The sequence below is a fragment of the Triturus cristatus genome, chromosome 3_2 (genome assembly GCF_964204655.1).
Source record: "Triturus cristatus chromosome 3_2, aTriCri1.1, whole genome shotgun sequence".
NCBI lineage: Eukaryota > Metazoa > Chordata > Amphibia > Caudata > Salamandridae > Triturus > Triturus cristatus.
The window spans coordinates 576,444,730-576,727,333 of NC_140584.1; the positions used below are offsets into that span (position 1 = coordinate 576,444,730).

Here is a 282,604-nt window from a genome sequence, read left to right on the forward strand (position 1 = left end):
CCCTTTGTACCATGTCACTCGTAAAAAGAATGCATTTGAATGGGATAAACCACAGCAAGATGCGTTCAGTCTGGCAAAAGAAGCAATTCAGCATGCTCTGGATTTATGGCCTGTATGTGATGGTGATGTGGATTTGAATGTGTCTGTACAAGGCCTTTATGCGAATTGGAGTTTGTGGCAGAAACAAGGCAAGAGTAGAGTACCGTTAGGTTTCTGGACCAAAAAGTTACCTGATGCTGGTGAGCGTTATACACCTTTTGAGAAACAGTTACTTGCATGTTATTGGGCTCTGGTGGATACCGAGCAATTGACTTTGGGACATGGTATAGTTTTGCGACCTGAAATTCCTATCATGCAGTGGGTTATGAGTTCGCCGAAAACTCACCGAATTGGACACGCTCAAGAGGCGAGTGTGATTAAATGGAAATGGTATATACAAGACAGGGCACGTGTGGGACAAAAAGGAGTTGCATCTTTGCATGAGCAGGTGGCACGGGCGCCATCGACTGAGACTGAGAGTGAATGTTCCGTACCTTTAGTACAGGAGTCTCCTGTTAAGTGGGGTAGACCTTTTGATGATTTGTCGGCGGAGGACAGAAACCATGTCTGGTTTACGGATGGTTCAGCAAGGTTCATAGGGACGAAACGGTATTGGAAGGCGGTGTCCTATAATCCGATCACACAAAAATTGCTGAGTACAACTGGTGAGGGTAAGAGCAGCCAATTTGCTGAACTCTATGCTGTTTATCAAGTTCTGAAACAAGAGTTACCTGGCACATGTCATATTTTCACCGATTCTTGGTCTACTGCCAATGGACTGGCAGTTTGGTTACCGACTTGGCATTCCCATTGTTGGAAAATCCATTCAAAAGAACTGTGGGGAAAAGAATTATGACAGGAGATTTGGGAAATGCTCCCACAGAGTACTGTTACAATCTTCCATGTGGATGCTCATACCCCGATAGACTCTCTTGACAAATTCTTTCATAATATTGCAGATGAGAAATCTAAAATTGCTGAGGCAGTGGTGGACAGGCAAGATTCTGATATTGCGGGATTGGCGAAATGGGCCCACCAGAAAGCAGGACACTTTGGAGAGAAAGCCACTAGCAGGTGGGCTGCTGATCGAGGAATTTATATTCCCCTAGATTTAATCAAAAATGTTATTCTACATTGTCCCATTTGTCAGCATATCAGGCAGCGCAAAGTGCCCCAAATTGTTAAAGGTCATTTACATCGCGGGAAATTGCCCGCTCAAATTTGGCAGATTGATTACATCGGTCCACTTCCTATGAGTAGGAATTGTCAATATGTTTGCACTATTGTTGATACATACAGTGGCCTGTTGGTGGCCCTTCCCTGTAAGCAAGCTACCCAATTGAATACTATTAAAACATTGGAATTGATTATGATGTATTATGGTGTGCCATTCCAAATTCAATCTGATAATGCATCCCATTTTCGTGGAAGATTGGTACAGGAATTCTGTGTGGAAAACAATATTGAATGGGTGTTTCATATACCATATTATCCACAGGCCTCGGGTCTTGTGGAGAGGTTGAATGGACTGCTGAAAGATCAGTTACGTAAATTAACAGATGACAAGTATAAGAATTGGCGAGACTTTTTGCCTCAAGCGTTATTGATTTTGAATAACCGTCCTTTTCTAAAAGGCTGAATCCCCACTTATGCGTTTGTTTCCTCCGAATGTTGATGCTAAGCCCAATGAATCAGAGAGACTGTGATGTACTGGGAAATTACTCCCGGAGCTTTGGCTCCATGTAGGGCGACCCCAGGGTCGGCAGGTTTAGACTTGCATGCCATGGATGACACCGTTATAAAAAGTAAGGATCGAGTCATCATTGAAACTGGTGTTGGTGTTCATATACCAACTGGGAATTTTGGATTAATCGCCCCTAGATCGGGGCTGGCTGTAAAAGGCGTTCAGGTGCTTGGAGGAATCATTGACAGTGATTATCAGGGAGAGATTAAGGTGCTCCTGCTGAATAGCAGTGAGGTTGACTTACTGATACATCAAACTGACCGAGTGGCTCAATTGCTGATAATGCCTGTTTTCAGTGGTGAGATCACAAAAGGCACTGCCCCAACGTTGCTAACTGTACGAGGCCAGAAAGGTTTTGGCTCCACAGATAATCCTGGGGCCAGAGTTTGGGTGCAGTCGCCTAAGAATCCCCCTGAACAAGCAGAAGTCATTGCAACCGGTCAAGACAACACCATTTTAGTTATGAGACCAGGGAAAGATAGCTGGGAAGCAGTCCCGGCTGACAAATGTTACTTACGAGAATGAATAATGCCTGTATTTGATTCTCTTTCAGATCATTCTTTGGACTGTTGCTGCAGGATGTGTCGGCGTTGGACTCCTTTTGGGCTGGTACGACGAGAGAGGAGGGATCCCATCAACCCGGGCTGAGTTGAGAACCCGAGTGTCGCGTTCCTTCGCTGCGTGGGATTCGTCGTCGAACTTTTGGATTACGTTAGCCAAACGAGTGACTAAAGCCCCTCATTTCTGCTTGACACCGATGAGATCGGTGACTGACATTCTAGCGACTTGTTTAGTTGCTGTCCCTGCTTCATTGGAGACTTTGACTCATATTTTTAATATATCGAATGCTCGCCCCAATGTTCTTCTGGGCGATTTTGCTACCCATGAGTATTGCCCCTTGTGTACTGTACTGTCAGACCCGATACCCCCCATCCAGTCCCAAATAGTTACCTATAATATCGCACAGGGTGATTTGTGTTTTTTCCTTACTTGTGATCCTAGTGCGATTTCTGAATGTATGCGTTTAAGATTGAAAGGTGCCACTTCATTCACCGCTCATGAACGAACTTTGTGCATTCAAAGGACACCGAAAACATGTACTTCTGTTCAGAATAACATGACTTGCAAGAGTTTGGTAGTTACCCCCAGTCATTATCGCACGATGTTACTACCTGCCGGATGGCTTTTCTCATGTGGTAATACTTCCTGGCCATATATCCCCGCAAATATTTCTGGAGGCCCTTGTGCCATTACTAGACTGAGCTTGTTGATGTTTTCATCACATCCGAATGCCAACTCTCGTGTGATTCGAGATACAGTGAGGTTACAGGAGGATTGTGACTCATCTTTACATTTATATTCCAAGTCTGAATACCTTAGCCTGGCTATTTCAATTGTTGGTGTTCCTGCTTTGGCAGTTTATAATGCCAAATCTATTGGGAAAATGGCCTGCTGGATGGTAAAATCCATTAATCATACTTCTACAGTCCTGTCTGACATGCTATTAGACGCCCAGGGTGAACGTAGAGCTATCTTGCAAAATCGAGCGGCCATTGATTATCTTTTGCTTCAACATGGACACGATTGTTCTGATTTTGAGGGTCTTTGTTGTTTTAACTTGTCGGATCATACAAAATCCATTCAAGCTCACATTGATAAACTACATGACTTGACAGAAGAAGTTAGAAAACACATTGACCAGGGCTGGTTTGACTGGCTCTTTAATTGGTTACCTGATTTGCATATGTTACGTCAGATATTAGGAGGTATTCTGATTACTATCGGCATTTTGATTTCTATCTGTTGCTTTATTCAGTGTATTCCTTCACTATTTCAATTCTGCACACCTGGTACTAGACATAGATCAGTTAGTCTTGTTTCATATTATTCTTCCGCAGATATTAGTTCTGTTTAATGAATGTATAATAGACTGAAGTCAAGGGTGAAATGTTCTGCTCGATTTTCCCGGCCTTCTTGTGAGGAAAAGTAATTGAATGTGACTTCAGTCTCTTACCATTCAAGTCTAAGGGTTAGAGTAGTGAATGGAGCCTATTTACTAGGCACTTCGACATGATCCTGTGCTCTTCCCCATAGATCAGGGCTTGCACACATAGCCTAGGGGATAGATTCGTTAGTATTAGGGATAACCTGTCCTGTAGTGAGGGTATTTCATGGAGCCGTGCTGAATTCAGGCCTGGTAGGCCTCAAACGGGAGAGACTCCATCTTTCTTTCTGCTCCGGCAGCTTGGGATGCTTCTAGGTCAAATGTATTATGAGGTGTTATTCGCTTGGAGAGAACCGGTTCAGGCCGGCCCTTATCGAAGGATTGTATTTTTCTTCATGCCGAAGACACTACATCAGGCCGGCCGGCTGGGAACGTGTCCTTGGTACGGGGAGGTACAAGAATTTGGTGGGCGGCAGGTTACGGGCCGGAATTTTCCATGAGGAAACGCACCTCTATATTAGTGAAAGTCTGAGACAGTTACATGTTCAGTCCGTAGGCGGCATCTAGCCGTTAGCAGTAAAGCTACTACTTATTCCAGGGAAGACAGACGCCATCTTGAAGGCGGAGAAGAACCGAGAGACAGATACTCTCCTAGCAGAATAGCCAGAGAGGAGAGAGTAGCCGATAAGGAAGAGGTCCCAGTGACTCGGAGAAGGGTGAAGAGAACAGCGCACAGTGGTGCAGACATGTATCCGTGACTGCGGAGGTGTGACTTCCAGGCGAGCCGAGGCACAGACGAGAAGGGAACCTAGATGACCACTGAGTGCAGGCTACACACTACTAAGGTGATGTCGACCCTTTCTTATTAGAGTGTACAACTTAATCTTTCACTTTTCTTTGCAGGTTATGTGTTATATTGCAATGTTATGTGATTGCGTATGTAATGAGTAATAAAGTACCCAGTTTGTAGTGAACCAACATGTGCTGCGTGTTCTTGTATGAGAGGGTAGCCTATTCTTCTAGTCAGCTGCGGCTACATGAACAGATGTTAACCCTGATCAGGTAAGTGGTAACTGGATAAGGGAAAGAGGAGCCCCTCGAACCAGAGAACAGGCTATGCTTGAACTGGCAGTCCTTGTGTGATCTGATGAATAGTGAGACTGATTCCCTTTTTGTATGTTATGGTGATCATAGGATGAACTTCGTATGAGACTGCCGTCTGGGTAGAGAGGTCTGGATTCGTATGGGATCGCGAGGCCGCCACTTGTGCTGAGACTGCCGTCTGGGTAGAGAGGTCTGGATTCGTATGGGATCGCGAGGCCGCCACTTGTGATACTGTCGTATGGGCAGAGAGGTCTGGATTCGTATGGGATCGCGAGGCCGCCGATTGTGCTGAGACTGCCGTCTGGGTAGAGAGGTCTGGATTCGTATGGGATCGCGAGGCCGCCACTGGTGATACTGTCGTATGGGCAGAGAGGTCTGGATTCGTATGGGATCGCGAGGCCGCCACTGGTGATACTGTCGTATGGGCAGAGAGGTCTGGATTCGTATGGGATCGCGAGGCCGCCACTTGTGATACTGTCGTATGGGCAGAGAGGTCTGGATTCGTATGGGATCGCGAGGCCGCCGATTGTGCTGAGACTGCCGTCTGGGTAGAGAGGTCTGGATTCGTATGGGATCGCGAGGCCGCCACTTGTGATACTGTCGTATGGGCAGAGAGGTCTGGATTCGTATGGGATCGCGAGGCCGCTACTTGTGATACTGTCGTATGGGCAGAGAGGTCTGGATTCGTATGGGATCGCGAGACCGCCACTTGTGATACTGTCGTATGGGCAGAGAGGTCTGGATCCGTATGGGATCGCGAGGCCGCCGATTATAAGAGGTCTTGGTATGTATAGTAGGAATTCCCTGTCCTTAGGTGGTAGATATATGTGGTTGCACTATTGTAAACAGGCCCTAGGGAGGGGGTAACGTTCTGGCTGGGTTAGTGAGGCTCTGATGAGCGGGTTCTATCTGATCCGAAAACCCAAGCAGAACACCGAGTCAGCCCGTTTTCGAAGAATTCTGGACGATTATTGCCCATAAAAATTATTTTAAACCACTGGCAACAATGTCTGAGACCATCTACTAACAGCGGAGGTGTTTTTCCAGGTGTACTGAATGCTAGGAGCTGTTTTCTTCGATCCTGCTTCTGCTTCGGTCTCTTCACTTCAGGTACAGCCCAGCATTCCAGTCAGGGGGGGCAGAGCAATTCCATGGAATTGGGGGGCTTCGGCCCAGTCACCCCCACAGTCAGTTTTAGCTGCTGCACCAGCCTTTATTGAGAGATTTCTTTTAATATTAACTCTTTTCTGCATATTGTTTCCTGCATATTAGTTCTATTTGACTGCTGTAATTCATTTCAAGCAATATGGAGACCAAAAATGTGAAACCTCAACATAATAAAAGGAAACAAAATATTTCCCCTCCTCCTATTAAATCTAAATTAATGGAATCTAGTGAACCTTCATTGGCTTTGCTTCTTGATGAAATTCAGACAATTTGCTGTAGCACTGATGTTATTGCGTCAGAGATTAAAAGCTTGCGAAAAGATATGGCAGATATGTCGATGAAAATATCTGACAAAGCCATTAAAATTGAAGACAAAGTTAAAATTGATAATTTTTCACCACTCGTAGCAAAAATATCTCCTATGTCTACTCTTCTTCTTGATTTAGAAAATGGTAACAGGCATATAACCTGCGTATTTTTAATTTACTTGAAGATGTAGATGGTACTGATCGCAGGTTATACTTGGAGAATTTGATACCTGGTCTTCTACGCATAAAATTTCCTCAGAAATTTGAAATAGATAAAGCTCAAAGGATTCCTTCTCATCGGAATCCACATCATACCAAGCCGAGACAAATGATATTCAAAGTTTTGCGTCATCCTCATTTAGTCTTGATAAGGAAAGCAGCACGAGAAATTTCTTCCCTAATGGTAAATGGTAACAACATTTTTATACACCAAGACTTTGCTAAGGAAACTGTTAAGATTCGCAAGGAATTCACAGACATTCGTCCACAGTTACGAAGTCTTTGTTTTATATATGGTCTTTTTGATCCTTCGACAATGCGAATCTGGAAAGATTGTTTCTCAAAATCCTTTCAGCATCCTGAAGACCTACGCATATTTCTGGATCAGCATTCACAGCTCTCTATGGACACGCATGAGTCTGCTACTTGAAGATTAATTCATTATTTCTTCTGGTTAATCTAACTGTTTATTTCCTAATAGGACTCCAATGGTTCGGTCATGCTTGCAAAGCATGTCTGAGTTTCAAAATTGTAATTATTGTTTAAATGTTGTCCTTTTTTATGCTTGTATGTCTCTTTATTTTCCTTTTTCCCTATTGTCTTTTTCTAGAGCCAGTGTTTTTCTTACTTTGTTTAAATCTTTATCTCTTCTTCTCCTGTGTATTTTTCCTACTTCACTATGGCTCATGTTCATAATATCAAAATTGTTTCCTTGAATGTTAAGGGTTTACGACATCCTGTAAAACGTACACAAATCTTAGATTATTTAGGTAGTTATAAAGCAGACATTTGTTTCATACAAGAGATGCATATTGATGATAAGGTTTTACCATTTATGAAAAAAAGTGGGTTGAGTCTATTATATCTTCTCCTGCTACGCGTAAAAGAAATGGTGTTGCTATTCTTTTTGCAAAAAGGTTGCCTTGTCAATTATTAAGTTAATCTACAAAGGCAGAAGGTAGACATGTCATAGCGAAAGTTAAAATTCATGATACAGTTATGTTTTTAATTAATGTGTATGGCCCAACAGTTGATGATCCTAATTTCTGGTCCATATTAACTACTAAAGTTCTCAATTTGGGTAATGTCCCACTTATAGTTGGAGGTGATTTTAACCTTGTACATGATCCTTTACTAGATAGATCTTCTCACACCAAATTTCAACCACCTAGAGCATTTTTTACTTTAAACTCTTTTTTTAAAACTACTAAATTGGTGGATATTTGGCGATTATATTATCCTACTGAAAATTTTTTCACTTTTTTCTCAAACCCTCACAACTCTTACTCAAGACTAGATTATTTATTAGTTTCTCGACAATTAATTAATTCAGCTGTTACTCCTAATATCAATAATAGACAACTCTGAACATGCTTTGATTTCTATGGTTGTACAACTCAAATTAAACTTTAAAGCTCAATCCAGATGGCGCATGAACACTAACATTGTTTTGAATGAGCAAAATAAACCAAAAATGTTAACTGCACTTCAAGAATTCTTCCAACTTAATCCGGAGGGCTATACGTCTATGGTGAATCGATGGAATGCTTTCAAAGCATATATTAGAAGGACTTCCAATTCTCTTATGGCACATGAAAATAAAACTTTTAATGTTAAAATTAAAGAATTTGGCAAAAAAATTGCAAAATTTGAGAGGCTTTTTATTACTTCTATTGACCCCCAATTACAAATTAAATTACAAAAACTACGATATGAGTTTAACTCGATTTTAAGTAAAAGAGCTGGTATACAACTTTCTAATTCTAAAGCCAAATTTTGTTTTAATGCTAACAGATCTGGTCAACTTCTAGCAAGCTATTTATGTATAAAAAAAGATAACACACAAATAAATTAAATTCATGCTCCTAATGGAAAAATTGCTTTGTCTCCGACAGACATTGTTGATGAATTTCTAAATTATTACTCTACCCTATATAATAAACCGCGACTTGATAATCCTTCCTTGATTGATTCTTTTTTATTTAAATGTGGTTTGCCTAAAATTCCTCAGTTTACCAAAGATAAATTAGATTTACCTATTACTGAGGAAGAAATTCAATTAGCTATTACATCCCTTAAATAAATCCCCAGGTCCTGATGCAATTCCAGCAGAATTTTATAAAGAATTTAATTTGCAACTTTTTCCCCATTTGTTTAAACTTTTTACCTTTTTTAGTACTACAGGATCAACTTCAGGTTCTTTTACTGAAGCTTTGATTGTAGTTATGCCTAAACCTAACAAAGACCTGACAATGGTTTGTTCTGCTCGATTTTCCCGGCCTTCGTGTGAGGAAAAGTGATTGAATGTGACTTCAGTCTCTTACCATTCAAGTCTAAGGGTTAGAGTAGTGAATGGAGCCTATTTACTAGGCACTTCGACATGATCCTGTGCTCTTCCCCATAGATCAGGGCTTGCACACATAGCCTAGGGGATAGATTCGTTAGTATTAGGGATAGCCTGTCCTGTAGTGAGGGTATTTCATGGAGCCGTGCTGAATTCAGGCCTGGTAGGCCTCAAACGGGAGAGACTCCATCTTTCTTTCTGCTCCGGCAGCTTGGGATGCTTCTAGGTCAAATGTAATGTTTTAGTTATGAGGTGTTATTCGCTTGGAGAGAACCGGTTCAGGCCGGCCCTTATCGAAGGATTGTATTTTTCTTCATGCCGAAGACACTACATCAGGCCGGCCGGCTGGGAACGTGTCCTTGGTACGGGGAGGTACAAGAATTTGGTGGGCGGCAGGTTACGGGCCGGAATTTTCCATGAGGAAACGCACCTCTATATTAGTGAAAGTCTGAGACAGTTACATGTTCAGTCCGTAGGCGGCATCTAGCCGTTAGCAGTAAAGCTACTACTTATTCCAGGGAAGACAGACGCCATCTTGAAGGCGGAGAAGAACCGAGAGACAGATACTCTCCTAGCAGAATAGCCAGAGAGGAGAGAGTAGCCGATAAGGAAGAGGTCCCAGTGACTTGGAGAAGGGTGAAGAGAACAGCGCATAGTGGTGCAGACATGTATCCGTGACTGCGGAGGTGTGACTTCCAGGCGAGCCGAGGCACAGACGAGAAGGGAACCTAGATGACCACTGAGTGCAGGCTACACACTACTAAGGTGATGTCGACCCTTTCTTATTAGAGTGTACAACTTAATCTTTCACTTTTCTTTGCAGGTTATGTGTTATATTGTAATGTTATGTGATTGCGTATGTAATGAGTAATAAAGTACCCAGTTTGTAGTGAACCAACATGTGCTGCGTGTTCTTGTATGAGAGGGTAGCCTATTCTTCTAGTCAGCTGCGGCTACATGAACAGATGTTAACCCTGATCAGGTAAGTGGTAACTGAATAAGGGAAAGAGGAGCCCCTCGAACCGGAGAACAGGCTATGCTCGAACTGGCAGTCCTTGTGTGATCTGATGAATAGTGAGACTGATTCCCTTTTTGTATGTTATGGTGATCATAGGATGAACTGTCGTATGAGACTGCCGTCTGGGTAGAGAGGTCTGGATTCGTATGGGATCGCGAGGCCGCCACTTGTGCTGAGACTGCCATCTGGGTAGAGAGGTCTGGATTCGTATGGGATCGCGAGGCCGCCACTTGTGCTGAGACTGCCGTCTGGGTAGAGAGGTCTGGATTCGTATGGGATCGCGAGGCCGCCACTTGTGATACTGTCGTATGGGCAGAGAGGTCTGGATTCGTATGGGATCGCGAGGCCGCCACTTGTGATACTGTCGTATGGGCAGAGAGGTCTGGATTCGTATGGGATCGCGAGGCCGCCACTTGTGCTGAGACTGCCGTCTGGGTAGAGAGGTCTGGATTCGTATGGGATCGCAAGGCCGCCACTTGTGATACTGTCGGATGGGCAGAGAGGTCTGGATTCGTATGGGATCGCGAGGCCGCCACTTGTGAGACTGCCGTCTGGGTAGAGAGGTCTGGATTCGTATGGGATCGCGAGGCCGCCACTTGTGCTGAGACTGCCGTCTGGGTAGAGAGGTCTGGATTCGTATGGGATCGCGAGGCCGCCACTTGTGATACTGTCGTATGGGCAGAGAGGTCTGGATTCGTATGGGATCGCGAGGCCGCCTCTTGTGATACTGTCGTATGGGCAGAGAGGTCTGGATTCGTATGGGATCGCGAGGCCGCCGATTGTGCTGAGACTGCCGTCTGGGTAGAGAGGTCTGGATTCGTATGGGATCGCGAGGCCGCCACTTGTGATACTGTCGTATGGACAGAGAGGTCTGGATTCGTATGGGATCGCGAGACCGCCGATTGTGCTGAGACTGCCGTCTGGGTAGAGAGGTCTGGATCCGTATGGGATCGCGAGGCCGCCGATTATAAGAGGTCTTGGTATGTATAGTAGGAATTCCCTGTCCTTAGGTGGTAGATATATGTGGTTGCACTATTGTAAATAGGCCCTAGGGAGGGGGTAACGTTCTGGCTGGGTTAGTGAGGCTCTGATGAGCGGGTTCTATCTGATCCGAAAACCCAAGCAGAACATTTGGCGTCACGAACCGTTTACGAAACCTGTGTGCGTTGTGGTTGTATCGTGTTTGCTTTCGGCGCGTGCGTGGTTTCGTTTGTATATTATTTGTATATAATTGTGTGTATAGTTTTTTTTTTTTCTCTTCTCTTCTTCTCTTTCTTTTTTCTTCTTCTTTCTTTTCCGAGATGTTTTCTAGAAAGTCGAAATCTACTTTTAAGTTGCCCGTTGATATTCCCGGCTGGGATTCAACGCCTTATGAAGCCTTAGCCCGTGAGTGGGCTGATTCTACTGGTTTGAGTGAGAATTGGAATTCTTTTTTGGAGTTGGCGGAGCCGGCTAATGTGATTACTTGTTTACAGAAGGCGCCGGTATCTAAGGGTGATGAGCTTCCCGTTTTGGGGCGCAGAGGTTGGATTGTTCTGTCTGCGTACAGGATCCTGCATGAGAGGTTGTTGAACTTACAGAATTTGCATAAGGATGTGGAAGCGAACTTTGTTGAGATTCAGAATGCTCATACTTTGTTGCGGTGTCAAAATAAGTTGCTTGCTGACAAACTTGATACGTACCAAACTATTGCCGAGAGGGCGGCTGTGCGAATTGCTCGTTATAAATACAAGAATCGGCGTGGTCGGGTTTCGACGCGAAAGGTGCGTCTGGTCGTGGCGAAAGCCGGACTGGATTGGAATCCTGATGAATGGGATGGTGATATCTGGAACTCGAGTGATTCTCGTTCCTCGGGTGAGGAGTCTGCCAAGCGCGAGTCCTCTCGCTCCGGCCGTGATTGTAAGTCTGCTTCTTGCGCCTCTGATGGTGCACCCCGTGATGGCGCTCGTCCTTCGAGTGGGGTCGATGCTTCTTACACTGATTGTTCCTCTATGTGTACTGGTCGAGCTCCTTGTGATGCTCGTCCCGCGGTCTCGGTGCATCCAGTTTTTCGGCGGAAGTTGCAGCAGGCTCCCGGTGCTCCGAATGGTATTGCTTTAGACTCTTTGGAGGATTTTACTCAACAAGAAATTAGTGATATTTTGCAGCGATTTCGGCAGCGAGCTGGTGAGACCTTACTCACATGGATGGTGTGCCTTTATGAACTGGGCGCTGCTGGCATTATGTTGGATGCTGGCGATTGTTTGAAGTTTTGTTCCTTGAGTTCGGATTCTACTGTACAGGATCATTTTCGTAACTTTAATGGTGGTGGTCAAATTACTTTGCTTCAATTGGCGACTGAGGGTTGTAATCAAAAATATCCTACTGAGTCTGACTGGCCTGTGAATGACAAACCGTGGTATACTTTGCGCGATGCTGCACAACGTCTCAAAGAGGAGGTGATGAAAACGGCAATTTTTCTGAATACTGCTGACAGGTTGCTTGATGGTTTGTTGACATCTTCTGTGCGGAATCGTATTATTCGTTCTTCCCCTGTTGCTTATAAGCAGGTCATGATGACTTTATTGATTAATCAGACTGGTAACATATTATCTATGGTGCTGGAATCGGTGCGCCAACTCGGTGAGTTGGGTGAGTGGTTTAAACCTGAACGGCAGTCCCGGCCTGACACTCGTACTCCTGGTGACAATAAACTTACTAGACGTGATAGGTTTTTTGGTCTTATGGCCGATGGTGTGCGGAAGGAGGACATTGACGGTGAGACTACTTCTCGTTTGTGGGAAATGTTTCGCAAACGTGGCTTGGATCGAAAGGAGGGTGCCCGGCGTGTTCGGACGACTGAGTGTGATCGTGGTTTTTCTGACGGTAGCGGTGATGACGACCGCCGTGGGCGCTCTGATCGTCGTGATGATCGACGTTATGTACGTGATTTGTCCCCCCGTCGTGAGAGAGACAGAGAGAGAGAGGGGGGAAGAGAAAGGGGGAGCGATGATTATGTTAACAGCAGACGTAGAGATGATAGGGATCAATCCCCTGAGTTGAGAAGGAGAGAGGATCGACACAGATTGGCCGATCAAAACCCGCAGTACAATGCAGAGGACAGGAATCCATTTCGTAATAGAGATGGATATGAACAGGAGGTATCGATACCTGAGAAACGTGAGAGTCTTTATCCCGATTTATCCTGGTACACAGAACGCAGTAAAAATGACTAGGGAATAGGTCAAGCTCCAGTACACAGATGGGCTCACAGAGATAATAGACCCTATGTAGATATTGATATTTATTGGAGACATCGTAATGTCCAAAGGGCCCGAGCATTGGTAGATACAGGAGCGGAGGCCACTCTTATTCATGGAAAATCAAAGAAGTTTAAAGGTCAGCCTTTTACAATTACCGGATTAGGTAGAAAGGAAACTCCCGCAGTTCAAACTTTACTTGAAATGAGAATAGGTAGAATTCCTAGAAAAGAATACTCTGTATTAGTGGTACCACTCTTAGAATTCATAATTGGAATTGATATTTTGAAAGGAATGACTTTGCACTTAGATGATGGATGTTACCAATTTGGAACTAAACATTATATATCGTCCAGGCCTGTACGGGTTGGTCGTTTAAGAATGCCCCCCATAAAAGTTCCCCAGGCGACAAAAGTGGTTCGTCAGAAGCAGTATCGTATTCCAGGTGGTCATGAAGAGATTAGTACCACTATTCAGGAGTTGGTGGATGCAGGAGTTATAACCCCAGTTACTTCTGCTTGGAATAATCCTGTTTGGCCTGTACGTAAGAGTGATAATTCTTGGCGCATGACTGTTGATTATCGAGAATTGAATAGACACACACCCTCTTTGACTGTTGCAGTACCGGATGTTATTACCCTAATTGAAAGAATCCAAAAACATCCAGGTACATGGTATGCGTCCATTGATATTGCTAATGCTTTCTTTTCGATTCCGATTGCCCCTGAGTGTCAGGAACAATTCAGTTTTACGTGGAACGGGCGTCAGATGACGTTTAGAAGTCTTCCCCAGGGCTATGTGCATAGTCCTACGATATGTCACCGGCTGGTGGCAGAGCATCTGGCTGAGGTACCGGTTCATCCGCAAATTCAGATATGTCACTATATTGATGATATTTTGATCCAAGGCGAAACACAAGAGGAAGTTCAGACCCAATTGGACAAAGTCATTGAGTGCCTGCGTGAGAAAGGTTGGGAAATCAACCCGGATAAATTACAAGGTCCGTCCCAGGCTGTGAAATTTTTGGGTATTAATTGGCATGAGGGGCACCGAGAAGTGATCCCTCAGGTTAAACAGAAAATTCTTGATTTTGCAGTTCCGAGGAATAGGAAAGAAGCCCAAAGCTTCATTGGTTTGTTTGGTTTTTGGCGCCAGCATATTCCTCATTTGAGTCAAATATTGGCCCCTTTGTACCATGTCACTCGTAAAAAGAATGCATTTGAATGGGATAAACCACAGCAAGATGCGTTCAGTCTGGCAAAAGAAGCAATTCAGCATGCTCTGGATTTATGGCCTGTATGTGATGGTGATGTGGATTTGAATGTGTCTGTACAAGGCCTTTATGCGAATTGGAGTTTGTGGCAGAAACAAGGCAAGAGTAGAGTACCGTTAGGTTTCTGGACCAAAAAGTTACCTGATGCTGGTGAGCGTTATACACCTTTTGAGAAACAGTTACTTGCATGTTATTGGGCTCTGGTGGATACCGAGCAATTGACTTTGGGACATGATATAGTTTTGCGACCTGAAATTCCTATCATGCAGTGGGTTATGAGTTCGCCAAAAACTCACCGAATTGGACACGCTCAAGAGGCGAGTGTGATTAAATGGAAATGGTATATACAAGACAGGGCACGTGTGGGACAAAAAGGAGTTGCATCTTTGCATGAGCAGGTGGCGCGGGCGCCATCGACTGAGACTGAGAGTGAATGTTCCGTACCTTTAGTACAGGAGTCTCCTGTTAAGTGGGGTAGACCTTTTGATGATTTGTCCGCGGAGGACAGAAACCATGTCAGGTTTACGGATGGTTCAGCAAGGTTCATAGGGACGAAACGGCATTGGAAGGCGGTGTCCTATAATCCGATCACACAAAAATTGCTGAGTACAACTGGTGAGGGTAAGAGTAGTCAATTTGCTGAACTCTATGCTGTTTATCAAGTTCTGAAACAAGAGTTACCTGGCACATGTCATATTTTCACCGATTCTTGGTCTACTGCCAATGGACTGGCAGTTTGGTTACCGACTTGGCATTCCCATAGTTGGAAAATCCATTCAAAAGAACTGTGGGGAAAAGAATTATGGCAGGAGATTTGGGAAATGCTCCCACAGAGTACTGTTACAATCTTCCATGTGGATGCTCATACCCCGATAGACTCTCTTGACAAATTCTTTCATAACATTGCAGATGAGAAATCTAAAATTGCTGAGGCAGTGGTGGACAGGCAAGATTCTGATATTGCGGGATTGGCGAAATGGGCCCACCAGAAAGCAGGACACTTTGGAGAGAAAGCCACTAGCAGGTGGGCTGCTGATCGAGGAATTTATATTCCCCTAGATTTAATCAAAAATTTTATTCTACATTGTCCCATTTGTCAGCATATCAGGCAGCGCAAAGTGCCCCAAACTGTTAAAGGTCATTTACATCGCGGGAAATTGCCCGCTCAAATTTGGCAGATTGATTACATTGGTCCACTTCCTATGAGTAGGAATTGTCAATATGTTTGCACTATTGTTGATACATACAGTGGCCTGTTGGTGGCCCTTCCTTGTAAGCAAGCTACCCAATTGAATACTATTAAAACATTGGAATTGATTATGATGTATTATGGTGTGCCATTCCAAATTCAATCTGATAATGCATCCCATTTTCGTGGAAGATTGGTACAGGAATTCTGTGTGGAAAACAATATTGAATGGTTGTTTCATATACCATATTATCCACAGGCCTCGGGTCTTGTGGAGAGGTTGAATGGACTGCTGAAAGATCAGTTACGTAAATTAACAGATGACAAGTATAAGAATTGGCGAGACTTTTTGCCTCAAGCGCTATTGATTTTGAATAACCGTCCTTTTCTAAATGCTGAATCCCCACTTATGCGTTTGTTTCCTCCGAATGTTGATGCTAAGCCCAATGAAATCAGAGAGACTGTGATGTACTGGGAAATTACTCCCGGAGCTTTGGCTCCATGTAGAGCGACCCCAGGGTCGGCAGGTTTAGACTTGCATGCCATGGATGACACCGTTATAAAAAGTAAGAATCAAGTCATCATTGAAACTGGTGTTGGTGTTCATATACCAACTGGGAATTTCGGATTAATCGCCCCTAGATCGGGGCTGGCTGTAAAAGGCATTCAGGTGCTTGGAGGAATCATTGACAGTGATTATCAGGGAGAGATTAAGGTGCTCCTGCTGAATAGCAGTGAGGTTGACTTACTGATACATCAAACTGACCGAGTGACTCAATTGCTAATAATGCCTGTTTTCAGTGGTGAGATCACAAAAGGCACTGCCCCAACGTTGCTAACTGTACGAGGCCAGAAAGGTTTTGGCTCCACAGATAATCCTGGGGCCAGAGTTTGGGTGCAGTCGCCTAAGAATCCCCCTGAACAAGCAGAAGTCATTGCAACCGGTCAAGACAACACCATTTTAGTTATGAGACCAGGGAAAGATAGCTGGGAAGCAGTCCCGGCTGACAAATGTTACTTACGAGAATGAATAATGCCTGTATTTGATTCTCTTTCAGCTCATTCTTTGGACTGTTGCTGCAGGATGTGTCGGCGTTGGACTCCTTTTGGGCTGGTACGACGAGAGAGGAGGGATCCCATCAACCCGGGCTGAGTTGAGAACCCGAGTGTCGCGTTCCTTCGCTGCGTGGGATTCGTCGTCGAACTTTTGGACTACGTTAGCCAAACGAGTGACTAAAGCCCCTCATTTCTGCTTGACACCGATGAGATCGGTGACTGACATTCTAGCGACTTGTTTAGTTGCTGTCCCTGCTTCATTGGAGACTTTGACTCATATTTTTAATATATCGAATGCTCACCCCAATGTTCTTCTGGGCGATTTTGCTACCCATGAGTATTGCCCCTTGTGTACTGTACTGTCAGACCCGATACCCCCCATCCAGTCCCAAATAGTTACCTATAATATCACACAGGGTGATTTGTGTTTTTTCCTTACTTGTGATCCTAGTGCGATTTCTGAATGTATGCGTTTAAGATTGAAAGGTACCACTTCATTCACCGCTCATGAACGAACTTTGTGCCTTCAAAGGACACCGAAAACATGTACTTCTGTTCAGAATAACATGACTTGCAAGAGTTTGGTAGTTACCCCCAGTCATTATCGCACGATGTTACTACCTGCCGGATGGCTTTTCTCATGTGGTAATACTTCCTGGCCATATATCCCCGCAAATATTTCTGGAGGCCCTTGTGCCATTACTAGACTGAGCTTGTTAATGTTTTCATCACATCCGAATGCCAACTCTCGTGTGATTCGAGATACAGTGAGGTTACAGGAGGATTGTGACTCATCTTTGCATTTATATTCCAAGTCTGAATACCTTAGCCTGGCTATTTCAATTGTTGGTGTTCCTGCTTTGGCAGTTTATAATGCCAAATCTATTGGGAAAATGGCCTGCTGGATGGTGAAATCCATTAATCATACTTCTACAGTCCTGTCTGACATGCTATTAGACGCCCAGGGTGAACGTAGAGCTATCTTGCAAAATCGAGCGGCCATTGATTATCTTTTGCTTAAACATGGACACGATTGTTCTGATTTTGAGGGTCTTTGTTGTTTTAACTTGTCTGATCATACAAAATCCATTCAAGCTCACATTGATAAACTACATGACTTGACAGAAGAAGTTAGAAAACACATTGACCAGGGCTGGTTTGACTGGCTCTTTAATTGGTTACCTGATTTGCATATGTTACGTCAGATATTAGGAGGTATTCTGGTTACTATCGGCATTTTGATTTCTATCTGTTGCTTTATTCAGTGTATTCCTTCACTACTTCAATTCTGCACACCTGGTACTAGACATAGATCAGTTAGTCTTGTTTCATATTATTCTGTTTAATGAATGTATAATAGACTGAAGTCAAGGGTGAAATGTTCTGCTCGATTTTCCCGGCCTTCGTGTGAGGAAAAGTGATTGAATGTGACTTCAGTCTCTTACCATTCAAGTCTAAGGGTTAGAGTAGTGAATGGAGCCTATTTACTAGGCACTTCGACATGATCCTGTGCTCTTCCCCATAGATCAGGGCTTGCACACATAGCCTAGGGGATAGATTCGTTAGTATTAGGGATAGCCTGTCCTGTAGTGAGGGTATTTCATGGAGCCGTGCTGAATTCAGGCCTGGTAGGCCTCAAACGGGAGAGACTCCATCTTTCTTTCTGCTCCGGCAGCTTGGGATGCTTCTAGGTCAAATGTAATGTTTTAGTTATGAGGTGTTATTCGCTTGGAGAGAATCGGTTCAGGCCGGCCCTTATCGAAGGATTGTATTTTTCTTCATGCCGAAGACACTACATCAGGCCGGCCGGCTGGGAACGTGTCCTTGGTACGGGGAGGTACAAGAATTTGGTGGGCGGCAGGTTACGGGCCGGAATTTTCCATGAGGAAACGCACCTCTATATTAGTGAAAGTCTGAGACAGTTACATGTTCAGTCCGTAGGCGGCATCTAGCCGTTAGCAGTAAAGCTACTACTTATTCCAGGGAAGACAGACGCCATCTTGAAGGCGGAGAAGAACCGAGAGACAGATACTCTCCTAGCAGAATAGCCAGAGAGGAGAGAGTAGCCGATAAGGAAGAGGTCCCAGTGACTCGGAGAAGGGTGAAGAGAACAGCGCATAGTGGTGCAGACATGTATCCGTGACTGCGGAGGTGTGACTTCCAGGCGAGCCGAGGCACAGACGAGAAGGGAACCTAGATGACCACTGAGTGCAGGCTACACACTACTAAGGTGATGTCGACCCTTTCTTATTAGAGTGTACAACTTAATCTTTCACTTTTCTTTGCAGGTTATGTGTTATATTGTAATGTTATGTGATTGCGTATGTAATGAGTAATAAAGTACCCAGTTTGTAGTGAACCAACATGTGCTGCGTGTTCTTGTATGAGAGGGTAGCCTATTCTTCTAGTCAGCTGCGGCTACATGAACAGATGTTAACCCTGATCAGGTAAGTGGTAACTGAATAAGGGAAAGAGGAGCCCCTCGAACCGGAGAACAGGCTATGCTCGAACTGGCAGTCCTTGTGTGATCTGATGAATAGTGAGACTGATTCCCTTTTTGTATGTTATGGTGATCATAGGATGAACTGTCGTATGAGACTGCCGTCTGGGTAGAGAGGTCTGGATTCGTATGGGATCGCGAGGCCGCCACTTGTGCTGAGACTGCCGTCTGGGTAGAGAGGTCTGGATTCGTATGGGATCGCGAGGCCGCCACTTGTGCTGAGACTGCCGTCTGGGTAGAGAGGTCTGGATTCGTATGGGATCGCGAGGCCGCCACTTGTGCTGAGACTGCCGTCTGGGTAGAGAGGTCTGGATTCGTATGGGATCGCGAGGCCGCCACTTGTGATACTGTCGTATGGGCAGAGAGGTCTGGATTCGTATGGGATCGCGAGGCCGCCACTTGTGATACTGTCGTATGGGCAGAGAGGTCTGGATTCGTATGGGATCGCGAGGCCGCCACTTGTGCTGAGACTGCCGTCTGGGTAGAGAGGTCTGGATTCGTATGGGATCGCGAGGCCGCCACTTGTGATACTGTCGTATGGGCAGAGAGGTCTGGATTCGTATGGGATCGCGAGGCCGCCACTTGTGAGACTGCCGTCTGGGTAGAGAGGTCTGGATTCGTATGGGATCGCGAGGCCGCCACTTGTGCTGAGACTGCCGTCTGGGTAGAGAGGTCTGGATTCGTATGGGATCGCGAGGCCGCCACTTGTGATACTGTCGTATGGGCAGAGAGGTCTGGATTCGTATGGGATCGCGAGGCCGCCGCTTGTGATACTGTCGTATGGGCAGAGAGGTCTGGATTCGTATGGGATCGCGAGGCCGCCGATTGTGCTGAGACTGCCGTCTGGGTAGAGAGGTCTGGATTCGTATGGGATCGCGAGGCCGCCACTTGTGATACTGTCGTATGGACAGAGAGGTCTGGATTCGTATGGGATCGCGAGACCGCCGATTGTGCTGAGACTGCCGTCTGGGTAGAGAGGTCTGGATCCGTATGGGATCGCGAGGCCGCCGATTATAAGAGGTCTTGGTATGTATAGTAGGAATTCCCTGTCCTTAGGTGGTAGATATATGTGGTTGCACTATTGTAAATAGGCCCTAGGGAGGGGGTAACGTTCTGGCTGGGTTAGTGAGGCTCTGATGAGCGGGTTCTATCTCATCCGAAAACCCAAGCAGAACATGGTTTCAAACTATCGCCCTATTTCCTTAATAAATCAGAATTGTAAACTTTATGCTAAAATACTTGCTTCCAGACTGACTTCCATATTAGAACCCCTTATCCATCCTGACCAATCTGGTTTCATGAAAAATAGATATTCTGTCAACACCACAAGAGTTTTACTACATGCTATAGAACAGGGGTCGACTCTTTCCTTACCATCTGGAGTACTTGCTTTGGATGCTGAGAAAGCTTTTGACAAAGTCCATTGGCAATTTTTATTTCATACTTTAACTGCATTTAATTTTGGTGATTTGTGTATTCGTATGATATCTGCTCTATACTCTACCCCTACCGCTCGTTCATTTATTAATGGGCACATTTCTAATAAATTATTCTTTTTAGAGGTACTAGACAAGGTTGTCCACTATCCCCGCTGCTATTTCTTCTTGTTATTGAAGCTTTGCATGTCTCCATTAGAAAATGCAATGATATCACTGGTATTAATATTAATAAGATCACCAGTAAAACATTAGCATATGCAGATGATGTGCTTCTGTTTATTAGTAATCCTGAATCCTCACTTCCTCCGTTATTCGAAATTATCTCTTCATATTCCCTAATTTCTGGTTATACGTTAAACACCAATAAAACTGATTCTTTTCCTTTAAATACTTTTTGTACCCCAGATATGTTGCCCATAAAAGAAATAATTTGGCAAAGAGATAAATTCAAGTACCTTGGCATTTTATTCTCTTCATTTATGAAAAAAACAATTACATTAAATGGTGAATCTATTTTTAACTATATCCAAGATAAATTATCTAAATGATCTTCCTTCACCTTTCATGGTGGGGGAGAATGGACTCAATAAAAATGACTATAGCGCCAACATTTTTTTATTTCCTAGCTATGATTCCTAGTCAATTTCCGTTGAAGTTTTATAAAATTGTTGATCAGCATCTCTCTATGTTTCTTTGGAATAATAAGTCACCTCGCATTGGCTATAAAAAACTAAAAATGGAAAAATGTAATGGAGGATTTGGTTTGCCAAACTTTTAAAACTATTATAAAGAGTTTATCTTAAAACAAAGTTATCTTTGGTTTAATCATTCTCACCTTAATAATCCTCCTACTTGGCTACTTATAGAAATAAGTTTGGTAACTCTGTATCAATTGTTTACCTTGTTAACCATGTCTAACAAGACAAATTTATTAAATAAATCTAATATTTTGAAATCCACAAAGTTAATATTAAATGATTTAGACTCACTTTTTCATTCTACTATTTCAAATACTGTAGATATGTTATTATGGTACAATCCACATCCAAAACTTTCTCGAACTGTTACATTTTGGAATTCATTTATTAACGCTGGTACATTTTTCCTAAAAGATATTTATCATAGTAACACTTTTGTATCGTTTGCTGTATAACAGGCAAAATTTCACTAACCTTCTTCAGATTTTTTCAAATATGAACTTTTATGTAATTCTATTCTTGATTCCATTCCTAATAATATTCCTTCAAATACAAATTCACATTTAACAATGTTTATTCAAGCAGCTTCCTCTTCGTCTCATGCTGTTTTATTAATGTATAGGAACTGAATGCATTTCAAGGTAAGAATATTGAACTGATCTCAACATGCTGGAATAATGAACTTTCAATTCCTCTTTCATATGATACATGGAAAAAAATATGGCTGAATAATATTTCAGGATGGTTACCTATTTCACTTCATCAAACAAATTCTTATATTTTGTTTAATTGCTTATGGTCCCCTTTAAAGTTATTTCAGGCTAATCTTCTTTCAACTTCAAACTGTTGGCATTGTAACTCACATACCGGTTCGTTAAAACATATGCTTTTTGAATGTACATCTGTTTTTACAATTTGGAAAGAAGTTTGGGATGTTGTACTAAAAATATTTAATATCTCTGAAGACCTTTCATTTTATATGTTGATATGCAAATCTGTTGCTCTCTCTACAGAATTGTGTGACTTACATGGTTATCTTTTTAATTTTTTGTTATCTGCCGCTCTAAAGTCTATTACAACTTGTTGGAAAGATGCATCATTATTATCTGTACATGCTTGGTGGTCATGAATTATTTTCACTAGAAAAGGTGCCAATCTATCTTTGTCTGGTATTACTCATAGTTGTGACGCTTATCATTTATTTTGGAAACCAATTGATCGTTATTGATCTTCTTAGTTATATTCCCTTATATTTATTGCTTATATTATAAATTTCACATGTTCAATCTATAGTAGCTCTACTCAAATTGTTTATTTAATGATATTAACTGCTTTTCTATTCCCTTCCTTGTTATTTTATGATTACTATTTTCAATTTTATATTGTACCCGTTTTAAATTTATGTACCTTCTTCATGGATAAGTCTCTTATATGGGTACTATATACGGTGCTCTTTTTTGTGCTGTCTATCCTTCTTATTATAAACTTCAATAAAATATTTCGAACACCTCTTGGTTCAGCCTAGCAACTTTCTGTACATGCCAACACCTACTGGTAAACCCCACCGTCTTGCAGTGCGCAACAGCACCATGAACGGCAACCCATGTTATCTTCGATATGTGCATGAGGGAGGTGTATATAGGTGAGGAACTGTGCCATCCACCGGTACACAACCCATACGCATGTGCTCTACAGTTCAACCAAGTGTAGCCCAATTTATGTTATGTAGTGGAGCCCAATTTATGTTATGTTGGGTATGTACATGAGAGCTTAAGCCACGACTTCTGTGTGCACTGCATTACCTTGAATGCATGTACCATCCACCAGTCTGCCCACAACGCTTTAATGTGCAAACTTCTTCATTGTCTAGTGCAATAAGGGCATCGTTGCCTAGTGCAAACAGTACAGTCGAGAGCACTCAGCAGTATCTAACACCACTTACCAGTGCATTGCGTCACCTCCTCAAGCAACTCCTCAAAACCTCACATTGCAGCCCATACCACCTATCAGTGCAAACCAGCAGTCAGAGTGTAACCCCTATTCCAAGGCACCCCAGTGCAGCCCTCCACCCCGTTACTGCTTACCGCACCGTAAGGTGCAGCCCAACACCTCACTGAATAAACCTAGCAGTACAACTCAACAACTTCCACTACAACACCACCCAGTGAAGGCCAGGTTAAATGGCGATGGACATTTGAATGAGGGATACAGTACTGTGGCTTCTCCCTGTACACCCCACACACCCAGTGTAAATCACAAAACGTCCATGCACACCACAGAACCTATAGAGTACTCATCATGACCAAGTGCAGCCAAGAGCACTTGTATGTCTATGATGGCACCTTGTGCACGCAGCACCTCCCAATGCAGCCCACAGCATTTCCAGGTGAAGCCTCACCGCCTAGTTGAATCAATGTGCTCCACTGCTCCCAACACCTTGCTGTGTATTTCAGATCTTAACACATCCGGAGACCTGCAGCCATGGGAGGCAAGTAGACCCATATCTCACCCAGTCACCTCTGTCCGGAGCTGCCTCATCGAAACCCCTGCCTGTTACTTCCCTAACCACTCACCTGGCCCATGGGGCTTCTTTACCCACATCTCATTATGAGCCCCCATCTCCCACCCTCACACCAAGAGTACACTCTCCCAGCTCCCCACTTGGGACTCCATCTTCCAGCTCGCCACCTGTAGCCATCTCACCCAGCCTGGAATATCAAGAGTCGCCTTACCACCTGCATCTCCCAGTTCCAACCGGAGTGGCAGCGAGGGTCTGGAGGTGCTGGTGGGCTGGAGTGGTGCCTTGGACAATTCATTCTCCGCTTTAAGTGCTTGGCTGTAAAACAGGCAGAAGACTCAAGTTGTTACCCAGTATGAGAGCGGTCCCTGTCCACAGCTGGCCATCACTGTGCTGTTTTTGGCCTAGAATGTAAGAGACATTGCTTGGTGAAAATACGCATATCCTGCAGCCGCCTCTGATGGGAGCGTGGGCCTGTCTAACTCTCCAAACCAGCTTGACACAGCCCTGGAGTCAGTCAAGGTCCCTCAAAATTTTAGGGAGACTCCTTGACTGGACACCTCCTTGACTGGACACCAGTCCCTCTGCTTCTTATACTGGCAATAACTACATCTCAGTATGACACACAATCACGTCGGTCTTCCTGAAAAACACTGGAAATCCCTAAATTTGTATTAATTCCACATATCACCCCTAACTACGTGGACTAGATACAAACGCAGCACATGGTAAATTAGGGTTCAAAAATGTTTTTGGGTGCAAACAGAAGGAAGGGTAAGGGTTATGCATTTTGTAGATTTGTTATTTGGTGCTGGATTGCATCCTCAGAGCCTCCTAGAGTCTTGAAATGCTGCAATAAAAAAATGACCCGACTTGAAAATTCTGATTGTTGTTTCTCCTTTTATTTCTAATTACTTTTCACCCCCTGCATGCCTCCTCTCTCTGAGCACAGTGTACTCTAAATCAGATGTTCTTATCCTTTTGACTTCAATGCACCTCCACTTAATCATTACTAGAACCCTGGGGCCCCTATTGAATCATTTTTGGAATCAGGGGGACACCTAGCGGAGTCATTATTGGAAGAAAGGGACCCGGATTAAGCATTGGCAATGATTTGAACTGCAAAACCATACAAACAAAATACAGAAACATGCATTCATCAAACAAATGCACACATAATGAAATATTTAATTTAATTGACAAACAAATATAAAAAAAGTAAAAATTTTAATGAGAAGGTTCGAGCTTTCCTAAGTTCAATTGAGGACATACTTTATTTTGTTTGATGCATTTGCACTGCTCCCACAAATCAATCTGAGTATACTAACTTGATTTTTAGCCTCCAATTTCAAATTCCTTCACATTTACAGAACGTTTTATATATTTTATATTTTACATTGTTTCACATACTTTCATAATCTGATAATATTATTTAATTTTCTAAGCAGTCGCAGACAGTGGCGGCTCCTCCGCTAAAGCGGAGGAGCATCGCCCCACTGCTGAATAGGAAAAATAAACTATTGTTATTATAATTTTATTTTCCCTATTGCAGTCAGTGGTGGGGTGTGCGGGGCTGGCCAGAGCAGGGGAGGAGTACTGTGTGGCTGGGTGGGGCTGGTCTGACCAAGCAGTTCATGGGCACTTTGCATGTTCCTTCCAGGCTGCATTACACAGCCTGGTAAGGAACATGCACAGGCTCCCTGTTGCAGTCTGAGCCCCGATCCACGGCGCTCTGACCAATCACAAAGCTGCATTGCAGCATTGTGATTAGCCATGGGGAGCCTGTCTGCCCGGGTGCTTCCTGCTGCCAGGCGGGACAGGAAGAGGAAGAGAACAAGGACGGGGGAGAGGCGGCAGCCGGCCGTTAAAGGTAAGTCTGTTTTATTATTATAATTCCTCTCCACTCTCCCTCCTACCCCACAACCCCCGTCCGGTAGCAGCCGCTGCTGGTCACAGACCCTCTGAGAAGTCTTCATGGACACCCCAAGGGTCCCCATTCCACAGGTCAAGAACCACAACTCTATAACAAATGCATGAATCCTTGAATGCTGTTATTATTTGATACAACCTATATAACTGTATTTCTGAGAACTGCCAACATCTTACCTCAAATATCACCACCTCTCCTTCATTGAAAGACAACTTCATCCCCTCTAGCTCATCTGTTAATCCCACCAATCTTCCTCATGAACTCACCAACCCCACACTAAAGAGGATGCCTAACTCCTAATAATTCAGTTCACCAAAAAGAAACTGGATTAAGTACATGCAATGAATTCCTTTACAAACACAAGACTAATCCCACTAACCAACAGTAACCATTGGATTAACCACTATCCCTGAGGTCTGGAGCAGTGTGCAGCCTGGTGTAAAGTGCTTCAATGCTTCATCAGTAGTAGTAAGTGCTATATAAATGCAATTACAATAGAATACATTGTGTAATACCTGTAAGGACTCAGGAATTCCCACTGCGCCCCTCATCTCCAAGTCCATTCTATAACTCTTCTAGTGTGCTCAAAAGCTCTAAATGCAGTACGTAGTGCAAACAGCATCTCGCATTTCAGTCCAGCACAGGCCACATTTCCACCTACCCAGGCCACATAGCAACATCATGCAGAGTAGAGCTCTTAAGTTTTCCAGTTCCATGCGTGAGTATCTCAGCCAGTCCAGGTTATTGCATTGAATTTTGGGAGTTGTAGTCCTTCATTTATGATGTAGTTAACATGACTAAAAGACCTACAAAGCAAAATAAAAACTTGGCTGGTAGAGCTACTCACGCATAGACCTGGAAAACTTTAGAGCTCAAGTACAGAACAGCACAAGCTACAGCAGTCTGGTGCAACCAACACCTCCCTTTGTAGTCCATATACACTTCCAACACCCACAGTGCCTCCCAGTAAAGTCCATTTTTTGCCAACTTTCAGCACACTCAGTTCAAACCAGCGTCTCCATAAGCAGCCTCCAGCTCCACTCAATTCATACCCATAACCACTTATTGCAAACCCAACTCCTGCAAGTGTCTCCCAGAGCCGTCCCATCACATCCCAGGGATCCATGAATTCTCATCTCTAGAGATACCACATCCATGTGAAGCCAGAGAGAGACCTGACCACACCCTCTTTAATGATCTCTTTACCTACCTTTCCCACCGGAACAGGGACTATCTCTAGAGAGCACTGGCATTCCCAAGGGAGCCCAGACCCTATTCTTCTAGACACTACCCACCCACAGGATGCCCTCCTGCCTCTATCTAGGGTGCCAGACTCTAGCATTTCTAGGGGACATGACCCTGCCTATCTCTATGGAGATTTGACCCCTGCCCAGATCTCTAGTCATACTGTCCGGGACAGCCCTATGCTTACTGTGAGCGCTATGTCTTAGATAAGCTGCAGGATAGTCATAGCACCCGTCGCGGGGTCGGGACAGTGTTGTCCTCAAGAATGGATGAGGCAATGTGTCCCTCTTGATTAGGTTCAACATAGCATTTCAAAATACAGTTAATAATATAAACTGGCCTAAAACGTGAGATCAAGATCAGTATATTTAGAAAAACCATGTAGGTTCCTTAATATAGAGTACAATACAGAATGGTAAAAATATAAAAGTCTCAATAAATCAGTCAGGGACCTAAGGGATGGGCCATATGTACATTTGGTATTGGCCCGATTTGCAGAATTGGGCCTTTCTAACTGCAAAAATTCTTTTACATATGTACAGAGCACAAATTGCAATTCAGTAACATCCTTACTAATACCAAATCACAGTGTGATGTATGAATGTTTTGCGACCAAATTACGGTTGCAAAACATTCATTTTTTACCAACACCTCAAGGGGGGTGGTAACAATTCGCAAATGGGAAGGGGTTTCCCACTGGACCCTTTCCCCTTTGTGAATGTTGAACCAAATATTTTTTTTAATAGCAGGCAGTGGCCCAAGAGACCACTGCCTGCTATTGAAAAATAAAACCTCAAAACTTTTTTCTTTTTTAAACTCATCCCATTTTGCTTTGAGGCAAACGGGCTGCATAAAAAAAAGGTCTGCTTTATTAAAAAGAAATCACAGACATGGTGGTCTGCTGACCCCAGCAGGCCACCATCCCTGTGATGGCTGCAATTGCTAATTGGTTGCAAATTGATGTCTATCTCATTAATATTCATGAGGTAGGTTGATGTGACCCCAATAAGAATCACTACATTAACTCAATGGGTTTCATACATTAGGAATTGTGATTTCCTAATTGTGATTTGAAAAGAATCAGAATAAGAGAAATCAGAATCCCTAAAAATGTGTACATATGGCCCATAGCAATCATTTGCCATGAAGGCTCCTAAGCCTTTAGGATAGCTGCAGCAATGACCAAAATCTGGAAAATAAACTAAGTACCAAATGTGCAGCAATTCGATATAGACCCGAACAAATCCCTAATAGAGACCCCAAAAAATCTGCCTCACCCCCAAATTCATGGAATTTTATGGCAAATTTCATCACAGAAAGCAATAGCGCTGCACAGTCAGCATGAGGTGAGCAAATGTATCGAAATTACAGTAAATAATAATTCAACATTATAAAAGTCACATAATAGCACCATCATAGCACTATCCCACAAAATGAATAATAATGAATCAATTCTGGCTTAATGTTATCATAGTTGTTAGAACAAATATGGTTACATAAACAAGTGAAAGACTTATAAATGTATGCAATAGTGTGCGAGCAGGAAGAGCCGTGAAAAGTATCTAAAACTGTTTTCCAGAGTTCTTCGAGAAAATATGACTTTACAAAATAGTGCACAGTTTGCACAGTTTGCTGCATGCAATGTTGATGAAAAAGATAAACACACAATGAATACTTTGAAACAGCAGCCATGTTATTTCAAAATGGAGTCAAAACCTAGGGGCCCATTATGATAACGGGCGGATCGCCGCCGGTGGTGGAGATCCACCCGCCAAATGCCCCTGTTTCACCCCCGCCATAGCCATATTAGTATAGCGAGGGGTACAGTGGCGGATGGAAAGACCGTCCGCCGCTTTTCCGCCGGTCGGATTGCCGGCCGGGCGGAAAAGGCATGCAATATGGTGGCGGTGCCTTGCAGGCACCGCCATCCATATTACAATGCCTGCGGTGGGATGCCTTTCCATGGCGGAGACTCCGCCATGGAAAGGCATGCGATGAAACCTTTGGGGGCCCGTTGTGGGCCCCCGGGGGCATGAGGGGCTGCACTTGGGGGGTACCCCCTACATTGGCATATACAAGGTGGCAGGCACTGCGCGATGCCTGTCACGATGTGCATGCCAATGCACAACATGCATTTTTTACATTGCGGCGGGTGCTGCTTGCAGCACCGCCCACCGCAATGTAAAATATGCGGGATGTGACCGCCAGGGTGGCAGGTATATCCTAATGGGCATAGTGGGACCGCCGCACCTCTGGTGGTCGGTCTTGTTTGCCGTTACGGTTTGTCCGCCCGCTATCGTAATGGGGCCCTTAGTTGAGATCTAGGTAAAAAAAAAAACATAAATCAATGCATCCCAGCATTTATATCTTAATTGCAAACTTAAACAGTAAATAACTCCCACACTACCATCCCCTAAGGAGCCCTCTCCTCACAAGCCTCAAGGAACCTTGATTCCCATTCATCACAGTAGAGTTCTTACCCATCGGTTTTGAAGAACCTTACACTCTGGGTTTTGATCCAACACAAAGGGGTCGATTCCGATTACGCTCGATATGCCCCCAAAGAGCCACTCGTAGGCACACCTTCCGAACGACACGTTCCGGCAGCCGGTACATCCGGGTGAGTAAGAACAATGCGCAAATATGTCCAAAACCCCTATGAACCGTACGCTCCCATTCCAGCCACAGTTCCCGTACGAGCCAGATCCAGAAAGGCTGAAACAAGTCGCACGGAGTCAAAACAACAGTAGTTTCTGGGAGGGCAAGTACGATGCGTACTTCCTACACGTCGAACGCGTCATCACCTCCAGCACGTCTCGTCCTCCGGAAGAACAGTATTTCAGGTTCGATTCGTGCCACAACACGATCCACGGCTACGAGAAGGACCAACTCACAACGCCAACGAGACGAACCAACGATCCACCCCTACGAGACGAACCAACCATGAATCCGGTTGCGCAGGTCATTCCTGTACTGTACATCTATGACCGGATCAACAACAGGAATCGACGCATGCGTCGCAGAAGGTAAGTCAGACACCCACCACGGAAACAATTGTCACGAACCACCAAAATGCAACACAAACATAGGGGGTGGATATCCCTCCCCACCAGCATTGCCCAAGCCATAGGGGTTGGATATCAATCACTACCAGTACTCCCTACTCATAGGGGGGGATACCTACCACTACCAGCAGTCCCTACTCATATGGGGGATGGCTACCACTACCAGCAGTCACCACACATAGGGGGGATACCTACCACTACCAGCACTCCCTACTCATAGGGGGGATACCTACAACTACCAGCAGTAACCACTCATGGGGGGGATGCCTACCACTACCAGTACTCCCTACTTATAGGGGGTACCTACCACTACCAGCAGTCCCTACTCATAGGGGGGAGATACCTACCACTACCAGCACTCCCAACTCATAGGGGGGGATACCTACCACTGCCAGCAGTAACCACTCGTAGGGGGTGGATGCCTACCACTACCAGTACTCCCTACTCATAGTGGGGGGAATACCTGCCACAACCAGTACACCTCACCCATAGGGGGGGATACCTACCACTGCCAGTACTCCTCACTCATAGGTGTTGCAGGACAAACACGCCACCCCTACCATCACGTCAAGATTGTATATTGTGTGTCAACTGCCTGCAACTGTGACACTGAAAGGGAACACATAACGTCCTCCCATCAACGTTGTGACCAAACGGTGAATGTGACGGTAAAACACACAGTTATCACCGTAACAGTGTGTAATGGGGTCTAAACACCCCCTCACTACAGTGACCAAAAGGTGATTATGGTGTTCAATAATCAAGCACATCACGAACATCATGGTAATGGGGGTCTAAACACACCATCACTACAGTGTCCAAAAGGTGAGTGTGGTCACAAATTCTGCTGCCACTTCAACACACCAGGTATCATACCTGGCACATACACAACAAGCAGTGTAGTGGCAAAGTAGTGGTTGTGTTCCAAACACACATAGATAGTTGACGGATAGTTTGTTGGGTCTCACAAATGTACACTCAGTCACGTGCAGACAATCATTGCCCATGGGGTCTGACAATGCTCCTGTGGGCAATCAGAATGCACACACATATATCTGCAGGAACAGTCACACAAACTAAGGTATCCTGTGGAGACTGTAGATGTGAGGTGACACAGTCACATACCATGGCAGCAATGGCACATACCAACCAGGATGAATGTGCTGACTAATGATGTAGGACACACAAGGATAGCAGTGGAGAACCACAACACAAGATCCAGCCTATGGTACACAAAAGCCATACCAATGCATTGGTGCAGATGCACAAAAACAAACAGGCTGACTCACATTGCATCTCAAACACAACATGTATGTGTGTGTGTGTCAGTGTACACAGGCAGGTATGGAACACATGATGGTGTGCTGCGCTCATGTTACACATATGTCTACACTGTGCCATACAAAAGTAAATCATGAATTGGCTATCCCTCTGTGGGCAAGAAGGCATCGTCAGATGAGTGGGATCCCAACAGACTCAGGTAACACAAGCTGAGTTGAACAGCAACCAAGACATGCAAGGGACAGACCCACTCCATCTGTACCCTCAAGGACCCTACATTTAGGTGATAGTAGCCTGCATGATAACCCCTCTGTGAAGACAATTTGGGATGTTGCCCCTACTGTGGATCCCAGTCACCTGTGCACACTGGGTCATGTGTCTTGACACACCAACTACATTCACACTTACACAAACACAAATCACTGCCCATGGCCTGTAATCCAAGGTCAAAATGTAGGTACGGGCATAGCCATGCCACAACTCACATAAGGACACTCCCAACAACACACACCGTGAACGGCACCAATGTGCATCTGCAAATCCCACATGGCCTGTGGACATTGCACATGCAACATGACAATACCAGGGGTGGCAGGGGGGATCCAAGGTGCACCAACTCGTCACACATGGCCAGTTAAAAACCCCTGTGAATGTCTGACACCCTGCACAGTATGCGGTACATGTGCCTTATTTGAAATGTATCTGAATAATTGGGATCCCTGCCACAGTCCCAGAAAATATGAGGAACACATGGACACCCACAAAGAATATATGTTGAGAAATGAAAACCGTGCAGCTTTGCATCTGAGCAGTGGGAGCAGTCACACACACATACAAGTGACCCAGTCACAGAAAGATACCACAAAGGGAAATCAACTTGATGTTAGAAACACTAAACAGCCTTGGCCAATCCTACATATGTCACACTTGTGTTTGCCAACCTTCCAGGCCCTAACAACAAACACACTGCGGAATGACACGCTAATGGCCAGTAGTTTCCCATGAACCTACAAGCCAGAAAACACAGGGCAAAATGATTTGATGAATACAGGGCAACTCATCAAGCATCACAGACAGGGACATCTGTAGGGAATACAGGTTTTGTAGAAAAATGGAAAGTAACACACAGAGACATGCACACAGAACATACCCCATGGCCCCTGGCAATTACATGGAATGACACACTGCCATGAGGTGACTCCACTCCTTTGGAATGTCGGGTATGCAAAAAGTAGTCTGTGCAGGGCCCTGTCATGTCTGCCTAAATTGTGGTTAGTGATCCAACAACTTCAGCACACTGAAAGCTCAGGTCACATCAGACTGTGTACAGGAGGGTTTTTAAGTCATCTGCACATACTCAATTAACATGTATGGCAATTTGCACTGACGCCACAGATGACTTGGTCACCATGTTTTGCAAAAACCTGCATGTCCAGTGTAAAAGTACCCACTGTTCCAAGAAATGACTTTGTGCACAAGTGTAAGCACGACATAGGTGCAACAGTGCAATCCACAGATATGACACAGCAAAGGAATTGTGAGGCTCCCTGTGCCAAATTGTATGGATCATGACACACTCTAAATGCAGCAAAGGATTAAAATGGATACATACTGTAATAGGACTCAGATACCAGGGACCACATGGAGTCCATCACTTCTTGAGAAACAATCAATAGCTACATTACAAGTATTACAACTGCAACTCAGGATACACATGAACAACATCATGTACAGCAGATGCAAAACAACATTGAAATGAAAATGTGCTTTATTTAGCTTCAAATAATTGATGTGGTGAAACCAAAGAGAACATAAAGGCCCATGGCCAGTTCATTAATATTAGGTGGGCCACAGAAATGAGTGCCCCACATTGCTTCCCTGTCCCTGCACTGCTACAGCCAGGGGACATCTCCCCTTGGAGGGGCATTAATAGGGTCAGGCCAGGCACCGCAGGGACCGGATCAGTGGATAGCAGAATGGGGCAGGTGAGGGATGTTGGGTGCAGGAGTGTCAGTGGCAATTGCAGTGGGGGTGTCTGACATAGTAGGCACTGTCACCACTGCAGTGCCCAAGTCAGACAGGGTGGAGGGGGTCTCCACAGCAGTGCCAATGTCAAAGGTAGGGTCTTGGGGCAAAGGTGAAGTGAGCAGGACAGATGAGGGGGACACTGACTACACAGCAGTCGGCGGAACAGGCTGAGGGTGTTAAGTGGGGGGTGAAGTGCATGTGGAAGGGGGGAGGGCCTAATCAATTTGGGAATGGTGTATCTGTGTGTGGGGGAACCTGGGGCAGGGTGTGGCGAGGGAACTGTAGGAGTGGTTGGCTTGGGGCTGGAGGACGGAGACTGTGTGGTGGTGGTGCGTGAATGGGGAGGGGTCTTGCTCCTCCTGTTCCTGGGGGATTTGCGGATGGGGCCTCAGTGTCATTACGCCTGGGGGAGGGTGTCCGTGTGGCAGGGGAACTCCCCTCTGTGCGTGGTGACCGGCTCTTCCCCTTGTGAGTGGGATCAGATGGAGCTGTGGCGAAGAGGCCAAGGTCACAGAGGAAGAGTTGCTGAGAAGTGGGTGTTGCAGGTGAGGCAAGGGAAGGGGTTTTGGAGGGAGAGGTATCTGAGGACTGCGGAGTGGTTGTGGATGCTTGTCTGCGTGTCTGTGCCCTATCCCTGTGTGTGTGCTGTCAGTCCCCGGAGTGTGGGTGCTTGTGCGTCATGATTTTGTCTTACGTTGCTGAGTGCTGCTTGGGTCTGATGATGTGCTTGCCTGTGCCAGTGTGAGTGTGCTCTGGGTAGGTAGGGTAGTGGGCATTGTGGATGTGGCCGATGTGGGAGGTGTGAGGGACTGTTGGAGGAGGGACACTGCTGCCATCAGCGAGGAGGCCATGGACTGAATGGTCCGCTGTTGGGCAGACATGTGTGATGAGATGCCCTCCATGAACGACACCAATTATGTCAACAGACCGGTGTGAGCATGGATGTCTTCCCCACATGGAATGCTGAAGCAGGTCCACAGACTCCACACTCAGGGCAGCAGGGGAGACGGCGGCAGGAGGTGCGGTGCCTGGACTGAAGGAGACATGCTCCCTAACACGGGAGCCTCCACGGACTCCCGGACATCAGGAATGGGAGCAGCTGGGCAGGTGGAGACAGTGGTGATGGCGGGGACAGACGTGCTAGCTGTTGTTTTGGGACTGCTGACACCCGCCTTCGCAAGGGAGTCATCACTGGTACTGGATGCGTCCTCAGCTGAGGTGGTTGTAGTGGAGTGTTCATCAGTTTGGCTCCCCTCACCCTCCGTGCCAGTGGGTCCCTCCAGCTCCTCCGTGGAAGACACAGTCTGACTCTGCCACTCCTCTTGGTCCGTGCAGCTGTCTCCTCCTGTAGTCGTTGATGCTGCTGCAAACAATGAAGAAAAACATATTCACATTCGTAACCTGTACTGAGCTGACACACGACTGTGGTGGAGCAGGTAAATAAAAAATGTGTATACCGTCTCTAGTTTGCATGAAAATATTAATTACGTAATCATTATAAATACTAACCTGTACTAATTGATTGGAATGTCGGTACTAATCAACCTTATACCTTAATTAACACAAATTACACGTGGGACTAAATGGCTAATAACTCTATCAATTAACTGTGGTATGCATATTAATCGTAGGATGTGTTGCTATAGAAAATGGCATAATTTATGTTGCTTTTGTAATGATTTATGCTCCTGATATTGCGGAATGGTGAGTATTATCGCTTTAAATGTTGCTATAAGCTAGGAAAATACTAATATACATTGGGATTAGTGTGGGTTTAAACATTAGAATCTTCATTTCCGTGTATTAATTAATTTTTATGTTTGTTTTGCTTAAGTTGGCATTCGGGCCTACTATGCCGCAGTATTCAAAATGGAGTTCGGAAGTGGCCTCCGTCGTGTGAGCGCGATGTCTACTGCGCAGACTCGGATGGCTCTGAAGATCTCCAGGCGACCTTCAATGTGGGTACTGTGTTCCTTGTCAAGGATATGAACGTGGAAGATTGCCAGAACTCAACTAGTATGAATGACAGAAAAGACAATGGGGACCTGTATCGAGAGGTCTACATGTTGTTACTTCTGAACTTTTCGCATGAGAACTGTACAAATTAAAGGATGACATATTCAATTCCCTGAGAACCAAGAAAACCTGGGAACGGAGTCTAGTATTTCAATTTCAAGAGCTTAGCCAATCAGGAGTCTTCTACTCCTAGAGATGTTGCGGATTATCTTAGAATTTATTATATAAGGGGAACTTTAGAAGAGGGTGGGTAGAAGTGCGTTCCGAATTTCCGTTGGTGACTGCTAGTGAGGAGGATCGATTTGCTAACACGATTACCTGGTCCTTGGGATATCGTTGGGACTGTATCGTGCCGAGCGAAAGAACCTTTCCTGAACTTTGGGTCTTAACCTGCATTTGACTGAACGATTTTACCAGAAGGGATTATTGATTCATGTAGGGCTGATGGGTTTTCGGGAAATGGTCACCGGTGTCAAGATTTAGGTAAATATAATTGTCATGCAAATTTGTGCCAAATTATTCATTGAAACTGATCTGATTAAATGCTGACTGCCAACGAGTGAGAATGAATTAGATAAACTAAACATTGATTAACAAGAATGAGTTTGTGATTCTTTTAGTAAGGTATTAATTAATCAAAGGTTCCGAAGCTTTAATGTGTTTTAGCTGGTTCTAAATCACCATCAACCAGTCCAACTAATTGGTCCATCGACCAAGTGGCGGAGTGCCTTGAGGTTAAGGTTAGGATTCTATAGGTGCAGATGTATCGAATTTTATATAATGTAAATATTTCCTTCCTATAGGTAATAAGGTACCCCCCACATTGTCCAGCGCCTTCTCTCCTCCTGTGTGCAGATTGAGTGAGAAGTGTTGGTGTTATGGGCCCCACCAATGAATGCGTGCGCAAATGAGTAAGGGCAATGATGGGTCTGTGACGCAGGGAGGATATGTAAATTTGCCTTTTTCCGCTGGAGCAACTGTAACCGCAGCACATCAAAGAGCAGGTCTTGGCAACAATGACTGACACATATGTGAACCAGCCACTTGTCATCCTGCCAGGCAAACATGCCCCCAAGTACCCATCCTGGGGATGGACACATCCGTCTGGTGCATGTATGATGTCACTAAGTACATGTGAAAACATGCCCCACAAAGGGCCACGTCTCAGATCTGCAAGGATTGTGAGTGTAATGTCTCACTATGCACATATCACATCTCTCTCCAGTGACTCTGTAAATGTGTCCGGAAATGAGATGGCCAAAGTCACTATTAACATGATGGATATTACTCCAATCCCAGACACCATGATGGCCTCATGTCATGTTAGTCAATGCTACAACAGAGTGCATGCAGGACAACAGACATTACTGCAGTATCCTGATTTGCATGTGGCACAACATGCCACAGGCCTGTCTGGCTAATTAGTCTGTACTGTCTTCTGTCACCGGGGCAGTACATACAGAGAATAACTGTGTGCAGTGTGTCACACCAATGCATTAGCGGTCAATGCTAACTCTGTAGCTCTCAAGTACACATGTACAGCCCCTGCTACCCACATCACCAACAATCAGATGATCACACGGTTTCCACATTAGACATTTGAGTTTGTGCTAACACAAATCAGTAAACATGGACACATCTCAACCTGTCGGGAATAAAGTGAAGCAGCTTGCACTATAATTTTACATTCACCATTAGGCACACTCAAGTAATTACACCCCTACGTTTTGCCCCATGCGCTGATACACCAGCCACATATCATAAGGCTAGCCGTTACGAAGATTGTAACACTCTTGAAGTAAAAGAAGCCATGCAAGTCCACAATGACACAGAGGAAGAAACCCCATTGCACATGTCAGGATGCTCACATTGTTGGCTGACAGCCAGGATTGGGAGGTACAGGGCCTGGTTCTCCTCCTCGGTGAAGGCTGGGGCTCTCTCCACAGTACCTGCCATTCTTGAAGCCAGAGGATGCAGAGAAAGCAGCAGTGGTATTGGAGATGTAATGCTGTAGCAGTTGGTGCAGACAAGTGTAGTCTCTGGGGAACAGAAAGTCTTATATCTGTGCTGCAGAGCTGAATCTGTCCCAGGCGACCTCCGTCTCGTCCTCCTGCTTCCACACCCTCCACCTCCTACGTAAGACCTTCAAATGGATCCCCTTCGAACACAGAAAGACCGTCACTCACGCCCTGGTCACCAGCAGACTCGACTTCGGCAACGCACTCTACGCCGGAATAAACAAAAACCTCACCCGCAAGCTACAGAACATCCAGAACACCGCAGCAAGACCAAGGCCCTCCACAACACCGGACCAGCATACCTGAATAGCCGACTCAAATTCTACGCACCTAAGAGGACCCTGCGATATGCCCAGCTCTCCTATGCTGTGGTCCCACGCACCAGAAAGACCAGATGAGGAGGCCGCTCCTTCTCATTCCTCGCAGCTCAAACCTGGAACGCCCTGTCGCTCCACCTCAGACAGACAACATCGCTCCCCATCTTCGCAAGAAACCTCAAAACCTGGCTCTTCGACAGACCCCCCCTTGGTGGACTGGAGCCTGCTAACCCCAATTCCCCCCCCACCCAGCGCCTTGAGACCCTTACGGGTGAGTAGTTGCACTTAAAAAACGCCTGATTGATTGATTGATTGATTGATTGATTGATTGATTGATTGATTGATGGGTCCGACACGTTTGCATGTTATGAAAATAGCCAATCAATTGCATTGTACACTTCGTACACGCCTCCTGCATGGTTAAAAAATTCAACTATATCACCCCATTGCTGTTGATACATTGTTGTAGGGAGCCAACTGAATTTTATTTGGACACTATTCGTACAATGCTCAAATCCGCATCCGTCTCCATTACATCCAATAGCTAATGCGTGCGCCGTGAGTGTGCGATGTGTCTTTTAAAAAAATCACCTGCTTCTGTCTCCATGATAGTCAATAGCCTAGGTGTGCGCACGTCTCGCTCAGTCAGGGTACGATGCATCTTCAGAGAACTCACACGCATCGATCACTATTGCAGGCAATAGCATAGGCGTGCTCACGTCTCGCTCAGTCAGTGTACGATGCGTCTTCGGAGAACTCACACGCATCGATCACCACTGCAGGCAATAGCATAGGCGTGCGCACATCTCGCTCAGTCAGTGTACGACGACCATCTGCCCCCTGTGGCAATCACCTTGCATCGTGCTCTGCAACCCGACCGGCTGGCATCGGATTCTATTACCACCTCCGGGCGAGAACCAAAGATTGCCCGGCCGTTCCATGCATCCACGTAGGCTAGCCACCATTTGAGTTCTTCTCGGACTTCGTCTGTGAGGGGAACTTGGTCTAAGTATGAAAGACCGTTCGGCATATGTTGGATTTTCAGACGTTGAAGGGCCCGGTAATGTAACGGCCCCAGAAAGATTGCTTGTATTGAGGAGTCTAGAAGGCCCACTAAATGCGCAATCGCTCTTAGGGATGTGACTTTTTTGGCTAGAGTTGCCTTCAATTCCTTCTTCAGATCTCTCAATTTGGTTTTGGGCAATTGGAGTAGAGTTGTCTGAGAATTGATTTCAAAACCTAAGAACTCCGCTGATTGCGCTGGGACCAGAATTGATTTCGCCTTGTTTCTCACAAAACCCAGATTCTCTAACAGGTGCATTTTCATCTAAAGATGTTGGACTACTAGGGAAATGGAGGGAGCCATTATTAGTATATCGTCCAGGTAAATTATTAGATGAATGCCCTGCTCCTAGAGATGAGCGGTCACTGGCTTCATTAACTTGGTAAAACACCAAGGAGCTAAGGAAAGACTGAAAGGCAGGACCAAATATTCCAGCCGTTGGCCTCGCCATTGAAACTCCAAGAAGCATCGGTGAGGGGGAAAAATCGGGACCGTTAGGTAGGCATCCTTGAGGTCTAGACGGACCATCCAATCCCCTTACCTCAAAATGTCTGTCAGTAAATGTATCCCCTCCATTTTGAAATGCCTGTATAGGGTGAATTTGTTGAAATCTTTCAGGTTTAGAACCAGTCTGTAGCCCCGCCTCTCTTCTGAACTATTAAGATGTTGCTGCAGAAACCCTCGGGTTTGTTGTCGCAATAAGCTCCCGCGCATTTCCCCAGCAAGTCTCCTACTTCTTGATCTATAACATTTTTGTCTTGTTGGGAAAAAGAGAAAGGAGGAGGGATAACATTCTGCATAGGGGCTTGAAAGAAATATATGCAAAACTCCTGTACAGTTTGTAAAACCCAAGCATCCTGAGTAATGATTGCGCAATTGTCCCAGAAATGGCGAATGCGACTCCCCAGAGGACATAGAGATAAATTAATTGTTCTTACCTGATGTAATCTGGGGTTGGAAGTTTCCCAACTGTCCCCCTCGGTGGTAACGGCGATGACTAATTCTTCTCGTCGGGTAGAACGTGCCGCCTCTGGTGCTTTCTTGAAAGTCTCCTTTACCCCGACCGTATCCTCCTCTGGGAGGGCCTTAATAGTATTGGTGGCCTGACGAACGGCCCCTGCCTCGCCCGGCGCAACCAAAAAGGCCTGCTTGGAAAACTTTTTAATTATTTGATTAGGCCTTGTCCAATGAGGTGAAGGTCCCGACGTACTTGGAGACGTCCTTGGCGAACCTATCGCCAAAAAGTAGCCCCTCCGCAGAAGCCAGTTCAGTGGGGTTGTTGTCCATCCTCATGAGAAGGAATTTCCTATGTTCTGTAGAGATGGCACAGTTCGCATTTCCCAGGAAACAAATGGCATGCTGTGTCCATCCTGTGAGAATGTCTGGGTCTATCGGGGCACCTGTGTCCTTGGCTACTAAGGCCATCTCCAAGATTTTTGCTAAGAGGCCAGTGACATCCATGAGTTTATCCTGGAAGCCAATCCACGCACGGTCAATGCCCTTTTTGGGGTCCTTGGCGAATTTTTAAAAAAAGGTTAGCATGTTGGGGTCGATGTCCGGAGTAGTAGCTATTTTATCCGGCACGTCCGGGCAAGGACATTCGGACCTCAGTCTACTACGGACCTCCTTATCAAAATTCTTCCTCAGATTTTAGTGTTAGTAATCTGCTGTCTCCAGGGGCTGAGCCCAGTCAGAGGATCTCGGGTGGACAATGTCCTGGGGATTATAATCTAACTGAGTTGCGGCTTGGAAAAAGGAGTCCGCGTATTTAAATGTGCTCACCTAGTCTCTTTTTCTTAGGACCTGCCCTGTAGAATTTGTGTCAGTGCCTGTGTCAGTGTCTTGGGTCTTCTTGGGTGTTAGGTCCAGGTCTGGGGGTACAGAGTATTGATGATCACCAGAAGAGGCTAGGGGTAACTTAGCCAAGGCCTGCGCATGCGTCCAGTTCGAGGATTTGGCTTTACCTGAAGCTTTTATCCCTGAGGTGGCCGCGGCTGCTCCTACCAACTCCTGGGCTTGCATCCCATGCCTCTTCGCAAAACTTTCAATCTGCGCTGTGATGGGTTTGAGAGCAGCTGCCAGAGCTTTGCTGACCGTCTGGGGAACAGGCGCTTCTACCGCCTTATTGACGGATTGTTGAACCGATGCATCCAGGGCATCCACCAGTTTGTCTTTGAAGAGAGGGCCCTGCTCTTCCTTGTAGTACCCGTATTCGTCCTCCTCAAAATAGGTCCAGTCTTAGTAAAACACAGGAGGCTTGGCAGGAAGATTTGGACCCCCTGGATGAAGATGACTGGACGGAGTCATTGGAGTCCCCACACGGCGCTGCTATCGCGGCATGATTAAGATTCATACAATTTAAATACCTGCATCGTGCTTATTACAACAGGTATAGGCTCTGGCGTGCCGGGCTTACTGAGTCCCCTCTCTGCCTGCGTGGCCAATTTATGGACGCCACCCTCATACACACCATGTGGCAGTGCAGTGCACTCTCTAGGTTCTGGCGGGGCGTAATCGCATGTCTGTCAGAAGACTTGGGCTGGGGTATCCCTTACTCGCTTGGGCTAGTCATGCTTCACATTACTGATGGTATCGGGGGCAACATATATAAACGCCACCTATTGCTCCAGGGCTCCATGCTGGCGAAATGGGATATAGCCAGGGCATGGAAAGACGCCTCCCCACCACAGGTCGGGGCATGGAAAAAGGGCCTTGATATTTGCATAGGTTTGGAATTACCAAAATATAAATTGAGAGGATGCCCCCAGAAACATCCCAAGATCTGGAAGAGATGAGCAGACTATCAGGGATTATATTTGGAACCTATTCCAACTGAATTGTTCGATTAGCAATGGGTGAAAAGGCTGTACTGTGGATGGGAAAATATGGCTGTCACTGTATAGGTATGCGACTTGGGTGGCGAAGAAGGGCATGCTTTGTATTGTTTATTAGATATATGACACTCTTGTTTATGGTTGGCAGAATTTGTTTGATTGTATTATTTTCAACTGTTATATTGCAATTCAAAAGTCGACATCATTATTGCTACTCTGTACAATGTGCTACTGGTTATACCTGGCCCGGCCAGGCTTGGTATGCCTTTTGACAATAAAATGTTGTTGTGAAAAAAAAAATAGGCCCAGTCTTCCATCGCTAGGCGTGGAAATTATTTCACAGCGATCGATAAAATTTAAGCCAAGTCCAAAAGTTCTCCAGGAATTGGTCACGGGGGGAGCAACCCTTAGTGCACAGTTAATTCCACTGCTCCCCAGCCCCGATGTAATCACTATTGTTCCAGCCCTCCAGAAGGCGTCCACGAGCCAACCTTATATGAAGCCTGCACCCGGCTTGGGTCTTCCTTATTTTTCAGCCCAGGACAGGCGCCAGTGCACACAGAGGCAAAATTATCGACCTGTGCGCTGTTCGCTTCAAAAATGGCACGGAACGCGTAGGAATCGTTATTGGGCGTCGCGTAGCCCAAAGGCAGCCCAAAACAAGCCCATTTGGGCTACGCGACATCAGGCTCTCAACAGATGCAGACCCGATCAGGGAAGGCACCGTGGACCGCTGAAGGACAGCAGTAAGCTGGGCCGCAATGCTGGGAAAACTGCACTCTGGTGGGGGCGAGCAGTGAGCGAGAACCGCCTTTGTCGCGCTCGCCACCACCTGATCACCACTACAGCACCTCCCAGAACTCACGTTGCTGCTGAGACGCGGCGCAGACACTCAAGAGATTTACGTCATAAGAATAATGATCACAATACACGTATTAGCAATAATTAATGATCACAACGATCGTATAATTACAATAGAGTCACACTAAGCCTATGATATGCAACAAAGAATAGTAATACTGAAGTCCTTTACTTGGCTGCGAGCAGCAAAGGAAGAGGAAGTGTTCGTATGAAGAGTGTCATTTATAGGGCTATAGTCTCTAGGGTTATTGGTGAAGTACCGTGGCATTTTGGGAAATGTTGTTTATGTTAACATGTTTCAAACGTTTTTACTGGCTGCTGTGTTTTTCAGTAAAAGAAAGAGAATGCATAATCTGAAGCCTCCGGTCCTGTAATAGAATTTGCTCCCCCGTTTTGGGCAACCCTTCTGAGGCTGTGCACTATTAAACTGACCTGGTTGAGGTTTGTCTCACTGGTCCCCTAAGCAAACCCTTGGCACGCAAGCCGCTCTTACATGATTTCACAGGCGCAGAATCGGCCAAAAAATGCATGCAACTAGGTTACTACATTTGTGCACCTTTGTGATAAACATAGCTATGCCAAGGTAAACAACGGCATGCAGTGAAATCAATGGCGGAGAAAATATAGAGCTGGGCTCTGGGGCACAAAATGCTGTCTAACAAAAAGAGTGAAGAGCAAAGAAAATAATAGAACTGTGCCTTCGCCATGCGCCTCCTATAAGCAACGCTGTCAACAGAGGACATCAGTTGGCGGGAAGATGCACATCATTTCATACCCACTCATCTGATTATGTCAAGCAAAGCAACCTCAATTGAATTCAACACCCGCAACCACTCAGTCAACCAATGATTACACTTGCAGGAATCAGCGATTTGCAACATCTCTCTAGAGCCCACACCACCACGCAACCCAGTCCATCAGCAGCTTAAAAGCTGGAATCCCACCGGGAGGGTCACTGAAAATCTTGGCTTGCACCCACCCAAAGTGCCTGAAACAGGCACATTTCGTTGGTTACTTAAGTTGGAATCAAGCAGCAAATCAGTCAGCCTGTATAACACAGACATAAGTGTGCAGATATAAGTTACCTTCCATAAATCAGACATAAGTGAACAGAAATAAAGCAGCCAGCAAAGGGCAGTTTCTAGACATCAGTCACCTTGCATAACACAAACATAAGTGTGAAGATATAAAGCAGGCAGCAAAGGCCGGTCTCTAGGTTTACAGGATTGAAGGCCGATATTACCGCTGTAACCTCGGAGCAGACAACTACTTCATTATTCTCCATCCAGACAAAACAGGGTCAAAGTAACAGTCCCTCCAGTGGTGGCTTGTGTATTTGAAAGTGGTGGGGTGTAAAATTATTGTTGTTCTGCACAGCGGTGAGTGAGCAAGCCCGAACAACCTACAGGAGGTTCCGGGGGGTTCTCCCCCCCGAGAACATTTTGAAAAAAGAGTGGACAAATGGTGCATTTTCAAGCAAATTTGAGGAAGCAGGAAGGTTAATAAAGCAATTAGTGCTGAGCCTAATAAACATAGATTGGTCACTGCATCTCCCCTCCCCTCACTTCACACAGCATTGCTCTGGTACCTTCACCCAACTCCACAGAGACCCATGCTCACACAGTGCTGTGTCCAAAGTGCTTCCATCTTGCCCAGCATCAAACTCAACTGTCCCACCTTAACTCAAAGGAAATCAGAGACTCAACCCTGGCAGCTTCCTATGACACGCGCACACACTCTACAAAGGAGATAAACACTAGAGTACAAAGTTATCGTATATGTAATCTGCCCTTTTACCACAAACACCTGTTCCCTAAATTCCGTCTAAAGCCCCGTCATACCCTGCAATGACGCAACTAGATGGTGGAGCAGGCGGGATTTAAAAATAAACTACATAGGAAATGCCCAGCAGAGCTGTTCAGAAGTCTGGGATACACATTCTAGCAAAAAAAAACTCCCGGCACAAGTATAACCTTTATACCGTAATCTCCACCATTAAAATGCATTAAGCAGCTAGAAGCGGAGACAGACCCCCGTAAATTCTTCTGTAAAAGCAGAATTTTTTTTTGCGAATGGCTCCCCTAACCCCAGTAACGGGCCATCCTTTCATGTGTACATGACTCCCTGTTACCTTTCTCTGATGCTTTTTAAGTTATCCGTGCCATCTACTAATATGGAAGTAATGCGCAGTTTATATCTCCCTGTAGGAAAGGCGCGGAGAGCCCTGCGCATTATCATAATCACGCAAGCGCTTTGCAGCCATTATACCTAGTTGTTTAGCTCGTGCATCAGCTATGATGCTAAAATACTAACTTACTGCTCACAGACAGGAATTTAAGTTTCAAGAAGGAGAAAAGAAAAGCTACTGGAGGCCACTCAGTTGGCAAACAATTGTTGCAGGTGGCTAAAATGACAGCGTGTAACTGCATATTAAGAAAAATGTAGAATTTACAAAAAGTGTTCCATCTCATTTCGAATGTGTACTTTCAAACCTTTCTGTAGATGTCACGCCTTTTAACTGGGTGAAAGAGGTGCACAAATAAGCTCCCAATTGTCTCTCCAATATATAAACCACATCTCGGGCTGCTGTCTCCAGCGCGCCTTAGAAGTTTCCCTGAACACCACTGCAGCCATCTCACTCGCAGGCCTGGCGACGCATTGCAGGGGCCGGCTAGTTTTACTGCCGACTACCGCAGCTTTCGGCCGAGCTGCGGGTTACTTTGGGGTCCACAAACTATGGAAACCCCTTCAATTCCGTTCAGCGTGCCAAAGGCTTTTCATTGCATCTGGCACTCAACATGTAGCGCAGTGAAGCCGATTTTGGGCGCTACATATTTTCTCTGGTTCAGCATCGATCTTGATTCCAATTAATAACAATTGATGCACAAAAATGCGATCCGACCAATTGCATGACTGTTAACCACTAACATATCATTTTACTGTAGCAACCAAAAATGTACCACTTAAAAAAAGGATTTGTGTGAAGAAATGAGCCAGTCGTGGGTTTGGGGGGTGAAACGTACCTTCCACCGGGTCACGCACCGCCGCCTCAGCTCCTGTTGCTGCTGGCTGGGTCTGCGTTTTCCACAGGTAGCCTCCCTCCCCTAAGCGAATCACAACGCTGCAATGGCAGCGTTGATTTGGTGTGGATGGCACCCAGTCGGGCGCATGTTGGGAGGCCATTTTCTATATGTAGGCTGCGTAGCCTACATGGAGAAAAAGGAAGAGTGCGCATGACTGGTTGTAAACAGTCAGGGTCCACAACAGTGGGCAAGCCACCCCCCTGCCGTCGAGCAGGACCGCCCACCCACCCCCAACCAGGCATTTCTGCTTTCTCGCAGTGCGAGAAGCAGAAACATAAAATGGTAGTTTTACCATTTTATATTTCTGCTTCTTGCAGTGCGAGAAAACAGTGGGGTTGACGACCCACCGCCCCAATGGAGGAGCCGCCCCTGAGTCCCTCGTCATAGTGTTACCATGGAAAACACAGCTAACCCCCCAGCTGTCACCTGGAGAGGAATAAAAAACACAGAAATTAAGGGTGTAACCATAGACGGACAACTAGTGCAGCCATCGCATGCTTGTGGCCCTGCACAGAATAATGGAGGTGCTTCCAAGCAGACACCCACTACTTAGATGCAGTTAATCCTCCTTACCTAGCCAATGATAAACATATTTTTTAGGTCAAGCCTGGGCAGCGCATGTGCTTCTCTGTGAGGCATGCTGTATTGAGGTAGGGACTTGAAGCTCTGCCCACTCTCCACCCACATTTTTTATTGGCTTGTGTCATTGTCCACTGTAAGCTGTGGCTGTTCATTGGTCAAAAGGCTTAGTAGTCCCTCCTTAGTACCGCCATGTCTCATTTTGTAACCTTCCATGGTGTGGTAAGTAAACAGGCACTGAAGCATTGTATGAATTCAAGTAGATTTATTGTGGCGGGAAGCCCACAACACTCCAAGGCATCCGGTCGGGAACTCACAGCAGCAGGAACTGCAGTGGAACCGAACTGTAGCCTGGGAACCCCGAGGGACTTTGTGAGAACACATTTGAGGGCGCGTGGGAAAGATCGCGTGTCCTCAACAAATAACATATAAAAGGATAGCACTTACGACATCACCTTCGCGTCTACAATGACAAACGAAAGATAAGAATAGAAGTACACATCATGAAAAATGTCAAATTACATACTAGTATGTAATTGGGGTCAAAGAAGCGGATCTTCAGCGGGTTTGCCAATTCCTACTAACTTCCTTCACTCGGCAGCCATTTTCACCAAGCACCTGGGGAGAAGGACATTTCTGTGCTCTTGAGGTGAGCCCCTAATCAGACATTTTCCTGTTCATGTCCGTTTTGTCTCGCTATCTTCAACAGCATATTAGGGGTGTTTTAAAGCCATCCCTCACTATCTTGCTACTGCTTCAAATCGAGAATTTTCAACCATTCCCTTGTTATCCTTCGCCTAATGGCATTGCTGCGATTAACTTTCAAATTCTTTTTAGATAGCACTTACTACACATGGCGACACCCCCTGTTACATGTGTTGTTGCTCAGTAGGCTTTAATTACAGCCTCCAAGCACTATTTTCTCAAATAGCCTTGTCCTGTTTGCTGTTGCAGGCAGGACATGACCTCTCCGAACGCTTTTTTTTTTATGGCACGCATTTGCAATGCAATAGGTCTCATATTTAAGAGAGTTTAAGCTATTGGCACTGTAAATGACAATGCCTTTAATGAATCTGTTTTAAAAACAGCACATAAATAAAAGGCATTGTCATTTACAATGCCAATAGATCAAACTCTCATAGATGCGAGACCTATTGCATTGCAAATGCTTGTTTATCATGTTGATCATGTTTTCATATTCATAGATTTCTGTTCCTTTTTGTGGATCATGTACCCCCTTCCTAAAAGTACCTATCCACAGTTATATGGCGGTGAGTGGAACTACTGTAGAGGAGGCAACTACTCAAGCCTTCACATGCAGTAAGATGTATGCAGTGGTCAATAGTGTTACAGAACACTGGACAAGTACTAAAACTCTCACCTGCATAGAACTATACATTTATGTGATCGTTATTAGTTATCTCATGGCGCCATGTAAACCACGGCTACAAACCTTCACCCTTATGAACTAACGCAAGGCTCGGCAGTGACAAACATAAAACACTGGGTTCACCTCTAGGTTTCGCCCAAACTCCACCTCCCCTTTTTCATAGCAGATGACAACTCTGGCGATTGCACACAGCAATCATCAAACCAGTGCCATCATCAGCTCCAGGTGTTGGGGAGGGACATTAACAGGATGTCCAGAGGGCGGGGTCTTTCACATTCTGCATCACAATGTGCGGCCGCTAACCTTCTATTTCAGAGATAAAGGCAGGGCCGTTGGGATGTGATTGGCAGGCTGGGGCTGGCTTCAGGGACTATCCAGTGTGCACTGAAAGTATGAATGTGACATGTGATGGAGGGGCTGAGTCTGGCTTCCTACTGGCACAGTGCCACTGAAGACATATGTGGCATGTGAAGATTAGGCAGGGGCTGGCCCCACAGACCGTCCTATGGGCACACAAGACATGTCAGTGGTATGTGATGGAGGGGATGGGTCAAGGGACAGTCATGTGGGCACTGTAAGCATGACTGTGGCAAGTGATGGAGGGACTGGGTCAAGGGACCGTCGCCATCATATGGGCACTGAAGACAGGACTATGGCATGTGATGGCTGGTCTAGGGCTGTGCCTAGAGACTGTCCAATGGGCATTGAAGCCAGGTACATAAAATTATTGGCTGCGCACCAAGGGTTAACGGAGCCAGGGCTCGTCATATTATCACTAACGAAGCTGTCATTATGGACGCTGAGCATGAATGAACGAAAATCGATGGGCATGATGAAAACCCATTGAGTAGATACAGCATGCCTCGAAGAGACAGTGCTTGCGCTGCCTAGGTGAGACCTAAAACACACACTCTTCATAGCGCTTTTTTTCCACAGGCCCACCATTGTACTTGTTGCCCCCTCACACCCTCGCTGTTGCCTCCTTCACACCCACCCCAACAGCGATTTTAAACAAGCATTGGCATAGCCAATAGGTCTCGCCTTTCGGACCTTATAAGTGCTTAGCCATGCAACAGTTGATGTTGTTGCACCAAGGATATTGTGCTGCATAACTAAATACTTATAAGGTCCAAAAAGCGAGACCTTTTGGCTATGCCAGTGCTTGTTACATTCAAGTGTTGAGCCAGGTCGAGAAATAGTATACGTTGCATATAGGCACTTTGCATTACATAAATAATGTGGTAATCCTATCACAACCAAAATGTCAACTAGGAACAGATGTTTTATCACCACTCATTCTCTTGTTGATAAAATTTGTCCTGTGTTTCCGTGCAATGGTTTAAACAGTTAAAGCTTGCCTCTAATTGCCTATTATTATCATGAACTGCTCTTAATTCGTACATCCTAATCGGAGCCGTAAGATTAAACCTAACAGTGCCAAAGTGAACAGAAGTGTAAACGATACAATTTAGGTTAAGTAAAAAAAGCAAACTATAAAATATAAAATCCGAGTCCAAACGCCTGTTAAATATGTAAGGATCCACTGTTGCTCGCACATCTTAGTAAGTCACAGGACTTGTTGTCTAACATGTCAGAGCGGGAAGGTGGGGGGTACCCCCTACAGGACACCCCATCTCTCAGGGCAACCCAGCAATCATTCAGAGAAACCTACAGGACATACTCACTCCTAGAGGGAGTGGGGGAAAACAAGCATCATCATTCAGTCAGGGTTTCTACAACCCACATCTGAGAGGGACTCCATGTGCAGCCTCCTAGGTGCCAATCTCCTTCATTTGACAGGGTCTACTGTTTTCCCAAGCAAACACTAGGTGAGCCCTCATTACTTGCATGTGGCATTGGGTCACTTCCAGCCCCCTTCACCGGTCGTCTTTTCCGTTATCCCACATGGCTTCTCATAATGAGACAGAAAAATAAGAGCCAATGTGATGAGTAATAGTAATGCCTATGAATTTGGTTACACACTGCAACAAGCATTTGCAAAGTCAGTAGGGTTCTCCTTTTGACTTTGCCAATGGTTTTTGACAGTGCTCTTCAGCAACAGAAAATCATACCTAATACATCCATTGCATCATGTTCTGGAGCCATGCAAAGAATAACAGAATTAAGAAGGTTTAAGGTGTCTTCGATTTAAACACATTATGTATAGCAGCTGCTTTAGAAAATAATGTTTGAGTCTTAGAAACAGAACTTCAGAGTAAACACAGTAGGAAGTGATACGAACTGCACACATGGAGTGAGACACCACGGAAATAGCTCAGCAGACTATAAGGGTCTGGGAATTTCCACTAATCCCAATATAACATGGAGCTGTCAAAAGCATAGGCCAAGTTAAAAGGAAAGGTACTGAAGACTAGGGAGGTCAGAGCTTGTCACTAATGTGTACAGTGAGGGAAGACCTACTGCATGAATGAAATTACAGCACCTCTTGCAGCATACTGGCGATGTGCATAGGAAAAAGCAAAAACCCACAGGTCAGTTCTTAATTACGAAGGAAGAATCAAATTTGAAGTACAGATAAATGCATTAGTGACACTCGCGCAAGGTTGAAATCCCTTCAGAAAACAAACACTAGTGTTGACCAAGGGAGTACTGAACAACAGAAAAGTAAGTCAAATGTACTGGTAAAGCAGTAGGAAGAGTGCAGACAGGGAGAAAGCAAAACAAGCATTGGCCACGAAAGTCATCGCGATCATGATCGCTGTGAAAGTGAAAGTGATCGCGATGATGCGCTCAAACACGCAAGGGATGCGCGCAAGCGCGCGTGCTTGTTGCGCGTTCTAGCAAGCTGGCTAAAAAGCTGGGGGGAAAAAGGCTACCGCCGGCCACAGCTTGCGCGCGCCCGCGCACATGCACTGCAAGCTGTAGCATTTTTTGAAGCCCTCACTTACTAAAATCTCTCCAAGCAGCGCATGCGCACTGACTCAGCGAGATCTAAAAAGTGCCATGAAGCACATTAGGAAATGGACATCCTGGGGAACACTAAGATATTTTCTCCAGTGTATTTTGACACTTCCACTCCACAACAATGTCCTCTGTATCAAAGGCCACTCTGTTACTGTAATCTGATTTGGGTCACTTATCACATGAGGTAATTTCCTTTTATGTCGTGGACAGTTTAAATGTCACTACCATGCAAATTAGCATGTTTGACTATGAACCCACTCCCTCCCCTCCATATGAAACAAGTTGTCTTTCAGCCAAACAAAGCTCAATAAAACCCCTTCATCGTGTCTTTAAAACCCCTACAAATATCCTGTTCACCCAACCTCTCCAAGAGCATTACAAATCGCACCTTGTCTGGAGTCCTACATTCTGAGAGCGACCGGTTCCTCTGGGACTCAAAGCATACATGTGCATCTTCAAGATTTAGAGTGCTTGAGTTACTAGGATCTCTACGAAGAAACACCTGCCATTCCAGCTTAGGGCCACACTCTTCTCCTTGTTCTACAAATGCGTTCTCAAAACATGTGGGAGGGACCAGGAAATCAAAACCTATTCACACAAAGGCCCGCTATGCAAAAACACTCTCGTGGACACCCAATTCTTCCATGGCACCACTTTACAGTGTATATATTAAAAATATTCAAAATTATATGTTGCCTCTTACTTCACATCGCACTCATAATGTACTATATTTGCTCGAATGGCATTTCAACTCATGTCTCTACTATTAATAAGTGTTTTGCTATTAGTATGCATTTTTGGAAGAAGCACTGAATAATGAGAGGTAAATACAATAAACAGAGCTACAAGATACAGGACATGTCTCACCGAAACTACACACAGAGGCCCACTCCTGCTGAGAGTGGTCTTACTCCAGCTGAGCTAACAGATCTATCAAACATGGGTGTTCATGAGCCAGACTTCCACTATCCTCTTCTGGCCATTGACAGAGCCCAGTCACTGACCCCCAGACACTGTCTAGTTCACAGCATTATCTTGACATGCCTTGATTTAGGAAACAGTTTTATTCCCTTCCTTTCGTAGATGCCAAAATGAAACTCAACATGGAGACATAAATGCTTTGAGAAAGAAAGTAGAGGCACAGTATGCATTACTCAATACCTCTCAGAAGCTACCATTCAGCACCGTGGCAGGTAGCAGCATTGTTCTGCTATTGAGCTTGGACTACCCCATTCCTAATTGGTGACAATGTGGAATTGGGGCATTGGCCGCTGCGCCAAACGAGAATAAGGTCAGTGCGCCAGCTGTGTCAAGGAATGTAAGTAACAATGTTGGGCCTCACATCAGATGGGAGTTGCACTGTTGGAACCCAGAGAGCCTCCTTTCCTGTGATTGGTGGCCAGAAATCCCTTATCTAGAAGTCAAAAGCTATAAATAGCAAAGATCGGGGGGTTCAGAGGATCACTGCACCCCCATCACTTGTGCCATCCCTCTCACAAGGGGTGCACAAAGTAAAACGAAATTACACTGTAAGCATCTGTTCACACGCTTAGCATACTCCTCCTAATGTTGGACTGGGGAATTTGCAAGTTGTTTTTCTTCGAAGAAGTCTTTTGAGTGACAAGATATAATGTGACTCGTCCTCTCAGTATATCTTGCATACGGCCACTGACTCCATCTTCGATTGTTTATCGCACCCCGGGTGACAGTTGATATGGAGTGTGAGTGAAAGGTATTGTGCAAGGGAAATAATGATAAGTGGAAGATGATTTGCATAACGCATAGGCCCCACAAGAGGTGAACGGGCGCATGTGAATCTACAGCACTACACACTGCGAACAAATGCTTAGAGGGTAAGTAGCGTTTTCTTTTGGTAGCATGTGTGGCTGTAAATGTACTTGCTTAGCAAAGTCTTTATAACAATTCAGTCAAATCCCACTTGGAAGAATAGAGTTGAACTAACACAGTGAAGTAGTCGAAGCAGGTTACCAATCACCACCAGGATTGATGGCTAGATTCGAGATGAGTAGTAGCCAAGAATGGTTGCAGTAAAGATACATATCTGGGAGAGTGCAAGTATTCTTTCTGCAGGTAGGAGTGTGTGAAAGTGGATTATTAGTTGGGTGGGTCAAAAACACAAAACAGTAAGCCCCCCCCACTCTGATTTAATAAAAATAGTATACATTTTACTTAACAAATAGAAACCAAAATAACAAAAATCTGATGTGGGGAACCGGATTTTTAGCAGTTAATTTTCTAGTGTATCTTGTCGTGCTGGGTAAATTCAAAAGTTAAAACCAACAGCGATGGAGCAAGGTCAGATATAGGGATCAAGTTCGTCCTGGTTAAAAGTTTAACTTCTGACTCAGTCTTTTTTCTAGAGGATTTGTTTCATTGGCGGGCAGGCTACCGGCTGAATCCTTTGGAGGAGTGCTGATCACCCTTGGTCCCAGTGACATCCTCATTGTTGGGACTTAGAAACTTTTCTGGAAGTCAAGCTGCTTTCAGTGTGGCAAAGCAACACGTTGAGTCCAACCGTCAACACGATATTAGTGGCAGTCCATGGTAGCCCCTGGGTCTTTTAAGAAAAGGCTTGTAAGTGGACACTTTTGCAATCTTGTCAGGGAGAGAGCACACTCTACCACCAGCCAAGGGTCCAGGACCTTTTAGGCAGTACTTGGTGAATTAGGACTCAATCTCCTAGAAGCCACTGGCAGAGTCCAGGGCAAAACCAGTTGGAACTGGTCAGTTGGGCTCTTTGTTGCATGCGTCGTGCAGCTTTTGTGTTCTTGGAGAATAACAGGAGGCTAGCCAACTAGCCCTTGGAGTCCACCCTTTTGTCCTGGGTTCATGTGGGAGCAGGTACAGGCCTTGAAGGTTCTCTCCACAGTTAAAACATCAGGCTCAGTCCTTCTTCTGAGCTCCAGTCCTTTGGTTCAGCCGGTGTAGTCCTTCAGTCTTCCTGAGGCCCAGCAGTGTTTCTGAGGCTGGTATCCGGGGTACCACGTATGCCAGTCTTAAGTTTGTGGGTGGAGAGGATTCCCTAACCAATGAGGATACAATTCCCACAGGTAACCCCACCCAGCCATGAATCACTGCCTGGGGGATTGGCACTAAACATTCCCACTGGGCATTCTGCCCAATCCAAGAAGTCAAAATATTCCCTCCTTGGGTGAGAGCTCACACCCCTCAGGTATGGCTAGGGAAATGAGGAACTCCTCTACAAAACCAGTTCTGGGATGGAGCTTCTCCCCCACTGGCATTGGTGCCACTCTGGCTACTTTGACAATGCAGGGTTGAAGTTACATTTGCCTGTGACGCAGAAGGGGCGTGAACGGGTGCAGAAGGACTTGCCTTCGGTGCATCCACAGCGCGGCCCTTCTTTTAAGGGTAGTGCTCATTACACTCCTAGGTTGTCAAGAGGGCAGTCGATCCCAAGATGGTGCCTCTTGTCAGCCTAGGAAGTAAAATGCCAAACCCGATCAGCGCTCTCTCTGCAAACTGAAGAAGTGGACTGGAAAGCATCTTATGAGTAAAGAATGTCTCCTGGGCTCGAGTAAAATCCACCCAATTCCCAAAATTGCAATACAACGCAGATAAAATCAATCAATTTTTGACAGATTTAAAATTGTATTCAACTGAATTAATTCAAGTCAATTTGTACATACGGCTAAAATGCATATGCAGAGCTCAGTATTACTAATAAGTTAAAATACAGCCTTCACTGAATACAAAATAAAACAGTAAGTAATAAAACTGAAAACCTGACTGTCAGCAAAAGAATAGGGCTTGTCAATTACTATTTCTCTAGCATTTGTACACTTAACAGACCTTAAACAAATGAAACAACCCAACAGGCAAGTGGAATCAAAGTAGGGAAAACATAAATAGCATAAGATAAGGAGGCTCACTCTCTTTCGGTTAAAAAAGTACAGAGCAGCCACCATTCAAGAAGAAAAGAATTTTAGGCAATTTACAATAGGAAAATCTGGAGACTTCCAGAAATCTCTTTAAATTAGTTTCCTCCACACTGAATCCCACCCATTAGGACACTAATTTTCTTCTTACTTTCACGGTAGGTGAAGAACTAATTATTATATTCATCAAGAAAATTGAGATTGTAAGAGAGAGGATGGTGACGATTGGTAAAGAGACCCTCTTCTCAGATTCTCTATAGAAAGTAGCAATAACCGGAGCTGGCAGATATTCTCACTAGAAAGACGTTTTGTATATGAAGCCTTATAGACTCTCAAACCTACAGACTGTTGCACCACCAGCATATCTTCTAAAATTATCCAATCAGTTTACCCTCCTTGACTGCAAATCTGGTCCTCCTACCCTTTTGCGAGAGGTTTACCCCAGAGTCTTTCTGCTGAAAAAAATAATGTTGATCCTACCCTTCTATAAAATGTTAGGAACATTTCTATTCACAGAGCATTAGCTAAAATTGCCTGATTGAGGAACATCTAGAAGTTCATCAGTGGTTATCACCATTTCCAGTCAGAATTCAGGACTAGGTATTGAGCCCAGATGGCCCTTTCATGTTTCTGACCCGATGTGTGTAAGATAGTGGACAATGAAAGGCATGCTTGTTGCTCATGTTTAATCTCACTGCAGCCTTTGTTACAGTGGAAGATCCTATACTTTTGGATAGGTTGTTGACAGTGACAGAGCTCTAGCATGGTAAAATTCCTTATAGTCCAATAGGGTATAGAGCAGGCGTCTCCGAATAGCTCTTGAGCCACTATTAGCTCTTCAGCTACCTGTAAGTAGGTCTCATGTGTACATCCCAGCTCACTACATGTGAAGCTTTTACTTGTCTGAAATAATATATGTACACCAAAAATGAACTGAATTCGAGACAAAAATGTGTGTATAGTTAAAATGTATAAGCTGAACTTTTTCACACAAAAAAGTTTGAGATTCCAAAATATATTTAAAGCTGATATTTAGATATTTGAGTGATAGAAAATGGGGTGTTGGGGAGACTTGTTACTAATATCATTACCTTTGTGCTAAGGACATTGCAGCTATGGCTGATATGGATAATCAATGTAGGGGTATTCCACATTGACAAAGCCTTTTTTAAATTACTGCTGGCAACCTTGCCTGATGCGCTGAGGGGATTACTGCTGGTAATCCTACATCGTGTACATACTGTGGCCGATAATGTAATTGTGTTCGATGTGGTCACTGTTACAACACTAAAAATATGAGTAGCTCTGTATGATTTTCATTGAACATAAGTAGTTCTTATTACAGAAAAGGTTGATGACCCCTGGTAGTAGAGGGTAAATTGAGGAACCTTTACAACATATGAATTTGCTCCTTCTTGTTATTCATAAGGCTTTTTCTTTTTCCCCTACCCTTATTAATAGATACTCATTAATATCTTCTAGGATGAGCTGGTAAGGTGACAGTCCTATGTTGATGAGTCACAAGTGCATGCTAGATTCTCCAACAACAAGGTATCTATCACCGTTGTACAGATAATTCTGGGTGAAATAAACAAAGATTAATGTGTCAAAATAGATTACAACATAATAGCACCAAAAAGCTTATCGTTCTCGTGGCAGACAAGAAACCTAATGTGAGGGAATCTGCCCCCTAACCCATGAGATTTTGGCGAACAATGTTCAACGATAAAAAACGTAAATTTGCTGTGTGTGATCTTGGTGGAAGGTATGTCTATGCACAATCAAATTTGAGCAGTAGTTAGCAGTTTCATTTTTCAGCTGAGGAAAGTGAAACATATCCTTGCATTTCTCTCCATAGCCAACAGGGACTGCCTGGAATGCTGCAATGCCATGTATGTTTTTCTGCCAACTGCCCAGATTCATCGCCTGCAGAGGGCAGAAAGCTTAGGAGCACGGCTTGTTTTAGGGTTGAGGAAGAGGGATCATGTAACAGGCTCTATTACATCCCTACATTGGTAGTCAGAAAGACAGGTTCAGGTTTAAGATAAGCTGTCTGTTTTCCAAGTCTATGCATGGATTAGTCACAACAATCCTCAAGAGATGTATAGAGACTCATGGGCCCAGTAGTAATTTGAGATGCGCTCATCTCCAGCTGATTGCTAGACCGCGAATAATATTACACTCAAAAGAAAGAAAGGAAAATGCTAATTACCCAGTATGCATCTGTTCTTGGCATATAGAGCTGTAGAATCATATGATTTAGCATTGATTGCCATTTAGTGTTGGGTCTGGATGTTTGCACTTTGTTTTTCTTCGAAGAAGTCTTTCCAGTCACGAGGTAGGTAACACCTCCTTTCGGTGATCGTGTCTCATGGGCATCGACTCCATCCATAGATTGTTTTGCCCTAAAGGGTGATGATGGAGTTAGTAAGAGTAGTAAAAGAGATGTCCATTTATAATGTATCTAAGTAAGATGGCACTGCAACAGGTAAAGGTACCCGGGGAGGCGGGTGGGCCCATATGATTCTACAGCTCTATATGCCAAGAACAGATGCATACTGGGTAAGTAGGATTTTCCGTTTGAGGCATATGAGCTGTAGATCATATGCTTTAGCATAGACTATACAGCTGTTATCTCCCAAAGCAGTGGCTAACCTGTAGCTGTTGCAGAGGTTTGAAATAGTGTTCGTAAAACTGACTGGCCCACACTAGCTTATTGTCTTGCTAACACATCTACACAATAGTGTTTTGTGAATATATGTGGTGTAGGCCATGTTGCAGCCCTGCAGATGTCATCTAAGGGTATATTCCCTAAGAATGCCATAAAAACCCCTAGTTTGTGTGTAGAGTGTGCTCTAGGGGGAACTGTTAATGTGCCCTTAGCTGTAATGTAACATATTTTAATACACTTAACTATCCACCATGCAATAACCACTTTTGATATGGGATTGCCTTTATGTGGTGGTGAAAAAGCAACAAAAAGTTGTTTGGTTTTCCTAAAGGGTTTTGTCCTTTCTATGTAGTATAGCAATGCTCTTTTGACATCTAATGAGTGAAGAGCACTCTCTGCCACCGAGTCTGGTTGAGGGAAGAATACAGGCAACTCAACAGACTTGTTGCTGTGAAAGGCAGAGACAACTTTGAGTAACAATTTGGGATTAGTTCTAAAAACCACTTTGTTTTGGTGTGTTTGCAAAAATGGTTCTTGTATTGTTAGTGACTGGACCTCACTCACTCTTAGAGATGTGATGGCGATATGGAAGGCTACCTTCCATGTGAGAAATTGTAGTTCACATTTGTGCAATGGCTCAAAGGGTAGACTCACGAGTCTTATGAGAACTATGTTTAGGTTCCTCACCGGAGAGGGTGGAAGTCTAGGAGGAATGATTCTTTTAATTCCTTCCATAAAGGGAACTCTAAACAGAGACAAGTGCTGTCTGTTTTGCAGGCATGCAGCTATTGCAGCAAGATGTAAGTGTATAGGTGTATACGCTAAATTAGAACGCTGTAGGTGTAACAAATAACAAATGATGTTTTGTATAGAAGCATCTAGTGGATTGATTTGATTGTTGTTACAATAAACTACAAATCTCTTCCACTTTGCTGGACAGCATGCTCTTGTGGTAGGGTTTCTAGCCTCTTTGATGACATTCATGCAGACTGGCGAAAGATTGAGGTAGCCAAACTCTATGACTTTAGGTGCCAGATCGCAAGGTTGAGATGACTGGGATCTGGATGTCTTATCTCTCCATGTTTCTGAGTGAGAAACCTGGGGGAAAGGTATAGTTTTTGGCGAGGAACTACTGATAGTTCCAACAGGGTTGTGAACCAGGGTTGTCGGGCCCATGTGGGAGCAACTAGGATCAGTGTCAGGGAGTGCTGTTTGAGTTTCTGAACCACTAACGGAATTAGTAGGAGAGGTGGAAAAGCGTAAGCAAATCTTCCTGACCAATTCATCCAAAGCGCATTGCCTTTGGACAATGGGTGTGGGTACCTGGACGCGAAGCATGGGCATTTTGCGTTGAGGTGTGTGGCAAATAGATCTATTTCTGGGTAGCCCCACATTTGGAAGAATGGGAGAAAGACTTGAGGATGTAGTTCCCATTCGTGGATCTGCTGTCGTTGACGACTGAGCAAGGCTGCAATCTGGTTGTTTACTCCTGAGAGGTGTTCTGCAAGGAGATATATCTTTTGAGGTATGGCCCATCCCCAGATGCTTTGAGCTAGTTGTGAAAGCTGTAAAGAGTGTGTCCCTCCCTGTTTTTGTATGTAGTACATTACTGTCATGTTGTCTGTAAGAACTAAGACAGCTTTGCCTACTAGATGCAGTTGAAAGGCTGTCAACGCTAGAAAAATTGCTAGTAGTTCTAGATGGTTTATGTAGAATTGTTTTTGTTGTGCAGTGCACATGCCCTGAATGGTATGTTTTTGAAAATGCGCTTCCCAGCCAGTGAGTGATGCGTCTGCTGTTAGCACTATCTGTAGAATGAGGTCGACGAATGGCTGCCACTTGGAAAGGTTTTGTATGTTCCACCACTGCAGAGAGCGGTAGGTGCGGCCGTCCACCAATACTAGCTCTGTCAGCTGACCTTGAGCATGGTTCCACTGACGTGCCAAGCATTCCTGTAGGGGACGCATTTGGAGTCTTGCATAAGGGATGATTAGAATGCAAGAAGCCATCATTCCGATCAATTGCATAAACACTTGGGCTGGTAACGAGTGTTGAGGCTGAAATTGCGATATTAGATTTTGCATGTTGCATATTCTAACTGGGTTGGGGTATGCCAGAGCTTTGCAAGTATCTATTGTAACTCCTAGATATGCTTGTGTGTGGGATGGCTGGAGGTGAGACTTGGTGAGGTTTATAGTGAACCCCAAGTCGTGAAGTAGTTGAACTGTGTGGTGTAGGCAGCTGTGTCGCGACCTGGCTTTTATTAGCCAGTCGTCTAAGTAAGGGAAGACGTGAATGTGTTGTCTTCTTAAATGAGCTGTGACTACTGCCAGACACTTGGTGAAGACTCTGGGTGTTGTAGTTACTCCGAATGGGAGAACTTTAAATTGGTAATGTTGTCCGTCCACCACGAACCTGAGATTTTTTTTGTGAGCTGGGTGAATAGGGATATGGAAATAGGTGTCCTTTAAGTCCAGAATGGACAGAAAGTCACCTTGCTGAAGCAGTGGGAGCACCTGTTGAAGTGTGACCATGTGGAAGTGGTCTGAATGAATGTAGAGGTTTAGCTGTCTGAGGTCTAATATAGGCCTGACAGAGCCGTCCTTTTTGGGGATTAAGAAATACAGGAAATATACCCTGGTCCCTTGATGATGTAATGGAACTGGTTCTATTGCCTGTTTTCCCAAGAGAGAGAGAAACTCTTGTTTTAATAGGGTGAGATGTTCTGGTGACATTGTATGTGTTCTTTGAAGAATAGTTGGGGGAGTGCTGGTAAGATCCAGGCAGTAACTATACTGGATAATTTGTAGTACCCACTTGTCTGAGGTGATTGAATTCCAGACAGGTAGGGATTGCGAAAGATGTCCAGCGACAGGACTGGAATGATCGGAAGGTAGTGTAAGGAAGTCACTGTTGGCTGGGGAAGTGCATGTGGAATTACCTCTGCCTCTTCCCTTATTATTGTTTCCTCTATAACTTCCTCGAAAATACCCTCTGGAAGAGGGTGATTGGTTATTACCCTTGTAAGAGGAGGGATTTTCAGTGGACACCGTTGTTGAACCACCCCGTAAAAGGAGCGGCGAAAGGAATCCCTATTAGTAGGTAATTGTAAAGCCCCCATAGACTTTTCTGCCTCAGTGTCCTTCATTTTCTCCAGTGAGGTATTGACAGCTGGTCTGAAAAGATGTTCTTTATCAAAAGGCTGGTTAAGTATGGAGGATTGTACCTCCTGTTTAAATCCAGATATCCTCAGCCAAGCATGTCTACGCAATAGCACACTAGTATTTATTGCACGAGCTGCTGTGTCTGCTGCATCTAGTGCACATTTAATGGAGAAATTAGCGGTGAGTTTACCTTCCTGGATAAGGCCATTAGCCTTTGCCTTGTACTGATCAGGTAAGTGTTGCATGAGTTTTTCTAACTCATCATAATGAGCCCTATCATAGCATGCTAGTAAGCCTGAGAGTTTGCAATACACCAATGATTTTCAGCCTGTGGGGCCACTCTCTTACCTGAGGCATCAATGAGCTTGGACTCCTTGTCAGAAGGGGGGGGCTCACCTGTGGTGTGAGAGACTACAAGAGAGTCTAAGGGCAATTGACCTTTGATGTAAGGAGGATCTGTAGGAGCGGGTTTATTTTTCTTGTTTACTTTGGGTGTGAGTATTCTTGCCCTAACCGGGTCTTTAAATACCTCATCTGAGTGCTTTAACATGCCTTTATGCATTGGTAAAGTGTGAGTAGATCTTTGGGAATACGTGAGTGTCTCAAAGATGAAATCCTCTACTAAAGGCTCTTTATGGAGCTCCACCCCGTGATATTGAGAAGCTCTGTTAATGAGCTGGATGTATCCAATGTTATCAGGTGGGGAGGGTCTAAAGGGATAGAGGTCAGGGTTGTTGTCTGTATCCGGTTCCTTATCATAATTTTCCCAAGGGTCAGTGATTTGTGGTATATCCTGATCTTTTGGTATATCCTGGTCATCATCCACATCTCCATCCCCATAATCTTCATCCTGTGTGTCAAGTGAAGGTGGAGGTAGTGGTGAATTTGATGGTGTGATAATCAAATTAGGAGGAGGAGAGGGAGGTGGTATGTAAGGGGAGATGGGCTAGTACCCATGTCCTTTTTAGGTCTCGCCTGACCCAGCGCATGCACTGGTCTAGCGAGACTTTTAGTGTGTGGCTTTTATAAGTGCTGCTACAGGCTTTTGGTGGCCTAGCGCTTGCGTTCACGCGCGCAGCCGCCATCTGTCTTTGATCGCGATCACTTTCACGGGCCGCGCGTCCGTGTCACTTTCCCGGCCACGTCGCCAATGCTTGTTCTATTTCAAAGGAGGATATTACACTGATTTCCACAGAGTTGGAGTTCCATACCGAGGAGCATTTTTAAGAGAAAGATTGTTCTCTGGTTTTAGATTTCTCCATAGTTGAAACCTTGAGAAGGAGTGATTCAAAGCTCCTTGGTTGTCACTGACCTGCTAAGATCCATAGCTTCTTCAGAGGTAGCTCAGCATGCTTTCATCAGTAGCCTTTGGGTGAATTATTAGAATAAACTAGTTAGTTTGAATTCCCCGTTTCTCGCATTCTTTTATTTCAAGGGCCAACGCACATTCTTATTTTTGTTACAACGCAGGTGGGGAAACATATGCCTCCCACTTTTGACCCCAAACATGTGGAAAGAGTTTGGAATGTGACCTTCTCTGTACGCCCGCCCCTCCATGGCCCGCGCTTATGCCATGGTTGGCAAGAATGTCAGAGTCACTCTTCAGGTCTTTCAGGGGAGCCATCTCATTTTGGGGGTACACTGAGCACTGTACAGTGACGTGAAAATACTTTGAGTGGTAAACTATAATTAAAAATCAAACACGGAGAACAGTTGCTGCCTAATCGTCAGGTGGTTACAGCCGGAAGCCAGAGTTCCACCCTGTGGTACCACCCTGCTCTGCCACTATGCGGCCCCGCCCTCCTGGCTCGTGCCCCTGACAGCCTCGTTATTATCCCCTCACGCGCTCACTGCACGCGGGCTTTCTGTCAGTGCCTTGGTGCACGGCTCTCATCCCCAAACAAGCCACGCTGCAGAGGTTACGTTTTTAAATAACATCCGCAGTTTTTTCTTCTGCACCTCTCCCCACTGGCAGCTTTGCATTGGACAGAGTTACAGTATATAGATAAGTTAATTGATATCCCAGGTCTGTCCCACAGAATACGAGTAACTACCCAGGGCGCGCCTGACAAGCGCTTCTATTGACTTCAGACAAAGCCCGAGTGTGCAGTCTCCGGCGCGGGGGTGGTCCTCCGCTCCGCTGCACCCCATATGGTTTTTGATTGGGAAGAAAGCAGCCACTGAAGTGGGACTGCTACACAAGGTATTCTTTTTCAGTGATGGTACCCCCTCGGGGGAGATATCCCGCCGACGCGCCTAATTCTAATAAGAACTGTGGGGCTTCTATTGTTTAACAGTCCTGAAGGGGAAGGAAGAGCAAAAACAGAAAGTGTAATTCAAGAAACAACATGAAACACCACATGTTGTTACCACGGTTGTTTTGCTAGACAGACAGTAGTAAATGGGTTGCTGCCACATTAAGCACAGGGGCGTAGCCACCTTTGGTACAGCAGGTGCAGTGGCACCGGGGCCCAAGGCCCCGAAAGGTCCAATGGACCCTAGCAATGCTGTAGCTCACAAATCCAACTGCAGTCAAAGTGGCCATTTTAATTACCGGCACCAGCGACGATGGCTCCTTTGTACAGCTTTGCACTCCCAAAAGCTGAGTAATTCGTTTTCTGCATAAGAGGTATTAAGCCCAGTCATGACGTAACACTGAATGCAGCACCGCCGGTGCTTATGATTGCTGCCAGCTCCGCGCGGGAAACGCACAGCGCAAGTGATTTCTCCCCTTCTTTCTTGGGAAGAAATAAACCTTCCCCATACAGGCCCAGGTTGAGTAAGACAACTGGAAGATTGTGAACAGTGGACACCCACACCAAGAAATTCGTGAAATTGGATTATCTGTGCTCACTTCAAAGATTCAGCCTTTGGAATGTACCCATCCCAACTGAGTCAGTTCTCCAGCCCTGGGATGGAATCTGAAAATGCCCCACTAGCCCGCCAACCGCTTTCCCTGCAGACAGTCAGTGCTCGGAGGTTTTTCGGGTTGTAGTTCACAAAAACTAACTCATTTGTTTGCTCTGTTTTTCATTAGTCGACGCTCTTTTATTCCTTCACTCATTGATTCGGCATATATTACCTCACTCAATCATTACCTCCCCCACATGCAATCATTGAATCCGCACTCTTCACTCACATATTCTTTTGCTCACATAGTACATTGTTTATTCAATGATCCTCTCAGTTATCTAATGTTCTAGCTCACTCAGGGCCATATGTAGGTAACATACTATTTACCGATTCATAAATAGTGAATTTTACCGAATCGGTATTTATGAATCGGTAAATAGTATGTAGGTAAACATTCGGTAAAATTTACCGATTCGGTAAAAATCGGTAAATGAATACCGAATCCACAATACCGGCCGGAATCATGAATCGGTATTTACCGAATCGGTAAATACCGAGGTGGTATTTACCGAATCGGTAAATACCGAATCGGAGTTTACCGAATCGGTAATTCAAATATACATCACTTGATGAATCAGCCAATCCTGTGCAAGGCCAACCCCACCCAACCAGGAACTGGCCACACCCAGGCAGGTGCACACAATCAACAGCCTCTGGAGAGGCTGGTAGTGCAGAGCAGAGCAAGGGAGCCAGTGCCTGATTGTGAAGCTGTAACTGACAATGTCCAGCCAGGAGACAGAGAGAGATGGAGGGAAAGGAGGAGAAAACAAAAATTCAGCCCAAAGGAACTGCAGGTACTAGTGGAGGAGGTGGTCAAGCAGCACCAGAAGCTGTTTGGGAAGCAGTCCCTGCAAGTGCCTGAATCGGAGAAAAGGAAGATCTGGCTGGGAATCCAGGCGCAGGTCAATGTAATTGGAGCGACCCCCCGGGACATAGACGTGCTGAAGAAGCGGTGGTACGACCTACGTATCGTCACAAAGAGGAAGATGGGGGAACTGCAGAAAGAGGCCAGCCGGACAGGAGGGGGAAGGAACAGGGCACCTGCCCTGACAGAACTTGAGGAGCTGGTGGAGACAACAATTGAGCCCGAGAGTGTCGTGGGCATTGGGGATGCAGACAGCTCTGCCAGAGCCGCCACCAAACAAGGTAAGACGCATGCAAAGCAATGTGGCCCCCCTACCCCTATCCCAACACCCCAAATGGGCAATGAGAATCCCACTCCAGTACAGGTGTTAGTGCATACTAGCAATGCATGATGGGAGATGTAGTCCCTGAAACCCCAAACATGAGACGTATAGTACAGAACAACAAGGCATGTTACACACATTAGCGAGAAGCAGGCAGAGGACAATGAGAGAGTGTTTCAGAAATGTATTGTGATGCTAGCAATGCTGTGCTTCAGGTACACTTAGCTGATGTTGCATTTCTGTCCACAGGCGATACTTTGCGCAGAACTGCACATGAGAAGGGAGAGAGGGCACACCGGAAGGACAGCTCTGAGAAGGGCACCACAAGTTCTGGCCAGGGATCAGCACCACAGCTAGCCTCACCACCACAGCCAGCCTCACCACCACAGCCAGCCTCACCACCCCAGCCAGCATCGCCACTCCTGCTGGAGTCACCGCCATCATCACCACCTGCATTGCCCAGGTCGAGGAGGCGTGCTGCTGCCAGGTTGAATGTATCGGAGTCCTCATCTGAAGACTCGAGGGGGGCGGAAACGTCCACTGTGCCCCTGGATGTTAGCCATGCCAGTGTGCCCTCCGCCTCTGAGGGAGCACACACAGGTGCCAGACGTCGCCGCAGGGCTCGGGTGCAAAGTCCACCTCCACAAGGTGAGAGCCATGGCGTCTTCTCAGGGCTTGAGGCCACCATGGTCAAAATACAGCGCCTACAAGCAAAGGCAATGATGTCGGTGCAGCGCCAAATGCGGGGCCTCAATGATACTTTTGTAAATATTGACAGGGGCATCAGCGCTATGGCTGAGGGAATGGGTGAGATGGCTGCGGGCATGCGGGACATGTCCCAATCCGTCATGCTGCTGTGCTTGAAGCTTGATGAGGACAGGGCAGCACGGCGCCGGGAACGTCAGAGGAGAGACCCTCACACACGGGCAGTGAACCGGCTGGCAACTGCCACTTCGCTGCTCTACAGGCGCTCGGTGGCAATGCAGGAGGGCCTTGCAGACTGCAGCACTGACGTGTCAAGGGGGATGGTGAGGGTCACCAGTGCACTAGAAGTCCTGCTCACCAGCCAGTCTGCCACAACTGGTGCTGTGGATGCTGTGGATGCTGGGGACAGTGAAGAAACCACCAGCAGGAGCAGCATTACCCCACCTGTCCCAGACACACGGAGGAGCAGCAGGCGGCATGGGGCTGGCACTGGTCCCACAGCCAGTGAGGACGCACACTCAATGGCATCCCGCACTGGAGTGCGTGGGCGCAGACACTAATGCTGCACACAATAGCATGAGACAATTGGGTGAAGTAACCCTTGACTCACAAATAGTGATTGCACATTATTGATGGGACAGGTTTTCCTTTGTGTTGTGGCGTAGTGCCACATGATTAAACTACGTCATGGCATCCAACTACTGGCTGTGTCCCCTTACTTAATCAGAAATAGTTGCATGTGATCTCTGCCCGTCTCTCTCTCCCATCTGTTGCTGTTGCCACTCCTGCTGCGTTGGCCTCTGGCTGTGCAGACTCATCATCATTGTCCTCACAATCAGTTATTTCCACTTCTGTACCTCTCTTCGTGGCAAGGTTGTGCAGCATTGCACAAGTGGCAATGATCTTGCAGCAGATGATGGGTGTGTACTGGCGTGCGCCTCCGCTTTTGTGGAGGCAGCGGAACCTGCTTTTCAATAGTCCAAACGTGCGCTCCACAACGTTGCGTGTTGATTTGTGTGCCACATTATATCGTCTTTCACTCAGGGTTGATGGGTGTAGGTAGGGAGTGAGGATGAATGACCGCACGGCATATGCACTATCGCCTAGGTGAGTAAGAGAGTAGCATTAGTCACATGCCTCAATACACAATCATTTGCAATCAGTATTAGGGAGCGTCACAGTGTATTACCTAGCAGGTATCCTTCTCCAAATTCTCCGGCAACCAGGCGTGTGTAGATCCCACTGTTCTGGAAGATGTAGGAGTCGTGGGTGCTCCCAGGAAACGTAGCCACGATATCAGTGATTATGTTGCCTGCATCGCAGATTACCTGCACATTTATGGAGTGGGTGGACTTTCTGTTCCTGTAGATGTGCTCAATGGCGGCTGGTGGGCAGATTGCAATGTGTGTGCCATCAATACAGCCTATGACATGCGGGAACTGTGCCATCTGGTAAAAGTCTGTCTTGGTTTTCTGCAGTTCAGCCTGTGTGTTTGGGAAGCTGATGTAGTGTTGCATTCTCTGCATCATGGCATCCAGGAACTTCCTGAAGAAACGGGACAGGCAACTCTGGGATACCCCGCCTACCGCAGTTATCACCCCCTGGTAACTGCCAGATGCAAGTAGATGTAGGCTACAGAGAACCTGCACATGTGGTGGTATGGCATGCGCCCTTGTTGTTGGCTGGTCCAGGAGTGGGTGCAGGTCCCTTATCAGGTCCGTGATGGTTTGTGGGTGTAGCCTGTACCTTTCATGTATCTCAGCCTCAGTCTGTTGAAAGAGTGTGATGCGCTGTCTGTAAATGCGTTCCTCCCGTCTCCAAATCCTCAGACCTGCTGCCTGTAGACGTAGCCGCCTTGCAATCACATACAGAGCAGCCATGGTGTCCACGCTGTTGCATTTTGGGATTGCTTATATGCACTGTTGCTGATTACCACCTGCTTTCAATCTGTGTTAATTACCGACTCTTAAATACCGAATTTCATGGATTTCTTAGATACCGAATTTACCTACATCTCTTTTCTCGTTTTACCACTTCATATTTACTGAATCGGAAAATATGTATTCGGTAAATATGAATCGGTAATTTAGAATTCGGTAAATATGAATCGGTATTTACCGATTCATATTTACCGAAACCTTCTTTTTGGCCTCCTACATCTCAATTGACTAAATACCGGTCGGTAACGGGATATTTACCGAATTTCGGCCGTTACCGACCGGTATTTAGCTACCTACATATGGGCCCTAGTGCTTTGTTCACTTAGTCCCTCACACATTAATTCCCCACTCACTCTTTTCTCGCCTGCTAAATCCCTTGCTTACTCATTATTTCATTCACTCATTGACACACGGCCTCATTTCCTTCCTCACTCATTTCTTGTTCACTCATTTCTTTGTTTTTTAATTTCCTTTATCACCCATTTCCTTGCTCTCCCATTGCCTCTTTCTCTTATTTTCTCTCTCTATTACTGCAGATAATTGTCCATAATAGACACGCTCTACATTTCTCAAGCATCATTTATGAATCCAAGGGGCAGATTTACAAACATTGTGCACTATTTTCGCAATTTTGCAAAAGTGACACAAAGCAGTACAAAATGTTTATTTTGAATTTACTTGAAAGCGTTAAGCAAGTTTTGCACTGGTAAGTTGCCTGAAAGTACCACAAAGTAGCACATTACTTTTCATTGGGGGCATTCCAATGGGTGGTACAGGGGCGTTCCCATGCAACCACCCACGGGCTTTGACACAAAGACTTATTTACTAACAAGAGTAGACAGGGTTTTATGCCAAAATAGCCCCTTTTTGAGAATGGTGTTGAAATGTAGGAATAATTTTATTTCTCCAAACATTTCCTACTTTGCATGTATGCTGTACTGTACAGTACACTCCAAATGTGGGAAATGTTTTAATGTTTGTCTAGGCATAGTATTTTTTTTTATAACTGTTTTTATTGGGTTTTAGTCAGGAAGAACAAGAGACAACAGACATTCAATGCTGCACATCTGCAAGTGATACAGAACGGAGCAATATACATATATACATAGTGACCTTAAAGGCCTCCCACAAGATTTCTATGGAATCAACCGAGTTTCTATTTCTTTGGAAAAAGTCACGTATCTCCCCCCCCCAACTCCATGTGAAAGATTGCATCTAACAGGGCCGTGGGTTGTAGCCTCCAATGCCGTCTGGGTGTACTCTAACCGGGCACTGTGATCTCAAGCTTAACCGGTGAATGATCGGAGAATGTCTTAGCCAAATGAGTAATTGCTGTTATGGTGTTATGGTGAGGCCTAGTTCCCTCGACAATAGGTAATAGTCTAACCGTGCCCAGGTACCTGCGTGTGTGTTACCATGCGTTCCCTCCCGAGTCTCCGGGTGTTGGAGATGCCACGCATCTCCCAGGTTGCCTTCCTGAAGGATCTCCCGTAGTACAACCTGTGCTTTGGTATAATGATGTGGAGCCGTATTTGATCTATCCAATATCGGGTTAAGAGCTACATTAAAATCCCCGCCCCAGATCAGCTGCGTGGAACCTATCTCCATATTCTTCCCCCATAAAACTGTGAAGAATTCAGGTGTGTCTATATTGGGGCCATATCAGCATACCATGGTAATTGTGGCCTTTCCCAAGCGCCCCCACACCAATACATATCTCCCCTGGGGGTCCGTGTGTGCGCCACCGAGCGTGAATGGAGTGTGTTTTTTTATTAGGATAGCTGCACCTCTCGCATATGTGGAATATGAAGCGAAAAATCTGTGGTTGGCCCATTTGCTGGCAAATAATGGGGACTTCTGAGGGTCCATGTGTGTTTCCTGCAGCATAGCCACCTGAATGTGGTAGTGATCAAGGTAAGAGATGATTTGTCTGCGCTTTTGCGGATCACCCAACCCCCGAATGTTCCAGGAGAGAAACCTTAGGCGCGAACCGTGTGGACTATCACTGGTTGTGCATGTGAAGTGTTGGGCCATCATTCCCTCAGCATATGTCGGTCAGATAAGATACATGTATGTGCTGTTGTGTCTGCCATGGCTATTGATATACACATTGAACATTGAATATACCATCCAACTCCCCCCACCCACTGTGGCATCCCAATCATGCCAGAGAATTCTATCCCCCCCCCTCCCCTACTCTCATCACAAGCATTACTACTATAAATGGAAACCAATCAAACAAACTATGCATTACTTTGTGTTGTACCAGGGGTTCTCCCTTGTGGGGGACACGTCTAGGTGGCCCACCCTGTACCCTCCAACCCTGAGGCAACGAGATTTGGATATCTGCCTCTGTCAGAGTCAGTGGGGTGTCAGGCGCTTACTAGCTCGTGGGCATTTGTCATAGGGCGAACAATACATATTGTCATACCATAAGTCCCGTATACCCTAATTATCCAATACACACATCCTGACCCCCTCACCCCTCTCTGGGGGGCATCATGGCTACAGCAGACACAGCATGTTTTCAAATCGTACTTTCGCATCGTGATTAGTCTATCTCGTCAAGGCTGTCTGGGGCAGGCACGATTTCCTTAGGCTTCTTGAGGCGTTTCATGAACTCTTCAGCTTGCTGAGGCTTAGTTAACATCATCTGTTTTCCTTGATACGTAATCCGTAGTCTTGCAGGATATAACAGCGCGTATTCTATTTTGGCTTGGCGCAACTTCTGCTTCACAGGGAGAAAGCGACGTCTTTCCTCCTGAACAGTAGCTGTGAAGTCCGGATATATTGTGAATAATGTGCCTTCATAGTGTAGCTTTTTCTTCTCACGGGCGACTCGGAGAACAGTATCACGGTCCCTGTAATTTAAAATACGGGCTATAATGGGACGTGGTACACCTCCTGGAGGGGGTCGGGGGCCCAGCGCCCTGTGCGCCCATTCCACTATGAACTGTGGAGATAGTGCCTCAGTCCCAACGGTCTCCAGCAGAAGTTTCCGTATATAAGTCCTCCATCTTTCCTGTGTTGGTGCTTTCTGGTATTCCCAGCACGCAAACGTTATTCCTGCGACTCCTCGCTTCTATCTCCTCGTTTTTGGCTGCTATTATTTTTAGGAGTTTGTCCATTTGGGTGACATTGCTTTGGAGTTGCATCCTGACATCCTCGGTATCAGAAATTCTGCGCTCTGTTTCAGTAATACGCTCGCCATGTTGATCAAGCTTGTGTACTATGTTGTCTATACGAGAGTTCATGGAGTCCATTTTGTCCGCAAGAGCGGTCAAGCCCTGCCGGACCTCCAGCATAAGCGCTTTCATTTTCCCGCTGGCACCAGTGTCGTCCCCACCGGACCCAGACTCAGCACCCACATCCAGATCGGGCTGCTGAGAGCGTGAAATTTTTTTAGTCTCGAAGTTGATACACGGTTGTTTTGCGTCATGCTTCCCCATCGTGTGCGTGCACTTCAGTGCTACCGGCCACCAGAATATCAGGGCGTATTAGTTAGATTATCCTTGAACCTAGTATGGGAGCAATGCGCTCAGCAGGCCATCCGAACTTTTAGGAGAAAAAGTGCGACACAGCTCCCCTGCCAGTCCTTCCCCGCAAGCACCAAAGCGCTAGTGTATAGCGATAGGTTGTAAGTTCCCCCAGACACCAGATCCACAGGAGCCTCCGCAGATCACAACAACAGCTGAATCAGCAGCTATCCTACCAGGCCACGGGGCCTGAAGGAAGCACAGGCAAATCCCGTAGCATCACACCTGACGCAGCAGGACCAGGAAGACCAAAAGTTGCGCCCCGTCAGATCAGCAGGATATGGGATTTACCGCATTCAACATGACTCTCATTCAGCAGCAGAGCCAGGGCCGCGCTACTGATGGCAGAGGGATCCACCCGAGCAGCACTCCCAGTATTGGGGACTATTGGACCCAATAAGGCAGGCGATCAACAAGCGTCCCCAATGGCGCCCGCCCAATATCCGCCCCAGGGGGCACCAACACCTGTAGCACCCTCCGTAGAATTCAACGCCCCCAGATTCATCACAGGGGGGCACGAGGAAAGTCCATCCCAGGTATTGGGTCAGTATGTAAGGGAAATTACAGGCACTGATTGTTGAGGATATAGGCAGTGCATGCCTGAAGACGTCGAGTAAGGGCGGCTCTGCCTACGACCGATCTGTCATCCGGGCGGCACTCCCCGCGATCACTCTGAAGCGCCTGCCGTTGATTTATACCGCCTGAAGCAATATATATATAAATTGGCCAATATTATGCCTGCCTCATCGCTGGCTGAGGGCACTCGTCCAGTGGGCTGGCAGCGCATTCCCGGGCGAGGCCCGCACACCTCACGGCCTCCGTCTCAGTTCACACCCAGTATACAAGCTGAGCACCCGGGAGTTGAAGGTGGAAGTATTGGGCCCGGTGAGTCCGGAGGGCGCCAGTGCCACACGCGGTTCCCCCACCCTGCCGCTTGGCCTCGCGTCCCAGGAAAGAGTCAGGATAGGCACGTCATGAGGCAGGAGGCATTATTTATAAAAGTATCAGTGATCGAATTGTCCTGGGGAATGTGAGCAATGGCGCGGCCGCCTATAGCCGATCCGCCACCCGTGCGGCACACCCCACTCAGTCGCGCTCAGATTCAAATACGTTCACCAGTCATAACAATTCCGCCTCAGGAGTTATGTGCCATCAAATCGCCCAATACAGTACACTCCGAGTTTCTGGCCGCATTAACCCGGATACTGTCAGCTCAGAAAGTCCTTTGTGGCCCAGACACCACGAGGGAAGCCACGCTCTCCCGTAGCCGTAGACGCCACAGGCCCCAGGGACTGCCCTCCGGTCCCCGCACGGGAGCCGCTCCAAGCCTGCCAGAGACCAAGAACGGCTTTAGCTCGCCTCTTGGAGTTCAGCCAAAGAAGCCCAATGATAACAGCGGGTGAATCAGCTGGGTCAAGCGGCGATTTGGCCCTATTTGGAAGGATTAATAAAGGATATTGTGGCCGGACAGCGGGAGCCTCACTCAGGGACGGCCATTCCGCTCGTGCGCCACCTAGCATCCCTTGTCTAGGCATAGTATTTTGTGCTGGAAGAGTACCCTTCCAGTACTATGCCTGCGCTAGGCATCAAGCCCACAGTCTTGCACTATGGGACAAAGGTGTAGGTGTGGTACTAGGTAGCCTGATTGTGCCCCAGCACCACTGAGAGCAGGGTAGCACCATATCTTGACATATATGGCTCAGTCCTGCTCTCTCCTGCAACGCAGAACCGCAATTTTGGTTGCTTCACTGCGCTGTGTGAATGCCCCCAAATTCAAATACAGCAGCTCTTGTACTTTTTTAAAACAGAAAAGAAAATTCAGTGTTATTCTTTTGAGGTAGAACCACCCCGTTTTATCATTAAGTGCAAAAACACACTGCTTGAATTATGATATATATTCCAGAAGATTTATCTTTACTGACAATTTGAGTTGCAGAGCAGAATTATGGTACATGCTAATTCAGCTGCCTCTCAAGCAAGGGGTGCCAAGAACAACTATATGGTATATATGATGTCAAAGGGCCTCTCAATAAATACATTATGAGGCTCATTTTTCTAGATGTGTCTTTTTTATGCTCAGGAAGGAACGTGTCAGCAGCTAAAACCATAGGAAGGTGGGTGAGGAAAATGTTGCGGTAGGCTCAGAACTAGGCCGGGGCTTTTGGGGCTGGAATGATGGAGTGATATTCCGCTATCCAGCTTTGCAAACAGCCTTGATGGAACACGCAGTTTTCTTGTACACACTTATATACTCGCCCTTCCGCCCCAGGCTCATGACATCGCTACACGCATCTTGCATGAACACATCTCCCAGGGTTGTTTTTAGCACCCAGTCAACCACTACAAAAGGCTGGTTGTTGCCGGTCCCTTTCACAGATTGGCAGAATCAGAAAAAGGCAGACACATATAAATCTTAGTCCATGCACTCTTATAGAAAGGTGAGTACCGGTCTAGCTATATAATATCTAAGAACAGGAAATGAAGAAGCCTGGGTACTCTCATGGGTGACAAGTAGTGCTCTACAAATCTACTGATTGATCAAATACGAAATTCATATCTCTTCAGTCCTTCCCTTGTCTAGGTCCTTATAACACAAGGTTGCTCTCCAGCCTGTCAGACATCATGTGATCTAACTTAAAACCAGGTATCACCTTCCTCAATCTCCAGCCCCCCCCCCCCCCCCACTCGCCTATGTTGCCACGACCCTGCTTCACCTCTTACAGGAGTGATGGGCCTTCCTCACCTCCTGTTTGTTCCTTGCAGAGCGGTGTCATGGTGGGTCTGGCTAGTCCAGGCCTGCTGACACAGCTTTTAGATTTGTTGATTCAATGAATGGAGCTGTTCAGTTTTGAATCCACTGTTCTTCCTTTTCCATTTTTTCTCTTTATTATTAAGGACTGAGTGGCACATAATGAAAGTGCAGGGCTGTTTCTGAAAGAGACAATTTTCAATATTGTTGCTGTTTAAAACGTGTTAGCTCATGGTGAGTATCTAGAATGAGGGTTTTCTAATTAGAGGACAAACCAATGTCCATCAGCATTGCCCGTGTTTATGGGCCTGTCCCTCAGTTGTGGGACACTACACTTGTGCAAATTTGGGTCCGTCTTTAAAAGAAGACAGGAATGCATGGCTTCCCATGGTATTCACCTTCTCTCCTCTGTGTGGCACCCAGGTATGGGCTATCAGGAGAACAGTGGGAACAGTTGCGAAACACTCTACTGGATCCTGACCATCCTTTGAGGAGTACCAGAAAGTAGTGATCATACCTGCCAAGATTGGGATTGGAATGTGAGGCCTTTCATATCTTTGAAACTGGTTGTGGCTTGACACGGGAGGATAGTGGCTACCTGGGCTTTCTATTGGACTGTCCTGGGGTGGAGCTGGCTTTCACTTCTTCTTAGTATGCCTTCATGAGTGCTATTTCTCTGTTGACGATCCTCTCTTTTCCATATTCTATATTCTCCATATCAGGACAGTAATTTCTCCAGTCCATTTTTAGGTCTCGCCTGACCCAGCGCATGCGCTGGTCTGGCGAGACTTTTAGTGTGTGGGTTTTCTAAGTGTTGCCACAGGCTTTTGGTGGCCTAGCGCTTGCGTTCACGCGCGCAGCCGCCATCTGTCTTTGATCGCGATCACGTTCACTTTCGCGGGCCGTGTCACTTTCACGGCCGCGCAGCCAATGCTTGTTAAAGTTTATTATCCCACAATTAGTTTTAATTGTCTCTTTTCAGGGCTCCTGTTTTGTTATGTGGCATGCACATTAGCAGCAGCGCTGCACTCATTATCTTTCATAATCTTTTCTTCGCCCTTTTCTTATCTTGACCCGTCACGTCTTTCCTGTCTACTTCGTCTCCTCTCTTCTCCCTTCCCATGCCCTTCTGCCTCTCCGTTTGCCTCGCCATGTTTGTTCTTCAGCTCCTTTCGCTCCTGCCACCCTTCTTCCCCTCTCTGCCTTTTCTGCCCTCTGTCACACTTTAACTCTCCTTTGCTTCCTCCCTGCCCTTTTTGCCTTCTTTTTGCTCGGTTCTTTTATCTTCCGCCTATCGGTTTTCGCTTCTGCTCTTCCCTTCACTCTCCTTCCTCTCTCCTCCTCCTCACCTAGCCCCTCGCACTCCCTCTCTGCTTGCGTTTCTTCTTTCCTTGTACTCCTGCGTTGATTGTCTGGGAAGAATGCAGCTAGGCAGGCAGCTAGGCAGGCACCCGCCTCAATTTATTTGGAACATAACATTATCACACAAGTGAAAAAACAAACTCCTATAACCGTGACAGTATGTGATTCCACCCGCCCTTCTACGCTTCTAAGCTTTTTCAGTCACAGCTCTTGACATACTTTGAAAATTGTTCTTTTCTTTACTTGGCCTTCGTACTGTGAAAAACAGGGCCAGGCTCGCTGTCATTTTGTGAAACAGGCTTCCAGCTTGCGCATCCCTATCACTATCACTCTTTTGGGGCACATGAAGTGTACTGTGGATACGGGCGGTACACATGTGATCATAATTCTTATATTGCGCACGCTCCAACTTTATCATCCCAAGGCACTTGCCTGGTCGCCAACTCAACATGGACACATTCTGTGCAACTCAGCAAGAACGAAGCTGAGGTGACGAGGTGGGGAAATATTTATGACGGGAAAATCATCAATGGTAACTTTAACTTTAATAGGATCTAATTAATAAAAGTAGACTTAAATTACATTTGAGCGTTTCTGCTTGTGCCAAATATGAACCCTAACATTATGTTCAGAATCCATTCAAACTTTGCCCACTGACAGGTTGGCAGCCGGCCACCCCTGTGCTGCAGAAGAAGAGCTCTCACTTAACGGAATCAGTACGCTTTTCTTCATAGATACAGGTGAGATGTTCAGGACGGCGTTAAACAAATGAGGTTTGATCTGAAATGCTTCATTTGGAAAGTGACATTTTAGGGATATCGGGAACGCTTTTTCTTATCCAGAAGTATCTGTTTTACTTTTAACACATTGCTTTTAAAGCATAGCCAATAGGTCTCGCCTTTGGGACCTAATAAGTGTTTAGCCACGCAACAGTTGATGTTGTTGCACCAAGGATATTGTGCTGCATAACTAAATACTTATAAGGTCCCAAAAGCGAGACCTATTGGCTATGCCAATGCTTGTTTTAAATGCTGCACAGCAGATGAGCTACTGTACAACACTGCTTAAGGTAAAAACGCTATGACGCGGTCGTGTGGGAGCCAGCCAATGGTAAGTAATGGGCGGGATCCAAGGGATGTATGTCGTTACAATGCACACTTTTACAACGCATGCACTTACAACGCATTTTTTACAACGCAACATCCACTACAACGCATTCCATTACAACGCAGGACACTACAACGCATTTTTAAAAACTACCTTTACAACGCATTCCATTACAACGCATACTACCTTTACAACGCATACCATTACAACGCATAATATTACATTGGATTTAAGGTAAGTATTGGATAGTATAGGGGTAAAAATTACTATTCTTACTCCAGGGGGTGCAACAGTAGGGTAAGTGTTGGATAGTATAGGGGTAAAAATTACTATTCTAACTCCAGGGGGTGCAACAGTAGGGCAAGTGTTGGATAGTATAGGGGTAAAAATTACTATTCTAACTCCAGGGGGTGCAACAGTAGGGCAAGTGTTGGATAGTATAGGGGTAAAAATTACTATTCTAACTCCAGGGGGTGCAACAGTAGGGTAAGTGTTGGATAGTATAGGGGTAAAAATTACTATTCTAACTCCAGGGGGTGCAACAGTAGGGTAAGTGTTGGATAGTATAGGGGTAAAAATTACTATTCTAACTCCAGGGGGTGCAACAGTAGGGCAAGTGTTGGATAGTATAGGGGTAAAAATTACTATTCTAACTCCAGGGGGTGCAACAGTAGGGCAAGTGTTGGATAGTATAGGGGTAAAAATTACTATTCTAATTCCAGGGGGTGCAACAGTAGGGCAAGTGTTGGAAAGTATAGGGGTAAAAATTACTATTCTAACTCCAGGGGGTGCAACAGTAGGGCAAGTGTTGGATAGTATAGGGGTAAAAATTACTATTCTAACTCCAGGGGGTGCAACAGTAGGGCAAGTGTTGGATAGTATAGGGGTAAAAATTACTATTCTAACTCCAGGGGGTGCAACAGTAGGGCAAGTGTTGGATAGTATAGGGGTAAAAATGACTATTCTAACTCCAGGGGGTGCAACAGTAGGGTAAGTGTTGGATAGTGTAGGGGTTTTAATGTAATATTATGCGTTGTAAAGGTATGCGTTGTAAAGGTAGTTTTTAAAAATGCGTTGTAGTGTCCTACGTTGTAATGGAATGCGTTGTAGTGGATGTTGCGTTGTAAAAATGCGTTGTAAGTGTAGTGCGTTGTAAAAGTTGCGTTGTAAAGGTTGTATACCGGATCCAAGCCCCTTTTAAGATTAAAAAAAAATATTTTAATTCAAAAGATTTCGCAAGCACAGCACAGGGTTTTATGTGGGAGTGGGGGTGTTATTTTGGATATTAGCCCAGGCCACACAACTGTAAAATGCACTGTTCAACCAGCTATGGCTCACTCCTGCTCAGGAAAGCCCTGGAAATGTTATTGTTTTAGAAAGAGATTGTCTGTACTATGCTTGGTTACCGCTGGTCACCAATGGAAATCTACATATACCATGATGATGATGGCGGTGGTGTTGGTTTTCTGCAGACAAAGAATGATGGTTTACTTGAGAGATCGCTGTGTGCACACTACTTACTTATACTTTACTGCATAGATGGAGCAAGTAATGAACTCTGAGGTGCTGAGGGTGACCTTTAATGCTGTGTGGTGCTTACGGGCTACATTCTACGTTTGGCAAACCCAGACACGCAGAATATTAGGCACCTATGGACAATGTTTAGATGAAGTGGGTAGAGTGTCCTGTAGGAGAGGCGCAGAATGATCACTCACTACTGCCACTGAGCACCTTCACTGGCCCGAGGTGCTACAGGCCTAGACTCTGCTCTCGCTATTTGCCGCTCCACAGACGTCACATGATGTTTGGTTATTTGACCCCATTCATAAAGTCTACACAACCCACTAGGACCTGAAGAGTAGACACAGGGGGATCGGCTGAAGGAGCCCAGCCACAGCAATATAGCAATAAGAGTGATACACAGAGGAACTACAGCAAAGTGTAACTCATTTTCACCTACGATGACATAAACGAGCTATATTCCAAACAAGTACCTGTAGGAGCTTGCAATGGCGGATGTTGGCCCCTGGAAGCAGTGCTTAATCCAGGCTCCATTGCGCAATGAAGACTTGAAGTCCAAGAGGAACACCGAGACTAAGAGGAGGTGCTGACATGAGTCATGCGGGAGCCAATCAATAGTAAGGAAACATGACATGGGAACCAGTCAGTGGTACGTGGCCCTTTTACAATTTTCTTTTTAGGTCTCGCGCCTAGCGATGCAGTGCGCAGCACTGTTCGCGCAGGGAGAGTCCTTTTGTCCGGGGTTCAGAAACAGACCATGGAATTGTACACGCTCGTGCGTGTGTTTTTATTTTTGTCTTCCGTTTTTGGGCTTGGAGTGCGTGTTTTTGTTAAACAGAGCACGCAATAGGCCAAAGGCAAGCACATTGCTCCGCCCATGGCCTATTGGTGTCTGTTACACGGACCAAAGCCCATGTGGTTTAAATTATCGTGCCCAGACAGGGACACGATAATTGAAAATATATGGCTCACTGTGACGCGGGCGTGTGTTATTTTTTTTTACAATAGCGAACGCTTTCAGTGCCGCTGGTTTATCCTGATATTATGCTATGGTTTTTAATCCTGATGTCTGTTAGCCAATACATTGGAAAGGTGCTGCACCCGCGGGCCACACGGGGGAGAGTTTGAGGTGGTCAGACTTGATAGACTAACGGTTTCTAATGGTGCTCACAATGACAGCTAGTTTAAAAACTAGGCGCTATCTCCACAAGCCGTATGGTGCACGCGCTGTCGCAGGCTCAGCGAGGCACAGTGGAACAGTGGCTGTCCAATGTCAGTCAGCCAGCCAGCACCATCTCTTCCTGATGCCAGTCGTGTCCCACAGTTTCACCCTGCTGCCAGCGGCGGGTTGTTCAGCAGCACTGAAGGTCGGTCTCCTCTGAAGGCTCTACCACATGGGTACTCACAAGCTTTCTCTCGGGGGCCAAATTTACAGTGTGGTTTCTGGCTGAGGGCCGCACCGGTGGGGGCGGGGCCAGTGGGGGAGGGGGCGGGGCTAGAGCAAAAAAAAACTATGACCATGAGGTTGAACACAGGCCACTGCAGCGGACGCCTTCATCCACTGAGCCACCAGACCCGGTATGCACACATATCCATCCATCTATCTATCCATCTATCCATCTATCCATCTATCCATCTATCCATCTATCTATCTATCTATCTCTCTCTCACTCACTCTGTCTCCCGCCCTCTCTATCTATCTATCTATCTATCTATCTATCTATCTATCTCTCACTCTGTCTCCCGCCCTCTCTATCTATCTATCTATCTATCTATCTATCTATCTATCTATCTCTCACTCTGTCTCCCGCCCTATCTATCTATCTATCTATCTCTCACTCTGTCTCCCGCCCTCTCTATCTATCTATCTCTCACTCTGTCTCCCGCCCTCTCTATCTATCTCTCTCTCCGTCCATCACTCTGTTTGTCTCCCTTTCTCTCTGTCTCTCTCTCCGTCCATCACTCTGTTTGTCTGCCTTTCTCTCTGTCTCTCTCTCCGTCCATCACTGTTTGTCTCCCTTTCTCTCTGTCTCCCTCCCTGTTTGTCTCCCTCTCGCTCCCTTTGTCTCCCTCCCTGTTTGTCTCCCTCTCGCTCCCTTTGTCTCACTCACTGTTTGTCTCCCTCTCGCTCCCTCTGTCTCACTCACTGTTTGTCTCCCTTTCACTCTGTCCCCTCCCTCTCTCTCTCTCCCTCTGTCTCCCTCCCTCTCCCTCTCTCCCTCTGTCTCCCTCCCTCCCTATCCCTCCCTCTGTCTCCGTCTCCCTCCCTCTGTCTCCGTCTGCCTCCCTCTGTCTCCCTCCCTCCCTCTGTCTGCCTCCCTCCCTCTGCCTCCCTCCCTCTGTCTCCCTCCCTCCCTCCCTTTGTCCTCCCTTCCTCCCTCTGTCTCCCTGCCTCTCTCTCCCTCCCTCTCTCCCTCCCTTCCTCTCCGTCTCCCTCCCTCTGTCTCACTCACTGTTTGTCTCCCTTTCTTTCTGTCCCCCTCCCTCCCTCTCTCTCTCCCTCTCTCCGTCTCCCTCCCTCTCTCTATTGCTCTCTCTTTCCCTCTGTCTCCCTCACTCTGTCTCCCTCCCTCCCTCCTCCGTTCTCCCTCTGTCTCCCTCTCCCTCTCCCTCTCCCTCCCTCCCTCCCTCCCCCTCCCTCTGTCTCCCTCTCTCTCTCCCTCCCTCCCTCCCTCCCTCTGTCTCCCTCTCTCTCTCCCTGTCTTCCCCCTCTCCCTGTCTTCCTCCTCTCCCTGTCTTCCTCCTCTCCCTCTCCCTCCGTCTGTCGCACTCTGTCTTCCTCCCGCTGTCACCTCACCCCCTGCTCTCTCTCCCTGCTGCCCTCCATCACCTCACCCTGCTGTCCTCTGTCACCTTACCCCGCGCTGAGACGGCTTCCAGGGAACGCACACGGCCGCCGCACCCAAGTACTTCACAGGTCGTTTAAAGACCATTCACTTGTTAATGAGACTTTGTTGTATTTCACCTCTTCTTAGCGCCCCTGCATCTCCACTCAATCAGAGGGGAGATGCAGGGGCGCTAAGAAGAGGTGAAATACAACAAAGCCTCATTAACAAGTAAATGGCCTTTAAAAGAATCGCCCGGCCTCACAGCTCCGCGCTGCTGTAACCGGCGGTGTTCGCTGACAAGCACAGGGCACAGGCACTATGTCTGCAAGGTCCGCGGGCCGCCAAGGAAGGCTTGCCGGGCCGCTGACGGCCCGCGGGCCGTACTATGAGTACCCGTGCTCTACCAGGACTCGACCGGGACTGACTCCCTTGGCCTTAGGCGTTCTCAATGAGCGGCTGAACTACAAGTCCCATGGCTTGCCTGTGTCGCAGGCACTCCCGCTTGCCCCACCATCCCGTGCCGCCCCGGCACTGACACACCCACCCTCCTTGGCGGGCACTTAGTGCAGCACCCCTCACAACCTTCATGCCCAGGATCATTGGGGAAGGTGGTGGTTGTGGGCCCATGAAAAAGTGCGAGTACAGCCAGATCAGCATGCGAACCTCCTCACCCATGGAAACCTCCCAGACCAGGAGGCCATCGGCACCCCGCCAGAAGTGGCAGCTCTTTCCGGGGAGGAACCGCTTCTACTGCAACGGGAGGATCATGATGGCCCGCCAGACCCGCATCTTCTACCTCACACTGCTCCTTGTCCTACTCACCAGTGGACTCTTCTTTGCCTTTGAGTAAGTCATGTGCTCTCTTGTTTGGTTTGTTAAGGTCTCATGACCAATTGTTGTTCTAGTTCCTATAGTCACAACCAATTGTCTGATGAACTACAACTAATAAGCATGGTAACTGATTTGCTGTGCCTTGAAGTGCCCTAACTACAGTAGAATGTACCTTCCAAAACACCCATGGAAATAAAGACATGAACCCCTTCCCTGACCTTATGGTACAGAATCACGTCATAAATTTCTTAGGATTGAGAATGCATAGAAACCCTGGTGGCCAAAGGGGGTGAGTGGAGAGCTGCCATGGTTGTGTCGGATAAATTTTATATTACACCTTCTCCTGTCAAGAAAATGCTGCAACGGGTAATTGTTCTTGTGTGACCTGAAAAAGATTTGTCCATCCACGGAAATAGCTTAGGTTCCTATGGGTCAGGCGTTTGCCCAGTCCTAAACAGATCAACTGAAACAGTTGAGTTCCAAATGTGGGCAGAAGTGGCTATTTTGTAACCCTAAGCATAGACCAGGTGAGTCTCACAATCAGCACAACTTGGATCACCCATGTTCCAATTTGGATGCCCCCTTCAGAGAAAGCATATGTGGGTGCATGGGACAGAACATTAATCCATACACAAGGGCTTGGAAGCGCAGTATGTACAACTGATTCTCAAATTGTGTGTACTGCTAGCCCCAGATGTGTGCACCTCGAGTCTGGGATGACATTTATTAAAGGGCAGTAGGTGAGCTGGGTGATGTGTAGATTTTCTGGGAGAACTGCTCCCGAAACTTCTGTACTGCTTCTTTTTTGGTTGCTGAAATTGATGCGTGACCCTTATTGGGCTAGACCAGGGTTACTCATAGTACGGCCCGCGGACCTTGCAGACATCCTAAATGTGTTTGTTAAAAAAATTAACTAGTGTTAGCAAACACTGACGGTTGCATCAGCCCGGACTCCGAGACGCTGCTCTGTGGGGGCCGAGGGATTCCAGTGATTGTCAAAGTGGAGATGCAGGGGCCTAAGAGGTGAAATACAACAAAGCTTTATCACCATGTAAATGGTCTTTTAAAGACCTGTGAAGTACTCGGGTGCGGCTATGTGTGAGTGCTGGGAAGCTGTCTCAGGGCGGCTGTGTGCGCACGCTGGGAAGCTGTCTCAACCCAGGCTGAGGGCTGACACACACACGGGTGAGATGACAGAGGATGACGGAGGGAGACAGAGGGAGGGAGACAGGGAGAGATAGATGGAGGGAGATGGAGGGAGACGGAGGGAGGGGAAGGGAGAGAGGGAGATGGAGCGGGACGGAAGGAGGGAGAGAGAGACAGAGGGGGAGGGAGGGAGACAGAGGGGGGGAGACGGAGGGAGGGAGACGGAGGGAGACAGAGGGAGGGAGGGAGAGACAGAGGGAGGGAGACGGAGAGAGGGAGACGCACGAAGGGAGAGAGAGGGAGACAGAGGAAGAGGGAGGGAGACAGAGGGAGGAGGGCGACGGAGGGAGGGAGACGGAGGGAGACAGAGGGAGGGAGGGAAACAGGGAGACAGAGGGAGAGGGAGGGAGGGAAACAGGAGAGAGGGAGGGCGACAAGACGGAGGAGGGTGACAGAGGGAGGAGGGTGACAGAGGGAGGAGGGTGACAGAGGGAGGAGGGTGACAGAGGGAGGAGGGTGACAGAGGGAGGAGGGCGACGAAGGGAGGAGGGCGACGAAGGGAAGAGGGCGACGAAGGGAGGAGGGCGACAAAGGGAGGAGGGCGAAGGGAGGGCGACGAAGGGAGGGCGACGAAGGGAGGAGGGCGACGAAGGGAGGAGGGCGACGAAGGGGGAGAGACAGGGGGGGAGAGACAGGGGGAGAGGGAGGGAGGGGGAGAGTCACAGGGGGGGAGGGAGAGGGGGGGAAGAGAGAGAGATCTGTGTATGCTGGGTCTGGTGGCTCAGTGGACGAAGCCGTCTGCTGCAGGGACCTGTGTTCAACCTCATGGTCACAATTTTTTTTGCTTTAGCCCCGCCCCTCCCCTGACCCCACCCCCACCGGTGCGGCCCTCGGCCACAAATCACACTGTAAATTTGGCCCCCGAGAGAAAGTTTGTGAGTACCCATGGGCTAGACTGTTTAACCAAACGTTTTTGTGTGTAGTTGCTTTAGTCTCATGATCGACTGCCAGAAGCGTGGTTGTGGGTAACCTAATGCGGTAATAGAAACAGGAAGAAAGCTGTGTTGCTGATATTCTGGACATTTTGCAGAAGCTGTAATGTTTTGATGTTCACTGAAGAAGCGCCATGGGAAAAAGTCAATTTCTGAAAATTCCACATAAGGAATTGCAAGTTAACACATGGTCATCAAATAACCATAGCAACACAAAAAGATGATGGACGTAATGCTGAACATTGTCAAAAATTCACCCCCAGTCACATATCTGGGTTGCATCCATCGTATTTTTGCTCACCATGCTACCCCAGATTAGACCCAGCCATATGCAAATAAGTCTTGAGCTTGCTCCACATGGGAACAGTCCATCCCGAACTGCCAGGACGGGTCCTCCCTGAACTATAAAACAAGCATCTTGGGACCGGGTTCAGGGTATCACCCCTCATCAGCCAGCCTAGCATGAATCTAGCGAGCTCTGGCCTTCGTCTCGGCTTACCCTTCCCACTAAGAGAGACTTGTAGCAACACAAAAAGATGTTGGACGAAATGATGAACATTGTCAAACATTCACCCCCAGTCACAGATCTGGGGTAAATCCATCGTTTTTAAGTTAACCATGCCACAATAACCATCACATTTTTTATATTTGAACTTAATATCTGTTAACACTGTGAATGCTACTGTGTGTAGGGCCAGGCACAAGAATGGAGTTAGAACAGTAAATTATCTAATCACACTATATCAGAACCCTGCAGTACAGATGTAAAAACTATTTCTTTTTTGCTCATAATTCATCGCTCCCTATCAAGACAGGACACTTTTGCCATCATCAACCTCTGCTAGAAGGATCTTGCAAGAGTACTAAATTCCACTTATTCCTTCACCTGTTTATTTCCCCCTTTTCGTTCATACAATTTTTTCTTTCCCCCTCTCACTCCTGTCTCCTTCCTATTTCTTAATTGTTTTTACCTCCTATCTTCTATTTTCCCTTGTCTCTACTCATCTCTATCCATCGTTCTTTTCCCTAGCTGCCCTTCTCTCGTACTCTTAGAACCCTCCCGGTTTTTGCCTTACACCTTAAGCTCCCTCCTGTTTCGCTTCTTCCTATCAGTACCTTTCTACAAACATTTGCAATGCAATACTTCACGCATTTCTTAAAGTTAGAGCTGTTGGCGCTAAAAATAAAAAAAATTACTTTTGCTTTTTTTATACCAATAGCAATGCCACTATGCAAATATATTTACAACACTGCAAATAAAAAAACAAAAGTAAAAAACATTGTAATTTTCAAAGTCAACAGCTCTAACAAATGCAAGACCTATTGCATTGCAAATGCTTGTTTTTAAATGCAAGCGATTTGGTGAGTACAAGCAGTGAAGATGAAACGTAAAAAGCAAGCAAATGAGTGAAAAAGCCAACCACTAGGAAGAGGTCTTTTCACCAACATACTTGTGCTGCTGCCTGGTAGTAGAGACCTAATAAAACAAGCATTGAAAATGCAAGTCTCGCCTTTTATTAAGTTAAAGCCATTTGCTTTGCTATACAATACCATTAGCAAAGCAAATGGCTTTAACTTAAAAGGCGAGACCTATTGCATTTTCAATGCTTATTCTTAAGGGGTATAGGAGAGTCCTCAGAGATCAATCTTCAGTTTTGGGGAAGAGCGTCATGAATGTGACCAGTTTGAGGGTTAATGACAAGTCTTTTCTGTTTTGGATCCAAAGGTGGTTCATCAGACCGAGGCTCTTTGGATGGAGTGTCCTTTTTAGGTCTCGGCTAGCGATGGCTGCGCTTGCGCAGTCTCGCTCGCGAGATTTAATGACTTGGAGAAGAGGGGCTTGAACCCGCCCCTCTTCTCTCCTCTTCTCCATTGGCTGGCCTCTTAAATGCTGGCCAGACATTGGAGAAGAGGTTTGTCTCGCAAAACAAGCCCCGTCCTTTTCGGATTCGGGGGCGTTTTTTTTCGATACTTTTCGCTGGGCGTGTTTTTCTCTCCTCCAGCCAATGGCAAGAGGAGAGAAAAGAAAAACACGCCCCCGAATCCGAAAACGCCACTGCGTTTCTCCGAGGCATTTCTGCTTCACCTCGGAGAAAGGCAGTGGTGTGCTTGTCCTCTCCCCTGCTCTCGGCTCCTGCCCTCTCCTCCGCCCTGCACTCATCTACCGTTCCGCGGCGCCATGCGTTTCTCTGAGGCATTAACCAAACCCACGGCGTAATGAGGCCGAATGAGCGTTTTCCCTCTTTAAATCTGAGGCCACTCCCTTCATTGATCATACAGTGCGGCTTGCTCCCGTACAGGGCTCAGTCGCTGCTGCCCCCACGCAGAAAACCGCCAGAGTGCGTCTCCTCGCCAACAAGCCTGGAAGTTTATTCAAGACTTTCAGCTGCGCCACGCCGCCTTACTCCGAAGGATGGAAATTCGAAAGTGCGCCTTGAAGCGCCCTCGCATCTTGGTGGCCCACCTTTCCCTCTCGCCCACTACTCATTCCAAGAGCGCGCAGCGAGGGCTCCTCATTGGACGGCGCAAAGCATGTGGAAGAATTTTAATAAGCCTCTAACTTTTTGCCCCCTCAGTGAAATAAACCGGACTGCGCGGAGAAATGCCAGAGGGTGGGGGTCAGCAGGGGGAGGGGCGTTGGGGGCGGGCAGGAGTTATTAATCGTTGGCGGGTCTGCAGCTTCGTGCACCGATATGTTAGCACATGCGATGTCAAAACCCAGTGCAGGCTTAGGACAGGGGGTATAGCAAAGAAAAAGGCAAACGGGGTCCTACTAGCCTGAATTACGTTTCACATGTGAGTAAAGCCAATTGCAAGCAGATCTAGACCTATGTATTTATTTCACAAATGTCTTCATTTAAAAAAAATTATATATATATACACATTTTTTATCAACAGATTTCTGGTTAACTTCTTACAATTCTTGACATTGTTTTCATACATTATTTTAGTATAACTTTACATCTGTCATTAAATCTATACATTCAATTGTGTGGAGACGTGCAGTGCTGGCAGCTTGGAATGTGGCGAGGTCATGGCTAGGAAAAGAATGCTAAGCGGATTATAACTGAGCGTTGAGATGGAGATGTCGTGGTCATAATAAACTTTTAGGAACAAACAAGTGTTCCTGGATCTTTACATACTGCCTAATGTAAAACCACATTTTACACCCACGTTCATCAAACACCCCCATTGGGCCTCCTATTGCTTTTTCAAGGCATGCGATGCCACCTCTAGGTGCCTACCTTCACACCATCTACGGGCACAGAGGCCTTCGCTGGTAACCTCACCCCCTGACCATTTAAAAGCTCCGCTCTGCAGTGCTGACCTCTGAACTCGCTGTCCGCTTGGCACAGAATCCCTTGAGGCAGGCGGCCTGGTGCCTCCGCAGTGATGTCCAGTTTTCTCAGAAGTGATGAGTTTAGCAGTTATCTTATGCTGCGGGCATTTTTCATCTGGAGGGAGCCCGGGAAGGCTCCGGTCCCAGGCGTTTACTGCTGATAAACTACCTCTTTAATAAAAAGACGACGGAATAACCTTTCTCCTCCGCTGAAACTCCCCGCTGCAGAAAATGTGGGCTAACAAACGATGCGGGGTGCATTCATCACCAGGTTCTGACCACAGCTCTGTTCCGATTTAATTACTACTAGATTCCGCACTAGATACTCTGGGCTGGCATCTCTGACGTCAAGAGTTCATGTGAGGTGCACTTACTGCATAGCGGCCCAAGTGCACGCCCCCCCCCAGAGGAAAGACTTGGTTTGCTCCATATCCTTCTACAGTGTGAGTGGGAACCCGGAAGTGAGTTGTGCTTTACCATGTGGTGGCGTCATGTGAGTACAAAACACAGGAAAGTGTGACCTCATGTTTATTTTTGCCACGATGAGCAGGCAGACTTAAGAATGTGCTATAGGCGTTGCAGCACTATTAGTCCTCGCGTAACTTTATTGCAGATACTAGCGTTTCTGACAGGGTTGGCAGTTTCATGACTGCTCATTAGCTAGCAGTGTTATTCTAAACTAAACTATACTCCACGCTACAAGTGTAGCGCTTTGAGCAGCTGTCGTGGATTAACGAGGCGCCTTGATGAGGATGGTAAGAGACTCCGCCCTTCAGGCCCGCACGCGAGTAGGCCACCCAGCCTGGGTATTTTATTTACCACCACTGTTTATCCAATTACAATATCCAGAAATTATGGTTAGTAGTTGTGTTATAATCTTTAGCAGCATGTCAGGGACAATGTGTGGTGCAAGTTGCAATGGCCTTCTGTCAAGAGCCCTGACACTTTTTTTTTAATACAATTTAAGCACTGCCCTAGAGTGCACTGGCTGGCTGTGTGGGTGGCTGGCTCTGTGTGTGGGGGTGGGTGGCTGCGTGTGTGGCTCTCTGTGGGTGCAAATGCAATAGGTCTCGCATTTGAGTGATTAAGCTATTGACATTGTAAATAATGCCGTTTCTTTAACCACTTCAGTGCCCCGCCCTTTCCCCCTCCTGTGCCGGGCCTTTCATTAGCAGGCGGGGTCCATGACGAGATAGTCTCGTCATGGGCACAGCGCAACCGTGCTCCATGACGAGACTCTCGTCATGGGCATTGAAGAGGTTAAATGTTTTAAAGACAAAAACAAACAAAAATAATGTCATGAGCAATGCCAATAGCTCTAACTTTTACGATGCCGAGACCATTGCATTGTAAATGCTTGTCTTCATGTGCTGAAGGTTTCGGCTCCAGCCTCCGAGCTTTTCACCACCACCAGCATGTCCACCACCACAATGTCCACCACCAACAACGTCCACCACCACGTGCAACCACACATCCACCATCACCTGTGACAGGTAGTGTCACTGGAGGAAAGTCAGGATAGGAGTGTCAACCCCAGCTGTACATGACATTTAAGGATGCATTGGGTGCGAGAAAACGGGAATAGGGGCTAGAAGTATTAACACCAGACCCACGATACATTTTGAGGAGGCGCAATGTCACAGGTGCTCCTGTAAAAGCACTCGCAGCATCTCTACCTCAGTGGCATACCTGCACGAGCCACTCAAAACAAGCATTGGCATACCCAATAGGTCTCACCTTTAGGACTTTATAAGTCACGCAACCCTTGATGTTACACCAAGAAAATTGTGCTGGATAACTAAACACAAGGTCCCAAAGGTGAGACCTACTGGCTATGCCAATGCTTTTTCTCTTTTGTTCTGGGGAAAAGTATGAGCAGCAAAAACAAGTGCTGGTGCCCAGAATTAAGAGTCGGTGGCCCCACATGCCAACACAGGCTCAAATTAACCACTGCCTCCCCTGAAGCATGGCCAAAGCACTTGTGGCCTTCCAGTGGCCGCGTTTTGAGTTTTTTTTCTTTCCGTTGAAGCACTCCATGACAGAGCATGCGGGAACTGCTTTAGGTAACTGTGGACCTTGCTGGTCTCCCAGACTGGCCCCCTGCCAGAATTGGTCACCTTAAGTAGCTAAGTAACCACCAGCCTCATGCATCAACCCAAAATCCAGTCGGTAAAATACCGAATCGCTAATAGCTCCCGGTATTAAGTTAAAAATACCCAATCCCAATGCATCAACTCAAAAGCAAAAATCGCTATTTAAGGAATCCTTAAATAGCGATTCTTTAAATAGGGATTCCTTAAATACCGATTCCTTAAATAGCGATTGCATTTAAGGAATCCCAAAGTGAGATTCCTTAAATGCAATGCATCAAAGTTAAAAAATTAGCGATTTCGCTAATAGGGGGAGCAAATTACCATGAAGATGAACTGCATGGTAATTTGCAAAAACTTTTAAAAATGCACTTTTGTGCATTTTTCAAAGTTTCATGTTGCGCACACACATGCCCTTAGAGCATGTGTGTGTGCAACATATGTGCACATATCATTTTCAGGGGTGCTATAGGGTGTCATTTTGACACCCTTGCAATTGCATGAGCAATTTGCGAGAACCTACTGGTACTCGCTATTTGCTCATGCAATCTCCGATTCATTCCTATGGGCCTGGAGGCCCATAGGAATGATTGGGACGGCATTCCTTAATTGCTACTCGCTATTTGCTAGTAGCAATTAAGGAAAGTTAAGGAATCGCTATTTGAATAGCGATTCCTACATGCATAGCCTTTTGCTATTCCTTATTAGCGAATCCTTATTTTTCGCTAATAAGGAATCGCAAATGCTAATGTTGATGCATATGCCCCCACATTAATAACTTTTCAGGGAAACATTTGGTAAGTATCAGTGACAAATTAGCCAATGCTGCAATTGCATTTATATAGCACTTCCTACCCCATACAAGGCGTCAAAGTGCTTTTTCTGTAAGTAGCGCGCTATTTGAGACCCCAAAAAGGATTAGTGGCGAATTAGTATAGAGCAGGTCTTCAAACTTTGATGGAGACACCCCCGTCAAACCTTCTTAGGCATGAGGACCCCCTCCTGACAAATTTCTAGAACTTTGTAATCTCCATCATTGACAACCATAAACACCCCCAATTCCCACGAAAATAATTTTTACAGTGGGGAAATTATATTAAACAGTTTAGCAAACCAAAGGTCAGGGAGCGTAGGGGCTTGGCCATAGGGCAGTGCCGCAAGTCGTCTTGCTGCGCTGCCCTACGCCAATGTAAAAGGGCAGGAAAGTACCTTTTTTTTAAAAATGGCGCATTCCCATCTCCCCCCCCGATATGCACAAAAATTGCTGCCTACGCCAACATAGGCAGGATTACTTTTGTGCAGGAAGGGGTACCTCCCTGCACCAAAAAAATGAGGGGTTTCACTTTCCATGTGTGCTTGAATGCAGTACACATGGAAAGAGGAAAAATGAGAAATGTTGGGTGTAAGGTTTTGGCGTTACCCCGGGTTTACCTGATTTAGTAAATCTGAGGCAGTGTCAAAATCCATGGATGTTGCATGGGAACACCCACTGCAATGCCCATGGAACGCCTACTCGACCGAGTAAGGCATCGCAGCGACTTGCGCTGCTTTGTCTATGATGCCATGCAGGGTGATTGTGTCACCTGATAGATCTGATTGATATTCTTGTGCTGCCAGAGCTTCAAAAAAAGTGATGCTCTGGCAGCACAAGCCTCTCAGAAATCAGTCTCAACATATTTTGTTAGTTTTTCAGGTCTTTCACCATCAGGTAGCTACATATAAATAATGGGTAGCTTAATTGGTTTAAAAGGTTTCTCATTGGGAAATGCACTGTAGTACATTATGAAACCTTTATTAGTTAATACACTGCAGAGGTCTGTGTGTAACCAGAGAGCCACAAAATAAAATTTGGTTGGTGAAGCGGAGAAGTGACTTGTGTATTTTTAGTGCTACACGGTCACAGCTTGTGACAGAAAGCACAGTGAATTATCAAGTCATTATTGTAATCTTGCATTACACACATAAGATGGACTACTACAAACTGCAAATAGTTTTAGGATAAAATGGAGCTTCCAAAGTGTAGACTTTAGTAACAGACCATAAGTATACATTTTTTTTTTTTGAATAACTGTCCCTTCAACGCCTCCTCAGAGGTACGACGCCCTGTGTATATTATGATTAAAAAAGCATGCACTTCCCAGCTTAGTTATTAACTCTATCACTCAAAAAACTCTCAATCTTTGCCATCACAATGCTTGGAGTGATTCGCAATAATTAAAGCCAGAACCACTCCCAAGCACCTTTTACATTTGCAGATTGACACCTAGTGCACATTTGCATTCATTCAAGCAAGCAGGCACCCTGGAACGCAGGATTGTTACACCTGTCTGCCCCGCCTCGTTTCACAGCATAGGAGACTCAACTTCAGCTGAAGTACTATCAGAATGAAGCATCTGAGACGTTTATTTTTTCAAAAGGAAGAGCACGTTTTGGAATTCAGGCCTGGAAATGCGCGACCCCTTTTTAAGTCTCCGCCCCCCCCCCCCCCTAGGGGTCGCACCCCACAGATTGAAGACCCCTGGTATAGAGAAATATGAAACTTAATTTGAGCGGTGGACATGTTCGTCTGTTATCTAGATTGAAAAGGACAGTGGAGGGAAAGAAGATGGAAGATTTTGCATTTAAATAGCGCTTGCTACCCCTGATGAGGCGCTGAAGCGCTTTTTGGCAAGCAGTGCACTACTCCAGAACCCAAAACGAGAGGGTATGTGGGGCTGAATAATTTTTAGATTTGATTAAGAGGTAATGTGTAGTGAATCTGAGTGTCTAAGTGTTACTGGTGGGTGAAAAGATGGAAGGCTAGTATAGGTTTGTTAGTGACAAAAAAGGGGTGTTGGGAGTGTGTCTGGATGGGATATAGCTAGGCATGGTGTGGAGCTGGGTTGTGTTTGTGATGAGTAGATTTGTTAGTGGCATAAGAGTGGTGTTTTGTGTTTAAGTGGAGGCAAATGTGTTGTAGCTAGGGGACAAGGGTGTAAAGGTGTGGTTTATAGTGGGTGTGGAGACATTAAAATGTGTATAGGGTTAGTTTGTAGTAAATGAGAAAAGTACAACCACCAAAGGCCCTACCACCCCCTACACCTAAACAGTCACCTCAGAGCTGCAGTCTCAATTGCAGATCTGCAAAATACACAAGATGGAATCTCAGATATCACCAACTACAACCTTGACCTACGTATCCTCACTGAGACTCTTCACACCATTGTAAATCTTGTGCTCCCCCAACTAGTCCATTATCAGGAATGATAGGCTAAGTAGAGTCCTGGAGGTGTTGTGCCATCTCCGGAAACTCCCTAGTATCTTTCTAAACATTTGAATGCCTTACTGTGGAACTCCATGTGCAGCACAACTCTTATCAAGATTAACACCATTTACCACTGACTAGGAGAAAACTCGACATATACGGAGTTATTCATTGATTTTGCAAGTGGCCTATCTTCACAAAGCAATAAGCAGATCTTTCTAGAAGACCTAAACTTTCACTGGTTCACCTCAGAAGACTGCTGCCAACCAGCTTGCCACATCTCTCCAGAAATGATTGTACAACTCTAAACCAACCCACTCCAGGGTCTTGACCATAGTATTTCCAAAGACGATTAGCTCACAGGAGACGATCCAACAACTGTAGACTGGGCTGACAACTTCATCCCTTTCTCACATGTAATAATGTGCCAACCTAAAACGGCAACTACCTGTATTCAGAACAGACCTCACTCAGCAACACCACTAGGGTACTACCAGACAGCCGAAACTAATATCAATAACTTCTGATTTACTAGATTATCTATCGTGATCGACAATGTAGCTTCACTAAAGCAGGAAGAAAAGGCCCACACCACCACCTGCCCCATGGTTCATCAAGTCACCATGTGATGGAAGGAAAGCGTTAGAATTCTGCAGATGAAAATGACAGTCATTCTCTGGCAACAACCTTGCAAACCCAATACACAAGATCACGTTATCATTGGTGGGAAACCAAATTACTTTAGAACCCTTCGACAGCTAAGGACAGACCCAAAAACATTGACCTAATGAAAACCACAAGCCATCCCATACCCTCACCATCAAATTTGACGACCCATCCAGGAAACAATATCCAATTCTTCGATGCAAAAAAGAAATCACTTCTTGATCATGAGGGTATGCAAATCTAAATGCTCCTGGCAGTTTGTCACAGAGAACATTTGAGAATCCCCAAGAACTTTATAACAAAAACTTCGAACCACTCTAGAACCTATCCCAAGAGACAGAAGTCTACACACCCCTATTGGACAAATTCAGTCAGCCTTTCCGAATGCCCTCAAAACTTGTCAGGTGACTAGTAATACTAAAGGAACCCTCTGCTGATGTGAAGGACCTTAACTCCCGCCCTATCACCATCCTCCCTTTCCTCACCAAATTCACTGAAAGATGTATAGTGGTGCAACTCGCCGAACACATTAAGGACAATAATTGTAATCAGGTTATGCACAAACACATTACTGCTACAGGCTGACTATGCCCTTCAAGCCCTCAACTCTTGTAGCTCGATGCTTCAAAACATTTCTGCAGCCTGATACTGTAAACCATTACACAACACTAATTGGACTTGAAGACTAGTTCTTAAATGGTAATCTTACCTTGCAGGGAGGCCTCCTGATTAAAATTCAAGTGCCTCTAATCCAAACGTTGTGGATCGAGGTGTCCCTCAATTATTTTGCTGAGACCTTATTTATTATTTACACTGAACCACTAGGAGTCCTATTAAAAAACCAGGATCCTTGACCACCTATATGCTGACACCCAACCCTATCGCACAGTATTCTCTGCACATCTCACCTCTAAAGATCGGATGACAGTTCACCTAGAACTAAATTTCTAAAACGGAATTCTATTCTACCTCAATCACTGCACCTCCTGTTGGATGGATAACCTACACAAATGACTGCCAAATGCCTAGGTGACACTGAACTCACCATGAGCCATCAGCAGCTACACATTTTTTAACTTACCTTGACTACATTTCTCGTATAACTTTCGCTTTACTGTAAAGCACTCGCTTTAAATGCCGGAGCTATAATAACAAATGCATAAATAAATCAATAGGTATTTTAAGCCAGTCAGGGAAGCGGATGAGAGTAGGCTGGTGTACTTAAATGTGATGCAGGATTTTCCTTTTAATAACCTGAACTACCATTAACGTGCATATTTTTCTGGTGAGAAAATAGTGTGGTGCTGCAAAAAGCTGGTCTAACGCTTGAGTGGGCTGCATCGAACAGCTCAAATCCCACTTTGAAGGATCGTGCTGAACACAGTAGTGGAAGCAGGTTCCCAATAAGCAACAGAATCGACAATTATGAATTAATGTTCAACGAAAGATACATCTGGGTTTCAAGCTTTAGAGTAAGGTTTAGCAAGTTATGACTTCGTGGCCACTACCAGGGTCAAGAGCAAAATCTGTTCCAACTGGTCAGCTAAATTTTGTTAAGGCACCTTACATATTTTGCTATAACAAACCGCAGGCCCACTAGTCCTTGGAGGTCTGTTCTATCCTGGGATCAAGTGGGAGCAGGTCCATCCCTTTTAGTTTTATCTCCATGGGTGCAGTGCAGAGTCCTATCCTTTTGGGTGTGCTCATCTTCCTCGGGATGCAGCAGCACTCGGGCTGATAGCCACTCACCAGATTAGTTTATGGGTGAAGAGCTTGAAACAATGAAGATAATCTTCCCACGGGCAACCCTACCCACATCCACGCATCACTTCCTGGGGGAGATTAGCACTTATACTGTGCATCTGTCCAAATTTAAGATATGCCAATATCTTCTCCCCTGCTTCAACTGGTCACTCAGCCTACTTCAAAATGGCATAAGAGTTAAATCTGCCTCGACATGTGCTGGTCATGGTACAGATGACTAGGGTCCTATGGGCTTGGTCAGTTAATGGGTTTTTTATTTTGCTTCAACCAAAAGAATACAAAGCTTGAGACAACTTCTAAACTTGCAGGAGAGCTGAGCCAATCCCAATAAATGCGGTAAAATCTAACAGCGCCGAGGTGGTTCAACACTAGAGTATCAAGAGTTTAAGCTATGCGCATTTCTAGCTTCACAAACTGTCAAATGATTACTCCCAGGAAGTAGGGAAATCAGAAAAATCAGAAATTACATGCTACTGTACAGCAAGTGAGGGCAGTCTCCAAGATAAAGTTTTAAAGAAAACCGGTTAGTCTCGGACCATTTTTAAGAGCGATAGTAAAGATTAGCTTGGGCAGGTCCGATATTAACTCGCCTCTCGAGTGTTGGCATAAGTCACAATACCCCTCCCCTAGGCAATATTACTACCATAGTAAGTTCGGACATAAGGTACCTTTGACCGTAGTTACTAATTCACACTAAGCAAATGTACCTTATTTTAAAATGGAATTGTTTAAGACCAGATGGAGTTGTGCCAATATTTTATTCAGAAATCACAGACGGGGAATAACCAGAATGTAAGTCACAAAATATTAGAACATCAGAACAAGCGCCAAGTCCAGCCTCCCTTTCCTGCGGAGGCTCTTGTGATGGACCCTAATGCTCAGTAACCAGTCCCTGATCATAGAGTGCAGGTGGCGATCCGAGACCAGAGGATTCTGGATACCCAGTGCCATTAGGGCAGCTGGGTGTGGCTGGCGCTACTTCTTGCCAGAGGCCTTGATTGCGGACTTGGTGACTTTGCCAGCACTGGCAGCCTTCTTCTCAACCGCCTTGATAACTCCGACAGCTACCGTCTGCCTCATGTCGCGGACAGCAAAACGACCTGAAAGGAAAGGGACCATAATTAAGTCAGAGGAAAATCTACAGCAATTAGTAGTGACTGGGCCGGTGTACATCGAAACCCCCACAGACCCCAGTGACGGCTCAAGGATGCCTGTGCGTTATTAAGTACTAGTGTTGCCAAATCCACTGAATGTCGGCAAGAGTTCTAAATAGGGTGCAGGAAGATCACTGTAATTGACGTACCAACCCTGCGTATCTTTAAAAGAAGCGTGACTCACCAAGAGGAGGGTAGTTGGAGAAGCTCTCCACACACATGGGTTTGCCTGGAATCATGTCCACAATGGCTGCATCTCCAGACTTGAGTGCTTTGGGGCTATCTTCAAGCTTCTTGCCAGATCGTCTGTCGATTTTTTCCTTCAGCTCAGCGAATTTGCAGGCAATGTGAGCGGTGTGGCAATCCAACACAGGGGCGTATCCCTGGCTGATCTGGCCAGGGTGATTCAGAATAATGACCTAGAAGATAAACACGTTTTTACTAGTCATACATACGCAATTTTACCATGGCAGGCAACCCAATTCGCCCTCTTAAAAACCGGGCACACCCAATTAAATACAGCTGGGTACTGCTTGATCTCGTTTGGCATATGGACATTGCTCCAACAGATTGGGCAGACACAGAGAAGGCTACATAGTCTTATTTAGGGTAACAAAATACTGGATAGAACTAGCAATGCACATGGCACGGAGCAGACCTAGCTGGCTTAACTTATGAGCACATCTGTAGTAGGCACTATACTCTAGCGTAAGATTAAACGCAACACTCAACTCACCTGAGCTGTGAAGCTACCAGCCTCCATCGGAGGATCGTTTTTGCTGTCACCGGCTACATTCCCTCTTCGGATATCTTTCACAGACACGTTCTTCACGTTGAAGCCAACATTATCACCTGGGAGAGCCTCCACCAGCGCCTCGTGGTGCATCTCCACAGACTTGACTTCAGTGGTTACGTTACTGGGGGCAAAGGTCACCACCATGCCAGCCTTAATGATACCAGTTTCCACACGGCCCACTGGGACTGTGCCAATACCTGCAAACAAAATTGTAAGGAGATTTTTAAGTTATATTCAAGGCCTGGGGTGCAGTTTAACTATCTGCTGTATTTACCACTTATTCAGCACCCGCCACTCACCTCCTATCTTGTAGACGTCCTGCAGGGGCAGACGCAGGGGCTTGTCGGTGGGACGGGTAGGCGGGATGATTGAGTCTAGGGCTTCGAGCAGGGTGACCCCAGCGGCGGATCCCTCCTTACGATCAACCTTCCAGCCCTTAAACCAGGCCATCTAAACAAGACAATGTGTTGAAATGGGCCCAGATAAATTAGTCATGCAGTACTCCGGTTAAGTGCCACCTGGCTTTGCCCTAGAGTAACAAATATCCTAACCGGCCCTCAGTCTGTACTATTGGTGCCCCAGCAACTAGCACCTACGCCAAGTCAATACAGAGGTAAAACATTACAGAAAAACCAACCCATTACTACACCTGCGAAGCTAGCTAATCGCTGTCCTGGAGCTCCAGACTACATTATGGCCGTCCAAAGTCCAACAGCCCCCCACTCCCCCTGCGACCAGGAAACTCACGTTAGTGCTGGGCTCGAGCATGTTGTCCCCATGCCAGCCGGAGATTGGCACAAATGCCACTGTGGCTGGGTTGTAACCGATTTTCTTGATGTAGGTGCTGACTTCCTTGGTGATTTCTTCGAAACGCTTCTGGCTGTAGGGGGGTTCGGTGGAGTCCATCTTGTTCACACCAATGATCAGCTGCTTCACCCCCAGGGTGTAGGCCAGAAGGGCGTGCTCGCGGGTCTGTCCGTTCTTGGAAATACCAGCTTCAAACTCACCCACGCCGCCAGCAACAATCAGCACCGCACAGTCAGCCTGAGAAGAAGGCGGAGCAGTTACAAAACCGTAACGAGACATTTCAACTCCAGCCAAGAAACCATGCGTTAATCTATAACCCACAGAGGATAAAAGTCATTTAATGCAAAAAAGTTCCCTCCCAGACAAGGAAAGAACTCATTGGCCTCCGGTATGAAACCAGAGAATAATATGAAGGAATAGTTTAAGAGCATACGTTTGTCTTTAAGGCAACACTAAATTAGTAAAAACTGTTCAAGCCTTCCAAAATCGAATGGAAGAGGTTACCAACCGAAGGTTGGTCACAGGGTGCAAGATGGAAAATAAAAGCTGTCTCCCATTATAAGTCTCGTACCTGCGAGGTGCCGGTGATCATGTTCTTGATGAAATCCCTGTGCCCGGGGGCATCGATGATGGTGATGTAATACTTGGCAGTCTCGAACTTCCAGAGGGAGATGTCGATTGTGATACCACGTTCCCTCTCCGCCTTGAGCTTATCCAACACCCAGGCGTACTTGAAAGATCCTTTGCCCATCTAAAATTATATACAAAGGCATTACATAGAGGTAGACTTACCGCAAGCTTAACATACCATGGTCATAACTTTCTGCAACATTTCCCATACTCTCACGAACACCTAATGTTGCTCTCAACGTTACAAAAGATAAATGATAACTTATCTTCCCAATTCCATGTGTGGTATCTAAACATGGCTGCTAGTAAAACTACCGTAGAACACACAGCCTCACAGAAACCTTTGACATCAAATTAAGAGAAATGCAGTCAACCGCGAAAAAGACCATTTCGACTCAAAGCACGTAATAGCCGACAACGGAGCGCACATTTGGGCTGTTAAGCCATGCACACGTCAGTGAGTTGACAAGCGTGCCAAAGCCAACACCCTTAGGTTCTCGCGTGGGTGTCTCTGCAAAGAAAAAAGTTACTTAAATGGGGACAGGGCTTCTTTAACATCGCTTACCTCGGCTGCCTCCTTCTCGAACTTTTCGATGGTTCTCTTATCGATGCCCCCACACTTGTAGATGAGGTGGCCGGTGGTGGTGGACTTGCCGGAGTCCACATGGCCGATAACCACGATGTTAATGTGGATCTTTTCCTTTCCCATTGCGGCAGAGTACTGTGCTGGTGTCTAGAGAAAAAGACAGAAGGCGAGCTTTATTAGAATGCGTAACACCGTATCAAACGTGGACAAAAAGCATTTATTTAGTAGTATTGAAGGTTCGGTCGTTCGCATTTAGTGTGCTTAGCGGAAAGACATCCATAAGGCGTTGCACAAAGACGAAACGCGAGAAAATAGCTAATTTACATAACTAGTCAAGATAGGTTAAGGCAACCGATAATTACGTTGTGCGCCGATCACACGTCATTCATTCTACATCTGCTTGGGAGCCGGAACGTTGTAGACCACGTGTCAGGGAACGAGGCTCCCCCGGGCGGCGAGACGCGGCATGGCCCAGTACACGCGACTGCGCCTCCACCCTATTTAAAGCGAGGTCTCGTTGCTTTTCTAGAAGGTCCCCCGTCGAACCACTGCCTGACGCACACCACCCTTTCGACGTGCAACTATCCAACCAATTCTCCCCACGCACGACGTAAAGGCATGCGCCGTTCCGGCTCGGGAATCGTATCCCAGTAGCACAGACTAGATCTCGGTTGCGCATTCGTTCTGCCAAACTAAATTGAGGCCAGTATTCGGAGCTCCTCCGCCATTACGCCTTTGTGAGAATAGGAACCTACATGGGAGTCGCCGCTTTCGGCCAAAAATCTGTTAAATGGCAAATACACATTTACTCCCGTTTATCCAGATCAGAAAGTTCAATAGATAGGAAGCAAAGTCTAATATTTAACAGCTGCTGAACCAGCATCTGCCCTCGCTTAAAATCCAGCAGCACTTAACTATGGTATATACACATTCCCTTTCCGATTGAACAAGTGCGAAAATATTCCCACCATTCGAAGATCGCATCTTCACGACAGTGATCAACAAACCCTATAAGAAAGGCCTATTCTACCGGTTACCAGCTGTCCACAATCGGTTACACTTTACACAAATAAATACCACAGACCCCGAGTAAGAAGATATTTTTTTCGCTGGCACACGTCAACCATAACGATCGGCAAAAATAAAAAATACGCGCACGACTAGGCCTCACCTCCCGGATCGGGCTGCGCTGCTCTCAGGTCTGGAGGCGCCGCGGGCGGATGTGCAGAGAACGGGCGGCCGGCTACACGTGCCATATAAAGGCTCTTGGAGGGTGGGGCCAACCGACAGAGCTGCTCTATTGGACAGGTCGAAAACGTCCTGAAACGTAATCACGATTCTACATGCCAATTGGATAGCATTGGCTTAGGAGGGGAGGGGCCTGGAGGGGGGAGGTCTTTGGAGGTTAGCAGTTGGGAGGGAGCACCGGAAGTACAAGCGGAGGAAAGAAGAAAGCAGTGACGCCTAGGAGGCGGGGTGAGGTGGACTCAGTAGATCAGATCAAACCCCGGTTCATGAACAGGGACATTATTAGTCCGAAGACCTGCCCGCTGAACACCTCATCCAACGTAAGCCTACAAAACCGACCTATCCCTATAAACCAGTAATCACCTTGATGCAAGAATCCAACTCTACTCTTGAACTCGTTGGTGCTAACGCATTTGGAAGGGGCAATAGTTTTTACAACTAAAACAACTATTTTCATCTCCTGCTTAAAATGTCCTTCTTTTAATGCAAAGTTTATGGACAAATTAGGGTTCCCTCGTTTTTTTTCGAAATCTTCCATATTTGCAGGAATGCATGCATACCCTAGAAAACGTACCCAAACATAGTTCCCACAAACAGGGCTGGCTTTAGCGCTGATGGTTCCAAGTGCGACAGTGTTTGTTGGCGCCCTCCACGGGCTCCGTTACTACCACCCTTTTACAGTGCCCCCTAAAGTCTCCATAACCACTCTCAGATGTATTTACTTATATAGCGCCACCTATAACAGTGTAGGATGTCAGATTATTTTACATCACACACACATTACACAGAGATAATCAATCGGAGGACGCGCTGCCATTGTGGCTCTCCCCCGGCCTTAATTCTATGTCAGGACCGGAGGCTCCGATTATGCTTCTCATTTACTGAAAATCTCAGCAGCCAATCAGAAAAAGTAAAAAACACAAATATGAACTACAATACCCATAAACCTAGAGGGTATCACATGACAACCATAGAGTAGACCCCTATATATGGAGCACAAGAGAATACTACATCCTCTTTCTTTGCTGCTCTGCAGCCAGTTAAGTGTATTACTTATTACTTCTATTTTGTTTCTGTTATTTGAATTGCTTGCCTGTATCTTTTCAGCGCGTCACGCGCTTTGCTGTTTTTCATACTGTGACGCGCACCCACTGTTCGCGCGTCTATTTGCTGCCTGTTTCTGCTCTTCCTCGTGGTTGGGGGACGCTTTGGTTCTGGCCCGGCTTCTAATCTGCCGGTATTTCCTCATTTCTGTTGTGGTGTTTTCCGCTTCGTTTCTTCCTTGGGAGTGCTCGTTGCCTCCTTCGCTGGGCGCTCTGCGCCCATGTGTATTACTTTGTGGAGAGGGAGACAAGGGTGAGGACGCGCGTCGGTCCGACGCGTAGTCCTCTTTTTGGCTTTCACTTCCTGGTCGTTCCACGCATGCGAGGCGGCCATTTTAAATGTTATTTTTCCTGATTTTGCCGTTTTTCGGGTTGAGGGAGCGCGGGAGCAGCGCTATTCAGCTCAAAATACCCACCAGTGACTGCCACCCTCTCCTGATGCTCAAGGGCACATAATATTACCTTGGGCTGTAAACTCTTGCATAGGCTTTGCCTAGAGTGGTGTATTTAGGCAAGCCCTCCCTCCACATTTGAAAATATATTTTCCACACAAGTGAGGTTGTGTTGCTGTGGCTTGCCAGGGGTTTTTGCCACTCCCCCTTTCTAATATCACTGTCTATACACACAGTTTTTTCTTGTGTTTTCCACAAACAGTGCATATTTGCTCCTCTTTTGTTCCTCTGGTGGGTTTTATCAGTCACTTTATTGTGCCATTATGTCTGACTATTACGAAGAGGAGGATTACTTTGAGGAGGACCCTTCTGGGTCGTTTGAGCATGAGCTATGGTCAGGGCTATTGAATCCTTAAAACGGCATTATGTAATTATGCCAGGCAACAAGGCTGGTTTTCTGGGTCTTCTTCTTCTCGTTCCTCCTCTGGAGGTAAAAGTTAAAAAAAAAACCCTCATTTTTCAGATTTTGCAAAATTGGCCAAAACCTTCCATACGGACCACTCTTATGGCACCTCTTCCAGGGATACTCCTTCCAGCTCGCCTATCAGGGATGATGGCAATTCCTCCCCTGATACGACGTCGGAGCCGGAGGTTTCACCTCCAACAGCTAAGAAGCTCCGCAAGGAACGTTTTGTCGATGCACCCTCCCATCCTACCTTACTTAATTTTGAACCCACCGCCATTGTCCACCCTAATTCCTCTTCTTGGCTTCCCTCTACCGAGGTTGCAGAGTATGTACAATCACATCTGCGTCAAGCCTTTGATAAGGAGGTTAGAGCGCGATTGCGTTCGGAATGTCCCAGACCGGATTTAGCAGATAAAGTCGCGGACACTCCTGAAGTGGATCCATCCATGCTAACCTACTTAAAAAAATATACAAAGGACCCTAAAAAGGGTATTGATCGTGCATGGCGGTCCTGTCAGGACAAACTTTTGGATTTGACAGGTCCTTTAACAAAAATTCTGGATTTAGGATACAAATCTAAGGCCTCGGGCCAAATCATTAATCCGGATGATCTCATTGGATGGGCCCAATGCGCCATATGTCAATTTGGCTACGCCAATTGCGCCATGTCCTCTGAGCGTCGTCGTTCCATCCTTTTAAAACTTGATCCCAAATTGGCGGAGTTGTCTAATTCAGAGTCAGGCCCTTTGGCGCAGGGCCTTCTTTTTGGACAGCCTTTTCTGAAGGAGCTTACTAAATTTGTGGCTAATTTCAGTGGCCTTGACAAGGAGCAAGGCTCCTTGAAACGGGCCTTTCGCCCGGTTTTTGGCCGGACGACATCGGGGGCGGTCTTTCAGCCGCGGTTATCAACAAGGCGCCCAGGGTGGATATTCTTCCCATCGTGGAAAATTTCAAGACTCCAGTTCCTCAGCTTCTTTTTACCCCACCCGTGGGTCCCGCAACACCAACAGAAAAGGACGCTATGGAGACAACCAAGGAGGTCACCGTGATGCCGCACCTTCAGGTGAGCCTGATTCCTTTGTCAGAGGTTCAGTTGGGGGGCCGCATCCAGTTTTTTCTCGCCAATTGGCGAGGAATCTCGCAGGATGCTTGGATCCTGGATACAGTACTAGGTTACAAGATAGAATTCTTTCGGACCCCCTCTCAAACTCTTCCCCCTCGCCCCATGCTTTTTTCCCATCAAGACCGACTTCATTTCCAGCAAGATCGAGTCTCTTCTTCAAAAAGGAGCCATAGTGCAGACTTCTTGTCACCCTCGCGGTTTTGTCAGCAACGTCTTTCTAGTTCAGAAGAAGGGGGGTGGATCACGGCTTGTTTTAAATCTCAAGGAGTTCAATGGATGGGTTGTATATCGTCACCTCAAGATGGAGGGGATCCATCTTCTTCGCGATCTTCTGCAGGAAGGGGACTGGATGGTCCGCCTCGATCTGAAAGATGCCTATCTGTCAGTGCCCATTTACAAACCGCATCGCCGTTTTCTGCAGTTCCAATGGCAGGGAGTCTGGTACGAATACCAAGCCCTTCCTTTCGGCCTCTCGTCAGCACCTTGGTGCTTCACAAAACTTCTGAGGCCTGTAGTCGAAGTTCTGCGAGCCCGGGGGCATTTGGCTCATAATTTATCTAGACGATATCCTCATAATGGGTCAGTGTCCTCGCCTTGTCTCACAGCACCTTGCTTGGACCATAGATCTGATACAGAATCTGGGTTTCTTGATCAACCCTCAGAAGTCTGCGTTGATTCCTTCTCAGTCTCTCGAGTTTCTAGGTTTTCTTGTCAACTCCCTCACTTGTCAACTCCTCTTGCCGCATCAGAAGATCAGATCCATCAAGAGAGAGTTGAGGTTGATTTTGAGCAAGCAGACTGTGTCCTTGAGGTCTGTAGCCCGGGTCGTCGGGTTGTTAGCTGCTTCTGTTCAAGCGATTTTCCCGGGTCCCCTTCATTACCGAGCACTTCAAAGGCTCAAGATACGGCATCTCCAGAACGGCTCAAATATTCCGATCAGATTCCTCTCTCCGAGGAAGGGAGGCTGGAGATGTTGTGGTGGCTGGAACATATGGAATCGTGGAATGGTCGAGCCCTATTCGGCACAACTCCGGAGGTGGTGATCGTGTCCGATGCCAGTCGATGGGGTTGGGGAGCCCGGTGCGGTCCAGTGTCCATGGGCGGCCGCTGGTCTCCGGAGGAGTTGAGTCTCCACATCAATTGCTTAGAACTTCTGGCGGGTTCGTTTGCGATTCTGTGCCTATCGCCCAGTCAGACGAATTGTTGCATCCTTCTCCGCATGGACAACGTGTCAGCGGTTCGTTATGTCAACAAGTTGGGCGGGACACACAAGCATGCAGAGATTAATTATCCACATTACTTGAGACTGTTATTAACGGCCTTGTATTGTGTTCTTGTTCCCTTCTCTCCCACCCCCTATGTGTTTTTTGTCTCCTCTATAGGCCGCAACAAGGGACACGCAAAGACGACGTGTCTCTTATCTATCTTTTCAACAATATCTCCTATATTTAGGACTCATGGGTTTATAGGGTGTCTCTTTCCCGACTCCCATTTGACATACTTTACTCTTTTGGTCCTGATGAAACGCCCCCAGATCCATTAGGGACTATTTATGGCGCGAAACATGTCGACCCCTTGACACACTCACACTATCCACCACATGGGTGAGAGAAGAGGGATTCTATTTGTTTCATTTTCCCCTCTCACACAGGCAACTGAGATTGCTTCTCCATCCCCGTGATATATTTTAACCTAGACCCCTAGGACATCCTTAATAAATTGTAAGTGTCCTTGGGCTCTTTTTAGACCTCACTCTCTACACTACTTTCACTTAGCCCCACACACCCCCATGCACAAATGCGGCAAACTCCTTGAAGATCTCCGACAAAGAGCCCCGTCAAACGGGCCCGTGAGGGACTGCAGCGCCACCCCCACGAGGAGCACCAGCCCAATGATGATGCTATACACCTGTTAGGGTGTGTGAGGGCACTTCTAGATCCACACAGGAGTACCTTCACTCTTTCTCGGCACACTCTAACCCACTTGGAGACACTGCACATTCTTCTAAAGCCTAATTGGCTGTCTGAGTCTCTCTTTCTCTATTCATAAGGAACTGTTACCATCTTACTGCTATTGCGGGACTCGGTCTCGTCTGCTAGCGGAGATTGCCAAAGACTTTTGGCACTTCTGCCTACAGAACAGACAGTGAGGGTAGTCCATTCTTTGTAAATTCATAGATGGTATTTATTTAAGTAGTAATAAAGAAAAGCCCCACCAGAAGCAGTCTGTGCTCTGCTCAGCACATACAGCAACTGACTAAATCATCCCAACATTCACGCAACCTGGCTGAGCAGCATACTACATCTTCTCCCTTCTTTGCAATGAGAAAAGAGACTTCAAAGAGGCACAACAAAAGGTTACGATCAAAGAATAAGATGAATAAATCTTGAATAGATGTGATAAAGAATACATTTTAAAACATGTAAAGAGATAATGATAAGTTTTTTAAACATGTAATGAATGGGTAATACATTTTGAACCTTTTAAAAGAAAAGCACTGAGAAAAGTACTGAAGTATGAAAAATGAAAGCAAAGCATGGATAGAAAAGGAACACAACCCTTCTTCCCCCTTTAACGGAGATAACAGATGTGATTAAGACGAAATTGTAAAGGGAAGAGTGATGTAAGGAAAAAACACGCAAGGAGATGAAGGAAGAAGTTTGCGCGGCAATAGAAGCGCAAAAACATGAAAAAGAAGTTGACATACTAATCACCACCAGGACACACTGGTTGGCCAGACCATTGTGGAGGTGGCAAGCAGAAAGGAAATGGAAAAGAACAGTAAGTGCAGAAGAAAGAAAGGAAAAGCACTTTAAAGGCGTAAGGGAGGTGTGTGAGGTACACCTAGGTGGATTTTTGAAAAGAAATCCACTAGACAGTTGAAAAATTTAAAATCACATACAGGTACCATGTAGGGTGAAAATACAAATTGTCTTAGATCCCATGAAAAGGGATCAAATAAATAGCGTGTAGGCTATCGTGACACATGCCTTAGGGAAATTCTACCACAGGGGGTTTAGAAAGAAGGCACTGTAAAGTAAGTAAAATTAACATAATGTAAATAAGCACCGTAATGTAAAGTTACCTTGAACAATGAAAATCCCCACAGAAAGTTGGGGTGAAAGGTGTGCGGAAGTGGCGCACGGCACGATGTGCTACATGAAAAAGTGATACAGATGTGGAGGAGGACCACATAAAGCAGTAAAATTTCACTCAAATTGAGTGGAAGGTGTGGGAGGTACCCACACAGTACAAAGAAAAAAAAATGTAAAATGCGGCATGGGCATTAGGGAGGCAGTGAAATTTCCCTCAGGTTGAGTGGAAGGTACCCACACAGTACGAATTAGAATTGTAAAATGCAACATGGGCATTAGAAGTGGGTGTATCAGAAATGATGTGATGAACAGACATGCAAATAAAATAAACTTATAAAGCAATATGTAGAGAAATAAAATATAATAATAAATATAACTGTTAAAAAAAACACTATAAAGTACACATTTTGAGCATGGATGAAATGTAGAACAGCAAGATGTACAGGGCATGGTACATTAGAAGTTAGTGACACTCTGCTAAAATGAGGTGTGTAAATGCCCTAAGAAAATAATAACATAAAATAAATGAAGTGGTCACCGTGGTCTGTGGAAACTGCTGAAGGACTGTGACAAGTTCCGCTGAAAAACGATGAAAAGCTAAGTAAAAGTACCTTGGTAGGAAAATTTGCGAGATGAAACACGAGTGAACTTGAAATTCCTATGCAGTTGTCAGAAATACTTTAACTTTTTGCTTCTGGTGAAAACAGATTGAGAAATAGCTGGACTCTTACGAATTCCCCTCAGCTGTCGGGAGAGCCCGTGTGACTGCAACTCACACCACAACTGCCGCAGCCCCTGCTTCTACCATCATTTCTGCTGGGAGGTAGGGAACTACACCTCCCAGCGTGCTTTGCGGCAGGCACGCCGCGATAGACCGGAGGACACGCCAGGAGGCCGTTTAGAAAACGCTCATGGCCAAACACAGCCAGCACCTGGGAGAGCACACAGAGCCCGTGTGACTGCCACTCACACCGCAACCGCCGCAGTCCCTGCCCTCCACCATCATCGCTGCTGGGTGGTAGGGAACTACACCTCCCAGCGTGCTTTGCGGCAGGGATGCCGGGATAGACCGAAGGACGCGCCAAGAGGCGCTTTTAAAAAATTAAACTAAAAAACCCCATGGCTCTTGTCAAAGAACTAGATTTGTCTTCAGGACGCCACTTGGCTCCAGGTCAGTGATCCATTGACTGTACTTGGATCCTCTCTGGACTACTTGATACATGGCCTTAATAAAACCAGGGACCCACTTGGATTACCTTTTAGAACATCAGCGGTGAACCCATAAAAACGGTAGCATTTAAGCAATTGGAAAAGAATCTAAAAAAATGGGCAAGCGAACCTGTATTGATAAGAAACAACCAGTTCCCCCCAAACCCAAACCTTTAATCCAACCCACCTCCATTGATAGGATGCTGGAGAGAGCTATAGGAGTGGTGGCAACTGAAATTGAACGGCTATCACTCACTCCAAATTTGGACCTCCCCTTTACAGATCAGGACACATCACAAACTTCACAAGCCTCCGGCCATTGATTAGTACCACCCCTAGGGCCCGATATCTACAGATGACACGCCCAATGCTGAACCACACATGGAAGCGATTCCCCCGCGCCAAGTGAAGAGGGGAAAACTGAAAGCTCCAACGAAAACAGGGGCAAAAAAGAAGAAAGTAACAGAAGAAATTATGGACAATAAAGACAGTAGGGAAGGGTGTTTGTCCAGTAGAGCTGAAAGGGGTAAGGAACAACCGGCATGGGTTACAAATCTAGTGGTGGATTTACAATATCAAGTTAGGGCCATTGTAAAGGATGAACTTAAAATGTTGATAGAAAGGGTTGATAAGCTGACCATGCTGCTAGAGGCCAGGATAGGGGTCACTAATAGAAGAGAAGGAATGGGCAGTAGAAATGTAATACAAGCCACTCACAATACTAGTAAGGCTGCCATGGTTCTCATCCCAAACTAGCCCCCCACCCTCCACTGTTACTGATCAAGCAAGGCAGTGTACTGCAGCCTAGCAGGGCAAATTTAGCGTCTGTCCCTCCACAGAACAGTGGCCCCCAGCAAGAAAAACGACCGCAGGAGAGGGTAGGATCCATTAAAAATTGCTGAAATCCTTAATCCACCACCGTGCATTTAATTTACCACCAGCCTCAACCCCCTACGTTGTTATCTTGACAGGCATCCCTGAGCTTGGGAGGGGGCAAAAGGAATCGCACCAGGAACTAAAGAATACATGCATGTTCTGGTTAGCCAACAACAGGCAATTCCGATATGAGGATGCTGGAGAAATCCTAACGACCCGTCGAGTAGGTTGGGTGGGTTGGAGACCCAAGGTTTTACAGGGAGACTGTGCAGTTATTAATTTTAGAAATCCATCAATCGCCCAAGCAATTCTAACCAGGGACGACGGGAGTCAGGAGGGGACTAGAAGAGCTGTCCTGCTGGGTTATTTTTATCCCCCATGGGTCCCACAACATTGTAGAGATGAATGGGAAGGGAGATCAATTAATCAAAATTACCAAATAGATACCTTGGGATTCTACTACTCTTCGCCATCCCTACAACCAATAGGTTCGGGGTCCTTGAGGGAGTGGATTGACTTGCACCCAAGAGGTGCAGGGTGGAGGAAAACACACACCAAGCAGAGGTGATCACAGACCAGTGCATGATAGTAGAAGAGGGTGAGCCCAGTGGGAGGCAGGGTGGGACAGCTAGAAGTAACAAGTTAGAACCCGATGGGACTAAAATCCACAACAAATCCTGCGTCTCCAACTGTGAGTCTCCCCAGAAATTAGGTTTGTGCACAGGAGAGATCAGGCCCCCCCCCCCCCCCGTCCACAGAATGTATGTCTAATAATAACTAGCCAGGTCTATCGGGGCTGCAAGTTATTTCTTGGAACGTGGCCGGCCTTGCCCCCAAGATGGATAGTCCTGACTGGGGGGAGCTTTATTGAACAACACGAAATCTGCATGTTGCAAGAAACATGGGTAAGGGGGGATCTTTCCAAACTAGGCTATGCCACATATACCAAACCAGCAACCCGTGTGAAGAAGATCTACATTGGGCCGTACCAGACACAACTTGTCCGTTAGTAAGAGCATGGACTCCCCTGGTACTATAGATGAATTCTTTGGTATTAAAACATTTGTTGAGGGCATGTAATGGCAGAACCAAGTCTGACTCCCCTGGTAAGCAGACGTTTAACAGAATCGGACAAGGCTCCTTAATCGATTACATACTGGTTAGTATAGCATCATGGCACAGGGTCGTTGATTTTAAGATTGTGCCGCGCCACGATAGTGACCACAATGCACTAGTCATAGAACTACTCATACTAACCCCTGAGTGTACAGACAATTTGGCTACACCTGCTGATGGCAGATTGACTATCACTAATTGTAGGAAGAGAGTCCGATGGGCGGAATTGAGTAAATCTCAGGAAAAGTTAGGCGCCCTGTATCAAAAGGTTATCCCATTCCTCATGGACTCTATTCAATCTGTCTCGGCCGACAATACACAATTTGAGTTATTGAGTTATTGAAGGTTGCTTTAAATCATACTAAGCTATCAGCCACTATGGCCGACTTTTTCTTCCCAATAAAAAAAGTTAACAAGAATAGAATACCTCGTCATCCATGGTTTAATGGAAAATGCCGAAAGGCCAAAACAGCTCTGGTCTCTGCCATTAAGGCAAAAAATAGATCGTTGATTAAAATCTGCAGAGCGGCCTATCGAACAAGCACTGTGGAGGCAAAAAAAGAGTGGGAAAGTGGGTAACCCTTAGCAGTTCCCTGGGATCCCGGGACATGAAGTCTTTTTGGAATGTGGTGAATACGGGTTGCCCTGAAGAAAAACCAGCAATAGAGCCAAACCTAGGGGCAAATGTGTGGAGGGATCACTTTGAGTCCCTCTTCTCGAGAGCAAAGCCCAAGGCTAGTGTAACGAACAATATAGGTCACTCTCCGCAGCCAGACTTCTCTAATGTAATTAAGAATACCCCTGGAGTAGTGGATGATAACCCGATGATTGCCCTTACAGAGGTAACTGGTGCTCTAAGCCAAATTGCCCCTGGAAAGGCACCAGGATTATCCTCTGAAACCCAGCGCGCATGCCTGTGCTGCTGCTTAGAAATGAGCTTGGAGGAGAAGCGAGGCAGGTAGCTGTGCTGCATTCCGTCAGAGGCAGCCTTCCCGGAATGTTAATAGAGGATGTGACACTACCGCCAAAGCTGCTGACTTTGATGCTGGGGAACCGGGTTCGACTCGGCGACGGTTCAAGCATTCTGTGATTCTGGGTAAATCACTTAATCTCCCCGTGCCTACCACAGAACAAGCATAATAAATACGAACCTCACCACAGAATCGCCAATAACCATACATGTAAGAAAACTCAGTCCACATCCGACATTGCCTACAAGTAGGCACAGTGCTGGCACTGGAAACATCAGTGAACCTCCTCTCCCCGCTTGACCTCCGAATGAACAATCATTTGCAAAGCAATAGGTCTCGCGTTTGTCAGAGTTTGAGCTATTGGCATTTTAAATGTATTTATTTATTTTATTTTCGAAATTTTTATTGCGCAAACAAATACCCGGAGGTGTCTCGGCGCAGATGACAAAAGGAGAGACTGAGTCGCAGGATTACTGGTTAAACAGCCATGTCTTTAAGAGCCTACGAAAGCTTATCAGATTGGGGGCAGTTTTTATGGCGAGTGGCAAAAGGTTCCAGAGCTTGGGTGTGGCAACCAGGAAGCGTCTGTCTCCCCAGGTTGCTGTTCTTGTACGAGGTACTGGAAGCAGGCAGATGTTGGCGGATCTCAGCTGTCTCTTAGGACTATACAACTGGAACGCTTCAGTCAGAAACCTTGGGCCAACGCCATGCACTGCCTTATAGGCAATGCAGAGGGCCTTAAATTTAATACGGCTCTCTACTCTTAGCCAATGTAGGTGACGAATGGCTGGGGAGATTGGCTGGCGGCGAGGGATATCAAGAAGAATTCTTGCAGCCGCATTCTGAATGGACTGCAGCTTAGATAGAACGCGTTTCTGGGTATTTAAGAAGAGGACATTCCCGTAATCGATTTTGGAAAACACAAGGGTGGAGACCAGGGTCTTCCCAGCTGAGGTGGGAAGGTAAGGCAGTATTTTCCTAATTTTCTTTAGAATAAAGAACGCAGATGACACAACCTTGTTGACATGAAGGTTGAATGAGAGCTTGCTGTCGAAAATAACTCCCAGGTTTCTGGCCTTTTCAACTGGGACAGGTGGAGAGCCCAGCTGGTTAGGCCACCAGGCAGAGGACCAATCCGGGGAGAGTTTACCGAAGGTCATAACCTCGGTTTTGTCCGAGTTAAGCCTCAGACAGTTGGAGGACATCCAGGTACTGACAGCAAGCATGGCCCTTTGAAAATTAGCTGCAACCACTGGGCCATCCTTGTGGATTGCCAGAACCAGTTGGGTGTCATCTGCGTATGATGTAAGTCGCAGCCCATGGGCCTTTATTACCCTCGCTAGGTCCGTTACATAGATATTAAATAGCATTGGACTTAGCGAGGAGCCCTGTGGCTTTGCCTTTTATTTCTGTGTTGGTTCAGAAAACAGATAAATAAAGGCATTGTCATTTACAATGCCAATAGCTTAAACTCTCGCAAATGCGAGACCTATTGCATTGCAAATGCTTGTTTATTTTTTGAGGGAGGTTCCATGGATCTGTGGATCCATGGCGACGTTCAGAGTGACACCCATGCGGATTTGCTCTGGATCCACCGCAGAACCACAGGGGTGTTGCGCTGGGTTTCGCGGGGAACCTGCAGATCCACGGAAATTCCAAAAACATTTTTAAGATAATTTGCCCCCACACAAGGCCCAGTGGGTCCGAGTGCCTCTACCTTGTCCCTTATACCTAACTTTGTTTTAGTTTGTAAGACTCGTGGACCGAGTCCCTGATTCCTAAGATTGTGGCCACTACCTTTGCTTCAGGTTGCAGCCAGTCAATCTCAACACCTTGTTCAGCTCGTGATTCCTCTGTGGCGTGAAATATACACATTTATTGAGCCTTAGATTTCTCAAAAACTACTGAACAGATTTACACCAAATCAATCGGTTTGCTACCCGTGTGTGCTGTAGTGATCCCGTATGACAGGTGGGGGTAGCAGGCCAGATTGGACCGCCATACTGACCAGGTGTATGTACGTAGTCTGGAACCCACTTATGGCAGTTGAGGGCTGCAGTGAAGAGTGAGGGTCAACTCCATGGTGCTGCGCTGTGATGGCCATCACCCTGTGCTGGGACCTGAAGAGGATCTTCATCTTATTGTGCTGTTGGGAGGACCCTCTTCTCTTTACAGAAATGTATGAGGTGGATAGCCCTCAGACTTCACCATGGCCCCCGTGTGTGTGCCCCTACCCAGAGTGCACAAGCTGCTGAGGTATTTGAATCCTCAGTAGCTATGTTTGGTTATGGGCAAGCATAGCTTAAGCATGTGCGCTGGACTTTTCTGTCCTAGTACTTTCCTTCATTAAGACTGGCAGAATCACTTTATTTCTGACCTTGATTTTCTGCCTTGGGAGGTAAAGAGAGGCCTCCTGAGAGTCAATAACAAAACCCAGAAATTGAATCATAACAGTCGGAATTGGCAACTAATTATTTTGATTTATTTGAGACCCAACCCTCTGTAACAAAGGAATTACCCAAACTGTCTGAGATTGCAACCAAATCTTGCTCTGAGACATAATCAACATATCGTCCAGATTCAGTATGACACAAATCCCCCAAGACATGAACAGCGCTAACACAGGCATCAGGAGTTTCAAGAAGCACCAAGGGACAGACAACAGGTAGAATGGGAGCGCTGTGAACTGAATATTTTTTTAGGCCCTACTAGAACTGAAAGAAGTATCTGTGATTGGGGGTGAATTGGAGCTGACAGGTAGGTGTCGTTCAAGTCTATTTTCACCATCCAGTCCACCAGTAGGACGCAATCAATCCCTTTGGGAGTGAACACTTACCACTTTAAAGTGACTGTAACATACAAAGCCGTTAAACAACCTCAAATTTATAACAGGATGGAAACCTTCCTACTCTTTACTTACCTGAAACAAATGCTCAGAAAACCCTGTGCTGAGCCCTGGACTCTTTCTGTTGCACCATTTCTCAGAAGATCTCTGACCTCTTTAGAGACAAGGGCTCTTTCTGCTTTGGAAAAAGCATTGAGCGAAGGATACACCAATTCAGTCGCTTGGGAATAGAACTCTTACCCCTGCATTGTCTGCACAATCCAGGGGTCTAAGTTATTCTCTGCCATAGAAATAGGGCTAGTCTGCACCCAACTTTCTCAGTTAAAAACGGTTTGCTGATATACCATTAAACTATTTAACATCCTCTGGCTCTCTGACCTTTTCCACAGCTCTGAATCACCCACACTCAACCCCCCTAGAGGGCACAAGGAGGTAAACCCTCCTGCGTCTCTGCCCAAAGAACCATACTCCTGTTAGATTTTAAAAAATTGACTTAAAGTTTGAGCTCTGCTGGGATTTGACCCCAGTAGATCATGTTCTCCTTCTGCCTGCTCTGACAAAAACCAGACGGGTAAACAGTGGAATGACCCTGCCAACTACCAACCTATTTCATGCTCGATGGAGTCGGAAAGATCTACACTAAACTGTTACCCACCTGGAAGACTGGGCCATGGACAATGAGATCATTTCATCATTCCAAGCAGGCTTTAGAAAAGACCAAGGCACAATTGATCAAGCAATGCGATTGTATAAAATAAATCTGATATACACATATATAAGGAACCTAAGGTTATACATGGCATCTATTGACCTCAAAACAGCATTTGAATCTGTTGTCAGGCCATTGCTGTAGCGGAATGAACGAGACTTGGGATGCCCAGACAAACTGGTGTCTGCAACAAATTTCCATGATGAGAACCTGTCATCGGATATGGATCAAGAGGTGAAACAGGTTCAAGTTTTGTGATAAACTATGTACACTTGAGTGGCAATCTAGTGATGCGCTCCCAGGTTTTTATCCCTTTTCGTGCTTACGATCATTGCTTGGACCAGTTATTTCTAGAAATAAAAAGATCATTGTATATAAGATTCTGCTTAAGAACATTGCCAGTAAGGTTATACACTAAGTATTCGACAGATGCACCGCGGAGCACAGCTGCCTGTAGCTTTGATTTTGGGGGGTGAAGAATCTATTTCACATTTTTTGTTACTTTGGACCATCCTGCTGCAGGCAAGGTGGAGGTATCTTCGCCCCCTTGTAACGGTAACAACATTAGAAACTACAAGGATGCACTAACCTTTTTCATGCATACCAACATCAAACTAATTTTCAACCAGGTAGTCTCACATATTTATGCTGCATGAAAGGCCGCTAAACATCTTCCCTCAAACATACTAGTCTCCATGAATTATTCCATAGGTGGTATTAGATCCCTGATAAAGCTGATAATTACCCTCTTGGTATCGTGCTTTGTCATCACTTAATAAATGTGGCGCAAGATGCCATGTTAGGTGCAGTCAACTATGGAACATGGAGGAGGCTTGCTGTGCATACCATCAATTTAATTTCGCTCTTTTAGATATGGGAGGTACTGCATCTACACCCCCTTTTGTAATAGAATCTAGTACAATCATTCTATGAGTCATCTGCATATTTCTACGTGTGGAACTTTGTGCCAGAGGTTTTGTCTGGCATTAATTTAATCACACTCCCTAGCTTTAGATTGGTTTATGCCTATACATCACTTTAATAAGTTCAGCTTTAGCACTCTATGAGCCACTCACACCAGCTCAAGGCAGTAAATCTAGCATTTTTAAATTACAGTTCAATGTATACATTTTAATTTGATAGGCATCTCTGAAGGTAGAATTTTTACTAGTTTTTTCAATTATTCTTAAAGCTAAGTGTTAGCAGCTCATACCGAAAGCAATCTTTTGGACCATTTGCAGTATTGTGGGTATTGGGAAGCCCGTGCACTTAATCATCAAGTTTATTTTTGCACAATAATCTAAGAGGATTTTTATTCAACTTATGGAAGTGCACGTCTGGCCTGATTACTGTAATTGAAAAATAATAACCTTATGGTATTGCACTACTTTGTACATGTTTTTATTCATGTGTTTTTATAACCAAATTTGTGTTGTATATGTGTGGCATACATCTGTAAGCTGAAACAATAAAGTTGATGAGGATGGTTATCCTTTGACTAACTTTTCTCCAAACAGATGACCATTTGAGGTGGCTCCTCACACCTTATCTGCCACTTACACCAGTTAAGGATCAAGTCGCATGAGCACTTTTTTTCTGCTCTCTGTAGAAAGGTCAGAGTACACATATCCTAAAATACAAATTGTCTCTGAATACAGCCCCTCAAAACTGGCATATCAATGAATTTACTGGAATCAACACCACCTGGCATAAAGCAAGCTTCCTTTACGTGCTGGTTACAGCGCCACCTGGCATAAAGCAAGCTTCCTTCACGTGCTGGTTACAGCGCCGCCTGGCCTTTAGTAAGCTTCCCTTGAGTGCTGGTTACAGCTCCACCTGGCATAAAGCACTAGGCGCTGCTGACGTCACGAGACCTAAAAAACGGACCGCCTGTGCCAGGGCACAAAACAGAGCCAGATAGAGACCAGTTTCGAGGCCCCCTTAAAAAAACTGCTGGTGCTCAGACCCGGTGAGCCCCGGCCCACTTAAAGCCCTGCCTAAAATGTATATATATTGGCTATCTCACACCTTAAATTGCCTCTACTGCAATAAAAGTCAATGGGAGAAATACATTCTCCTGGTTATTTTAAACAAATGTCCCAGTTTCCTCTTCTAAAATATTGGCACGTATGTAGCACATATCGCAATTTTAAACCTTCCAATATTTATCACAGGAAAAAGAACCAGATATTTACAGAAACGTGGATTTCGGTGGGAGAAAACAACAAAATATCGTATTCCGACAAAAACTCATGAGGGGTGATATTTATCACACCCGATAAATACCACTTCGCTGTCCATTGTTCACGAAATTAATTTACAAATTAAATAGCATTTGAGTGGAAGAGTTTTTAGATGGGGCAAAGGTAAAATCTTTTTTTTTGTTTTTGCTTAAAGCCTAATTTGGAAGGCTTGGTATGTATGCGTGACACAGCATATTTAGAGCGTGTCAAAGAGGTTAAATTCTCACCCCCACCAGGCTGCCTCAATTAGGGGTGACATCACAGCCACGTGATCCGGAAGTGTATCGTCTACTGATTACTGGAGATGGCGTCGCTGTGGCTTCTGTTCTTAGCTGGTTTCGGACTCAAGGGGCTCTGCTCGTGCATTCCACTAGTGCTTTGGCACGGGATGGGTAAGCGGAAGGGAGTATGAAATATTGGGATGGGAATTGAAAACGATTAAAACGAACCCAAGTAAATGGAAAAATCAGCGGACCCCAGTCATATGACTGCAAGGAATGTCTTCCGGGTCACGTGCTTGTGTCCAATTTTACATGTCTGATGATGACTCATTGAGAGTGCTTTAACCTCCGGTGAAGGGGCTTACGAGTTATTTTGGTTGGTGAATTTTAGTAGTAGCTTTCCGTACTTAACGAGCTTCGTTTGGTCACGTAGACGCACCGTCGTTCTTTTCATTTATTCATCTTGAGTCACGTCCATTGACATTTTAAACATGTAGCTTATATAAGTGGAAAATGTAAAATTCGATTATATGCTTCAGGATGTTTTAAGGGTAAAGCGAAAAGTTTGGAAGGCTTGTGCTCGGGACGGCGTTTTAACTACTTATACGTACTTAACAAACGCACAACAATCCTTTGCAGGGCCGTGCCCTCAACTCGACGCTGCAGAAAAAGAATTATGAATAGGGTGATTAGACTAAAAACCGGGAGAGCCGCACATATGAAATCAATGGTGCGTGGTCAAGGTCCACAGTGTCACCTGGACATAGGAGAACTACACATACATGTTCCACAAACTTGTATTGGCAAAGGAATGGCTATTGCCTTTTAGACCTATTAGCTTTCTCAATGTTTTAAGCGAGGCTAGCGTGGCTGTAGTTTAAGCAAAAAAAAGACTTTGATACGTACACCTGCATCATCTTTTTAGTTACCAATCCGAGTTGTATCAGTAAGTTAGTAACTCAAAAGAAAAGAAAATGCACAAAAAACTGCCTTTCTTTGATTAGGCTGTGGGGGTGTGAAAACAACAACGGGGATACTGGGATAAATGGCGAAGCAACACAGTAGATCGATACATACTTTAAACAGTAAATGTAAGGAGAATACACTTGAAAATATGTTTCTACTGCTGCCTTAACCTTTTGAGTGTGTTGGCCGACACCCGCAGTAAGTGTGTCAGCCAGCCATTGGCTGACGCTGGGGAGGCTTGAAAAGGACCTCCTGGTGCACGTTCTCGGATGGACAAATTGGATGTTTGCCCCAATCTGCCTGCCCAGGTGAGGAGACTGAAATCCCGCTAGACACCAGGCATTTCAAAATGGTACCAAAATAAACAGAAGGCTGGGGTGGCATACCCTGACATCGAGGCATACCCCTGCCCCGAAGGGCCAATAGTACATTTCTGCCCCCCGGCCCACAGTTTCTGAGGGAAGCTGCCCCAAATCCTGCATCGGGTGGTTGGGGGGGAGGGGGGCTGGGGGGTCAACTTGACCAGTGTTTCCCAAACTGGGTCGTGAATAACCTAGCAATAAATAAAGATGCCTTTAAATTCTTTAGTATCTTGTCACATCTGCTGCACTTCGGAGACCGAGGTCAAATGTCAGGCTATGTCTTCTGCTGATGCTTATTTTTTAACATGGGGATGGGTGCTTGCAAACTCCTCTCACTTTTCAGTCAAAGAAATTAAAGTGAATTATGTGAAACTCTTGCTGGGGTATATGAGGTGTGAAAGGAAAGGCTGTAGGATGTCATTTTTTTCTAACACTTAACAAAATGTAAATACCTGTAAATGAACTGTACACAGGAGTTTAGAAAAAAAAATGAAACCTGTTTTTTGTTAATTCTGAAGTGTGATGGAAACAAAGATTTTAATAGGGTCAGAACAAATCAAGACACTTTACTTGGTGATGAAAAAATAATAAATATTCAGTGAAACCCAATTTCCACACATTATCACATATGTGTGATACAGTTAAATCAGTAAAACTGTGTTTGTGCAAATTTAGTGGCCATTTCATAGGAAGATGTGTAGTCTTTAAATGACAGTGCGCTACCACACGATGCTTTAGTTACATAAAAAAAAAATTCCCTCCATTAAAGCTAGGTGGGTTGTGAACGTTTCTTGTACTAAAAAGTGGGTGTGAAAAGTTTGGGAAGCACTTCACTAGACACAAGGTAGTAAATGCTTTATTTAGACGCTTAAGTACATTAAAGCGCAAAACAGAAAAAACATTTTTGTTAAGTACGTGCTTAAAAAAACACATCCTTGATCAATCACTTATCACACTTAGGGCCTGATTAAGAGTTTGGCTGTGCAGGAGCGGGGCGGCATGCCACTGCCCCGCAATGCCAAACCCAACACCACCCGACAGATTAGGAGTTTTCTCCTGCTCTGGCAAGCGGTTCTTTGGTATGCCCACGGTGGTGCCTTTCAAAAAGGCACAGCAATGAAAACGGCAAAGCCCGTTGCTGCACTGCATGGACTGTGAAGTCCATGCCATGCAGGAAAGAGAGTGCATGCACACAGTGGCACACCATGTGCCCCCCTGCATGCATTCCATGGGCCATGAGGTACCAGGGACCCTGTAGGGCCCCCTTGTTTCCTCACCACCACCACCCTAACAACTGCAGTATTACAAAGTGCAAAGTTTTGCTCATGTGTTATGCCCATACCCTGCGCTGACATCCGTGTATGTGTGTTTGTTGAGTGCATGTGATGACTGCTAGCAGAACTCCATTTTGGTCACAAATGTATGTATGCTTGTATGGTGGAAGGCAGTGGGATCAGTTTTGAACATGGTAACATGGCACAAGATTGAGGTGTTAATACAGCCTCCCCAGACAGCGCGAGTGGCTGCCTTCAGTCCTAAGCTGGAAGGTGTACCCACAGACACTAAAGAGGGAGCAATTGAGAGATGGCTACCTTCAGAAATTCAATATGACCTTTATAGGAAGGGGTTGCCGATTAGTCCTTCCTGAGCACTGCCATTTTGGTAATGATTGGGGAAAGTTAGCAGAATCCGTTGCTAGAAGGAGAGAAGTTTCTAGGCAGGGCTTAGGCCGTTTGCCCCCCTTGAGTGGCCTATCCTGGGCGGTTGACAACAGCCTGATGTAGAGATTGACACTTATTGTACTCATGTTATGGGTACTTCTGCATCATCACTACCTACTGTGGGAGACATCTGTGAGAAGTTGGCCTGGTATATGATGTCCACTAATTAAAGTGGGCACCTTGCACCAGTTCAAACTACCCTTATGATGTATGAGGTCAAAGATAACCTTTAGAAAGCTATCCTAGTGGTAGCTGTGGAGAGCAGCCTTCAGGCTTAATCTTGAAGGAATGTAAAGCAGCTTGTTTTACCAGAATATCACCCCCTGAATGATTAAATGAAGGAGAACCACACTGTGGTTATATAAAAAAATATGTATTTATTAATATAACACTTTCTACTATTCTCTACATGAGGATAGAACACAAAGCACACAATACGAGATCAATAGAACAGTTGTAAGTAGCACAATACACAGTGGGCTCCAGGGGGAGACCAAATCATATACTAAAATAGTGGTATACCAATCACGACTTGAGTCAAAACAAGGTCTGGAGCACGTAGAATTACTGGGACCCCAAAGAACCACCCAAGGTGTGTCGACAGGGACCCCACGGAGGACGAGAGCAGTGTGCTAACACCACGCGGGCTCCTTACAATTCTATGGGGAAGTCGCAGTTGCAATTTTAAAGTTTAAGGACCCTTCTAGGAGGGTTTTGAGCAAACCCTTTGGAACTTAAGGGGTTAGAGAGCCACCCCATCTGTGGATACCGTAGTACCCGAGTTACCTATCCAAGGGGAGCCGGGTGCATAGGTCTGGAATGGTGTTAGAAACCGCTGTCGTTCTCAATGGAGGGCTGTGAAGAAGTACTGCTGCTGTGAAGGTGAAATGGGACCGGAGGAATCCAAGCCTGGATTCTGGAAGGAAGGAACCTGAAAGCAGAGGGGACAGAGCCTGGGTCACTTCAGAGTGACCAGGGGCTCGGTAGACGAATGCCCACCGATGTCGGGTGCTTCAGGTGTGAAGAAGGGAGGCTTGACTCTACAGCCACGAGGACTAGGAGATGTTGAGGATGACCAGGAGACGTATGCGGGCTGTCCCATGAAGGATGTTGAGTGCTGAGGGGTGGGTGTCCGGCGGGAGCACCAACAAGCCTTGGCAAAGCAACCCACACAGCAAGGTCAAGCACGTCCAGGGGACTCACCAAGCAGTGGGGACTCGGGGCACATCTGGAACAACCAGGGAAGCCCAACAGAAATCAAGTTGACCCTCAGGAGGACCCACTGGCCAAAGGACCAGGAGTCGCGAGGGGACCTCGAGCAAGATTGCCAAGTACCAGCCCACAGGACACTGTGCGAGGAGGCTGGATTTCTTTAGTGCAAATACTGCTCAGGGTCAGACTTCACGGAGTCCAAAGCACAAGCTTGGGAATTGCCAACAAGCCTATGCAACTGCAAACAGATGCAGTGCATAGGGGTTCGGGTTATGCCGTCCCCACGAGGGATACTGGCCTCAAACTTGCTGAGAGGGCAGATCAACCTCAGGGACCTTCAACACCCACCTCCTGTGTTGCTGAAATCTTCGGAGTCCTCAGGAGCAGCAGACCGCTCAGTTGCGTTGAGGTGTCTGCTATGGCAGGGGACTGACTCCTTCACTCCAAGGGAGGTTGTTCAGCTGTCCTTAGTGCACCATTGGTCCTGCACAGAGCCTGTATGGAGCAAGGGCACAGACAAAGCTTCGGACGGAAAGGGGGACGAAGTCAAGCCCAGTCGAGGTCCAGCGAAGTCCAGAGTGTCCAGATGGTCGAAAGTCAGGGGTTTCTTCTTGTAGAATATTGTCTACGTAAAAATCGAAATTCTTACAGCCAGGTAAGCCCTTTTGTACCTACGGGAGAGGGTTGGACAGATTCAGGGGACCCTCCTATGGGAGGGGCAGGACAGAGGGGAGGTTACTCCCATGTCCTTTGTCCAGTTTCGCGCCAGAGCAGGAGCCAATGTCTCCCAGAACTGGTTTGAGCTGGACTAAGCACAGGGACACCAAATGTGCCCCAGGTGCAGACTTTCAGGCACTCTCAGAGTGCACCTACCCAGCCCCAATACACTAAATCCTGTCTGGGAGGTGGTCACACCTCACTGTGACAGGATGCCTATTGTGCTGCCTTCCTCTGTTCGAGCTTGGTTCAGCAGCAGGAGGGCAGAAATATGTGTCTGGTCGGCAGCATCCATTTTGTGCTGTCCGGGTCGAGAAAGCTGGCACCAGATAGTCCAGTGACCCCACGAAGCTCCCTTCAAAAGGGTGAATCATACCTCCCACACCCAGTAGCGGCTCCTGGAGGGAGTGCTGTGGGGCGGGGGAGGGTCAGTGTGGGGGGTAGTAAACTCCGGCATACGGCCAAACCGAGGTAAGTGCCTAAATAAATAAAACAAATTACATTGCACATGCTGCAACGCCAAATGGCGATGCAGCATGCGCATTGTCATATGTTTTATTTATTTAGGTACTTACCTCGGTTCGGCTGTATGCTGGAGTTTACTACCCCTTCCACCCTGCCCCTTGCCCTGCCCCACCGTCCGCAGCACTCCCTACAGGAGCCGCTACTGCCCACACCGGTTACCTGGAGGTATGATTCCAAGGTGTTTGATACACGATATGTTTCAATGCAGCCGTTTTTGAGGTAGCGTTTACCGCAAGGTTATAATGCACCTATTCCTATATGTCCGGCTGAGTCACAGACAACCCAGGAGAATGGTCTCCAAAGGCTGCAGAGAGGCTCTGCTCATGCAGGGGCACCCTCCTATAAAACCCAGTACCCTGCATTCAGGATTGATAAGGCCTGCTATAGGTGTGACTTATACGTTTTACGTGTAGTGACCAATAGATATAGTGAACCTATATCTAAAGTAAGTGGTGCAAGCACTAGCTTACACAGGTTGCAGTAGCAGAACTGTAGTTCCATTTTGCATGGCCTCTCATGGCTGGCATAATACATGCTTCAGCCCATGGGAGGCCTCTGGGGTACCTATGTCCTGGGTACATGGGTACCATATACTAGGGACTTGTAGGGGTACCCCAGTATCCAATCTGTAGTGTACCCAAGTACATTTATGTCAGTTTAAAGGAGAAAGCAGATAGACTGTGGTCCTGATTAGCAGGATCCCAGTCAGGCTAGTCAAAAACAGTGCAACATCAAGCAAAAAGCGGGTTAACCACAAGAAGCAGATCCTACTTTCCTACAACATCATCTTACACAAATAATTGTCTGCACTGAAGAAAGGGAAGTTATGAGAATGAAACCCCCTAAACTACCAAATCGGTTCCTGAACTTTAGATATTGGATCCACATCCTCTGTATGAAAATTCTATTTAAAAGTGAGGCTAAACCTTCCCTCTTGGTTCTAGCCTGCACACTTCTGGGACAATCTCAGAGGAAGACTGGGATCTTATGTTGACTCTTTGTTCGCTGTACACAGGGGCTGCATCTCAGCTATCTGACCAGAGGGAACTGATTCCATATCACAAGTGCTGAAGCCGTGTGTCATTCGGCTAGGATCTGCATCCGACACCGGCTGACATGAAGAGAAGGAGTCGCAGTGATGAGCCCCGGTGACTGAGAGCATGACTGCTCGCTCCGTGCAAAGACAAATTGCACAACCGTGATTGGATGATCCGAACGCACACTAATGATCTTCTAACACAAACGCCCAGGAAAAATTGATTGTGGATTGGCTAAAGAGAGCTGCTTGGTGGGACTTTGAGTAACATCTGAAACCTGTATATTAGAACTGCCTAGTCAAGTTTACGGATTGACCTATGGGTCACAGACTACAGGAAAGCTGCTCCACCTTAGCTAAAGTGAGCCTGGAACTTTGCTTAAGCAAGACCTTTCTGTTTTACTGTGTAGTGAATAGTTTAGGTCCTCTGGGGTAGAGCTACTTCTTCTTAATATGCTGTATTACGTTTTTGTGTGATTAAAGTGCTTCTCTTTTCTAAATGAAATGCACTTAGCTGGACATTTATTATGGCTATTATGTGATCGCCGAGTTAACAGTTTCCCACACTACCTCCTTGAGGTACCTTTGACTGCTCGCTTCCACTACCTTGCGAATCAAGTACTGGAATGATGTAGTTGCCCCAGTTTACCACTCTCTAATAGGATGGGACCCAGGACATCAGTGGAAAACCACCCCAACCACCATGGTTTGGGCCCGGCAACACCTTGTGCTCTGTCACCCAGTGAATTAGTTCAGACAAGTATGTAATGTATAATTCCCAAAATAATTTGGTTTAATAGATTATATGATGCTCCATATGCCATGTTAGTGCCCAATTAGATATTGAACGGCAAAAATGGATTGTCTCTTGGCTCACTCAAGTGAACAGTGCTGGGGCATTTTTCCTGCAATCAAAGTCAGAACATTCTGAATTTTAATGTTTATCTCCCAATACAATAAAGTATTAATTGGATCCAATTATAAATGTAAACAATTATATACACATTTTAATGATCTTGTCACATAATCAAATTCTTGTCATCATTTGGATGTGTGGTTATCTTGCTCAGTCTTTCGATGACTTGGCAGACCGCTTAATGCCACAACAGTGGCTCAATTCTGCTTACAAATGTGTTAATAGCTCATGTCTAGTACTAATCTTACCAGAGAACAGTGCTGTAGTGAAACAACTCTGGGTCTTATGTAGTTGGCTGAACGGGATGATCACAAACTTGGCTGATATCCCGTCCACCTTATTGCAAGTGCCATAGGCTATATTACATTTGAAATACAGCAGACAAGTTAGCTACCTTGTTTGTGATGGAATATCCCATCTGCCATTCTATAAGTAAGGCCCTCATCTCCGGTTTATTCACACTGTCAAACTGCTTCTTAGTTTCCTGATGCTAATAGGACTACTTTGCATGCAGAGGGTGCCATAGAAATTAATACTTCTGTGTTATTTTGTCTTACCTTCCGGAAGGAGATAGTTGCTGCAACCCCTTGAGCATGGGCTTAATTAAGAAAATGGTAGAAGAGAAGATCCCGGGCATTTATGTCTTATCTTTGGAAATTGGAAAGAACGTGGCAGAGGTAAATTGAGTGGTTCTGAATGCAATGAGTGTGGGATAGATGTACAATAAACAAGTGTGGGGTAGATATACATTGAACAATCAGTTCTTCAATCCCCATCGCCAAGGTATTGTGCCTGTGGAGAGGTCTATTGAGGCTGCAGGCATGCTGAGTTTGTTCCACTCTAACCTGCTTTTATTTCCTTTTCTCAAGGACACGGAAAACAGCTTCTTTCTGAATGTGAACAAGCAAGTAGCCCAGGTGTGCGAGCAGCTGGCGAAGGATCCCAACTTGCAGCAAGGCTACAATGCCATGGGCTTCTCGCAGGGAGGACAGTTCCTGTAAGAGCCAGTATGGCAGGCACCTCCTTTATTTTTTTTTATTTATTTTTTTACTTCTAGGGAGCAAAGCAGATGGGAAAGGGGCCTTTGCAGTTGGATTTTGGATGAGCCTGCTAATATTTTAATCCAGGGATTATGATTTAAATGGGCTGCAGGAAAGGCAAAATTAGAATTGAAGTTTGTTGATTCAAGGTTGGGTACTGTACTGATAGTTGGGGGAGGTTATGGTGTAAGACTGGTATCTAGTATTGTATTGTATTTACCTTTGTGTAGCACTTCATACCTACGGCGAGGTTTATATCCATGTCAATAGATGGGTAGCACAGTAATACATCAGTTGTGCTTGGTTGGTAAAGGTTGGATTTATATTGTGGCCTACGTGGAACATTTTTTGTTGTGTTTCACAAGCAGAGGTGTGTTTTTATTGCCAGAATCGCTTGTGCTTGTAGATAGCTATCATTGTGTATGTTGTAAGACTGTGGTTTAATAAAGTGGTGTGTTTGGAAAGTATTTTGTTTTCATGCATTGTGAATAGAGACCTGCACTTATTATGTTATAGTGATCTGGTAGCTGTGCGTGGAGTGGGGTGAAGCTGTTTGAGCGTTAGCTCTGCATCTATGGATGTCTATCATCTTTGTGTGGCTTATTGATTCTGTTTTGTGTTTTGATGTGGGTATGGGCTTGAGGTATCTGTTGGGAAATAACAAGGTCTTCATCACCTTTCTTTTGCATAAGGCTTACTGCTGAATTGTGGTGATTGTTTTTTAGTTTGAAAGTATGAGTGAATGTCAGGTGTATAACTTGCAAACGATTGTGTCTAGAGTGCTACATTCTGTCTGTTGGATGGGGGGGGTAAAGTGGTTGTGTGGTTTAAAGCTAGGCTTCTGTTGGCAGAAGTGTTGATATGGGCTTAACAAACTCTAGGCCAAGTCTACTGGCAAATTGGGCTGCAGCAACCCTGTACAAGAGATGAACGTTTGCTATAAAAATCCTTACTCTCTGTTTTGTGCAGGGAGAGGGGACACTTCCTTTGTTGGAACTGTGTGGTGTACAAATTAAAAAATCACAGAAACTGTAGTAATCAAAACACTACAAGGGAATACAAATATTCAGAATACATATAGTTTTATAGTTGCCCTTAAAATATATGTGAAAAGAAGTGGTAGAGGGGACATAAATTGGTACAAAAAAGGGACGTGGCCATAAGTACCTACAAGGAGATACATGACATGTCACAAATAGTGTGACAGTGTTGTCTTCTATGCAGTTGGGCTGTTGTAACATGTTTTAGGGTGGTCACCATCTTGGAATGGAAAACTCTCTGTATCGTTGCATTTATGTTTATGGTTCATAAAGCCCATAGCTACCCAACAAGGTCTTTCAAGTGCTAATGCAGTACCACACACACCCATAAACACTTTCCTAAAACAGACATATTTTGAGCTTTTTCCTGAGAAGAACTTCTCTAGTGCTCACATGAAGCCGATTCAGTAGGGAATTTTAGAGTTTGGAGATCAGGTGGTTGAATGATCAACCTTCAACTCTGGGACCGGTTTCGGGGTATTACCCCTCATCAGCCAGGATAGCTTGAATCCAGTGGCACAGTGAGCAAGGGACCCATGTCTAGGCTTATCCTTGGCCATTTAGGGCAAACATAGCAAACACAACAAGCTGATGGACGCAGTGCTGAAACTTTTCAACCACTCGCCCCCATTCACAGATCTGGGTTTAATCTATTGTTCTTTTGCTCATCATGCCACCCCAGTTTGGACCCAGCCATATGCAAATCAGTCGCTACCCTGTTCCTCGTGGGAACAGTCCAGCCCGAACTGCTAGGCAAGGTCCTACCTGGACCAGAAACAAGCATCCTGGGACAGGTTTCGGGGTATTAACCCTCATCAGCCAGGCTAGCTTGAATACAGTGGCACCGTGATCAAGGGACCCACATCTGGGCATACCCATGGCCATTTAGGGCGAACATAGCAAACACAACAAGCTGATGGACGCAGTGCTGAAACTTTTCAACCACTCCTCCCTAGTCACGATCTGGGTTTAATCCATTGTTCTTTTGCTCACTAAGCAACCCCAGTTTGGACCCAGCCATATGTAAATCAGTCTTGACCCTGTTCCTCATGGGAACAGTCCAGCTCGAACTGCCAGGCAAGGTCCTACCTGCACCAGAAACAAGCATCCTGGGACCAATTTCGGGGTATTAACCCTCATCAGCCAGGCTAGCTTGAATACAGTGGCACCATGAGCAAGGGACCCACGTCTGGGCATACCCTTGGCCACTTAGGTCGAACATAGCAAACACAAGATGATGGGTGTAGTGCTGAAACCTTTAAACCACTAACCCCCTGTCACAGATCTGGGTTTAATCCATCATTCTTTTGCTCACTAGTAAACCTCAGTTTGGACCTAGCCATATGTAAATCCGTCATGACCCTGTTCCTCATGGGAACAGTCCAACCCGAACTGCCAGGCCAGGTCAGCCAGAATCAAGCATCCTGGGACCGGTTTCGGGGTATTACCCCCTCATCAGCCAGCCTAGCTCAAATCCAGTGGCACAGTGAGCAAGGGACCCACATCTTGCAGTGCTTAATTTGTAAAAAAATAAGTGGCAGGGCTCTTCTCAGAAGCCCACTGCAGCCTACACCATCCATTGCCAGCGCTGCCAATGACAGTACCGTCATAACACCTAACCATCGCACTCCTACAAGTGTGATAATTCAGATTATTTCAGGCAACACAAAGTTATATTAATGGTGTGAGACTGGTATTATTTATTTTCAATGCAAATTGACTTAAAAAGCACTGTTGATGTGCTCTTTTCAAAATTAAACAAACAGCCCCACCATGTGGTGGACTGTCACTAGAGCCGGTGTTAACAATTAAGTGCTGGTGCCGATTACTGAAAACCACTGGCTCAAATTAAGCACTGACATCTGGGCATACCCAGGACCACTTAGGGCGAACATAGCAAACACAACAGGATGATGGACGGAGTGCTGAAACTTTTCAACCACTCACCCTCTGTCACTGATCTGGGTTTAATCCATCATTCCTGTTCTCATTCTGCCACCCCAGTTTAAACACAGCCATATGCAAATCAGTCATGACCCTGGTACTCATGGAAACAGTCCAGCCCGAACTGCCAGGCCAGGCCCTCCCTGGACCAGAAACAAGCATCCTGGGACCGGTTTCGGGGTATTACCCCTCATCAGCCAGGCTTTGAATGTTTGACATTGTTCAACATTCTGTCCATCAATTATTCTTTTTTGTTCTTTATTAAATCTGGGCAGAATTCCTAAGCTAGATATTGTTGACGAAGGGCCCTAGCTGGCACATGTGGCCGAATTATGCCCCTAAGAAAGCTAGGACCGGTGTTTGAGGCAATACATAATGCCTTCACTCGCTACTTGTTGAGAAGCCACATAAAACTTTCTATACTTCAGAGAGTGAGGGCAAGTCCTCTCTATGTATCCCGCAAGACTGTCAAAGGCTGCTGGGAAGTGTGGAGCCACATCACTGGCGAGGAAGAGGGCATTCAGTGGCTTCCTTATCTGAATAGTATCATGTTAACCACATACGTACTGCAGACGTTGTGCCACTTTTGTTCGGAACGGGAAATCAGCATGCCAGCTTTCACTGTTTTCTACAGGTATCATAAGGGAATTGTCATTTGACTTCATCACTGCACCTATGATTCTGTTTATTTTTGTATTCTGTGACTGCATTGGCACAGCCATTATATAGAGAGGGAATCACTGTCCTCTGTCATGAGTTGCCACCACACTTATGTTCTTTTGTTCCAAAAGGTAATTGGGCTCTTCAAGTAGAAACACCTAGTAGCATTGCTACTTTATCTCAGTTTCCTATGAGATGTCAGAAGCACATGGCCTTTCTTTATCATACCAACCTTAGTTTTTCTCCTTCCTCATAGGGACTGTGACTAGCAACAAAACGACCCAGAAATGAGGTCCCATTCAGATTAATGCATTCCTTTGCTGGGAGGAGAAACAGACTCGTAAAAAGTATGCGAGAAGAACAGAAAGATCATATTACTCATCTGTTCTTCTGCAAAGCATCCTTATTCTTTGCACCTAACAACAACAAAACAGTGCATTTGAGGCCTTGCATTGATCAGACATATCACAGATTCTGTTTGTTGAGTCAAGGTCTTCATTAAACTTGATTCGTGAGGGGGGTATCACCTGTTTCTCATTAAAGAAGCCGATACATAAGGAATTGCATTCTGGGTACCTTTTCAGGATTTGGATGCACAATTATGCCCTCTTGGTTGTGTAATGCCCCTGTATATGGAATAGTGTGGACCTGACAGACAGTGAATGATATAAAAAAGGTCTTCCCCCCCAACCACGTACTATAGCCTCATTGTTTTCTAGGGTTTTCCAAATTTCACCAGGTTTGTGGCCAATTATTGCTGTTATCATGTGCAATAACTGGGCAACTGAACAAGAGCTTTTAAGAATGGGTTCCAGTTGAAAGAGCTTTCATAACTGTGCCATTTTTACAGCATCCCAATATCCAGTGAACGCTTATGAAAGAAACAGATGCATCAGACAGAGAAGGGGGTCTGCTACTTAAAAAATAAGCAGTTGTTCGTCTAGAAACTCTTGTTTTTTTGCAGTCCCCGAGATTAAGACAATCTGAAAGCGACAGAGAGAACCATTTGGACATACCACCTTAAGCTTCCAGTGATATTTGGGTGAGGGCTGCCCACCAGGGCTTGGCCATGCCCCCACTCCAGTGTACACGCAACAGTCTATCTCTGCCTGGCAATCCCACTAGACTCCAGTTTTTTAAACATATTGGCGTGGGGCTGCCCGCCAGGGCATGGCCATGCTCCCACCCTCAACAAGACTTTCTGCCCCCGAGGGTGCAGATGGGGTGATTACCCCAAATTCGCCCTCCTACCCCTAAGCAGGCAGAAAACCCACTATACACAGACTATATATTTTTTATAATAAACATAGGGGTGGAGGCTGCCCACCATGGGCATGGCCATACCCCACACTAGAAAGGGCATAGCCGGTCTTTCTGCCCTCCTGGGTGGCGGATGTGGGAAATTACCCCCATTGTGCCCCCAGAAAGTTACTTGACACCAGGTAAAAAACATAGTGGTGAGGGCTACCCACTATAAGCATGGCGATGCCCTGCACCCCCCCCCCCCCCAAAAAGCGCTCAACCGTTTTTATGCGTCCATTGGAGGTTGATGGGGGCAATTACCCCCAATCTGCTTCCCCCAGGGGGCAGAAAGTCCACTAGACACGAGGGACTGCATTTATGCAGTATTGCTTTGGGGGGGGGGGGGGTTCTCTTGGGCATGGGCCTATGCTCTCCCCACCCTAGGGCCCAATAGATGTTTGCCCCCCCTCCCCTGGATGGTAGATAGGGGTATTTATTCCCAATCCTCCCTCCTCTGAAGAGGGCAGAAAGCACAGTAAGCACCAGGGATTTCAAAATGGCACCTAAATAAACAAAAGGAGGTGGTAGCCTACCTTGGCATCGAGCCATGCCCCTCCCCAGGAGGGGTAATAGCATCTTTCTGTTGCCACCCAACCTTCACAGGGCAGATAGGATGTTTGTCCCAGGTGGGGAGGGTGACTCAAAACTGTCCCCTGGGGTGAGGGGTGTAGAGTGCCCATTAGACCACAGGCAATTTGCATTTGGGGAAAAGAGAGGTGCGCAAGCTATGCACTCTGGCATTGGTCACACTTCCACCCCACAGTGAACAAACCAGTTCATCGGCCTCCACGAGGGCAGAGAAGGAGTTTGACCCTGGGAGCAGAAGGCCCAGTTAATGACAATCTTAAACAAGCATTGGCATAGCCAATAGGTCTCGCCTTTGGGACCTTATAAGTGTTTAGCCATGCAACAGTTGCATAACTAAATACTTATAAGGTCCCAAAAGCGAGACCTATTGGCTATGCAAAGCGGCCGTGCGGCCCAGTGCGAAAGTTAAAGTGATCGCGATCGGGATCACGATCAAACATCAAAGTGGCTGTGCAGCCGCAAAAGTAAAAGTAATTGCGGTAAAGTGCGGCGCGCGCGCCCGCACACATGCACTGTAGCTCTAGGCTGGCCTGGTAGCACTTTTTGGAGCCCTCTCAATAAGTCTCGCCAGACCAGCGCATGCGCTGGGTCAGGCGAGACCTAAAAAAATTATATTAATGGGATAGGTCTGACCCATCCTGATATCAGGCCCCACCGTCACCCCTAAAGCCTCAACAGCCTTTCTACTCTCCTGGGAACTATAACATCCCATCCCACAGGCAAGAGAGAGGACATTTGAGTCTGTGAGTGTCGTTTTTCCATATAGGCCAGGAGATTGGGGCTAAATTCTAATATTTTCCCACTTGCCATGGTAAATGGCTGAACTTTTTGGGCTTAGGTTAGCCGCCAATGGAGAACTACCAGACCCAGCAAATTCGGAAAACTAGACATTGAGGGGAGTCCAGGGACGGGTGCTCTACATGGATCCCATGAAGGTTTCTTACCCACAATGCCCTACAAACCTCAAACTTTGCCTAAAATCACACATTTGTCTTGCATTTCTGTGATGACCTGCTACCACTCACTGTTACCACACTTAACTGATAAAAACGCTGCACCACTTGTGTGGCTGGGCCTAGTGCCCACAACAGGAACGGATCATACCAAGGTCAATGGGAACTCTTACGCGGAGACTCCTATTGATCTCAGTTTAATCAGTTCTTATCACGGGCACTAGGCCCAACCACACAAGTGTTGCAGTGTGTTTATTGGCATGAGTGGGGCAATACTGGGAAGTATACAACACAGAAATGCAAGGAAAATGCTTGATTTCAGGCAAAGTTTGCAGGGTATTGTGGTAAGAAAACCTTGTGGATTCACACAAGGCACACCACCCTGGAATCCTCTGTTTGTCTACTTCTTAAAAATGTCTATAGTTGGCAGATTTCCATGGGTGGCAGCCGAGCCCCTTGCCAGATCACGCAACTACCCCCATTACAGATCTCTCCTCATAGCACTTTAGGGCCTTTTTTTGTCAAAGTCTCTGTGCCCACCCACGCAAGTGAGGTACCATTTTTATTGAGAGACTTGGGGAAATGCTGTATGGTAGGAAATGTGTGACAACCTGCAGATTCCAGAAGATTTCCTCACAGAAATTACCGATTTGGATTTCAGTGCATTTATGCCTTCCAAATGTAAGCCAGTGTGAATAGAGAAGACATTTTGAAAAATACCCTCTAAATCATGGGTACTCATAGTACGGCCAGTGGCCCGGCAAGCCTTCCTTGGCGGCCCGCGTACCTTGCAGACATCGTACCTGTGCTTTTTTTAAATTTTATTTTTTAAAGAGTGTCAGCAAACACCGCCGGTTGCAGCAGCGCGGATCTATGGGGGCCGGGCAATTCTTTTAAAGACCATTCACTTGTTAATGAGACTTTGTTGTATTTCACCTCTTCTTGGCGCCCCTGCATCTCCCCTCTGATTGCTTGAAGATGCAGGGGCGCTAAGAAGAGGTGCAATACAACAAAGCCTCATTAACAAGTGAATGGTCTTTTAAAGACCTGTGAAGTACTCTGGTGCGGCTGTGTGTGTGCCCGGGAAGCAGTCTCAGCCCGGGGTGTCACACGCGGGTGAGGTGAAAAAAGGGTGACGCGGACAGCAGGGTGTGAGAGCAGCGGGTGAGGTGACAGAGGGCAGCAGGGAGTGAGAATAGTGGGTGAGGTGAAAGAGGGAGGCAGACGGAGGGAGGCAGACGGAGGGAGGGAGGGAGACGGAGGGAGGGAGATGGGGAGACAGACCGCGGGAGACAGAGGGAGGAGGGTGACCGACAGAGGGAGGGAGACAGATAGAGGGAGGGAGACAGATAGAGGGAGGGAGACCGAGGCAGAGGGAAGGAGAGAGAGAGGGAGACAAGCAGAGGGAGGGAGACAGAGACAGACAGGGAGAGAGACAGAGAGAGGGAGACAGAGAGAGGGAGACAGAGAGAGGGAGACTGAGAGAGGGAGACTGAGAGAGAGAGAGAGAGACAAGCAGAGTGAGTGAGACCGAGACAGACAGAGGGAGGGAGACACAGAGAGAGAGGGAGACAAGCAGAGTGAGTGAGAAAGAGGGAGAGAGAGCGAGAGAGAGAGAGAGAGAGAGAGTGATAGAGAGGGAGGGAGACAGAGAGAGGGAGGGAGAGATAGAGAGAAGGAGGGAGAGATAGAGGGAGGGAGACAGAGCGAGAGAGAGAGATAGATAAATAGAGAGAGAGATGTGTGTATGCTGGGTCTGTTGGCTTAGTGGACGAAGGCGTCCGCTGCAGGGGCCTGTGTTCAACCTCATGGGCATAGTTGTTTTTTTTGCTCTAGCCCTGCCCCTTCAGCCTACTGCCCCCACCCGCACCGGTGCGGCCCTCGGCCATAAACCACACTGTAAATTTGGCCCCCGAGAGAAAGTTTGTGAGTACCCATGCTCTAAATCGTACGCTAGTATGGGCACACACAAATTCAGAGATGTACAACTAACCACTGCTCCTAAACTCCTTACCTTGTGTATATTTCAGAAATACATAAGTTTCCTTGATACCCATTTTTCACTTCACATATTTCACCATTTGAGTTGGTCTATACTTGGTACACAATAAAAAACCATTGTAAGGTGCAGCTTAGTTGTTGGCTCTGGATAACTTGGGTTCTTGGGGAACCTACAAACCCTATATATCCTTGCAACCAGAAAGGTCTAGTGGACGTAATACTATATTGGTATTGTAAATCGGCCATTGTGACAAAAAGTTACAGATGAAAACGTCACAAATGGCACTTTTTTTCCCTTCTATTTTCAGTATTTTTTTATTTCAACAGTTCGTTACTTTGGGAAAACCTCGAGGGATCTACACATATGACTCCTTGCTGAATTCAGAATGTTGTCTACCATCCAGTAATATATAGCTTTTCTGGATCACTGATGGGTTGCACACTGGTTTCCACTGCAAACTGGAACTAGCTTATGAGCACATAAAATAGGAAAAATGGGCTACTTCTTTGAAAAATACCAAAAATGTGTTTTTTTTTTTTAATGCAGCTCTGCATGTTCCTGAAAGCTGGGAAGATGGTGACTTTAGCTCTGCAAGCTGTTTGTTGATGCCATGTGTAGGCGATAAAACCAGACACTTTTATCCTGAGCCCTTTTTCCTATTTTATCCCAAAATCTCACACTTTTGCTATATTTTACCTATTTTCTCCATCCCCTCCGGGGAAATCTAAAAACTCTGGGTACTTTTAGAACCCCCAGGTGTAAGAAAGTGCCCTCTTTTTGCACGGTTGCCCCCACTTTTTGCTAAACTGCTGATGTACTTTGATGAATGTGCCCTGGGTTCCTGCCAAACGGGTACCTAGGGCCTATGTTCTTTTCCTAAACTGCATTGAAAACAAAAAACAGTTGGCACTCTGTGGTCACAGGTCAGTCCCTTGTAAATGGTACCCCAGGTACCAAGGGCACTGTGGCCTGGGAAGGCATCTAAGGGCTGCAGCACTTGTTGTGCCACCCTTGGGGGGCGGGGGGGGAAGAGACACACACACACACACACACACACCCCTCCTCCCTCCTCCCTTTTTTATGCAGGCTGCATGTTTTGGTGCAGAACAAAGTGAAGAATCGACATGGCACACATCCCTGTGGGCCATGCTTACAGCCTACTATCCTGGCATAGGTCGGCCACCCCTCTAGCTGGGTGTACTATACCAGTGGTGAGGGTACAGGTGCATGAGCCCTGTACCCCTACAGTGTCTAAGCCAATTCTTAGACAAGTGCAGTAATGCCATTGATAGTATACGGTAATTGGATTTTGTCATTACGAATTCCACAGCACCATAATGGCTTTACTGAAAACTGGGAAGTTTCTCAGCACATTAAACCCACACTTATGTCAGTGTGAGATTTAATGAAAAATGCACTCAGAGGGCATCTTAGATGCCATGCCCCCTGAAAAACGACTTCACACTAGTGTCCAGGCTGAGTGGCTGCTCGCCAGCTGTCAACACCAGACATGTTTCTGGACCCCTGGGTCGAGAGCCACCTGCTCTCGGGCATCTGAAACAATGCACATCCTGGGACGAGGTGCCAAGCCTCCTCCCCCAGGATGGGTAGGGTCCACAAAGGGGAAGCTTCAAAGGCCTTTGTGAGTTTCCCCAGGCCTTTTGCTGCTTCCAGCAACTGGCCCTCACCGGTTCTGACCCCCACTTTGAGTGGGAGAATCGGCGGGAAAACCAAGTGAGGAAGGGAGGTGTGCTCACCTTTGCCAACCCCACGCCTCAGGTGGTGGAGGCGAGGTGAAGCACAACTCTCAGTCTCCGCCATCTTGCAGATGGGCGGGACCCAGCCAACCAGAGTGAGGCATATGCTGCCTCCCAATTGAGGATTGCATAATAGGGGGTGTACCCACCCCAAGTAAGGGGCCCATTGGTCCCAACCTTTACCTACCTGTAACGCCCCTAAATCTAGTATTTAGGGGCAACGCTGAACCTTGCCTCCTCAGACAAGAACCGACCAAGAAGAAGAGAAGAAGAAGCACCGTGCTGAAACTAAGAAGAGGAGGACGCCCACTGACTTGGTCCCAGCCCTACTGGCCTGTCGCCACCTCGAACCTGCTCCTTCGGAATCCCGGTCGGTCCTGCAGCCAGCAACCTCAAGAACCCTGAGGACCTGCCCTGTCTTCCACAAGAAAGACTTTGTCTCCTGTGAGCACCGGATTTGCTCACCCACAGACTCTGGCTCTGGACAGAGCCACAAGTCTGCACCCGATGCCCACGGCCCGAGTTCGAGTGGCCCAACACCACGAGGAGGTCTCCCCGGCGTTCCTAACCTGGTATCTGGTGATCTCTGACCTGCCTCGAATCTCCGAGTGAAACCTGCAGCCTCTTTCTGGAGGATCCCCCGACCGCGACCGGAGCTAGTAAGGAAAACCCGATTCCTAAGGACACCCCTGCACCCGAAGCCCCATTGCCTTGGTGGCCCAAACGACGGTGTCCCCGCATCTCGAGGCATCTCACCTTACCTCTTCATCCGGTGGTCACCTCCAGAAGATCTTCGTCCCCGAGCCTGCAGTCTTTGTTGCAACCGGAGAATCCCCATTGAAATCAACAGGGCACCCAACGCCAAACCAGCACCCTGCACCCAGCCGCTTCTGCGCCGCTGTGGGTGTACTTTTGGGGCTAACTCGTATCCCCCTTTGCCCTGAGCCTAACACCAGGAGCTTTGCTCCCACAACCTTGTGGCCTGCTCGTGAGCAGCCACCAACTGGAGGCCTCCTATCCCCCATTGGATAACATTGGGCCTCAGCACTCTGCATCCACTGCTAATGCCGCTGAAGGTGTTTCAAGGTTGCATTCTAGACCCTGGGGAACCTTGGTTCTAACCCCAGAATACCAACTCCCACAAACTTGTACTTACCTGTAAACTGATATCTCAATTTCCTTCCATAGGATTGCCTTGACTGCTTTTTTGAAAAATTATTCTAAGTGTGGAGTTTGTTTGTATGGAACAGTGACACAACTGCAAATGTACTAAAAGTGTTATACTTATCTTTTGTCTAGGTGATGTCTCAGTGTGATATCTAGGCATATCGCACTGATTAGCAAACGTAATCCAATATGTAACGCACAAAGTCATTTACAAAGTAACAGAAAAGTAATTTTGAAACAGTAACAGCATTTGAACCAGAATTCAATTGTACAATATAGCATAAGATTTCGCAAAGCATTTATTTCACTTACCTGCACCAGGCTTGGCTTGATTCTAGAAATAAAATAACTTAATATTTTTCAGTCTTTGAGTGTGTGACATAATTTCTTGCCTGTGTGTATACAACACATTCTTAACACTACCCTCTGATAAAGCCTTAGTGCTCGCCCACACTACCACAAATAGAGAGTAAGGTGCTACCTCTGCCTACCTTTGGGGTTCCACTAGACTCTGTGCACACTATACCTCATTTTGGTATAGTATATACAGAGCCAGCTTCCTACACCAGGACATTGGGAAAAAAAGAACACAAATTTGGCATGGATACCTTGTGAAGAAAAAAAAGGTTATGGTGCCCTACGTGCAAACTACTCCAAACAGCCAAAAAAGGCTCAGCACTGGGGCGGTGGGGGCAATGGTGAAGGTCCAGCAGTTAAGGGGTTAACATTCCTCTTCCCTGCCGTTGGTTTCTGCTTGCTGTCTACATGCCCAGTGTGTTTGCTCTACTTTTCTCCTGGCAGCTACTCTCCTCTGATGCAGAGTGTCTGCAAAACACTGGGGTGCCGGATGGCTCTTCTTCCCTGCTGCCAGGCCACTACTGCTGTTAGGCGGGTCTGTTGACTTCTTGTGTTGTAATCACATGTTGCCAGAGCCAGTGGGTGTGGCTTGTAAATCACAATGCTACTAAGACCTTTTGGGTTGCCAGTGCTTGTTCTTTCTTGCAGATGGTGTTTTATCAGTAGCATCATATCAATTAGCTTCAAGTGATATGAAGACCGTAAGGCCCTACTCCATTTTGAGCAGAATGAGACTCAATTTTCTATATTTTTGCAGATTTGTCATGCCTGCCTTAGATATAGATGTTGTCTGTCTTATTAGAACATGTGAAAGTGTCAGATCACTCAGGTGATGACATCCATAAGATGCAACATCAGTATGGGGCGAGTGCATTATTATCTCTATTTCAAGGTCAGCCAAGAACAATAGCCAAAATAATGTAGTCTGAATTCACATGTTTTTACTTTGTTTGTTTAAAAGAGTGCATCTAAGATTAGCATTTTGATGCACATAGGTTAAGTTGGACATTCCTAAAGTTATTTCTGAAAATTCCTATCTCTGATAAAATACAGTATAAAAGGGCTGTCACTTGACTACTTGGGAGGAGAGGTCCTTTGCCCCAGATTATCGCACAAGATACTGCCAGAGAAGATCTTGATTACCAGATATTCTGTGGCATTGCGCACTCTACTGAAAGCTCATATCGAGTCAAGTCCGGGGGAAGAGGAGCTGATGCAACGTGTTTACCTTTCTGACTTTTTACAACTACATAGCTTTGCTGTAAGCAGGTATGCAGTATGCTGATTCTCCCTAAGAAACGCTAGATCCAAGTTATACTACTCCATGCTTTCCTAGTGTAGCGCATAGTAGTAATTTTAAGGGTGTTAGGTTTTTTTAGGAATTTTAACTATGCTAGAAATGTTCATTTTATTCTTGTTGTCCGCAACATTAACTTGCGCTATTTTAAAGATTTTCTTTGTGGTTATTTTAGATGTACTAAGCAACAAAATGGGACTGTTGAAATAAAACACTTTATAGTTAAAGTCTTTTTTTTCTTAATGCAGCTTGTGTGAATGGTATTGGGGAGAACACAATAGGTTTTCTCCCAATCACAACAGCATCCCTGGATCCCTGTTTAAGGCTGCTAGTTACCCAGAATCATTGGCTCCACTTCAACTATGTATTGGGTGGGGCTCTGCAAGGCTGCAATATCCTGTTTTTCACATCCAAGTGTTGGTGCATTGAACTAAGTTCACTTGTGTCCCCTGTAGATGCGAAAACAACATTTGTAGAGCTAAGTTAAAGTCTTGGTTTACGCAACACAAGAAAAGCATTATCTCATCTTTTAATTCCTAGTTTAGCCCATGCCCAAAGTGTGTCATCTCAGTGAGTTCTACCTTGGTTGTCTATGAGGCACTTTTATTAAAATCCAGCACTTAGTAAAAGACCTTGTTTCCCAGCTGAATGTTGCACCGTGCTTCTTCAGCTTTAACCTTCACATATTGTCAGGAAAACATTTGTTTTAAGGCTGTTTTGTAAGATGTCAAAGTTGTTTAGAAGAATTGTAAATATCTACAAATCCGGTACAATAGAGACTTCCAAAATGCAATCCCCTTGATACCAGATTTTAGATTTAGAGTCTGCAAACCAGGCTGAACTAAAAGCAAAATAGACAACTAGGGCATTGAGTCTTTTTTATTTTGAGGGGTCTTTGTGAATGTGGGGATTTCCCAAATCTGTTGTGTGAAGATCAGTATTCATCTTGCTAGCCAGTGCTTGACATAGACCAGCTTTTGCTTTTTGACACTGATTTGAGACCAGTCCCTATGTGGGGTTTCTGGTGTACCTCTCAAACGAGGATTTTGGGCTTTGCAGTCTGCAAAGAGCTAGTCTCCATGTTTGCTTGTGTACTTCGTCCCTTTTTTTAAAGCTCCAAAGGGAGGCAACCACTTTGTGTCTCCAGGAATTTATAGCAGGAAAAACTGCAATTTATTGCAGGAAAAACCGGAATAAGCCAAATGCATCACTTCACCCCCCAATAATATTATCTTAGTAGGATTTTCATGTCGATTGTATTTGCTGGTGCTAAGGAGTGCTGCTTGCAAGAGAGCTGAACAAAACCAAAATGAGACCGTGGCAAACAAGCAGGTTCAGAAACCAAAAGAAGGGATTAAAATAGTAGCAATGGGGGCATGGAAATGCTGAAAAAAATGGATCCAAAGCATTGCAATGCTCAAATTACTAAGGCTTGGCTTTGGGTACCTTCAGAAGGTTTTATACATGCTGAAAATGAGATGCCCGTGTTGTCCGCCATATTCTGACATGTTGCTGCGAGTGTGTTTTCATATTGGAATGGGGCAGTCTAATCTAATACTGCTTGAAACTAAAAGCTGTATTACATACTGTTAAGTAGAATATGGCCACAATATGCACCGGCAGAGTACACATCCAAACTGACAGGCTTCTCCCAATCTGTCTGCTCTCCATCTCCATACAATCAAGAGAGTGACAGCCAAAATATGCCTGTACCAACCGACAGAGGTCTATAAAAATACATCTGCCCTCTGCACTGCTCAGATGTGGAAAAAGAGGCTCCGGGACCAATTATAGTCACCACCACTTTCTTGTGCCCAAGACCTGAGACACAGTCTACAACTATAGTGGTGCTGTAAAGCTGAAGTCATGCATAGCTCTGCTTATATGGTGTGTATGTATCCCTGCAGTCTGCAACGATCAGGCATCAAAATAAAAAAGAACCTGGGAAGTTGACACCCGGAACGTGATATCTCAATAAAGTGCATAATGAGCACTTCATGGTGCAGATGACAGAGTGTAAGAAATACATGTTGAGCCTGCAGGTTTGAACTTACGACTGGCTGTGTGGGTGTATGGTAAATTTGTGTGTAAGAGTAGCTGCCAGTGGGATACAGCATTCCACTGGTGGTAAGATGGGAAGTGACCTTTTATGTGGTAGGCTCTTGCATTCTAAGGTATGATGTTGGGGTGTAATACTCTAAGCAAAGGGGAGGGCTTGCTGGAGCCAATATGCAAGACAAATGTTCTGGTAAGGGGCTGAGTAGAATGTAAGGCTGACTGCCAGGTGGCTGTATTTTATGTTGGAAGATTGTCAGAGAAGAGATGTAATGGAGTGGGAGACTAGCACTCCGTGGTCTGGGGGAGGTAAGTGAGTTGGCCTAGAAGCAGAGTGGCAATTGTAAGTAAGACTGTTGTAGTGTAGAGTATAGAATATTATTACCAAATGCCTTGATGCTTCTAGGGTACCTAAAAAGCTGTGATTTGTAAATGGGAACTTATGGGCTGGAAAAAGTGAGTCTAAGTTACATTCGGCCATATGGTAGCTCAAGTGTTGGACCTTTTTAAAGTAATTGTGTTGCACTGGGAATTTAACACTCCTATTTTGATCTCACTCACATGTAACTTCGTTTTCTTCTAGGAGAGCTGTAGCTCAGAAGTGCCCATCTCCTCCAATGTTCAACTTGATATCGATTGGAGGACAGCACCAAGGTAATTCAATAGTAGCTTTGCTTATTCCTGCCCCTGCATAAGAGTCTGAATTCTCTGTGCACCAATAGCATGGCTTACTTGTGCTAGTGTAGGATAATGAGATCACTTGGACAACCGACCACTCAAGTGATAAAAGACCCAATGATGATGCTACGCACTTAAACAACAGAGCTGAGAATCAAGATATAACACACTGTATGCTTAATGTGAATGAGGGTCTTCACCATACAAGAACCCTGGACCCTGGTAAGAACAGGATCTGTGATTCATTCCCCTTTAATTTTTGACTATATCTAATGGAAGCAGAATGAATCTCTGCTTCTTCCTTCCTCCTTTGATTAATCGATTACTTGTACTGTAGTCAGAAATTAGTATGGCCAGAGCTGTTTCGTCCAAACCTAGTTTGTTTAGATCTCTGCTCAATAATTAAATTGTGATTGGACTTAGCTGCTACTACAATTTTTTGCTGTGAGAGCTCAGCATATCATTAACTAAAGTGCAGTTAGATTTCTTGAATAGTAATCGTAAAGTGCAGTCAGAGCCCTGACAATGTCAATTATTTATTTGCATCTTATATAGCACCATCACTAAGTATGTCACTTCGATGACCAGAAATATCATTCATTAGGTATTTTTTGGTGGCACACCTAGTCTTGTTGGATGATTCTTAGGTGGTGAAGCTGGAGAGAAGAGAGACTACCCGAATAATGTGATTTCAGATTTGTTCTTGGTTGCCCTGGGTATTGATTACAACTGACAACCGGTGTGGCCCTTTCACTCGTCCAGAGCGAGGGTTAGTAATGATAAAAAATGTTCCTAGTTACATATTGCTCAGAATTATGTATGAGCTCAGTGCAGGTAATGAGACCAGTCTCCTGCACTAACTACAGTTGATTTGGTCAGAACAGTTAAGGTGTGGTTTGAGACCTGGGTCTGTAGTGTGTGGTGAACATTGTGGGCAAGGTGTTACAAAGTGGGTAGAGCTCTATGGTGAGTACAGTATGGTCAAAGCTCTAGATCAGCAGGTGGCTCACCAGACCATTTCTGGAGGATCGCATAAGAGCAATAAATAAAGATGCCTTAACATTTTGCATTTATCTTCTCACATTTGCTGTGCTTTAAAGACAGAGGTCAAATGTCCGTCTGAGTCTTGGACAAGTTGCAGCTTATTCCTTTAACATGGGGATAGGTGTTTATTTTTGTTTCTCAGACTGCAAAGTGAGAGGAGTTTTTTTAAAACAAACTATGTGACAATCTTGCTGAAGTGCATGCAATGTGAAAGGAATGGAAGTAGGATGTCATTTTTTGTAACACACACCAAAATGTAATACTTTGAAATGAATTGCACACATATTTTAGTCTATATCAGCAGTTAGAAAAGCCAAAATGAGGCACTTCAGGATTTTTCGAATTTGCTAAAATCACTGGTATCAGCATGAAGATTTCTCAGAAGCCTTGTGATTTTAGTGAGCAGATGTCACATGCCAGCACCCCACTGTGAAAAGTGTTCCAGTTTCAGTGTAGTTAGGAGTCTAGCACTTTTATGGGCAGGTGAATATCTTGGCCACAGTCTGATAAAGTCATATCAAAGGGCGTGGTCAAGGTTGTGGCATTTACAAGCCATTGCAGTTAGAGAGGAACACAAAAAAATGTAAAGAGTATATTGTTGCATTTTGAAAGCATGTCTACTATTAATTTTAAAAGTGCCCCCGCATCCCATGTCTGTTTAAGCTAGGCGGATTGCCAAACTCATAAAAATTAGATCATGGTAATAAAAAGTTCGAAAAGCACTGCTCTAGATGAGTTCATCCACAGTGCTTCTTGAACCGTGAGGGAGTATCTTTCAGTCTGTGCTTACAGTGCCCCTCTTACATCCTACAGGTGTCTTTGGGTTACCTCGCTGCCCAAGTGTAATTTCTACCATCTGCGACTGGATCAGGAAGATATTGAACACTGCTGCATACACCAAGGAAGCACAAGAACAGTGAGTATATGGAGATAGCACCCCAAGCAGAGAGAAGTGATTGCATCCTTCACAAATATAGCACATAAGTATGAAGAGTGGCCTGCGGGAATTGAAAGTGCAAAGCAGGGAGTTTATTTGCAAAAACAATTAGCGCAAAACTGGGAATTCACCTGCAGCAGCAGATCGTACAAAGCAGGGCGAAAGGCCTGGAGCAACAGATAATATGGATTATGTCCGCCTGGACCCAATAGCAAATAGCATGGAATGCTCCTTGGTGCAACGAGAACCTATAGCAAGGTGTTTATCTGAAGGAACAGAACTTATAGTAGGCTTCAACTTTTGCAAAAACAGATTATGCCATGTAACCATCCTGTAGAGAAAGTGTAGAGAGCCAGTGCATCTTGGAGAACAAGACACACCAGGGAGTCTTGCCAAGTGCAAAGTAGATGTGCAGCTGAGTTCACAGTACATGTCAGGTATATATCCTGCAGGACTAGAGATCAAAGAGCATGGGGAGCGCCCTACAGGTCCAAAAAGAGAAGATCAGACGTTCGCTCCTAAAGTACCAGAAATGCAGACCAGGGCTCACTTACAACCTTCCAAGAAGTCTCTGCTGAGGTTTCAATAATGCCCTAGCATCACTGTAAAGAATGAGGGCCAAGAGCTGGCTGCTAAAGCATTTTCATGTTTCTTGACTGTAAATTGCTAAATAGTTTCTCTACAAGGCAGAGCCGGACAGGTTTAAATTCAACCTGATGTGTGGCTTGAGATGGTTCGTTAAACATCTCATGGCATGAGGTAATCCTCTCTGGAAAGTAATGGTTCCAGCCGGCTAGTTGTAACTTGAGTCGGAGCATTTAAATTATGTTTTGCATCATTTTTGCTTTACATGTGTGCATTCTGTCACCACTGGTCTGCATTTTTAAGCAGCCCTGATAGAATGAAAACCCAAAGATACCTGGTAGCCAAAATCAATGTGTTGTCTTGCAAGAAGAAAGCACTGGCATTTGATGACTGTCTTGGAAACGATTGAGTAAATGGAAAAGCTGTATTTGTATGTGTGGGCTTGAAAAGGACCCCCATTGCTTCAAGCAAATGTCAGCACCTTTTAAGTCCTTCACTTCTTCAGTCCACTTCTCAGTTGCCATCTTTTCTTGATTACACCCCGGTATGCATTGTAGCCATGATGCAGTCCATATATTTTGTGACCAAAAGGGATCCCTCTTCAAATCTAATACTAGTTAAGCATTTTAAGGAAAGATGCACCTTTTTTGACTGGTGTCTCTTAATATGGGACAACCCTATGGATTCCCTATATGTTGAGCTAAGATGGGATCAATATTTGTGCTCTCCTTTGGATGCTGGTTTGGCTGTTCATCATCTGCAGTCGCTGTTGTAAAGATTTTGAGGTGGAACACACCAATATCACCTCTCTCAAATTAGTTGCTCGCTTTGTCTAGACTCTGGACTGCTGTGTCTCACCGCTTGTCTGCCTTTAACTAAGAAGCGTCTAGTGGAGCCTGGAACATTCCTAGATTCTTGTTGCTCTAGTCTAGACTTGTCCTTGCACTGCCCATCTAAATGGACACTTCCGAGTGGGGTACCTTAGCAAGCATTAGCTGAGCCGTTAGATCTCACCTTTGGGACCTGTTGACTTTGCCAATGTTATTTGGGCGATGCTGAACAACTCTGGGACAAAGGGAGAAGCACAAGGGTGAGAGAGCAACACATGTTTACAAAATAGGGAGAGACCCCACTAACCAAGAGACAGGGTACCTCAGGTAAGTATAAAGAGAAGAATCTCTTGCATAAGCATAAAGACCCACCTATCATCAAGTGCGTGCTATTATCTCGTACATACATGTAACCACATTTATTCTAATCAAACCAGAAGGCACACCAGTACCGGTCCAAACTAGGACCCGAATTAGAACCCAAAGAAACAACCGCATGTAACAAAAAGATAAGAGACTTCAATCCTTACAATGTATACAAAGTTTATTAAAAAATATCATCACATTTAAAAATTGTCAACAAGACAATACAATTAAAATGATAAAATGCATTAATTCAAATTAACCTGAGCGAAAAGATACTATGTGAAATTGTTACATTCATCAAAGAACGGTTATAACCAGTAAGAATCAATACATAGAACCATCAGTCTGTTATATCATCATTAAATCAGACACATGCCGTAGTAATAATTTTCTCTCTCCATACAGATTAAAATATATATATAAACCTAGTTAAAACAAAATAATGAATTAAACAAATATACATAAATCCGAATATATCTCACAATATACAAACATATATACAAAAAATTCAATTAATAATGGCCCCCATTTAGAATTTACAATGCATGTTGGGACCCCTATCCATTTTCAAACTGGGGACCTACATGTGAATTGATAAACATGTACTTATGTTCAAAAATCACAGTGGGCCCAAAACATTTGTTTTGGCCACATATCCTTAGTGGATCAAAACTTGTTATCAAAATGTTCACACAATTGTTTTTGGGGTTCCATCAAGCATTCCAATCATGCAAAACCCTGGATGTCAGACAAACTATTAGCATCATTTGACAAGCCATATGTATATAAAATATACAAGGCACATTGATCATTCATAATGCATGGTATCAAAACCATAAATCCTACTTTCACCTTCCATGTGGCAGGTGTGGTAACATACAACATTCAAACACATCCACAGTGTGGAATGAATTTCAAACTGGATACCTACCACTTATTAGTTTATGTAACAAGAGAATAGTTGCATAATGGCCAACCCGTCTGAAATTTAAAAAATTAGCGTGGTCTGTAAGATCCACCCTTGTAGAGTTCAGTGCATATAATCCTAATAGGGAAACAACGCAAGCAATTGAATTGTCAGAGTTGCACCCAAACCAATAACAGGTAGAAGGAAGTGATTAATATCTCCAGCTTACCTTGGCTAATTAATGTATATTTTAAATTGGTCTGTGGGGATGTATCAAAAAAGTCACGGGGTAATCCCTGATGTATTTCATATGTGGTTATGTGCCATAGATAACGCGCCGTCTAATCTACCTATAATGTCAACATATTAAATATTTTAATTCAAGTAGCAATTTTGAGAATGCTTATTATACTGGGTTTGTTATGGTTATAACTATATATAGTATTACTGTCCATACATCATAAAGGCTATATTCAAATAAGATTTAAAAAAGTTTGCTATCTTTAAGGTATGTGGTATAATTATTACCAACTACCTAGTTACTTGCCCGATAATGAACAAAAGGGAAGGGAGAGGCAAAGAAGAAATGTGAACGTCACTAATACCTGTGCATATCATTAATTTAGGGCGTCCGTTTTTTCTAGGAGATCAAACCCCCTTGCTATATTTAAGAACAGTGGTTGTAGATGCCAAAATCCCTCCCACATTTTGGACATGGACGAATTATAAAGCATAGTAACTATCGTGTGTTTTAAGGACCTAACATGCGGTTCCCAACAGTGGAGCCGTATATATTGTTATCGAACGCTTACCTCCTATTACGGATCAAGAAAATCTCCACGTGCTTCACTGGATCGTCCCCGTGTGTTTCGTCTCCAGTTATTGAGACGATTGACGGACTGTTTCGCGTTCGATTTTATACGTTCAACTTTAACAAAATTATTCTCACCTGTGGCGAGGCGTCATCATAATGCGACTCTTCTGCCCTGTTAGTCTTAAAGCGGCTTGTTGCAATAGAGAACGATTGTGGGGCCCACCTCAAAAACACATCCATAGTATTACAAGATGAAGTGGGCAAAAACAATTGCTAATGCAATATTCTATTCCATTTATGGCTAACGCATGGCGGTCTGTGGAAACTATTCCCATTTCTGATCTACAGGGGGTATTTAAAAACTGCAACTATTTTATCTAAAATTAAATAAATAAAAAGATATAGCCAAATGATATATGTATAATAAGCCAAACATCTCTGGCCTTTAACCCTACTTCCATTATAACTGGATGCAAATTTAAAACTTGTGTGCATAATCTGAGGGGTCCTAGTGTGGCTACCAGAGTAACATTGATGGCTGCCGGTACACCACCCATGTAAACAAAGGAAAACCCTCCATGGACCACACACTTGTGTGGAATAAGGAATGCAGAGGTACCTACACATCTATTCTGTTAATCTCATCCAATCCTCCTTCGTATTCAGGCCCGGTCAGATAGTGTCAAGAATCGAAATGTACCATTGTTCACGATTCTTGCGTTTTAATGTTAAATCTCCTGATCTTTTGTTACCTTCTAGTTTTTTCAATAATAAACCACCTAAAATCCGTGGGGGTGTGACCTTCCTTCATAAAGTGACTAACAAGTGGAGCACTTTCCTTTCTATTTTTTATTGCAGACTTATGTTCCCCCAATCTGGTACGGAGTTATCTAGACGTCTCACCAATATATCCCAGATTGCAGGGATATAGGAGCAAATACACTAAATTCCTACTTCTACAGTTGTTTAAGGTTTTGGAGGCCAAGGTACGTTTATTACAAACCACCTCTTTACCCTCCAAACACTGTCCACACATATTGCAATGGCTACATTTATAGTTTCCAATAGCTTGAGTGCCCATCAACGTCCGTTGATGCATAGTGGAGGCTTCTCTATATGTGTGTACCAGTTCCTTTCTCAAATTATTATTTCGCTTAAAGGCGAATAGGGGGTTTCTCCAATTTGGCAGATGCAGTATCATTCAGGATGCTCCAGTTCGAATTTATAATATTTTTTATTTTGTTACTCAGACAGGAATATTGGCTCACAAATACAAATTTTTGTGCATCTCCTTCCTGTTGTTTCCTCAGTACTCCTCCTTCAACATGCTGTCCCGGTTGTAAAATCGGGCCCGTTTAAAGGAATGAGAAATTAATTTCCTAGGATAGCCTCTGTCTCTTAAGTTTGGTTTTTAAAACCTCAGAATGTTTGTAGAAGTCATTCAGGGACGAACAGTTCCGCCGAAGACGGAGGAACTGTCCGAAGGGAATGTTGTCTTTTTGTGCTTTGGGGGGGAAGCTCGAGTAATGTAACAGAGTATTCTTATCTGTAGGTTTAGAAAATAACTCGACTCCCAATCTTCCACTATTATCTTTAATCCTCAAATCTAAAAAATGTACGCTCTGATTACTATATTCTGACGTGAACCTAAGGTTAACATCCCCCAAGTTTAACCATTCCAAAAATTTCCCCAATATCTCAACTGTTCCTTCCCAAATGATAAAGATGTCGTCTATGAATCTGCTCCACTTCACGACATTCCCGTAAAATGGAGCAGACTCATTGAAGATGTGCGTCTCCACAAATTGTCCCACATATAGGCAGGCCAGACTGGGGGCATAGGTGGCCCCCATACTGGTACCCTTACGTTGAAGATAGAGATCATCCTTAAACCGAAATAAATTCTGTTTCAGAACCAACTCCATGCACGCCAGAATGAAATTTTGCGCGTGCCCCTCTACACTCAGCTGGACCCAGGATGCCACGGATGACTTTAAGGGTTGCATCCTGGGGAATATTCGTGTAGAGGGCCTCTATGTCAAGAATAACCAGAAGTTGGGTTTAGTAATTAAACTCATGGCCTTCGATAGTGGTAATCATGTGGCCAGAGTCCTTGATATAGGATTTTTGTTTTTGAACTAGTGGTTTTAAAAAACTGTCTATGTACTTGCTCAGTGGTTCAAACGGAGAGTTAATGCAGCTCACATTATGTCTAAGGGGTGGGTTTCTAGGATCCTTGTGTATTTTAGGCAGGCCGTATATCGCTGGGATAACGGGTCTGTCATTGCACAAGAACCTATATTCTTTATCTGAAAATCACTCATTGTCTTTGGCTGCTAAGAGAAGCGTAGAGATTTCCTTGTTTAATAAATGCCAATTGTTCATAGATACCTTGATATAATGAGCCTCTACATTGAGTAGATTCATCACCCACCTGTCATAGTCAGGGTATCAAAAATAACAACCCCACCCCCCCTTATCGGCGGGTTTGATTGTTATATTTAAATCGTTTTGAAGGTCGGAAATAATTTCTCTCTATTGTATACTAATATTGTGGACAATGGGGGGTTAGTGCTCCCAAATGTTACGTATTTTTGTTTCCACAACTTGTTCAAAAACCTAAATTCTTCTTCCTGTCTACCTGACTGATATGAGGCGTAAAGGTCGATTTATGTTTGAGTCCAGAGATATTGGTCTCTTCACTATATTGTTTATTTTCAAGAAACCTTGTTAGTCTGATCTTCCGAAAGAAGGACTTGAGGTCCTTCTCCAATAAAAATGTATTGGCTCGTGTGGATGGAGCAAAGCTAAAACCTTGTTCCAATACTTCCAATTCCATCTCTGTTAAAGTACGTTTAGATAGATTAATAATGGGAAATCTGTAATTTGTTTCCTCCAATACCTGCAGTTTCTTGTTTCCAGGTATTCCTCTTGAGGTTGATGCCTCACATAGAAACGGACGCTCTAAATTAATGATATGCACAGATATTAGTGACCTGCACATTTCTCCTTTGCCTCTCCCTTTCCTTTTGTTCATTATCGGGCAAGAAACTAGGTAGTTGGTAATAATTATACCACATACCTTAAAGATAGCGAACTTTTTTAATCTGATTTGACTATAGCCTTTATGATGTATGGACACTAATACTATATACAGTTATAACCATAACAAACCCAGCATAATAAGCATTCTCAAAATTGCTACTTGAATTAAAATATGTAATATGTTGACATTATAGGTGGATTAGATGACGCGTTATCTATGGCACATAACCACATATGATATACATCAGGGATTACCCCGTGACTTTTTTGATACATCCCCACGGACCAATTTAAAATATACATTATTTGGCCATGGTAAGCTGGAGATTTTAACCACTTCCTTCTACCTGTTATTGGTTTGGGTGCAACTCTGACAATTCAATTGCTTGCGTTGTTTCCCTATTAGGATTATATGCACTGAACTCGACAAGGGTGGATCTTACAGACCACGCTAATTTTTGAAATTACAGATGGGTTGGCCATTATGTAACCATTCTCTTGACACATAAACTAATAAGAGGTACGTCTCCAGTTTGCAGTTCATTCCACACTGTGGATGTGTTTGAATGTTGTATGTTACCACACCTGCCACATGGAAGGTGAAAGTAGGATTTATGATTTTGATACCATGCATTATGAATGATTAATGTAGCCTTGTATATTTTATATACGTATGGCTTGTCAAACGATGCTAATATTTTTTCTGACATCCAGGGTTTTGCATGATTGGAATGCTTGATGGAACCCCAAAAACAATTGTGTGAACATTTTGATAACGAGTTTTGATCCACTAGGGATATGTGGCCAAAAAAAAAATGTTTTGGGCCCACTGTGGTTTTTGAACATAAGTACATGTTTATTAATTCACATGTAGGCCCCCAGTTTGAAAATGGATAGGGGTCCCATTATGTATTGTGAATTCTAAATGGGGGGGCATTATTAATTGATTTGTTTTAGTATATATGTTTGTATATTGTGATATCAATTCGGATTTATGTATATTTGTTTAATTCATTATTTTGTTTTAACTAGGTTTCTATATATTTTAATCTGTACGGTGAGAGAAAATTATTGCTTTTTGTCCTGATGAAGGTGGGATCAATGACCACCGAAACGCGTCGACGCTTGTTCTTTCAGAATTGGTTATATCCAGGAACTACCACATGTGTCTGATTTAATGAAGATATAACAGACTGATGGTTTTTATGTATTGAATCTTACTGGTAATAACCGTTCTTTGATGAATGTAACGATTTCACATAGTGTCTTTTCTCTCAGGTTAATTTGAATTAATACATTTTATCATTTTAATTGTATTGTCTTGTTCACAATTTTTAAATGTGATATTGTTTAATAAACTTTGTATACATTGTAAGGATTGAAGTCTCTTATCTTTTTGTTACATGCGGTTGTTTCTTTGGGTTCTAATTTGGGTCCTAGTTTGGACTGGTACTGGTGTGCCTTCTGGTTTGATTAGAATATATGTGGTTACATGTATGTATGAGATAGTAGCATGCACTTGATGATAGGTGGGTCTTTATGCTTATCCATGAGAGAGCAACACAAGCACGGCATGGGGGGGTGAAGCACATGAGGGAGACAGCTGGAAAACACATACAATTACACAGAGTGCTTAATCTAAAATAAAAATAAAAAAACTAGTGGAAGGTACAAATGCCAGCCACTCAAAGAGATTGTAAAGAGGCTATGCTTCATTGGGGAGATGAACACAACATTTACAAGATGCAGCATAGAAAGCCATTAAATAAAAAGCAAGCAAATGGGAGTGACAATAAAGCCAACCTATGATAAGCAAGCTAAACGTCCAGTTAATCCCAAAATAGATCTTTTGCAACTTGACAGCTGTGCTCTCTCGTAGGCTTGACGTAACAAAAGCCTGGTTGGAACAACTTTCTTGAGGAGGCCCTTGCTGGTGCTACCAGTCACTCAGTGTCCTCTAAGCCACCTACCCTGAAAGGCTGTGGGCTTCAAGCAGCAGCAACATTAGTCATGTAGGAGAGTGTGCAGATGTCTCAGTTAAGGGGTAAATAGCAAGGTGCGCAATGACCCTTGCTGTCTGACTCTACATTGTGATAAAGATGCCCTTGGCTGTCCCTGCTACAGTGATGGGTTCTCTCCCTGGTATTATAAAGATCCAACTACATTTCTGTGATTGCTCATTAAGTTTTTAATTTATTACCTCTAACTTAATTCTGCAGGCCACTTAAGATCTGATATTCCTATGCCCGTAGTGGGACATTTTTCTCCATTTTGACTTCTCATGTCTTTGCAGTTAGCTTTCGTCTAAAGAAAAGATTTAGGGACAGAGTTAAAATCCCAAAAGAACATAGCATAAATCCTATATTAAACTGTAAATGTTTTAATCCAAGATGAACCTAACGTTGGTGAGAACGGCGTTCCAAAATCACACAGGAGACCCAGGAAAGGCACTCTTTATCAAGAAGAAAATAAATGGAGTTAGGTCCACCAGGTTTCCCACTTATGTCTGACTATGAACAAATTGATGCTACTTTATTTACAGATCTTTAATGTCACACTTGAATAAGATCAGTCACAAATCCAACATTTGGCATATGCTGCTAATAGAAATTAAGTTGTATTGCCTGGACTGTCTGCGGAGAATGACTGACAACTCTTACATCTGGATGACATTATATTGTAGTGATATACAACAGGTTTGTATTTTGTTGAAAGGATGCAGTCAGACTTCCTTTGAGCGCGCTTTTGCCAGTGGGCTGGAAATTGCCATCCTGCAGCGTAAGAGCGATCTCAAAATCTGCTACTTAGTAAATACATGTTCTTAGCATGTGTTGCTGTAGATACTCATGCTCTGCAGTCTCCTGCCATCTAGTGTTGGGCTCAGACGTTTGCAGGCTGTTTTTCTTTCAAGAAGACTCTCTAGTCACAGGATGCACCGTGATTCCGCCCTTACTGGGCAATGCCTATGGGCATTGAGTCCATGTTCAATCAATCAATCTGTAGATTTGTAGAGTGCTTCCTGACACCAGTGTGGGTATCCAGGCACTGATAGTGTCCAGTTGATTTAGTCGAATAGTCAGGTTTTCAGGGACTTTTGGAACTCTGGAAGAAATGGGGAGGTCCGTAGATGAAAGGGTAGTTTGTTCCATGTCTTCGCTGCTAGGTAAGAGCTAGAGTGACCATTGCATCTGCTTCATCGGATGCGGGGAGTGAGGGTTAGAGAAAGGGATGCGGAGCGGAGGTGTCTGGTGGGTTGATGGAAGTTCATGTGGTGCTTCAACTGGGTGGGTTCGCAGTGTGTCAGTAGCTTGAACTGGCATCTTTTTTGTACAAGGAGCCAGTGGAATTGCCTGAAGTAGGAGGTGATGTGGGTTTGTCTAGGGAAAGCCAGGATGAGTCTGGCTGCAGCATTCTGTATGATCTGTAGTCTGAGAAGGTGAGCTGCGATCCCTGCGTAGAGAGCGTTGCTGTAGTCCAGTCAGCTGGAGATGAGGGCCTGGGTGATGGTGCGTCTTGAACTTTGGGATTGCCATTTGAATGTCATATGAAGCATGCTGAGGATGAAGAGGCAGGAGGAGGAGACAGAGTTGACCTGAGTCATCATGGTTAGCTTGTTGTCCAGAATGATGCTTCTGTTCCTAGCGTGGTCAGTTGGGGTAGGAGTAGGTCTGAGTGCTGAGGGCCAACAGGATGCGTCCCATGGGGAGCTTTTGTTGGAGGAGATGGGTTGTGTGGTCTTGAGGACATTGATCCATGTGTCCTTTGAGACTTTGCTCCTGCTGCAGTGGGGGGCATTAGGCAGACTGGAGACAGAAGTCCATGAGCTGGTGATGTTGAAGTGAACGAAGGAGTGGTCGGTCCATGTGAGTTCTGTGGTGTGGCTGTACCTGATGCGGTCATTGTAGGTGAAGATGGCCTGTGGCCTGGGGTTGTGGATGAGTTGGGTGTGTCCAATGTTGTTCAAGCTATTGAGGAAGTTGGTAGTGTTGATGTCATTGTGGTTGTCGAGATGGAAGTTGAGGTCCCCGAGGAAAATGTAGTTGTTGGAGTCTTCGGCGAGGGGGGCGATGAAGTGGCAGAAGACTGGACGTGATTGTGGCGGATGGTATACGAGGGTGCCCCTGATGGTGGTTTTGCTGTCCGTTTGAAGTCGCAATTTGAGGTGTTCTGTGGAAGGGGTAATGTCGTCATTTGTGGTGGTGCAGTGCATGGATTCCTTCTGTATGATGGCGATCCATCCACCAGGCTTGTTGATGCGATGGCCTAGGGGATCTTGTATCTTTCGGGTATAATGATGGCAGTGTCAGGCACGGAAAGTGGGGGTGACCCAAACCGCAGTGAGAAAGAGGACGTTGGGTGTGAAGGTGGAGAGAAGTTCTGAACCTTGGCGGTGTGTTTGCATAGTGAGTCTGTGTTGAGAAGGGCGCATGCGAGTTGGTGTTTTTAGTCAGATGCTGTCTGTGTTGAGTTCGGGGTAGGGCTGGTGTGTGTGCTGTGGCAGGTGAAGGTCTAGTGGGTGCAGGTGAAAGGTCCTAACTTGGAGCCTGGGTCGGCGTGGTGCAAGTGTTTGTTGTAGCGTCCGAGGTCGAGCGTGTAGAGTTCGACTATGGTGTATCTGCGGGGGTGGGAGGGCCAGGGGTCATGGCACTGGGCGTTGTCCAGATGTAGATGAGCTCTGCCAGGGTGTAAGTACAGTCGGCTCTCACATCCACTCTGAGCCACTCAAGAACCCTCATACTGAGAAAGAGCACTGCACCAGAGGAAGTCGGGTAATTAGCCTGACTCCCTTGGGTCGAGCCCAACAAAACACCACAGCCTGCATGGTTGCTGCTGCCTCTGAGGACACACCCTTCCAAGCGTGTCAAACTCTTTCGACTGCCAAGCGCCAATGCCACGGTGAAGCCGTGCCTCCATTTGTAGCAAAAGACCCCTTTGAAGCAGACTCCCTATCCCTCGAAGACTTTGAGGCCATACTCCTCACCGAGAAAAGCCTGGAAAACTTGCTCAGAGGATGAATACTTGCATCCTTCTCTGATGCCATATTTCGGAGTTTAAGCAAGGTTCAGCAGCCTGCCCTGTGATGGGAAGCACCTATTTGGGACTCAGGTTGATGAGTTGCTGGAGAAGATAAAGGGCACCGATATCACTAAATCAATGGGTGCCCTTCAAACCTCTGCTTCCAGAGGCTAATTTTGAATGCAGCAGCTTCGAGGAGGCACCAAGGGCACCGCTCCTGATTCCAACATTCTTATCAGAGGCACTTGCAGGCGGGCAGGGGCCATACCAGAGATGCCTACTGGGGCAATAACAACAAAGGCAGGGGGAGGGGTGACTTACGAAAAGGAGCCTCCACCTCTAGGCACTGACTTGCCACACACACCCCTCCCCGATGTCACATCACCTTTCGGGGGAGATTGCAGCATTTTTTCTCCCGCTGGTAGGAAGTCGCATTAGATCAGTGGGTTCTGGTGGTGGTTCATAATGCATACTGCCAAGAACTTCTCACAGCCCCTCCCAATGTCCCACCCCACACACCTATCCTCGGCAGAGAACATCTCAGCCTTCTAAAGGAAGATGTCCAGGCGCTCTTCCATGAAGGAGCAATAGAAAGAGTGCACTCTCACCGTTGGTGCAGGGACATCTATTATCTATACTTCCTCATCCCCGAGAAGGACCGCTCCTTCATGCCAGTCTTAGACCTCAGGGACCTTAATCGATACTTTCTGTCAGAACACTCCATATGACTACCCTTCAGGATGTCATACATCTGCATCAACAAGCCAATTACATGACGGTGCTAATCATAAGTATGATGGCACACCCCTTATCTCTCAGCATTGGCACAGGAAATCTGTCACTGGGTTCTCCACCGCTGCCTACACCTCCTGGTCAATGGACAACGACTTTGCAGATCTGCTCAGCTGGACACATCAACAAGTCCATGAGTGGGAACTCCACCCACAAGTCCTACTCGAGTACTTTCAACGAACGCTGGGCACCCTGCAGATAGACCTGTTTACCACACCTGAACACACAAAATTTATAAAACGTCGCCTCTTGGTACTCTGTAGGCTTTTCCGTCCCTCCCACTGCTTCCGTATGTTGTATGGAAGATGCAGCAAACATTTCTAACATTTTATCCTGTTGGCCTCCTTGTGTGCCAACATTTATAACATTTATCCTGGCGGCCTCCTTGTGGGCTAGACAGCCCTGGTACTCAACACTTCTCAAGATGTCCATCAGCCCCATGCGAAGCTCACCAAGTGGCCTGATGTCCTCACATGGAACTCAAGGCCAGATTAGACTCCAAGCCCCTAAGCGACTCAGTCTAGCAGTCTGGTGCCTGAGGTCTTAGAATTCGATTATGTGCATTTCCTGCTAGAATGCAAGGAGATTCTACACAATTACGCAAACCTACCACAAGGGCTTTGTATTCTGCAAAATGGAAGGGTTCATCCACTATTCTATTTCCAATCTCCTGGACCCTCTTAAACCTAGCGCCCAGGAAATCATTTGTTATCTTAGCCAACTACAAACAGGCCTCCACTCCACTTCTCAGTGGCCTCATCTAGTTGTCATGGCTGTATAGATGCATAATCAATCAATCCGGGATTTGTAGAGTGACACTACTCACCCATGAGGGTCTCAAGGCGCTGAACATCTTCCTCATTTGCACCCCAGTCCCCAAAGCCTTTATGGAAGACCTTAAGAAGATCACCCTCTGACAGTCATCACTGTCCCCACATGGACCCTTAATGTGGTGCTTGCCAGGCTCAGGGGTCTCCCACCTTTAAAACCTTGCATTGTTGCCTCTTACATATCCTTACCTGGAAATTAGCTTTCCTCATAGCTATGACCTCCCTCAGATGCATTAGTGAATTGCAGGCCCTTCATTTGGGTCTTTAGGGACACACCCTTCTCAGAACCAATCCAAAGATCCTCCCCAAAGGAGTTTCCCCTTTCCACCTCAACTAAATGATAGAGCTGCCAGTCTTTTTCCCTTAGATTTGGTAGCTGAGAGAGCTCTTCATAGCTTAGATGTTAAATATGCTCTCATGTATTATCTAATAGAAGTGAGTGCCTTTTTGTTTTACTGATTACAAAAAAAAAGTAGTACAAATGAACTTTTTGAAGTAAAATAAAATGTAAATTGTCATTCAAATAGAGGAATGCTGCTGGCGTCGGGAAGCAAAGTGGAGTGGGTGGTTGGAGGGGAAAACAGCACACAAGGGAAAGCAACACAGGGCAGGAGAAAGGTCAACGAGAGAGAGAGAGAGCTACACAGGCCAAGGGGAGTGAAAGAAGCACACATGGGAGAAGCACATGTATGAGGGCAACAAAGAGCACTGGGGAAGGGAAGTACATGGATGGTAGCAAACAGCACTGAGCACGAGGAGAGAGAAGCTCACAAGGAGAAAACTGGAAAACACACGCACTCTCGCAGAGTGCTTAAGCCAAAAGAATGAAATAGTTCCATAAAAGTAAGCAGTGGAAGGACACGAGTAAAGAGGCTATACTTCAGGGAAGGGACCAACTCAAGATGGACAAGGCAAGCCCTCACATAACAAGCAAGCAAATGAAAGTGACAATAAATCCAATCAATGATAAGCAATGGGTGTGCTTTAAATGCATAAGTTCTTGGTAAACTGACAATAGGTCTGTTTTTTTACAAGAGAGCTATGCTTTCTGGTAGGCTCAACCTAAAAATCATGCATTGTTGAACCTATCTTCCTAAATGTGGGGAGTTCCAGCCTGACCTCAAGTCTCTAAGCTCCGGTATGTTGCCCTGAGTGCTAGCCAGTGCTTTTATTTGAGCCGGTAGTTTCCGGTGCTCAGCACCGGCACTTAATTGTCAGCACTGGCACCTATGACAGTCTGCACATGGTGGCACTGTCAGTCGCATTTAGAGATGAGGACAACAGCTGTTTATTAATTCAACACACAATAAAAAAATGAATAATACCTACTACCCAGGGCGATTTTATAGCTCTGGGGGCCTGGCATTGTCACGCTTTTAAGAGTGATGATTAGTAGTGTGTTGGTGCTGTCATTGGCTGCACGGGCAGAGGCAACGGGTGGCGCAAGCTGCAGTGGCCTCCTCATGAGGGCCCTGGCACTTATTTCTTTACAAATTAAGAAGTGGTGCTAGCTGCCTAAATCCAATGCTGTGAGGTCGCTTTGTGGACAAGCATTATCAATACATTTGGAAATCACCTTGTAGCTATGGTGCTGAATGTTAGAATACATGCTCCTCTCAGATATTGCTAGTTCCTGCAGCTGTACATGCTACAAAGGAAAGAAACCATTTCCTTCTTGCATTAGTATTCGGGTTCCGTAACTTAACCTAGCACCTTGAATACACTTGTGAGATCAGTGCCTCAAAGAAAAGTTCACAGTAAATCTTCAGTATCATGGAGAGAAGTACAAAGACTGGGTGGTAAAGAGTGAGTGTAACATTTTACTGCAGGACACAACGGAAGCCGATGAGCCAGGGTCAACATAGCCGTACTGGGAGCATGTTACCCCAGGATTTTCGATTACAGTGGGGAAAATACCTAATTCCGCAAGTGAGGTGGTCGCATGTACGTTCATCACCTCTTTAGACATGGGGCTCCGCTCTGTTTGCCAATTATTCTGTAGTGGACGGGGAGAGTTTGTTCTAGGGTTATGGGCCACTATGATGGCTACCATGGTAGAAATATAAGACGAACTGTGAGACTAGTTAATGTCAAACCTCTTTATTATATACTTTGAGCAATACACCCCACTGATTCGGGAAGACCTATGTCTGCCTATATGTGAGGTTAACAATGCCAATATTTATGAGTGTATGGAACTCTATCTATATCACATGCAAAATTCAAAACATTTGCCAGGACATCATTAGTCTTTAGTGTGTGAAATATTTTCTTGGGATCCTGGGGCAGTTGTATATCTATCACTCGGTCAACTCGGATTTGTAGAGGGTGACTAATCACCTGCGAGGGTATCCAGGCTCTAGGATCTTGCTGGGATCAGTTGAAAAAAGGGCCTTGCGTCCCTTTCTGAATTCGTGGAGGAGGAGGTTGTTCAGAGTTGAAGTTGAAGGTTGTTCCAGCACTTGGTGGCGTAGTAGGAGAGAGGAGCGTCCTCCATTGTAGCTTCAGCGCATGCAGGGTGTGTGTGCGATGGCTGCGGAGCGCAGGTGTCTGGAGGGTTGGTAGAAGTTCGGGTGGTGGTTGATGTATGCCAGTCCTAGGTCGTGGAGGCGCCTTGTAGGCATGTGTCCGTATCTTCAATTGACTTCCCAGAAATTGTTCCTAGATTTGAAACTGTAATCAACTTGACTTGGAGGCAAGGAGGACAACAATCAGATTCAGATTGTAGGAATTTCTGTAACTGCAACACCATGCATATAGAATGGTTCGAGCATGAGTGCAGCAAGTTAAAATCTACTCTTTCAGTGGCACTGAAAACAAGACATGACACTCCTGATGGAGAAACGCATCTAAAAGAGCAAAGGCAAAAGTATAAGTGTCTGGTAAATACAAAATAAGCAAGTTAAAAACAAACACTTGGCAGGCTCTCATGGAAGCCCTCAGAAGAAAATCACCTGGCTCTTCTGGGAGCTAGTAAGGTGGCGATCACAAGGTACCCCAAGATAGTTAGAGAGCACTATTAAGTCTGCCTTCTGGTTCAATTCTTTTTCATCGTTATACAATCTTCCACACCAAAGAAAACAGTGCAGTAATGGAATAATTCAGGGGAATGAAGGACGAATGTATAAAGAATGTTTCACGGAGGAAATCCGAGATGTTATATCGTTGAGCACACCAGAAAGCAAATTAATAACAAACAAATTCTCTGAAAGCAAAGTTCAGCTGGTAACTCTTAGCCGGAAACTACACAAGGCCCTAGATCATAACTGAGTCCCAGTGGACAGGTGCAGATCAGAGCTTTCTTCAGGAGTACCCATTTTAACTGCAGTATACAATGCGATTTGGTTCCAGGAAAGGGTACCAGCATTATGGAGATCTGCAATAATTGTCCCAATACTCATGAAGGGACCACAGCAAATTATCAACCGATCTCTCTTCTTGATGCAGTTGTGAAAATATATGCTACGCTTCTGTACACTTGCCTTGGCGACTGGCACAGTGAAAATGGGATCATTAATGCCTCACAGGCAGGATTCCAGAAGAGGCAAGGAACAATCCACCAAGTAATGCTGCTATTTAACGTCGGCCTGAAGTACACCAGTGTTGAAAAGTCAAAATTAAACCTTACTTTTATAGATTTAAAAATGGATTTTGATACTGTTAGCTGCGAGCTTCTGTGGCAAACATTTGTAGACCTGTGGTGCCAATGAAAACTAGCGTCTGATATCAAACAATTATACAGTAACAACACTTCTCCAGTATTGGGGTATCTTTCATAGATTCAAATGCTTGAATATTCCCCGTCGTCGAAGTGGGAGTCCCACGGTACATAACAAAGCAATGTAGTAATAACATAAGCCTATTAGGCCTACAGGAAAGAAAAAACCATAGAGTTTTCATGGATAGACAACTTGTCACCTTTATAACATATCACTGTCGTTATGTTCTAGGTCAAATCCAGCCAATCAGGTGTCCGCACCCTCTAGAACCCTCTCCCCAGAGACTCAGGCTCTCAGATTTTCTACCGCACGTCGTGTGAAGGGAGTCTCCCTGAGCTTGCTCAGTTTTTTTCATCTCATATTTCACAGAGATTGAGCCCTCTTCAGACCTCGTGGGAGCTGTGGTAAACTGAGACTTCATTCTGAAGCTCCTCACAAAAAATGTATTTATTGTTTGTATCCTGAACATTTGGTTAAGGACTGTAAAATCTGTAGAACCTTCTCACAGAAAACTTTGAAGGACAGAGAGGGGCGTCTCCTTCTGTGGCTACAGAAGCTGAAGACTTCAGAAAATCCTGTTTCTGATGTGGAGAGTGTGTCTTCTATCCAAACTGCTCCCTCTTTCAAGAGGTCTTCTGACTCTCAAAAAGTTTCTCCTCGTCCTAAAATGGTGAAGAAACAGCATGGAGAACCTTCAACTTCAAGAGGGATGATTTCCCCCCACAGGAGTCTCTCTGTTTCCCTGACGCCCCCGAGATCTGATTCTCAGGCGTCTAAGACTCCAGCTGCGCAGTTTTTACCTCAAAAATTGCCTCTCTCGTCGACGAGTTCATCAAGCCTTCCTCCGTCGACGAGAGCTGCCGTCGTCGCACCTACATCGACGACCTCGGCATCTATGTCTCTGAAGACGGCAATGATCATGTCGTCGGCGTCTTCACCGTCGACGCTGGTATCTGTGAAGGTGAGACCCATCTCGTCGACGTTGCCTTTAACTTCGTCGTCGACTAGTATCAAGCATAAGAAAAAGCAGACATCGTCGACGAGTGCTCCGTCGTCGAAGGGTGCTTCGTCGTCGAGAGCTGCTTCGTCGTCGACGGTGGCTTCGTCGTCGACGGTGGCTTCGTCGTCGACGGTGGCCTCGTCGTCGACGGTGGCCTCGTCGTCGACGGTGGATTCGTCGTCGACGGTGGCTTCGTCGTCGACGGCAGCCCAATGGCGAATTTCAGCACCGGCAATGGCAATGACGGCTACAGCTCCAATTCTGGCTTTGCTACCATTGGACACATCAACCTCTCTACTTCAACGTCGGCAATCGTCTCTGGAGACCCTCATGCCACTCAAACCACCTGTGCAACCTCCTGAGCTGCTGTTTTCATCTGACAATGATGAATATGAGGATGACAGATTTCGGCCTGCTCGCAGTCCTTCCGGGATCTTGATTAAATGTCAGGACACTGATGACGATGATGAGGAGGATTTGCGACAAGATGATCTCTCGTCTTATGACACGCATCCGGTTCCGCAACCTTCCATGGCACAATTGCCTTTAAGCCTGATTTCCAATTTGCAGTATATGCTTGATGATTATAATCGCCGTTTTCCACGGTCTGGGCATACCACTCCAACACCACAGACACCTCAACAATCTGTGTTTCATACGGAACCAGTAGTCACACCGACGCCAGTGACTCGTGAACAATCTCTTGGGGTTCCTCTTTTCACGCTTGAGGATGTTGTCGAGGACCAGGATGATGACGCTGACAAGGAGGAGGGTGAGCTGGACGATGCTTCCCCCAAACACCTTCTCCCGCTGATCCCGCTCCTTTGGATTCTCCCCCAGTTGACATTGGTGGTTTCCATTTGCTCATGGAGAGAGCGGCTAAAAGATTTCACCTCCCTATGACGACTAGAGAGGAAGATTGTTTTTTATATGACTTTAAGGACCAACCTCAAAAGCAGGTCCGCTGCATTCCAATCATTGATTTCATATGGCAAGAGGGCCTTAAAATAATGCAAACCCCTAACTCGATTCCAGCCATCCTTCCTAGGATCGACAAGAAATACAAGGCTCCTCCAAATTCTCCTGCCTGTTTGACTTCGCAAACAAAGCCTGATTCTATCATCACTCAGGCAGCCCAACGCCGATCCAGAAATCCTTCATCGCCTGTGTCGGCACCTCCAGATCGCGAAGGTCGCAGACTGGATGGTATAGGGAAAAAAATTTCCACTATGGCGGCGGCAACGGTACGCGCTGCCAATTCTTTGGCGATCTTAGGCCGCTACGATCGCCAAATGTGGTCGGACATTTCATCTTTGATCCATCTTATTCCCGAATCATCCAGACCAGAGGCTTTGAAGATTCTCCAAGAGGGAGAAAGAATTTCTTCGGAGATTATAGATTGCGCCATCGATGTGTCCTCTTCTGGCTTCCGTCTTTTGGCGGGCGCTGCAGTCCTCAGGCGTCAGGGCTGGTTACGGGCCACGTCCTTTCGTCAAGAGGTGCAAACGAAGATCCTGGACATGCCTTACGACGGCGAATCCCTTTTCGGCCAACATATAGATGATGCCCTTCAAGCAATCAAGAAGGACACTGACACAGCTCGTGCTCTAGGGTCTTTACAATTCAAAAAACAGCCATTTCGAGGCTCAAGAGGTCGTGGTTCCTCTTCTTCCTTTCGAGGCAATTCCAACCAGTACAGGCAAGGACAAGGCCGCTACTCCTCGCAGAACCAACAATCGTATCGGCAGCAAAATTCCTCCAATTACAGGCAATACAGAGGCAAATCTTCCTACAGAGGAAAGGACTCCTCAAAGAAACAATGACTCTCCTTACCCTCACTCACGAACTCCTCCAAAACTTGGAGGTCGAATCTCCCGCTTCTTCTGCAAATGGTCGCAAATCACCACAGATCAATGGGTTCTCGATCTTGTGCGCAGGGGACACGCTTTGGAATTCATAAAGATTCCTCCAAATACTCCACCAAGAGGTCCCCCTCCTGCACATTTGAAGGAGCTTTTGATTCAGCTAAACATCTTATTGAGAAAGGGCGCGATCGAAGTGGTGCCAAAACTACAGAAGGGCAGGGGGTTCTACTCAAGGTTCTTCCTTATTCAGAAGAAGTCGGGAGAATGGCGTCCCATTTTGGATTTGAGAGCCCTGAACAAATTTATCAAGGCACAAACTTTTCGTATGTTGTCCCTACAAGAGGTCCTTCATCTTCTCTCTCACGGAGATTTCATGACAACCCTAGATCTACAAGATGCTTACTTTCATCTTCCCATCTTGCCAAGACACAGAAAGTTCCTCCGATTCAGGGTGGCCGGACGGGATTTTCAATTCAAAGTCCTGCCGTTCGGCCTTCGTTCGGCTCCCCGAGTGTTCACAAAAGTCCTTGCACCGGTGGCAGCTTACCTTCGCCTTCAGGGAGTCCAAATCTTTCCCTACCTAGACGACTGCCTTCTGAAGGCAAAGTCCTTCGAACTAGCGTCAACACAAACCCTGGTGTGCAGCTCCCTGTTCCAATCTCTGGGCCTCACGCTGAACTTGGAAAAATCTCAGTTGCCCCCAGCTCAAAACAGACTGTTCTTGGGAGCCATTCTGGATACAACTCTAGGGAAAGCTTTTGTGTCGCACGAACGACGACAACGTCTTCGCAATCTAGCGGCCTCTATCCATCTAAAAGAGTTTGTTTCTGTCCGACAGTTGAAGTCATTCCTAGGGATGTTGTCCTCCTGCATTCCTCTAGTCCCTCACTGCCGCCTGAAGATGAGACCTGTCCAAGAAGAACTGGACAAGCAATGGGCTCAGGTCTCCGGCAATTTCAATGACCTAGTCAGAGTCACTCCTCGCCTCAGAAAGGCTCTTCTATGGTGGATTCACGAAGAACATGTCTCCTCGGGGCGTCCTTTTCTGGCGGACTCTCCACACCACCGACGCCTCTCTCGAAGGTTGGGGCGCTCACCTGCAGGGTCTTACTGTGAAAGGCAGGTGGTCTGTTCATCAAAAGACAAGACACATCAACCTGTTAGAATTACTGGCCATCTTTCTGGCTCTGAAAGCTTTCCGAAGCATCATTTATGGAAGCACGGTATTGATCAGAACGGACAACACAACGTGCATGCATTATATCAACAAACAAGGAGGCACGAGGCCCGTTCTGTTGTCCCTTCAGACCCAAAAGATTTGGAATTGGGCGATTCAACACCACATCGCCCTCACTGCAGTCCATGTTCCGGGAGCGTCCAACATACTCGTGGATTCCCTAAGCAGATCCTCCACGACCAATCACGAATGGGAATTACACCAACCAATTCTGGATCGCATATTCCAGCTATGGGGTCCCCCGAATCTGGATCTCTTCGCAACCTACCTGAACCGGAAATGCCAGTTCTACGCAAGTTGGCTTCCCCAACCAAAGTCATGCGGAAATGCCTTTTTGATGAACTGGTCCAAAATTTATGCTTGCGCCTTTCCACCGATACCTCTAGTCCCCAAGGTCCTACAGAAAATGAGGAGAGAACCCTGTTGGCTCATCTTAATAGCCCCCCGATGGCCTCGACAAATATGGTTCACGGAGCTGCTGCTTCTGTCTCAGTGCGACCCAATCATGCTTCGTCCTCTTCCGAATCTCTTGACCATGGAACACTGTCAAATTTGCCATCCCGATCCTGCGTCTCTACACTTAGCAGCTTGGAACCTGAGTACTTTGAATTTGTGAATATGGACATCCCTTTGGAGTGCAGAGAAGTATTGGCAAAGGCTAGAGCTCCCTCTACTGTAAAAACTTACAAACTCAAATGGAAACGCTTTTGTTCCTGGTGCAGTGATGTCAAAATTCATCCTATCCATTCCAAGCCTGAACAACTACTACCTTTCTTTTTGCACCTCGCAAAATCAGGCCTGTCATATGCTACCCTTAAGGTCTTTTTAGTAGCGATCTCACGATTCCGCCAAGATGGCTCGAACTCCCTTTACTCGTCAAGAGTAATGAAACAATTCTTCAAGGGACTGTTTCGTATGTTTCCTCCGATACGTCGGCCTCCTCCTCCTTGGCATCTAAACATGGTATTGGCGCAGCTGATGAAATCGCCATTCGAGCCTATACATAAGGTCAGCCTCAAACATGTCACCTGGAAGACTTCTCTTCTCCTGGCGCTTACATCCTCTCGCCGGGTCAGTGACTTGCAAGCCTTTACCATTAACCCACCTTTTCTTCAATTTACTAAAGACTCTGTTCTGCTTCGCACCAATCCGGCCTATATCCCGAAGGTGCCATCTGATTTCCACCTCAATCAGCCGGTTGTTTTGAAAACATTTTTTCCTAATCCTCAGACGTTTGCAGAAAAGTCACTTCATTCTTTGGATATCAAGAGATGTCTCAAATTCTATCTTCAGAGAACTGCCGCCATTCGTAAAACTGACCAACTCTTTGTCGCCTACGGGCGCATGCGGCAAGGTCATCCTGTCACCAAACCATCTATAGCACGTTGGATATCCTCTGCTATTGCCTTTTGCCATCAACAAGCAGGAAAACCTCTCGCTGCTGCTGTGAAAGCGCACTCCACAAGGAAGGTTTCTTCTTCCACTGCGCTGTTTGCTGGAGTTCCTCTTCAAGCCATCTGTAAAGCGGCGACATGGTCCAGCAGACACACCTTTACGAGACACTACTGTCTGGATGCTGCAGACAACACGGATACAGCTGTGGGACAGGCAGTCCTTCGTAATCCTTTTAAATAAGGTGAGCCTCTGTTGCTTCCCTCCTCCTGCATACAAGGTACTTTTATTTCTTTATATATTTATGTATAAGATGTTATATATATATATATATATATATATCTAATATATATAGATAGACGTCGATTTTATGCATATAATCTTTGCACTGTCTATACTAATATCTGGCTTCTTCTGTACCTTGTATTATTCTGCTACTACTGCTCACTACTCTTATTGAATCATGTGAATCTATGAAAGACACCCCAATACTGGAGAAGAACAATAGTTACTTACCTGTAAACTGTGGTTCTCCAGTATTGGTGTCTTTCATAGATTCACATGCGACCCACCCACCTCCCCTCAGAGGCTCTTCCTTGTATTTGACTTTATGTCACTCTTGTGCTACGAAAATCTGAGAGCCTGAGTCTCTGGGGAGAGGGTTCTAGAGGGTGCGGACACCTGATTGGCTGGATTTGACCTAGAACATAACGACAGTGATATGTTATAAAGGTGACAAGTTGTCTATCCATGAAAACTCTATGGTTTTTTCTTTCCTGTAGGCCTAATAGGCTTATGTTATTACTACATTGCTTTGTTATGTACCGTGGGACTCCCACTTCGACGACGGGGAATATTCAAGCATGTGAATCTATGAAAGACACCAATACTGGAGAACCACAGTTTACAGGTAAGTAACTATTGTTCTTCATCAGTAAGGTACGGCGCAAAATGTGAAATTACTGAAAGCTTTAACATAAATACTTGGGTAAGACAAGATTGTGTCTTTGCACCCGCCTTGTTTAGTATCTTTATTAATGATGTTGCTGACCATTTGAGGTCCCTAAACCTTGATGTACCGCTTTGTGGTGACCAGAAAATGCCAATTTTGCTCTTCACTAAGGACGCCGTGTTTCTGTCACATATAGAACTAGATCGTTCTTTTTTTTTTAAAAAATATTTTTTATTATTTTCTGTCCAACATCTCAATGCAGCCCCCCAACAGCCTCAGCCCTCCACCGGAGAGTGTCACCCTTGATATTTCAGGCATTTGAACATAAGAAAAATCACCCTTCCTGCGTGGGCTCATCCCACCCTCTCCCTCCCTCAGCCCATGTCAGTGTGCCCCCTTCTGCCTGTCCTCCTCCTGTTGAGACCCCACCTTCCTATGAATCATGTACAGCTACCTAGACCGTTCCCTGGAAGCTCGGGTTGTCCCCCCATGTCTAGCCACGGCTCGTGTGTCCACCTCTCCCCATGGCTTCCCTCCTACTCCCCACTTGCCGCTTCCTCCCGTCGATCGGATGTGTTCCCATCTCCTCCCGTGTCAGACATCAGCCCCTGAAGTTCCACCACCAACGCCTCCCATGCCCGGGCCGTCGCCAATGCCTTATCATCATCCCTCCTAAGTGCTAGCTGCAACCGGAGTGTGCCCTCTGCTCCTGCCCATCTCGCAAACGCCGTCCTCCACCTCAGAAAGCTAGGCCCCCCCCATGATTTCCAATGCATGGTTAGTTCCCTCTTGGCCATAATCAACCCCAAGTCGTAAAACTTACTGATAATCTTCGTTCGGCGGGTATGGGGAAACCAGAGCAGCAGGCAGGCCCCCATTTCCGGGGCAATATCGCGTTCTGTCACTTGATTCAGGCAGTCTATAACATCATCCCAATAGTCACCCAACTTCGCGCAGGACCAAAACATATGTTGAAAATCAGCCCCCTCTCCCCCACAACGCCGGCACTGAGAATGCGCGCCCCCAAAGTATTGCAATATCTTAACTGGCGTCAGATAGGCCCTGTGTAGTGTAAAAAACTGAACCAGCTGAAACCGGGCATTACGCGTTCCCTTCCAGGCCCGCCGCACCAGTGTGGACCATGTCGACTCGGGGATGGGCTTCCCGAGGTCCACCTCCCACCTATCCCTCAACGCGTCTAAGGGCCGCAGGCATGCTGTCGGCAGCCTGCGATAGAGGCAGGTAATGGCCTTGGATGTCCCTGCCGCCATAACTACGTATTGGCAGCCCCCGGCGACCGGCGGCTCCGAGAGCCCCATACTCCAGTGCCTCTGAAGGCCCGCTACGAGGGCTGCATGAAGTAAATAGTCTCCCCGCGGTAGCCCATAAGAGTCCTGCAAGTCCCTAAAGGGCAACAGCACCCCCTGCTTAAACAAATCCCCCGCTACTTGTATGCCCAGCTCCTCCAAAATCGCTAGTCCCGACCAATCGCCCCCATGGGGGAGCGCCGTACACATACCCAGGGGGATCTCTGGGGCATATGGGTGAACTATGGCGGCCCTCCTCTGACAGCGATTCCAGCACTGCCTGAGGGTGCGCTCCTCCAGAGTGAGCTGAGCAAGGTCCATCCGCTGCTGGAGGACTATGAAAGCGATCACATGACGAGGAATCAGCCTGCCCTGCGGGCCCTCTGGGCCTCTATACTCCCTAGCCACCGCCTGTGTGAGCCATTGGAGCTGCGCCGCCAGAAAGTACCATTCAAAATCCGGAGCTGCCAGGCCCCCCTCCGCTCTTGGCCGCCGCAATGTGGTCAAAGCCACACGCCGCCGTCCCGAGCCCCATATGAAGCCCGTCGACAGTGCACGAAGCCGCTCAAAAAACGATGCTGGTATCCAGATGGGCAAGGTGCGAAAAAAGTATAGGAGGCGCGGTAGCGCCACCATCTTCAGCAGCGCCACCCTCCCCGCACACGAAAGTGGGAGCGTACTCCAAAAATCTATGCTGCCACGCAAGCCCCGAATGGCTCTGCCGATATTCCCTTCCAGCAGATCAGGCTGGGTGTGATAAATATTAACCCCCAAATAGCGCAGACATTGACCCTCCCATCGTATCGCTCCCAGCGAGTGGGGGGCCCGTCCCTCGGGTAACAACGGGAACAAGCATGTCTTGCCCCAGTTGACTTTGAGCCCCGACAAACGACCAAAGACCCCCAATAAGTCGGTCGCCCCACGTAATGCGCCATCTGCATCTGCCAGAAACATCAGCAGATCATCCGCGTAAAGGGAGATATAGTGGGCCTCCCCCCGCAGCTGTACTCCCGCGTAGGAGCGCCCCAGTCGGGCATGCGCCGCCAACGGTTCAATGGCCAGGGCGAACAACAATGGGGACAGCGAGCAGCCCTGCCTCGTCCCACGCCGTACCCGGTAGGGGGCCGAGATGGTCGCCCCCGTCTTCACGCGGGCCGTGGCATCATTATAGAGCAAGGTGGTCCAGCGTACAAAGCCATCCCCCAGGCCAAATGCTTGCAACACTCGATATAGATATGGCCACTCTACACTGTCAAAGGCCTTTTCTTTTTTTTTTTTGTGTTTTTTTTTTTGAAACCGTTTATTACAAAATTAAAAAAATATACAAAGATGGGCCTACAACCTTCAGGCCGGCCGCTAGCAAGCAAAAGGAGCATGTGATACAAACAATAGCGCGCATGCCGCGGCAAAGGGAAATGCACAGGAGTTAGAAGCGGTGGTAGCCACGCCATCCGGACCCCACATAACGGTTTCATTTTAATATAAATAACAACAAAAAACAAATCCACAAGGCAACCCACAATCGGAAACAGCAGCATGCGCTCCCCTAGAGGGGGGACCCTACCAATCCATAGGAGTATCAAGGGGGGGAAAAGGGCAAGACGGGGATTAGGTGGACTCAGTGCCCGGAACCGGGGACATAAGCTGGCTAAGGGGACGGGGCCGGTGACAGATCGGGCAATAACGGCGGGGTACAGATTCCCCCGCGGTAGGCGTTCCAGGGGCCCCATACGTTCACCCATGTCCCAGGCTTACCTCTCGCAACATACACCACCTTTTCCCGAAACATGCACCAATCCATGTTATCCTTCCATGCCGAGACAGTCGGCGACCTCTGGGAACCCCACAGTTGAGCAATGTCGCGTTTGGCCACCATATATCCCAGAGTCACCCACCGCGTCTGCGGCACCGAGTAGTCGGTTGGCTCCCACACATTCAGAAGGCATCTCCTCGCTTCGGGCAGCAGCGACACACGCGTAACCACCCGCAGGACCTCATGCACACCACGCCAGAATCGCTCCACCTCCGGGCATTCCCACAAAATATGGAGAAATGTCCCCAACGAACCACACCCACGCTTACACAACCCGTCCACAGCATAGCCCATACGCAGTAGCCTTGGCCCCGTAACATAGACCCTATGGAGTATCTTGAGCTGGACGAAGCGAAGGCGGGCCGGTATGGCCACCTCTTTCGGGAAGGCCACCGCAGATACCCAGTCCTCGTCATCCAGCTCCATTCCATCGGCCACCCATGCCTCACGAAGGTTAGTCAGCAGTCCCGAGCGGTCATTGATAAGTTTTTTATAGATTAATGAAATCGTGCTGTCCGGTACATGTCCATCTAGCACTCTATCCTCCAGAGGGGAATACTCCGGGATGGAGGCAACGTCCGGGAATACGGAGCATAGCGCATGACGGATCTGCATATTCCGAAAGTACTCCCTGTCCTGCAACTGGAATTCTGTCTGTAGCATCTCGAACGTTTTGAATCCCCCCCTCGTCCAGAGATCACCCACCCTGCTGATGCCTATCATGTCCCACTTCTCAAAGCCCTTCGAGGTCCACAGGGAGCCCAACTGCTCAGATGCGTATAGTGGCGCCGCCCGGGTCAAACGATCTTTCCACCCCATCGCCACATTAGCCGTGTGCCACACTCGTACCATGACACGCGTGGGGCCCGTCAGACGTGCGTCAAGCGAGCTGGAGTAAAGCGCTCGGTTATAATCACCACCCGGCAGTAACATCTTATCCATTTCAAAGGCCGGGTTTAGAGCGGGCCCGTACAGGCCGTGATTAATCGCAGCCAGCTGGGAGGCCCAATAATACCGTTTGATATCCGGGAGGGCAATCCCCCCGTCATACCACGGGAGCGTCAGCTTCGCCAGGGCGATACGCGGTCTACCTTCCCAGAACAGTCGGCGCTGCAAACTCTCCACCTCGCAAAAGTAGTGCGCCGGGACGACGTCCATTGTGTTCTGCAGAGCGTACAGGAAACGCGGCAGCGACATCATCTTAAACAATGCCGCCCGGCCGAGCGGCGAGAGTGGCAAGCGCCTCCAACGCGCGACATCCTCCTTCAGGCGCTGGAGGGGGGGAAGCAAGTTCTGACTATATCGGGCCTCCGCGTCCAGGGTAATGAAGACACCCAGGTACCGAAATCCCCGCGGGGCGATCTGGATAGGACAGCCCCGCGGAAGGATAGGATCCTCCCCAGAGAGAACATAGACGCACGATTTAGCCCAGTTGATGACAAGGCCGGAGTTAAGACCAAATGAATGCAATACATCAACCAGTACTATCAGTGATTTACGTGGGGAAGCCAGGTACAGGAGAATATCGTCAGCGTATAGAGATACGCGGTCCTCATACTCGGGGGTCCAGCGGAGACCACGAATAGAAGGTTCCCACCGCAGCCACTCCGCCAGGGGCTCCAAGGCGAGCGCGAAAAGGAGCGGCGATAACAGGCAGCCCTGCCGCGTGCCCCTGCCCAGCTCGAACGGAGCCGACACTCTACCGTTCACAACCACCTGCGCCAGCGGGCCAGCGTACAACAATTTTACCCAACTGATGAATCCTGGGCCAAACCCAAACTTCGCGAGCGTCGCCCAAATATAAGGCCATTCAAGCGTGTCAAACGCCATAGTGGCGTCCAAGGACGCCAAAATGGCCGGCTCTCGTATGAACGGGACACGTGCGAGCACCCCATGCAAACGCCGCAGGTTAAGCGCTGTATTGCGATGAGGGATAAAGCCGGACTGACCCTGGTGAATCAAGTCACACACTACGCCAACCAGCCGATTGGCCAACACCTTGGCGAGGATTTTGGGCTCCGCATTCAATAGCGAAATAGGCCGATAGGATGTGACCCGGTCCCGTGGCCTCCCCTCCTTATGGATAACCACGATAGTAGCTAGACGCTGGTCTAGCGGGAGGGAACCCGCCGAGTGGGCCGCGAGGAACATAGCACGGAGATGCGGCGCCAGCGTATCCGGTCGCAGTTTATACAACTCGATGGGAAGACCATTAGGACCCATGGCCTTGCCGGAAGCGACCGAACGTATGGCGAGGGCAATTTCTTCGGAAGTTGGAGCGGCGTCCAACGACACTCTGTCCTCCTCCGAAAGGGAAGGCAGCGCGATATCCCTGAGCAGGGCATGGGAATCCTCTTCAGAGCGGGAGGACACCGGGGAATACACCCCACGGAAATAGTCTGCAAAGCAGGAGACAATTTCTTCTGGTTCAGTGACACACACACCATTCTGTTTCTCAGTCAACGGGACAACTCGACTCGCTCTCTCCTTTTTGTCCAGCCACGCAATCAATTTACCAGCCTTTTCACCCACATCATACAGTCTCCCCTGTTGCTCTCTACTGAGGCCCCTGGCCGCCTCCGTGACGAGGGCCTTATAGGCCGCTTGCTTGAGTCGGAGAACATGTAATTTGTCATCCGTCACCCCACATTCTAGAGCACCCTCCAACTCGGTTATCTCAGCCTCAACACGGGTCACCTCCTCCCGCTCGCGCCTCCGGGAATGGGAAATAAGGGACAAGGCCTCTCCCCGGAGTACCGTCTTGAACGCCTCCCACAGTGAGACCGCCGATGACACAGACCCCACATTCTCGTCAAAGTAGCGCTTAAGGGATTTAACCAGCTCTGCGCGAATGGTGAGGTCACGCAGGTACCAGGGATTAATCGGGACCACCCTACCCTCGCCCCTCGGAAGAATATCAAAGTGCAACAAGAGCGGGGAGTGGTCCGAAATACCCCGTGCCAAATGGCGCACCTCCCCTATCCTCCCCACATGCGCCGCCGGAACCAGGACATAATCTAGCCGTGAGAGACTACCATGAGCCCCTGAATGGAAGGTGTACTGTAGCTGCGTGGGATGTTTCAAACGCCAACAATCCACCAGCCCCAAGGTATCCAAGAGGCCAGACAACCACGCCTGGGCACGGGGGAGATCCCTAGGGGGGTGACGATCCACAGTTCCGGAAACCACAGCATTAAAATCCCCCCCCACCACTAGAATCCCCTCCGGAAGGCCAAGGAGGAGGCGCCCCAGATCCGCAAAGGTGGTCGTCTGCAGCCCCGGCGGGACATAAACAGACACAAAAACGACCACTCTGCCCTCCATTCTACCCACCAAAACCGTGTAACGTCCCCTGTCGTCATGGAGCACTTCATCAATCTCCAACGGGAGCGAGTTCTTAACCATAATGCCCACACCCCTTGAACCAGACGTGAAGCCCGAATGGGCCACAAGGCGGTAGCCCCGTCGATTCATAGCACAAAAGGAGTTGCCAATGAGGTGTGTCTCCTGCAAAAAAACTATATCGGGCGAAATTCGCTTCAAGAACTGCAGGACCACACCTCGTTTTATCCTGTCCCCCAATCCATTAACATTCCAGGACAACAGACTCAGTCCCCTACCCCCCATCATAAACAGAAGCCATCACTCGTCCCCCAGAGAGCACTTTAGAAATAACACAACGATACTTTTGCCTTGTGGTATAAACGAACAACACCCCACCCCAACCCACCCACCCCAACAAAACTCCCCCCTCCCTGCACCCCTGCATGAGCCCAGACAGCCCCCCCAACTTGCAGTGTGCCTGTCGCCCCTATATAATGAAACTAGCTAAACCCCCTAGAGGAGGAAAGAGTACCCCTTCTAGACCCCACACAACCTCCAAGGGAGGGGAAAGAACAAAGACAGAAGCTTGGTCGAAAGTGGCATCATAGTCGTCCAGAGTGAGGCCCAATATCAACCCCTCAGTCCCGATCCTGTGGGCCGTCTCCTCCCGCCGCCCCCCCCCCCCCCCCCCATCTCGATCACTACCCCCAGGCAGAGTGTCCAGCCAGTCCCCGGCCGCTTCGGGACGATCAAAAAAGTGCGTGCGACCATCCACCTCTACCCGCAGCTTGGCCGGGAAGAGCATGGCGTATTTTAAGTTCATGTCCCGGAGACGGCGCTTGACACCCAGGAAACTCAGTCTCTGCTTCTGGACCGCTTGGGTAAAATCGGGATAAAAGTTCACCTCCATATTTTCCAGCTTAATCGGCCCTTGCAGTCTGGAGGCTTGCAAGATCGCGTCCCTGTCCCGAAAGTTAAAAATCCGGGCAATGAGAGGCCGCGGAGGGGCTCCGACCTTCGGCCTTCCCCCGGGAACTCTGTGGGCCCTCTCCACGGCAAAGAATTTACTCAGTCCCCGAGGCTGGAGATGGGTAGCGATCAGGTCCTCTACAAAAAGATCCGCCGCCGCCTCCTCCCGTCCCTCGGGTACTCCGATGATGCGGATATTATTCCTCCGGGCCCGACTCTCGGAATCCTCCAGGCGCCGATCCATAAGCGCACTCGACTGACGAAGTCGGTGCACCTCCGTTTGGAGGGCCGCCACCTCAGTCGTGAGGCCCGACGTGGTTCGGGCCAAAGAATCAACCCGGTCGTTGGTCTTGGAGAGATCAGCCCTCACCAGGCCGACATCCACGAGGACCGCGTCGATCTTATGCGCCAAGGTGTCGAACCGCTGGCCCACCGAGGCCTTCATCTCAGCAATGGCGCCCATGACGTCTTGCAGAGTCAGATCCGTGGGCAAATCCGGGGCATCAGGGGGGCCCTCAGAGGACTTGTGCGGTCCGCCGGGAGATCCCTTCTGGAGGGTATAGCGGTCCATGATGTTGGCCTGATGTACGGCGCCACGCCGGGTCGACTTGGTCTTCGACCGATCTCCGTCTTGTTTCGTGGCCATCGCCACGGGTCACACACCCGCACCAGCTACGCCGTAGAGGGCAGGCAATCAAGGCCACGAGCTCCGGGGGGCCACCCCAGGTCGGCGGGGTGGGTCACAGCCGGCAGGCAGGCAGGGTCTCCCCGCGAGGCCACACCAACACAAAGAGCTCCGCGATCTCACTTGCAGAGACGGCAAGGGGGTGTGAAAGTGAAAGCGAAAGTGCGGGGTACGCGACTCGCCAGGCCCAGCCCGCCGTTGTTGTTCACTTTGCCACTGGGTCACCCCCCAGCGCAAATCCGGGGTCCGGCGAGAAGTAGGCCGCAAACTTCAATCGGTGCTCACTCCGGTACCCGAAGTCCGATTCGAGAACGGAGAACGGGTACCACCTCGGCTCAGGCTCACCGACACAGTCCCCTCAACCGAGGCAGGATGAAGACAGGATAAACGTAGGAGGTTGCGGAGGTCCTCGGGAGCCTCGCACCTATGCGGTCATCTTGGTTGCGCGCTAGGCTCCTCCCCGTCAAAGGCCTTTTCTATGTCGACCGAAAGCGTTAGGGCCTCCTGGATATTCATCCCGATCCACCTCCATCACCCGCAGTAAACGCCGAACGGAGGTGGCCGTGTTACGCCGGGGAATAAAGCCCGCCTGGTCCGGATGAATCAGGGCAGTCATGTGGGTCAACAGACGCGATGCTAATATTTTACTCAGGATTTTGTAGTCCACCGTCAACATGGAGCGTGGGCGGTATGCCGCGCGAGCACTAGCATCTTCCCCGGTTTTGAGCAAAGGTACCACATCACGTATAGAACTAGATATGCATAAATTCTTAAATGCTTTTGAAAATTACTCTAATTAAAAGAAACTGCGGATTAAAACCGCAAAAACAAAATACATGGTTGTATAGGGCAGTCCCAAATGGAGGAATCCCTTTAAAATCTATGGAACTCCATTGGACCGCATTGATCTATATGATTACTTAGGATTCAGGTTTGAATCCAAATTGGCCTGGTCAGCTCAATTACTTAAAGGTGAGGCAACAGTGATCTAATATGCAGGCGGTGTGCTCCACTTTCCTAAAAGCCAGGGGAAACGATTGATTGGCCCAGCCCTTGAAGCTTATAGTGCGCAGCAACTTTCGGCAGGCTTATACAGTGCAGAACCGTAGGGCTATAAGAAAGTGAAAGGGTTGGCTAAGCTAGAGAACCGTGTTCTCTGTCGTTTGCTTCTGCTTGGCCCTGGGACCTCTATGGACGCATTAAGGCATGAGCTGGGTGTTAAACCAGTTGAGCAGTTTGTAGCATTACATTCCATCCAATATTGGGTCAGAATCTGGACAAAACCAGAGCTGACACTTTATCTGGATATTTTGCGAGAGATATAGGTGAAAGCGAAATCACTTAAATTACCCTGGTTTAGTTATGTGGCTAGCGTTTTGCAAACCGTAGGGTGCGCTGACTGCTGGCTTGAGCCAGAAAACATGACGAAGGATAGTGGAAAGACTGTAAAAGAAAGGTTCTGGCAATATATGTGTGTTGATATGTCTGGACAGCAGATAGATCAGCCCCGGACATTAAAGCCCAATTCTATCTTTGAACCATAACTAGACAAACTGTATCCCCCCTTTAAAAAGATCATTTTATATTAATTTCAGGCATGGTACTTTGCCTGTGAAGCAATTCACTAGCTCATAGAAAAGGGGTAGAAGCAATCAATCTGCTTGTGGATGTGACTTTGGGGAACCAGAGTCTGTAATGCTCTTTATGTTGCTATGTACTCCTACACTAAAAGCTCGAGGAGAATATTTCTGTCCACTTTTTATTGCATATGCAATTAAAAATTATAAAAATGCTTTGATACTCTGTATGCACACTGATTGTGATCAGATTATCAATCAAGTCTTTTCATACATATATGCTGCTTGGAGAATAAGTAGACAATTGCACTAATACTATATATTAATTTTATCTGCATATGTTGTTGGTTGGCCCATAGCTGCCTATATCTGCTGTGATATGCTGAGGGGATATTCGACTGGTGCGACTCTGCTTGAATGATTTTTAAACATGTCTGTGATTATTTAACTAGATGCCCTTTTGTTTCTGTGGAATTAACTGACTTTTCATAGGTATTAACATATTAGAGCAACCGCATGTTTAGGCACAAGCACTTTCTGTACTGTTAGGGCCACTCGGGGATGTACCTTAATAGTAAGCCAGCTTGTTGGCCAATGCTAAAATCATCTATGTGGCCCAGCAATAGATGTTCTTCTGGCTAGAGGAAACAATTTGTTCTCACAATAACCAATGCCCCAGATTTTGTCATTGGTTAGGCACTGCATTTTTATAGGAATATGGCTTTTTTGTGAAGTTTTTTATTAGTGATTTAACCTTAACTGGTGATCCGTAATTACTTATGCGTCTCTACAATTTCTGTCATTCTTGAATATCCCCAATGATTGAATTTTTTTTAATTATTAGCATTTTTAGAGTCTGTTGTTTGTGAAATATCAATATGTTTTACTGTATATGTTATGTTTTAATTATTGTAGTATGTTACAACATTTTAGGAGTATGAATATTTTAAAATGTATATTGTATGGCCTGACTAAAACAGGCTGACACAATAAATAAAATAAATTGCCATCTTTTTGGGATGGAGAGCCAGTGGAGGTTCCTGAGGTTGGGCGGGGGGTGATGTGGGTCCGTTTGGGGAGGCACAGGATGAGGCTGACAGCTGTGTTCGGTATCATCTGGAGCCTCTACGCACTATGCAGTTGATTCCTGCATAGTGCGTGTTGCCGTAGTCCAGCTGGCTGGTGACTAGGGCTAGAGTGAAATTTTTCCTTGTGTTGACGGGGAGCCATTTGAAAATCTTCCGGAGCATGCAGAGGGCATGGAAGCAAGCAGAGGAGACTGTTAATCTGGCGTTTCATGGAGAGTTTGCTGTTCAGGTTGATGCCATTGTTGCAGATGTAGTCTGTTGGTGTGGGTCTGAGTTCAGAGGGCTACCAGGTGTCAATTCACGGAGAGGTGTTGTACCCAAAAATCAGCACTTCCGTCTTGTCCGTGTTGAGCTTCAGGCAGTTGGTCCTCATCGAGTCGGTAACACTTGTCATGCAGTTGTTGAAGTTGGTCCTTGTGGTGGAGGAGTCTTCTGAAAGTCAGAGGATGAGCTGGGTGTCGTCTGCGTAGGATATGATGTTGAGACCGTGGGCTCTGATGATGTCAGCAAGGGGGTCATGGACGTGTTGAACAGGGTCAGGATGAAGTATGAACCTTGAGGGACTCCGCAGATGATGCTCCTGAGTTCTGAAGTGAAGGGTGGTAGGTGGATTCTCTGTGTTCGTCCTGTCAGGGAGGAGACCCTTTCAGTTACATCTGTTGTCCCAGGTTTGCAGATATAGGTGCAGACTAGCTGGATAAAAAAGTTAGTCTTTTTGCACATTTGTCTTTCTGGGGGGTAACACAGTTGTGCATTCTAAGGTTACTGTAGAAGGTAGTAGGGGTTTGAAACTCTAATACAGCATGAAACCATGTACATATACAGGTCACAGTAAAATTAATGGAATGTTCAGACAGTGCTATAACCTTTTATGATGTGCAGGATTTTATTTACATCTAGGGTAAATAGGGTAGTTACAAATATGATTAACTTAAAAACCAGCAGTTGCAATTCTAAATGCACTAGAATTTACGTAAGATTGGCCCTGAGTGCTAATGTTATCATATGAGGAAGCATTTGGATAATCTGACAAAGCTTTGAGACTGTTAGGTCTTACAATACATTAGCTAATCTACTGAAAGGAAGTGTCAGGCAAAATAATAGTTTATAATGAGTGATATGATATATCTGGACTTCCACTCCAGTGTGTTTGCAGGTTTAATGCAAAGCTAGGTAACTCAGTGGGTTGGCATCGTGGTAGATAGAGTCTCTAGCAAATCCAGTAAGCTCCTGAAAAAGCACAGCACCCAAACTGGAACATTGTTCCTACCCAGGTCATACAGTTAGATCAGGGTGCTAAGTTGTTAGGACTCCTGGTTGTTCAGAAGATTTCTGGTCCACTTGACTCGGTTTGCTAGCCAAGCTGTGTTAGAGGATTAAAGTTTTGTCTATTGTATAGTGAGGGCATCCGCATCAATGTCCTAGGGGAATACCAGTTTTCGAGTCCAATAGTGAAAGTTCAAAAATGTTAATGATGGTTATTAAAAAACCATGTCAATAAACAGTCATAAAAACAGAATTAAATACTTGCGAGCCAAGCCTTGGAAATACAGACGACAAAATCATCGTTAGACTGGCCGCTGTTGGAACTTCAAAACAAATTAATGCACAATTATGTCACAACTTTAAAATTAGCTAAAAAGAACAATGTGGCTCTCACAACTTGGTGCTATTCCTTATCAACTAAGAATTGCCCTTCCTTGTGAATCTGAGAGGCCTAAATATCTTAGCTTATAACCCTAAACTAGAGTTATTTTAATAGCTTTACAATTGAAGTGTAAATCTCCTCCTTCACAAAATTAGGGATTAACAATCTTCTGCGGGCAGCTGCTAACACAGGACAAACATAATGTAAGGGGAACTGACTCTTTGGTATCTTCATCTAAAGTGTATTTCCTTTCTGTCTGCGTAGTGTCTCTTCAGTTATGCCTGCTTTCCCTCAGTGGTAATAACAAAAGTCTTAGAGGCTTATTTAGAGTTTGGAATGGATACTCTGTCAAAATGCGAGGGATATCCTGACCGCAGTATTACAAGTGTCATAAGCTAAAAAGCATCCGCCACGGTTGTAAGGGGAGTATTGCGCCCACTAAACTCTAAATAAGGCTAATGAACCTCTGTACAGTGCTAAATGCATCTTCACATTTTTCTGAAACCCAATATTCTTGCTGGTGGACAGAATATAATAAGCATGTATCTTGGAAAATAGTTAGTCAGTGTCAAACCTATTCCATTTTAGGCTGGGGAAGCACCCAGGTGTTGCCAGACACCCACTGGAACCATAGGCTCTGTTTGTAGGAACTGGGATCCAGGGCAGGGTCCAATTGCTACTTCAAACGTTCATGTCTTTTGTACAATGAGGGCTAAGAAAATAGTCCAAACCCTTCTTTTGAAATTGCGTCACCCACTTTGAGCCAGAAGGACATAAACGCAAGACCTGTGATACAGAGAAGAACTTCTATGTCTCTCTGAGTTTGAATGAAGTCTGATACAGTCTCTATGGGTATTTTGGTACATGAAGGACAGTTATGCTCCTCAGTCTTAAAATCCTTGAAAGTATCTCTGCAGTGCCTTGACCGTGGGTCATTTCTTGCTGCTACAGCATAATTCTGAACTAGTAGCTGCAAATATTCTTGTGACTACTGAATGCACGCTTCCCTTGATAACCTCCAAGCTGGCTTCCAATAAGCTGGGGCTCGCACAAGCCTTTCTCTAATTGAAGGCCAGCTCCTCTCCATTGTGGGTGTTTCATCATGTCCTTCTTCCAAACATGTTATAGCAACATGCTATCTCCAAAGTAGAATCCTTGTCCTCATTCTATATGGAACCACAACAACAGGTCTCAGTCTCTGGTGCAACAGAGTCCCATTATGTAGTTCACACAAATACAAACTCTGTAGCCCATAGGTTTGATTTATTCTACTATATGGGCACTAACTGGGTGTGATAGCCAACAGAGTACCATATTTTTTCAGATTTCAAAATCTTTATGCAGTTGTGAGGGCATTCTTCAAGGTTGACCAGAAGTTGGCTGGTCTGAAACTGTTATGGTGTTACGTTGATTGCAGACAGACTATTAATACCTTGTGGCCTGGTTGCTACAGCCTTCACAATCCAGCAAAGGGGGACATGAATTCCAGTACAGAGTAGGGGAAACTGGCAGGCATGGAATCTCCCCAGCTACAGAGGGTGCTACAGATTGGGGCAGGAAGCATGGATTCTGGGACGCCCAAGGGTAGCTACGCGCTTTAGAAATCCACATTCAAATTCAATTCAAATTCAAAATTCAAATTCAAGGACAGGCAATGTAGGTGAAGGTCTCTATTTGTGACCTTGGTCATAATATGCCCTGAGGAACACCAGCTGTCCTACCTTCTTTCCCTTCCCTTTCACCCCACCAGCCCCCTACCCACCATATGGGTTTGAAAAGCTTTAATGCGCAGTAATTGCGTATTTTCTACACAGCCCTATTTTTCCTATAGTAAACTCAACAAACATGCATGTCCATATCAATTATGTTTTTGCCAACATCAGAGTGGTGCGCTGATGTCAGGGGGCAGCCAAAATGGGCACTCTTTTTGAGTGAGAATGACTACTGCTAGTAAAAGTGCTAAAATCTTAGCTGCATAGTCCGAAAGAAACCAAACACTCCAGAAAGCACATAGATGTGTAACACATTTTTAATGAAAAAATATTGCTTGTTCAAAAATATTCTAAGTGACATTTACAATGTCAACGTATCAGTGCTTTGTCGTCTGACCCATTGGAGCATGAAATTCGGTATATGTTTATCCTACTTTTATACATTTTCTTCAGTGCAGCAAGTGGAAAAAGAACACCTGCTTGAACCAAAACTCAAGATAGACACAAGCAAGCAGGTGCCTAGCTCTTCTCGTGGCGAGAATGGAAGAGGACCTTGGGAAGTAGATACAGTGGGTTAGGGTATAAAGTAGACTTCTCTAAATCTATAGATATTGTTTGTCTGTGACAATGAGGCTATGCTTACTTGAACAGTCAGGCTCAATGTGCAACACTGAAATACAGAACGGCTGTAATTTTTTTAGTGTGCAATATTGCAAAGGCTTTGATACTACTTTAACAAGGTATACAAACAATTGCTTTCACATGTTAGTTAATGCATGCAGATTTGCAACACATTATCAGTCCTTCATTTTTCACCATAAAGGGAAAACTTGTAACTCAGTAGTGTTCAATCTAATCATTTTAGTATGAAATTCTCCATCTTACATTCTACTTTTCTTCATAATTGGCAGGATCATCAACAGTATCAAACAGGTAAGCATGGCAATGCCTTAATTTCTGCAAGCACATTGAATGATACATTTGCTCAGCTTAATCAAAACATAGCAGCAAGTAGTGCTGCTATTGCTGTTTCAAAAATCTCCATCACCAATTTCCCATACAATCCAGATATCCAAGACCAGATTGCATTGCCGTTAATTTCTAAGGCACTTTCCATTTCATGCAATTCCTTAATTCAGCTCTTCGTGTGATATCTGTTCATGGATGCTGAAAGAAATGTTAAGTATGTGTTTATAGCATTCTGACTCTCCTTTGACCGCAAGGACGAAATCCAGGGTTATTCTGTTGTGCAAGACCATGGTGTCTGGGCATTTAACTGATCAATTATCATGCCTAAAGCGATAGCTTTGGCATTGGTGACTGTTAGAAATTGGGTTACTGGTTGACAGGGATATAAGCCCTGGTCAAGCAATAACCACACTCCTAGTCAAGGTAAGGTACAAGCAAATCCCAAATTAACCTGTGTTCACCCTTTGTTAGCTTGGCACTGAGCAGTCAGGCTTAACTGAGAGGCACTGTGTAAAGTATTTGTGCAACAACTTTAAACAGTCAAACAGTGAAAACAGCACACAAGAGGATTCCATAACAGATTAGAAAAATAGAGCTTAATTTAATAAATAAAACAAGACCAAAACAACAAAACTCAAATCAGTAGAACCGTAGTTTTTGGTTTTTATAGAATAAACTGTAAATTAGCGCTTACAAACAGAACGCTCCAACCGCGGCTATCTGGACACGCTAGACCGGGTCAAAGTCAAAAGGTCAGGCCAGCTGTGATGGAGCGTGGGTCGGATGCAGTCCCAGTTTTGTGCTAGTCTTCCCGTTCATGGGGTAGAGGTTCGCCTGGAGCTAGAAGAGCATTCCAGTGATCAGTGGGGCGCGAGCAGCAGGCCGGGCATTGCGGACAGACAGACTGGGGCCTCGCGGTCATGATCCACGTGGGCGGACGATGCTTGCAGGGAGAAGACACGATCTTGCGGCAGCTCACACTGATTCTCCATATGAGCGACGCGGTTGTGAAGCAATGTGCCCAAAAACTTGACTATAAGAGCTCTAGAACCACACCAAGGGCCCAGAACCGGAGAGGCTCCTCTTGGGGATCAGTAATTTGTTGAAGACAGGTCTAGGAGGTGTGGGCAGCATGTTATGCCCTGAGGCTCAGATCTGGAGGACAGAAGACTAGCCCTTTGAGTAACTTTTGAGTCCTGGGTTCAAGATTGGTTCCAGACCTAGTTCTTATTCTCCAGGCAAGAGGGCAGCAGGTCAGCACAGCAAGGCAGCAGCTCCTTAAGAGTGGCATTCCAGTAGAGCAACAGCCCTTACAGCAGCCCGCAGACCTTCTTCCTAGCAGAGTATCTACATGTCCAGCGGTATACTCAAGTGGTGGTGTCTGAGGTCCTTTACTTATACCCAGTGGTGCCTTTGAAGTAAGGGAGACTTCAAAGGCATGCCTTTGAAGTGCGCAGATATCCTCCCTTCCTGCACTGGCCCCAGACACAGTACAGGGGGTATGCAGCCCTTTGTGTGTTGACAGGACAGAGCCTATTCAAGTGTAAGTGAGGCTGTGCCCAGCTCCTCCCTCCCATCCTGCCAGAGATGGCCCATTGAGACACACCTAAGCTCCCATTGTGTGTGGCTGTCTGGGAGGAATACACAAAGCGCAACTGCCAATTACACCCAGACACGCTATCGGAGACAGGCCACAGGCACCAAATGGCTAAAGCAAGAAAATGCCAACTTTCTAGATTGACATGGCATTGAAACTGCAAACTGAAATGGCAGGCCTGGGATATGGGCAAAGAACTCCTTAAGTGGTTGGCACAATCAGTGCGACATGCCCACTAGTAGCATTTAATTTACAGGTCCTGGGTACATGTAGTACCACTTTACTAGGGACTTATAAGAAAATTAAATATTCCAATTGGGGATAAGCCAATACTAACATGTTTAAGCAGAGAACACAAGCATGTTAGCGCTAGTTAGCAGTGGTAAAGGACTCTGGCCCAATACCAGCATAAACAATGTCAGAAAAAGTGGAGGAGGAAAGCAAAAAGTGGGGGTGACTCTTCAGAAAGGGCCCTTTTCCTCACAACCCCCCTCTAGCTTAAAGCCAGAGTAGACTCACTACTGCAGGAGTACTTATCAGTTCTATGCCTCTTTGTACTCAGTTGGATCGCTCTGTCTATGCATGCTCTCCTGAGCCACTGAATTGTCCCATGGGGGACCCTTCTTCTCATCTGTGGACCCCATCTTTTCAGCACCTAACCTTAACTTGCTCACATATGCATCCCAGTAGGCAGACAGTTCCACCATGGCCAACAAAGTGATGAAGCCCATTCCACCTCTTGGATCAGACTTCTTTCCCCAACTCAAGGAAGATTCTATTCATAAGGAATATAACCACCAGAGGCCATTGACAGCTGTCAGTGTCAAGAGCCGGGCCCCAGGCCATCCAGGTGCAGGTTTTAAGCGGGGATATTGGGCAGACCTCTCTTCCAGCCATGGAGTTGCCTATGGACTCCTCGGGTTTCTCGGACCTCTAAGGTTTCTTGCAGTGGAGGGCAGTAGCCCTGTGCGTTTTGCACCCTACTTTCACTCTACCTCCCACGTGTTCAGGGTTGGTATCCTGACACTGGCCACCCAATTTAGGGTCTGTACCCTGATGCTGAATAGGCAATAGGGGTGAGTCCTTCCTCACCCCGTCCCTCCATCTGGGCTCCTATAGCCTCCGCTTGGGAGGGGTACCCCCAGAAAACAGAACTGTCAGGGCTCCCTTAGTGGCCACCTCCTTAGTTCTCCTGCCACCAGGGGCAACTCATTCCCCAGAATACAGTCTATGGGCATCTGGGGACTAAAAATGACCCTTCTCTGGGTCACTTCCCCACCCCATTCCAGGGCTACCAGAGCCATAGGACAGAAGAAGTCATGCCCAGGGGCCTGAGTTAATCTACACTCCTGGCCGGTGTACTGCTCTGGGGTAAATAGCCTTTCCACTACCATGGTCTGGCTAGCCCTGGTGTCTCTCAGAACTGTGACCCCATTCATTCACTTTCACCTGGTGGAAGTGATGGCTCCCACCCTCCGGGATTGCCAGCTCACACTCTGAGTCTATCTCCCAACTAAGGAAGATCATGTCATGGTCTATGACAAGCCCCTGGGGACTACTTACCCCTAAGGCCATATGGGCCACTCCTGTCGAGTTCCCACCAGTGGGTGGTTTCTTTGGACAAAGTCCCCCTGCTTCTGTCCTAACTGGGAGCACTCAAAGCAGCGGGTTGGAAATGGAGCACCCTGGGCCATCGCCCACCAGAACCACCATCCTGTTTTTCAGATGGGGCATGGGAAACCTTTCCTACCCCTTACTCTGGGACTTGTCTGGGTCATCTTTAACCTCCCTCCTCACTCTGCTGGGAGGAACCTGAACCACTCTTCTTGGGGTCCCTCCCAGGTACCTTTTGGGACACTCTGGTTCTGGCGCAGAGGTCCACCTCCTCATTAAGCTTCCTGGGGTCACTCCACTTACTGTCAACTAGGTGCTGGCACAACTATGTAAAACCGATACTGAGCATGTGCTATCTCATGATTAAATGCTACAACAGGGGCGACTCCTCCATGAGAGGGGAGGAGCGTCGCCCCACTGCTTTTTCGCATAGCGAGTAGAAGAAACATAGAATTGTAAAACTCTGATTTTGTGTTTCGGCTTCTCGCACTGCGAAAAAGCAGAAGGGTTTGGTTGGTTGGGTCTGCTGGAGGACAGGGGAGGAGTGGCTAGCCCAATGCTGCGGGCCCTGACTGTTTGGTCGGGCCTCTGGGGCCGACCAAACCAGTCATACGCACTCTCCCTTTTCTCCATGTAGGCTGCATGCAGCCTACATGGAGAAAATGGCCTCCCCAGAGGTGCCCGGCTGGAAGGTAAGTTTTTATTATTTTTTTTTAATTAAATTCTCCCTGTGTGAACCACACCACCCCCTCACCCTTCCCCCCCCCCCCTCCCCTCCTCCCCCCCCCTGAGTCATTCTGGCAGCGACTGCTACAATCCATTAAAATGACTAACTTTGCTGCTCCGCACCCAACTATTCAATGCTTTGCTGGAGTGCTCCACACAATCTACTTAGGACTGGTTGGGGAGCTTCTGGCTGTCCCTGAACCTCTGGCAGTACGTTTCAAAGGTCAGCCCAAACTTTGCAATTAAAATAGCTTTCATTGGATTGTTCCTGGTTTGGGCCCCAAACTCTAGTGTTTTTAAAGGCTATCCTACCCCACAGTAGGCTTGTGTTTCCACAGACCACCCCCAAATGCTCTTCTGGGACCTTGTGGACCCTCAGGGCTCCCTGCTAGGCAGACAAATACTTGTCTATGTCATCCACCACATAAATGGGCACCAGAATGTTAGATATGCAAACTCTTTAATCACCGTCAGACACTGTGGATATGCTGCCACCATCACTATTGGACTCCACCTTCGTGTCTTTGATGTCTAGCTCCTTTAGACTCGGTTCATGAGCTAGCAAGATATTCTTTTAGTCTAAAGCTAGTTTCTCCTCCTCTTCTTAGCCATCTGCAGCTTGAATTCTTTCTCCTCCCAGTTCCTCTGGGGACAAGTTGTGATTAGAGACACTGCTCCCTTCCCTGACAGGGGGATCGAATTCAGGTGGTGAGTCCTACCCCCTCCCCTGAAGACTGCATTTCAGGGCTGTTGTCCTGCTCTCAATCCTGATCCTCCTTATCATCCTCATCCTCGCCTGTGGTCTCACCCGGTATGGAGTGAGCGTCTGCATAGGCCCTCAGTGCCTTTTGCAACTCCACCTTTCTGGTGGTGCTCTTGGCAGGAAGTGCAAACTCTTTGCAGAAGTCCTTGAGCTGGGCCACAATGTAGACTTTCATATTGGCTAGCTCAGATTCCATTCTTGCAGGTGTAATGTTAGATCCAACATAGAGAGAGAGAATTTGGAAAACCAAAAAGTCTAATCTGGGAGAATTGAGAAAGAACCGAATTTGTCTTAGGTATGGAATGGTAGTGTATACCAAATCACTGTATGACACTGCAAAAACACACGTCCTAATATCACCACTGATCATCAGTGTTGGAAATTGGATTACTGGTTGACTGGGGTATAAGCCTTGGTCAAGCAATAACCACAATCTTAGACAGGGTAAGATACAAGTAACCCCCAAATAAACCTGTGTAAATACCATTTGTTTTCCCCTGTTAAACTTCAGCAGGTTTGATCTGCCAAAGTTTAACGAATGTTGAGTCATTTAAAGCATCTAATGATTATTGAATACACTAAATAACTACTAACTCATAATTTCGACCCCTGTGTAAGCAGGATTATATGCATTAGTCGGAATATTACGAGCAACTCCTAATCAGGCCAAATATAGGATTGGCAGCTGGAACAATAATTCTGGGAGATAGATGAAAGAATGGCATATACCAGCAGGTTCCTGCAGCATGAATCAGTCTGTTGCCTTCTGGCATGGGAAGCTCTGTTATACAACTGGGTGAGGTTAGGGAGCAGGAATTTCGATTGATCATATGCCCTGGGGTGTCTCTGCACAGTTCTTCTGGGTCCCTTGCACAATTTTGCGTTGTCCAATATTGTTTTTCGATTTTAGAGGCTTGCTCCTGTAACGAAGACCAATCCTTTAAATAAATACCAGGGAACAGATCAGTCTGTACATCATACATAGCAACTTCCTTAATTTGAGATAGAGCAGCTGTGGAATCAGTAAAACATTCTCTTGGGGAATTTCATCATGAGAAGTCTGTGATGGGTGCTGTCAGAACAACTGCAGTGTGGCGTGGCAAAAGCACAGCATTCAGCAATTTCTCTACGTATATATAATTTTTTATGAGGGTAGACATTTGAAAACCGTTCTTCATCCAGAGAAGCCCAAAGTCATGCATGTCTCCAAACAATGACTTTGAGTCTGTCAGTACAGTTACAATTCTTTTCTCGGAAAGGATACATTTTCAGGTGAGGGCAGCAAGTTCAACAACTTGAGCATATATTACATTGGTTAAGTACCGACTCTCAACAATTTGTGTGTACAATATACCCAGCAACAAGCTCTCCTTCATCATTTCTAAGACATGATCCATCCACAAAATTAAATAGTTCACGGTTTCGTATGGGTGTATTAGTAAGATCAATGCGGAGCTTTGTTACATGCCCCGTTACCACAAGAGAGTCATGCGATTCCCACTCCTTGCTGATGGGAATCAAAGATGCAGCACTATGGTAATCGGAGAGAAGGACAACAATGAATTCCGTGCTGGGATAACCTGGCAGTAAGAAGGTTCAGGGTCATGGTAGTGAGGAGAAAAGCGCCACAAAGTGAGGAAAAGCCACAATCAATGTAGAACTCAATACAATGGTTTCAGAGACTTTGACAAGGTGGGCAGCAGTAGCTACAGAGCAGAGACTTGGAGGGAGACCTGCTGCTATTGGATATAAAGCAGTGGAATTGTATGCTATAGACTTTTTCTGAGACAACCATGATCCTTCACTAGCGCTTCAAGGGCAAATCCATCTCATTCATGACATTACAGCATAACAGTTGTGAATAATCAGGGTTCCCCAAAGCTGGTGTAGAGGCGAGATCTTGTTTTATTTGTACAAATGCATGTTCCGCCTCTTTACGGCATTGCAAATGTTCAGGAATGGCCTTTTTAAACACAATTTTCACATTGGTTTTACCATTACAATAAAAAACATTTTAAATGTTTTTACACTTTCTCTCCTTGTCTGCAAGAAAGGTGGTCATCCAGGCAGTCATAATACTGCAGCACGCATTGTACTTAGCATGCCTCCAAGAACACACATGTCCCCGCATTTGTGTGCCCTCCAGTGGTTTCCGATAAGTAAGAGAATTCACTTCTGAATGTTAGTCCTGGTCCATTGAGCACTGCACCATTTAGGTGCAGGCTATCTTGGGTGCAGAATTAGTCCTATGCCCCCTCCAGGAATATGCGGTCAGCCCACTGCCTTCTTTCAATGATCCCTAAGATTCGTTACATGAGAATGGGCGGAAGGACCTTCTTTTACCTCGGACCAGTAGCTTGGAACAAACTTCCTTTAGAGCTACACTGTTTAGGAAAAGGCTCAAGACCTGGCTCTTCTATCAAGCTTAGCTGATTACACTGCACCTTGTGGATGACCGAAAGCTCAGCGCCGAACACATCATGGAGTAGCCATGAGCTTTATAAGTCACATTTCATTCATTTATTCATAGCGCAGTACCCAAGAATCCACTGTACCCTGCCATACCTAAGAAATATTGTACCTGGAAGACTGTTACCAAACGTGGTAACTTTCTCATGGCTTCAATTCATTTGGTCGATAAGTGGCACTTTCCCGCGATGATGGCATGACCTAAAGAACTCATATGAGGAAGACAATATTGCAGTTTCTCTTTTGAAGCCTTATGCACTTTATTAGCCAAGTCAGTGAGGAGCTAGATGAGGATGTTTTTACTTTGGTCTAAGTAAAGGCAAGCATAAAGTCCTCAACATACTGGACAAACGTAGAGCTCCAGGGAAAGATCCAAATCTTTCTTAAAAGTTTAGGGAGAGATTTAAGGAGACTGTATACCCTTGAGGAAGTCTTCGCCACAGCAGCTAGGATCTGATGAATGAGAATGCAAAGAGAAACTGACTTTTCACAGATAGATATGGAGAAGAAGGTGAAACACAAATCTGCTTTGGTGCATTGGGCATTTGCAGGAAGACCAGCAAGGATAGTAGCACGGTTGTGAAGCATAGGGAAACGAGGGATAACCCCTTAGTTTATGGCTCCTAAAGTTTGGACAAATCTGTACACATTGGACTTTCCTGCCTTTTTGATAGGAATAGTAGATTAGGAATATTACATATTTGAATACACTGCACCAAAATAATTTGCTTGATAAAATATGATATGACTGGTCGAATTCTTGGTTCAGCTTAAGGCTTTACAGGATACTGCAACTTTCTCGTAGGATTGATCTTTACTGGTTGGATTGATAAGATGCACCTGCATCGTTGGCGCATCTGGACCATACATTGGGAGGGCATCTGAGCAACAATTCAGACAGATCAGGGTTATCAGCAATAGGGTTACAATTCTTACACACAACAGGACAAGGACCATTGTGGCAGACGCCGTAGGTGTATAGAAAATAGTACAGTTCAATTTACATAAAATATCACGACTGAATAGGTGAGCTGAAAAGTAAAACATGCTTGGCTGTGATGGGACCAAAATTATAGAAGCAGGGTTAGAAATGTGGTGTGAAACTTGTGCACGTGTAAATGAGTCAAATGATGGGTTTATCATACAACCAATGTAAGGACCTTTCTAATCTACAGTAATCGGAGTGTTCAGGGTACCATCGGCACCTCTTGGGCTGTCTTAGTATTCAGGATATGGATTTTGTGTAATTTAACTCAATTTAGGTGGGTTAGTAGAAGGAGACACATTTGAAAAAACATTAGGACAATCTCTCTTCCAATTTCCCACTTGTCTGTGGGCAAAACAGGACCATCCTGCTCCTGAAACTTGCCCTCTACCTCTCCTGTTTCCTTTCTGCACTTGCCCTCCAGTCACCCACCTTGTTCCCCCCTTGAATGAGCTCCCTGTCACCACCCCTTCACATTCTGTTGCATATTCTATTGTTTTAAAGGCATCAATTTAGATTCTGAAGATTCTTTCCTGCATACCTGTGAGGCCACAAATTAATTGCAACCATTACTAATTGATCCAGCTTTTTAGTTTGTCATCCAATAGGAACAGTCAACAATTGATTTGATAAACCCCGCATAAAAGCTACACCTGCATCTTTCTGAGCTATTTCTGGCAGACAGACAATGCCCAAATGCCTTTCAGACTCATCCTTGGGCACACCTAGATAGTCTGCTGGCAATTCTCTTCTATGTTGCTTCCATTTTGAAATCTTAGTCCAATCTGTCTTCAATGGTCACACATCTGCAACTGTATTCAACTAGGCATCCTTCGCTACACTCGGGACCATGTTGCAGTCAACCTCCTGTCTCAATCAAACGATCTTTTATCTGACTTGGCACCATCAAATGCAACAGTTGATTCACATCAGCCCAGTTAGCTTGATACATTTCTAAAACACTTTTTAACTCTTTTCAGAGCTGTTTACGGTTCTCTTCAACGTTTAAGTATTGTGTCTTAATGCTCATTTAATCATAATGAGTCCTCGGGACTGGCATAGTCTCTTAAGGGAAGGAGAGTGTCTGAGGCTGGCGAAGAGAGATCTTTATTGTCCACACCGCTGGAGAGAGGGGAGACCATTGTACTCTCTCTCTGAATACTTCTCCTTACAAGTTATTTAGCTGTCCTTAAACGTTCTCGGATAATAGTGGGGCTGCACTCACGGTTATCGCTACGCCGCGCTGGAATGGAAAACACACCCAAGTCTAGACCGGTGTTCGATCATGGAGTCTGCATCTTGTCTTGGTGCTACCTAATGTCTTACTGCCATTTGTTCTGCACAGCTACACTTGTTTGCAACCTCCTTGTGCTCCTTCTGTGGGCAGTTCTGCTCCATCCACTGGCCCGCCCCCCAGCATCATCCGAGGTGGGGAAGTTTAAGATATCAAGTAAATCCTAATCCCCTTGGTTCTCTCGCCTTCTGTTTGTCATATGGTCCAGTGAGCTGAGGAAATGTATAGGGAGGAGTTGAGGCATTAGAAGCAAAAGCCAAGCACTAACTGTGTCCCTAAAGTGCTGACTTGTCGTATCAGTCTCTCCTAAATCTGTTTCGTACCACAATCTTGGGATTCATGTGTGCGTTTGTTTGCTTCCTCAAACCAATTCAGAAACACAGGCAATTGTTCAGCATCTCATTTACTCTTAGGATCCTTCAATTCTTTTTTCAAATTATTCAGATGATCTAGGCCAATGGTACTGCTATCAAGAAGGGACTTATTCCCATCCTCTGTAGTGAGTTCCAGTCACTGTTTCTGAAATTTGCATGTGCCTTTACCATGCTGGTGGTAGGTAGCGTTGGCCAGAGTACCTTTGGGTGGGGCTTCATTATGCTTAGATTTTGCTGCCCCCATTGTGTTTTTCATTCATACATGGAAATCACGAAGTCGTATGTGGGCCTTGCGCCACAGGTCATCATGTGGAGGGGAGTGGGAAGGGAACAGAAATTGATGAAAGTGGGCTCAGTTATTTCTGTAAATGATCTCTTGGAGGGAAAGAGGAAAAGTATTGTGCACTCACTCTCAAAGATCCCCTTGCTTTTGGACGATCTTCAGTTGTGCGTCGGATCGTAGAGCCTCTCTCTTACACACATTCATCCTTCAGGGGTCTGTGCTTCAGATTCTGGCTCTCCTGTCTAGCTTCCCATTCCTACACTATTCCCTAGAGCCCGCTCACTCTAAACCCTGGATTGCACACACACCATCTTCGCTGTTGGACTCATCGTATTTCTACCTACCCAACCAGTCTATTATCACATCATCCCCAACCCAGACAGCATTTTGATGCACCCTTTTAGCACATGACAAAACATTATATGCATTGAGAGAAGCAAAAAATGACATTAACAGGCTTCACCTTAATATAGTCCAGCATGTTTACACTAGGTGGCCAAATCACCAGGCTAAATGTGCAATGTATAATAGTGAAATCCAAAATGGTTGATCTTTTATAAAGTGTGTTAATGTGCAATAATACAACGGCTTTGGTGGTACTTTAAGTAGACATAGAAATGGCTTTACATGTTCACTTCATGTGCAGATATGAAATACTATATCAATAGCTAGACTGGATCTAAGTATAGGAAATCCTGCACAGTCACATTGCTTTTGTATCCTAGAGAGAGATAGAGGACTTACTTGCCTGACAGGTTGCAGGACTGTGGCTATCAAAAGGAATAACCTGATTCTCGGAGCACGTGCAAAATGCCCAGCCAACTGGAAAGACATCCATGGGGGCAAGCTTGCTCTACTGAGCCTGCCCAGATACCACATAATCACCACAGCCCATCAGCCCACGAGAAAACAAACCGCATACAGATCAAGGAGCTGCTGCATGGTGTGCCTTCAACACAACGGGGAGCCTGTACAAAGCAGAACAATTCTGTACCTGCAGGTTGCCTGTATCCTAGCATTCTCCACAGCTGAGGGCCTCTAGAATTCATGGTAATGTGCTTTGATTTAAAGAATGCCCCCGCCACACTAGCCAAGGTGAACCACATGCTAAATTGTCTACCATAGAGGCTAGTTTTCTCCTCTGCAGCCACAGCAGCTGTGACATTTGTTCTCTTCAGGGGGCTATGGAGGCCATCTTCTCCAGGGAAAAGGGAGCCAATTTCAGTTTCAAGGCCCTCTCATCCTCCTTGCCCTCAGATGCCAATCTGTGAGCCTTCAGCTTGTATGTGGACAAACTCCCAGTGGACACAATGCTCCAAGCCCTGTACACCACAGGCGAAGATGCTCATTCAGGCATGACACACCTCTGCACTTGTGCTTCTTCAACTTCCTCATCTTCATTCTGCCCTGAGGTGATCTGTACTCGGTGGCCCCTTGTCAGACCCAAAGAACTTTCTTCTAATCCTTCTCCTCCTTGGATTTACGGCTCCGCTTCCACCTCTTCTTCTTGCATTTGGCCATCATTTCTACAAATCAAGACGAACCATTGTTCAGATCACCCCCTCCCCCCACCCCCTTTTCCCAAAAATGAAGATGCAAACTTTTGATAGAAAAATTTAACAAAAACCAAAAGCTGGACTAAATAAACAAGCATTGGCAAAGCCAATAGGTTTCGCCTATGCAACATCTTTTAGCTTTGTCAGTATTATTTCTTAGACCTATTGCACAGCAGTGCAACATGGCCTAAAGTAAGGGGTGGAAAAGCAAGCGTGGGCAGCATGAGAAGGGTGCCTTTTATTAAGTTAAAGCCATTTGCTTTGCTATACAATACCATTAGCAAGGGAAATGGCTTTAACTTAATCAAAGGCGAGTCCTATTGCATTTTCAATTCTTGTTTTCTAAGGCACAGGAGATTAAGTGAATTGCCCAGAACCACTGGCTGTTTTGCCTATCGAAGACTGAAACCTCATTCGTCCAGTTCCAAAGTCGACAGCTCTGCCAATAGTGCCCCATGACCTGCTGTGATCTAGGGCGGCACAAGTAAGATACAGGGGTATATGGTGGGAATGAAGGGCGGCACAAGTAAGATACATGGGTATATAGTGGGAATGAAGGGCGGCACAAGTAAAAGACGGGCATATAATGGGAATAAAGGGTGACAAGAGACGGGCATATAGTGGGAATGAAGGGTGGCACAAGTAAGATACAGGGGTATATAGTGGGAATGAAGGCTGGCACAAGTAAGAGAAAGGCATATAGTGGGAATGAAGGGTGGCACAAGTAAGAGACACAGGCATATAGTGGGAATGAAGTGTGGCACAAGTAAGAGACTGGGGCATATAGTGGGAATGAAAGGAGGCACAAGAGAAGGGCATATAGTTGGAAAGAAGGGAGGCACAAGTAAGGTACAGGGGTATATAAAGGGAATAAAGTCTGGAACAAGCACTATGGGGTGGAGTTACTGCGGGGAGGGTGGTAAAGATAATATAAATGGCACAGACTCGAAGGAGGGTGGTGGTACTGGAGTGAGGGTGGCAATACGAGCAGAGTGAAATGGACACGGAGGTGAGATCGACCATCAGGAGGGTGCTACAGGAAGCTGGCCAATTACAGGGAGTGAAGCCGGAGGGGTGGTGGTGTAGCCAGGAAGGTGAACAGCACAGAGAGATGATGGATGCAGAGGGACACAGAAGCAGGGTGATATGGGAAGGGAGGATGGTACAAGGACAGCACCCTAGAGGTGATAGATAGGAGGACACGAAGCAATGCGGTTTGTGGGGATCGGACAGGCAGGAGGGGGCAGTGATCCGGGAAGAAAAGCGAAGGGAAAGGTGATGCAGATCAGAAAGTCAGGAAGGAAAAATTTGGAGTGGCCAAATGGAGGGCATGGGACAATGCAGGGTGGTGCGAGGTGGTGGGTAGTTTGTAGTACAGAATTCCTAACTGTAGTACGGTTAGTAGTGAGTAGTGCAGAAATGGACAGGGCAGTAACAAAAAAGCCAGATTCCCAATCACATGCCAGCGTTTACCCTAAAGGATGATACCAGCCAATGGAAAAGAGGGGAGGGGCTTCAAGTGCCCTTCCGAAAGTGTATTGATTCCAAAAGGCCCTCTCATGGCGAGAGCGAGAAATGTTAAACCATGGCTCACCTTGGGTAAACATGTTCAAACCTCACCAGACATAAATGTGAATGGACTAAAGGGCTCAAGTATGCTCCAGAATAGACATGCATGTTTAAGCATGATCAAACGTGAATGCATATGGGGAATCATGTTCAAATATGAGCAACGTTTCACCAACATAGTCAAACATGGATGGACTTAGATACACACTTTTAAATATGGTTAAACACAGTGACATACGTTCAAACATGTTCTAACAGTGGCAAAGTTCGAACATGATCAAACATGGCCGCACAAGGTAAAAACATGGCCACGTAAAGTCAAGCATGGCCACGGAAGTTCAAACACATCTGCACAAGGTCAAACATGGCCACACAAGATCAAACACAACTGCACAAGGTCAAACGTGGCCACACAAGGCAGAGACGTTTTAACGCATGGGCAAAGTGGGCTCTGGCCCAGGGCCCCGCCTTTCATGGGCCCCTGATGGGTTCAGCCCTGTTCTACAGAGAGTCTTGCCCTGATGACCTTGAATAATTCTTACACAGATTGTTTTAAATAGCGTTTTCCTTTAATTTATTGTTTATGTGGGTGATGTGTGAGAGCCTATTGCAGCCATTTTGCAGAGAAAGGTTGTGTTTTTGTTTCATGCAACACATAAAAAAGTTTCTTTTAGATCATAACAGGACCTCATATGCAATAAATGGAAGGGTGTCACAGAGATTATTTGCAGTAATATTAGTGAGCTGCTGCTGTGTTACACTACTGAGAATCTGGCCCAGTGTGCCCCGCACTGTCACTGACCCGGCCAAAGAGGGCATGAAAGAGCTGAAACTGGATCAGAAATTCAAAGCTGTTCAGAACAGGGGCCCCTGAAATATGTTTGGTCCAGGGCCCCCAAAATCCTTCAGCTGTCACTGACATGAGGTCAAATATAGCCACCCGCGTCATCAAGCATGCTAAAACATGAAACATTCTCAAGAGTGTTTAAACATGGTGGCGTGTTTGGTGTCCGTCAGCCGTGCTCACACCTAGTCACGTGTGCTCAAATGTCGTGTCACACTTTCTTCAGAAATGGGTTGTGGTTGCTGAAGGGAAATACACTTCATATGTTTTAGGCCACCGTCCAGTGAGACCGCATCTGATGACTACAGACGAGTACATGCATGATACCCGGGACTGGCAGGTCACATGTGCTAAACATGCATTACATTCATGTCACAAACCTCAGAAGTCTGAGGGCCTGGAGCGGAGTCCGTGGCTGGACACCTGCAGTTCGCTGCAGCGGGTGCGTTAACCTCCGGCACTAATCTGAGCCCATAATGGATTGCTGAGTCCAATCTGGGCAAGAAGGTAGAGCGCGGCGCAGTCCCAAACGAAATATTACTGCACTATAAAAGAGCATTATAATAGTACTGCACGTGCCTCCAGGACACAATGTGACATTTTTCCGAGATTTATTCCCATCATTTGTTTTTTTGCTGTTTAATGTTGTCCCTTCTCAGCTCTGTCGTTTTATGTTTTGCTTTTTTTCTCAGCCATTTCTGTAACTATCACTACCTAACAGTAACAATAGCTACCACCCATACTGTAAAGCGCCTTGTCACCCTGATTGCACTCTAGTGTGCGCTATACAAAAAAAACTTGAATCCATTCTGAACACGGGATCGACAAAGCCCATGGGCTGTGACTTGGCAGGAGTGTGAGGCAACACACTTTCTCCTGGTGCCTGTGGAGGATAAGGCTGCAAAAGACCATTCAGTCTCTTGGCAGCACATTTTGTCCTCCTGTGTCTGGCAGCTGTAAGATCTCAGACTCCGCCTCCTGCGGTAAAACCCCTCCCATTGGCAACTCCAGCCATCACAGTCGAGCCCGCCTCTTATTGGGACATCTAACGAGAACAAGATAGCTTGGTGGGTTGGGCGCCTTCTGCAGGGATCTCTTGGAACCCTGCACGTGAGGTATTGAAATCCTGGCATGCAAGGCTCAGCATTTCATCCTACTGAAGAGGACACAATGAGCACCATTCACTAGATTACAGCAAGATTTTTTTATTTAAAGTTCACAGAATCAACTTGGTTTGTAGTGTGTGCGAAACTAGTGAGTTTACCAGAATCAGCCTCGAATGCTGGAAAAGAAACTGTTTGTAACGTTAGCCAGAATTTTTTTTATTTGCAACCAGTTTCGTGCAAAGCACATTTTATTTTTACCCTTGAAACGATTACTTAAGTACCAGGAGAGAGTTCTTGGTTTAAATAAACTTTTTTTTAAAAACAAGCGTTAAATCACGTCACGAAAAATCAAGATGGGCCATCCGAAAAATGGACAGGGCGGGAACGAAGAAGCCCGATTGCCAATCCTTCGCCAGCGTTTAGCATAAACGCTGACGCAAACCAATGGAAAAGAGGGGCGGGGCTCCAAGTCCCCTTCCGAAACTGTATTGATTACAAAACGCCCTCGCATGGCGAGAGCAGCGCATGCGCGCTGCTAACACCAGGCGAGACCTAAAAAGAGTATCTGCAGCAACGTGCAAGGCCAGCTTTAGCACTGGTGGCGCCCAGTGCGACAGTGTTTTTGGCACCCCCACAACCTACCCACACCCCAGTGACCACCACCACCACAGATTCCCCTCCTACCACTCTTCAACAGTCTTCATAACCGCTCTCTCTCAGATGCATTTAATTAATTTTATAGCGTCACTTATATAAGTGAAGGGTGTCAGACCACTTGACATAGCACACACATTACTCCGAGACTATCAATCATAGGTGTGTAAATCAGTGTATAGGAAATGTTACAAAAGACAAAAGACAACAAGGCGTGGAGTCACATGTCATCCATACAGGTAGGCAGTATAGTTGAAGAGTACTTGGTCTGGAGAAGCACAACCTCTGAATTTGAAATGTAACACAATGGATTCAGGGCTCTCTTTAATAACAATAACTGATTTGTACCCAAATGAACCCTTATTGCAACATTAGAATAATGAAAGTCTGGAGGGAAAATCCATACGCTCTGATCTATACCTTGAAGTCTACAATCAGTTCTTTGATGACAGTTAATAACTCACTGTAAACTGCAACTAACAAAAGGAAGTCTCTGACAAAAGCAGTAACCCACTGACCTGTTTACATTACATTCACTTTGTGATCTGCATGGTACATGTTCTTTGCAGCAGGCATATTGACCCTCTGCGCTACCTTACCATAAATCAAAACTTCCATGAGTCAAAACATCTATTAGACAAAACTCTGACCTCGCCAGGAAGACCATTAATCACCGGAGTTGTCTTGACATTTTAATTGTTGACTGAAAATTGCTGGAAGCCAGGAACACGGCAGCAGGTGCTTTTAAGCACAATGTAAACTAGCAAACAGGCGCCCCCATGCAAAGTCCTAGAGCCGGCCCTGGCAACATGCATCTAGTTGAAAGACCATGGAAGCAGACGGGAAGCTGTACTTGCCCCATGCGCCGCGGCAAGGAAATACACAAAGCCCCAGGATGAAGCCAAGGAGTTGGGGTTGCTCTGACCAATAAAAAGCAAGGAAATGAGAGTGACTTTGGGGCAAACACATGATAAGTAAGGGGAGGGCTCGAAGTCCATTTTAGGCTTTTTTTTAAACAAGAGATTTATGAAAAGTAGTGCAAGTGAAACTTAAAATTCATTACAAATAATTCTTACCAATTTAAAGTAAATAAAAATGTTCTAAATCTAGAATTGGACCTTTCATTCTCAACTTTTAAAACAAATTGGTAACTTCTGGACAAAGTTCTGCATCCCAGCCTCTCGACACCATTGTCAGAAATTGGGATAATATTTGGGAAGTGTGAGAAAGTGCCATCTTTCTTGCATGGTATGCCCCCACTTTTTGCTGCATTGCTGAATGTACTTTGACTGAGTGTGCCCTGGACTCCTGCCAACCAGGTGCCCAGGGCCTATGTTCCTTCCCTAAAACCTAAAACCCAAATTGGCAAACCCTGGCCACATGTCAGCCCCTGGTAAATGGTACCCAGGGCCTTGTGACCAGGGAAGGCCTCTAAGAGCTGCAGTTCTTATTGTGCCACCCTTAGAGGCCCTGTACCCTAACACACACAACCTGCCCTTGCAGGCTGAGTGTCTGGGTACAAGACAAAACAAGAGATGACATGGCACACATCCCTGTGTGCCATGCCCACAACATACACTGCCCTGGAATACATCAGCCACCCCACTAGCTGGGTGCCCTATGCCAGTGGTGTGGGCACAGGAGCATGACCCTGTGCCCCTACAGTACCCAGGTCCATTCCTGGGCACTGTAAGTGCAGTGCTGCCATTTAAGAGTATATGGTGCTGGAAGCTCGTCAAACACGAACTCCACAGCACCATAATGACAACACTGAAGACTGAGAAGTTTGGTATCAAACTTCTCAGCACATTAAACCCGCACTGATGCCAGTGTGGGATTTAATGTACAAAGCACTACAGAGGGCATCTTAAAGATGCCCCCTGAAACCTAACCTACAATCCACGTCTTGTCTGAGAGGCTGTCTAGGCTGCCACATAGCAGACATGTTGCTGGACCTCTGGGTGGAGAGCCCCCCGCTTTCCTGGGCCTGCAACAATGCACATCCTGGGCGATGTGCTAGGTCTGCTCCCCCAGGATGGGCAGGGGGAAGATTCAAAGGCATGCTGCCTTTGTGAGCTTCTCCAGGCCACTTGCTGTACTCAGCAACTGGCCCCCACCGGTTCTGACCCCCACTCTGGCAGGAAGACTGGCTGGAAACTCCAAGTAAGGACAGCGGATGTGACATCTCTGCCAACCCCACCCCTCAGGTGGGGGAAGCGAGGTGAAGCACATCTCCGGGCTCTCGCCATCTTGAAAATGGGGAGCCCTGCCCAATCAGGACTAGGCCACTGCCCCCTCCCACAGGAGAGTGGCACGATAGGGGGTGTACCCACCCCAGGACAGGGACCCAGTGGTCCCTGCCCTTTACCTACCTGTAACACCCCTAAATTTAGTATTTAGGGGCACCCTGAACCTTCCTTCCTCGGATTCCAGATTCTAAACTAGCAAAGAAGAACAAGAAGAAAGAAGACCTGCCGTGCAGCTGCCTAGAAGAGGAAGACACCAATTGCTTTGACCCCAGCCCTACCGGCCTGTTGACCCTCGAACCTGATCCTGCTAAATCCCGGCACCTCCTGCGGCGAGCAACCTCACAAACCCCAGAGGACGTGGCTACCTTGTGACTCTGAGAACCTGGGACTCCCACGAGCAGTGGCTCTGCTCAAAGCAAGTTTCTAACCCCTGGCATCAGCCCGGAACCGCGAACCCTGCACACTCTGCACCTGCCAAGCCTGGCCTGTGCCGGAGTGGACAAAGACCCCGAGGACATCCCCCCCGGCAACTGTGACCCCGAATTCAGCGCCCAAGGACCCACCTCGACGCTCCTGACGATGCCTGCAGCCTCAGAACCAGGGACCCCCCCACCGCGATCAATAGAGGGTAAGATTTCCCGACATCAAAAAGCACCCCTGCACGCGCCGCCCTGCGGCCCCCTGTGCCCGATTCCTGGGGACCTACCTATCCTCCAACTACCCAACTTACCTCTCGAAGTGGTGGTGGCACCTGAAGAATCTTCGTCCCGAGCTTGCAGCCTTTGTTCGTCCTTGAGCTCTACCATTGAAATCCATTGAGCGCCCGAAGGCTCAAAAGCACCCTGCATTCAGCCGCCCGAGTGGCCCTGGCAGTGCAACTTCTACTCCTACCTACTTCCTCATTTGCCCTGAGCAAGTGACCAGGAGCCCAGCTCCTACAGCCGCGTGGCCTGCTAGTCAGCAGCCACCAACTAAGGCCCCTCTGCCTCCCATAGGATAACATTGGGCCTAACTCACTCTGCACCCTGCTGCCCCTGTGCCGCTGAGGGTGTAACAACTGTACTTAGCTAACCCTGGGAGACCCCTGAGTCTGTGCCCAGGACCTTAACTCTGCCAGTCGAGTATTTACCCAAAAGCCCATAACTCGCTTTTCTTCCATAGGGTAACATTGACTGGCTTCTTCTGAAATTTCTTCTAAGTGTGGAGTTTCTAAACTTTAAAATATTCACCTAAAATCAACCGAGTAACGAAAACGGAAATACTCACCTGCTATTGGGAGAGATCCCAGTGCTGGATCTTGGTGCCCAGCACTGACCCTGAAAAGTACTTACAACCGTGCTTACCACTAACTCAATTTCCTCCCGTAGGAAACCATTGACTGTTTTTCAGTGTCGATTTTTGCAAACTACAAATATTCTTTAAAAATCTTACCAACTGTGAAAACTTAATTACTTACCTGGCCTAGATAGATGCCCCAGTACTGAGCCTAGGAGCCCAGCACTGGATTACAAAAGTAACGAGAACATACTTTACCCATAACTTGAATTTTCTCCCATAGGAAACCATTGACTGTTTTTCTATGAAATTTCTTCTAAGTGTTGATTTTGCAAACTTATAAATATTCCTTAAAAATCGCCTGTGTAACTTAAACGCAGTCTCTCAACTGCTTACAGGTGGTACACTAGTGCTGGATCTAGGATCCAATACTGACCTAGAAAAAGTAACCGTAACCCCACTTACCTGCTAAGTGAATTTCCTTCCATAGGATAACATTGGTAATTTGATTAGCAAAAGTTTCTAAGAGTCAACTTTTAAAATGGCAAAATATTGCTTGAAAATCACAACAGTAACTAAAACGAATGTACTCCAAGAACTGTCCCAGGACTGAATCTAGGATCCAGTTCTGGAGTTAGAAAAGTAATCCTGAAAGTAATCAATTGCACATAACTTAAAATTCCCATTGAGCTCAATGTATTATTGTGTTTGAAATTGTGTTGCCTATTGCAACAAAACTGTAACTATTATCTGCAAAAGTCAATTGCCTATTGCAAAGTATTTAACTAAAGCATCTCATTCTGAGAAAGTATATTTTGATACCTATTGTTGGTTCTAAAATAAAACACCATATATTTTTTTATATAAACCATTGGCCTAGAGTTCAGTTCTTGAGTGTGTGAGACCATTTGCTGACTGAGTGTGTACAACAAATGCTTTACACTGTCCTCTGATACTGCCTTACTGCTCGACCAAGCTACCACTTTAGAGAGTGAGGTTATATCTAACTTTAACCTCTGCCAAACCTCTGGGGACTGTGGACTCTGTACACACTGTACCTATTTGGGAACAGTATATACAGAGCCACTTTCTCACAGAAAGTGGGTACCTTTATCAATTAACTAAGCATAATCTGGTTTGGCTAAAGCACAGTTATATAATCTCTGTTCAATCCTTGGTAGATCTGTACAAGCAGGTAGGTCCCCATAGTAAGTTAAAATAGATCCTCCTGGGTCCAGGCCACAGCAGTCAGCAGGATCCTCTGGAAGTCAAGAACCCTGTTTTTTGTGTTACTGGCACAGGAACAGGCACAGGCACTACTTGACATTGGAGTGTAGCTCCACTCCCTGGGTGGAGCCGACTGTCTAGGCACTCTTTCTTCAAGAGGTTTTATTCCAAGTTATAGTAATGTTTAGAGCAGGTGGTGGTGAGGTGCCTGTCTTATCCTGTGTACTTGTCAGTAATTGAAGAATTTCCTACACCCTATCCTGACAACACTCTTGTACTATTCCCACTTCATTTTCTAGCACTTCCTCTCATGGTTTTCCGCAAAACGTCCCAGAAGTGTAAAAAAAGAATTGCTGTCCTCTCTGTCTGGGTCCAAAGTCGGGTTTCCCTCCTACTTGAGGTGATCTCATTTCTGTCTGGCTTCAAAGCATTTTTCCCTTCTACTGGGATTGAAGCAGAAAATCTGAAATGGCCCTATGAACAAACAGGAGCAGGTCCCGCCAACCCCTATTTGGCATCACCTTCTCATTTCCCTTCCCCTCTCAAATAGCTAATCCCTTTAAGCGGCCAGTAGTAGACCCCACCTCTGCCCCCCTGGGCCCAGAGGCAAAGCTGGGAATGTGCATTGAGCCTCTGGTGTAGGGCTGAGAAACAAACTGGTTGTAAACAAATTTAGTGGCAGGCAGCACAAAGTATACTTTATTATTTTCTTTTCCACTGCACTAAAGTTATCCAGTATCTACTTTTATTGTTCAATTAGGTTTTTGAATAGAACTTAAAAAAAACTTTGACTTAGTTTTCTTGCATTTTCCCTGGTGGAGATATACAATAATGATTTTATTCATATCTAGGCTTGTTCATAAAAAATTGAACATAACCTAATCAGTGAAAACAGCTTTTGGGTAATTGTTTACTCTGACCGCATACTATTTCCAAAATGTATGCAACACGTTCATATATTAAGCAGTCAGCCCTGTGAGCTTACAAAAAGATTTTCTTGAGGGGCCATTTAAATTATAGAGGTGTTGGTCCATATTTAATTGGATTCCTTCGGTGATTCCTTTATTTATGGTATTTTATGCAATTCAATTGCGCAGACTCCGTTTCATTTATAGGTTAGTCCCATATTGCCTTTTCTTGTCTTTGTGTCATTTCATGTAGAGGCATTTTATCGTTTTTCGCAAGTTATTGGTTGTGTACAGTGCCACTGTTTGCTCACTGACAGGTGTTGACACATTCGTTTTTTTATGATCTACAGCTTTTATTGAGTCCAGCTGTTATCAAACTAAAGTACCTTTAGTTGATTTGGTCCTTCGTAGGAGTGCTTTTTGTGTGCATTTACACAGGATGCTCTCATTTTTCACAATACTTATTTTTTTTGTTATGATTTTTCAGGTAACGGGTGGCACCTATGTCTCATTTTCAGTGAATCTCCTCTGCCCGCTTCTACAATTAGGATTGTCCTTGTTTTCAACTAGATTCGACAAAATGTGTTTCGTTGTTTTAAAGCTCTGGTGCTTGGACTCTAATTACATATGTCCTAATGATCTGATTTTTTTTTTTATAATGTTGAAATGCCATTGACGCTTGGGTTCGGAAGGAAATCCATATCAAAAAGCTCAGGATTACATAAGAAGTTTCCTGTTTATTGTATATATTGTCTGATAGTCTTTTTTACTTCACAGATCATCACTGTGTGATCAGTTGAGCACTGAGCACTTCATTTTTATCTGTTTCTGAAGAAAAAAAATTATTACATTTTTTCTAGGTAATTGATGGCAGAAACTTTGAATCAGTTCTACTGTTGTGATAATGTTACATATCTCAAATATACCTAAATTTGGTTGCCCATAATGCCACTGTAAGCCTTTGTTGGAGGGGACCGCAGAGTGGTACGAAGGGGGTCACAGTTGTAGGTCCGGGATCACCATTCGAAGCTGCAGATAAAATAAATGTTTGGCTACTACGAGACAGGGCCGGACTGGGAACAGAAACCAGCCCTGGCAAACTGCTCAGCTGGCCCCCCTGGGGTAAGGGGGAGTGCAGCCGATCAGTTTGTGAGGCCCGGTTTTGGCCGATTTTGTTACAGGGGGCTGATATTGCCTACCCCGGTAACAAAAACGGCCCCCAGGGGGCCAAAACCGGCCCCCACCCTAGCGGCCTACCGGGGAAGTGCCCGCTGCCCGCTATGGCCAGTCCAGCCCTGCTACGAGATGCCAAGTAAACACAAAACACAAAGAGATCGCATACGGCAAACGTGTACTTCCCCGGCAATGAATGGGTTAATTGGTTGTGCTTGTGGTGTGAAAAGAAAAGTGTCTGAGAAAGATTTGTTTTTATTATTATTCGAGCATCTGGAAAAGGGGTGGTTAATGAAGACTTGCGGTGCTGCACGCTGCCTTATAATAACGCATCTCCTACACGTTGTGTGCACACACCGGCGCCTCTCTGCCCTCGCCACTGTGCACTAGCAGACTCATGGCTGATGCCAACACTTTACCGCTTTTTAACAGGTCACCACGGCTTTTAAAACTCATTTTACCCAGACCCCAAAAGAAACTGCTCTTAGGTGTTAAATTGTCTCTGCACTGACACCCAGTCTGGCATGTTGCGCATTTCGGGCAGTCGTTGTGTCGTGTCCTAGCGGATCTCCGGTTCAAAATATATATTTGAGATAGTTGACAGACTAACTCGGCATGTTCATGGGACCGGAGAAGAGTGTGCGAACGGCGTCGGCTCTCCCTTTTATCCGTTGTGAAGTCAGTGTTGGCGAATGGAAAATATAGTGCACAGTTACAAATCATGCATGCACTTTCACATAGCGTTGTATATTTACTCACCATTCACAGAATGTGCGTGCTTGCTGCAGAATGCCGCGCACCAGGAGCAGACAGACTCCACCTTTCATCTTTCGAAGAAAATAAAAATGAGTATAACGCAAAACAGTTCCAGGCGCTAATATTGCACTGTTCGATAAGGACTATATCTTTAGAAGTACCTGCAGCGCGCGCAATGCGCGCATATCATTAATTAAATAATGGAATGGGGCGCGTGGATGGTACTTATGAGATGCAAGGCCGAGGGCTCCCTGCGAAGAATGACCCGCATCACATATTTGATGAAATGTGCACTTAACTTGCTTGAGACTAATCCTTTATGGGTTCCAGACTAGCGTGCTGCACGCCGAAAAAGCGCTACGACGCCTCGTCCGGGGTGGTAAGCGCTATATAAATGCAATTACAATACAATACAATGTACCCTTAATCGCAGGTGCTGGTTTCTTTTTGAGGCCAAAAATTGTTTATATTGATTGAGAGCTCAGTAGCTCCTCGAACAATAGTTTTGTAAAAAAAATATAACCAAGCAAGTATTGACAAAGCCAAAAGGCTGGCAGCTAACGCCAGGACTAATGACTTTGTCACTGCTTAATTATTTTTCGGCACTCCTATTTAAGTCTGTTCTATTTATGCAGTACTCCGATGCATCTGTTTAAGGATCTTTTAGCAAGTTACAATTTCAGAGTGCTGAGTTGCCGAGTCCAGCTATTCGTACTGTTTTAACCTTGGAATCTCAATCAAATCCATTGTTATTTATATTGCACGTAGATCCAAGTGCATTTTATCTGATGTTATAATAGTTTGTTCAGAACTTAGTTACTCGCACTTAACACCATCAGACAGCAACAGTAATTTCTTATTTGGGATCTTTTTTTTTTTTTGATTCGATTTGACAAGACAGCTGTCAAACTGACTTGTGGCTGACTATATATGGCGAGTTTGTTTTGGGTTGCCCTCTTTCAGCTATTAGCTTGAGATTTTGTTGATCTCGTCTTGCCTCTGCCAAGTGGAGTATACATCTCTGTCCTAATGCTATTTCCTGATTACCCCTAGGCTTAGGAGGATACACCCAGGGACATCCCATGCTTCTCAGGAAAGTTAACCTCCAGAAATGTGTAGGATGACTTTGAGGGTGCATTTGTGCTCTCTGTTGTGAGATGGACATGCAGTATTACCGGGCACCTGGTTTCCAGGGGCAGCTAACTGAGAGCTCGTAGGCATGGTCATAGCTGCATGGGATGGAGTGTAGATTAGCAGCAGTGTGCACTGCAGTAACATCTTTAACCATGGTTGCCTGATTTAGTTATTTATTTGGGGTGCACCAGATGAGCACATTTTCATAGTTGATCCTTTAAAGGACCAGTGACTGCTCGACCACTGTTCTTAGATCTGTCTACAGGGTGAATTATTTAATATTTGGGCAGTATTGGTTGATGATGGCCTTTACATGTCGGTCAAAATTCAGTTTACTGTCAAGCGGGGAAAGGATTGGGTATTCTTCACAATATTTGAGGATACCCCAGAAGAGGGCATTTTTGATGCCCCTTTTTTAGATTGTGTGAGTTTGAAGAGGTCTGTATAATTCATTCAGTTTCTGCAGGATTTGGACTGATTTAACATTGAGCCATCCAGAACTTCGCTTCTGCTAAGCAGTTTGCAAGGTTGGATATAATTCATGAGAGTAACCCTTTCCCAAGGTTTTTATTAAGTTGGCAAACCGCTCCAAATATTTATTAAGAAGCAGCATGATCAGTCTAGATGCATGAGAGCTCCAAAAGAAAATGGATTTGAAAGCAACAGATGAAATGATTTGTACTTTTTCTACAGGAAAAGGAGGTGAACCGATAACCGTAGGTACCTACAAAAAACAAGCATTTGCAGTGCAATAGGTCTCGTATTACTGATAGTTTGAGATATTGGTGTTGCAAGTAATAAAGCAACGCCACTAGCTCAAACTTTCAGTAATGCGAGACCTATTGCATTGCAAATGCTTGTTCTACATTGAAAATGCTTTTTCATTGTCATGTGTCACTGCAGTGATTCTAAATTGCAGCCGTAACAGATCACAATGGTGCTTCTGGCAGCCGTAGATTTTTGTCATATATGTGGATGGAGTAAATACATTCTTCAACCCCATATTTAACTTCCCTGCCACCTTGCCAATTTCTGCGTAACTTACAATTTCCTTACTCAAAAGTTAAATACACCAATTGGATTAAACCAATTTTACAGTGCCATTTTAGGGGCAGATCACATGCACTGTGGCTTTGAATTACAGTGTTACAGCACATAGATTCCCAATACCAGCAAAAATAGTGTCCAGCAACCAGCGACAAGTCATGGGAGACAGCTCGAAAAAAGGTCAGTTTGTCCATTCCTCTCTCCCTTCGTATGGGTGGGTTGTACGTTAGGTCGATCCTGTTTCTGCAGATCTTTCCTTAATTGTCGCACATCTTTTAAAATTTGGAGCACCTCCAGAAACCTCCCATATTGGCAACTTCACTGGATTAAAAACAAAGTAAGCAGGCCAAAAAATAAACATTGTAGGGCAGCATAGCTTTTTTAGTCAATGCCTATGACATCTGTCCCAGTAATTATCTGTTGTACCATTTTTAGGTCTCGCCTTGCTATCGCGTAAGCGATCACAAAGCGAGACTATTGTAAAAGGGCATTTCAAAGTGCTCCCAAAAAGCGGATTGCATTGCATGGCACTTCAAAGGGTTCGCTCCCCTGCCTGGAATGCGCTCCCCCGCCCACAAGCGCGTGCGCGCGCCACGCTCCGCCGGGCTTGTCTTTTTTTTTCTTTTGTTTTTTAAACTTTAAGCGCGAGGCGCGCGTGCGGCCAATGCTTGTTAGAATGACTCATCAGTATGAATTTTACTTGGAATCATTAGCGATCAGACATGAATGCTCCATCACCATTGACAACTGTCATCTATCAACTAACTACCTTCAACCCCTTGATTCTAGGATCAGGCGCCTTGACGAAGGGGCTACAAGGCGCCTGGGTGGCGAGGAGATGCTTAAAGGTGAATGCTTCTTCGCTGTCAAATGGAAGCAAACGGCCGTGCAGTCAGAGGAACGTCTCTTATCGGCGTGATAACACCTGGAAAGGGCACCGCAGTGACCCTGGATAAACAGACATTTTGACAAAAGGCACAGCTTGCTCCCGGTGGCAACGAAGATGGCATCAAAGGAGTTTGCACTTCACAAAGCCGTTTATCACTCCCCTGTACACACTCTGCTCCGAATGACTGGCGGCAGTCGTTGTATTTGCCCAGTGGCCTCAGCAGACGCTCCCATGAGGGCTATGAGAAAACAGGAAGTGGAACTCAAAGCCTGCAAGGTGTTAACAGACTGACGACAGCGCGGCTCTAGTTTTACTCACACCAGACAAACACAGGCGCTACATTGAATGTATTCTCTTGAAGAAGTTGTCTCGTAGTGAGCATGGAATCTTCATTGTTCACTGATAAGAACGTTCCACCACAATGTAAAACATTACAAGGGAATAGTTCACCTTTAGAGTTCAATAGTAAGACAATTCTGTGAGGACAGCTCGTTGGGTTGTGCGCAAACTTCAGAGATCTAAGTAACCCCTGCAGATTAATGCATATCCTGCCTAGAACGACCCCATGTCTGCACATTTCAGGAATATTAAGGAGCACTCCTGAATCGAGCATTAAAAAGACCTGTTAAAATTTGTGAAAACAATCGGTTTGTGGTCGATGAAGAATAGTCAAGATTAGCTTCATAGAGAAAAAATATGGCCCAGTGACTGACTCGTAACCTGCAGACTATGAAACAAAGAGGCCAGAGTAATAATCCCAGTTTCCCTCTAAAAACACGGTGCCTTGCCATCTTCGACAAATCGCTATTTCTCTGTTCGACAGTTCCCTGGGCACCAACCCAAGCCCTGAATAATAAACCAGAAAATGCTAAGCAAAAAACAAGCATTGGCATAGCCAATGGGTCTCGCTTTTGGGACCTTATAAGTATTTAGTTATGCAACTGTTGCATGGCTAAACACTTATAAGGTCCCAAAAGCGAGACCTATTGGCTATGCCAATGCTTGTTTTTATGGTCGCATCTACCAGACAGCATAGCTGTCTGGTTGCAAAAGACAAACTGTGGGCTTATCAGGGACTTACAGAGGCTTAACCCCCCCCACCCCCACCACCCTCCACCCCCGCTAACTATTGGTTGGCTTTAGTGTCACTACCATTTGTTTTCTCCTTATTTGATGGCCGTCTTCTGTTTGTCCCTCCCTTGAAGCATAGCTCATTTATTATCGTCTTGACTGTCTGACTTGTGTCTTTCCACTGCTCATTTTTAGGTAACTACTGTTTTTGGGGGTAAGCACTCGATGGGTGTGCGTGTTTCCCAGTTGTCTTCCTCTTGTGTTTCTCGCTGCCCCTTTCCTGCCAAATATCTGCCTCCTCCACCTCCCATGCTCAGTTTCATCTCTTCCTCGAGGCTGCTCATTCTCTCTCCCGTTACTTCCCGCTCTGCGTTGCCCACTTAATCTTGGGTTTATTCCCATCCCTCCGCGTTACCTCTTTCATAGCACAAAAGCTCGTGTGAGGTAGATGTCTTGGTGTTTCGTATTTCCAATAATGAACGTTTATTAGTTCTGCTAAAATAATATATCCCGCATTTTGCAGACCTCTCCAAAATAGCCATAGGTAATGGAAATCAGCCCTAGCACACACTCTGCTGCGCTCAACTGCTGTGTGCCCCTGCCCCCCTCACCCCAGCTAGCTAAACGTAACTCTGCCCCGACTGCAGCTTTCGGCTTCCGAATGGTCCTCGGCGTGGCGGCGACAAAAGGACCCGCAGATCTCTCATTATTAGCTGCGCTGCAATTAGCGGGCGTCGGATCTCACTCCATTCACCCTCGTGCTGCCACTCTCAGTGTGTCGAGCGTTGCATATGCGTCTGCCCATTGACGGCGATGCGGATTCAGATGTGCTCGGATGCAGGGTTGTGCGGCTAAGTGTCCCCTTGATTACAGGCCGCCTACTTACAAAGTCAGACTAGGTAGCGACGATATTGGTGCCTAGTGATGCTTCCCATGGGAGGCCTCCTCAGGTAGCAGCTACCGCGAAGAGCTGTATTTACACCCAAACTACGAGATTTCCAAACTGGAGGAACTGTGGATCACTATAGTAACAGGCATGTTTTACCACCCTGAATGAGCTGCAAGAGGGCTGCTTTGAATCGGGGATGAGATGATAAAATCCTGCAATCAGTGCCACGCCCTTGTTCCTGAGCCACGTCCGTGGGCAAATGCTTTACAAATAATTTCCAGGTAAACACCTCCACTGTTCTTGAGTGCCTGCACGTAAAATAGATTAAAAGGTCTGTTTTCTGCAGAAAGTATTTAAACTAAAAGAGAAGTCTGTGCTAGCGACATTCACTAAGAACTTTAAAAAGTCTCACGTCACATAAGATCAGTATCCTTGTTGTCACAACTTTGTCCGTGCCAAGGCTGCACATTATTTTACTGTAGCCCTGTGGGTTGCCTTTGTCTAAGTTTCAGATGCTTGTTTAATGTTATGTATGTAAGTTCTTCAGTGCTCCAGATAGGGGCAGTAAGTGCTATACAAATGCTACATTACAATACAATTACTGCTGCCCATCCAGAACATAGGAATATCAAAGAGTGTAGGGCAATTACAGTGGATGAACAAGACATGGAAGAGTCTTGTGCGACATGTGGGAGGGTCAGTTCTGTCCCCTCCCTCTCTGAGCTCGTATATTGCTTCCCTCTCCCCTCCGCCTATTTTTATTTAATTCATACACCCTCAAATCCATCCCCTTCTTTGACCCCCTGCTGACCCTGCAACTAATTCTCCCCCACCCTCATTCCTCCTCTCTACCTCTGCTCCCATTTCCAGTAGGTTTTTTTTCATTTTTGGTTCTTTTTGGGGGGGAGGGGGGCTCAACAGCAGCAATTTGCCGCCAAGTAGTTGCTACATCCTGATGTGCGCATACCTTTGATCATCACGCTGGGCCTGCTGTAACAGTGCATACCTACACATGGGTGATGACACATGCGCCTGTTTACGCCATGTTTTTTTTTTTTTTTGCCAATGATGTTCCACATTGGTAAAGAAGCACCTTGTTTTCTTTTTACTGATGTAGAAACTGCATCAGCAAAAAGCATAGCAAAGCCAAAAGTCGGGTAACGTAACAACATTGAAATGGCAAAACCTATTGGCTTTGGCATTGCTTGTTTCATTTGACTCCTAAATGTTTTCAATAGTTAGTGCAATTAAAACCCAGTTTTAATATATTTATAATTTATAATTTGTGATGTGCTATACATAAAGAAGCTGTTTTGAGTAAATCCTCTCTGATATCCTGCTGCTATTATACAGTACTTCACACAGACCCATCACCTACAGTTACTTTTAGAACTTGTTGTTTGTGTTAATTGCCAAATGTGAGGCAGTTGTTAAGTTGACGGATAAAAGACACAAAAAGTGATGGGAGGAATTCTTGCAAATAGTCACTGTCAGTCGGTCAGGGTAGCATTCCAACTCATTGCTTTTGTGTCTACTATGCCGCCTTAGATTAGACCCAGGCAAATACAAATCAGCATTGGTCCTGCTTCATTCGGGCATTACATCAAATACACAAAAAGTGATGGGAGGAATTCTTGCAAATAGTCACTGTCAGTCGGTCAGGGTAGCATTCCAACTCATTTCTTTTGGGTCTACTATGCCGCCTTAGATTAGACCCAGGCAAATACAAATCAGCATTGGTCCTGCTCCATTCGGGCATACCCTTGGCCGCTTAGGGCGTTACATCAAATACACAAAACAGTGATGGGAGAAATGCTTGCAAATAGTCTAACCTTTGGCAATCACCCGGGATAGCATTCCAACAAATTGTTTTGTTGCCCACTACAACACAGTTTAGATCCAGCCATAGGCAAACCAGCCATGGTACTGAGCAGTGTGAACAGCCCAGCCCACACTTCTAAAACCAGTCTTGGTTGCTTGTGTCTGGTTCAGAGAGGTCCCATTTTCAGGTATTAAATATAGCACATGCCTCATTCCATGTAGCTGCAGAAGGTTTTCCAGAGAACGTTTTTTATTCAAATAGGTGCAGCTCCTGTTGCTACAGAGCAAAACGGGCCAGATTCTCAATTTTTAGTGGAGAGGCGGACATGCGACTGGAAGACTGTTTTGAATTGGCATCCCTATTCTGGTTGGAAAACTTTCTTTTAGAATCACTGAACAATTTTCTCCAAGACTGGTGCAGTGAAGGTCCTCCTGCCGTCCCCCTACGAGATAGCTGTGACTTGAGGAGCAGTTTAGCAGGCAGACAGAACACCAAGATGAGAGGGCAGGCGTCTCGTAACTTAAAATGTGTGAGTGGAGAGGGACCTTCTGTTTCTTCCTGCTTTTTTGTTGGTTCTGCTCTGCTGACACAATGTATCTGTTCTTTTGTTGTTTCATTCTTTGGACTGGTCTTATTTCAAGGTGTCTTCTGGCCACTTCGTTGGTTTGTTAGCGCTTGCATCTCTTTCCTTTATCATAGAACTCCACTTACATAGCATGCACAAGATTTTTGTCCAAGGGTGTGAGATACTGCCTTTCTGCATTCAAGCCTCTCATGTCTCCTCCGGGTGCGTAGACCTTTCAGTGGATACATTCTTCTGAAGTGGCAGGCTCTCGCTTGTTAAGGATGATTTAACACTTCAGTATCCAGCTGCTAAATCGTGCTCATTTCCCAAGCACAAGACCCTAGAAATGATGCCTTGATCTTTGACCTCTTGTTTTTTTCAGTCTGGTGCAAGCAGAATATTGGCATGACCCACTGAATGAGGAGGAATATCGCAACTACAGCATCTTCTTGGCTGATCTCAACCAGGAAAGGGTAAGCCATGCAAGTGCTAATAGAGAGTCTTCAGCAGGAGCAGGGTGGGCAAAGAGACTTGCTGAGCAGCACGTCTGTGGCAGGATAGTCTTTGAGATGCAGATCTTGGGGGTTAACCCGTTGCCTACTATGGCTTTATCATACTAAGAGGCAGACGCTGATGATTATCCTCCTCTCAGGCCACTAGATAAGGTGAGAGGGGCATGTACAGCAGGTCACCCTACTGTTTTTTGCAGTGACTTGCGAAAGAGAGATGCTGATGCTGATTGCGTGGCCTACGATAGTTTGGGAGGTGTAGCCATGAGTATAGGATAAATGCATACACAGAGTGCCCCTGCTGCTTTCTACAGGGCAATATACAGAATGAAAGTGAGGTAAGGTCCGTCCTCCTTAATTTAATGCTCAAAATGAAAACCCTAGATCACGGGTTTAAGGACCAAGTCGAAGGAAGAGGCTCCCAATTGATATGATCAGAGATTGCCTTCAGGAAAGAAAAATGTTTTTCTTGAGTCCCCTCACTCACCAGGGTTTCCCCCTCGGTGACATGCTTCATTATTGGGGCCATCCCAGTTCTCTACGAACTGGGGCATGCTACGACTTGCGGAGAATACGCAGCAGCACTTTGAGTGGAAGACTATGTGTAGTGCACAGTGTGGTGGAGTGGATTTAAGTGATTAAAAATACCTTGCTAGTGGGCTTAAATACTTTATTATCGCTCCTAGGTTGGTATATCTAAAAGGGGGTGTTACACGGAGAAAACCTAACTATAATGGGTAGGAGTTCAGTGTAAGATCAACATGTTTCGTGCCTACCCCTAGCTCTTCATCAGGACCACACCGGGACCAGCCCTGTGTTTGCCACGCCTATTAAACCTAAATTTGGCAATTAATTATTAATTCAAGAAAACGCTGCAACTACTAAAGAATGCGTGGTTTATACATACGATCACTATGTCACGTAGTGTATCTGTAACAGTAAAAAGAAATGGTTAGAGGACAGCCCCCTCTCTCTAGTAGAGTAGGTGGGTACACAATGTAATGTACTTCCATGCTGGTGTGCTCCTTAATGGGGCGTGCAGACGTCCATGCTCAGAGCGTGGTTGCAGCCTGAAAGGTATCAACATGCCATGCCTGCGTGGTTACAGGTACCTTTAAAAACACACATCATACATGAGGTGACATTCACACGACACGCATACATAGACAGGGAAAAATGCGTTAAAACGATTGGTGTAAGCACATACTTTGTTCTAAGCAGAGCTATGCTTCATGGATCGTTAACGATTTCCAACCCTCTTTTTCCTCAAACCTGACAGCTAATTTCTCGGGGAAACTCCGCCCCGCGAGTCCATGACAGTACAAAAGGGGGTGGTGATGGACGGAGCATCAGAACCAATCAAACACTCACACCCAGTCAACAGATCTGGGTTTGATCCATCACCGTTCTTTAGCCCACTCTGCCACCCCAGTTCAGACATGGCCATATGCAAATCAGTCTGACCCTGTGCCTCATGGGAACAGTCCAGCCCGAACTGCCAAGCCATGCCTTCCCTGGACCGGAAACAAGCTTCCTAGGACCGGTTTCTGGCATTTCAGCCATCTTCAGCCAGGCTTGCTTGAATCCAGTGGCAAAGTGAGCAAGGGACTCACGTCTGAGCATACCCTGCCAACTTATGGCGAACAAAGCAGTACAAAAGGGGGTGGTGATGGACGGAGCATCAGAACCAATCAAACACTCACACCCAGTCAACAGATCTGGGTTTGATCCATCACCGTTCTTTAGCCCACTCTGCCACCCCAGTTCAGACATGGCCATAAGCAAATCAGTCTGACCCTGTGCCTCATGGGAACAGTCCAGCCCGAACTGCCAAGCCATGCCTTCCCTGGACCGGAAACAAGCTTCCTAGGACCGGTTTCTGGCATTTCAGCCATCTTCAGCCAGGCTTGCTTGAATCCAGTGGCAAAGTGAGCAAGGGACTCACGTCTGAGCATACCCTGCCAACTTATGGCGAACAAAGCAGTACAAAAGGGGGTGGTGATGGACAGAGCATCAGAACCAATCAAACACTCACACCCAGTCAACAGATCTGGGTTTGATCCATCACCGTTCTTTAGCCCACTCTGCCACCCCAGTTCAGACATGGCCATAAGCAAATCAGTCTGACCCTGTGCCTCATGGGAACAGTCCAGCCCGAACTGCCAAGCCATGCCTTCCCTGGACCGGAAACAAGCTTCCTAGGACCGGTTTCTGGCATTTCAGCCATCTTCAGCCAGGCTTGCTTGAATCCAGTGGCAAAGTGAGCAAGGGACTCACGTCTGAGCATACCCTGCCAACTTATGGCGAACAAAGCAGTACAAAAGGGGGTGGTGATGGACAGAGCATCAGAACCAATCAAACACTCACACCCAGTCAGCAGATCTGGGTTTGATCCATCACCGTTCTTTAGCCCACTCTGCCACCCCAGTTCAGACATGGCCATATGCAAATCAGTCTGACCCTGTGCCTCATGGGAACAGTCCAGCCCGAACTGCCAAGCCATGGAAGTCCTAGGAAGCTTGTTTCCGGTCCAGGGAAGGCATGGCTTGGTAGTTCGGGCTGGACTGTTCCCATAAGGCACAGGGTCAGACTGATTTGCATATGGCCATATCTGAACTGGGGTGGCAGAGTGGGCTAAAGAACGGTGATGGATCAAACCCAGATCTGTTGACTGGGTGTGATTGTTTGATTGGTTCTGATGCTCCGTCCATCACCACCCCCTTTTGTACCGCTTTGTTCGCCATAAGTTGGCAGGGTATGCTCAGACGTGAGTCCCTTGCTCACTTTGCCACTGGATTCAAGCAAGCCTGGCTGAAGACGGCTGAAATGCCAGAAACCGGTCCTAGGAAGCTTGTTTCCGGTCCAGGGAAGGCATGGCTTGGTAGTTCGGGCTGGACTGTTCCCATAAGGCACAGGGTCAGACTGATTTGCATATGGCCATATCTGAACTGGGGTGGCAGAGTGGGCTAAAGAACGGTGATGGATCAAACCCAGATCTGTTGACTGGGTGTGATTGTTTGATTGGTTCTGATGCTCCGTCCATCACCACCCCCTTTTGTACCGCTTTGTTCGCCATAAGTTGGCAGGGTATGCTCAGACGTGAGTCCCTTGCTCACTTTGCCACTGGATTCAAGCAAGCCTGGCTGAAGACGGCTGAAATGCCAGAAACCGGTCCTAGGAAGCTTGTTTCCGGTCCAGGGAAGGCATGGCTTGGTAGTTCGGGCTGGACTGTTCCCATAAGGCACAGGGTCAGACTGATTTGCATATGGCCATATCTGAACTGGGGTGGCAGAGTGGGCTAAAGAACGGTGATGGATCAAACCCAGATCTGTTGACTGGGTGTGATTGTTTGATTGGTTCTGATGCTCCGTCCATCACCACCCCCTTTTGTACCGCTTTGTTCGCCATAAGTTGGCAGGGTATGCTCAGACGTGAGTCCCTTGCTCACTTTGCCACTGGATTCAAGCAAGCATGGCTGAAGACGGCTGAAATGCCAGAAACCGGTCCTAGGAAGCTTGTTTCCGGTCCAGGGAAGGCATGGCTTGGTAGTTCGGGCTGGACTGTTCCCATAAGGCACAGGGTCAGACTGATTTGCATATGGCCATATCTGAACTGGGGTGGCAGAGTGGGCTAAAGAACGGTGATGGATCAAACCCAGATCTGTTGACTGGGTGTGATTGTTTGATTGGTTCTGATGCCCCGTCCATCACCACCCCCTTTTGTACCGCTTTGTTCGCCATAAGTTGGCAGGGTATGCTCAGACGTGAGTCCCTTGCTCACTTTGCCACTGGATTCAAGCAAGCCTGGCTGAAGACGGCTGAAATGCCAGAAACCGGTCCTAGGAAGATTGTTTCCGGTCCAGGGAAGGCATGGCTTGGTAGTTCGGGCTGGACTGTTCCCATAAGGCACAGGGTCAGACTGATTTGCATATGGCCATATCTGAACTGGGGTGGCAGAGCGGGCTAAAGAACGGTGATGGATCAAACCCAGATCTGTTGACTGGGTGTGATTGTTTGATTGGTTCTGATGCTCCGTCCATCACCACCCCCTTTTGTACCGCTTTGTTCGCCATAAGTTGGCAGGGTATGCTCAGACGTGAGTCCCTTGCTCACTTTGCCACTGGATTCAAGCAAGCCTGGCTGAAGACGGCTGAAATGCCAGAAACCGGTCCTAGGAAGCTTGTTTCCGGTCCAGGGAAGGCATGGCTTGGTAGTTCGGGCTGGACTGTTCCCATAAGGCACAGGGTCAGACTGATTTGCATATGGCCATATCTGAACTGGGGTGGCAGAGTGGGCTAAAGAACGGTGATGGATCAAACCCAGATCTGTTGACTGGGTGTGATTGTTTGATTGGTTCTGATGCTCCGTCCATCACCACCCCCTTTTGTACCGCGAGTCCATGAAGCATAGCTCTGCTTAGAACAAAGTATGTGCTTACAGTCGTTTTTAACGCATTTTTCCCTGTCTATGTATGTGTGTCATGTGAATGTCACCTCATGTATGATGTGTGTTTTTAAAGGTACCTACAACCACGCAGCACGTTTGGCGGGCATGTTTATACCTTTCAGGCTGCAACCACGCTCTGAGCATGGACGTCTGCACGCCCCATTAAGGAGCACACTAGCATGGAAGTACATTACATTGTGTACCCACCTACTCTACTAGAGAGAGGAGACTGTCCTCTAACCATTTCTTTTTACTGTTACAGATACACTACGTGACATAGTGATCGTATGTATAAACCGTGCATGCTTTATTAGTAGCAGCGTTTTCTTGAATTAATAATTCATTTCCATATTTAGGTTTAATAGGAGTGGCAAACACAGGGCTGGTCCCTGTGTGGTCCTGATGAAGAGCTAGGGGTAGGCACGAAACATGTTGATCTTACACTGAACTCCTACCCATTATAGTTAGGTTTTCTCCGTGTAACACCCCCTTTTAGATATACCAACCTAGGAGCGATAATAAAGTATTTAAGCCCACTAGCAAGGTATTTTTAATCACTTTAACCCACTCCACCACACTGTGCACTACACATAGTCTTCCACTCAAAGTGATCCTACGTATTCTCCGCAAGTCTCAGCACGCCCCAGTTCGTAGAGAACTGGGATGGCCCCAATGATGAAGCATGTCACCATGGGGAAACCCTGGTGAGTGAGGGGACTCAAGAAAGACATTTTTCTTTCCTGAAGGCAATCTCTGATCATATCGATTGGGAGCCTCTTCCTTCGACTTGGTCCTTAAACCCGTGATCTCGGGTTTTCATTTTGAGCTTTCTACAGGGCCCCAGTGTGAGGAAAGATGAGGTTAGAGATGCAGATGCTGACGGATGACTTTGCCGCTTCTGTTGGGGCTCCATAACAAGGTTTAGATGTTGGCACTCGGGGAAAACCAATAGCTGCTAAAGGAGATGTAGGCTGTAGCTGCCTTTGCTGAAAGTGCCTGCCTGATGCCTCGTGGTTCCAGGATAGATTGAGAGTTGGAGGCTGGCAATGAGAATAAACCTACTTTCAATTGCAGCACCCTAGAAAGGATGTATGGTGCATTCTGGGAGAGTGGACTTGCTGCACTGTGCGTTGTCAGATGAGGTTGAGGGGGTTCATGTGCTGGAAGACATACTGCCTGCTGTGGGGCCTTGGCATAATGTGAGCGATACAGATGCCACTAATTACCCCACTTTGTGGTGTCGGTTTAGAGCTACAGGCTGTAGAGACTGATTTAATCGCTCAGGGTGGCATTCCAACTCATTGCTTTTGTGTCTACGATGCCACCTTAGATTAGACCCAGGCAGATGCAAATCAGCATTGGTCCTGCTCCATTCGGGCACACCCTTGGCCGCTTACGGCGTTACATCAATTACACAAAACAGTGATGGGAGAAATGCTTGCAAATAGTCTAACCTTTGGCAAACCTCCTCTCATGATATGCCTGCGATTCCTGCTGATTTTCCCCCATATTTTCTGCTCCTGGCGTAATATTCTGTGGTTTCTTCTCTAGCACACCAACGAGAGCTACAAGAAAAACCTGATGTCACTCAAGAAGTTTGTGATGGTGAAATTTCTGAAGGATTCCATGGTTGTTCCCCCAGAGTCTGAGGTGATTACAGGAGGGTGAAAAGGGGTGGTTGGGGGTGGGGTGGCCTGCGTTCCTGTTTGGAAATGCAAACCTGCAGCAAAACCAGGAACTACCAATCCAACCCTTCCTTAAGAGAGGTTTACACGCCTGAGAGAACACAAACCTGTTGGAGGGAGATGCACTGTGCGTGCATGACCACGGGCACGCGCTGAATCCTCCACAGTGCTTCGCTTCCTAGACAAGCCATTCTGTCCTGAGACAGTTGCCGCACGGGGGGCCATCGTGCCCCATTCAAATGGGTACATTTGATTATATTTACTACAGAAGTAACTAATCCACTTAAAGAATTATACAGCACTCCCGTCACACTGGAACAACTGCCGGATGAAACCCCAGGTCTCAGCCAGGAGTGGAAGAATAAAGCAGGGGTGTAAAAAAGTCCCTGCACGAACGGGGGCCCCACAACTCTTGAGGGGGAGAAACCGTACCAGGGGCCCCTATTCAGTGCCAGGCCAATAAATAACCGTGAGACCTGGGAGACTTAGGGGGCCACTCTTCACAGTCTGCGGGGGGTGGGCATCATTTTGCCTCGTGCTACTGGAGCCAGGTTCCCTTTGGCTGGCTCAGTTCTCGCACCGCTCCTCGCCTTGCCTTCAGTCCCACGTTCAGGGCTTTAGTGGGCCAGTACTCGCTGCCTTTCAGTCAGTGCGGAGCTAGTTCTTCGCACCGCGCCCAGTGCCCTTATAAACCGGAAATGGGTACAGAGCGCCGGTTTCATAGAAAGGACAGTGCAGCGTGACCTGCTCCTTAAAAATGCAGCGGGCTGCGCACAGATTTCAGAGGGTAAGAGCAGCTCCTTATTAATTGACAAGAAATGTCCTGTACCACGTGTGTAGAGGGAATCTACGCATATCTGATATAATTAACAAGGGCACAATGAATACTGGGCAGGTGGCAGAACTGTCTGTGTATCTTCATGCCTCACCTCAGTTTAATTAGTACCTGCACTTATGTTAATGCCCATTAGAACATTGGAATGTTGGGAGCGCCATTGAAGACAATGGAGTGCTCCGGGCTTCTACGGGCCGGTTAAGGCCAGCAGAGCAACATGCCAGTGTTTTACAAAGGCCTCTCGGAGTTCTCGATGGGATTTAAATCCCATCGAGGTTCGGGAGGCCCTTGTTTTATTTGTTAGAACATTCTGCCCTCTAGTGGCAGAATGTTCTAATCTCCGCGAGGGACTTTAACAAGGGACCGGGACTTTAATAGCCGGTATAGCCCGCTGCGGCGGGCTATAAGGCTATTTTAAAGCCCTGCCCACGTTAGCCACCTCTGCGCCTTCCCAGGAGACCCTCGGGCTCCATCATCACCTTCCCCTCTCCCCAACCGAGCCCTTGCATCTACAAAGGCTTTGACCAGTCAGTCCCTGTAGACTGCCCCTCAGCTGTGTTTTTGTTTCTTCGTTACAGTGGTTCGGCTTCTACAAACCAGGACAAGCCAAGGATATTATGACTCTTCAAGAGAGCGCCCTGTACACAGAGGCAAGTGTCCTACTGCGAGTGACTGCGCACTGAAGCCCGGGTGATGTATCGCACGCTATTCAAGACATTTCAAAGCTTGCTTCGCTGGGCACAGGGTGTGGAGAACAATCATCACCTTTATTCTAGTGTGGGAGGAGGCTTGTACTACGCAGGACAGGCTGCGCTGCGGACAGGTGTGCCTCATGTGATTGTCCGCTCTAAGGCGGTGTGTGCATGGGCGTAGGAAGTGTGGGGGACGCGGGGGATATACCCCCCCCAGATTTTGGAGTGGGGGGGACACGGGGGACAAGGGTGGGGGGGACGAGTGGACAAAGGAATGCCCCCTCTCCCTTCTGTTATCGCAGGGCCATTAGCACGCGAAAGCGCTACCTAATGGCCCTGCACTTGATCTGCCTGGAGTCAGAGGCCACCCGCCCTCTGCCTTTTGCTATGCTGCAGGAAGGCTCAGCCGTTCTGGGAAGGGCAGAGAACGGAGAAAAAATAAACGCTGTCTCTTTTCCTTCATGGCAAGGACCGTGTCCACTACTCCTGATCTGCCTCTGGCGGCTGCCCTCCTCTCTTTATTCCTCCATCTCTTTCTGTCTCTGTCTCGCTCCTGCTTACGTGCTGATTTCAAGAGGCAGCTCTTAAGGTACTCTCTCTTGCCTCTCCTTTTCTTTATTTGTTCCCCTGTGAAATTGATCCAAAAAGGGCTGAACACTTTGGCTGTAAATGTCCTCATTTTCTGACCGTTTTCTATTGAAAAGAAAAACCTCGGAATGGAGAGAAAAAATAGTTAAATACCTAAATAAAGCAATACAGAGTGGACAGCAGACAGGCCAGACTGTTATTTACAGCCACACACATTAGCGCCACTTTACAGAGTTTGCCAGTGAAAGCGCTACTTTCTTTTTATCTTCTTTCTTTGAAAAACATTGTTTTCCCAGGGTGGGTAAGTGCGCCATTCCTAAAGGGACTGCAATACCTGGTTGATGGGTAGAGTGGAAACGTTTAATATGATCGTTTTCAACTTTTTAATTATTTTAGCTTATAAAATGCGGCTCTGTGTTTGGGGATGTGGTCTTTTTTAAACCAGACTGCATACATTTTGAAAGGATATAAGCAATCGACATTGAAAGGGGTCCCTTCCTGGTCCTGTAGCCATGTCTTGCACTTTTCAGGCAAAATCACTTACTGATTTTTGTGCAACTTGCCAGGGGTTGGCAATGTAGGATTTGCATGCACACCAAACTTAGGGGGTGATTATAATGGCAGTGGGACCGCCACGTCACCCCGTTGGTGGCGGTCCCACCGCCATTGGTGACTGCATCACAGCCCGCCATATTACAATGGCGGGTGGTTACCTGGCGGTCGGAAAGACCAACCACCACGCACCCGACGGGCTTCTTGAGCCCGCCGGTGTGGTGGAGGGGCTCGTGGTTCCTACAATGCTGGTGGTGCCTACCATGCACCGCAGCAGGGATTACGATGTCCCTTACCCGCCAGCTTATCAATGGCGGTTCACCTGCCATGGAAATGCTGGTGAAAGGGACATTGGGGGCCCGTAGCAGGCCCCTTTACCCCTGGCCCCCAGACATGGGTCCTGGGGGGCATCTATGATGCCCCACAACATATCACTGCACCATGTGGCAGGCACCGATATATTTAACATGTTCCTTTTTTTTTTTACTTTGCGGCGGATGATGCAGCCAGCAGCACCTGCTGCAATGTAAAAGATAGGCACTGCGAACACCGTAGTGGCAGTCGCATTGTAATGCCTATCGTGGGGCCTCCACCTTGAAGGCCAGCGGTCCCATTCCCCGATTCGATGGCGGTGGTACTGAAGTCCGCCTGCCATCGTAGTCCGCCCCTAAGTTTGCATCAGCATCAGCGGGAAATAAATTGATGTTTGCAATTTAATTGACTTTGGTTGGCCTCTTATCTATGAGATTTCCCTATTGAATGTGCCTTTACATTATACATTTTCGGTTGTATGAATTGATTGCATACTACACTCTTCTACAGGCTACAGGTATTAATTTGAGTGTCATTAGGAGTATCTGGGACCAATTGTTTTCTTAGGAATTGTTTTCTTTACTAACCTTTGCAAAGGGCCCTAAACTTCACAGCAAAACAAGTCACATTTCTTTTAGTAAGTTGGGATCCGTTTGAGCTACAAAATTGTTTTGGAAGAAATCGTTAGATTATGCAGCAGATGATGTATTATGTGGCAAATATGATACAGCCATAGTTAAGTGGAAAACATTTTTCCACTTAATTTTGCCCCAACATTGTAGTTGATCAATTTGTAAGTTCCCCAAACCCAAAAGTCGAGTTTGGGCACAATTTGCATTTTAAAAGCAGCCCTATAACACAGGGCTACTTTTAAACTGACCTCAGGCTTCAGCAGTGCACACATGCAAGCGCAGAAAGGGCTGCTGGCCTCTAAACTGCCATGCCTTATTATATTCTAGGGACTTCAAAGTAGTTCTAATCCCCCTGCCCTATTATGTACTAGGGCCTTATAGGAGAGGTCATGCCAATCATAGGGGTACCCTAACCCATAGTGCACCCTAGTGTATGTAGGTGTTTTCACTGTATTTGTAAGTGCCTCTTTCAGAATAGCACTGGCAGTTTAAGCAGAGGCCAGGGTCAGTCAGTCAGGTACCACCAGTACCAGTCAGCAAAAAGTTGGGGAGTGCCCAGGGCGGCTTTGCAACACTAGAGAAACACAAACTCAGAATGTAAAACATAACACCATGGTAGGGGGCTTCTCTTCAATAATCAGAATTGATTTCTATCCTAATGAACCCATTTTCCAACATTAGGATAGGGAAAGACTGGGGAAAAATCATAACGTTCTAATCTATACATTGAAGTTTTTATGCAGCTCTTTGATGATGGTTAATAGCTCACTGTTCAATGTTAGGATTTTAACTTATAAACTTCCAATACCAAAAGAATATCCTCAGACAAAAGCAGTAACTCACTGACCTTTTTTTTTTTGTTGTTTTTTTTTAAAAACCTTTATTTATGTCAGTCTGGAACACAGCTATTCAGCCGACATCCCGGCGGTTCGGCAGCCAATTAAGTACAACACATGGAAGTGTCCACAGCTCTGGTACAGGAAAAAACAAAGGTTCCTTTTTTAGAACAACCTAAAATAAATAACACAAGCAAGGCATTATACACAATAAACTCGTGCCAGTTCCCGATGGAGGCGCGGCCCCATTCCCAAAGACAGAACAAAGCCACCGGTCGGGTGGATGAGGGAGAAGCAGAGGCGCTAACAATCTAGCATATTAGCCTCATAAAAATCCCAAGTTGGAAGTGAAGCTAGGGGGAAAGTTGCTCCTCTAACGGTTCAGTGGCCAGGGGCAGACATATATCCCCCCTATACTGGTTCCATCGCCCCCATGTCTTATGCCATTTCTTAGGCCGCCCCCGGGCACTATACACCGTCTTCTCCCTAAACATGCTCCAGTCCATATTTTCCATCCATGCTTCCATGGCGGGAGGTCTCTGAGAACCCCACAGTCGCGCAATATCCCGCTTCGCCACCATATTACCTAGGGTCACCCATCGAGTCTGCGCCGCATCATAGTCAGTAGGACCCCAGACATTCAAAATATTCTGTACCCTCCAGATCGTACTCCGTCCGTAGCTCGTCAAACGATTTCACTCGTCCCTTAACCAGCAGGTCCCCCACTCTGGATATCCCAATCAGGTACTCACTGACCTTTTGAATTAAAACTTTCACTAGACAAGCCTTCGATCTCTCTCAAAAAAAGAACATTAATCACCAAAGTTATCTTCACATTTTTATTGTTGCCTGAAAATTGCTGGAGACCAGGAATGCAGCAGCAGGTACTTTTCAAACCATAATGCACTTGCAAACATGACGCCCCCACCCTAAGTCAGCGGCCGTTGTTTGCTTTGTGCATTAAGATGCAAGATTCATATATATGTTTTTTTTAAACATTTGTCTCATTACTATATGAATGTAAATAACAATAAAGCATACATGCAAACTGTGACTACATGCCTGCTTTTCTCAATATTTCACTTCGAAAGTATGCAATTGTATTTGTTTAACGGGCGGTGATTTGTATAGGGTCACTGGAAAGTGCACAAGGTTGTCCCTGTCCCCCCCAGAATTTTAGTGTCTCCTACGCCCCTGGGTGTGTGTGTGTGTGAGGGGAAAGGGTGTAGCATTCTCCACAAGTCACTGCGGGATCTTTAGTACGTGTTCATCGCTGAGCTCCAGAGTGTATGTTGGTCTCTGAGTTTGTGGTAGTCAGTGAGGGTGGTCTTCTGCAGAGACCTCAAGTAAAAGTTTACTGAGGATGCCTTCTGTTTTCGTTTAAATCCTGTGCATATGTTCGTGTTAGTTGCGGAGTTTCTTTGCATCTTGTTCACGCTGAGACCCTGAATATTGTTGTCACTGAACTCTTGCAGCATGAATGTTACAGACTAACATCATTTGTGCAATTTTGCCCTCTAGTGGTCAAATCCAATTATTTCAAATAATTCTCTTTCCCTGTTAAGATTTCTTTATCTTTATCTACTTTGTGTCTTGAAATCAACAGCTCTGTGATTCGCGGCTTCTTCAGAGAGTTACTGGTTATTTTTGATGAATGTTATTTTGTTTGGCACTTATTTAGCGCGCGTCTGTCACTAATGTGGGGTCGTGTTTACGTTTTCCAAAGCGATTACAGACGGACCAAATGGGTAGCGAGGTGTGGGGCGTAGAATGGTCTATGTAGAAGTAGTTAGTTGGTTGAGGTACACGAGTTACTGGCACGTTTTTAGGTCTCGCCTGGCGAACGCAGCGCGAAGCGCTGCTGTCGCCAGCGAGATCTATTGTTGCTGACTCGCGTTGGAAGTGGGACAGGAGATGGGCACGCGCAGGCTTTGGTGGATTTGAGTTGGTGTACGCGCACGTACAGCCACGCGGTGTGCACATCTCCTGTCCTCTTCCGTCCTGAGCAGCCTCATGCAATTTCATTTTTTTTTTTAAATGCGCACACTCGCTCCAAGCACTTACCGGCTCCTGTTGGGACTCTGCGCTGCTGTTCCTGCCGGTCACTGCAGCAACACGCGAGGCTCCGTTTTGCTCACAGGAGCCCCGAGCCGCAGAACACGCGAAAGTTACAGGTACTGCGCATGCGCGGGCAGCCCCCTCCCTCGCAGGTCTCCTACCCGGCCCGGATATGGAGCTGCTTTCTCTTTTGCTTGTTTTTATTTCTACGGCGTCGGAGCGCACGCTTTGAGGAGACCTCCCTGCTCTGGAGCAAGCCCAGCCTCGGGATGCATTCACTTTCCTGACGACGTGCTTTTTGTGTGTTTTTTCCCACGCGTGAATCACATGCACCCCTGCCCCAGTTACAGCGTGAGCACCAACAGGTACTCCTGTTGGAGATGTGAAATGCGGGCTCTGGTGCTATTTACAGAAAAGAACGACAAGCAATTCCGCCATAGTGACAATACAAAACGGGTCTTTATTCAGGAGAATTCACGTGGGGCAGCAGGTGTCTGCTTAATCAGAAAAAGGCTACAAATACGCATAAATAAACGTTGTCTACTATGCTGTTTGATTGGTGTCTGCAGGATACTTCTGTTCAGCTTAATGATTCCATCAGCCTGGAAAAAAAACTTTAATAAAATGAATTACAGACAGCGAACATTGTACAGGAAGGATTTTGTTTTCCTTTTTTTCATTAACGACGTGTGATCGGACTACCAAAGAGTCAGATGTCTGTGCTCCAAGGTGTAAAACAGCAGATGCCGTTGGCATCCGGTGTCTTGCAAAGGCAAGCATGTCAGAAAGATTATGAATGAAAAGTGTATTTCCTGAACTCCAGAATTGGAGAGCTGATTCTCCACGTGGGATCTCCGTGGGACCTTGACATTGAGACATTCATGAGCTCCGGAGTGCCGCAGGACTTGAAAATATTAGAGACGGGCAAGCCAGCAAGTTAACAGGTCGTGCTGAGCCAGAGCAGAGCCAAGAGTCTCTTTGTTCTAGGAGCCTGAGAACGGGCCGCGCCATCCAGCTACCTGGCATGTGCATCGTGCGAGAACAACAAGGCTAAAAATATGATAACAACTCTTCAAAAAAAAAGAAAAAGTATCATTTTACTTTAGGACATTAGAATATTACTACAGTAAAGGACATATATTAGAAATAATAGTTTCTAGGAAAAAATGTAGACAAGGCATGGACGAGCTGGGCCCAGGGCCAGGCCTGCCTGCATTATAACCCCCGCATTAGGCCCACTCCAACCTGTACACGCATGTCATATCTTGCATAATTTTTTTAATAAAGTTACATCAGATGTGTGCATTTGTTTTTCTTGTGATAAATCTTAGTCGCGGTTTGTATTTAACATGTATGATATACTTTGCGTGATGCCTTCATAACTCACAATGGCCAGTCATAAATCATTATGACAGGCCCATAAATCATTCTGCAGGCCATAAAACTTTATCTGACAGGGACCATATGCATGACAGGCCATATGTCACAAGTAGATGACAGGTCATAAATCACCTTTGCCATATATCAATCCAGTCCTGTCATTTGCTTGTCATATTTATGATGCCTTTAGTTGTTGGGGTCATAAAGTTTCTTGTGGATTTTTCTCTGATCGCGTTGGGGGGTAGACTCTCATCACTGTTCGGCCCAACTCACTACCTTGTCAGTCCATTTTGAGCCCTGCCGTCTGGTGAGTCTGGGCTGCGAGTGCCATGCTCTGCTTACTCCCCCTGTTGGTATATTCACCCTGCTGTAAGGCATCCCCAGCTAAGTGGCCAGTGGCGGCTGGTGACATTTGAAAGCGGTGAGCGTAAAATTATTGTCGTAGTGCACCGCGGCGAGCGAGCAAAAAGTTTTGGAAAAAAGAGTGCACAAATTGTGCATTTTCAAGCATAATTAAAGTTTGAGCTATTGGTGTTGCATTATTTAGCATTATTTAGCAATTCCAATAGCTCAAACTTTAATAATGCGAGACCTATTGCATTGCAAATGCTTGTTTACTTGTGCTATAGCGAACTTGGTGCTACTAATGTGCGTGCAGTATTTAATGGAGATATGTAAGAGGAAACAGAGTGCTCACAAAACAGCACTTATTCTACATACTTGATGAACGGGCAGTAGCATGGTTGGGGTGCTATCCCATTCTCGTTGTGGTAGTGAGGTGACCTTGAGGAAGTTTAGTAATTCAAGTCTATATGTGATAATGGGGTCCACTGGGAAGCGCTAAAAAGCCTTACCCAAGGAAATCCTCAGACACTTCAGTTAAGGCTCTAAGCAGGCCACCCAGAGGACATCACCAGTTTAGGAAAGAGGTGAAAACTCACCGATTTAAGAACAGTACATCATGATGCGATGCAGTAAAAGTCCACTAACCAGCTACCTCTCCTATGGCATGTTGACCATGTCTCTTACTTTGACCTTGTACAACACTCCAATGTCTTAAGGCACATACTCAAAGAAGTGCTAAATGTGCAACCGTAGCACATCCACAGACAACTCAGTAAAGATTCTATAGAGACCACCCAAAAGCAAACCTTGGTGGGTCAAAAATAGGAGCTGAGAAATGGGACGAAATCAAAATGTCACCTGTGGAAGGAGTAGGTTGGTTATAGAAAATAGAGGCAAGGGCAGGATAATAGGTTCGAAGAAAGGACAATAAGAGTGGCAGGCAGGTGTTCTGACCCTCGTCCCTATCTAATCCAAACTAGAAAGTTGCCATAGGATGTCACCCTCAATCTGGATGCTCTTTACCTGGACACTCTGGGGGAAGAGGTTCAGAATACCCAGGACAGAGGAGATGAGCAGTGAGAAGAGGGGTCAGCAGCATAAGATAGCAGTGATGGCTAAGACAGAAGAAGTGGCAAAGAGAAGAGCCCATGCCTAATTAGCCAGAAGTGACTGGAAAGTAGTCGTCACATGTAAGGAAAAAATATGCAGTACAAAAAGTCTTAGCATATACTGTTCTGAAACACGGGTACATTCTTCCTGGCAACAATGCACATTACGAAACGTTTAAATTCTGCCAGGAGCAGTCCACTACAAATTCGCACTGGCAGATTGCAGATTGGGTGGATGGGAGTAAGAACAGGGTGCGGTCTCTCCCCAATGACTAGCAGCTCAAAATCATAGCTGAGTACTAGTAGCGAAGTGATAGTGAGATGATGTATTAAATCACAGTATTTTAAGATCTCACAAATGTCAGCCCGTTAGGAGGCCTCATGGTTACAAGCATAAAAAAACCGCACAAAAGGAAATAGTACCGAGAGGGTGGGCTTTGAGCCACCCCACATATTGGCTTTCAGGGTTTTTTCATGGTCAGCAATAGCTTTGATGTACTATTCACTAAGGGCATGGCATTTTGTGGAATTTTACATTGTCCCATTTTTCTTGCCGTTGGGGTTTTGTAGATGGTGCTCTAATCCTTTTGTGTGACGGAAGAAGCAACATGAAGTGTAGCTTGTAATTCAGAGCCAGTGTGTGATTTATTTGGCATTGTTACTTTACTAAAATTATTTTAATTTAATTGCTGGTTTATGGTTTTTAGTTTAGGATGGGTGTCCTGCTCCACTGTATGGCACTCAAAGACTATTAATCATCCTGGCAATTTCATTTATCTTAATTTGCGATTAGGTATCGTTCTCAGATTTGTTCACAAAGTAAAGATTTGCCCACATATATACTTTCTTACAGCTGCACTGAAAATACTAGCTAGCCCATGGGCAAAAATATCTACTGACCAATATATTGTTGTTTATGCAACACAAACCTCCTCTCATGACTCCTTTACAAAACTACTAGTGTGAGGGTACAACTTAACTGTGCTAGTGCAACCTGTTCAACAAAATGGCCCTTCTCAAACCTTCCTATTGTTGTAGCCCAAAGGGTTGCTTTATTATGGTATTTTCTTTCGATGACCCCTAGAACTGCTCACACAAAGTCTCCCAAGTTTTGCCAAACACATTCTATAACAGATAACCAGAACCATGGGCTTTGCAATTATTTGTTTAAGAAACGCAAAACCTATTGACTTTGCCAGTGCTTGTTATTGTGCTCTCCTTTAAGTGGTCAGCTAGTTTTGGTCTTAGAAAACATGACATTTAAGTTCCTATTGTTATTAGAACTTTGCAATTTCTGCTGAATACCACACTTCTGATTTCGGCAGTTATCATCCCAAGAGTCTTGAGAAGGAAATGTAGTTCGGTACAAACGGGATATGAATGATCTGAAGAAACAATACACAGAAGTGTTTGCCAGTGAGAACAGTGCTGTCAGGGTTTGTGTTAAGTCATCAGGGTTTGGTAAATGTTGGCAAAAAAGGGAAATGTGAGCTTCTACTTCTCAGAAGACTTTTTTACATTATGTAGAACAAAACACGCTCCTCTTCTAAGCCCCAACCATCAATTGATAATCAAAATAATCTTTTTAATAAATTCATAGTTCCATTATTTCAAACTTAATTAATAAACCAATATCTAATTTCTTAGCTACATAGACATCAATCATTCAAAAATCAAACATATTAACAAACATAAATAAGAATCTCAAAGCAAAGAACGCTAACACAATCAGACTAGCCCCTAGACCTTATGGAATTACTCAAAACAACAATCAAGTACCTTAGTTTAATACAAGGCCTCTGCTGTAGACATAGTTCAAATGTCAAGGAGACAAAATGAGTTCTTTCCTCCAACAGTTGACAGATTAAAAAATTGACGCACGTTTTGGTGGATCAATCTGGATTTCACTTCCACCTTCATCAGGACCAAGCACAGTAACAAATGATAAAAAATTATAAGTCTTCAATCTCTTGACAGATTACCTACTGGGATCTAGAGTCCTAAAACTCATTAGTAAACGATTAAGAGGGTTCCCATTATTTTATCCTGGGACTATCAAGGCTCCTCTGGAAACAGGACATGCCCAATCCATGCCTAATGTCTCCCCGGCAGGCACATAAACAAACAAGGAAGAAGGAATAGGCCACGATTCTGAGGTCAAAAAAGCTTTCTGAATAAATGCTGAAAATTTGCTGAGACTGGCTACACGTATTTGGGACGGTCCAGCAGAGTTCCTCCTTAAAGCCATACCACCCAGCGAGATATTGTGGAGAATACAGGTACCCTGAAAGTGAAAGATTAAGCGACCAGCACACAGAGTCTGCCTCGGATGTACAACTGCTGTTGGCCGCACAAGGAGGAAATAACTCATTTTGTCTCCTTGACGTTTGGACTATGGGCCTGATTTAGATCTGGCTAGATCTGGTCCCGCTGTCACTTTTGCATCGGTTTCTCCAACGGCCTAATAGGCGGTCTGCCCTGTCTATTTAGATGTTGGCGGGTGTACGGATAGTAGTCCGTCAGACTCCCACCTACTCGCATTGACTTCACCATTGGTAAAAACGGCTGTCGGAGGCAGTACAGCCAGTATATCCGCCAGGCCAATCGTGATTTGCCTGCCTGCCGACGTAATTGTGGCGGAAAAACCTCCACACCTTAGTTGGCGGTTTAGAAGGGATATAAGATAAAAACATACCTTCTCCAGTATTCAATCTTTCATAGATTCACATGCTTGTATCTTCCCCGTCGTCATGGTGGGAGTCTCACGGTAACAGAATGACAACAGCAGTACTAGAAAAAACTGCATAGCAAAATCCCATAGGGAATCATATTATTTGGTAACCAAACCTCCTCATTATTTGGTCCAAAACTCAGCCAATCGGCTGCAAGCCCTGACATCACACTCCCCAGCAGAGCCATCCTACCTCAGATTTCCAACTGCCTTCGTGTGAGGAGGAGTCTCCCTGAGCCTTGCTCAGTTTTGTTCCTGAGTGAACTTTTGACCTTTTTCAACTGAAAGTTCTTTCTACTGGATTTGAGGTACTGTTTCATAATTTGCTTACTATGGCTGAAAGCTCTAAAAAGAGGTTCTTCAGGCCCTGCAGATCCTGTGGGAAACTTAGACTGTTTTCTGAAGATCCCCACAAGGACTGCTTGTACTGTCTTCATCCTAAACATGTGCCTAAGGACTGCAAGCATTGCAGATCCTTTTCTGCAAAAACCCTACGTGACAGGGAGGCACGGTTACTGTTGTGGCTTCAAAAAAAGAAGGTCACTTCAGATTCTGACTCTGAAGAGGAAACTAAATCTCAATCATCTAAAAGGAGGAAATCTTCTGCTTCTGAGGAGAAAGTAGAGCTTAAAAAGCAGAAAACGAAAGACAAAGAGGCTTCTTCGTCTTCTCTTCCTGATACTCCTCTTAAAAAATCTTCAGGGTCTAGAGAGGTATCTTCAGCTCCGTCGACAAAGACTGGGGCGTCGCCGGCGTTGATTTCAATGAAAAGGTCGACAGCTCCGTCGACGACTACCATATCGACGACGACAGCTGCGTCGACGACTAAGACATCGTCGTCGAAGAAAGGCTCGTCGACGACTCCGTCGACTATGACTTCGTCGATGACCATCTCGTCGACGATAATTCGTATTTTCTCGTCAACGAGAACTCCGTCAACGGGAGCTCTGTCGACGGCATCTTTTAAATCTCCCAAAGCAAAGACAACAATTTCATTAAAGTCTATTCCATCGTCGACGGGCTCGTCGACGATGAAGAAATCTTCAGATTTTACCGGCTGGACAAAGATTTCTCCGCTTCCTCCATCTAATCTGCTGGAATTGCAGTCAGAAGATGAAGAGTCATCAGGAGTAGCATATAGTCCTTCTCAACTTCAGATAAAGAGCCAGGAAACAGATGATGAAGAATATCAGGAGGTTCAGGAAGTATTTTCAGCAGTCATATGACTACGAGGATGAGGAAGAAGCTCAATCTGATATGAGAGAAGAAACTATCTCAATGCCAATTTCTCTAGTGACGACTCCATCGTCAGTGACCTCGACGACAACTCCGTTGACGATGACTTCATCACGACCACCTTGTCGACGATAATTCGTAATCCCTCGTCGATGAGAACTCCGTCGATGGGAGTTCCGTCGACGGCATCTTTTAAATCTCCCAAAGCAAAGACAACAATTTCATTAAAGTCTATTCCATCGTCGACGGGCTCGTCAACGTTGAAGAAATCTTCAGATTTTACTGGCTGGACAAAGATTTCTCCGCTTCCTCCATCTAATCTGCTGGAATTGCAATCAGGAGTAGCTTATAGTCCTTCTCAACCTCAGATAAAGAGCTAGGAAACAGATGATGAAGAATATCAGGAGGTTCAGGAAGTATTCTCTTTCCAGGGTCGTCCAGTGCAAGAGTCAAAAAGATATGAGTCTTTTCAGCAGTCATGACTACGAGGATTAGGAAAAAGCTCAATCTGATATGAGAAAAGAAACTATCTCAATGCCAATTTCTCTAGTGACTGACTTGCGTCTCATGATTAACGATTATTATCGATGTTTTCCTGAGGCTAACACACAAACCTCAAAAACTTCATCTACTCCTACTCAAATTCAACCACCTCAACCCCCTCCCAATATTTCAACTCAAAAGATTAAATCTCCTCCTATTGTTACAATTAGGGATGATTTGGAGGAGTGTGATGCAGATCAACCAGAAGAAGGGGAACTTCTTCAGGATAATCAGGTTGGGATAGAATGGGATCAGTACATTCTACCTACTACGCAGTCTCCATCACCATCGCCGGCGAACTCCCCGCCACAAGATATTGGAGGTTTCCATGACATTAAGGAAAAAGCATTGAGAAGATGTGAGCTTCCACTTCTGGTACAAGAAGCGGAGTGTTTTCTCTATGATAGGATTCACGGAAATCCATTAGATCGATTCCAATTATTGATCACATTTGGGACGAGGGGTTAAAAATAATGAGGAATCCGGCTTCGGTTGTTGCCTCGGTACCCAGGATAGAGAAAAAATATAGAGCCCCAGAATCTTCTCCTGCTTGTTTAATTGGACATCCATGGCCGAAATCTGTAGTGATGCAAGCCGCTCAATGACACTCCAAAAATCCGGTTTCCACTTCTGCAGCTCCTCCGGATAATGAAGGAAGGATGGTGCGGGGAAGTGTTTTGCTGTGATGGCAGCGTCCTCCATTAAAGCTGCAAATGCGCTAACTCTTATTAGTAGATATAATAGGCAGATGTGGTCAGATATAGCACCTTTGCTGGCCCATCTACCAGAGGATAAAAAGGAAGAAGTGGCCGCCATTTTACAAGATGGAGCTAGGGCGGCTTCTGAATCCATAGATATTGTGATGGCTTTGTCTTCGGTGGCATTCAAGCAGATGGCGGGTGCAGTGGCCCTCCGAAGGCAAGGATGGCTTAAAGCCACTTCTTTTAGACCAGAAGTCCAAGCAAAAATAGTGGACATGCACTTGACGGAGAGAATCTCTTTGGAAAACATATAGATGATGCCCTCCAAAGTATCAAAACACACGTGCTCTCCATGCCACTGGAATCAAGCTATCCTGGCTGAAGAGGGGTGAAACTCCGAAACCGGTACTAGGATGCTTGTTTCCAGTCCAGGGAGGACCTGGCTTGGCAGTTCGGGTTGGACTGTTCCCATGAGGCACAGGGTCAAGACTGATTTGCATATGGCTGGGTTCAAACTGGAACGGCATGGTGAGCAAAAAAACGATGGATTTAGGCCCAGATCTCTGTACTGGGGTGAATGTATGACATTGTTCTGCATTCTGTCCATCAACTTGTTTTTGCATTTGTCACTCCGAAGTATCAAAGCTGACACAGACACTGCACGTGCGTTGGGGTCTCTACAGCAGGGCAGGTTCCCGTCCTTTTGGAAAAGAGGATCTAGAGGACAATATAATCAAAGATCTTCTTACCAATCCAATATATACCAGCCATACAATCAACAGGGGTTTCGCCAATTTTCAAATAGTCAACAATTTCGATCCTCAAACACATAGCAGCAGTCCAGAGGGAGGTCTTCTGCGAGAGGTAAATCACAACAATCTAATAGACGACAGTGACTCTGTCAAAGCGCCCGCCACATGTTCAAACATCAAGAATCATTGCCTCTTCCTTTTATCAGGCTTTGCTATCGATAACAACAGACAGATGGGTATTGGACGTGATTCAACAAAGCCATACCCTAGAGTTCATACAAAAGCCTCCAAATCATCCTCCTATACGCAGGAAGCAAAAACACCTATCAGCCCTCAAGGCGGAAATGTTATCCCTTCTACAAAAGGAAGCAATAGAAGAGGTTCCGCGCCTTCAACGAGGGAAAGGCTTTTATTCGCATTTCTTCTTAATAAAGAAAAAAGACACATCAAAATGGAGGCAGGTAATGGACCTGAGAGGTTTGAACAAATTCATCAAAAATAAATCTTTTCGAATAATATTCCCGCAGGAAATACTCCTTCTTCTCTGCAAGGGAGATTATTTGGCATCCCTGGACCTTTTAGATGCTTATTTTCACATCCCAGTTCATATAAATCACAGAAAGTTTCTTCGTTTTATGGTGGCGGAGCGCCATTACCAGTTCAGAGTAATGCCTTTCGGTCTGAAGTCGACGCCAAGGGTCTTTACAAAATGTATGGCGCCAGAAGTGGCACATCTAAGACTTCAAGGTCACCAAATTTTCCCTTATCTAGACGATTGGCTCATAAAAGGTACTTCGTTCAGGGAAACCCAGCGCTCTCTGCAATGCTGCATGGACCTCTTCAGTCGTCTGGGTCTGAGGATCAATCTAGAAAAGTCGCACCTCATGCCATCGTAGTCCCTTCAATTTCTGGGAGCTATAATTCGCACAAAGGAAGCAAAAGCTTATCCCTCAGAGGAGCATATTAAAAAAATCATAAGCCTGACGTCGCATATGCAAATAAAAATGTGCGTTTCAGTGAGAATCTACAAATCATTGCTGGGGATGATGTCTTCCTGTATTCCCCTACTTCCCAATTGCAGACTTCGCATAAGGCCTCTTCAAGAGCTCCTAGACAAACCATGGATTCAATCTCAAGGATCCTTCGAAGACCGGATAGTTATCACTCCTCAGATCCTAAAGGCCCTGTCATGGTGGAAGGTCAGAGAACATTTAACAGAAGGACTGCCTTTCCAACCGCAGATTCACAGTTTTGTTATGATGACAGATGCATCGCTACAAGGTTGGGGAGCGCATCTCCAAGACCTCGAAATTCAGGGTCACTGGTCAAACCGCGAAGCTCAACTTCACATCAACTTGCTGGAGCTAAAAGCTATTTCCTTGGGATTAAAGGCGTTTCCCCTAGAATTCACGATTCAACAGTACTTGTCAAAACAGACAGCACAACATTGATGTTTTACCTTCTAAAACAAGGGGGTACAAAATCATAACTCCTGTTGAAACAAGCGCAAGAAATTTGGAGGTGGCTTCTGATTCCCAACATATCACTTCAAGTCCAGCACGTTCCAGGAGTGGACAACACAAGAGCAGATGTTCTGAGCAGATCGTCCAATGTTTCTCACGAGTGGAATTGGACCAAAGCCAGCTTCTCAGAGTACTCCATCTATGGGGCACCCCATCGCTAGATCTGTTCGCGAATCGCCACAACTCAAAATGCAAACACTTTGCAAGCAGGTTTTCACAAAAAGGTTCGTGGGGCAATGCTCTTCAGATGCGCTGGACAGGGATGTTTGCGTATGCTTTCCCTCCATTTCCCCTGATAGCGAAAGTGTTGCGAAAGATGAAATCGGAACCGTGCCATTTGATTCTGGTAGCCCCAGGATGGCCGAGACAAGCTTGGTTCTCCGAACTTCTGAAATGATCAGTGGCACCCAGGATACAGTTTCCATTAGTGCAGAATCTGATCACTATGAACAACGGTCAAATTCTTCATCCAAATTTGAAATCGCTGAACTTGTCAGCATGGAACCACACGAACATGAGTTCCAATCTTTGAATATTTCTCAGTAATGCCGAGATATTCTGTCACAATCTTGAGCAATCTCTACAAATAAAACATATTCGGCTAAATGGAAGAGATTTTGTCATTGGTGCGCATCTAAAAATCTGCATCCTTTTCACACCTCCTCAGAACAAATTCTTCCATATCTTTTAAATTTGGCTAAAGCTGGACTTTCACATATGTCTATAAAAGTGCATTTGGCCGCTGTCTCAAGATACACGAGAGTTCCTGACCGCCCATGTCTTTGGTCTTAAAGAGTTATAAAAGAATTTCTCAAAGGACTCTTCAGGATGGTTCCCCCGGTGCAACGCCCAGTAGTGGCTTGGCAGCTTAATACGGTTCTTACACAGCTCATGAAACCACCGTTTGAACCAGTACATAAGGCGGATTTACAGTTTATTTCATGGAAAACGGCCTTATTATTAGCTCTCACGTCGGCAAGAAGGGTCAGCGAGATCCAAGCCTTCTCAATTGCAGAACCTTTTCTCCAATTCCGACAGGATAGAGTTATCCTTAGAACAAATCCAAAGTTAATTCCTAAGGTCCCTTCCAACTTTCATCTGAATGAACCGGTGGTGTTACCTACATTCTTTAAAGATCCTTCATCATCTGCAGAAAGAACACTACACTCTTTAGACATTAAACGGTGTTTGAAATTCTACATCGATAAAACAAAATCCTTCAGAAAAACAAACCAGCTTTTTGTGGCCTTTTCTGGTCCCAGGAAAGGTCTGGCACTCTCCAGATCTAGTATTTTAAGGTGGATAACTTCGGCCATCTCCTTGTGTCATGTCAAAGCTGGAAAACCTCTACAAGCCAAGGTGCACGCGCATTCTACGAGAAAAATGGAGACTTCTACGGCTCTGTTTGCAGGAGTGTCTTTGCCGGACATTTGCAGAGCAGCGACGTGGAAAAATGCGCACACCTTCACTAGACACTATTGTCTAGATGCAGCATGGAAAAAGGATGCAGCGGTGGGACAGGCAGTTCTACGTCATCTATTTCAATAAGGTATTTATCAAGATATATATGTGTATTATATATATATATATGTTCTGGTATACATATTGCAAATGCATGTATGTCTTCCCAACTATTTATTTTCTTGAATGTTTTGAATACTGTTATGAATTGTAATATTCTAGACAGAAGAGCAGAGCCCACAGACTATTTGGGGTTCTATCCCGGAAACGCAGTTTGGTATAAGTACTGCTCGCTATTCTGATACAAGCAAGTGAATCTATGAAAGATTGAATACTGGAGAAAAAACTAGTTACTTACCTGTACACTATGGTGGTTCTCCAGTATTATCTTTCATAGATTCACATGCGGCACACCCGCCTCCCCATTTCTCAGGTAGAACCTTTTTATCTCTAGATATATCCTTGTCTCTCACTTGGGGCTGGAAATCTGAGGTAGGATGGCTCTGCTGGGGAGTGTGATGTCAGGGCTTGCAGCCGATTGGCTGAGTTTTGGACCAAATAATGATGAGGTTTGGTTACCAAGTAATATGATTCCCTCTGGGATTTTGCTATGCAGTTTTTTCTAGTACTGCTGTGGTCATTCTGTTACCGTGAGACTCCCACCATGACGTTGGGGAAGATACAAGCATGTGAATCTATGAAAGATAATACTGGAGAACCACAGTGTACAGGTAAGTAACTAGTTTTTTATTTTTAGGTCAAGCTTTCTAAAATCAAGTTTCTGCAAATATTTGTCATTTGCACATCACCAAGTAAAGTGTTCTGATTTGTTTTGCTCCTATTAAACTCTTTGTTTGCATCACACGTCTGAATTAAAAAAAAAACTGTTCTTTTTTTAACTCCTGATATATTTTGAAATACTTGTACAATTAATTTACAACTTGTTTAAATGTTGTATGTTAGAAAGAAAACTGACATCTCACAGCTTTTTGTTTCACAATGATTGTCAGGCAGCACACTTGACAGACACCTCTAATTGTAATAAAAGAAAGAAAAGTAAACACCATTTTTCCAGGATAGCGCAACAATTTGCAAAAAGACAAACTGACATCTAAACTCTCTTCTTGAACAGACCGCAAATGTGTTGAGATAAAAACAAGATTTAAAGGAGTCTTTATTGCTCATTCACTTTCTGAATGAATAGAACACCTGTTTCTTCCAGCTTAAGTCCACTCACCAGAACAGACGTGTGGGTGCTAAAAATAGCTCAACCAGATAAAATATGACTCATCATAGCGAGCGGGCGAGTAGATTTTTCGAGGCCTGCAATGATCCACTACTCTAGTCTCTGAACGCTGGTATTTATTTAGAGCAATATTTATACTTCTTTCAAAGGATGGAAGAGAAAGTTTCATATCATTTGGTAGAGCCTCAAGAAAATATTCAAAGGAGCCTTCCTTTGATAACTTGTACACCTATGACTTTGGGCTTTATTTAGATCTCGACGGATGGAATACTCACAAACATGACTGCTATTCCGTCCTTCGTATTATTATTCCCATAGGATATAATGGGATTGTAATACAGCGGACAGGATATCCGTCTCGTTTGTGATAGAGTATTCCCCTCCACCAAGATCTAAATCAGGCCCCTAGTGTCTCTTGCACGGAAAGTACTATTTATTGAACCATTTACTTCAGCATGTCCGGTGAGTGACTGACTGGGATCGTTAGTAGATACACCTTAATGGGTTTCCATAGAACTAATATTGTCTTGTGGACCTTTTAATAATATAATTCCTTCTGAAAGTTATTTTGGATTTGTGGGTACAACAGGCTGTTGTGTTACCACATTGTTTTCAAACTGATGCATACACAAGGCATGATACCATTCTGTATAGAAAGATATGAAGTACATGTCGGTTGCTTGTAACCTTTGGTTTGAGGATTTGCTCACTTAAACCTAACTCTGTTATGCTGGATTGTTGCCTCTATACAATAGTTTTACCCATCAGTTAGCAAGCAATAAATGAGGAAGTTCCAAAGAGCAAGTTCTTAGGTATTAAATGGTCCACAGTACAAAATCCCAGAATGATGCATTTTTTTAAATGTACGTTCCTTACCTTTTCTCCAATTTTATGCTATCTCAATGTCTAAAACGTCTTTCAGACGTAACCAAACAAGGCAAAATTCTAGGATACATTGCTTATTGTGATTGATGCAGGACCGACCAAGTAAAGGGAAAAGTTTTTTCTCTATGATGGATGGCACCTTTAGCAGTTGAAAAGAAGAAAGGCACATTATACCTGGTGCTTCATGATAAAACTCTGTGATCTACATTTTTCTGTAAATTAACAAAGTATTCTATATGAAATGTGTCAGAGAATAGAAGGAGAGAGAAAGATGATGGTTGACAAATTTATTTGTTTACAGTTGGAAAAGCGTGGCATAGTTTCAATGGAAAACTCGCATGATTGGATAATTCCAGGGTTTTGTATCGTGGACAATTCAATGCCCATAAAAACTAATGAGTGGAACTTCCCATTTATTAAAAGCACCAAGAGCCTGTTTGGGGCGGGGCGGGAGGGGAGAGGGGGTCCAAAAGCAGCACGGGTAGGTAACCTAGCTCTGGTGCAAATTAATTAAGTGGACCCATTGTGTTAGGTCTATATCTTGGCAAATCATTTCAGTTTAGATTCTGAAGCTGACAGAATTTGTCAAAAACAAGGCTTTTCAAATGAGTAGTTGCTCTCTCTAACCTCTTTCCGCTGCTCACCAGTTACTGCAAATCATAAGAGTCTAGAATATATTTGTGCTGCACATAGCGAGTTACTTATTTATAACTCTGGTTGTGAAGCATACTGTCCAGTTTTAAAATCACATGTGATCCACTCATCTCCGCATGAAGTACAAGAGACGGGGGAGTGAAGCATGAGAAAATCTTATGTAATGACTCCTCTGAATATGGTCTTCTATTCCGTGGCAAACCTCATCATAGGTCTTCGCAAATACAGCAATTTCATACCAATCCTACAGCAGCTGTACCGTCTCCCACTTTCCATCAGTAGCATTGCATTCAAATCTGCTTAACTGTTGACAAGTTAGTAAATTTTGTCAACATAACATACTTGGAGTCCAAAAATAAGACGATAAATGGAACAAATATGCCACCCTGTACCATTTCCAGGCTTAAACCCATGAAATGCAAAAAAGATGCTATGATCTCTGTGACATGAAACTGCATCCCATGCCAGACCTGCTAGGCTGCATTCCCTCTGCAACCACATTAATACAGGACCACTCAGAAGAATTCCCGCCGCCACCCTGGTTCTGCTACTTCCCTTTTCATTTTAACCCTCACTGTAAGTTTCACTCTCCTATCTACAGTAAACATCCCTTTGTCTACACCATGTACCGTAAACCCCCCGTCCTGTACAGCATGCTAGTATGTTGTAACTTACGTTGCGCTATATACGTTATATAAACTCATGCAGTTTATAAATCATATAAAATCAGAGTAGGTTATGTGGTCCGCTTCCTGTCTCTCAAGGTTTGATTACATATACTCGCTCTGTCTATACTCTTAATTTTGGTTTGAATGCATTTTTGTCTATTTGTGATTCAACTACTACTTGGTAAAATCAAGCAAACAATGTATTTGAGTTTGTAGTACACATCAACCTGCAGCATTACTGGTGCAACATTTGTTCTTGTCCCTTCATTGGGATCCCGAGCAGCCAATACATTTGTTTTCTTTCTATTTTCAATGATATAAGGAGATTGTGTTGGTCACTGAGAATATCCATTCTCTTTGCTGAGATTCAGTCTGTGTGTTTTTTGTTCACTAAGATAGTCCTGTTTCACTTCGCTGAGACGCAAGTGTTATTTGCTGCACTCTAATCCATAGTATATGTTGTTTGCCCAGATTGTACTTGCTGGGATCTTGATTTTTATAGCCAAAGATGTCTACTCTCCTGCTAGGATCTTGAGTTTGTGTTGGTTAGTGGAGTCCAGGCTGTCTTCTCTCATATTTTGAGTGGGCATTAATCAGAGAATTTGTCATTTTGTCAGGTCTTGTTTATGTGAATTGGGCACTGAGATTGAAATCTTTCCTTGCAGGACCGCTTGGGGCTCAGGGAGATGGACAAGTCTGGGCAGCTGGTGTTCCTGTCTTGCGATGGAGACCACCTCCAGTTCAAAGAGGAATGGTTCAATTCTAACATTCTTCCGTATTTGAAGTGATCTTGCTTTACCTCTGGCGACTATGCTCTAACTCCATTGACCTCGATAAAAACTGCAGTGACTCTGCTATTATGCCAGTATCAGTCGTACTGACCGTATCTCCAGTGTCTTTTGTACATCCATTGATTTGTGCACCTCCATTGAGCAACGCAGTTACTAGATTCCCCTTTCTGCTGCGAAGGCTGTCTGTGCTGTGTACACTCTCAGTGATGCATTTTTGTCTGTGGGTGGTATTCCTTCAAATAGAGTATAAGGCTGGCATCCATACTGCACCACTTATCCTCTTCGCCTAATTATACCTTTGGTGTTTTCAACTTCTAATCTCATTACTTTATGCACATAGTTAAACATTTGTGGTCATTTCAGTTCATTGCCAGCTGTGGGCGATGTTGGTAGAGGAAGGAGCCATTTAAAATGCTGACAGTTGATGTAAAGACTTCACCGCCACTGAGAGATAGGGCTGGTAAAAACCTCGACTATAAGATAAGTCAAAGCGGTGACTCATTAAGGCAGCACAAGCAGCCTCAACCTTATGCAAGTTTCATATGTGATCCACTAAGGTAACCTCAGATGTATTGCAAGTCCACAGTGTGACCCACTGAGAAAGTGAGGGCGCCATCAGCTGTCCTGTAAGTTTAAAGAAATGGCCCATTGCGACAGCTGAAGCGGTGTAAGATTTATTGCAAGTCCAAGATGTGACCTGTTAAGACAGCAGAGGCCACTGCATGTATAATGACTGGCCACGATAACTTCTGGAGCAGCCTCTGTTGTAGTGAGGTTCTGCAATGGGATACAGTGAGGTAGCTTTGGCCCAATTTTCCTTCATAGCTACACTGTTTAAATAGTTGTGGACCTGGCCAGTGATGGAGAAAAGCCTAGGCGGCAAAAACATGCCCTGCAGTCTCTCAGGAGGTAGTGCAGTCTCTTGACAGGTGACTGTGTTTCTTAGCGGACTGCGCATCTTGCTCGGAGGTAGCACTGTGTCTGACGAGTTAGGCACTTCTCAACAGGGAAGTAGATGATTCCCTTTCTCAGGTTCCACACATTTCAACCCAGAACGATCCATCAGACCTCTGCTAATCACAGTAACGCTCTTTTGACTAAATGCATCAAAAATTCTCTCTAATTTGCACTGTAATTTTTTTTATGACAATAAAATATTAGGATGCCAAAGTTTAAAGTCATTTGTTTTGTGTCACGTTTCCTTTGATTTAAATGTTGGACTCAATTCTGCAGTAATTCTATTTTGTTCTCATGTATTAAAGTGCTGCACTTGTCAGTGCTGTAGGGGTGGTTCCCAGTCACATCTACGAGCATACATGCTTGCTGTTTTCTGGCACCTGTTTGCAACAATGTTGGCTCCTCATTCCAGTCAAAATATATGTGTAACACTAGGGTTCAAAGTCCCTTGTGAAAATATTCATATAAAAGTGTTGGTAGAACAGGTATTCACTTACCTATGCCACTGCTTTGGAGGCTGCAACCTGCTTAGCTTTATGAAGCATACTCTTGTCAACTTGTGACTTATTCAAGTATAGTCATTTAAAGGCCTGGTCTGCCACCAGGTAATTTGGTCTGACTGTGTTAACTTCTCATGAGTATGGGTTGTTATGTGCCTGACTTATTTTTGAAAGATCGGTACCTATTCTGACTGAATCATCAAATGAAGCAACTGAAGCTGAAAACAAATCACAATTTGTACCAGTATGGCAGCAGAACTCATCTGACACCTTTAGCTGTATAAAATGGACAGCACAGTCTAACTAAAAGCATTGCTGCACAGACTTCTAACAGTGTGCTACTACCAAATTATTTATACCAACACCAGTGCCCGACATGAAATATCAGAGTTCTTCTACGAGAATAGGCAATAATCACAAACTAGCTGTAGAACAGCGGTAAAGTAAACACCACAGTCATCACCTTGAGGAACTTTGTGTTCGGTCATCCTGCTCTACATCATGGGCTATGATGAGTAATTTCTAGAGGTTTTGGTGTTTGATTGCATTGGGCGTAGCGCAATTCTGATTTGCTACCTAGGCTATGGTACGAAATTCTCTGTCCCATCAGTGGTTCCTCCACTGTCACAGAACTCCAGATTAAATGGACTGCACTCTTGGTGTAAACAGCAAATGCAGTGTACATCTTTGAATGTGAGCCTGGTTCATTGTCATCTAGTGTTGGGAAATGTTAAGTGCATCTAACCGCCACACTAGCCATCATACTGCTTCAAAGAAATGTTTTCATCTCCTTTTAAGAACATCTCAAGAGCTTCTGAGAATATTTAAGAGAACCTCTTCAATGTGTATCTGACAATCACAACCACATAAACAATAACACAGATATCATGGTCAATAACACTATAGCTGACATGAGCCTCAAAATAATAACGTGGAGTGTCTGGCTCATCTCAAGAAAAGAAAATGGAGAGTAGTCTGATAACAAGCTCAATTCACTGAAAGGATTGTTCTCAGAATCAATTGTCTTAAGGGCTGAAGGGAAAAAGAATCAAGTTATTACCCTGATCTGCCAAACCCTTAATGCCGCACTCTTCTCTCATGAATCAGATTTTAAAAAATTGCAAGGGATAGCTCATATGAATATACCAAACGAAATCACAAATGTATTCACACACCAAACAATAATGCTACAAAAAGTTCTAGCATGAAATCAACAGTTAAATCTCAACTCTTTTTAAAAGACAGGTAATTCTCAAATGAATTTAGCGCTTGTGTGCCACAACCCCAGTGATAATTATTTAAATAATCTGAAATGTTAGTTGGAGTGGCACCTTTTGGTTCATCAAAAACTAAAAAGGTTTATTTCATAGTGATTTTACTCCAAGAACAAAAATTCCTTTTGCATATGTTTGATTTTTCTGATGAGTTATTTTTTCTGTAATTTTGAAATCCATTATGACAAAGATCCCGTTCATGTTATACATCAATTCCGTCTGTTCCCATGCCAGCACATGTTTTATGGCACTTGATGCTTTTTCAAGGTTTTTGCAATTCACAGTTTCCTTTCTATGTTCTTTATCTCAGTAGTCTTAATTTTTCGAAACTATGTGTTTATTTGTTTTGAGTACTGAAAAAAAAACATAGATTCCTGTCTTTATGCGTGATAACCCTTCTCCGGTGTTCTTAGTGGGTCAATGCCATTTTACAAGTCGGAAAGACTATACCCAACACTTGTCTCAAGGTATCTCGGTTGGCACAAATGTGGCACAATGACCTCTTAGCACAGGTTCCGCCAATAGAAAACTTGCTTGGCTCAATATTTTAGTTCAAAATAATATGATCACTATATCTTTGGATGGTAAGCACGTGTTTGGTTGCCCTATTGCTGGAAGATTGGAAAGGATAAAAGTGTACGCTGACACTGATGAAGCAATGGTGACTTTGCAACAAAGAGGTTCTTAATTCAGGGGTGCATCATCACTGTCAAAAACTCAAAATAGGGTACAATATAAACCTGAGGAATTCTCACAACTGCAGTTGAGTTGTGGCCCCCAACCAAGTACATATTGGCAACTACAGCCACAGTGGCAGCCCTTTCATGACAGAGACAAATGAAGACACCAGAGCCCTAGAGGATCAAATCCTGAATCAAAGTAATTGTTACACCGACCATACTGCCCCAATCACCGGACGTCTGAGATATTTATGCCACAACAGTGTGGGGACAACATCTCACACCAGGGCGTCCTGGGCATTATAAACCAAGATTACTGCATCAAATTTCTCAGTAACAGATCCAAAAAAGACACCAAAACTGGATTACCAACCATTATTGATTGAGTCTCCACTTCAAAAGGAAGACGCTATAGGAAAGTTATCAAGGAGTGTACTTTACCTATTTTCTTATCCATAAGAAAGATGGAACAAAAGCACCAATACAGACCTAAAACCCATTGGAGAGGCATGCAAAGACAAAGTTCAGAATGACTGCACTGTAGCATCTTGTCCCCTCGTTGGAGCAAAATAATTTCCTGGTGACATTAGACCTAAAGAATGCCTACCTTCATACCCCAAAGCATCCAAAAGATCAGTAGTACCTCTGATTTGTGGTAGGTAGCAAATTTTATCAATTCAAATTTCTGTAACTGGGGTTCAAGGGATTACTGATGGTTTTGTTTTACAAAGTATTTAGTGGTGTTGGCTGCATAACTAAGTTGAGAAGCCATCAAGCATATCCATATTTGGAGAACGGTCCAGTGAAGGGGAATAATGTGTTTCAAAAATGTCAGAGCCGTAGTAACATAGGCATCCAGCTGTTGTAGTTACTGGACTTCACTTCAGTATATAGAAGTCCTCTCCAGTGCCAGCCTAACAGCAGACATTTAGGAGTGCAGACGCAGACACTGTGAAATAGTGGAAATTCTAACAAAAGAGATCTGGCATGTCAGGACATTGTCCTTTAACAGACATCACAATCTCTTGACAGTGAGAACTGGGATGAAAACGTTTATCCGATACAATATGCACATCTGCATATAAGACCAATTTATGAGTGGTTTTCCAATCAGTGGTAGCGGTGAGTGGCGCTCTAGGAGATCAAGTGGATATAACTTAAAAGGTAGTGTAAGCTCAGCAGTTGGTTATTATAAATGGGGACAGACATTTTGCAGATATGGCCCAAACAATGATCATTAGGTGTGCGTTACTTCGAGGTTGTGGGGCACACTTTGAGAACCTTCACGTATGTGGTCACTGAACCTCAAAAGAGGTTTACCAACAATTTTATGTCTTGGGGCTAAGGACTGTACTCCTTGCATATGAAACATTTCACACTCAAGTGAGCGACGGTGGTATGAATTTTCAGACACAATATTTCTACAATGTTTTAAGATCCGTAAACAGGTAGGGACAAAAGGTATACTGCAATGCTGGCATAGAAAATGTAGCAATTGCCAATCCCTCAAACACAGATTACCACTTATTGTTTATTCTCAAGGAAAAAAGAACATACTTGCAGACATCTTAAGCAAATGGCAATTACTCCACCTATTCCTGGAAGACCTCAATTCTACAATAAGGAACCCGCTTCTTAGATGTGTGAAGTGTGAAGTGTAAAATTCAAAATGCAGCAGTATCTTCACTTTCAGTGTAAAATAATCATAACACATCAGGAAGTTAACACCCCTAACATGCGAAAATAGCCATTATGCAAGCAAAATAATTAGTGACAATTGTCATTTCAGTGGACCAGACAATACTCTCGGAATCCATACTCTATACATTTCAGATGCATTTTTATACATTTTCTATCAATACAAGTCAATGGAAAAATGAACACACAATAGTAACTTGTTACTTCAACTAAACTAGCTAATGAGCCGTTGGAAGGATCTTCCCACAAAAAAAGAATGCAAGAAAACCCTGGGAAATAGATAGAGATACATCAAAACACTGAGCTCACTACATTCTGAAATTCATAATTACTACTGCCAATCCTTAGAGCAAAGCTATGCTTGCTACACAATGCAGGAAAATAGGCAATTGTACAACAGTAATAAAATGGCTTGTAGGCCTCAGAGAGGCATAACACTTTGAAGACGTGAAACTTAATGGGTGCTTCACATTACTACAAAAACAACATACAAAAACAGTTGTGTAACTTATCAGTGCATGTTGAGGCATACATGTACTGAACTCTCCAAATAAAGCACTGGTATTAAGGAATAGTATACATGATACTTCTTTCTCTACTCCCCCCACCATCCTCTTGTTGACACAGGCAAAATACTTCACAACAGTTCTATTGCACATAAATGGATGACTTCAGTTATTTCATCCTCATTATCATGATCTTCTCCATTCTAAAGGATAGCAAGCTGAAAAGTGTGGCCAGAGCCTTTATTTGCACAGGAAAGTAGGGCAATGCATATTATTAGCGTAACTAGTATGTACAAAGTGACCACAATCAAATTGACAGCAATAACTATTTCAAATATATTCATTCCCAAAGATTCCATCCAGGCAATACCAGATGCCACTTAGGTTGGACTCTAACCCATTTCGATGCTCATGTAACCTAATACTATTTTTAATGTGACCTATTTGGTCATGGCAGGCCCGCTGTATCTAGAGAGGGCACACAACGGAGTACATTTTGGCAGCTACAAGGTAACCAGAATAGCAGACTAGATGTAGATGTCACTGTTTCTCTGCTTTATAACTGTATGAGAGCTGTTAGGCAATGGATGGGCAAGCCTTGCCTTAAGTTGAACTCTGATAAAACCGAAGTCATACTTTTCGGAAATAGTCCTCTTTTCTGGAGCCCCGCTTGTTGGCCAACAGAGCTAGGAACACTCCCCATTCTGGTTCAGAAAGTTAAAAATCTAGGCATTCTTATAGAGGACAACTTGAATTTTAATAAACACATCAGTTCAGTTGTCTCTTCCAGTTTTAACACCCTGAGAACTATTAGGAAGAGCCTCCCTTTCATTCCTCTTACTTCACGAAAAACAGTTATTACATTACTAATTCTTACCAAACTTGACTACTGAAATGGACTATATGTCAAGCTTCAAAAACAGTAGGTGAAAAGGTTACAGAGCGTGCAGAATGCAGCTGTGAGACTTATTCTTGATCTTCCTAAGTTCCAGCCTATTTCTGCCTCCATTAGGGGACTCTACTGGCTTTCAGTGAGTAACCAAGTTAAATGTAAGGCACTGTGCTTCACCTACAAGGCCTTACATGACTCAGGCTCCTGCCATCTTAAACGATCTCTCACCTGGTAGATTCCCAGGAGGCAGAGATTTACGATCTAAAAGCACTACGATGGTCTCTCGTCCCTGTTTTAAGAGACTCAAATGGGGGTGGGGGGCAGCTGTTTCTCCTCAGAAGCCCCTGCACTCTGGAACGGTCTGCCCTTAAATATCAAAGCAGCTTCCACCTTATTGACTTTTAGGAAACTTGGCTCTTTAACACATAGCCCTCCTTTTTCTTGCCAAATTGCTTTACCCATCAGCGCCAAAACAGCCACAGGTATATGTGCGCTTTAGAAATTGCTTAACTTAACTTCAGTCCACTCTTGGGACAAGTAGGGCTAAGCTCTAGACCCACAGATTAAAAGAGCATATCCTTCTTGATTAATGTGTTTGTGAAACACCTACTGGTGAGGAGGAGGTATTCACAGGAGGAAGACTCAAAGCTAATAGTCTCTACCACCGAGTCACACTCACTTTAACCTACAAAGACATTTTGGTTGCTGGGTTTGCAGTATTCTCAAATCATTCCCTGCTTAGACACGGCACAATGCTTGACATTGGATAAGTAGCCACCACTGATAAGATTTGGCAGGAATGCCAACACATTCTGGCAACATGTGTCCAGGGTAGAACAAATCGAGACATGTTTTAATTTTTTTCAAATGAGACTCCCATCAAAGGCACATATCCCCCTTTGATCCACAGGCATGTGCAAATCCAGCACAGAGGGATCAAGTAACCAAGAGAAGGCTCGTACCTCGGTTGGAGGTGGTAACAATGAGGTGTGGAGGGGCAGGTAAAGGAGGTGGGCACTGGTGACTTGGCCCACTGAAAGGAGGCAAAGCAACAACTGGAACAGTTTCATCAGGAGCCTTCATCCTGGGGCAGGCGGTTGGTCCGGAAGTGGATGAAGGCATGTTGTTGTTTCCAGGCAAACCAGAATGTTTACACGGGGATGAGTAGATCCACATCACCAGACCCCAACATTTGACTGCTGTGTTGATGATGAGATGAACTCAGTAAAGTCTACACCATCAAGGTTGCAGAGCAGTCTTCCTCTGGTGCACTCAGATATATACCCAATCTCCAGGTTGGAGGGAGTCGCATGCATCGGTTTTACACTCAGGAAAAATAGTGTGGATCTGAGAACGGAAACTATAAGGACAGCATATACGTTTTCTGCAATAGCATAAAACTGCATCATTCAGTTGTAAGTCTGGCTTTGCAGTCGAGACTGGAGGATTTGAAGGCAACATCATGGGTCACTCCATGACACTTGTAGGTAATCAGTTTAGTTTTCTGAGTGGGCACTGCTGTAAGGGACCATAGCAAAGGACAGAGCATCAGACCACTTTAATTGCAAACATATCTTCACTGTCTTATTCTTGAGGCTGTCATTAATCTTCTCTAATGTTCCTGTGGATGCTGGGTGGTAAGCACAGTTGAAATGCCGAACTAGGACTAAAACTTTGCAAATTTCATGCTCTACTACTGAACTGAAGTGTATTCCTCAATCACTTGGAATTAGATTTAGTATTCCAAACCGAGGAATGAACCTCTAAGTAAGCGCTTAGCTACTATAATAGCAACTGCACTGGTGCATGGTTATGTTTCCGCCATACCTGAAAACATATAGCAATCACCAAGACATAGGAATAAAAAGTGTACCTTGGCACCTGAATGAAATCTATCTACAGTTGCATGAAGGGCCCTAAGGGGGAGTGGGAGCAGCAGGAGTGGTCTTAATTCCCTTTCCGGCATTGTGGAGAGGTAGCAAAGGAGTGGCAATGCTTTTGGGCTGTAGTAGAACAGAGGAGTGCATACCAACGAGGTTCATGAGGCATGTAGCATGCCAGTGCTACTGACGGGTGCCTCTCCATGGTACATCCATGCAAGGTTAAAGAGAAAAATGGCAGGGTCTCTTTCACATTTTTGTTTGATCCAATATTGTTTCTTGCTTTCAGATACGTGATCCTTTAACAGAGACAAATCTTCAAGAGACTGTATAGGATACAAATAAGTTCTCAAAACATACATGGCAACATCAGCATTTTCAGGCAATGCATTATTTTTAACGGCTGAATCTGCCAGGACATTCCCTCTAGAAACTTTGCCATGTTGAAGTTGGAGCACAGCATATTTATCCACCACCTTCTTGGTAATTGCAGCGCATTGAGAAGAGTTTGAACATGCTGACCATTCTTAATGAGGGATTCCAACAGATGTTAAGGAGCTCGAAGACCTGCGTCACTCCAAACGCATATTTTTGAGTCTGTGAACACAGTCACAATTTTCTCTTTTGCTAAAATGCAGGCTCTGGTGAGAACGACAAGCTCAGATCCTTCGGCAGACATAAAATTTGGCCAGGGCCAACTTTCCACAATATGGTATAAGGAACGCAACTCATCCAATCCAACCAGGACACCATCATTATTTCAAAACCCATCTATAGCCCAGTTAATCCGGGATTTAGTAGCATTGAAGTAATATTCACTTTTTAATTTATTTTAATTCCCCATTGCATTTTATATATTTGTTTTATTTGCTAAAGACATTTTATTGGTTTTTACAAAGATGTTGCAAATAAATCACAAAATATCAGTAACAGAGCAATGCTCCCCATTCTCAATCTCATTCCCCTCCCGCCCACCGCACAAGAAACCACATTAGAAGACATAGCATCCATCATAGAGGACAACCCATAGTACTCTCACCATTTACCCCAAATCTTAAGAAATTTCTGCGGACTTCCTCGAGGAAAATAAATTGATTCCTCCTATTTGGCACACCAGTACATGCCAGCATGCCACTGCGTCAACTTCAGCGGGTCATCAATATTCTGTGTCTCTTTTGGCCACCAGGGCTGCCAACTCCACCAGAGCTCTTATCACCCCGTGTCCCCCTGAAGTCATCCATTGTCCCCAAACAGAGCCAGTTCCGGATTCAATGTGATTGATTTATCCAGGATCTTTGAGAAGGGCAGTACTAACCCAACTCCTGTAGCGGCCAATCTGCGGACATTGCCAGACATTACCAGAAATTTGGCGTTGGAGATTAGCTGTGGGTACACTTGGGGTCTGAAAAGATACATGCGTAACCCAGTCGCAGGGGAGTCATGTAGCTTTGGTGGAGGTGATGTTGCTGGACCAGGAGTAAACTAAAGATATCACTAGCTCTCTAGAAGCCATACATGCCTCTGGCCAGTCAACTTCCTCCAGTTTCCCGATCCAACCCTCCTAACTCTGGCAGAGCAGATCCAATGTGTCCAAGGCATTATTACGGCATGGTATAGCTGGGAGATAAACCCACGTCCCAATCTCCCCAACAACAATCATGCCTCCAGGCTAAAGTGTGGGAGTTCCTGTAGGTGAGCATCATAACACCGGAGGGTGTCAGGCATGTGTAAATATTTATGGAACTGGGATCAGGAAAGAGTAAATTGAGGTTGGAGGCCAGCAAAGGAATACATGGTAGAGCCACACTATATATCCTCCAGCACAGCAATTCGTATTAAATTCCAGCTGCAAAATCCCTCAAAATGCAACACCTGGACCAACTAACGCCCCCTCCAACAGGGAGTCTGTCCAGTCTTGCGTCGATCCCAGCCCATGAAGTATGTCTGCCCCCCCCCCCTCCACACCAAGCAGATTACTCTGGCGATCTCCAGGAGAGTAAGAGGTAGTGGAAGGCCATACAAATAATGCATCTCCCCGTCAAGACTGAGCCTGGATTGTTCCAGCTGGTATGCAGGATCATCCCTGCTGCCCGTCAGCCAGTCATTTATGACTAACAGGTGTGACCCCCAGTAGTAGAGATGGACGTCCACCGCTCCAACGCCTCCATCATAGACAGACCAGCGACATTTCACCTGGGCAATGCGAGAAGGATGACTCCTCCAGAGAAAAGACCGAAACATCGTCGCCACCTTATTAACCACATATGATAAATGGGGAGTGGGAAATTTTACAGAATATATAGAAATCTGGCCAGTAGCATCACCTTTACCAGAGTCTGCCCAAAAGATAAAGGGGGAGATGTTGCTATGCCGCGAGGCTAGTTTGAGCCCTTTTCAGGAGGGGTACAAGGTTGAGGGTACAAGTGAGGTCTGGCAGAGTCGATATGTGTCTACCCAGATATTTAAAGCTGAGGCAATGAACGGGGAATGCCCAATTACCAGTAATGCGTTGCATTGTCCCACTGTAAAGAGATGAGAAGTGACTTCTCATTCAACCGGAGGCCAGAGGCCTCCCCGAAAAGACAGAGATGCCTAACGGTTCGTGGGCCAGAACCCGCTGGATATGCAAGGAAGAGGAGACGTCATCTGCATACAATGCAATTCTGCCCTCTGAGGCGTCCCCCAATTCCCTTATTTGTGTGTCAGGGAAGAAAGTCCCTTGATCTACTAAATGTTTATGCTAGAGGCCTAAGCGGGGGAGCTTTGTCACCTACCCTCATACTCCTTGAACGGGAGTTGCGCAAGTGCCATCACGCATCATGTGTTTTGGTAGCAGGAGACTTTAATTGCTCTTTTGAGCCCCTTACATCGCTTGATCTTCCCGATCTTCTGGAGGATGACGCCAAGAGAGGCATTCCTTTATTATCATTGCCTCCTGTTAGGAGATGGTCTAAGTCAGTTATATTTATGAACACCATGGTCTTAGAGTTCGGCCTAAGGGCAGCTAACGGTAGAACTCCTTCAGACCTACACGGTGCCCATACCTATAATAGGACAGATCACACCTCAAGGATAGATTATATCCTCTTAGACCTCCAATTGTGGCCATATGTGTTGGATATGGAAGTAGTCTCTACCATTGATAGTGACCACAATCGGCTATCCCTAAGCCTTCAATCGCTTGGGGAGGGAAAGATTGGTTCTATGACCCCGGCAGATGGTCCTCTCATGTCAACCCTTGAGGTACATCCTTCGAATTGTGAAAGACGCCTCAAATGGCGCAAAGTGGCTCTTGATGAGAAGAAAGTCCAGTCGATCAGTACTATTCTGCTCACAGCAGAATCAGAGTTAGCCTTGTTTAATACTGATGAGATCGCGTATAGCAAGGTTCCAACTTGTTTTCAGCGTACTATTGAAGATTTGGGGTCCTTATTCTTAGTAAGCGGGAAAGGAGGGCCCACGAGGGGGAGGGGAAGGGGTAATCAAAACCCCATGGGAGGTTGGTATACACAAAAATGTAGACGGATGAAATCCGCCTTAATTATGGCCCTCAAGAGTAGAGTTCCGTCTGAGATCCAGCTGGCCAGGAGAGCGTATAGAATTACTATCTCAGATGCTAAAAAGGACTGGGAAGAATTGTTCTGGCTGACGTTAAAGGAGGCCTCACACAAGCGGGACTCTTCCCATTTTTGGAGTACAATCAGGTCTAGGAATAGACCTGACCATGCCCTTATGACCTGCAACATTCCTGGTGCAGTTTGGTTTGACCACTTCTTTAAGCTCTACTCTCTTCGACCAGAGAGTGAGGGGGAGCTTCCCTTTGTGGAGGTCTCCCCCGTCACTGGCCTTTTTGAATATTAATCACTTTACTGAAGGGGAAGTGGTCAATGCCATTAAGTCTATCGTCCCCCAGAAGGCAGCTGGTCCTGACGGCATTCCTGGGGATGTTCTTAAACTAGACCCAATAAGATGGGGGAAGCTCCTTTCAACATTAATCAATGCCATTGCCAACGGCGCTCTGGTCCCCGAATCTTGGAAGGGGGCTGAGGTAGTCCCGATCTTTAAAAAGGGTGGTAGGGAAGATCCTGCTAACTACCGCCCTATTAGCCTGATCGATTCAACCCAAAAGGTTGTTGGGAAGGTGATTTTGGAGAGAATGCTGTCATGGATAATCGATAACAGTATCCTCTCTGACTACCAGGCAGGCTTTAGAACCGGGACAGGAACCATAGAGCAAGTATTTAGATTACTCCTCATCTACTGGAAGGTTGTTCTTATTGGCAAAGGTAGTCTCTACCTTGCCTTTATAGATCTAAAACAGCCTTCGATCTGGTTCCCCGTTCTACCTTGTGGAGTGTACTTGCCAGTATGAAGATTCCATCTTATCTACTGACCCTCTTAATAAAATTACATGAGGGTAACTTTGCACAGGTGCGCTGGGGTCACCAGGGTCAAAAAACAGAGAGAATACCAGTGAACAGGGGTATTCGCCAGGGATGCGTCCTTGCCCCTACTCTTTTTTCACTTTATGTGAATGGAGTAGTGGAGCATTTGTCGCAATCCCCTTCGGACGCACCATCCCTGGCGGGCGAACGTATACCAACTCTCCTGTTCGCTGACGATACTCTGTTACTTTCTAAAACCCCGAAGGGCCTTCAAACCCTTCTTGATAGCTTTCAAGCTTTCTGTAATGATAGAGGGCTTATAATAAATACCACCAAAACCAAATATTTAATCCTGAACCCTCCTAAAAAGTTAGGTCGGCCCCCCATCCTGAATGCAGTTAATTTGGATAGAGTAAATGAATTTGACTACTTGGGCATACGCCTCTCAGACTCAATGCACTGGTCAACTCATATACAAAAGATGCTTATAAATCATAAGCGGGTTACCGGTGCCCTTCTTAGAGAGCATCGCTCCTCCTCGTCCAGACCATTAGCACCAGCCCTTGAGATATATAAAGCAAGAGGCGTAAGTTCAGCACTTTATGGTGCTGAATTATGGGGCCTAAATAATATTGATGAGCTTGCCAAATCCGACACCAATTTTTATAAGGAACTGATGGCACTTCCTCAGAGCACACCGCGGTTCCTTTGTTGTTGGATTTAGGTTGCCAATCATTGAAAGATATAGCAAGAGTTCGCCCCCTCCTCTTATGGACTCGGCTTTGGCGTACTCCGGAGTTAGCAAAGTATGCCGAGGGATTGTCTGAAATACTCTCTATGCCCTCTTGGCACAAAATCAAATGGCTGAAGGATGTCAAGACCTTATTGTACGATCTTGGCTTAAATGAAGCTTGGGTGAATAGAACCCCACCCCCGAAAGCTGAACTAAAGAAAATATATTGGAGGTGGGTCACAGCGAAGAGAATTTCTACTCCCCATGGCTCTAAATGCACTATTGAGTTTCTAAAACTTAAAGATGAAGTGCGTTTTGAGCCTTATCTTGACATTATTCAAAAACCATTTGATCGAGCACTCTATTTTAAATTTAGGATTGGTACCCTTCCAGTCCGTGAATTAACAGCACGTTGGAAACCTCCACTGCAAACATCACCATTTTGTCCCTTCTGCGAGTCCAGGGTCGAATCAATCGCTCATGTCTTATTTGCATGCCCTGAGTACAAAATCCCTAGGTCACATTGGTTGAAACCCTTGTGCAGAGTTCTTGGAACAAGAGATTATACTACAGCTTTACGCATTTTTAAGTCTGACACTAGAACTTTGTATGTCTGTGCACTATCTAAGTTCTTAAAATGGGCCTGGCTGTTAAGATCCAAAGCACTTGCAGTTTAATATAATGCAGTTTTTTCCTTCTGTCATTCTGATGTTTTACCATTGTTTTTTAAGATTGTCCTATTTATATGTTATATGTATTTTTAATTCACAATCGCTTTAGGATTATTGGTGATGCTTTTTTCTCTTTTGTATAATCCTGTGGTTTTATAATAGTTTGTAATATCATAATTGTGTTGCTTACAAGATATTTTATATCGAAATAAAGCTTATTTCATCTCTCTGGTGTGTCACAGTGGATCACGCATGCCAGGAGCTTGATGGCAAGAGTGAAAAGGAGAGAGGAAAGGGGACTCCCCTGTCATGTAACACATCGAATAGAAAACCCATGGGGCAATATACTATTGACCATGACTTGGGCTGTCAGATGGGAATACAGAAGGGACACCATTACCCGAAATCAGATGCCAAACCCCATCCGGCATTGCTCCAGGATAATCTCAGTCAAAAAGTTTGAATGCTTTTTCAAAATTGACAAGTAACAGGGCTGCTGCTTCCTCGATTTCTCCAGCATGAGCCCGGGCTACATGTAAGCACCATACACAGTGTCTAGTGTTGCCACCTGGCAGAGCAACATTGATCTTGGTGGATCAGGGAGCAAAGGACCGTCTGGAGTCTGGTCGCTATGATCTTGTCGTAGATGTTGACGACTGCATCGATCAAGATGATGGGACGATAGGACCTGCAATTTGCTGATGGTTGGTCTGTTTTGGGTATGACGACAAAGGTCGCCAGATTGAGCTCCGAAGGAAAGGACTCCCTCCCTGCGGCCTCTGAATAGAGCCGGAGGAGGTGCGTGGGTTACAGTATCTCGGAGTTTAGTATAATACTCGAGAGAGATCCCATTCCGACCTGAGAGTTTCCCAGTTTAAGTCCTGAATGGCCGCTTGGATCTCTTTATCAGTGATTGGTTCGTCCAGGGCCTTTTCCTGGAACTGTGTCAGATGGGGTAGAGTACATCAAAAGTAATGGCTGGGCTTGTTCAATAGGATGCCATAGAGCCGTTCATAGTAGTCAGGAAAAGCTGTCACAATTGTTTCCAGCTGTAGTGACCAAGGACACCGACATGTCTATCAGGGCATGGACAAAACTCAAACAAATGTTTCAAGTTGCCAACCAATAAAGAAGGACACTACTTTTATCGCTGTGTTCATGTATTCGTTGGCATGTGGCGCACCAATATTGGTGGGCCTCTTGAGGGACCAGTTGGCGTATCGCGGCACTATCTAGGCTCAGTTGTCAGGTCACCGCTTCAGTTGCGTGGAATGCAACCACAGTCTCATTTCGATGTATTCGGGTTTCGAGGTCTACTATGTTGTGCTGCCTATCATTCTCTCTACGTTTAAGGTATGGCGTTGCCATTCCTCAAATTGTCGGGTTACTCGCCGCCCGTAGTGTAAAGGCACTCTGAACCGTTCCTACGTTGGTCTCAAAATCGGAGTCAAGCCCCTCGGATAAATGTTCCACAAGCAACTCGTCTACAAGGAACCATGCTTTAAGATGCCACGTGGGTCAGCTATGGTGGTTTGGAATCCCAACCCAAAGAAGCAACAGGAGTGGTCTGAAATGCCAGGGGAATAAAGAGGCTTCCACAGAGGTGGAGACATCCATTGGTGGGATAAATATATAGTCAATGCGGGGCATAATTTTTGTTGAAGCTGAAGTGTTTTGTAAACGCTCCATCACGTGGGTTCCAGACTCTCCAGGCATCGACGGTCCCATGACTCAGGGCCAGAAATGTCAAAAACTAGTTTAGCCACTACATTGAAGTCACCCCCAAGGAGCAGCACAGCATATGGCATGTTTGTGATCAGCTGCGTTAGGTCACAGAGAGTCTGTCTTTGCAGCTGGGGGAGGGTATAAAGACTTTATAGATTGTATAGCTTCCCTTCCAAGGTTCTACTCGCCCACGTATCTACCCAGTGGCTCTGTAAGACCTGGGTGATCACCTGAGGGAAAATTCTAATGAAGAATTGCTGCTCCTCTGCATCCCCTGGATAAGCCTGAGTGGTAGACTTGGTTGTAGCCGAATGAGCAGAGGAAGGGGCATTGGGTGTCTAGGAGATGGGTCTCCTGCAGCATAACCACTCTAGGATGGTGGCAGCGCAGGAACTTAAGACTACAGTACGTTTAGTGTGGTCCAATAGACCATTTACGGTCCATGAGATACGACTGAACTCCATGGCAAAGTCGGTCTGGGATATTGAGATTTACATGGTGGCAACATCACATGCAGAGCAATGGATAAGATAAGAGGGTGACAGGAGCATGCCACACAAAGAAAAACAAAAACAACAAACTCATAACCCATGTCACCATTTCCCAACCGCCCTCCACCCCACATTTCTACCCCTGAAGCATCTGTCATCCAACAATACCCTGCAACAAAAACAGAGAACCTAACTGGGCATTTGAGGTGGACCTCCTCTTATGTAGGATCTGCATTTAGAGGTCTCATCATGGAATGGGCACACAGGGTCAAGGTTGTTACTTAGTGGCATTTGAGCAGTTTGAAGTCATACTGGCCCCATCTAAGGCTCCTCATCATCGGAAGCTAGACCGCCATCAACCTCTGGCATATCTGTGGGCGGCAAGGCAGTGAAGGGCCTCTCGGTCTGGAAAGGATTTCTTATTATTATGCTTGGATTTTTCTGCCCCCATTACTGCTCCTCCTGTCACACACAGAAAACAAGAAGGTATCTTTCAGCCGCGTGCTGCAGCACATCCTGGGAATGCGGGGTGGGTAGGAATTAGAAAGAATGGTAAGGGATCCCTCGGTTATTTTCTCTAACTGACCTCACGGTCGGTATGGTGCACTCAGTCAAAGATTCCCTTGTGTTTGGTCTTTCTTTGGTTATGTGCACAATAGAGCTTCCAAAGGGGCCAGCGTGGCTGGATCCTCTTTTTTCACATTCATATTTCAAGGGTTTGTGCTCTGGTCCTGGTGCTCCTGGCTAAATTCCCAGCTCCTGCACTAATCTCTAGAGCCTGGCTGCTCTACACCATGGGTTACTCACACCCATGCCTTTGCTATCGGACGCCTTCCATTCCTATCTACCCAACCAGTCTATTATCTTGTCGTCTCCTCCCCAGACAACATGTTTATGCACTTATTGTTTTTAACACGTCACAAACAATATGAAACAGAACAGAACAATGCATGCAAACCATGGCAGTGCAGCATATATTAAACATGGTTAGACTTCACCTTACTTCATTGCAATGTGCTTACACTGTCCAGCTCTGGTCTGGGCTCCACTGGCAGTCTCCATTGTGAAATCTCTCCATTGCCTCCGGCACCTGCAGTCATCAATCCAGCACCTTTCCCTCGTTCATCTACAATTGAAGACAATTCCCGGCACAGAATGCACCAGGTTCTGTGAAAGAAAACAGACTTTCGGAAAAGCCTGGGAGAAGTCCAATATGTATTTAATACAAAAATGGCCAATATGCTAGCAAAATAAAAAGTGACAATTGTGATTTGAACGGACCAAAGTATACAGTTGCAACATATGTTAAAATCTATACATTTCTGATGCATTTGTATAAATTTTCTATCAGTACAAGAAATGTAAACATGAACGTGATAGAAACTTGTTACTTTAATAACATTTCTAATAAGTTGGAGGCTTCATCTTCTCACGAGAAGGAAAGCAAGACAATATTGTGAAGCAGAAATAGATGTTTAAACTAAACGCTGACTCGCTACTTTCTCAAATTCACACTTCTTATTGCCAATCCTCAGAGCGAGGCTGGCTCACTGAGCAATCAAGGAAATTTGCAATTATACAGCAGGGGATAAAATTGTTCAACAACACAAAATAAAGTGACTTCTGGGCCTCGGACAGACATAAAACTGCAGACTTGTTTAGGTTAATGGGTGCTTCAGATTAATATAACAAGCATTTGCAATGCAATAGGTCTCTCATTTACGCGAGTTTGAGCTATTAACATTCCAAATAACAATGCCTTTTATTTTTGTTTTTAAAACATAAATAAAAGGCAGTGTCATTTACAATACCAATAGCTTAGACTTGCGCAAATGCGAAACCTATTGCATTGCAAATGCTTGTTCTGTCTATGCCATGAACAGCAAAAGTGGTTCTCCCCCCTATAACAAATGCATGGAAGGGATAATGCGTCAAGGAGGCAAAGTGGATGCTGTCCCAGCAGGTAGTACTAGAGGTCACCGGTATTGGCATTCACCCTGAAGAAATTAACCAAAAGAATATTCAAAGTGGCCTTCGACCAGCTTGTAGGGACTAAAAAGTCAAGTTTTACTGGGTCCATTAGGTCATTCTTAGGAGCAAGTCTCAATGGATGTCATTTGGATCGCATTTGTGAACCTTAGGAATTAACCTGTTACAAGCATTTTCTGGATTTTGGTGTCATTTACGTTGGTGGTATTCAGGAAGGCAATTAAGTACGGCTGCCTGCCACTGGTAAACTGTTAGCACGGACAAAGTACAGACAGAGGTATTCATAAGCTGAAAACTTGCTGCAGCATATTTCCTACGGAGCCTCTGCTGCATAAAGTTATTTCTACAAGGCTAACGTTCTATGGTTAAATGGAGGCAGACAAAACAAGCCAACACTTACTCTACATAACGCACGTACTGCGCCGGAGCCCAGCTGCATGTGGTCAGTTCCGCAACAGAAGGGGCCTGATGGAGGTAGGAAGGGAGCGAGGAACACGGAAAGCGTACGCATGCACATATGCTGTCCACGCACGCACATCTCGATGGAGACAGGGAGGGAATGAGCAAGAGGGAAAGCGAAAGTGTCTACGTGTGGAAGCGAAGCAAAAGCGCGCGTTGTGGTAGCGCTGCAAGCCTTACGCGTGCACATCGGCTGTCTGGGCTGAAGCTCAAACAGATGCTGTGAATGTACTCATCGCCTGTCCGGAGGAAAGTGCACATCTCCTGTCCCACTTCCGAACAAAAGTCGACAACAATAGATCTCGCTAGCGACAGCACTTCTCCCTGGGTCGCTAGGCGAGACCTAAAAATGACATTGAAATTCGGTCTTATATCGCTGCATGTTACGGCAAACATGTAATAAAGCATTAATAATAAAGCACTGCTATTTATGATTCTGTGTTCTCACCAGGTACCCACAACCTTTGTCAGTGGGCTAAGCACCATGGACAACTGGTAAGTATATGCTTTCCTCCAAGTCCATTCACCTCACAGGCGGTGTACAAATGCAAGGTATTAACTTGTCATTGTTATGTATAACTGGGTAAAAGTGTTTGATACTGTAGCAGGTCTATGAATTTCACTGTACCCACCCCCTGATGCATATTTAGCTAGTGGAGCAGCAAAAAGAGTCAGTGGTTTGAGTTATTAACAGAGTAGAACAGGCAGGCAAGTATGACAGCCAGAAATAAAGTCAGTGAACGTACCATCCTAGCACCTGGAGATTATTAACATGTAGAATTACTTCTAAATAAAATAACGTGGAGTGGAGGTCGGATTCACCAAGCGGGCTGTCCTGGTAAAATTACCTGCTGATGTGGCTGTATTCGTCGAAGTCCTCTTGAAGTCAGATAGCCATTGGGCGAGGTCCTGCTAAGGTTGTTCGTTTTGGCAGGAAAATCTCCAAGCAGGAAAATTCAGGTTTCGCAGATGTTGAAGTTCTCTGATCCGGCATGCATTTTCTACACCTTTGCCAGGTTAACACTTCCCCCTTAATCCCTTTTTTGGGGCTTAAAATATGACCGTCACCGACTCACCGTGCGGCGCCCCCGGCCATAATTTAATTATTACTAGCCCCTGCCTGGCCAGCCTTGCCCTTGCCCTCTTCTGCTGCCCGCTCGTGCCTGGCTTTCACTAAAGCTGCAGGCCAGCCCAGGCCTCGGGTGAATCAGGGAGGGCATCATGGTATGGGCGGGGCCCAGCCGGGAATACGGGAATAAAAGTAAACAAGCATTGGCATAGCCAATAGGTCTCGCCTTTGGGACCTTATAAGTGTTTAGCCATGCAACAGTTGCATAACTAAATACTTATAAGGTCCCAAAAGCGAGACCTATTGGCTATGCAAAGCGGCCGTGCGGACGCGAAAGTTAAAGTGATCCGATCGGGATCACGATCAAACATCAAAGCGGCCGTGGGGCCGCCAAAGTGAAAGTAATTGCGGTAAAGCGCGGCGCGCGCGCCCGCGCACATGCACTGTAGCTCTAGGCTGGCCTGGTAGCACTTTTTGGAGCCCTCTCAATAAGTCTCGCCAGACCAGCGCATGCGCTGGGTCAGGCGAGACCTAAAAACGTAATAGGTAGCCCGGCACCACCAAAGATCATGGTCCTAAAGACAAATGGAAGGGCTGGGCCAAATTAACATGCAGCTGAAATGGAAGATAAACTTGTCACAGTACACACCCTGGGAACAAACTAAGAGGTTGAAAAGATACACAAAGTGGAAAAGGCCTGTACAGAGCACACAAAGCGAATTTACGGCCATTCACCTGTGGAGAGGGAAAGTGTTGTTCTAAACTATATACAAGCCCGTTAGGGTTCCCGAGTCCATTCTCCATGCAGCTAGACACTCCGTTCCAAAGAGTTCACACACATTGGTGTTCTTGGTTCGGGCACTTACAGAGAAGTGTAGAGTCACTTAGATAGAAAAGGTGACCTCAAGTTATGATATTCAGTTAGGGGCCACAAGGAGTGGGGGGGTCCATTGAGGGAGGGGAGCCAGGGAGGCAGATTGTTGCAGAACGTAAGCCAGCCAAGCCTAAACATGGAATGAGGAATGGTTGAAGGTCTGGGTCTCAGCAGCTGATGAGTGGCGAGGACAGCAGGAGGTGAGGCTGAAGCAAGGGGGAGAAGAGAACCTTACTTGTACAGTATGCCACAGCATTGGGCCTCTGCTGAAAGCTGCTGCTTCAGCCAGTACGGACAGCTCGCAATAAAATGGAGGATCCGTGGCCCTGGAGTCCTAGCACAGAGGAGAGTACAGGTGCCTAGGTATATGCCCGGTCCGAGATTGGATACCCTGTTTCCTGGTGGGACTTCACAAGCATAGTGAGCTCTGCATGTGCAGCAAACAGGCCTGGTGTCGTCTTGCAGGCCTTTACACTGAGGCACTGTGAAAAAGAATGAACACGGCGAAGTTCAGGGTCCACTTTTAAGATAAAGGTAGCCGTTTTTTTTAAAACCATTGGGAGCATTTGATTTAGACAACAGTCTGGCAGGCCAAATATTGCTCAACTGTCTGAGTTACGAATATTTCCTCTCTGGGGCATAACACAGGCCCCTGCAGCTCCTGTTACCCTTGTGGTGCGCCCTCCCACCATCCTTCAGGGGAACCCTATTCAGCCCAGAGCTTATGAATATTTGGGAGATATCTGAGACTAGGGCCTGTTATCACGTTCTGTAGGGGGGCTATAATTTTGCGTTATGCCACTGTTTATTCTCTGTGTGTTAGAGGCACGAGGGCCAGTTCAATGGCGGAACCACAGAGAGGGCACTGAAACACTTCTGCGGCAAGATCTTCCTCTCCTCAGGGATGACTGACAGCAGGCGCAGCCCATCTAGAGAAAGGCAGCTTTTCAGAATGGACATAATTTCACCAAAACAACAGGCGTATTGGAAACGACATCACAAGCAACGTCACACACCATTTGACCTTTACTTTCACTCACACCTACACATTTACACACATTCACACAAACACACACTGTCTCTCACATAAACACTTTCACCCACAAGCACACACACAACATACATTTTAAAGGATTTTTTATTTACCTCCATTGCCGTGGAGGGTTATATTCGAGCTAATTCTACTTCATTTTTAATACACTAATAGTGAATAATATAATATTATTCACTATTGGTGCAATACAAAATTGACACAAAACAAAGAAATTGGATCGCCAGCCAACCAACCAATGCCTATAAGGATTAGTTGCCCCACATTTCCTGGCACTGTGTTTGCCACCTTTGGGGCCAGGGGTCGCAAAGGCAGTGCCAGGGGTCGCAAGGGGCTAGCCAGGTGTCGCAGCAGCTACCCCTGGCGAGCTGTAAGTGTCGCCCATGCTTTTCAGTCCAAGAGAAGTCAATGCAACACGCAGAACTCCCTGCTCCTCTCAAGAACATTACAGTGAGGTGGACAGTTCACCTTACTCGGAGGCCAGTCCGGAGCACTCAGCCAGTCCCTCTTCTCTGCTCATTCAGCGGTCAGCCGTTTCTGGGGCTACTATGAAGACAGGACCTTACCTACAATGGTAGATCACACAGTAGGCACTTCCGCCGAGGGATGCACCCTGTGTTTTTTAGTGGTTACACCAGTGACGTACAGTAGACTGGACAGCCTCTTCTGGAGCTCTCAGCCCTGCCCCGGCACAGGGCTGGTAGGACATTGTGTGCTTGTTTGCAGGTTCCGCCATTGTTTAGTGAAGCTGCTTTTGGATGAAGATATTTCCTGTGGTGTAAGTGTGGGGTCCTTCTGTGAACTGTTTCTGGCCCCCCTCTGTGGGCCTCACGAGGATTGTCTGGTGACGTCTTGTCCTTCATTGGTGATCTGGCATAAATTGACGAGGTGATCATTTCTCGCCTCACGGCATCGGTACAACTGGATTCTTTTTAGCAGTAATTCGACTGATGGCTAACGCACAGTGCTCCCCTTTATTACTAGGCTGTAAAATATATTATTTGAAGAATGGTTTAGGTAGAGGAACTCGTGTCCCAAAGGAAGATTTGGAATGATGTCTTTTACTGCTACTTAGAAGGATGTAGTTATTGCTTCAGCTGATTCAGTTCGCAGAACGTAGTAATTCTTTAATTAATCTGCACAGTGGCTCATCTTTAGTAGAAGGTGCAGGCTGTAGTGGTCCTATGTTGTGTGCGCTCTGAGGACTTGTGTAAAACACGTTGCCGCTGTAAGATGACCCTTGAAACACTGGTGAGAAATGTATGCTGACTATCCTCTCCCTTTGAGTCAGCTCCGAGAGTTTGCAACTGCCAGCTCTTGGATTTTGGTATTTACAACACATTGATTGAGTAAGAAGGGAGAATTTGTAGCATGGTTACATGAATTAAAGATTTTTGACTACACCCATTCTCCAGAGAGGTGAAATGGGAATCATCTTTGTTGAGAAAGACGTGTTGGTCATCTTACTTGAGAAGGGAAAGGCTTTGCCTGTGGCCACCAGAGGGAAGCTACTGTCAGGCCCAATCAGGGCTGGGACTGTGGTGGAATGTGAAGGTTCTCAGTGTTGCAGTGAAAATGAGGTCCCAATATAGTCCCAATATTCTGACAGAGGGGCCTGCAAAAACTAACATTGCTCCTGTGACTGCCTCCGGGCAAAGAAAACTCAGTTTCACATTTCGATTAAGTCCATAAAGTTTTTATTAGAAAAATGAATTTATTTATTTATTTATTTATTTATTTTAGTGTTTTATAGAGCGCGAACATGACCCATGAGGGTATCAGAGCGCTTTACATGGTTAACAGGAAAAAAAAACATCATAGAGAAACAGTACAAACAGTAAAGTATCACAAGCAGAGAAATATAACATATAGGGGGGGGATGAGGGAGCATGGGGGCAAAGGGAGCACACATGAAAGCTAAAATTCAAGCTAGGGTTGGCAGAGAATTATCTGTGTATGTCAGAGATTACTGACAGGGGATGCAACTTACATCAACAACAGTCGCACATGGCAATCTGAAACCTTGGCAGCTATGCCCCCAGCAGCCCCCGTTTTCCAGTCTCCAGGAGCCCCATCAGCGCCGTAGCACACACAGGCAGAACTACACTCTCTCGCCGGCGTTGGTTGCACCAGTGAGTTGCCTCATAACAGTCCTACCTCATAAATTAAATGGTGCGTGCCGCGGGCGGTGAGTGCAGGTGACCTGAGCTTCCAGACCCAGAAGCAAGGGGGTTGAAGGCAACTCCCTCGAGGCCAGAGACCATTTGCATATTTACATACCTTTGTAAACTGGTTACAGAGGCTTAGTTTTTTTCTGGTTCCAGTACCCCCTGGTCCCCCACTCTGCCTATTCCTTACATTTGAAATTTACATTTTCTGCTGTAGTGTGACAGTGAGAATGCATTTCATGAAAAGAAATATAAAGTAGGGTTGCCAAAAGAAAAATGCCAGTCTATTTCTCTTGACTTTCGCTCAATACTGAGTTATATCTTGTGTACTTCTCATGTATATTGCCAGTCGAGTTTTATGGAATTGCAGGCTTTGGTTTGTCTTTCAAAGTTTTAAGTTATTGTCCATTAATGTCAATTCTATTTTAGAGCCTTAATAGTTGTTCTTCAGCCATAGTGTTGCTGAGACAATAGGATCGCTCCTTGGCATTGTTCTAATTGCTGCCTCAGTTAAATAATCTGCTTTTGACAGTATTGGTACAAATGGCACAGCTTGTATGTTAAGAGTGTTTCTTTCAGAACTTAGAGAAAGACAATATAGAGGCATTTCATTTAAATGTTAGAGGTTTCAAATCAAAATATACTAGATTTCTGAGAGGTAGGGCAAAGTGGTAGGTGGTGGGCCGGGCGGCCGTGGGGAGGGGGCCTCCTCAAGTTTCGTTACGCCACTGCCAGCAACGAATTTTCTATTTCCCTGATTGGAAGAAGGCATGACAATCCAGTTCATGGCACTGTTAGTACAGATTGGAAGCATTGTATTAACTGACTGACATGCAAATGGCATCACTTTTGCAACCCACAAAAGCATGAGTTGTTTTGCTGAGAAGAACATTTAGATTGCATGTCATTGAACGGAAGTTACTTGACTAACTGTACTCTCACATTGAGCTCTCACAGAGTATGATACCTGTCCCAAAGCAATTCAGTTCCTCGTCAAGTGTAGAAAGCGCTACATCAATACCCATACCATACTGTGCTGCTGGGTGTGCACGTGGGTCTGATGTGAATAAACCAATTGTGCAATATACCAGTTATTTATATTTCATGTTCTTGAAGTCTGCATTGTTTGAGAAGAGTTGTATATGCTTTCAGTTTCAGGCTGCGCATAGTGCATCATATGGGAAGTGACGTCGGTCACGCAGATGTCATTAAAGTAGGTATCATAGAATGCATAAGTATTCTCATTAGTCCGATTGCATGCAGAGCTCAGATTAGTTATAACTGTAAAACTGAACTGAATGCAGCAGTAAGTGGCGGGGTTTGGGGCAGACCTTCCAGGTGCTAAGGACACCGGCAATACAATTAACATGAAACAAACACCCCTAGAAGTCTTACTTCCACAACAGTACAGGCAACAGTCTGATAATCTGTCAGGCTGAGGAACTTGGAGAACTGAGATTACTCACAGAGATCCGTTCGATCTTCATCCATGCAGGATGTGGGTTCAGTAAGGCTTAGCATTCAACTTTTGAAATAAGTCAATGTCCAGTACAAACAATAACTTTAAGCTGTAACACAAACCTGTAGGAAATCCACCTTGCATAGTCACTGCAGATTTTTCACCTTTTGCTGGACTCTATTTTTGATGGCTTAAGACCTCTGTGCACGTTACCCCTGCTAACCAGTAGTAAAGTGGCTGTGTTCACCCTTTTAGAAATGACCTAATTGGCATATTCCCAATTGGTATATTTAACTTAATTTTATGTCCCTTGTATATGGTACAACGTGCACCCAGAGCGTGGACTGCAGCACCTATTGTGCCATCTACTACAGAGGTGGTGCCACCATGGCTTCAAGCCTACTATTGGAGCCTGACCGTAGCAGTTTAAAACCTGCAGCACGACCTGTCAAAATTACCTTTTTGAGAGGAGAAAATCTCCCTTTTAAATATTAACAAGTCACCTCTAAGTAGGCCTTGTAGTCCCAAGATAGTGTGCATGGTATTTAAACGTGGAGAATGTGGAACATTAATATTACCATGTCCCTATAGCGATGAGGTTCAAAAAGCAATTTTCATTGTGGCAGGCATAGCTGTCCTCTGTAGACAACCAGAGCACAGATTAAAATAGTAATACTGCATCTCAGGAATGGGACCAGCTCGAAAAATGATTAAGCAACTATATATATATATATATATATATATATATATATATATATATATATATATATATATATATATATGTTTTTAACTTTATTTTCATTTTTTAACAACCATACATCATATAACGGCATAAAAAGCACTGGCAAGGTACATAGTCCATTAGTGCAGTAAGCGCAGACAATTTGAGGACAGCACAATGGTCAGGGTATTGCTAGGAGCACATGGTGTAATGTACTGCAACATCCAGCAACATTGTAAGCACAATCTCCGCATCACTCATGGCTCCCCGCCCAGGAGCCCCAGCTGCAGATCTCTTTATAGTAAGTACTGTACCCAAGTGCTATTGGCGCATCTCGAGGTCGTTTGACACTGTATGATGCACACCATACGAATCTATGACGTTATTCCGCAGCCTTTTTCCCTGCAGGGAATCACAACGCGGTTGTTACAACAACCGCGTTGTGATTCCGCATACCATGGGAGGGGGGCGCTGGATGTTGGAATAGTATAATTTACTATTCCAACTCCAGTCTGTGTGGACACTAGGGAAGGTGTTGGATTTTAAATCCAACACCCCCCCTCCGCAAGTCGTTGTTTCAACATGCAGAGTAATGGTATGCGGAATCACAACGCTGTCGTTGTAACAACCGCGTTGTGATTCCCTGCGTTGAAAAAGTTTCGGGGTTAACGCTGTTTACCACACCATACCATCCGTCTAATAGGCTACTGGTGTCTGACTCAGTTCATTATCAACAGCGCTCCAGCACCCTTCTCTGTCTCCACATCCCCAGCATTTTCCGCACTCACAAGAAACGCCTGATAGGGCCTTCAGATATTCCTTGGGCGGCTGGAGATAGGCATTAAGGGGCTTATTTATGAGCCCTTGTGTCACTTTTGCGCCCCCGGTGCGTCACTTTTTGTGACGCACCAGCAGCGTAAAAAATTTGCCTTGTTGCATCATATTCACAAAGTGACGCATCTAGGTAGATGCGTCACTTTGTAAACCCCTGCGCCACATTATACCTGTGCCAGGTATAATGTATGCAAGGGGGGCTTTCTGACGCACGAAAGGGTCGTAGAAGTGACGCAGTGAAATCTATAAGATTTCACTGCGCCACTTCTAGGACGCAAATGCGTCAATATCTTATGCCTGCCTCATGGCAGGCGTAAGACTGACGCAGGCACATTTCACATGAGACTTGCCCATGTGTAATGATCCATTGCTGGAGTTGCGTCACTTTTGTGACACACTCCAGAAATGCGTCATTTTTGCACCTACAGATACGTCAGAAATATTGACGTATCTGTAACTCCTTGCGACATGATGCGTCATACTGTAAATATGACGCATCATTGGTGTCGCAAGGAGGGCGCAGTGAAAAGCGACGCATCGCTGTTTTCTCGCAGAGATGCGTCACTTTTCATAAATGAGGCCCTAAGTATGTAGTAAGCATCTGATTGTGTATTGCATATACCATGCCAGTCCTGGAGTGTCAGTAATGGCCCCTTTGCCCAACGCATCAATATCCTACGCATTGCTGGCAGTAGACCCAGGGCCACCAAGCCCCCACAGGTGTTTGAGACATCTCGGTCATAGGCCAGTAACGTTAGTAAGGGGGTTGATGCAATGCTCTCACCAGTGATGTTGCGTAATTCCCTCAAAACTGTGGCCCAGAAGCGCTGCACATCAGGGCAGAACCAAGCCACATGTCCCAGCCCCAGTCCCTCAACCCCACAACGAAAGCAGCAAGAACTGTCCCACAAGCTGTAACGCAGTGTTTTTCAACCTTTTTTGGGCAAAGGCACACTTGTTTCATGAAAAAAATCACGAGGCACACCACCATTAGAAAATGTTAAAAAATGTAACTCTGTGCCTAGATTGACTATATATAAAGTAATTCTCTTGAATAGGAATCAAATAAACACAAAGAAAGTATTTTATAATTACTTTATTATGAAATAGTAAGTAAACAGAAATATGAAAAATTATAAAATACTTATTGATCAGTGCGCAACCTGGGCCTGTTTGGCTGAACACAAAGCTGATATTCTGGCTGGAATCGAAGAAAGACACACACGTAGCTCTTCGTCAACAGCTCTCAGTCTCTCTCTGTATTTAATTTTATAGCAATCATGCTTGAAAAGCTCATCTCACACAGATATGTAGTGGAAAATGGGAGCAATGTCAAAATAGCTTTGTTTGCCAGAAGGGGGAACTCCTTGGCAGTATCCAACCAAAAACTATCCAAAGGTAGATCAGCAAATCTTAGCTTGAAACCACGATTTTGCCTCAGTTCAGTTAGTTCCTCCTGCTCCTGTAAAGTCATGTCCTTTCCACCAACTGATGCTGAGCTATAAGGGTCCCTAACCCAGTCAAGGCATTCAGTGGAGACTGAAGAGAAATAAAATGACAACCTCTCCTCGAGAGTTTTTAAATGTTTAACTATTATCTCACACAGTGCAGCAGTGTGAACACCTTGCCATTGCTTGGTGAGTGTGAACATTTCAAGATTGCCACTTTCCACGTGTTGATGCCAGAGTTGCACCTTTGAACGGAATCCATTTATTTTATCTGTACTTGTAAGCAGGTTTTCATTTCGGCCTTGCATTCGTGTGTTCAGTTCATTCAGATGATGAAATATATCTGCCAGGTATGCCAGCCTTGCACACCACTCATCACTTGCAAACAGCTTTGCGTAATCTGGCCTCTCATTTGTCAGAAACACTTTAAGTTCCTCCCGCAGCTCATACACACGAACCAAGACCTTGCCACGCGACAACCACCGGACCTCTGTATGAAACAGCAAGGTTTTATGCTTCGCTCCCATCTCCTCACACAAAGCTGCAAATATGTGACTTTTCAGGGGTCGTGACTTTACAAAGTTTACCATGCGCACAACATCATCCAACACATGAACTAGGTCTGCTGGTAAAGTCTTGGCTACGAGGGCCTCACGGTGTAAAAAACAATGCGTAACAATCACATCTGGATTTCTTTCCTTCACTCTGCTTACAAAGCCTTTGGTGCGCCCGACCATGGCTGCAGCTCCATCGGTGCAGACACTTGTGCAGTTTTCCCACTTAAGTCCTCCTTGTTCAAGGTATTCTGATGTGACCCGAAAAATTTCTTCTCCTGTTGTTTTTTCTGGCAATGCCTTGCAAAAAAAGAAGTTTTCTCTAATTGCATCACCATCAACAAAACGCACATTGGCCAAGAGTTGAGCATGTCCACAGATATAAGTAGACTCGTCAAGTTGCAATGCAAATTTCTCACTGATACAGATCTTTTCCAAAACCACACTTTCGATGTCTGCAGACATGTCATTAATACGTCTGGAAATTGTGTTGTCTGAGAGAGGGACTTTGGCTATTTCCTTAGCTGCTTCAGGTCCGAGCATCTCCTCTACAATAGCTTTGCAGGCGGGAAGTATTAATGTCTCTGCCACAGTGTGCGACTTTTTTGACTTGGCTATAAGTTCAGCAACTTGATAGCTAGCTTTAAGAGCTCTTTCATTTACCTTTGTGGTTTTTCTCATGAAAGTTGCCTGTTTCTCTGTGTTTTCGCGCAGGCGAACAAAATAGTCTGCATTCTTGTTTTGAAGCAAAGGGTGTTTTGTTTGGAGATGGCGTTTAAGTTTGCTTGGGACCATAGCACTGTTAGCTAGCTTTTCACCACACACCACGCACAGTGGAGTTGGTTTGTTTGCATCTCCGGTGACAGTAAATCCAAATGAAATATAGCTTTCGCTATATTGCCTTGTGCCAGAGAATTTGCTTGAGCTAACCATCTTTGCTTTCTTTTGATCCCCACTCATACTTGGGCTCTCATCCGGCTCCAAATTTTGTTCAGAGTCCAGTTGTTTCCTTTTCAAAAACGTGTCCATCACTGCAGTATATCTCACTGTCACTCAGTACTAGGCATACACAAGGACGCTGCACCTGCAAGTTACCTATAAAAGAAATTTAAGATTTGTATCTATAAGGAGCAAATTGTGACTGGATGGTTTCTCAGACTCAGAGAGCCCTTGATGCCAATTTTAAGGTTAGCCCGTGCTTTAACTACAAACGTTACGTCTGCCCAATTCATTATTAGTACTCATTGTGTATAAAGACTGAACCACACAGTACTAGTATAACGCTTGCTCGTCTCTCTAGTCTGGAGACAAAGGTTAGTTAGTGCTGCTACAACCCATGCGGAATTCTACAAAGATAGTTAATTTCTGCAACAGATATTGGGTGACCATGTAAATTTTTATTAAACAGACACTTTTGTAAATACATCTTGCCTCAAGCATCACTCAAAACTGCTCTCTACCCACAGACTAGGTGCGCAATAGCTTTCCTTGATACATGCAAGCTTATGATCACACCAAAATCCATTCCACAGGAGTGAAAACCATGGACCACATCACAGAAGCACTTAAGCTTAAGGAGGCGCGTGCACGCTGTTAGGACGAATCAACATTTGTGAAGTAGGAATGGTTGCGCCGGGCTCTAGTCTTGTGCACGAATTAAAAATACAACTTCCAGAATAATAATTATTACATAACGATGGCTTCTTAATTAATTTAAACTCAGCATATTGCCGACATTTCTTGTTGTGCAAACTCCTAAAATGGAATAATTCCTGGAAGTTGATTTGCTCTGCCAATACACGTACCACACAGATAGTTGAACATTTTCTCACATATCTGTTTCAGTTGAGTGAAAGTGACAAGGGGTAGGTGTTGAGAAGTCACAAAGGATGCAACTGTGTGTAACTCGTAACACATCTTCCAAGCTTTACCACCAAGAACCCTTCCCACTGCCCTTCTGTTGGCTGCTAAAGACAGCTTAGCCCCGCTGAGAACTCAGTGCAACATGCATCCATGGGTGTGTATCCCAGCGCCTGCTCATCCGATCCTTCCTCCATGATCAGTGAATGAGTACCACTGTGTTGGGTAATATTAAAACCTGGGTGTTGCCAAAGGAGCTGCGAGGCTACTGCTGTGCACTGCAGACAACACTCTTATAGTAAGGTCTGAAAGTCATACCGGGATTGCGCGACTGACGGATAAGTAGTACGCAATTTATCTTAGGGGAACCAGGTTCGAGTCTCCTTGTTTTTAGTAGTCAACGTCTTGTGATTCTGGCAATCATTTAACCTCCTGCCCCCTACAAAAAGGAACGTGTACTTGTGTAATGATCATGTAAGTGTGCCGATCACTCAAGAACATCGCCCTTCACTGACGACCCCGGGGGTAAAATCGTGCAGAGACGGCACATCAGTTGATGTTCAAAGGTAAGGCAGCAGCGTAGAGGCGAGGGCTGGGAGGAGCAGCGTCCCAGAGAGTCGGAGACAGCCGATGGGTTCTGTCTGCAGCCCCTAATATTCTGCCAAAATACCCAGAAAAGAACTCCAATTTAAAGACGTTGTGACCCGCTGGCCCTCCCAAAAAACGTAACTGAAAACATCTTGGCATGCAGGCCTAAACTAGGGGAATCCGTATTGGAGGCTCCTATGCCTTCGAAGGTGCAGCCTGAACTAGGAAGCAACTACGATCTAACCGTTGTAACGGGTCGAGTTCGCGCTGCAAAATAAATGCGTAGTGGGCGATGCACCCACTGCTGAGAACTGCTTGAATGTCGCAGGTGCAGATCCCAGCAAGCTTCTCTGCATCAAGGAAATTAGTACCTGGTTGGATCTGGTAATAGTAATACCTATTAAACATACTATGGGGAAGGCGCTAACAGCGTGCAGTTTCCAATGCCCAGCTTGCAGCCCCACATCCCTCTTGAACCCCCGTACGCATTCATGGGTCGGGCATACGAGGACTTATATATACCTTGTAAGGCTACCGCTACTACACACCATTGTTGACAGGATCCCTCCAAATGCAGACATAACGCACATCTACCGTTAAGCGCTCTCTAACTATGAGCTTTAAAAATGGCTCTACATTCAATACACCCAGAGACTTGGTATTAGTTAGGTCAAGTAGAAAGCATATAAGAATACTCTGGATAGGAGGAAATTAGACATTAAAATTTAAATACCTGCGGCCTGGTCTGGATCCGGATGCGGTCTGTCAGTGCCGACTCCCGCCGAGTCCTGGTCTCCGTCCGTCAGTCCTCCTGCTCCGGTCCTGGTGACGCGACGTCTTCTTCTCTCCGCTGCTGCGCACACTGCGCTCGGGCGGGAAGGAAGTCGGGAGATACTGCTCTGTGATAGGTCCAGGCTGGAGTCTGGACCAATCACAGCCCGGACATCCGAGGAGCGCCAAAAACCCCACCCCCCCCCATACCCAGGATACAGTCCGGTGCCCGCTGCCCGGCCTAGTGGGGGAACATTTATTTTTTTTTAAAAAAAATTTGCAATGTTTCCATTTTTCCCACGTTTTCTCACGGCACACCAGGCAACATCTCGGGGCTCACTAGTGTGCCGCGGAACAGTGGTTGAAAAACGATGCTGTAACGGAAGAGCAGCGCTCAAGTGTAATACACCTGATTTATACACTTGAAGTGATCAATCAGTGTCGACTGCTTAGTGAGACAGACAACCGAACTACAAGTCCATTGCCTGTCACTAATAATGAGGTCTAAAGCTCCTGCCCATCCAGGATACAGCTTCGCTATCACGTGCTGCGGTTTACTTGCCTGCAGTATGTAAGTCATAATGGGTATATCCGGTGGATCCACCAGGGCCTCCCAGAGCATGTCCCGCAATGTGTGGCACGCTCTGTAGTGAAACTGTGCCAGGACAGGAGGCATGGCAGTGCGCGCGCTCACCTGCTCCCAACTACGGAGCAACCCGTCCGCAAAACACATTCCCCGTCCTGCGTAACCCCAACCCCTGCAGCACGCACACTGCTGCCTTCTGCCCCAAAGCAAACCACATGCACCCCTCTCTCGGCAACCAAGTCGAATACAGCAGCAGTCCCACTTGCAACTCTGCCAGTCGTTTCTATGAGTGTTGGATGGTAGACAGCAGATGTAAGGTGTAATAGCATTGCGTCGGTGCATCGAACAGCATCTTGGGTAAGGTGAGAGGGGATGCAGCATCGCGCTGAAGTCACAGGTGGGGTTCGTCGTCAGGACCGTGCAGCCCATAGTGAGCAAACATACATTGTGCAGCTCTGTAATAAGCCTCCAGGTCGCCCATAGAGTAGGGAAGAGTGAGCGTTCTCCAATTCACACGCGGCTGCTTCCCAGCCAGGCCAAAAGCACCATCAAGGAGCGCAGGGTCCGAAATACCGAGCTGGGCAGAAGAATCGGGATGTTCGCAAAGAAGAACATCAAGCGTGGTAGCACCACCATCTTCATTATGGCAATACGATCACACAGAGATCAGGGGAATCGGATCCAGCGTTCCAGCGATTCAATGAGGCACTGCACCGCCCTACCATAATTGTCTAGCAGTATCACTGCTGGGTCTGTCTGCCCAAATATTGCACCGAATCTGTCGTCCACTGCAGGGGGTATTCCATCTGTATCCACCTTGTGGTCGCTGTAAGGGGGAAAATAAGAGATTTATCCCAATTAATATACAATCCAGAGTGTCCTCTGAGCAGGACAACTTCTCTTAATATCGGGGACAATTTATGTTCTGGGTTACGTATATACGTCCCCATATGCGCACACAATTAATTAGTAGTGCGTGAAGCAAATTCCCCGGTGTGCACGATATTAGTGTAACGCACAAGCCAAGGGCTCTGGTACCAAAGCATACAAGAGCAGTGACAGGGAGCAACCCTGCTGGGTGCCCCTTTTAACAGCAATTGGGTCCGGAACCATCCCGTTGACTCGGTCACGAGCAGTAGGGTTTGCAGAGAGCATTTGCACTAGTTGCAGAAAAACTTTGCCTACCACCACACACCGCAACACTGTGAACATAAACCCCCACTCAACTGACTCATAAGCTTTTTCTGCATCCAGAAATACAGTGGTACCACCCACAGTGGGATTGATGCAAGAGATTGCACTAAAAAGAGTCTGAAGGTTATGTATCAAAGACTGACCAGGAATGAATACATCTTGTTTTGGGACCACAATAACCGGAACCTGAAGCGCTTTGTTGTTAGTCAAGATTTTCACAAATATTTCTATATATCAGGATTAGCAGTGATAGCAGTCTATCGGGCGAGCAACAATCAGCAGAAGAGAACAGGATACCAAGACAGTTCTTGTGTATCCCCTGTCTGCTTCCTGGAAGACCCTGCGTTTGTCCTTCCTGACTCCTGTCTAGGTTTGTTGTGGGTACACTGCCTACCTCAACCTGGATTTTAATGTTAGATGTGGGGGGGGGACATTAGGATTTCTATGGTACACTCCCCACACCCAAACCCCCAGCCCTCAGAGCCCATGTTTAGTGTCGCCGAATAACTTTTGCCATTTTGAAAATGACCCGACACATGTCTTTTTGGACCTGTCTGCAGTAAGGCAAGCAGTAACTACTGCAAAAGTAGGTAGTTCATGTCCTGGGAAATTTTATCCCATGGGTAAGGGAGGGACCAGGAGTCAACCCCACCGACAATAGCTCCTTTCAGGCATAAATGTGGCATCTCTGGGCAAAACTCCAGAACACTTCTGGACCTTCAGAAGAGCACTGGACCTGCTGCCTTTGACTTGAGAGGAGCCCTGATGGACTGGACCTGCTCCCTCTTGTTACAGGACAGAGGAGACTCAAAGGGTCAGTGAGCGGACCGCCTGTGTGGCTACATGGAGACATCAACCTGTAAGTGACTTTTTCCTGGAAGTGCCCAGCTGACCAGTGGCGACTGGACCCTGCTTTGACCATTGCCTGACACCCTGTAAGTCTCTAAGAGCTTCCCCTGAGGTACTGGGTGGCTTTAGAAGAGTACTCCAGCGGTGGATTGGAACTTAAAAGACTATGGGCCAGATGTAGGAAATTCTTATGTCGCATTTCCTAAATAGCAATTCCGTAGGAACGGTATGTACAAAATGTTTGATTTCCTAATTGCAAATAGGAAATGCTATGCATTCCCACCTAAGGGCAACATTGGAAATGGTTTGCATTTCCTAAATTGCAATTTCCTTATAGGAAATTGCAGTTTAGGATTCTTGGCTTAAGGCCCAGCTGAAGGCACCCCGAAATTTGTAGTGCAGATGTAAGTTCACATATGCCTAGGGGCAAATGTGCGCTTCCTGTCACATTAAAACATGCATTTTTAAATTTTTCACATGGTTACCATTTACTTTGAGTCGATATTGATGGCATTTCCTAAATTCCCACTTTGCATTTAGGAAATGCTTTGTACATGTGCTTTAGGAATCGCAAATATGTAATCCCTATTTGCGCTTCCTAAATTGCGGCCGAACTTTGTGATTTCTACCGAGTAGAAATTGCAAATTGCGACCGTTTTTGGTCTCTGTATATATAAAAACGCTGTTTTGCTTTTCTTAATAGGCCAAAATTGGGATTCAGCCCGTGAAATGCAAAAAGCTTTCATACATCTGACACTTAGTCAGAAGGTAAAATCTTTCACCAGTACGGACCTGTTTGCTGTATCCGACCCACACTCCATCACAGTCAGCCTCAAATTGCACCTAGGTCCCAGTCCACCACGTCCATTCACTATCATTACCTCATTGTGTTTTTTGGAGCTATTTCTCCTGAAAACTTTAAACAACCATATCTCTGGTCCCCCTATTTGGATTTCTGTCATTTTGTTTATCAAACTATACTTTAGTTTCTAATTTGGTTTGGGATATTTATTATTTAGCATTTTGACTTAATTACTGGTCTGGTACTGCATGAATACTTTAAGGATTGCTCTAAGCTAAGTCTGTCTGCTCTGTGTCTTAGCTACCAGCGGGTTGTGCTCAGGTTAAATTACAGACTTTGAGAGCTCACACTGTTAATGATTGCGAATAGTCCTTGAGGTTGGTGGTCACTTACCACAAATAATCCATTTTTTTCTTTACAAAACCCTACTGGCTACTGATCTTCCAGCAAGTTGAATGATACACGTTCTACATTTTAAATTCTTAAAAGGGCTTTCAGTTCACTGACCGTAAGAGCCAAAGTAATTGCCACCAAGAAAACAGTTTTCAATGTAAGCAGGCAAAGTGAGAAACTGAGCATGCGTTTGAATGAAGAAGTCATAGAGAACGTTAAAACTAAGCTTCAATTTCACTGTGGAATGATAAAGGGTGCGGGAGAAAAATACAAGCCTTTTAGAATTTGTGATACTAAGTGCAACTGCAATAAAAACAATTGATTAGGAAGGCACATGAAGACATATCGAGCCACCAAATATCCCTTACCATGGTGACTTCCAAGCCTTGGGGGTACAGAACATCAGCAAGATTTAACATAAAGAGGCTTAAGCCCTTGGATTCACATAAAACAATGAATCTGGCCCAGAAGCCTGCATAGACTGACTTATAAGAAGGTTTTTGAGCAGCCAGGGTGATATCCACTACTTCCAGTGGTACACCAAGAGGTCTCTAGATGAGCCTGTTCAATGACCACATGTGCACTTCAAGCATCTGAGGAATGGTGTTGAAGACCTGACCAGTCTATCGTAAAGGCAGCTCCATCCACGGAAAAAGAGGAAGAGAGGGCTTCATGTTGAGTTCCAACAAATCAGCGTTACAAACCCTCCTCGCTTAGTCAGGCAGTTGTTGGGGGAATAACGATCACAATCAGTTGTGCTCCATCCTCTTCTCCTTCTGCAGGTTCCCCAAAAGGAGAGAGACCAGTGTTGCCCACACCTTCTGATCAGCTGAACCTACATGCATTATTAAAGGAATGATTCAAAGGGAAGCTTAGGGCACAGAACAAGATTACACGACCTGTTCTGAGATGTGGGGAAGAAATCAACCCATGAACAGCCCCACTTTGGAGAAGATCATCATTGTCCACTTTAGGATGAATTGCTCACTCTCAAAAATGTGCCTGCTACACGGGTTGCCGCTCAAAAAATACCCCTGTGCAGGGCTGACCGCCACAGTCGTAAGCTCTCCCAATAGAGGGTCCAAGAACCCACACTGCCATGCCTCGTGATATAATGGATGGTATATGTGCTTTGATAGTTGTGCTGTACAAAAGGATTTGAATGACACTTACTGAAGTAGCAAAGAGAAACACCTACAGGGCAAGACTGACCACCTGCAAACCCATCACATTGATGAATAATTGTTTTTTCTGAAGTGGACCTAAGGCCTTGTGCGCTCATCTCTTGCACACAAGTGCTCTCGCCCAAGGAGAAGGCATCAGTTAGAATAGTGGCTTGTGGCTGCTGTGGATTGAGGGGGGAAGATTCACCTTCAAAATAGAGGGGCGCATCCACTAATGTAGGCCTGCAATGGCCGAATCAATGATCACTACGTAACAAGATTCCCCCGATGTTGAAGCAACTATCATCTCAGGCACCACTAAAAAGCTATCTTAGTGGCTGCCAGCAGCAGGTAGACATTGATCGTTGTTTATTAATGACTCTCCAACAGCACTTTCCTCTGAGAGGGCGTGGATGTTAGGCCATGAGACTTCCAGGCCAAAGACTCTTTGGGTCGCCCCTTTGTTCATTATGTTTTTTGGGTGGGTTGGGTACTTTTGGTGTGGGGGCTCGTGGTTTCCCTGTAGGGGGCCTGCTGTGCCTCATGCCCCGACAGATGCTCCTAGTACACAGCAGTGTCGGGTGGGGGGTGGTGGAACATTAGGGGAATGTAGTGTTAGGTTGTTTTATATGTTACATGCAGATATGCTTCATAGATCTCGACATCTCCGTTGCTACGCATCTCACAGCATAGAATGATGGCTCCAGGTGATGCAACTCCTCTCGGAGACCTTACTGTGGTCTCATGGAATGTTCGGGGTCTCCAGAATAAAGTAAAATGGGGCGCTGTCCTGCATCAAGCTAAGAGATATGGGGCTGATATCCTTCTATTGCAGGAGACCCACCTTTTAGGTACTAAGGCCCCATGCCTAGCCCGGTTTGGTTTCCATCACATATATCACGCGGGGTTTGTCAGGGGTTCCCTGGGGGTGGCCATTTTAACCCCTTGCATGCCCGCCCCTTTCCCCGCCCAGTGCCGCGCTTTTTATTAGCGGGCGGAGTTCATGACGAGCTGGACTCGTCATGGGCACAGCGCCACCGCAGCCCATGACGAGTCCAGCTCGTCATGGGCACTGAAGGGGTTAATACATCATAGGGTCCAGTTCCAACACATTGCTCACAAGATAGACCCCGGGGCAGATTCCTATTCGTCACTTGCATGCTGCATGGCGAACGGGTTATTATTGGCAGTATATATGCCCCCCCCCCCCCCGCTAGGGACAACTTTCATAGACAAGATCATAGGTGTCTGGGGGGGACCTCCACGAGGGTTTGACACTTCTAGGGGGTGACTGGAACGACATGATGGGGCCACTGGACCAGAAACGTAGTACGTACCCTCAGCCATCACTAGGTCCCACCAAATTGAGCTCTCTGGCATCCACTCTGGGTTTTGCAGACGTGTGGTGGGAATATCACCCCTCAGAGCAGGGTTACACATACCTATCTTCAGTCCATGATTTACAATCCCGATTAGATTATTTCTTTGTCTCTCGCATATTCCTCCACCGTTTCTCACACGTAACTCACCATCCCTGCGGGCTCGCTGACCACTCCCTGGTCGCCCTGCAGTTTCCCATGCGGTCTCTCAAACCCCCATTTTGCTGGCGCATGTCTTCCTGGCCCCTCCGGGGTGCAGATTACCAGGATATGCTCCGCACGGTTATCTCCTAATACTTGGACTCCAATGACCACTCCACCCCATCCCGATGTATTTTGTAGGAAGCCCTTAAGCCTACCGTTCGAGGTGCTGAGATCAGCTATCGTACCAATGAAAAACACGCACGGCGGGAGCAAATGGCGGCCCTAGAGTCGCGCCAGACGACCCTCGCATTGCAGCTTAACAGGGATCCTAGCCCAGTTCTATGGCGTAACCTGCTACAGGTGCAATAAGAACTACAGCAATATCTAATGGGAGAGGCCAAAGAAACCTGGGAGGCTTCGCAACACCAGGTTTATCAGTGGGGAGATAAATCAAGTAAAATGCTCTACCGGCTGTGTCAGGCAGATAAATCTCCAGCAATGGTTCCCACCATCCGTGGCGTGGATGGGTCCCTATACACATCACCGGAGGCTTGGCCGGAGAATTTGCGTGGCACTTCACGGCCCTATACGCCAGACACGAACATATCTCAGCCGATCTAATCGCGGAATTCCTCAGAGATATCCCACCATGAAAGCTTCTGGACCAACTTCGCGAACAATTGGAGATCCCAATTACAGTATACGAGCTAACTGGAGCCCTCCATGCGCTTAACCCGGGACGGGCCCCCGGTCCCAACGAATTCCCTATGGAATTCCTACGACCGTATATACACCTGCTAGGCCCCCACCTGTTGGCTGCGATCCAAGAGGCCGAGGACTCCGCCATATTACCCCAGGATTGGCAACACGCGGAAATAGTCCTTTTCCTTAAGTCGGGTCGCCCTCCGGAAGACCCCTCCTCCTACCGCCCCATTTCAATTTTGAGCCCAAGCTGTTGAGGTAGGTCCTGGCCGATCGCCTCCATGCATGTGTCTCGGATTTGATCCACCCCGACCAGTCAGGATTCATGCCCCAGAGAGCCACCCGTCATAATATTCAGAGGGTTCATAATGCTTTAGCGGCCGCCCCAGCCCTGGGTCGGCCGGCGGCCATGCTCTTGGCTGATATAGATAAAGCATTTGAATCCCTTAGCTGGGTATATCTCTTTCAATTGCTTGAGGCAATTAACTTCGGACCACGATTCATTGTGTATGTACGCCTACTTTATACAAACTTAACGTGCGAATAGCTGGGCATCGCTCACCCCCCTTCCCTATACAAAGAGACACTAGGCAGGGCTGCTCCCTGTCACCTTTATTGTTTGCCCATGCGGTTAAACCCTTGGCAGCGTGGGTCAGAAATGACCTGGTTCTCCGGGGCTTTGAATGGTCGCAGTCGCGCTCGGACCGTATCGCGTTATACACGGACGATGTCCTGTTTTTCAACACGAGCCCATGGTTCTCCGGGCCTCGCATCCTGGAGATCCTCAGGGTATTCGGGGAAACTACTGGCCTGCACACGAAGCCCGCAAAATCCGTATTGTTTCCAGTGTGCGGCCATCAAGGCCGCAACACTTGGGCAACGCAGTTATCCCGCGCGACAGACGGTTTTAAATATCTCTGCATCTTCGTGTCACCATGCCCCCAAAATCTCTTGGGCGCATAACATCACTCCACTGCTCGCAAGCCTCAATAGTGAAACTGCAGTATGGTCCTCCCTTCCCTTGTCCCTATATGGATGCTCGGCTATCTTCAAGATGGTATCGCTGCCCCAGATTTGATATCGCCTCCAAAACTTTCCGTATCATATTCCGCACTCCTGGTTTGCGCAGGTCAACACCATACAAAACAGATTTCTCTGGAATGGTGGAGCGGTCAGGGTCGCTCTCCGCACATGCGTGCAGTCCACGTACTGCGGGGGCATCGCGGTGGCAGACATCTATTCCTATTATGTGGTATCACATCTGCTCGTGGTAAACAAGTGGTGGTACAACTCCCCCACGGATGCCGCATACGCGATTGAACATGCGGCAATGGAGCAGACCCCTCTCCTCCATCTCCTATACAGCGCTATGCACCTGGATTTTATGCCTCCAGCATGTAAAGTCGTAATATTGCTATGGCGGGCTACAGTCAGACAGATGGGTTGGAAAGGAAAGCTCACCCAGGCAACCCCACTATGGCAGGGTACGTACCTCCGTCCGGTGGCCACCTTGAGGGGGTTCCGGGGATGGGACCTAGTGGGGATATAGACCCTCGGCGATGTGATGCGGGGAACTTCCTTGAAATCCTACCAGCAACTACAAGCGGAGTATACATTGCACAAAACACAATTCTACAAATTCCTCCGACTCCGCCATGCACTCACCCCCCTTATCCACACGCTTGAGACACTTCCGGAATTCCATCCATTAGAGGGCCGTCTACTGATGGGAGATTTGAGCCTCCTCAAGATTAGGCAAATATACCAGCCATTAACGACCCACACACAGACAACGCTCGACAAGATGCCACTGGCGTGGCAAGCCGACATCCCTGTCGAAGGCAAGCGATGGCCTTAGCCCAGTCGTCGTCCGTCAAGTCTTGACGGACGACGACTGGGCTAAGGCCATCGCTAGCCCACGGGGAGCGGCGGTCTCAACGAGATACCGCCTGATACAGTTTAAGTATTTGCACCGGGCTTATTATACACAGACTAGACTCTGGCGGATGGGAGTGATCCTATCCCCCGCATGTCTGCGGTGTGACCGAGATGAGGGGACATTTTTGCACACAGTTTGGAGTTGCACAGCGTTGTAACCCTTTTGGCATAGAATTAGATCCTGCCTCCAAGAGGTGCTAGCGTGGGAACTCCCGCTCGACCCGCAACTCTTCCTCTTTCATAGCACGGACGACATTGGGGGAAACATATATAAGCAACACTTACTATTTTTAGCTCTCACTATAGCCAAGAGAGACATAGCGCAATTATGGAAAGGGACGTCTCCCCCAACGCTGGGTAAATGGAAGACCGAAATGGACAGATGTATGGGGGCCGAAATGGCAGTATTTCTAGCTAGCGGTTGCCCAGTTAAACATAGGAAAATTTGGACCCGATGGGCATCATACCAAGGGATCGAGCTTCCCCCATTGCCGCCTACAGACCCCTGGTTGGTGCCCCGTTCCGAATGTATATTATTTGGACTCTCCCGCACTGTTTGATAATGGTCTCCTATGCTTATGTATCATGTATTCAAGTCTTGAGATCTTGCAATGTCTGCAATCTGTTTGAGTTATACCTCCTGCATGTGCGGCAGGTGTTTAAATTTGGTCAAAACGCTGGAATTATCGTGATATTATGTCATTTTCTCCTACAGGTCATTGTAGGGCTGTCGCCCGCCTTTCCAACGAAAAACCAAATAAAATCTGTTGTTAAAAAACAAAACGTTATCTTA

At 45.7% G+C, this 282,604-nt stretch overlaps 3 protein-coding genes across 5 annotated transcripts; 1 reads left to right on the forward strand and 2 right to left on the reverse strand.

Annotated features, from left to right (window-relative positions):
• Positions 1-94,852: 94,852 nt before the first annotated feature.
• Positions 94,853-98,247, reverse strand: LOC146857726 (elongation factor 1-alpha, oocyte form). Its single transcript, XM_085648326.1, has 7 exons — positions 98,061-98,247; positions 97,437-97,616; positions 96,806-97,102; positions 96,358-96,508; positions 95,999-96,255; positions 95,447-95,681; positions 94,853-95,208 (listed from the first exon to the last, which is right to left on the reverse strand). Exons 1-7 carry the CDS (start codon positions 98,202-98,204, stop codon positions 95,084-95,086), a joined length of 1,389 nt encoding a protein of 462 aa, XP_085504452.1. The 5' UTR covers positions 98,205-98,247; the 3' UTR covers positions 94,853-95,083.
• Positions 98,248-99,518: 1,271 nt separating this feature from the next.
• Positions 99,519-241,594, forward strand: PPT1 (palmitoyl-protein thioesterase 1). 3 transcript variants are annotated; one of them, XM_085648329.1, is made up of 9 exons: positions 99,519-99,649; positions 123,721-123,830; positions 124,023-124,150; positions 139,899-139,969; positions 141,851-141,953; positions 211,638-211,728; positions 217,761-217,859; positions 219,308-219,379; positions 240,299-241,594. In XM_085648329.1, exons 2-9 carry the CDS (start codon positions 123,747-123,749, stop codon positions 240,419-240,421), a joined length of 771 nt encoding a protein of 256 aa, XP_085504455.1. In that variant the 5' UTR covers positions 99,519-99,649; positions 123,721-123,746; the 3' UTR covers positions 240,422-241,594. The 3 variants fall into 3 exon arrangements, with proteins under 3 accessions (XP_085504455.1, XP_085504453.1, XP_085504454.1); XM_085648327.1 differs by lacking the exon at positions 99,519-99,649 and adding an exon at positions 115,713-115,869; XM_085648328.1 differs by lacking the exon at positions 99,519-99,649 and adding an exon at positions 115,991-116,074.
• Positions 241,595-261,566: 19,972 nt separating this feature from the next.
• On the reverse strand, positions 261,567-270,471 carry LOC146857728 (zinc finger BED domain-containing protein 5-like). The gene is made up of 2 exons (XM_085647070.1): positions 269,602-270,471; positions 261,567-261,689 (listed from the first exon to the last, which is right to left on the reverse strand). Exons 1-2 carry the CDS (start codon positions 270,469-270,471, stop codon positions 261,567-261,569), a joined length of 993 nt encoding a protein of 330 aa, XP_085503196.1.
• Between the last annotated feature and the right edge of the window lie 12,133 nt (positions 270,472-282,604).

What these genes read in the sequence shown, in the direction of transcription:
- LOC146857726 (XM_085648326.1), bottom strand. Translation starts at nt 98,204, where the DNA reads ATGGGAAAGGAAAAGATCCACATTAACATCGTGGTTATCGGCCATGTG. An exon ending in TCGAGAAGGAGGCAGCCGAG is followed by an intron (nt 97,617 to 98,060) that starts GTAAGCGATGTT and finishes ATATAATTTTAG; the next exon opens with ATGGGCAAAGGATCTTTCAA. An exon ending in TGATCACCGGCACCTCGCAG is followed by an intron (nt 97,103 to 97,436) that starts GTACGAGACTTA and finishes CCTTCTTCTCAG; the next exon opens with GCTGACTGTGCGGTGCTGAT.
- PPT1 (XM_085648327.1), top strand. Translation starts at nt 115,782, where the DNA reads ATGGCGTCGCTGTGGCTTCTGTTCTTAGCTGGTTTCGGACTCAAGGGG. An exon ending in AGTGCTTTGGCACGGGATGG is followed by an intron (nt 115,870 to 123,720) that starts GTAAGCGGAAGG and finishes ACCTTCCGGAAG; the next exon opens with GAGATAGTTGCTGCAACCCC. An exon ending in AGAGCGCCCTGTACACAGAG is followed by an intron (nt 219,380 to 240,298) that starts GCAAGTGTCCTA and finishes CTTTCCTTGCAG; the next exon opens with GACCGCTTGGGGCTCAGGGA.
- LOC146857728 (XM_085647070.1), bottom strand. Translation starts at nt 270,471, where the DNA reads ATGGACACGTTTTTGAAAAGGAAACAACTGGACTCTGAACAAAATTTG. An exon ending in TCGGGCGCACCAAAGGCTTT is followed by an intron (nt 261,690 to 269,601) that starts GTAAGCAGAGTG and finishes TCTTTTTCACAG; the next exon opens with TGCCTCAGTGTAAAGGCCTG.